This window comes from Tubulanus polymorphus, chromosome 7 (assembly GCF_964204645.1).
Source record: "Tubulanus polymorphus chromosome 7, tnTubPoly1.2, whole genome shotgun sequence".
Taxonomy (NCBI): Eukaryota; Metazoa; Nemertea; class Palaeonemertea; order Tubulaniformes; family Tubulanidae; genus Tubulanus; species Tubulanus polymorphus.
Genome location: NC_134031.1, coordinates 15,643,915 through 15,893,097, shown reverse-complemented (window position 1 = coordinate 15,893,097; position 249,183 = coordinate 15,643,915). Strand labels below are relative to the sequence as shown.

General features: G+C 38.7%; 25 protein-coding genes, 2 long non-coding RNA genes and 1 other non-coding gene across 47 annotated transcripts; 14 read left to right on the top strand and 14 right to left on the bottom strand.

Annotated features, from left to right (window-relative positions):
• Positions 1-11,683: 11,683 nt before the first annotated feature.
• LOC141909041 (uncharacterized) lies at positions 11,684-14,027 on the bottom strand. Its single transcript, XM_074799372.1, has 5 exons — positions 13,968-14,027; positions 13,702-13,834; positions 12,768-13,462; positions 12,221-12,495; positions 11,684-12,005 (listed from the first exon to the last, which is right to left on the bottom strand). The coding sequence occupies exons 3-5, from the start codon at positions 12,883-12,885 to the stop codon at positions 11,736-11,738; spliced, it is 663 nt and encodes a 220-aa protein (XP_074655473.1). The 5' UTR covers positions 12,886-13,462; positions 13,702-13,834; positions 13,968-14,027; the 3' UTR covers positions 11,684-11,735.
• A 443-nt stretch (positions 14,028-14,470) lies between these two features.
• LOC141908567 (uncharacterized) lies at positions 14,471-17,134 on the bottom strand. The gene is made up of 5 exons (XM_074798663.1): positions 17,023-17,134; positions 16,794-16,926; positions 15,853-16,554; positions 15,411-15,685; positions 14,471-15,219 (listed from the first exon to the last, which is right to left on the bottom strand). Exons 1-5 carry the CDS (start codon positions 17,080-17,082, stop codon positions 14,956-14,958), a joined length of 1,434 nt encoding a protein of 477 aa, XP_074654764.1. The 5' UTR covers positions 17,083-17,134; the 3' UTR covers positions 14,471-14,955.
• Positions 17,135-18,814: 1,680 nt separating this feature from the next.
• Positions 18,815-19,134, top strand: LOC141908004 (uncharacterized). Its single transcript, XR_012619569.1, has 3 exons — positions 18,815-18,885; positions 18,969-19,013; positions 19,093-19,134. It is a non-coding gene; the product is annotated as an uncharacterized LOC141908004 (long non-coding RNA).
• A 37-nt stretch (positions 19,135-19,171) lies between these two features.
• On the top strand, positions 19,172-21,180 carry LOC141909200 (acetylcholine receptor subunit alpha-1-B-like). Its single transcript, XM_074799586.1, has 4 exons — positions 19,172-19,202; positions 19,308-19,843; positions 20,144-20,379; positions 21,172-21,180. The coding sequence occupies exons 1-4, from the start codon at positions 19,186-19,188 to the stop codon at positions 21,178-21,180; spliced, it is 798 nt and encodes a 265-aa protein (XP_074655687.1). The 5' UTR covers positions 19,172-19,185.
• Positions 21,039-38,747, bottom strand: LOC141908145 (rho guanine nucleotide exchange factor 10-like). 5 transcript variants are annotated; one of them, XM_074798016.1, is made up of 22 exons: positions 38,607-38,747; positions 37,478-38,315; positions 33,581-33,786; positions 32,374-32,565; positions 31,670-31,747; positions 31,404-31,583; positions 30,778-30,897; positions 30,497-30,589; positions 29,931-30,152; positions 29,300-29,362; positions 27,817-27,908; positions 27,277-27,428; positions 26,880-26,989; positions 26,681-26,796; positions 26,508-26,605; positions 26,309-26,427; positions 25,707-25,969; positions 25,273-25,424; positions 25,036-25,178; positions 24,894-24,914; positions 23,903-24,083; positions 21,039-23,462 (listed from the first exon to the last, which is right to left on the bottom strand). In XM_074798016.1, exons 2-22 carry the CDS (start codon positions 38,250-38,252, stop codon positions 22,129-22,131), a joined length of 4,710 nt encoding a protein of 1,569 aa, XP_074654117.1. In that variant the 5' UTR covers positions 38,253-38,315; positions 38,607-38,747; the 3' UTR covers positions 21,039-22,128. The 5 variants fall into 5 exon arrangements, with proteins under 5 accessions (XP_074654117.1, XP_074654119.1, XP_074654120.1 ...); XM_074798018.1 differs by lacking the exon at positions 24,894-24,914; XM_074798019.1 differs by lacking the exon at positions 29,300-29,362.
• Positions 38,748-39,054: 307 nt separating this feature from the next.
• On the top strand, positions 39,055-48,680 carry LOC141909372 (ubiquitin carboxyl-terminal hydrolase 20-like). Its single transcript, XM_074799819.1, has 16 exons — positions 39,055-39,357; positions 39,555-39,645; positions 39,976-40,095; positions 40,330-40,430; positions 41,012-41,218; positions 41,689-41,881; positions 42,324-43,137; positions 43,679-43,776; positions 43,997-44,157; positions 44,590-44,694; positions 44,790-44,950; positions 45,648-45,904; positions 46,369-46,556; positions 46,638-46,746; positions 46,835-46,937; positions 47,645-48,680. Exons 2-16 carry the CDS (start codon positions 39,562-39,564, stop codon positions 47,902-47,904), a joined length of 2,961 nt encoding a protein of 986 aa, XP_074655920.1. The 5' UTR covers positions 39,055-39,357; positions 39,555-39,561; the 3' UTR covers positions 47,905-48,680.
• Positions 48,681-49,616: 936 nt separating this feature from the next.
• LOC141908096 (EF-hand domain-containing protein D2-like) lies at positions 49,617-56,543 on the top strand. 2 transcript variants are annotated; one of them, XM_074797931.1, is made up of 4 exons: positions 49,617-49,801; positions 53,368-53,515; positions 53,910-54,044; positions 54,685-56,543. In XM_074797931.1, the coding sequence occupies exons 1-4, from the start codon at positions 49,644-49,646 to the stop codon at positions 54,820-54,822; spliced, it is 579 nt and encodes a 192-aa protein (XP_074654032.1). In that variant the 5' UTR covers positions 49,617-49,643; the 3' UTR covers positions 54,823-56,543. The 2 variants fall into 2 exon arrangements, with proteins under 2 accessions (XP_074654032.1, XP_074654031.1); XM_074797930.1 differs by lacking the exon at positions 49,617-49,801 and adding an exon at positions 50,239-50,548.
• Trnae-uuc (transfer RNA glutamic acid (anticodon UUC)) lies at positions 49,925-49,996 on the bottom strand. Its single transcript has one exon. It is a non-coding gene; the product is annotated as a tRNA-Glu (tRNA).
• Positions 56,544-60,563: 4,020 nt separating the features above from the next.
• On the bottom strand, positions 60,564-67,235 carry LOC141908716 (solute carrier family 25 member 36-A-like). Of its 4 annotated transcripts, none has more exons than XM_074798874.1 (7): positions 67,096-67,235; positions 66,257-66,472; positions 65,793-65,870; positions 65,466-65,572; positions 65,270-65,336; positions 64,525-64,826; positions 60,564-63,462 (listed from the first exon to the last, which is right to left on the bottom strand). In XM_074798874.1, the coding sequence occupies exons 1-7, from the start codon at positions 67,134-67,136 to the stop codon at positions 63,233-63,235; spliced, it is 1,041 nt and encodes a 346-aa protein (XP_074654975.1). In that variant the 5' UTR covers positions 67,137-67,235; the 3' UTR covers positions 60,564-63,232. The 4 variants fall into 4 exon arrangements, with proteins under 4 accessions (XP_074654975.1, XP_074654977.1, XP_074654978.1 ...); XM_074798876.1 differs by having other exon boundaries at positions 60,564-63,459; XM_074798877.1 differs by having other exon boundaries at positions 64,525-64,793.
• A 1,509-nt stretch (positions 67,236-68,744) lies between these two features.
• LOC141909198 (transcription factor HES-1-B-like) lies at positions 68,745-69,776 on the bottom strand. The gene is made up of 3 exons (XM_074799585.1): positions 69,642-69,776; positions 69,412-69,507; positions 68,745-69,299 (listed from the first exon to the last, which is right to left on the bottom strand). The coding sequence occupies exons 1-3, from the start codon at positions 69,690-69,692 to the stop codon at positions 68,745-68,747; spliced, it is 702 nt and encodes a 233-aa protein (XP_074655686.1). The 5' UTR covers positions 69,693-69,776.
• A 3,135-nt stretch (positions 69,777-72,911) lies between these two features.
• On the top strand, positions 72,912-75,781 carry LOC141908717 (transcription factor HES-4-B-like). Its single transcript, XM_074798879.1, has 4 exons — positions 72,912-73,143; positions 73,990-74,085; positions 74,563-74,650; positions 74,753-75,781. Exons 1-4 carry the CDS (start codon positions 73,090-73,092, stop codon positions 75,538-75,540), a joined length of 1,026 nt encoding a protein of 341 aa, XP_074654980.1. The 5' UTR covers positions 72,912-73,089; the 3' UTR covers positions 75,541-75,781.
• A 3,858-nt stretch (positions 75,782-79,639) lies between these two features.
• LOC141909066 (uncharacterized) lies at positions 79,640-80,870 on the top strand. Its single transcript, XM_074799404.1, has 2 exons — positions 79,640-79,779; positions 80,407-80,870. The coding sequence occupies exons 1-2, from the start codon at positions 79,755-79,757 to the stop codon at positions 80,703-80,705; spliced, it is 324 nt and encodes a 107-aa protein (XP_074655505.1). The 5' UTR covers positions 79,640-79,754; the 3' UTR covers positions 80,706-80,870.
• A 186-nt stretch (positions 80,871-81,056) lies between these two features.
• LOC141908321 (cyclin-dependent kinase 9-like) lies at positions 81,057-84,175 on the bottom strand. The gene is made up of 4 exons (XM_074798322.1): positions 83,981-84,175; positions 83,421-83,502; positions 83,244-83,334; positions 81,057-82,809 (listed from the first exon to the last, which is right to left on the bottom strand). The coding sequence occupies exons 1-4, from the start codon at positions 84,082-84,084 to the stop codon at positions 81,959-81,961; spliced, it is 1,128 nt and encodes a 375-aa protein (XP_074654423.1). The 5' UTR covers positions 84,085-84,175; the 3' UTR covers positions 81,057-81,958.
• A 56-nt stretch (positions 84,176-84,231) lies between these two features.
• Positions 84,232-86,318, top strand: LOC141908546 (diphthine methyl ester synthase-like). The gene is made up of 8 exons (XM_074798642.1): positions 84,232-84,404; positions 84,759-84,819; positions 84,916-84,979; positions 85,058-85,166; positions 85,256-85,376; positions 85,457-85,496; positions 85,576-85,679; positions 86,104-86,318. Exons 1-8 carry the CDS (start codon positions 84,270-84,272, stop codon positions 86,316-86,318), a joined length of 849 nt encoding a protein of 282 aa, XP_074654743.1. The 5' UTR covers positions 84,232-84,269.
• Positions 86,319-86,525: 207 nt separating this feature from the next.
• LOC141908351 (uncharacterized) lies at positions 86,526-91,396 on the top strand. Its single transcript, XM_074798367.1, has 6 exons — positions 86,526-87,258; positions 87,901-88,631; positions 89,398-89,541; positions 89,901-90,008; positions 90,424-90,495; positions 90,578-91,396. The coding sequence occupies exons 1-6, from the start codon at positions 86,598-86,600 to the stop codon at positions 90,701-90,703; spliced, it is 1,842 nt and encodes a 613-aa protein (XP_074654468.1). The 5' UTR covers positions 86,526-86,597; the 3' UTR covers positions 90,704-91,396.
• A 274-nt stretch (positions 91,397-91,670) lies between these two features.
• LOC141908089 (rab GTPase-activating protein 1-like) lies at positions 91,671-111,012 on the bottom strand. Its single transcript, XM_074797919.1, has 23 exons — positions 110,926-111,012; positions 109,226-109,368; positions 108,389-108,557; positions 107,612-107,825; positions 106,797-106,980; positions 105,615-105,874; positions 104,972-105,038; positions 104,780-104,882; positions 103,951-104,117; positions 102,694-102,862; positions 101,871-102,020; positions 101,542-101,639; positions 101,340-101,453; positions 100,595-100,669; positions 100,392-100,517; positions 99,604-99,747; positions 99,249-99,290; positions 98,745-98,873; positions 97,974-98,066; positions 97,771-97,881; positions 96,895-97,083; positions 96,461-96,532; positions 91,671-95,944 (listed from the first exon to the last, which is right to left on the bottom strand). The coding sequence occupies exons 2-23, from the start codon at positions 109,349-109,351 to the stop codon at positions 95,642-95,644; spliced, it is 3,105 nt and encodes a 1,034-aa protein (XP_074654020.1). The 5' UTR covers positions 109,352-109,368; positions 110,926-111,012; the 3' UTR covers positions 91,671-95,641.
• Positions 111,013-121,463: 10,451 nt separating this feature from the next.
• On the top strand, positions 121,464-125,932 carry LOC141908242 (uncharacterized). The gene is made up of 3 exons (XM_074798182.1): positions 121,464-121,598; positions 122,305-122,403; positions 122,890-125,932. The coding sequence occupies exons 2-3, from the start codon at positions 122,334-122,336 to the stop codon at positions 124,755-124,757; spliced, it is 1,938 nt and encodes a 645-aa protein (XP_074654283.1). The 5' UTR covers positions 121,464-121,598; positions 122,305-122,333; the 3' UTR covers positions 124,758-125,932.
• Positions 125,933-126,383: 451 nt separating this feature from the next.
• On the top strand, positions 126,384-132,971 carry LOC141908291 (uncharacterized). Of its 3 annotated transcripts, XM_074798274.1 has the most exons (21): positions 126,384-126,474; positions 127,127-127,219; positions 127,294-127,379; positions 127,463-127,585; positions 127,809-127,914; positions 127,991-128,064; positions 128,160-128,285; positions 128,403-128,527; positions 128,612-128,708; positions 129,068-129,182; positions 129,451-129,640; positions 130,057-130,126; positions 130,657-130,718; positions 130,813-130,904; positions 130,988-131,144; positions 131,515-131,664; positions 131,800-131,996; positions 132,082-132,282; positions 132,366-132,487; positions 132,561-132,682; positions 132,766-132,971. In XM_074798274.1, the coding sequence occupies exons 2-21, from the start codon at positions 127,130-127,132 to the stop codon at positions 132,822-132,824; spliced, it is 2,364 nt and encodes a 787-aa protein (XP_074654375.1). In that variant the 5' UTR covers positions 126,384-126,474; positions 127,127-127,129; the 3' UTR covers positions 132,825-132,971. The 3 variants fall into 3 exon arrangements, with proteins under 3 accessions (XP_074654375.1, XP_074654376.1, XP_074654374.1); XM_074798275.1 differs by having other exon boundaries at positions 126,394-127,219; positions 127,844-127,914; XM_074798273.1 differs by having other exon boundaries at positions 126,394-127,219.
• Positions 132,972-133,427: 456 nt separating this feature from the next.
• LOC141908274 (influenza virus NS1A-binding protein homolog A-like) lies at positions 133,428-158,883 on the top strand. 4 transcript variants are annotated; one of them, XM_074798243.1, is made up of 13 exons: positions 133,428-133,499; positions 140,099-140,217; positions 144,825-145,248; positions 147,253-147,377; positions 147,470-147,607; positions 148,618-148,733; positions 149,068-149,187; positions 150,844-150,994; positions 151,496-151,744; positions 152,097-152,342; positions 152,832-152,957; positions 155,172-155,345; positions 156,255-158,883. In XM_074798243.1, exons 3-13 carry the CDS (start codon positions 144,833-144,835, stop codon positions 156,548-156,550), a joined length of 2,157 nt encoding a protein of 718 aa, XP_074654344.1. In that variant the 5' UTR covers positions 133,428-133,499; positions 140,099-140,217; positions 144,825-144,832; the 3' UTR covers positions 156,551-158,883. The 4 variants fall into 4 exon arrangements, with proteins under 4 accessions (XP_074654344.1, XP_074654345.1, XP_074654343.1 ...); XM_074798244.1 differs by lacking the exon at positions 133,428-133,499 and adding an exon at positions 139,909-139,969; XM_074798242.1 differs by lacking the exons at positions 133,428-133,499; positions 140,099-140,217 and adding an exon at positions 142,686-142,855.
• LOC141908275 (uncharacterized) lies at positions 145,340-146,993 on the bottom strand. Its single transcript, XR_012619594.1, has 3 exons — positions 146,902-146,993; positions 146,425-146,540; positions 145,340-145,584 (listed from the first exon to the last, which is right to left on the bottom strand). It is a non-coding gene; the product is annotated as an uncharacterized LOC141908275 (long non-coding RNA).
• Positions 158,884-161,805: 2,922 nt separating the features above from the next.
• On the bottom strand, positions 161,806-162,822 carry LOC141909197 (uncharacterized). Its single transcript, XM_074799584.1, has one exon. It carries the CDS (start codon positions 162,820-162,822, stop codon positions 161,806-161,808), a length of 1,017 nt encoding a protein of 338 aa, XP_074655685.1.
• Positions 162,823-164,166: 1,344 nt separating this feature from the next.
• LOC141909196 (uncharacterized) lies at positions 164,167-165,159 on the bottom strand. Its single transcript, XM_074799583.1, has one exon. The coding sequence runs from the start codon at positions 165,157-165,159 to the stop codon at positions 164,167-164,169; it is 993 nt and encodes a 330-aa protein (XP_074655684.1).
• Positions 165,160-173,816: 8,657 nt separating this feature from the next.
• Positions 173,817-179,859, top strand: LOC141909017 (cilia- and flagella-associated protein 100-like). 3 transcript variants are annotated; one of them, XM_074799343.1, is made up of 14 exons: positions 173,817-174,224; positions 174,296-174,389; positions 174,650-174,980; positions 175,485-175,638; positions 175,978-176,134; positions 176,367-176,508; positions 176,593-176,689; positions 177,339-177,408; positions 178,325-178,476; positions 178,568-178,666; positions 178,773-178,886; positions 178,965-179,061; positions 179,417-179,536; positions 179,621-179,859. In XM_074799343.1, exons 2-14 carry the CDS (start codon positions 174,300-174,302, stop codon positions 179,732-179,734), a joined length of 1,737 nt encoding a protein of 578 aa, XP_074655444.1. In that variant the 5' UTR covers positions 173,817-174,224; positions 174,296-174,299; the 3' UTR covers positions 179,735-179,859. The 3 variants fall into 3 exon arrangements, 2 of the variants coding, with proteins under 2 accessions (XP_074655444.1, XP_074655445.1); XR_012619661.1 differs by lacking the exons at positions 173,817-174,224; positions 179,621-179,859 and having other exon boundaries at positions 174,234-174,389; positions 178,750-178,886; XM_074799344.1 differs by lacking the exons at positions 173,817-174,224; positions 179,417-179,536; positions 179,621-179,859 and having other exon boundaries at positions 174,234-174,389; positions 178,750-178,886; positions 178,965-179,062.
• A 186-nt stretch (positions 179,860-180,045) lies between these two features.
• Positions 180,046-181,083, bottom strand: LOC141909195 (uncharacterized). Its single transcript, XM_074799581.1, has one exon. The coding sequence runs from the start codon at positions 181,081-181,083 to the stop codon at positions 180,046-180,048; it is 1,038 nt and encodes a 345-aa protein (XP_074655682.1).
• Positions 181,084-181,459: 376 nt separating this feature from the next.
• On the bottom strand, positions 181,460-210,497 carry LOC141908077 (60 kDa neurofilament protein-like). Of its 5 annotated transcripts, none has more exons than XM_074797890.1 (13): positions 209,790-210,497; positions 199,123-199,309; positions 196,926-197,021; positions 194,413-194,574; positions 194,154-194,279; positions 193,783-194,003; positions 190,989-191,191; positions 186,877-186,939; positions 185,864-185,878; positions 184,969-185,096; positions 184,082-184,201; positions 183,845-183,967; positions 181,460-183,743 (listed from the first exon to the last, which is right to left on the bottom strand). In XM_074797890.1, exons 1-13 carry the CDS (start codon positions 210,329-210,331, stop codon positions 183,705-183,707), a joined length of 2,025 nt encoding a protein of 674 aa, XP_074653991.1. In that variant the 5' UTR covers positions 210,332-210,497; the 3' UTR covers positions 181,460-183,704. The 5 variants fall into 5 exon arrangements, with proteins under 5 accessions (XP_074653991.1, XP_074653990.1, XP_074653992.1 ...); XM_074797889.1 differs by lacking the exon at positions 209,790-210,497 and adding an exon at positions 207,479-208,177; XM_074797891.1 differs by lacking the exons at positions 190,989-191,191; positions 209,790-210,497 and adding exons at positions 191,976-192,034; positions 207,479-208,176.
• Positions 210,498-229,920: 19,423 nt separating this feature from the next.
• On the top strand, positions 229,921-231,907 carry LOC141908597 (uncharacterized). The gene is made up of 3 exons (XM_074798695.1): positions 229,921-229,987; positions 230,126-230,210; positions 231,097-231,907. The coding sequence occupies exons 2-3, from the start codon at positions 230,153-230,155 to the stop codon at positions 231,606-231,608; spliced, it is 570 nt and encodes a 189-aa protein (XP_074654796.1). The 5' UTR covers positions 229,921-229,987; positions 230,126-230,152; the 3' UTR covers positions 231,609-231,907.
• Positions 231,908-232,105: 198 nt separating this feature from the next.
• On the top strand, positions 232,106-233,784 carry LOC141908662 (uncharacterized). Its single transcript, XM_074798791.1, has 3 exons — positions 232,106-232,253; positions 232,377-232,443; positions 232,639-233,784. The coding sequence occupies exons 2-3, from the start codon at positions 232,386-232,388 to the stop codon at positions 233,493-233,495; spliced, it is 915 nt and encodes a 304-aa protein (XP_074654892.1). The 5' UTR covers positions 232,106-232,253; positions 232,377-232,385; the 3' UTR covers positions 233,496-233,784.
• A 55-nt stretch (positions 233,785-233,839) lies between these two features.
• Positions 233,840-248,665, bottom strand: LOC141909194 (glycine receptor subunit alpha-2-like). The gene is made up of 9 exons (XM_074799580.1): positions 248,427-248,665; positions 246,520-246,608; positions 244,364-244,431; positions 243,795-244,021; positions 239,704-239,786; positions 238,807-238,947; positions 236,437-236,667; positions 235,253-235,392; positions 233,840-234,264 (listed from the first exon to the last, which is right to left on the bottom strand). Exons 1-9 carry the CDS (start codon positions 248,507-248,509, stop codon positions 233,944-233,946), a joined length of 1,383 nt encoding a protein of 460 aa, XP_074655681.1. The 5' UTR covers positions 248,510-248,665; the 3' UTR covers positions 233,840-233,943.
• Positions 248,666-249,183: the final 518 nt, after the last annotated feature.

Below are 249,183 nucleotides of genomic sequence, written 5' to 3'. Positions count from 1 at the left end.
TGGGCGCGGAATCCACTACCGGAGGTTGGGTCGTGGAGTTCCCATTAGGCTCCAATGATCTGAGCCCCCAGTAACCATACCAATCCCGTATTAGAAGGCTCCAATACTGATAACACAATCTCAATCACTTTTTTGGACTATTATGGAAATAGCTGTGCATACGACATAGAATGAATCTTGAACTGAGATCGGGAGGTGTTTACAGCAGAAGAGTTGAACATCGGTTCCATTTTCGGGCCTAAAAATGAAACCGAGTTTAACTCTCTGTTAAACATGTAAAAGACATTGAACTCAAGCCAAATTTAAAAAGGAAGTTGAAAAATCGGAAGAATTGGATGGGTACACCACTACTGGAGGTTGGGGCATGGACTTCCCATTAGGCTCCAATGATCTGAGCCCCCAGCAACCATACACATCCAGTATAAGAAGGCTCCAATACTGATAACACAATCTCAATCGCTTTTCTGGGCTATTATGGAAATAGCTGTGCATACGATATGGAATTAATCATTTACTGGGTTCAGTTGTTTAGAACAGAAGAGTTAAATGTCAGTTGCATTTTCGGGCCTAAAAATAACACCGAGTTTAACTCTCTGTTAAACATGTACAATATATTGAACTCAAGCCAAATTTTAAAAGGAAGTTGAAAAATTGGAAGAATTTGATAAGGACACCACTACTGGAGGTTGGGGCGTGGATTTCCCAATAGGCTCGACTGATTTGGGCCCCCAGTAACCATAAATCCCAACTGATCACTACACACCTAGAATGGCAATCTCGCTCGTTCTGTTTAGTTATTCAAAAAATAAATCTGGTTTTTTTCAAAAGCTAAAGGATGAAAATCGAATGGTAATGGGTAATATGCTACTGGAGAACGTCGGGGCGGGGGCTCCCGTTAGGCTTAATGCGATGACATGAGCCCCCAGTAACCGTACACACCAAATGTCATGAGGATGGGAAGGATTTAGGGAGAGGCTCGAGTTATAGAATACACGAGGGAACAGAGGTTTTGAATCGGAAACGATAGAAGGGGAAACTTGAAAGGTAACGAAGAACCAGACGATGGATTAAACGCAAGATCATTAAGGAAATTTTGAAGATTTGGAGACTGTTGAGATGCGTAAAACTGGCACAAAAAGATTCACGATCAAGGGGTCCAATGTAGAAAATTCATAAGTTGCTCACAAGAAAGACACAGCAACCACAGCTGATCTGAGTAACCTAGTTCACCAAACTCCACGGCGCTCCCTAAACTACCAGCTATAGTTCAGATATACACCTCTCTTATTCAACCGTCCCACGGTTAAGAAAAAACTGAGCTACCCCACACAACAACCAGATACGTTCGACTACCCTATACTCTACCAATCCATGTACTCCCTGAACAACCGACCAGTTCAGATATGCGTCTTTCTTTTCACGCTGTTGCCAGTTTTGTCACAACAGCGTAGAACCACACGTCTGGTTGTTGAAAGAGTGGGGTAGCTTTACATGACACTTTACTAATTACTCAGATCAGACTATGATCACTGAATCTCCTTGTGACCATTGACTTATGCATTTTCAGTAATGGGACATCTCACCATGTTCGTAGATACCAGGCGGCGGGAAGAGGATTGAAGGGGGGAAACGGAAACCAAATATAAGTAAATTGAAAAGGAAATCCACTCCTGGAGGTTGGGTCGTGGAGTTCCCATTAGGCTCCAATGATCTGAGCCCCCAGTAACCATACCAATTCAGTATTAGAAGGTTCCAATACTGATAACACAATCTCAATTGCTTTTCTGGACTATTATGAAAATTGTTGTGCATACGACATAGAATAAATCATTTACTGAGTTCAGGAAATTTCTTCAGCAGAAAAGTTTAATGTAGATGCTTTGGAGGTTTAAGCGTGGCTTTGTGCTACAATGATTTGAACCTCTGCGACTAAAATGAATTTAATATTGATTGGAAAAAAATTGTAAATGTATCGTAGATGTCTCCCCATAGCGTTCCATGTGCAGCACCTATATACTGATATTTTGGCCATCGTCAGCAAACCAATTACAACATCTTACTATAAATTGTTAGATGTTGTGGTAAAAAAACGACTCAACAAGAAAATAATTTTTGTACCTGATGTTACAAAAAGATTCCGCTCCTAGAGGTTGGGTCGTGGAGTTCCCATTAGGCTCCAATGATCTGAGCCCCCAGTAACCATACCAATCCAGTATTGGAAGGGTCCAATACTGAAAACACAATCTCAATCGCTTTTCTGTACTATTATGAAATTAGCTGTGCATACGATATACGAATCATGAACTGAGATCGGGAAATGTTTACAGCAGAAGAGTTAAACATCGGTTCCATTTTCGGGCCTGAAAATGACACCAAGTTTAACTCTCTGCTAAACATGTACAATATATTGAACTCAAGCCAAATTTAAAAAGGAAGTTGAAAAATTGGAAGAATTGGATGAGGAAGCCACTACTGGAGGTTGAGGCGTGGATTTCCCATTAGGCTCGACTGATTTGAGCCCCCAGTAACCATAAATCCCAGTCCAGTATTGAAAGGTTCCAATACTGATCACTACACACCTAAAATGACCATCTCTATCGTTCTGTTTCGCTATTTAAGATAGCAGCGCATACGTTAAGAGCCTATATGACTTCTGTTATGGTAGACAGGAAGAGCAGCAACGGACAGGAATTGAAGAAGGAAATCGTAAAGGAGATCGTAAAGATATAAATGTCTAAAAGGAATTTTGAGCTGATGGGTCATGATTAGATATTCAAATTACATGCTGCTCTTCCAACTGAAAAGGTTATGTTGAGTTTACAAAATTTTTCTTTAGTTACGGGTTGGTCGAAGTCGGTCGTCATGAGCTGCGGTGATGGTTTGTTTCACTTTTTTCATTGCTCCGCCTTCTCGTCGTTGTCGTCGTCGTTCTTGCTGTTGAGGTAAATTTCTTCTCTTTCTGACATTCGTTCGTGGCGCTTGTTCTCCGACAATTTCTGGAAGCTGGACTTTTACATCTTTTTTCTCGATTTCGGCCGTATCGTCTGTCTCGATTTTGGGCAGTAACTTCTGCGAGTAGAGTTTTGCGAGGCTGGTTGTCTTTCTGTTACTCTTCATTAGACCGGTACCGGTGATTTCGGGAAATACGCTCTCTTTCGGCGGCACCCGGAGCGAAGCCATCGACTGTAAATTGCCTCTGAGTTTGTTGACGGTGTGGTTCTGCTTGATAATCGGTTCTTCGAGCAGTAATTGTCGACGATGGTTCTCGTACGTTTCCGGCGAAGTTGGTGGCGGCAACGGAAGATATCTTTTAATGTTGATCAATACATTAAACGGCACATCGTCGAAGCGAATTCCCGAATCCTTTCCTTTACTCTTCAGCGAATCGCCGTATTCAGCGATATAAGTATCTGAAGGAGGGCTTTTTACCGGAGTGTACCGATCTTCGCCTTCTACTTTGCGCAGGATATTCGGCGGACGTCGATATCTGTCAATAGCTTGCGGAATGTAAACGTGTCGAAAGTTTGGTTCGATGTTCACCGATTTTGCGGTAATTTCCGGCAAGTCGAAGTGTCGTTCGGCTGAAGGGAAAAAATCCTTACACGATTATAAAAACGTTATAACTAAGAACTCGTCGCTGTTTTGGTGTTACGAAGTTAGAATCTATATTTACCCTGACGACGTCCCTTCGCTTTGTAATATTCAGATAATTCAGTCATCGAAAGTTGTTCTTTCTTTTTTCCCATTGGCTGAAATAGATATTGTCGCATTTATAATAATATATCTATACTACTAATGAATCAGTTGTCGATCACAATATCCGTGATAAAACGGTGAGTGAAATCCCACAATAATTGAATTAATCTAAAACGTTTTTTTTTTAAATATGAGAATTATTTCGGGTGGTTGCTGCCACCCTTCTAAGTCTAAAGCAACCAAGCGAAATAATTCTAATATTCAAAACTTTTTAGATTCATTCATTCTTTTTGTCGGATTTTACTCATCTATTACTACTACTTACAAATCTGAGAAGAAAAATATTCAGAGATATGAAGATTTTTTACTTATTTCATAATCAGTTTTGGGTTCTTGATACTTACTTTAATACTGCGTGGTGGTTCAGGGGAAAGGTGTGGCATCTTTGGTACATCGTATTCGTTGAAGCTATAACCCTTTGGTTGTACGCTATCGAATTTCGTCGCTAAATATCTCTTGATGGATTCATCAGAATATCTGTCGATACACCGTGGTATACCAAGTCGATCCATCGTACCTAAATACCTGTAATCAAATCGGGAAAATACCAATTTTGCATCTACAAAAATCTACGAATTCATCTATTTTACAAACCGCCTAAGTTCGTAGTAAATGATTATCTATTTAGAAATAATCTCCTACGAAAAATTTTTCTGGTCACTTCAGTGATGTATCTAAACTTGAAATCGGGGCCTTAGAGGGTGCTTTCTATGAGACCATTTGTCGTATGTCCACAAAGAATTAGACAAGAAAAGCCCGATCTGACAAACAGCGGCCATTCTCTTGAATTATCGGACATTATCTGTCAAGAATACCGTGGCTAATAATATGATAATAATAATAATAATAATATCGATAACTATTTACAGTCCATTACATCAAATATCTCAACAGACTATACAAATTCACAAAAACATACGACAATTGACAGATATACAAAATATTACTCAGTAGAATAAAATTCAATTTCAACAGTTGCTTTAGATAAAATCATTTGTCATAGATCATAGTGGGGATCGTACAAACGGAGAACATTTTAGAGAAAACTGTGCTGAATCGACCCTTAATCAATCGGATTCGAACCCTAAACGAATGGGATTTCAGCCGTTTGCACGTATGCGCTTTGTTATCCAAGGTGAATGAGGATTTTTGTAAACTGGAGTTTTTAATATTGAATTTTATCTTTACGTGATTGTAATCATTCGTAAAAATTTTCTAAACGATTTTTAAATAATAATTTCTAATTTTCTGAATTTCAAATAATAATTTTCTAACCTTTCTGTACAACACGGCTCCCACAGAACGGGGTAATTAGTGGAAAAGTTGGGAATTATGAAATAATAATTCCCAGTTTGGAAATATTGGGGAATTAGAAAAATTTTTCAAAATCAGGGAAATATTTGGGAAATTTATTTACATTTCACCTATTGCTTTTGCCAAGGGCAACTTTCTTCGGCGATTTCCCTGGAAAATCACCTTTATCAACATGTCACCACTAAAATGTTGACTGTATCATGATTGTATCTATTCATTTCCATTCGGAGATATTGAAAAATCACTCTTGAAATACTTTGGAAAAACTTGGGAATTTTTATTTCATGTACCTGTGAGAACCATGGCACGAAGATAAATGAATGATAATGGAAACTGGACCTAGCTATCAGGATAATTGAATATTTGATAAGAACTCCCGAGGTTCATTTCACTAACTAACCAAATTCTGAATTTCTGAGTTATGAATCGTGTCTATTTGTAAGATGAGAATAATTCTGGAGAGATTATAATGTGAAATCGAATGCGAAGGGATAACGGGAAGGTTGTGACATATTTACTGAATCGTTACCAGTAGTAAACGAGGTCGGTAAAACAGCCTTCAATTAACCGCATATTCATTTATCAATTACTCTTTATCACGCATTCACGCCTCTAATTTCAAGGAGTCTGACTTGAAATCATTTGACCAGATGAACGCGTGCTACATTCCAAAACGATTTCGAAACATATTCGCTATAAAAAGTAAACTGCAGTTGGAAAGTTTTGAAGATCTAAAGCGGTTAATTGAAGACTGTTCACTCGACAAATTATTCAACAAAATCATCAACTCTAAAACTCAAGTCCATGTTACAGATCTTATCTCACCTTTATATATCAATTTGATAAGTTTCAGATGTAATTGGACCCTTCTTTTGTTCACTTTTAAAGAGTTTTCGAGCGCATCGGTTTTTCCACTTGGTGAAGCGGGATTCGTGTCTGTAACAACCAGCAACAGCACTTAGCAACCCAACCTTCTTAGCAACCCCTGGGCCCACTGCAGGATGTGACGTCAAATCGGAAAAGCCCATGGGATACCGCGGGATACCATTCTCAAACCAATGATCATGACGTCATCGTGGAAACACCCTCCTCCTGACTTGGTAAAGTATCTTATCTACCCGTGACTATCTCTCCCCCAATAAATTGATCCAAGGAAATAAATCCCTCGGTATATTAAGCTGTGATAAATGAATTCTACTCTTGATAAAGTTTGATACAATAAGTGATTCTTTCCATTTAGCAAATTCAACTCAGAAATTATGAACACTTAGGGAAGCGTTTTGTTGAATAGGGGATGACGTGGATGGGGTCAAATGTAATAAATAAACTATAGTTCATGTGGGGTCGGTAAAAATTTGTTGATACTCCTTGGAAACATTTACAGATCTCACTCTCACTTTATAAATGAAGGGCATACTTTGAAGTATATGTAGATAGGGGCAGATCCAGGAATTTCGAAAGGGATAGGAGGGGGGTGGAGATAGAATGTTCAAAACCTAATTTGGTACATCATGACCGCGAGCTTAGGTGCAAAGCGTCCTACGAGAGGTCTGGGGGCCCAACCTCAAGAAAATTTTGAGAAACGGAATATTTTCTGAAGGCTAGAGTGATTCTAAAACAAAATGACCGGCAATAAATTATCACTGTATCTGTAACTTTCTAACCTGGTTGAGAAGATTTGATTTTTCAAAAAATTAGGAAGGCCTGGGCCGTTTTGGCTTAGCTCCTGATAGAGCGCTTACCTTGTAACCGTTTATTTCATTACATCCACGTTAAGCATTACACAGGAATAGCTTGACGCGGTCATTCTTAAACTATAGACATAAGACGCTGTCGACGATTTTGTGGCCAAATCATAGCGGCGATCATGCCATCAGACAGCATTGGAAATAAAACTTAATTGATTCTATCGGTAATTTATGATTAAAAACATCAACGGATGGAAAAAGAGCTATTCAAAATTCAAAATGTTTGATAGATGCACGTGACGCATTTTGTCGGTTAAAATAAAACGAGATACTTTTATATAAACTAACGTTTTGAGTAAATATGATCGCAATCGTTTAGAAAAATAATAATGCATTTACTTTTCTAAACTCTCTGAAGAAAAAAAAAGAAGAATGAATTAGACCCGAAGACTAAACCTAGTTATCAAAACAATCAATTTCAAATAGTTGATAAGAATTTATGAAATTCATTCCACGTTCAAACTAACCAAATTCTGAATTCTTCTCAAATGGGAAACTAAATGAATTTCATCCTGAGTTATGAATGATGTCTGAATAATTCTGGAGATATTGTAATGTGAAATAGAATGCGAAGGGATAACGGGAAGGTTGTGACGTATTTACTGAATCGATACCAGTAGTAAACGAGGTCGGTAAAACAGCCTTCAATTAACCGCATATTCATTTATCAATTACTCTTTATCACGCATTCACGCCTCTAATTTCAAGGAGTCTGACTTGAAATCATTTGACCAGATGAATGCGTGCTACATTTCAAAACGATTTCGAAACATATTCACTATAAAAAGTAAACTTCATTTGGAAAGTTTTGAAGATCTAAAGCGGTTAATTGAAGACTGTTCACTCGACAAATTATTCAACAAAATCATCAACTCTAAAACTCAAGTCCATGTTACAGATCTTATCTCACCTTGAGATATCGATTTGATAAGTTTCAGATGTAATTTGACCCTTGTTTTGTTCACTTTTTAACAGATTTTCGAGCGCATCCGTTTTTTCACTTGGTGAAGCGGGATTCGTGTCTGTAACAACCAGCAACAGCACTTAGCAACCCAACCTTCTTAGCAACCCCTGGGCCCATTGCAGGATGTGACGTCAAATCGGAAAAGCCCATGGGATACCGCGGGATACCATTCTCAAACCAATGATCATGACGTCATCGTGGTAACACCCTCCTCCTGAGTTGGTAAAGTATCTTATCTACCCGTGACTATCTCTCCCCTAATAAATCGATCCAAGGAAATAAATCCCTCGGTATATTAAGCTGTGATAAATGAATTCTACTCTTGATAAAGTTTGATACAAGTGATTCTTTCCATTTAGCAAATTCAACTCAGAAATTATGAACACTTAGGGAAGCGTTTTGTTGAATAGGGGATGACGTGGATGGGGTCAAATGTAATAAATAAACTATAGTTCATGTGGGGTCGGTAAAAATTTGTTGATACTCCTTGGAAACATTTACAGATCTCACTCTCACTTTATAAATGAAGGGCATACTTTGAAGTATATGTAGATAGGGGCAGATCCAGGAATTTCGAAAGGGATAGGAGGGGGGTGGAGATAGAATGTTCAAAACCTAATTTGGTACATCATGACCGCGAGCTTAGGTGCAAAGCGTCCTACGAGGGGTCTGGGGGCCCAACCTCAAGAAATCTTTGAAAAACGGAATATTTTCTGAAGGCTAGAGTGATTCTAAAACAAAATGACCGGCAATAAATTATCACTGTATCTGTAACTTTCTTAAACCTGGTTGAGAAGATTTGATTTTTCAAAAAATTAGGAAGGCCTGGGCCGTTTTGGCTTAGCTCCTGATAGAGCGCTTACCTTGTAACCGTTTATTTCATTACACCCACGTTAAGTATTACACAGGAATAGCTTGACGCGGTCATTCTTAAACTGTAGACATAAGATGCTGTCGACGATTTTGTGGCCAAATCATAGCGGCGATCATGCCATCAGACAGCATTGGTAATAAAACTTAATTTATTCTATCGGTAATTTATGTTTAAAACCATCAACGGATGGAAAAAGAGCTATTCAAAATTCAAAATGTTTGATAGATGCACGTGACGCATTTTGTCGTTTACAATTAATAGAGATACTTTTATATAAACTAACGTTTTGAGTAAATATGATCGTAATCATTTAGAAAAATAATAATGCATTTATTTTTTTAAACTTTCTGAAGAAAAAAAAAGAAGAATGAATTAGACCCGAAGACTAAACCTAGTTATCAAAACAATCAATTTCAAATAGTTGATAAGCATTTATGAAATTCATTCCACTTTCAAAGTAACCTAATTCTGAATTTCCTTTCGAATGGGAAACTAAATGAATTTCATCCTAAGTTATGAATGATGTCTGAATAATTCTGGAGAGATTGTAATGTGAAATAGAATGCGAAGGGATAACGGGAAGGTTGTGACGTATTTACTGAATCGTTACCAGTAGTAAACGAGGTCGGTAAAACAATCTTCAATTAACCGCATATTCATTTATCAATTACTCTTTATCACGCATTCACGCCTCTAATTTCAAGGAGTCTGACTTGAAATCATTTGACCAGATGAATGCGTGCGACATTTCAAAACGATTTCGAAACATATTCGCTATAAAAAGTAAACTTAATTTGGAAAGTTTTGAAGATCTAAAGCGGTTAGATGAAGACTGTTCACTCGACAAATTATTCAACAAAATCATCAACTCTAAAACTCAAGTCCATGTTACAGATCTTATCTCACCTTTAGATATCAATTTGATAAGTTTCAGAAGTAATTGGACTCTTGTTTTGTTCACTTTTAAAGAGTTTTCGAGCGCATCTTTTTTTTTTACTTGATGAAGCGGGATTCGTGTCTGTAACAACCAGCAACAGCACTTAGCAACCCAACCTTCTTAGCAACCCCTGGGCCCACTGCAGGATGTGACGTCAAATCGGAAAAGCCCATGGGATACCGCGGGATACCAATCTCAACCCAATGATCATGACGTCATCGTGGAAACACCCTCCTCCTGAGTTGGTAAAGTATCTTATCTACCCGTGACTATCTCTCCCCTAATAAATTGATCCAAGGAAATAAATCCCTCGGTATATTAAGCTGTGATAAATGAATTCTACTCTTGATAAAGTTTGATACGAGAAGCAATTCTTTCCATTTATTAAATAAACTCGGAAATAGTAAATGCTTAGGGAAGCGTTTTGTTGAATCTAGGGGATAACGTGGGTGGGTCGAATGTAATAAACTATAGTTCATGTGTGGTCGGTAAAATATACGTTGATATTCATAGGAAACACTTAAAGATCTCACTCTCACTTTATAAATGAAGGGCATGAAGTATATGTAGACAGGGGTGGACCCAGGAATTGAGAATAAGGGGAGGGTTCCCGAGGCCTGGTTGTATACACGAATTTGGTACATCATGACCGCGCGAGCTTAGGAGCGAAGCGTCCTACGAGGGGTTTGGGGGCCCAACCTCAAGAAATTTTTGAATATTTTTTGAAGGCTAGAGTGATTCTAGAACAAAATGACCGGCAATAAATTGTCACTGTATTTGTAACTTTCTTAAGCCTGTTTGAGAAGATATGATTTTTCAGAAAAAAAATTAGGAAGGCCTGGGCCGTTTTGGCTTCACTCCTGATAGAGCGCTTCCCTTTTTGCCGTTTATTTCATTACATCCACGTTAAGTATTATACATGAATAGCTTGATGCGGTCATTCTTAAACTATAGACATATGCTGTCGACGATTTTGTGGCCAAATCATAGCGGCGATCATGCCATCAGACAGCATTGGTAATAAAAATTAATTGATTCTATTGGTAATTTATGATTAAAAACATCAACGGATGGAAAAAGAGCTATTTAAAATTCAAAATGTTTGATAGATGCACGTGACGCATTTTGTCGTTTAAAATAAATAGAGATACTTTTATATAAACTAACGTTTTGAGTAAATATGATCGTAATAGTTTAGAAAAATAATAATGCATTTATTTTTCTAAACTCTCTGAAGAATAAAAAAGAATGAATTAGACCCAAAGACTAAACCTAGTTATGAAAATAATCAATTTCAAATAGTTGATAAGAATTTATGAAATTGAATCCACTTTCGACGTATTTACTGAATCGTTACCAGTAGTAAACGAGGTCGGTAAAACAGTCTTCAATTAACCGCATATTCATTTATCAATTACTCTTTATCACGCATTCACGCCTCTAATTTCAAGGAGTCTGACTTGAAATCATTTGACCAGATGAATGCGTGCTACATTCCAAAAAGATTTCGAAACATATTCGCTATAAAAAGTAAACTGCAGTTGTAAAGTTTTGAAGATCTAAAGCGGTTAGTTGAAGACTGTTCACTCGACAAATTATTCAACAAAATCATCAACTCTAAAACTCAAGTCCAAGTTACAGATCTTATCTCACCTTTAGATTTCAATTTGATGAAATTTAGACACAATTCTCTTATTTTGGGCTCTTATTTCAAAGTTTTCTTCGTTGTTGAGCAGTTTTTTTCGGCGTATCGGTTTTTTCGCTTGCTGAAGCGGAATTCGAGTCTGTAGCAACCAGCAACAGCACTTAGCAACCGCTGAACTATTAACTGGAAGTGACGTCAAATAGGAAACCCCCGTCGGGATGCCTTCTTCAACCAGCAACGGTGCTTAGTAACCCTGACCCAATAACAGGATGTGACGTAAACTAGGGAACCCCCACGAGATGAGATACCTTCTTCGATAAGCCAATAACTTATAGTACCGTAGTTGAACAAACGAAAAAAATGTATGTCTTATATATTTATGAATAGGATTTATTGAACTTCACAAAGGACAAAGTATAGACTACATGTAACGTAATGAATCGCTCTTTTCTAAAATACACCTATCGATCGACTGACCGCCCAGTCTCACCATACGATCAGTCACTTGACAAAGTACGAACTTCCAACAAATTGCCTCTATTTTCGTACAAATTAGAAATTCTACAGGCGAAATTAGTTATCGTATTATTGAAGACGTGCATCTGAACCATGGTGGCGATCATGTCGGTAGAAGTCAACGTTTTACGGCTTAGTATTACTCGCCTAGCGTCTTCGTGCACGCTGGCAAATGATCTGAAAGGCCAATTCAGCTCGTAAAATGTGATTTTCGGGCGAGGGTAACCAGTCGCTGCACAAATCCATTCGATCTGAAACGAAAATCAGCAAACATTTAAAACAAAAACTTTTCAAAAGTATTTTCGAAACATAATTAGCTAATTCAACAGCGTTATTTAAGATTGTTAGACAGGTCTGAATGTAATAAATTCGTTATCGAAATGAACTTAGCCCGGTTTATCGGTGGACCCAGCAACGTGACTAAAGATATGTTATCATCTAAACCGAATCGAATAAAGTCACTTACGGTGTGAATGCCCGGTTTAAGGTATCTTTTTTGGCGGCGGCTTCCAAGGGTCTGGATGGGTTTTATTCTAGTAAACGGTATTAGTCTGCCTTGGTTGCCGGCCTCCATGGTCCAGGTCTCTTTGGCATCTTTATTTGGCGGTAGATGATACCAGTTCGTCTCGCAGACGCCGTTATTCTCAACCGTTACTGGTTTGATAACTTCGCGGTTGTGAACCTTGTAAACTGTTATAGGTGGCGCCGGGTATCCGCATACAGACACTCCTATACCATTTGCTGCCAAAAATATTGAATAGTTAACAAATAAAAACCCACAGTAGATATATAGAAAAATTTATTACTTGGCAGTTTCGGGGTTACTACTAAACGCCATCATCAGAGAAACTAAAATCTGGGTTTGTATTTGTTTACTCCACACTGAGATTTAATCAGTTCGAATAGTTATTGTTACAATTCAAAAGTCTGTTCACTTTGGTCCCAAAGTTACACTCGAAATCAGTGTAAAACGAAGATTATATTATTTATAGCGGCGATGATATATTACGTACCCATGCCTTCTGCCAATGGTACAGATCCGTAAGCGTCAATCGTATCGCCGAAATTAGGATTTGTACTCCTGTCCAGTACTTCCATCAATTGCACCTTTGTCCCTTTAATGACGCCCATATCGGCTCTCGACTGAACGGCGACGCACGTTCGTAACCGCCACTTCTCCAACCGAAAATATCCAAAGTAAACTACGGCAACACAATACAGACCCGTATGACGTTGTTTATTTGGTGTTTCAATGACGTTGAATCTTTCGTAGGAAAATAGATTTCGTGAAAGCCACGAGAATTTGGCGGAGCTGTCATGTCCAGGACGCTCCAAGTAGTTGAACTTTAGTGTGCCATTCGTTGTGGCGCGATAACGCCATCTATGAATTTTTATTGGATGACTTAAACCACCAAATTCGGGTCTGTATGGGGAACCGTCATTTTTACGTTCAGTTCTATTCGTCTTGGTTCGTCTTCGAGGAATAGAATTGCCGGGGTTGATTCTATAGTACCCAATACTATTTCAAATATTCCGTCTTCGAAAACGTTCGCCTCAAATGTATGGGTCTGACAACCTTTAAATACAACCCTTGCCAGGAACGAGTTTCGTCGATTTTTTACTATCGTCGTCTGTGAAACATCTATCAATATCTTTGATCGGGTTGTGGTTCCCGTCCGATTCGTCACAATTGTGTAGTTTTCATCAGCTATTGGATTAAACATGAATCAGTGTTTGTTTCTTGAAAAATTAATTCTAGAGGTCTAGTATAGTGAGCAGAGAGGAGCGAAATGTAAATCGAAATAGCTTTCGTATCGTATCGAAAGCTTTGGAAAGTTCAATAAAATAATACGATTTGTGTTGGTAATTGGTAACAAAATCGATATGTAGGTTGGATAATTTTTATTTCGAACGACTAAAAAGTCCGTCAGATGTATAGATACGTACAAATCATGGGAACACCATTCAAAATCCAAACAATCTCCACTTCAAGACCAGTCTTAATCGTTATTTCTAACGATAGGTTGTCTTTGCGGTTGGTGATTTGTGTCACTTTCCCCAAAACGTCTGAACACAGATCCTTGCAAAGTAGAATCAGATTATCAAATATAGATAATGAAAATAGCGTTTTTATATCATTTCAAGCTGGTGTCGGTCTCGAAGGTAAAACGACTGATTAATTGAACACGACGGGATTCCGAGAATTCTCCTACCTGGGCCAAACTGAAGCCGGCTATACATGATATCAATACGCATATACGTGATCGGTCCATGTTTCTACAGATAATCAACAACGTAATATCCCCAAGTCATCATATCAAACAACTTCAACAATTACTCGCTTCGTTTTAACCCAAATAGTGATGATTTGTTCACGATAATAAGCAATGTTTGGTATAAGCTCTGATATCCGCATATTTGTAATATTGTCTGGGTCATTTTTTTTAAAATAGTAATAGAATAATTATATTGTTACGTACAAATTCACAGTCGTTACATGTATTTCTTATTACTGGCCATAATTAACGATTATTAGTGTCGCAACGAGTAAAGAAAACATAAATAGTAACTCTTGAACTAGACACATCCGAAACATTATACATCGGAAGCTTGAAAACATAAAATGTATATAACGGCTCTTCTGTATTGCGTGTATATCCGATCAATGATGGAATTCTTAATGAATGGTCGATTTACTCGAGGTTTTTCACTTCAGTCTTTCAGACAATCTCCGCCACGAGACGGCGGTGATATTCGTGGCAGTTAAACCCGATAGATTAAGAATGACCGCTCATCAGGCTCCTCCTCGCTTGCCAAGGGCCCAGTATCCCGAACTCGCCGTCACCAACAGGAACGGCATTAGTGAACCCGAAACTGGTGAAGATGCATCAACATATTCTTTTGAAGTGCGGGCAACGGGACAAACGGTCTCGCTCCGGAAACTCAATTTCAACCCATCAGCTCTAGTAAGAATTTCTTATCTTCCGGAAATTTTATTTTTTCAAGGAGATTGAATGCACATTGCGAGATTGAATACACAATACATTATAATTCGCGTTATATAGACATACATTATAGAGCGACATTGAATATCAGCCAAGCTACATATTTATTAAGAGTATTGTTCTTTTCTAAGACGCAACTTTATACGTTCTCAACTGACCGTTCAGCAAGTCTCTGGTCAACGATGATCAACTGTTACTATTTCAAAGTACGAACGTGCAAAATCTTGCTTCTATTTTCGTACAAGTTAGAAATTTTACATTCGAAATTAGTTATCGTATTATTGTCGACGTGCATCTGGACCATGCTGGCGATCATGTCGGTAGAAGTCAACGTTTTATGGCTAGGTATTACTCGCTTGACGCGTTTTCCCATGTTGGGAAATGTAGCGAAAGGCCAATTTACCTCGTAAAACGTGATTTCAGGCCGAGGGAAACCGGTTGCTGCGCAAATCCATTCGATCTGAAAAACAAAAATCAAGCAACAGTAAACCGAAGTTTCCAAAAGGATACTTCCTACATAAATCGCTTATTCAACATGGGGCATACGGTCGTTATAGACTGGTCTGAATTTCTTAAATTTGTTATCGAAATTAACTAAGTCTTAGTTAGAATATGTCAACATTATAATCAAATCGAATGAAAGTCTCTTACGAAGTGAATGCCCGGTTTAAGGTATCTTGGTTGGCTGTGGCGTCCAAGGATCTTGATAGGTTTTATTTTAGTAAACGGTATTAGTCTGCCTTGGTTGCCGGCCTCCATGGTCCAGGTCTCTTTGGGATCTTTATTCGGCGGTAAATAATACCAGTTCATCGTGTATACACCATTATTCTCAACCGTTACTGGTTTGACAACTTCGCGGTTGTGAACCTTGTAAACGGTTATAGGCGGTGCCGGGTAGCCATACACAGCCACCTTTAAACCGTTTGCTACGAAAAGAAAAGCCATTCGAATTTATAGAAACAAGAATTCGAAAGTTTGATCATTTGATCCGATTCGAAAAAAGAAGATACATTACATTACAAAACTAACCATGCTCTTTTTAAAGTAATTCTTCGGTCGATTTTACTTTGAAAGAGTTTTAAACATTACGTACCCATGCCTTTTACCACAGGTACAGATCCGTAAGCGTCAATCGTATCGCCGAAATTAGGATTTGTACTCCTGTCCAGTACTTCCATCAATCGTACCTTCATCCCTTTAATGACGTCCATATCTGCTCTCGACTGAACGGCGACGCACGTTCGTACACGCGGCCTATCCAACCCGTAGTCCCCGTAGTATATCACGTCAACGCAGTACAGACCGGCATCCCGTTGTTTATTTGGCGTTTTTATGACGAATGATCTCTCGTAGGAAAATGATTTATCCGAGGGCCACGAAGATTTCACGTGATCTTCCTTTCCAGAGCTGTACAATTGTCTGAACTGTTCTGTACCATTCGTCGTGGATCGATAACGCCATCTATAGATATTGAGTGGACCACGTATTATACCGAAGTCGGCTTTATGCGCGGGAACCGTCGTTTTTACCTCCAGTTCTATTCGATTTGGGTCGTCTTCGAGAAACAAAACTGCCGGGGTCGATTCCAAAGTTCCCAACACCATTTCAAATCTCGCGTCTTCGTTCGTCAAAAAACGAGCATCAAATGTATGGGTTTGGCAACCTTTAAGGGCAACCCACACCCGGAACGAGTTTGTTTGATTTATTAGTAGCATCGATTGTGACGTGTCTATCGACATCTTCGATCGGGTTGTGGTTCCCGTTTGATTCGTCACAATCATGTAGTTTTCATCAGCTATAGAATTAGAAATGGATCAGGTGTTAATTGCTTGAAAAAATGAATTCTTTGGATCGAATGTCAAAATATAGTAACCGAAATTGGATCCACTTAGGTGATTGGGTGGTTATCGATTGCGACAAGTAGCTTAGAAATCATTGGTTCGACCTCAACGTTTCAAGAACTCAAAGTATCAAATATAGCTAAGATAATTTTGTTTTGAACGACTAGATCTGTGACATGTATTATGTACATACAAATTATCGGAACACGATTCAAAAGCCAAACAATCTCCACTTCAAGACCAGTCTCAATTATTATTTCTAACGATGGTTTGTCTTTGCGGTTGGTGATTTGTGTCGCTTTCCCCAAAACATCCGAACACAGGTCCTTGCAAAAAGAAAACCAACTTATCATCACGGTCCCATAGAAATAAAATCACTGATTAACTAAACAGGAAAGTCAAGATTCTCAGAATTCTCCTACCTGGGCAAAACTGCGGCCGATTAAACATAATATTATTACGCACATGCGTGATCGGTCCATGTTTCTCTGATGTTCTTACGGTTATGTAACGATGATACGAAACATCATCACATAACAAACAACAATTTCAACAATTGTTATAACCCAGATAAGTTAAACGTGGACCCTCCGTAAATTATCTGGTAATGTGTATTTATGCGGAGAAAAAGTTCTTATTGATAAGTTGTTTCGTGAATAAGCCTTTTTACAGTTTCCAGGCACCATTTTTTTGGGTACCCGCCGGGTCCGCATTGTTGAATTTTTTGTCCCTATTTTATTCCGGTTTAATTTTTTTTATTTCGTTCATATCTCTGGATTGGATTAAGATAGAAACAAAGTAAAATATCAATGAATTCAGCTGACAATTAGATTTTTTTATGATATCACTCATTTATAAAGTTAATGCAACAATGCGCGCTGGTGAAGTTATAAACATTGATATCGTCTTCCCGATAATTCAACTTGAATTATAGCTCATCCCATTCAAAAGTTCGTAATTCTTGCAAATTTTAATCTACATTTTTGGAGTTTTCAGGATCAATAGACATCTATATGTGGTCTTATATACTTTTTACCGTTTTCAATTATCTTTATTAGTTTTTAAGTAACTGCGAGTCAAACTTCATTGCGTTAACTTTATGATTGAGTAATATCATTAAAAAGTTAATTATTAGCTGAATTCATCGTTATTTTCACTTTGTTTCTATCTTAATCCAATCCAGAGATATGAATGAAATAAAAAAAAATAAACGGTAAAAAATAGGGACGAAAAATTCAACAATGCGGACTCGGTGGGTGCCCAAAAAATGGCGCCTGCTGGAAACTGTAAAAAGGCTCATTGTCTCGACCATATTCTAGACACCATTCATATACTATGACTTCTGGAGGATTCAAATGGTTTTCTCTATAATTCACGTCGGTTGCGATGACACTAGTTTGTATAAAGAACGATTTTCCCGATGTATTCTGCATTACTTACTTGATAGCTATACTTGACATTCTACTAGATCGACTGTGTGTATCTATTGTCATTAGCAAATACGGAAAAATACAAATTATATGTATTATTCATGTTTGCTAATGACAGTGATCTCGATATCACATCAGAGATTAAAAAGTGTAAAGATATAAAACCAATGACGACTCAAAATTGACATCGTATTTCAGGTTCGAGCGTCAACATATTTCTTGTTCGTGAAAAGGTTCTTCATATACTGTGTAACGTCACGAATTATTTTGAAGGTGTATCGAAATGTCGAATTCGTGCATTAAAATGTGTGCATTGCTGAAGAGTGTTTTGTTCAGCTTCATTTTTATTACGCACGGGTTTTGAACCCATGGGGCCCATTCATATAATATTAGTGCTTCGCATTTACTCTTTTCTGCCGTTTTATATCCATCCTAATTCATACTGTTGTGTTATAGCTTGGATGTGTTGGATACGTCAGCAAAACATGCAATCTAGTGGTAATTTCATTACTTCTACAGCCGAGAGTCACTAAACGTTTTATCAGTCCGACATTTAGATTGGCACCAGTATGTTGCGGGTATTTTTCGTATTCCTCGGATCTGCGTTAACAGTTTTCTGCAAAGGTAATTTTTCCATTTCTTCTAAAGTGTGTATGTATCATGATTACGTCCCGATGGAAATGAGTCAAGCTTTTTCTATCAGATGCAGAGAGCGCGGCTGTTTTGACCGATGCGGAACGTTGTGTCGCTGACTTGATGGCAAAACCGAGGAGCGCGCTGGTCAGACCAGTTGTCAATCATACAGATGTGTTCGAAATAGGCATGAAACTTGGAATTGTGCAGTTGATCGAAGTCGTGAGTTGATGATTTCCCAGTTAATTCTATCGGTGTCGAATTGGGTCAGTTGGCTTCAAATATATCTAAATTGACTCTTCCAGAACGAACGAGAACAAACTGTTACAATAGGCGCCTACCTGGGAATGGTGAGATAGCCGAAGTTTCTAAACTTCCATTTTCTAAATCTTGATATATTTTTTTTCTTCCATTCGTTTCTAATTCCAGCACTGGATTGATAGAACCCTGGCGTGGAATACGTCACAATACGGCGGCGTCGATTACGTACATGTCTTCTTGAGGGACATTTGGGATCCTAACATGGTCGTACGACGCAGGTCGGACTGAGACTGACTTCTCATTGACAAATTTGAATACAACTGACAACACTGAACTGTATATTTTAATGTCGATTTCTACTTTATACAGCATGTATTTTTCAGCATTCCAATGACGACCCGATTGGAGGATAGTGACAATACCCGGGTACTGGTACGCTCGAACGGCAAAGTCGAATGGTATCCGCCTCTAAAACTGACGATGAGCACCGAGTTGGACATGACATATTTCCCGTTCGATTCCCACAACGTGACGATAGACTTCGACAGCTGGCTGTACGACGAGTATAAATTGAAACTGACGGCGCTGATGACACGTTTGGAGAAATCGGTTTTCGTGCCCAGTGAGGTTTGGAATTTGGAGGATACCTACGCGTATACGTCCACGCTAAACATTCCCGGTTATAATCAATGGAGCAGTTTCAAAGCGACGATCCTCATTTCGAGACGACCGAAATACTTCGTCGTGAATATCGTCGTGCCCCTCATCGCTTTATCGTTTCTGACGCACATGGTTTTCCTGCTTCCGACAGAATCGGGAGAAAAGATCTCGTTGAGTATCACGGTGCTAGTGACGTGTTCTGTGTTTCAACTGTTGCTAGCCGATAACATCCCCAAAACCTCGAAAACACCGATCATAGGTAATCATCGATAGTGAAAACTAATCATCGGAAACATTTTAAGAATTGAACACTTAATTCACACGATATTGTGCATGTATGCACGCACCATCGTTTTGAAATGTGCACTGGGGCCTGACACAATAAGTTTTTGACCCCACTATATCCTAGGTACTATATATAAAAAGTTAAAAAGATATAAAGATATACAAGTTTTTTATATATAATACCTAGGATATTGGGGTCAAAAACCTTTTGTGTCAGGCTTCTGTGGAAATGAGTAAAGTTTTTTCAATCTTTCACTAATTCGTCTATTTCCAGTGGTTTACCTCAGCTGCATGGTGATGATGTTGATTTTCTCGGTTGCTGTTTCTGTCTGCGTCATTCGTATCTTCTACAAAAACGACTACGCCGTTCCCGATTGGCTGCGAAAGTTTTCCGGCGTCATCGGTCCCATCGTCTGCGGCACCGGTTACAGAAAATCGTGTGAAGTGGTCGAAAAACCGGAGCAAGAGGAGATGATGCCCGAAAATCACGATTGGATCCGTGTCGCTAGGGTATTGGATCGATTTGCACTAATAATTTATTTTACCGTGTCTGTTTTACTGACTATAGGCTGTTTTTCTGCGATAGTGATACAATAAACAGCTTTAGTGACGTCACAGCGCGTAATTTTGGCTGTAAAGCGCAAGCGGCTGAGTCGGCTGACGGCCAGTATGCATGTGAACGATGTATGTGACGTCAGTCTAAAAATGTTACATTCTCAATTTTTCGAAGCTCTTCAAAAATACACAATTTCACTCTTATGTATCGACTTCTCTGGTGACTACTTAATTATTGTTTCTCAAAATATATTTGATTTCGATACCACTTTGTCTTGTTGTCGTTTCCGTAACTTTTGCGAACGTTCTTCACAGTAACCATGAGGCCCGGTTGCACAGTCGTCACTTCAGTCGTCGAGTGTATTGGTCTCAAATTGTAAGATTGGTTGTAGACCCAAGATGGTCTTAAAACATAACTGCGCAACTGGCCACTGGGTTCGGATGTCCAGAAGTCGATAGATTATTCCGTCAGTTCATAACAACTTTCCTGTAACAAGATAGCGAGGGTTGGGCGACGCTGCGCCTAAAAATCCACTGAAACAGTTCAAATCGCTAGAGAAATATCGAAGACAACACATTCATTGAATCACGTAGATTATGATATTCATTCTACATCTTAAATTATATTCAAATATATTCAAATTACAAAGACTTGTATAATGTTTAAATTATATAAATTACATATTTCAATATAATGTTTGTATATAAACTCTATAAATAAATAGACATATAACTTTTTTTGTGCAGTGGCAATAATTTCAAAAGATCGGACACTGGACTCGGTTAAGCAGGTTGCGACTAAGATTTGATTAAGCCGATTCAAATAACTAACAACTAAGGAGCATCGCTTCAAATCTAGCCTTTGCAGCACATAATTACAATAAACCTCAGCTTATTCGGACATGGTCGGACTTTTGACAAACTCGGACAAAAATGAAATCATTTTTCTGACATCCTAATGTATTTTCCTATCTTTACTCGAACCGATTTTGCCAATCCCAGTTTGTCCGAGATATGGCGCGATTTACCGTACTTCCAAAAAGAAAAATAAGAGTCCAATATGACCTGCGGTAACCTTAGAGATCAGCCATAGCAACTAAGTTTTGGCATCGAATAAAATTTCAATTTGTAATATATTCTAAATTAAAATTTTCAAACTTTGTCAATAATCAATAACACAGTACCACCAGTATCGGAATGGAGTGAATGAATTATCACATAAAATATTTGCAGATATTATGCATCGGAAAGCGAGGATCATACAGCGTTTAGCTGAATACAAGCAGTAGCCGGATCACAATATCACTTACGTTTAAACTATTCAATCGCATGAAATGAAAATCTTCTTTTTTAATCGGAAAGAAGCAGTTAATTTCTTCAAATCGAGCACCATTTACTGATGAATGGACAGAATTTCGATCATAGTCCAGCAATCACATTAATACATGAAACACCTATGTGTAATATATAGTAGCACCTATTCTACCGTGCAAAAACTAGTACTTACATAAAATACACATTGTCAATTTTCGATAATCGTTGTGGGGCCTAAAACGGGCTGCAGAATTCCGAAAATAAATGCATAAGTTAATCAATTAGAATTACGATCAAATTTGAAAAAAATCTTATTTAAAAAATTTGCCGATTCATCACTGCTGCCACTGCTTTTAGGGCCTTTGGAGACTTTTAGAGACCGGATCCGTTTTACGCGTGCATCGAACACTGCCACAGTAATATAAGAGGATCATCTTGTTTATACGATGAATTTGATTTGTCATGCTGTTTTTGTTGTTCGTCGACGTAACCTAAACCGCCGCTGATAACGATGAACGATTTCAAAACTGGCGATTTTTTACTACTGTTCGGGGCTTTGAATTTCTCTTGCTGCGGAGTTGTCGGTTTTTTCTTATCGCGTACATCTTCTTCAGCGGCGGCAACTACGTCTGAGCTACTAGGCATCGCCGGAAACGAAAACGGCCGTTCTAACGTCATCTGCCGTGGTTCACTCGGTTCGGCAGACGCATCGATCAAATTCGCCGGCGCGCTCATTCGTTTGTTCGGTTTATTAATCTCGAAATCGTCGTAAATCGGTTCCTCATCATCCTTCTCGTCGCCTTCGTCGCTGCTAGTCGTGATGTCGAAATCGGACAATCGTCCGCCCCTCGCGTCGTCGAAATTATAATCACCGTACACTCCCGCACAGAGATCGACTTCGTCTGTCGTTTCGGAGTCGTTACGTTGTTTCGTCAATGTCAACTTCTTATGTTTTTGTAATCGATCTTTACCGTATTCGATCATGTCCGACGAATCGGCGACTAATGAAACGTAGGTATTTTCTTCCTTATCGTGACTGTCCGATTTCGTAATAAACTCTCGTTTTCCCGCCGCTGCTCCAGCGATCGGAGTCCGTTTCAAAACGTCCTCGAATTCCTTAACGCATTTTTCCGACATGAGGTTCGCGTAGAGTTTCTGAATGTCTTCTTCGCTGTATTCGTTTTCGTGTTTATCTAAATCCAACAGATTTCCCATCGACTTCGATTTCTGGCTGTACTTCAGAAGCGAAGTCGGCGGCGACGCATCCGCGACGCAAGAGTTAACGCGACTCAGGTTATTCGTCGTCGTCGTCGTCGTCGGGCCTTCGGATGCGCGGCGCATCGTTTTCGATCGGTTTTTCCACGCGGCCGACAATCGAAATTTACCCTTGAACGACGCTTGGAAAATACCGCGTTTCAAAGTGGGAGCGTCGACTTCATCGACCGACGTTGATTTCTCGTCGGACGAGGGAGACTTGTCGACTTTCTCGAGAAGTTCTTTCACCATCAGCGGTTTCATCGTCGTTTGCTGTTTAAGCGTCGGTATTATGAACGTAACCGGTCCGTCGTGTTTGTGTCGAGACAGTTTCGGACGTCCGTTAACGAGCGGCACCCCTTCCAGACGCGGCAACGGTAGCGTAAGAATGTGTCCGGAATTCGTTCCGATCCACAACCAACCCCGACTCGCCACGAGAGCCGTTATCATCACATCGCTGACCGACGATTCTAAAATGATGAAATAAACAAATATTGAGACATATTTTCCTGACTCGCCTCTTCCTAAAATACGGTTCACACAGCTACATGAATTCATTAAGTTTTTCCAAAGTAATTCCTAGGAGCTTTCGATTGGGCCTTTGTAAAAATGAACAGATCCCATCCCCGATCCTATTACATGGATTTCAACATTTTAATCGTGACTGGTTGATAAAGGTGATTATCAAGAAAAGTTACTGAAGAAAGTTACCCTTGGTTAATTTTAGGTGAAGTGTGTAAAATTAATTGCCCAAATATTTCCTGGATCAGAAGAAAATGTAAAAATTTCCCAAATATTTCTAAAATGGAAAGTATCATTTCTTAGGTTTTTCCTGATTTCCCCATACTGCGGGAACCATGCTATTAGGGAACATTTTCATCCATTACAATCAAATCTGAATACAACTTACTGAGTTGATTCTGTGGAACTGCTGAAGCGATGTTGATGTCTTTCAGTAGTCTGAACGTTTCTATGTGATACAAATGAAGGACTGCTTTATTTTTGAAAGCGACCCACAATCCAACACCGGCGCGTACGGTGTGCGTAATCACCGGTTTCCGCCCTTCCAACGGCGCTATTTCATAAATCAACTGAAAAATGAGAGTAGAAAACGTTTCTTCACTATATTTACCTTTAAGAGTGTTAATATACTGAGAAAATTTTCCAGAGTTGTTAAGTTAAGAGCATCAGTACAGAACTTCACATAGAAGCCAATGAATTTGCAGAAGCACTTTTTCCAAATACAAATTTCATACATCTTTATACAACTATTCATTACATTGTCTTTAACATAGCCCGAGTTATAACTGAAGCAGATAACCATTGGTGAAAAACTCTTCCGCGTTGTAACAATATATAGAGAATCCAACACCAATAAAACCAGAAAAATGAAGTTTGAAAAGTTTCCTTCCAGCTAAAAATTCATTGGTTCAACATTTTGACTATAACCTAATAGTCATCTTCTGCAAGGTATCATCTTCATTCCTGAAGATGACTATCAGGTTCCAGTCGAAACAATAAATTGAATCAATAAATTACTAACTTGAAGAAAACTTTTAGGACTTCATCACTATCGTTTTTTTAGTGAGGGATTCTCTATATACCGAAGCAGACTCAAGTAGTTAGCTCAAATAATGAAGAAAACTAAGCAAGCAAGTTAGCAAATATGTCAGGAGCTATCTAAGATGGTTATTCATGAATGACATGAACGTGTTTTCCACGTTTAAACAAACCCAAAATTGTTTATCAACTAGATATAATTGAACGCGTTAAATATGCAATAGACCAGAAAGTTAAGGAACTGCTAAGACGCATGAATCTATATCATTGAAAATGAAACCATGAATTTGTCTGTTATATTTATCTCCATATCTACCTTTTTAATTCATCACTATATTTACCTTTAAACGAACTAATTTTTTCTGAAAGCCCCAAATTATTCAATCACATTACAGAACATGAGAACGTATTACGGAACGTTGCATTTTTGGCGGTCAAGAAAATGAATTTTCTAATTTCGATTCTCGTTTAAGAAAGTTTTACCTCTTCTTCGAGGGTGTCTGTATCATATACGAATATCTTGTTCCTACACGCGCACCAAATCGTCCAATCAATCGGCAGCAGACTGCTCACCGGAGCGGAACTCAGGTGGAAAGAGACAATTTCGGTTCCACTCCATCCGCCGTCTGAAAATAAACAAACCTCACACATTATTCGTACTTCACGACTCGACTACGACCAAAAAAATGTTGGAATTTATATAAATTTTTCATGACAAACCTTCGTTTCTGCCGATTACCGAGACGTCGCCGCAGTCTAGACCGGCGAATACAGAATCGTTGAGATAACGTAAACTGACGACTCCACTTTTTAGAGACAGGGATAGTAATACTTCGCCGCGTGTAAATCCGTGTAAATCGTGCACTTGGATTCTAAAAAAAGAAACATCAGAAGAAAAGAATTTAGACGCGGAGAATTATAGGTAATTAAGTAAGATTTTAATCCACTACCGGCAAATGGAGAAGATTGAAAACTTTAATAAACTGACACCACGTTTTTGACTCTCTGGAGACCGTCACCAGGTGGAGAGTCCGAAATGTTAGGTCTTTTTAATTCTTGATAAATAGATTTCGTTTCTTGTTTGTATACAGCAGGTTTCGATCTTATTGAGAAACAACAAGATATCACAGTCACTCAGCCCGTTGAACGCTCACCTTCCCGAACTCGTACCCATCCAGATAGTTTCACGTCGGAATTTCAGCGTATCGAACTCGTCACCGCAGCCGGGAACGAGTTCCACGCACGAGACGGCCGCTTTGCAGACGTTGAACGATTCGGTCACGTGGAACCGTTCCTGATCTAGCATGACAATACTGACCGAGCTACGATTACGTTCACCACCGCACAGCCAGATGTGCTGCAGCGGGTGACCGTTCGGGTGGTAACTAGGCAGCGTAAACGGTATTCCACAAACAACCTGATAAAATATAGAAGACAGGTGACGAAAGAAGTTCATTAAACAATTCACAGGACATAGAATATAAAATCCCACAATAAGAAACAAAAGATAGAGTCTGAAAAAGTTTGCATGAGCTATACTTTATTGATCATTTCAGTAATACTGAAGATGAATTGCCAAAGATGATTCTTAGGATATATTGGAAATGTTCAACAAACTACTAGCTCAAGGAAACTTTTTCAGGCTCTATTTCTTCATTCTCATTGTGAGATTTCATACCATTGTCACAAGACAAACTGAGTGTTTCATCAATGGTTGATTTACAGGACCACATGAAACTTGAATTAATTCGCTCACCCTGTCCATTTGTTGAGTAATGTCTATACCCATAGGTTTTATGAATAAAGGTAGCTGACCCCAATGTTCGTGTTCGTTAGCTTCGATCGCTTCCAACCAGCCGGGACAATTTCTCTCATCTGCAGGTAATAAAATGACAGCTATCATAAGCACTGGCTTCCTTTATTGCAAAGGGAATCAGGAATAATATATTTCGTACCTGCGATTAGTTTGGCAGTTTTCAGATCCGATAACCAGCTTTGTTTCACTTCTGCGTTGTCCATATTCATGAGGAATTTAGCATTTTTACCATTTTTCCTGAACATAATCATGAAATTATTATATGACATTTAAACAAATTGGACTTTCAACACAGCTAATATTGCTACTCACTTCCGAATGATAAGCTGTAATGCAGAACTGTCATAAGTGCGCAAGTGTTCATCCAACTTTTGTATTTCCATCTGAATTTGTTTCGACATTTCTTCGAGAATGACGTCGTTTAGTTTCTATACAATGAACACGAATTAGTTGAGCGAATCATTTTCGAGTAAAAAATGATCACAGAAACGTTGTGTCGTTTAGAACTTACTTCATACTGACATTTGAGCGACGTCGCCATCGAGCTGATCTGACCGATGACCGTAAAATCATGTAACAGATTGTCTAATTGCTGATAGAGTTCGCTTTCATCTTTTTTCCCTAATAAATAGATTTTCGCATAAAATTTCAATGAACTTATAACATCGAATTTCGAATCTCCGTTTGGAGATTTGAGTGCAACGAGTGTAAGTCCGGAGTGGTAAGCAATTGAGAGAATCTGGAATCCCGTGGCTGGTTCACACTAAGTGATCATAGACTGGACCTTAGTCTAAGCCATGACTAGAACTAACGCCTGAAATTACTTTCCTTTATATCTCAATATTCTGATAGTCACTACTTAGGTGACAGATGTCACCATTTCAACAAAATGGACCTCTTGTACGTACTTGGTCTAGCAGATGAGATCGTGATACGACCAGGCTGACCGCTCAGAGAGACCTTCGTGTCGGGAGTGATGACCGTGTCCCGCACTTCGACCAAACGCAACGGAATCATACGTTTCATGTGAAACTTCTCAACGGTGCCGTAATCTGCCTCCCTGCAAATCAATAATCGCCATCAAATACAGTAAGCCAAGTAGCTAGGCGAGGGTTACCAGGGAAGCCACTTCAATTTGACTTCTATTTCCCTGACTTTTCTGTGACTATATACCCTGACATGCACGTTGTTTCCCCTGACTTGATCTGCTATAAGAATCCATTCAATAAACACAGTCAAATACGTAAGACATAGACGAAAACTGTTTGACTTTACGCGCGATCTAGCAATCTCAACAATTTTCCACGACTTTTTCCTGATTTTTAGCTTTTTACATTTTACTTTTTGACTATTCCCTGACTTTTCCCTGATTTCCTGGTACACAAGTGGTCACCCTGTTTACTATTGTGAAACAATGTTTCTTCTTCAACGGTGAAATCGATACTTACTTGTTGTGAACGCAAACGACGACCAGAGAATTGTTCAACGTAAACAGCCGTCTGCCTTTCGTCTGAACTAAACTGTTGCGATCGTTGTAAATCTGACGAGAAATGAAACGAAACTGATATGAGTTAAACACATCGAGGAATGGTCTACAAGAAATTCGGACCGATGAATGCGTCTTGAAATAGGCACAGAGGATATAGTGATAAATACGGAGTGAAAATTAAATATTTTATAAGAATGATAGTTGTGTTAGCTTCTCATTGGATTTTGTAGTAATTGCATTTATGTTAGTTTTACAAAATTTTTGCTCTACTTCAATTATGAATAAACCAAGACCAGGCATTGTTTACGAACTATAGTTTTAGACAAAAGGCAGCGATGATGAGCGGGGTTAGTTTAGAGTGAGCAATGACTGGCTTCACAAAGATACCTTGATCATCAATAAGCACACAAAATTATACAATGTTTGAAGGTTAGGCTGTTTGTGTGAAAGCAGTCCCTGTGTAAGTTGTATATCTAAAATATTAGGGATTATTAAGCTAAAAATATGAAGTGCACTACTTGGAGAAAATGGAACATTTTCAAAAAAGCACAAATACGGAACAACACCCGAAATCTAAAAAAATATGAACCTTGTTAGAATGAATATTCTGAAAAATCTGAGTCAACATTGACCGATATCGAAATAAAGAAAAAATTAAAAACGAAATTCTACCAGAAAAAGCTATCCATGAAATTGTTGAACACGAAAATAAGAAAATATGTCATATCACTACAAGAAATATACCACCAATGACAGCCATACACCATGCAGATAGGGTGCACAAATATAGATCGGGTTTTGATTATTCTACACAGAATGTACCTACCATCCGCGATATAAGAAGTGCTGCATTGAAAATAATTCCATATCATTAGAAACGTTATGCTTTTTATTAAAACGAGGATGCTGAAAGTTAAAACGATTATAAAGTGTATCGATTTTCCACCACCGAAACAGGCTAGGGTATTATGATACATCGTCTGCCTAGGAATAATCAAGTGAAGGCTTCATTTTCCAGAATTTAAAATTTGTCAAGCGCGTTTTTTCTGAAATGGTCATATATGTACTCACTACGATTAGTATTTCAAGTATACTTGAGATATAGATTTCCTAGAATATATCATCGTCAATTGATTACTCAAAAATAACTTTTAACCGAGTCTGGATTGTCCACGGCTGGTATCAGGCCGAATCAGGATGCATTTGAAGAAATACTTTAGCAGAAAATGAAGGGCTGACCAATGTCGATAGAAGGCAAAGAGGGGAGAGAGAGCATGCGTATCGCCATGCCACTTCGAAGTCAATTCATCAGCTCATTTTGTAGTAAAGGTTTCTACTAAAAGTTAATGTTTTTTTTTTTAGAATATACTAGTGTTATAAGTATAATTTTGAGCCCAGTTAGAAGATATTTGAGAAAGTGCCAGTAACGATGGTGTACCCACTTTTTTCATGACTTGAGGTAAACTTGACCGCCTTTTCTTTGGATATTCTTGAGCAGGTAATGCCTGTAATATTGAATGTCTAGTAGTGTTTGTGTGGGAATGAATTGTTTTGGACCCGTGAACAATAACTGAACGAAATAATCTGACACTAAAGCTCGTTTTTATCCAATAGCATGAAATTGAATCTGTACCTTCAGAAAGCACAAATTCTAGCGTTCTGAACTGCTGTTGTTAAAATTCTACATGGTGGCCACTTTCCATCAAATAACAAATACCCTGAGTCTTCCATGTGATTTGATTGAATTTCTTGGTAAGAAGTGTTAATTCTATCATTTTTCATGAATTGTGTATTGATAAAGAAATGCGTGGTCAATAACTAATCTAAATTCCCCAAGTTTTCCAGGTTTTTTTGCGAAATTTGTCAAATTCCCTAATTTTTCTAAATTTTTCTGATTCCCCAAGGTTTTCCAGGTCAGTAGCCACCCTGTTCTAAGCTAGTCTACAGCCTGTTTATTTCGGCAATTTGAGAGACTAGTTCTTTTCACAATTCCAGGTGATCATTTGCTAGAGGAATCACCTATAATCATTTCAAGCCGAGAAGCAGTTCTTTTTCAAACGCGCTTCCACTTACAGTTTCTACGACGTCGTCTTGCCGAATGACGTGTAAATTCGGGCTGTTCAGTTTCTGCACGAACTTCACGTTGAGTTGTTTGAGTAATTTATTCGCCGCGTGGCGTTGCTCGCTTTCTCGTTTACGATCGTTTAGTTTATGGGCCAGATTCTCCAGTACGGTCAACGCCAGTTGTAACGGCAGTCGATCGGCGTGTTCTTTGTCGGTATTTTTAAGCAAATCCTACGAAAAGAATACAGGAAAAGTAGCCGCAAACCCGCAAAATCTGGGTTCTTATAAATTAGGGTATCCAAAATTCTCTGAAATTTCCCTGACCCTCGACCAAAAATTCCCAGATTAGATTACAAGGCAAGACTGTTTCTTCTAAATAGGTTCCTCTTGTATCACTCATCACTAACACGAACAAGATACGGCACAAAAAATTAATTTCTTAAGCTTCAAATCCTGAATTTTCCTTGATTTTCAAGAAAAGGACGAGAATTATCTGATTTCCCTGAACTGTAAGAACGCTCGACCCGACCCCCCTCCCTGATGGATGCGTCCATTAGCCTATTGAAATTGCTTACCTGCAATATCAGGATAAATTGCGGAAATCTTTGCACTGGTTTCACCATCAGACCAAATAGCGATAACTTGTCCGGACTTTTGGCTTGACATTGCTGAAAAGATACAGAAGAACCCCAATAATTAATAATCCTTGAAAAGTGAAACATTAACATAACTTTGACTATTCATTTCTCGTGAAACAAACTTGCAAATAGCTTTCAACCCGTGTAAGTCTGGGCTACTGTAACTTCACCCTAACAATGCATATTAGCATAGTTCTTATTTAGATCGAGTCACTTACATTCATAAATTCGGCGAACCTGGTTCCTTGTTTGCTGCAGCACGACTTCGCCGTTTCCATCGCTTGCGAAAAATTATTCACGAAATCGCTGTAAATGTCGAAAACCATCGACTTCGAAAACTGAAAATTTGTTGAAAATTTCATAACGAACTGGATTTCACAGTAAATAACAGTTTATGATGATAACTGACATCTATATAGAATCCTATTCAATACAGTTCAAATGGACTCATTCTTTGTTTTTTCTTAATGGTATCATTCGTTTCATAGCCCATCTATTTCATAGACCGAATCAGTCATCTGTCCCTGCCTGGGGAGATGTAACACCAGGACCCAGTTCCACAGTTGTGAGTTTAAGTTGACTCTGTAAGTTGAAATCAGTTCATTTTCAATAAGTTAACTCTTGAGTTGAATCTTAACTCAGAACTGTGGAACTGGGTCCAGAGCTGTTACTAAGCACTCAGGAGTTATCTATAAGTCTACGTAGGTATCTATTTGCTCCTCAGTAGGCAATGTGAATAGGCGTCTTGCCCGAGTGTAATAGAGTTTGAACCCACAACCCGGCTAACCCTAAACCAGAGTTGAAAGCTCTAACCACTCACCCACACTGCTCCTATAAAACTTACCGACGCCGTGAAACAATCGCCGATCTTCTGCTCGGTGTCCCAGTGAGCGACGACCTCGGATAAAGCGATTTGAAACATCGAGTGACAATGCAAGATATCTCTGAGTTTATGAAATATCACTTTAACCTTCGATCTACGCAGAATCGGCGGGTTACTCTCCAATAGAGGGCGCTCATAGTCCTGATGATGATAAAAGATGAGAACGTTCGTTAAAATTAATCAGTGAACGAAATTGATTTCCAAAAAATCAAGTAAGACGACGAGACCTGCACGAGTCTGTGTAAAGTTTCCATATATGAATTTTCGCTTTCAACGATTGAATTCACGATGTATCGTCGCTTCATCTGAAGATAACAAATATTAGATACTGTATATACAGTTCAGCACGTTCACTCAATTAACACTGAATTCAGTTAAAACTCTTTCAGTGCCGACTAATTAATACTTGAAAATGCTGGAGATTGTTTGAAAATTTCTAAAGATTCCACCCCAGTGAAATAACAGGCATAACAATTCAGTGTGTCTACACCGGGGTGCGGTGTATCATTAGTTACTAATATTTCACTATGTTTGACGGATGCTGCCATCTTTTAGTGGAGATAAAAACTACTAACAATGTCAATACACCGCAATGCGGTGTACTAGCAAAGTCCAACACCAATTTATACACAGCCCTGAGATGTAGACATACTGAAAGGGTTAATTCCCAGAGGCAGGTTTTATAGACTGGTATTACCTTTAACCCGGGAGGTTAACTCAATTCATTTTCAATTGAGTCAACCCCTGGGTTAAAGTTCATACCAGTCTCTAAAACCGGGCCCTGGTTAACATAAATAAACCATCATCACGCCAAGAAAATTTCACCCGGCCGAGGCAGGAATGAAATCTGTGATTAATTAGAGAGCATAGAAGTTAACCGAATCAAATATGTGGCCATAAAGATTGAAAAATATGGAGAGAATTGTCATACCTGATCAGCAGTAAGACCATCAGGCATCGGAGGTAGAGCTGGCGGTGGATGTTTATCGTTATTAACAAACACTGGCATATAAAGTTGATCCTTATTATCGTCGTCACTCGTTTCCTCATCGCTAGAACTGTGTTTGCTCAAACTCAAATGATGTTTGATTTTGGTCAACACGTTCGAGGTGGACGTAGGAGTCTGTAAATTAGAAACGAATCTCGATATACATGTCGCAATAGTTCATCCTTAATTCAAATAAAGCTTAAATTGTTTTTCTTTAAATTCACTTCTTTAAGATCTGATCTTACACCAACTTAAGTTATTAGTAGGTTAACCCTCTTTCACCCAGTAATTCTTGCTTTTTCGAATTCGACAGAGAATTCTTGGTCCGGTTGCATCACAGTTGTTAACCATTCAAATTCCATTACGACAATATCCGTTATTTATACGGTCAAATAACAGGATACATGTAGTGTTTACAAACAGTTTCAGCTGACTCAGAAACACATTCCCCAAATCCGGGTTCTTCATACCCCAGCTACACTGAAGCACTTAAACCATCAGGGAATCCCTTGACTTTCTCTTGGCCAACAATTCCCAGATTAAATTATAAGATATCCTCAGTGCCCCCCCCCCCCCATTTCATCTCAAGAGGCTTCTTGTGCAACTACTGATCACCAGCAAGGTGATGAGGCAATGAAATTAGAAATAACATGATTTTCAGGAAGAAAATCAGAATTGCCTGATTTTCTCTTCATGGAAAAATAAATCCCCTGGGGCCAGTTGCATAGTCATGGCTTAAGTTCAAAAGTAGTCTTAAATAAGACTGGTCTTCCGAGGTTGTTAGATTAGCTATAGAACTACGTTGGTCTTAGAGTGGTCTTAAGTCTAAGCCATGACTATGCAGCCGGCCACTGGGCCCTGTTCTACAGTCGAGACTTAAGTCCAAAAGTGGTGTTAAATCTTAAGACTGGTCTTAAGTTGTTAAATTATCTGTAGAACTTTGATGATTTTAGACTGTTCTTAGTTCCATGTTCCCGGTGCCGGTTCCATAGTCAGGGAGGTTTAGACTCAAGACAGACCTAAGACCAACTTAGCTCTATAGCCAATCGAAACTAAAGACCAGTCTTAACATTTAAAACTTCTTTTAGTCTTTAGTCTCGACTACGCAACCGGCCCCTGATCTGTAAGAATCCTCCCGTGTAAAACTCACCTGTCCCAGCGTACTGCTCGCTATCGACGATTCTAACTGATTCACCGATTCTCTCGACGCCGCCGCCTTCATTTTCATTGTATCTTTCCGACGTAGATTCTGCTCGTATTCTAACGTCGTCTCGAACTCGTGCGAACCCCAGCTTCCGCCGGAGTCCGAATATTCGTTTTTGTCGGGCGGCAGAAACGGCTCGTAGTATTCATCGTCTGCAACGAAAAATTCGAAGAATAATTACCTCCGAATCTCGATTCAAATAATTGACGAAGCCCCCAAAATCAAAACGTGATATATCCAGATTGTAGATTTTAGGGTCGCCAGTAAGAAGGCCTACTACAGTTGACTCCGCCTTGCTCTTTACCGATAGATTTTGAATGCTCTAAAAGTTATTTGGAAAAAACCTTCTATTTCCCTGATTCTCAATTCGGTGAAAAAGTCCCAACGCTACTGTATAGCAAGTCGACTGTAGTACATACGTGAAAAATACAAGAAATAATCCTGAACATTTTTTGGAAATAAATTCACACTTCATTTCCACTAGATCGATCAGCAGAGAAGCAGAGTTTACTGCGCAAAAAGCAAAAATCAAAGTTATCCACATTAGACGTACACCACACAGTTGGCTTCATCAGTGAGTAGAACATCTCGCGGCATAAAATTCACAGCACAAAATCAGCCGTCCGACCTACTGCTGTACGGGTTTGCCGATAACAGGAAACCCCACTTAAAATAATATATGAACAAACACGGGTGTAATTAATCTTCATTATTTGTTAATATAATAATAATAATAATAATAATAATAATAATAATAATAATAATAAAAATAATAACAATAATAATAATATTGTTGGTTTACGTTAGAACACGAATCTAGCCATTGAAGACTCCCGGCCCAAGCTGCCCAGTCATGATTCATAAGGTCCGATTATGGAGTCTAAAACTAAATTAGGCCCTCTTATTACCGGTATCTACAAATACTATATTATATCACTAAGCGCATAGATACAACAAAGGATTTCATAGAATTTTCATAACTTCTGCTGAGACCGGACACACAATGACCTTGCTAATTATTTTCCAATCTATAGAGCTCTAAAAGCGTTATTCGGTCAAAATAATGCGAAGAAATTATCGTCGCAGACATGGTCAAGATTTCTCGAAAAACTGCGCGATTTATCAAAATCTATCAAATAAGGATTCTTCGCCTATGTTTTGAGAAAAAACTTACCACCGAATACAAATATTTCACAAGATGTCCGTTCAGACACAGTGTTTCTAATGAACTAATACGGTGTTAGTATTTATTAGGCCTAAGATTTGCTAGCGTAAAGAGCGCGGACTATAGTCCATGGTAAGAGTATATGCGCGAATAATTACTGCATCTCATATCAAATAACCACAGAAAGTATATAGAAAGTATGTACAGAGACAGAATGGAATAATCAGGGTATTATAACATACTGATACACATTAGCAACGCAATCAAAATGTTATAACAGAAATACAATCCGTATACAATACGCCGCAGTGTAGAAGTGTTTTATGAACTGACGAGCGACAAAAAGCGACAAAATGTCTTCATCATATCGTATATTCTGCTGTATTAGTATAGTTAACTGTAGCAGAAATGACGAAGCCTAAAAAGAAAGCAAAATAACCATCAATCGAAAATTGATTGTATCTAAATGAAACTTATACAAGGTTTCCAGTTGGTAAGGCCAGGGTTAAAAGAAGTACTAAAGAGGACGACTTTTTTGGCATTAGACCCGAAAGGAAGGACTTCTCGACTGAGAAAGAAGTACCACTTATCAGGAAACATTTTCGCAATTTTCTTGTCTCCATCAATCTTACTGACAATTGAATTAACAGGCCTAAATGATAAAATAATACAACGGTTGAATTCGCGACAAAATTACACGCGAAATATACGTAAGAATTTTACGTGAGAGTATATGCGCGAATAATTACTGCATCTCATATCAAATAACCACAGAAAGTATATAGAAAGTATGTACAGAGACAGAATGGAATAATCAGGGCCTAAATGATAAACAGGCCTAAATGATAAAATAATACAACGGTTGAATTCGCGACAAAATTACACGCGAAATATACGTAAGAATTTTACTGTCAAACAGAAGGACACAAAGATGATGTTTGTCCAAGCTTTTTTCAAAAGAAGGACTGCTGGAAACCCTGTAATAAGAGCATCAAATGCAATATTTTTTATGGTTAAATCATGGTTAGCTATAATAAAGTAATGTATAAATGAATTAACGGAACAAGTTCATACGCGTGTGTCGAAAAAGTTACATGCTTTGCGTCAAAAAGGTTTCCTCTGAAATGGCCAATTGTCTAAATTGAGCTTAACCACTCTTAATAGATGGTAAGTGTTGTTTTTTTTTTGATAAACAGGTCAGGGAGTTCAGCACCAACTGGACCATATTTAGTCTAGACGAAATCAGCAAAAATTGTTGAAAGAGCTGATAAGCAGTAATTTCTATGAATATTTGTTAGGCAGGCCTGAATAAATTCAGGATATAGATAATCTTGGTAATGTAGATTGTTGATTGTAGCTTGTAGATTGAACTTACTGTTAAACTCAGCGAAAAGAATATCAGACTGAAATTTATCTAAAAGTTTATCAAAATTGGGACGAACTGTTATTGTCTGTAAGTGCTTTCAATCTAAACACGCAATCGCAGAAAATGACGTCCTATTCGAAATCATACTTAAACTAAGTCTGTCATTCTTAGAACCTTTACAGAAAAATGGTTAGAATGGCGTTAGTCGATACGAAAAAAGAATTAACCGGAAACTCATTACCAGGATGTTGCATGTTTCGCGCGTTCCAGCATCGAAGACGCTTACCGTAAATCATGTAATCATCAGCCTGATCCGACAAGTCTCCTATCATTCAAAAACACATAACAATTTTACAGTCACATTGACGACGATGACGTTGCCAGATTATTCGACAAGCTCCTAAGTTTTGCGGAGACCGCCCAACAAAAAAGAAGAAAAATTGCTCTCAACGTTTTAGGTTGAATACTTGTTTTGATTGTGGGTTTTTGCTTACTTCCTCTATACCGGTTTCGATACTGCTATAAGTCTAAAGCTAATCTCTAATATTCTCTATTTTCGATGAAACAAATTCAATTCGATGAAGCCTAATTACCGGGTTTATTCGATAGCCGGAATTAGCATCCTTCATTTCAATGTTCTATGAAGGAACTAGGAAGTTTACGGGATGATCATTTGACTAATTCAAGTGGGATCTTTTTGGACTGTAGAGTATTAAAACTATAAGAGTAACAGAAGATGCTATAATATAGGCCTACTTCATATTGGCCTACCAGGGACTACAGAGCGAACAATCGGAACCGGACAATAAATGATACACGACTGAATGAAAGTTTTCTTCAGCCAACAATATTCATTCTCGACATTCTGATTAGCCTGTATCCTAAAAGTCATCTTCACGAATTCGAAATTCCTGAAGACGACTTGTCGTACATAAGCCAGAGTTGAAATTTCGAAAAAAAAATATAAGCTCAACGATACATTTCGGACTCTTTCTTATAATTGGATTTTAGATCTGCATCGTCCCAAAATGGAATGAGTGCAGTATTCTCCACAACAGGTTTTAGAGGCACGGCCACCACTTTCATTTTTACATACAACCCTCCCAACCCTCTGAAAACCAGCCACCACTTAAAAAATATCTGCTGCCCCTACATGAAGATTACACGAAAAATCTAGCTGTAGCTTCTGTATTTTCTTTGAGGGATCGAAAGCTTTGCAATCGTACGCTTAACAATGAATGCAGCCCCTTAAGATTCCAGCATATGGAGAACACTGAGGGTGTACTGTGCGATAGAAGTTTAACGAACTTACCCAACAATTCTTGCGGTCCGTCAACGACTTCGTGATACTTCCCCGACTCGGTCATATACGTGCCCGGCTCGAGACCGGTGCTATAAATCTGATGAGCTAATTCCTCTCGAGCGACACCGGTCAGAGACAGTCGAGCGTACTCCGAATTCGCGTCGATCTCTTCGTAAATCCCCGACGCGCCGTCCAAACTCCCGGACGCGGCGTTCTTTAAATCCTCTTCTTTCGATTTAATAACGCCTTCTAATTCGTAAATCAACTCCGCCGATTCCTCGGACGCCGGATGCTTCATCTTGTTATCGGTAACACCACCGCGCCGCACGTCCACGCCCTCCGCTTGGAACGAAACCTTCCCGAAAACCGATGACGTTTGCCCTCCCCCGATCAACTGTTTCCCCAATTTCTCATTATGCTTCTCGATGAATTTATAATCCGCTTTGTTGCCGTTGAGTTTCCCCGGCGACCGCCGCCCGCTACCGATGGATCCTGTATCGCTCGGTAACGTCTCAGCGCTGCCGCCGAGAGCATCGCTGATCAAACCGTCGCTGTATAATTCACCTACGCTTCCGCTTGAACTTTCCTGACTGAGTTTTTGGCTCCGATCCGAAAGATTTCCTCCGCCTCCTCCGCTCTTCTGGCTACCGCGACTGCTCGGTCGCGGATCTTGTTGAGAATTTCTCGGGCTTTTTCCCGCGCTGGAGATGCAATCAACATAGTCATCATCGGAGTCGGAGTGCGAATTCGACACTTCAAGAATAGGTCCGAGAGGTGCAGCCATACAGACAGATATTTGACTTGTAAATCCTTCTTCGGCTTCCGTTTAGAAGGTAGAGTCCCAAATCTAAAAGTCGAGATGAGATGCAAAAAGTAAAACCATCGTAAATAAGACAAAACCAAAAGCATTCAAAAAAGTTTTAAAAATTATCAGAATGTCAGATTCAGCCACAGGGGCTCGTATCAGAGTTGCAGATTAAAGTAAAAACGATAATCTCTTAATCCAATGTCTATAGTAAGCCTATAATAACTATACTAGACATTGGATTAACAGATTATCGTTTTTACATTTATCTACAACTCTGATACGAGCCCCTGTGGATACAGTCCTCCAACAGATTTTGACTGCACCCTGTACCTGTACCAGTTACCACCACAACCAAAACGGCAAAAGGACAGTCTGGCAGCTAAAACCTTTTCCAGTTTTAATGAATTAATGGATCTTAAAAATTAACTGTCATTGCGATTAAATCAAGATAATTCCATGATGTTTTAATTTAATTTGCGCGTCTCCCACTAAAACCCGGAAGTGAAGTAGCTGAAACCGGAAGTAAAAAACCTAAAACGTTAATTTTCACCTGAACCGAAGTAGACAAATCTAATAATAACAAAAAACAGTTCGAAAATGTAACTGAAGCTAGGTTCATGTTTCGACTATATGTATCATACATGTAGTCGAAACGTTGAATCTAGCTTATCTTCAGAAGTTATAAAATTATTTTGTTTTTGAATTTGGTTTTTGTTTTTGGTGTTGAATACGTTGACGAAAGTGTGCGGCGCCAGGTCTGCTGCGTCGTTAGAAGTAATTCAGGGCTCCACACTCTGTGACACCGTTGAATGAATGATATTTGCTGTTTCATCGTTAGTTTCAGCGCTGTCGGAGGTCTGATCTGTGATGATGTCTATGCTCTGAATATAACGTAGTAGAAACGCAAGTGCTACAACAGTTCCATTGGATTGTGCTACAACAGCGCGTTTTAAATCTATTCGAATATTCTTCTGCGTGAAGAAAGTGGACTGGCTAGTTACTTTTAGACTAATAGTGCTACGTCAAACGGGTTAACCACGTTTCTGCAGCGCAGTCGTGTGTAAAACACTAAACGGCGGAGGTAGGCCTGTGGATCTTAATAGATAGCTTCTGATTTTTATGTCAAGAATAATTAGTGTCTATTTCAACCTGTCTTGAGAGCATACCAGGTGGCCTAGCTCAGCCAGTTCTCGTGGTACATGATCATGCCTGATAAGTCAAGTTGAAATAGACATAAGCACTTTTTTTAATATTCGTATTGATGTATATTTTATTTAGTTTGACTATGCAGTCAGCGGGACACAGCAACTGTCCGCATGTTGTGACATGTGGAAACTTCACTTTGAAAGATGTGCGCAATAAAAGAGAGGTAGGTTCATCACAGGCGGCGGAGAGGCTGCTGATTCATCACTGCAGCTGAATAAATGCAGATGTTAGATCGATATGAGCTTTTTTATGGGAAGGAAATCAATATTTTGCCACAATATAGCGTAATTCTTGTGAACACGATATTGCCAATCCAATCGGAATGAGCAATAGGCAATATAAATGTATAGCGTTCAAACAAAAAGAATGCCGTATTGGCACAATATCCTCTTCCCCAAAAATTTATTGAAATTTTGTTAATCGAGATATCGTGTTAACCTGCAGTATTTTAGACTTGTAAAACGTTAATATTGTACATGCATTATGATTACAGAGTGCTCAGTGTGAGGCGTGTCAAGCCGATGGACCCAATCTGTGGCTCTGTTTATACAATAAATGTCTCTACATCGGCTGCGGGGAATCAGCAGAGGACCACAGTTCATCGCACGCCGAGGTAAAGTAGAAAATTTGAAAATCAGGTGCCAGCTCAAAAAGTTAGTTAACCAGTGGTTGATGGTGATCCGATGATGATGACGGTGACGATTGAAATCGTTTGTCAACCCGTAGTGTTTACTGTAACCAACTTTTCCACAACTGGCCATTGAAATGGATAGATAGAGTAAAGTTCGACATGGAAGCGCCGAAACACTTCCAGCAGATATTTAGTGAAAGTGGTTTTCTTATGTAGATATCAAAGCATTGTGTGACATTGAATTTGACGACTATGAGAGTTTGGTGCTACACGTGTGAAATAGAAGTTTTCCCCGGTAGAAATTTGCCCGTATTCAAGTGAGTAACTATAGACCAGTAAATAAATGTCAGTCTCCCAAACCTGGCCCTTGTTGTTCCTCTGTGACCGGTTGCATAGTCATGGCTTAGAATTAAGATGAGTCTAAGATCAACTTTGTTCTATGGCTAATCTAACAACTTAAGATCAGTCTTAAGATTTAAGACCACTTTTGGACTTAAGTCACGACTGTGCAACTGGCCCCTGTAGTAAACTGTACTTTGGAGTGGCCGCCGACCAGGATGACTCGGGGAATCTGTAAAAAAGTTTCGGAGAAATTTTGCCCAAAACTTGAAAAACTAGAATTTTGAAATGGCATCAAGCATGGTTTCTTCTTTATCGATATGTGATCCATGAAAAATCAATTCATAGTAACAAATTTTAAGCAGAGAAATTTCCCCATTCACCTGCGGCAGATTCACGCGTGGAATTTTGTGTTATAAAATGGAAGACCTGATGGCCAAGTGTGGCCATGTAGGCTAATGGAAGCATATCTTTAACGCTTTAAAAAGCAGCCTGGCTGCATTTTATAGCGCTGTATAAGCCTCATCACTAATGACTCTTATTCTCGTAATTTTTGCAGTATTCCGGAAGATGAAAGCGGCGTCGGATTTTCCGAAGGTTCGCCGATTAAAAGCCGTCGTACGTTGAGTTTGTCGGATTCGAACTCGGTGTGTGATTCTGAAACGGATGACGACGATGAGAACAAACGACCACGCGGTCTGACCGGCCTTCAGAACCTCGGCAATACGTGTTATATGAACGCCGCTTTACAGGCTCTGTCAAACTGGTAAGACTCTGGTCCTGAAATGTGAAAAATCTGGGGAAAAAACAATGAATAGAAAATGTGTTTTTTTTTTTTTTTTTAAAAAGATCAAGAAAAAGGCAATTACCTTCATTCGTAGGTATTTCAAGATGCCGAAAAGAAATTAAGTTTTCAATGATACATGGCTTAAATTTTCACCATTAGTTAGATTAGTTGCTGAGAAAAACCCCGGTGATAAACACTAGTTGCTAAATGTTCAATTTGTGGGACCTAATTTTCCATGCTAGTCAAGGAGGATCTATGATTGTTTTCATGACATTGTTCTATTAATTGCGTATGTAGGGAGTGCCGTGGATAAAAATCATGGACCCCTCAAATTCTGAGTTTAATCTGTAAGAACCCTGTGTAAAACAATGTTTAGATTTCAGAGTTCATTTATCTCCTCTGTGGAATTAGAGTGCTCGATGAAACAGTGGATTTTCGTTATTTTTCAGCCCGCCGCTGACGCGATACTTCCTCGACTGCGCCGGATTCGTGCGAACCGATAAGAAACCGATGTTGTGTCGAAGTTATCTGAAGTTGGTTTCGGAAATGTGGCATCGCAGACGCCCGAGTTACATGGTTCCGTCGTCGGTTCTGAACGCGATCAAACTCGTTCATCCGATGTTTAAAGGATACAGTCAACAAGTGTGTACTATTTTCTTCGTTCATCAAGGGTCTTTACTAATCAGGAAGTGGGAGAATTTTGTGATTATTTTGTCCTATGGTATCATCATTTATTACTTACGCATAAAATTTGACTTTTTCAACCCCCCTCTCCTCCTGTACGCAAAATCGGCCATCTTTTCATGTGAATTAAGCATTACAGTACGCAATTGCACTTACCCCTCCCCTAATGTGTATGTAATAAATGAATGATCTTGAAAATCGGCGGGAAAGTAAATTTTTGGCATCATGCTGACAGATTAGCACAAGGAACCTCTTGATAAGAAACAGCCCCCACTTAGGATATCTCATAGTTTAATCAGGGAATTTTTGGTCAAGGGGGATCAGGGAGTTAGGAGGGAATTTTAGATTCTTGATCTGGTAGGAATTCTATTCATGTCAAATTGCGTCTGTATATTTTCAGGATACGCAGGAGTTTTTACGGTGTTTTATGGATCAAATTCACGAAGAGCTGAAACAAGTTGAACCCGACTGGTTCGTTGAAGAACCGCCCGAAATCGTCGAAGAGACGGTAATCGAGCCGATGACAGGCATCACGGCGCATCAGCAGCATCAAATACCGACGGAATCGCAAGGCGCGCAGTCCGACGTCGAGGAGTACGAGACGTGCGACTCGGGATTGAGCAGCGAACGAGGCTCGATCGAGCGAACCGGCGATTCAAGCGACGAAGGCGTTGTCGATGCCGCCGGGGTCGACTCGCACGCCGGCATCGGTCGATGGAGCACGCGCAAAGCGGCAAAAGACAAACGCGCGATGAAGGGCGGGCGGAAAAACGATGACAGAAACGTCGCCGAGCCGACCGAGAAAGAGCGACTGGTGAATCCGTCTGCTCGCGACGACGCCATCGAAGAGAAACAAGAAACGGAAAACGTCAAAGAAGAAACCGACGATCGAACAGACGCGGAAATGCAGAGAAAAACGGAATCCGTGACGCAAATTGAAGACAGTCCAGATTCGGACCTCACCGTGCATAGTACGTCGTACAGGCAGACGATGGCGACAGCGACGTCCGACAGCGGTATCAGTATGCAGGGTCAGGACGACGCACACACCCCAACGTCGGAAACCGGGGGCGAGTACACCGACGCGTTGTGCGAATTGGAACAACAATCGTCGTCGTCGCTGCAACAACGTCAATCGCAGAAACTGACAGAACGAGCGCGTCGACTATCGGAGAATAGAAACTCAACGGCAGCTAAAAATACCTCTAGTCAAGGTAACATTTCAATGAATAATAATTCAATTATTGATTTACCAAAAAGTCTTTATGAATTTTTGATATAAACTGAAGTAATTACTGGCTACAAATTGAAAATTGGACCCGTTTATTAGCACTCAGGACCCAGTTCAACAGTTGTGAGTCGGAGTTAACTCTGAGTTAAAGTTAGTTCATTTTCGATGATTTGTTCATACCCCAAATACTCAGAATCTCAAATTCTAAAATTTCAAATAGGAAGATGTTGATTTCTGTACGGAATTTTGATGGGTGTCTAGTTTATCCTAAGCTAATGGGTTTGAATCCTACCGTAACTGTTTTTGCGTAGCAGACAGAGTAGATTCGTACGGATTGAGGAGTAATGGGCAGGGCGGATGCGGGCGGCTTGAGGGTTAATAGGTATATTTTTTAGGCCCTGTGATAATGTATGAACCTAAAGAAATTCAAAGCAAAGTAGATTGAAAATGAAGTATCACTTGTTCCCAGATTATATCATACTCAGAAGTAGAGAGTTTCATGTTTGTTTTTCATTGATTTTCAGCAGCAAAAAAGAAGAAAACTGTGCAATACCGTAGCGTTATATCTGATATATTTGATGGGAAGATCTTAAGTTCGGTGCAATGTTTGACCTGTGAAAGGGTAAGCTGTTTGTTTCAGGGGCAGATCAAGATTCAAGATTCAACTTATATTTTCTTCAATGTCCTTCCAGTCCCCCGTTTTAGCTTGATGCCCGCTCTGCATGGAAACTTACCATTTTCATTTCTTTATACTGCTGTTAAAATCTGCCTCTGGATCGACCCCTGTGTTTATCCATTAGAATGTTTCAGCTGTTGATTTTCGTGTTTTTATGATTGTGTAGATCTCGTCAACGAAGGAAACATTCCAAGACTTGTCTCTACCGCTGCCGAGCAAAGATCATATACATCTTTTACATGCGACGCAGACGTCTGGAAAGGGTTCGTGCGGAGAGGTGAACCTACGACAGGGATGGGTTACTTGGATGTGGAGCTGGATGAAAAGGTAGTAACATAGTGGACAGTTTTGGTGAAAGCCATGATTAAACAAGAAAATTAACTTCGAAGTTTATTGACGATTTGAAAAATTTACTTATCTATTGCTTGATATTGTCAACTGGCAACCAGTCTAGCCGCGATATAGGTAATGATGACGTAGGGCATATCCTTTCAAAAATGAGTATTAAGATTCAAAATAGAATAAGAGTTATGAGATATGTTTGATTAAGAAATAGACGCCAGAATTCACAATTGTAGTTGTTATTTTGAAACGCCAACATTGATGATGTAGTGCACATCGACTCACACAGAACCCTTTAAATAACGCATACTAGAGGTATCAATTTATATAAACATTATTGTAACAGTTTTTACGATGTCTAAAGATCCCTTTTGTTGATAGTGGAAAATAAAAATAAATCATTTTTATTGTATTCAGCTGGTTTTGGGGACCGACGATTACGCTTCAAGACTGTTTGGCGGCATTTTTCTCGGCGGATGAACTCAAAGGTGATAACATGTACAGCTGCGAGAGATGTAAAAAGTAAGCGTTTAAAAAAAGAAGCGCCATGAATTTAGCTTAAACTGGAAATGTAAATTAAATTGCTCTAATGGAACAAATCAACTGCTCATTTTTAGGCTGCGAAATGGTGTTAAATTTTCCAAAGTTACCGAACTACCAGAAATATTATGCATTCACTTGAAGCGATTACGACATGAATTCATGTTCTCGAGTAAAATCAGTAGCTACGTCTCGTTTCCTATGGAAGGTCTCGATATGGGGCCGTATCTACATAAAGGTGAGCTATTGAACTTATTCCGACACGAAACTTTACTTACTAACACTAACATCTGGAAACACTTGGGGAAAATTGGGAAAAAATTTAAATTATATTTTCCAGTGCAGAAATATGTTCATATCTTCCTCTAATCAAGGAAATATTTGGAAAATGGTTTTTACACGTCGCGTGGCATGGGGCCATACAACTTTCTTCAGCAATTTTTCTTGAAAATTACCTTTATCAACCAGTCACTACCAAAATGTCGAAAAACCCGTATTATGATGGTATCTGTTCATTTTTATGAAGGCTCAACTAAGGAGAATGGAAAAATCACCCAGGAAATCTTGCACTTGATACTCTTCATCCCTTCTGGGACATAAAGCCGTGACAAACTTCTTCTTTATCTTAAGTTCATCGAAGTTTCCTTAACAATTATGTTTTTACAAGATAGGGTTGTCGGCCCTATGCTAAACCCCCAACCTGGGGGACCAGTGGACTGACATTTGTCTATTACCTCTTGACCTCTCTGGCCTGGTTAGACATGCCGGGAGTAAGTTTCTACCAGAATATCCTTTAGGATTCTCGACAAGCACGAGCTACTTCACCACATCAAGGTTCCAGTCCAAGTAGAAATACTTGGGGAAAATTTGAGAATTCATGAAATTGTTGGAATATTGTTGTAATTATAACGTAAACATTTCTATTATATGAATAGATTGCGTATCCGATGTGACTGTTTACGATCTGATAGCGGTGATCTGTCATCACGGTACGGCCGGCGGAGGTCACTACACGTCGTACAGTTTGAACATGATATCCGATCAGTGGTACGAGTTCGACGACCAGTACGTCACGCAGGTCGACGAACCGACCGTCGATAGCTGCGAGGCGTATGTTCTGTTCTACCGTAAACGAAACGACGCGATGATTCCGTTACGTCAGAAAGCGTCGGAACTGATGGAAATGAGAGAGGTACTGACAGCGAGCTTCGGGAAAAACTGATTCCTGCAATTATTTCATGAATTAATGACAAGAATTACAATTTATTAACCATTGATAAAACACTTTATCAAAAATACATCCTCTTTGTGTATTTTTTACTATATCCATGTTGCGACCATTGATAAAACTATATCCATGTTATGACAATAATATGTAGAGCATCCCACGAAGAATAAGTTATTATATAAAGTCTGAAAATGCGCTAGTTGATTCAATGTTTCGACTATATTCTAATAGTCACCTTGAATTATTTATATTATAAATAATAATTTATTACTTAAAAGCACTTTACATTGTCAAAATCTCAAAGCTGTTAAGAATTACTCATCAATCAATTGAAAGCTTCTCAGAATATAAGTCTTTTAACCGCCAACTTTAAAAAATGATTCAATTTTTCGGGTTTCATTTCATTTAAACGTCTGCTGCGTTTTCAGGAGAGCCTCATGCAGTTTTACGTTTCCAAACAATGGATAAATAAGTTCAACACGTTCGCCGAGCCTGGACCGATCAGCAACCACGATTTCCTATGCAGACACGGCGGAGTGCCACCTTCTAAAGTTCAATACGTTGACGAATTGGTGACGCCGCTGACCCAGAACGTCTGGGAATTCCTACACGAAAGGTATTTTAGATTTTCGTTTATTCGAAACATTCGCCGACTATTCGAGTACGCAAAATTTGAATATGTATGTTTTCGGTGTAGATTTGGAGGCGGGCCACCCGTCAATCATCTGTATCCTTGTAAGACGTGCGAGGAGGAAAGCGAAAAATTGCTAAAGCGACAAAAATTCGAAATGGAAACATTCATTAAAGTAAGTGTAACATTGACGCGGAGAATGAGCGAATTAGATTCAACCCTGAGGTGCATTGTATTAATGAATTGTTTCGATAATTTTTCAGTTGAACGACGAATTTCGTAATGAAGCCGACCCTGAAGTGATCTATACTATTAGTATGTCATGGTTTAAGGACTGGGAAAACTTCGTCCGAGGCAAAGATGATGGTGAGTACGATATTTCCGGGGCAGACTCCGCTCAAGTCGGATCCGATGACCTTGAATAACCGTTTAACATATATCATGTTATTTGCAGTCTAATGCGCTTTATTTGGATTGGCTTAATCCGGATTTGGTCTATACGCACGAAATTTGCAGTCCATCTTTTCATTAACGTACAAGAAAATGAATTCTGTTGGTCCCAAATGATCCGAATTCTATTGTACCATCAAAAGATAGCCATATGCCTTTATACAGACAGCCTCTTAGTTTAGATATTTAGTTTTGTGATGTATGTACGGTACTTAAAGTACCGGTACCTCTCTTATATTGTTCTTTGTGAGGGTCCTGGTATGTCCTACTTGAACTCGGATGTTGAAATATTTCTATGACACTTAATAAAGATGATGACTCGGAGATCACTCTTAGGTCTGAAAAATCTTCGCAGTTACAAAAGCTCTGACTTAAGAAGAAAAGGGACAATATTATGGAGTAGAGTCAACCCCTTATATACCGCCCACATCGGTGCAGAAGGATTTTGGCAGTATAGAGAGTATATGGGGGTGTTTTACTATGTATTTGTACAGAGATGTACATTGAGAAAACCTGGCGGTAGGCGGGGTGGCAGCATATGGGAAGGCGGTATCGGGGGTTGACTGTTTATGTGTTGTTAATCTGACAACTAAAATCCAATCTATCTACGTCTGATATTTCAGATGCGCCGGGCCCGATTGATAATTCAAAGATCGCTATGACCAAGAACGGCGTACAGATGCTGAAGTCGACGTCGGATTACGGACAGCTGTCGGTGGAAATGTGGCAGTTCCTGTACGGCATTTACGGGGGCGGCCCCGAACTCGTGTTCAAGGACAACGGATCCGTATCGACGACGACGACGACGACAACAACATCGGCAGACGTTAAAGACGGAGCTGGAGACGCGGCACAGAGATCGGTCGAACCAGTTAAAACTTAAGAACAATCATCCCTTTACCTTTCATCTTCAGGGTTCTCACAGATCGGGGAAAACAACAGAATTTTGACTCTGCTTGAAAGTTGGGGGATTAGAATTTTTGGGTATCTTGTTGTTCTTGCTGATGATCGTAAAGAAACAACCTCCACTGAGGATGTCTTATGATTTAATCTTACAAGGAATTTTTGGTTCATGGGTCTGGGAAATATCAGGGACAGGGTTCTCTGATCTGTAAAACCCTGCATCTCTATTTCTGTTATTTGTGTGTGCGTGTGTTAACTATTGAAGACACAAAGAGTTTCTACATATTTCAAGTGTCAAGAAAATAGTCTATTGACTTGTTAATTTATATCACAAAAACAAAGGAAAGAACGATCAAATTATATCGGTAGATAGAGGTTTACACGATTGTTATTCTACACGCTGAATGGAAACTTAGTCGTTCAATTTTTTGTGTTTTCACAAATGAATATCCATCTAAATCTTGTGTCTGAAGTCAAGCTTCATCGGGTCGAATCGAACAGGGAAAATATCATATCGGTAATGAATGTTTCGTCTGAAAATTGCTGGATATTGGCACAGTTTTTCGTTAAAAAAGACGTGGCATTATATTCACGTATAGGTTAGTGTTGATATAGGCACTGACTGTGATATTATTATTATTATTTACTACAATCATTGATCTATTGTACATATATTCCGTGTTCTGCATTTTAAGTCGATTGGAAATTTCAAAAAGAAGTTCTCGATATACCGTGTAAATTATCACCGTGTTGTAAATGATGAATATATATATATATATATATATATATATGTATGTATGTATGTATGTATGTACGTACGTACGTACGTACGTACGTACATACATACATACATAGACATTTCCAACGTGTCTCTCCGCTGTATTCTTCGGGTATGTTTTGTAAGTTAATACAATGTTAAGTCGATATCTGTAAGTTATTAGATTATTTATGACAAACATGAGAAATAACAATATTTACAAGGCTCAAATTTCGCTGATTGGTTTTCACGAAATCCGTGAATGAATTTCATGAAAAGAAATCCACTTCGTTTATTACTATATTTTGTGTCAATTATATGTAAAATTTTAATCTTGAATCTAATATATATGACAAATATAACTTAGAGGCTTAGATTAGTGATATAGAAATGTGTTTAAAAACTGTTCCATCACGAAACACATCACAATTTCAATAATGTTCAGTAACCAGATATTTATTTTGCCTCATGGATTTACTGTGCTATTCCGAAGCAGTTACTGCATTAGAAGTTATTCCATTCTATTATTTCGAAAAAATGATGTACATGTACATGTATTTTTGAGTTTTTAATGAATTTCTCAGGCAACTGTCGAGTTCATATATCCCCCAGTCCTGTATCGTACCTCGTATTCGATATATTCTTGTAATTTCCCTCGAAGAAAAGCAGCTATTTCAACTATTGTTATACAGAAGAATAAAAACCATGGATCGCTTGTAGGCCTACATATATTATGAGATGATTTACTGGTATTCAATGTTCAAATTACTTGATGCAAGGTGTAACTTTTTGGTAATAGACTTTTTAAAAAGTGAGATAACAGGACAGCCAGATGCAAATTCAATTCACCAATAAACAACAGATTTAACTGAGCCATTATCGTATTTTATTCATTTTTTTGGAATTATACCAGGAAGTTTATATAGATTTGGCTAACGAATGATTTTTGCTACATTTCAACTATGGCTTCACCTGAATTGCAAGAGGCTTTTGACCGACAGGAACAAATCGCTGAAGGAAAACTAGATAAAAAGTTAACTGATTATGGTTGGGTACCTACTGAAGAGTATCGCCATTACACATTGAAGGACTTGAAGAGATTGAAAGATTCTTGCATTAAGTAAGTATACAGGATGTTTGGTTTAATTATATGTAGATGGTAGGTAAAAATTTATTTCAGTAACATAAAAGTAGATGGTAGCTTGTAACATGAAGTATAGTTAGTATCTGCAAAAAGATGTCGTTCCCACACCGGGAATCGAACCCGGGCCGCCTGGGTGAAAGCCAGGAATCCTAACCACTAGACCATATGGGAATGCTGAACGAGACGGTTTTAACAAACTATTTAAATCAATGTTATGTGAACATTTTAGTAAAATTTTATCAGAAACGTTACTATATCCCTTTTATGATGGAAATAATTCACCAATTATTTTTACCGATTATTGGAATCGGTAGTTTTGATGGTTGACGTGGATATCGTTTCGCGTTCTCTCAATAGAACCTCGCTTGCCAGAGTATGCAACCCGGAAGTAAATAAATTTAATTTGCGCGTATCGAAAACCAAACTTCTGCCTACACAGATGTGTAGAGGTAGGTGTACACACATGTAACAAGTTCCAGAGCAGTTTATTCTACCGACCACCGCGTTTGGGGTAACTACAGTTAGTTATTTAGCAATCAGTAACCCGATTCACACAACAATGTCTGAGTCGGCAGAATTAGCAGCGAAATTAGCGCATAGAAACGCTGTAAACGAAGGCGAAGCTGAACAGCGGGCTCCTCAAACTGTCGTCAACAATGTGTACATCGAGTTTAAAGAATTTACCAGGAAACAAATCAAAGATTTCGAAAAAATGTTTAAAAAGTAAGTACTGTTTCTGAAAATGTGATTGATGAAAGGCTGGGATAAAATGTTTTGATTTCTTCAGAGAGCTGATAGGATTGATTGGGCGTGATGACATTTGATTTGTGGACGGGAGTTTTAGGGCAGGGTGGGGTGAGATATGAAATAGAATTTACAATCGATATGCAAAAGAGCTATCGATGTTTTGAAGATACGATAAGCTGTTAAAAATTAATAGAAGGACAGTCCAGTTAGCTACAGGTCAGGAAACAACAGGCCTCTAATGTTAACAATAACGCTAACAATAAGTTTGAATAAATTGATTACACTGATGTCTTAAGTGTCCCTCTTTAATATGATGACTGTTTTTCATTACCATTTGACCTACAGTCTTGAGTAGTAAAAAGGTAATTCCCAGTCAGAGGTAATTCCCGACCTTCAGATGATCTCTGTATTACTTTCAAAGTGAGGAAAGTGCTGAACTACCCGTGGTATAACTTCCTTGTTGACTGGTGTTAGCTGAATGTTTTATACGTGCAAGCATACATTATGTACTGGGGTTGTACAAAACCGGTATAGACCTAATAGTTTTCACTCCAAAATTTTGCCTATTAGTTTGTCTATAAAATCAAACCATGACATATTATGCTAAGTTGTGCTGGTGAAAATACAATAGAATCCACTTAATTCGGATCATTTGGGGCCAATGAAATTAATCATGCTATGAGAAATCCAGGACCCAGTTCCACTTGGTGAGTTTGAGTAGAAGTAAGTTAATTTTATATGAGTTAATAAAAATTCAAATCTTAACTCGGAACTGTGGAACTGGACCCTGATTAGACATCATATTTTATGTTAATCCTTGTATAGTCTGAATACCAGACGTTGTTAGTCCCCTTGTTTGGGGAACAGCGGCGAAATACTAATATTAGACTAATCTTTGTATAGATGAACTGTTAATGATAGGCCTTGACCTATCTGAATAAGACTTGCATGAAAGAAAGATTAAAAGTTTTCTTTTGAAGATAATTTTATGAGTGATTTATCCTGACTGTGTTTTTTAAGCACAGTTCAAGGTTTAGGCATTATTGCTCATTTCCGCGCTTTTTATGGGGTCAAGTGTTGATATCATGATTTTTCTATTTTCATTATGTCGTGACTAATATATAGGCCAGGCTAATCTGATAGAGTTTTAATAGTCTATGTGCTGCTACCTTTTCGCAGCAAGCCCAGCTGCAGAAACAAATACGCGGTCGCTTTACTCTGGTTATTACCTGGTTAATAGGGTCCTGTTCAAACAATCCAATAAAAACACAAATATTATTTAAATATGATTTCGTGAATGATTCATGAATTGCCAGGCTCGATTTCTGATTCAGAGAACTCTAGTTACTGGTGCACACTCGTTGCAGATGTTGGTAAATTGTTATTAAGAAACAATCATTACATCTTGCGAATTTGCTATGATTCCTTGGCTTTGAAATGCTTGGAAAACAGCGTTTGGTTTAATTTTACCAGCAATCTCTAAGTCCTACAGAGTGAATTGAAGAAAAAACCCACAATTATGAAGAAAAACTAAATAACAGATCAGTGGTGTTTCAACTGAATTTTGCATACTGGTATTGGCAATTTTCAAAACTGGTTTTTGTGGTGGCCTATTCTTCATTTGAATTTGAAAGCCTGGGGTGGATTTAGCTTTTGGGAAAAGGGTAATGGAATTTTGGGTTACTACTTATTTGTAGCCTGTAATTGACGAATACGTCAAAAGTAGGGGCCAGAAAACTTTGAAAAATAAGGCGCATTCTGAGCACTTTCCTGGTTGAAATTAGGAATGAAATATGTTCACGATACCTGGCCATTTTCTTTTTTTTGGGGGGGGGAGTAGAAAATTCTTGGGTCAGTCGGCCAGAAAAAATTGGGCGCGCACCCCTTGATCCACCCCTCTGCAAGACACTCGTCTAGGGAAACCTCTTACAGAGCAGTTGATTGTTTTAAGTCGCCGGTCGACGCGGAACTGGTTTTATCGATCGTCTATTTTATAGGTTTCCGTCGAAGAAGGACTGTCCGCTCGGTGCCCAGCCTTCGCGTAGTCCCCGCGCCTCCCCACGGTCCCCGCTATCGCCGTGCGTCGAGGACACCGAATCAGAACTGTTCGAACAGTGGGTATTAGCTGTTACTATATATGGCGTACACCACACTATCAATGTTTTTTCATTTGAAGCGCAGAAATGCTACACATATCTCTCTCTCTCTAATGTCCAGCCCTTGATGTTTGTCCGAAGACCAAATGTTTGATTGTTAAGTCATACCGATATTCATGTATCATTTATATCTATAGTGTAACACCGTCATATATCATCAGAAACTGATTATCATGTATCTGTTCATGTGTTTTAATGTTTATCGTGTCATGCGGGGTGAATATTTCGCTGAAGTTTATGTCATACTTCGTGCCAGGAATTTAGCTCGAAAGATATGTGACATAATTATGCGAATCTTATTGCGTAACTGAATCTTTTATCTGCTCGTTATTGTCAACTGTCTGGGGAATAATTTCCCGTATATCTTCGTGATATAAAAATGATCTGTTTACGTTACTGGTGATAAATGTGAATTTCCGATAATTGTTTTTTATTTTTCAACAGCTGCATAGACAAATCTATTTCCAATAAAAACTTGTGATTAGTTAGTTTTAAGCAATAAGTAAAAGTGGGGATCTAATAATTCATCCCTAAACCTCAAACATAAATCTCTAGAAAAAATTAGAATAGAAAATCTTCGCCCCACCGGCAGCTAAGATTCTATAATCAGAAACTCTATTTTTAAACTCGTATTTGCAGGTATGATGCCGATAATAATAAATATCTGGATTTAATGGAAATGAAGGTATTGATGGAGAAACTGGGGGTACCGCAAACGCATATCGGATTGAAATCGATGATAGCTGAAGTTGATGAAGACAACGATGGCGTAATTAGCTTCCGTGAAGTGAGTATAAAGCCACATTCTAACAACGTTCTAATATGGCCTATATTCCGGAGACTGAGATAAATTTAAAACAGACCAAACCAGAGCTAAAGCTTTTGGGTCAGCTGTTATTCGTGGGTTGTTTGCAAAAGTGATCGACAGGCGATGAAAAACGAAGTTTCGATTCACACTCGTGAAATGGGTCCATTTTAGAATTTTGAACGTGCTTGGGTTGGTTGAAAATTAAATGGACCGATTTTGAACAGAATTTTCACTAGTGTGGACGCTTAGTCCGCTGTAAATTGTAATGCACCGAATTGAGAATATTCTAAATAGCGTAGCGTGAACACGAAGTTGGATTTGACACTGAAAGAGTAAGATTTTATTTTTATTTTTTCAAATGATATTCTTGCAGTTCTTGCTGATATTTCGTAAAGCGCAGCTCGGCGAGTTGGAAGAAGGTTCTGGTTTGTTAAGTTTAGTCAGACTGTCCGAGATTGACGTCGGGGAAGTCGGAGTGAAAGGTGCTAAGAGCTTCTTCGAGTGTAAAGTAAGTAATGAGAATTTTCTAAATACGTAACATGATTTTCATCTATTTGAATCATTGATTAAGTTCGTAAAGATACTTGTTTAGTTATGTTGAGATTGATTTTCAGGATGGAAGGAAATGAAAGATACATGTGTACTTTGGATGTACTCTAGCCCTTTCATAATGATATGATATGTCCTTGATGAGTAATATAATAACAACAACAAAATCAGCTCGAGAATCACAGATATCAGATATATTGTTGACCAATGAAATTACCTCATTTAAGCTATAGTACTCAGGGTCCGATCTAAGCACTTGTCCGAATGCCCGGGACAAGTATATTCTCATTATTGCAAGTAGGTTATCATAATCACTTGTCCACCGGGCTCGGGGAATTTTATGTCTTAAAACTTTTTTCCAACTCAATGCAAAGGGTGATAGCGCCACCAATACGGACTGCCTATGTAGGGCGAGTTGATTTTGTAGGGGGCAAGCGATATGCTTGTCCCGCAGACAAGTGGCTTTTATTCCTTAAGTCAAACCCTGAGTACTTGTGGAATATTGTAATGCAGATGTCAGAAAATGTGCCGAGTAAAAAGCTTATATGATTCTGCAAGGTTTGGTCATTTCCTATAACTCTATATGTTGCATTTTACAGATAAAAGATCAAACCGATTCGAATAAATTCGAAAATGAAATCAAACAGGAACAAGAGGAACGTCGGAGAGAAGAGGAAGAGGCGAAGGCTCGGAAAGAGGCGTTCAAACAAAAAGCGGCGAATTTCGATGGCTTATAAACCTGACTGACATAGCTCAATATTTCTAACAACGGACGTTTCTCTCTATATACTTGATTCAGTTTTAAACTGTCGTCTACGATAGATTCTAGTTCCAATTAATCGAAATACGGGTTATAGGCCTAACGTTCGTTACCGGAAGTGGGTAACCTTTTTCATGTCAACCAACTACATTTCAATGAAAATCTGTCGGTTCAATTTTCCAGTATGCATTTTCTCAAAAACTATACACGCACTCACCTTTTCCAAGATTTCCCAATTTTTTGAGAAAATGCTTACTGGAAACTTGAACCGACGGATTTTCATTGAAATGTAGTTGGCTGACGCGAAAACTGATACCTACTTCCGGTAACGAACGTTAGGCCTATAACCCGTATTAATCGACCCTTCTTGGAAGTTGGTGAAACTTGAATTCGCTGGCTCTGTCAAAATTTTCGTCGCTCGCGATACGCGGTATTTTTAAAACCTTTATTATTTTGACCTTTTCAGTGCTGACCAATCAATAATACTCTATAGTCTATATAATTTGAAAATTTTGAAAAATTACACCATAATGTGTTGGATAACGGGAATACCGTTATAGTGCGTCGGCGCGGTGTATCGTTAGTTACTAATATTTCACTATGTTTGGCAGGTGCTGCCATCTTTCAATAGAGATAAAAACTAATTTCTAATTACACACATACACCGCAGTGCGACGTACTAGCAAAACTCATCACCGATTCATACACCGCACTGCAGTGTAGATGCACTGAAAGGGTTAATTTGACCAAACTGCACCTAATTCTAGAATCCTAGCGAGTTTATTTGAGTTGCTGCAGCCAAACTATGAAAGAGACAGTGAAATCAGTGGGGTTACCTAATTATAACAGTATCAGGGTTTGTAGTGAGGCCGACATAGTGCTTACTATCTGAAAATATTTGAATATGCCTCGATTAGTACTTAGTTTTCAGGTAAAATTCTGAAAGTGCTGAAAAGTACTTTAAATCTTTAGGACTCAATGTCATCGCATGAAATTTCTACTGGAAAACTTTGTCGAAAATGCATTTTCTTATTTCATGGCTTAAGCATCATCGATTTTAGAAGAATGCCAGGAACTCTGTCTTTGGATACAGGAATAAGCGCTGGAAAGTGTGTTGGCTTATGCCATTGTCTGACTGCTACAAATCCTGAATATAATAAATCATTTTATGTAGTTTAGTTCTGAGTGTTTAGGCTCAACAAAAATGATACCTTGTTTCTCCGCAGTGGCCGTTTCATTTCCGTGAAATGCAATAAAATTTTTTATCAGTTCATTTCTATAGCCGCCGGGTCTGTTATGGTAAAATTGATCACGATTTAAAAAGAAGTAATGTACAGGGTAGATAGGCGGCCAGCCGGGTCACATTTTAAACAAAGCGGAGAGGAGAAACAGGGTATCAATTCTTTTAGCCTCAAGTAGAATAAGATAAAATGGGTGTAATGTGTATTTTATTCGACATCACTTATGTGCCAGGTGTAATGATGCACCACAGATGACTGCATGAATGAATGAATGAATGAATGACTGCTGATAAAAGTTGTTACGTTTGATGAATTTATATAATTGTGAATGTATTGTACGTACGATGTTGATGAAGTGGCTTTTAACATTAAAGAAAATAATAGAAGAAGAACTGCAAATGAAAATCCTTCGGTGCCAATGAACAGTATTGTTTTTTTTTCTCTATTATTTCAATAACTCACTTAAATCACGCGTCGTCGCAATTGTTTCGTCTTCGTCTCAGTTTCTTTGAACGAAATCGCAGCGCACCGTCAGTTAGAACAAATATTATTATCATCAGGGTCACTCGATAGTTATGCAATCATTATACTATGTACTTAATTGATTTATGATGTTGACAAAATTTAAAATACCTTACATTTTTCATTATCATTCGTTCAGCTTAATATGCTATGTGTACTTAAAGAATTGTTTTACTTGTTCGACTTTTAGTAAAAACTATCGACAAATCCTGTAGCAATAAACGGTTTTGATGGAAATTTCTAAATCGGTGATAGAATATATATCTTAAAAACCGAGAACAGGTTTTACATCTATTAAGTTTAGGAATTGTGTTTTAATCCGACGTCCAATAGTTAAGCCTTAAATGAGGCTAAATTCGTGTAAATGTTCGTAATTTGTTGCTGATTTATATATCTTGATTTTAGCTCGTTTTTGTTTTCAAAATGATATTTTATGTTTAGCGTGAAGTTTGTTTGTCCGGGTTTGAAATTTCCGCACATGTTCTCTCCTCCTATATGAACGCTTGTTTTTTTCTGTTGCAGAAAGCCATGAGAAAGTATTTGAGATACTTCTAGAAGTCATGACAGTTTGATTTTTCAGAAATTGTTAGAATAATGAGCTGAATCATTTCACGTATAATCTAGATTCCAAATATGATGATCCAGGGGCGGCTAACTTTTGGGAAAAAGGGTTGCGCACTTCTTACCTAGGTCACTACTTACATATGGGGTGGGCCGGGGTCTGGGTATGCTCCTTCAGAAAATTTAGAAAAATTACATGCATTCTGAGCACTTTCCTGGTTGAAATAAGTAACGAAATATGTTCACAATTTCACCATTTTCTAAACATAAAGTCTTGGGTAGAAAATTCCAAGGTCACTCTGCCGAAAAACGCGCAACCCCCTCCCCCTGGATCCGCCGCTGTAGTATCCATGACTTTTCTCTGCAAGCCTCTAAGCAGCCTTCAGTGAACAATGACACGGGATTTTGAATGAGTGCGTTTAGTTTCGATTTTATTGTATTAATGGCATATTTTATATATATTTATACATTATTGAATTGGTAGAATAAGGCTTGTGCTGTATCGAGTAAGAGAATAATGTACTAAAATAACTACGAAAAAACCGCTATATTTTAGTGACGCAATAGATAAAAATGCATTGTATTTATGTTTCCGAATGCACTTGAAAAGGCAGGGACAATTTTTGCTCAATTAGATTTGTAGAAGCGGTTGAATGATAAGACTGATATGTTGAGGATTTGTGTCCATTTTTCGTGTACTTAATCATGGAATATTCGTGTATACGTTCACGATTCACTTTAAGTCCTGTTTATTTTCTGAATTTCATAGTGAAATGTTTTTTTTTGTACTTGAACTTACTAAATATCGTTGCTATTAATCAAATAAAGTGATAATATCCAAGAATGAATTTGTCATTTCGAGTTGTTGATCTTATACGGATTCAGTGTAAGGACTACCTAGTCAGCTGTCTGTGGTTTAGTTTCACGACGGATATTTTCACAAACCACATAAGCCAACATCCGATTATAAAAAGCTTACAACCAACGATTAGGTAACAACTAACTATGGACTACAATGATACTGTAGTCTCAGGATACGGACTAGTTTAGCGAGGAACATTTTACATATTTGTATAGATGGCGCAATAGTTGTCAAGTTGACACGTAACTAAAGCTGTCCGGCTTTCGGTTGTTCAAGGTTGCAAGAAATATTCATAGATGGCGAAATGGGGTTTCTAGAAAGTACTGCCCTAGATTTCTTGATCGCTCCGGTGACCAAGTTTTTCCCATTCTTTGTCCTGCATTCCGATGATTTATTTGTCAACCACATTGATCGAAATATCCTGGATTGCATCCTGGTTGCGTCCTAGACACAATTTTTTTAAAGGTTTCCATAAAAAGATTAGATTATGAACACAAAGAGATAAAATCGGTAGTTAGCCCATAGAATCTAATGTATTTTTTCATTGTTTAGACAATTGATATATATCAGACGACGCAAAATGTAAACCCGCAGGGTCGACTAGGTTGCAATGAAATTTTCTCAATGAACTTGTTGTACATGTCTATTTTCGGCGCGCGATCACGATTACATTTTAGGATATTGAAACAGGTTATAATTGCAAAATGAATATACGTAATGTAGTACAATACTCGGTAACCAAACAGTTTGACTCACACTCGCCATCTGATCGATCTTATCCAGGCCCCAAAAAGCTGCACGTGATCTCGCGCACGTGACTTTTCAATTTATTGAACTCGATGTGAACCGTGAAAATGACCAGGAAACGTTCAAAACGTTGACAAATATTAATCTGAGTTATTTGTATTTGTTTATTTGGGTCATTGTAATAATATCAATGTTTACATCGGGCACATTTATCCGGATATCATTTTCTTGGGCACGGCCATGATTGGCTCCGGCGTATATTATAGTTTTATGATTTTCATAAATGACATAAAGATCAATTTTTGATACGAAGATTAATGATTGAAAGATTAGATTTTTTCTTGATCGAATAACGTGGCGATCGATTTAATGCGACGCCGTTATTATTTTTAGCATCAAGGAAAAATGTTCTACATATTTTATCTTCAGCTGCAGTCGCTGCACTGGAAATACCACCATCTATCAACTATTTTCAGCTTCGTTTTACTGGCACGATTCCCAGCTGCACGAACAGAGCATAACCCGTACACGTGATCACCATTACACTCCACTCCGCACTACCATCTGTCACGCTTTACTTCGAAGATTATATATGCATGTTTCTGTTGTCACAAACACGGTTTTTTCATATATACATATAGCATGCGTACACCTGAATTCTGAATAAATGAATCCGATATTTTCGATATTGCAATATGAACATTCGAATAAATTGTAAAATATAGGGGCCTTATCTGTCCAACTAGGTCAAAATTTAGTCCCTAAATCAGAGATCACAAAAAGTTTATTCAAAACGATTCTTTTTAAGCGTTTCTACGGTTAAATCAAAGTCCGTATTTGGTGATCGTTTAAAAAGTGAAGCCAATGGGAATTTCCAAAATCTAGCAGGAAAACATATCTGAAATATGCCATTTTTCGAATAGGTCATTCTAATTTTCGAATAAAGAACAAAATCGTAAATTTTTGTAATTGAAACGAAAAACAGAAACCACGCATGCAGTTTCACTAAAAGGTGAAGGTTGGTATATTTTTTGCCACCCAGACGCCTTAACCACTGCACTGATTTGATCTCATTGAAATAATACTCACTGAAATACAAATATATACATGTAAATGTCCAAACGACACCGTTTAGAATTGATAATCAGAGCTCATTATTGATCCGGTAAGATACACGTGAAATGGGGTTAAAGTGATCTCATTTCGTTTTTGTCGGGAATACGACACGCGTTATCCTTGAAAATAAGCGTTGCTTTACATGTCGAAGGATGCTTTACATCACGAAGGAGGAAACCATGCTGGAAAATCTGATCTATAACGCTCAGAAATAACTTTACATGGCTCGATAACTCCAAAATGCGCAGGTTTGGAACCGACCTAGGTGGTTGGGTTGGGAATGCACCATTTCAGGGGCGGATTTAGGGGGATGAAGACGAAGATTGTAAAACCCTGCAAATTCGAAACTCATCGTTTTGGATGGCATATTTTCGGATGTTTCCCTTGAAAACTATCGAACACCGAGGCGAGGTTGGGACTCTGCTCTTAACTGCTTTACCTGAAAATGCCTTCTCTCTTCTCCTGGACCCCAGCTTTACAAAATTCCTAGTATGATTTGCCCCTGCATTTCATCATTGTTAACTCCTCGGAAGATGTGACCCCAGCAACACGTAACTCAATGTATTGTCAGGTTTTGTTTTTAAAACTCAAACCAAAAAAGTACGAGAATGACCAAAGAACTTAAACAACTCTAACATAATTAATTTATATTTTTCATATTTTATTCGAATTCAGCGCGTCGAAATTATATCGAACTTTAACGTAGAAATTTATCATTAAATTATCTATACAAAACACTCGTACTAATGTAAAAAGCATTCTTTTCACGGAAAAAAATCATTCGATCAAATACACTTTTCACAACGGCAATTTCAATCATGGAAGTCACCGAAAAACCGGACACCCGGAAGCCAATCTTTCAACTATTTGGAAATTTCTTATCGAATTTCTTTTTGATGGCAGTTTATACTTAGTTTGACAAATGAGAGCTTGTTTCGATCGAAAATCCACCTTCAATCTACAAAACTGAGACTTTATACATGTTGCACATGTATAATAAGATCTCATCTGCTGCAAAAAGCATCTATTCGACATCGCTATACTAACGACATATTTTGGCAAACTTATCTACAAAAATCAAAATCTACACTATATATAAAAATATCTTTCGTTGCATTTACAAACATATATATATATATATATATATATACTAGATTCATTTCTGAAATCTATCATATCTACAACGCGTTTATTCTTGTCGCCGATAATATTCTAGAGCACCACAGAATAATCATATCACTACGTGGCACTAGCACAGTTGTAAATCTTTAGCACTGGTCCTATACTCGGTTACCGTTGATCGGCTATAGAAACGAATCGAACTTACAGGGCTTCCAGTGGTAAGTCCGGGACAATAATAAGTACTACGAGGGATTTTTCAGCAATTATAGACCCAAAAGAAGGACATTTAGACTGAGAAAGAAGTACTTTCCAGTAAAATGAGGACCATCCATCAGGAAGCATTTTCGCAAATTCCTTCACTAAGAAAACTTAATTAGCCAATGGATCCTTAGCCATGTAGACCAGTCATATCATATTCCCCAGGGTAAATCCATAACAATTTCATGTACATTCAATCTTACTGACAATTGAATTACCAGATATTATAAAGAGTCCTGAAGCGTCAAAAAGAAGGAGAAAGATGATGTTTGTCCAAACTTTTTCCAAAAGGATTTGGAAGGACTGCTGGAAACCTTGACTTAGTTCGGTCTAAAAATATCAACTGTGACTATTGCAAGGGGCCTTTCTTATTCATATTCCATGTGCCTAAAATAATTGCGGTCGTTGACAATGTTGCAATTCGACCGACTTTCTAATGACAAAACGGCACTCAGAATGTATGATATGTACAATAGAACGCTATATACATGATTGACACTATACTAAACCCGTTCGATTAAGCACAGCAGACAACTCTGCATTTCAGCAAAATGACCACATCTTGTAAATCCTATTATTTCACAAGACTTACTGCCCTCTATATCCACACATACAACACACATAATACACTTATAAACTTATCAGTCGAAACTTAAAAAATGCAAGATTGGCATAAATACCATTTTAATGATGTCATGTTGAATGTTGGTGATGAAAAGTGCTTCCTTCATAATAGTCTTGAAATGATCGTGAAAACCAAACTTAATTTGAGCGTAACTTTTAATTCATTCACTCATTCATTCATTGAATGACTTCGAATCAAAGTCGGGAATAAATTTAGAATCATTCAATATATCAAACGTGCTAGGTTAAACTATTTGAGGATTTCTTACAACGTCGTTCTCATTTTACGGAAACGGAAGGTCACGCGAAATTCGGCAAATAAACAGCGCAGTGGTCTTTGGTTTGAAAGTGTCACGGTAGCAGAGCGTGCACAGCTCTGGCCTACACTCGAACAACCACAGAGTCCACGCAGATAAACAAGTCGAACACTGGTGCAGTTAAAACTAGTTTTAAACGTCGATGATCGCGATAAAGCGCAATCATCGAGGTCGGTGAAAATGAGAACGTCGTCATTAGACAAGACTAATCATAATTTCTGCTTCATTGTCATAAAGCTATAAATTTTCCCCGGGGGGGGGGGGGGGGACCTTTCAATAAACATGTATGTACATCGTTATGGAGCCTAATTTGAGGCAAACGATAGAATAGATATTTTTCGTAAATATACAGCCGCAATTGTGGTTTCTTTCCAAAAATACTCGATCCTATAAAGACCGAATATATGAATTCGATGAAATACTCTCGAAATAACCGGGACCATTTGACAAAGCACATTACGGTTCTTAGAAGATTAGATACTTTCGAATAGCACAGCAGTCAGTGTTAGCACGATACTAGTATACATTATTACAACACAAATTACTCGAAAAAGCAATGTACGCCACGTTTTTCATTTTCACAATAACATTACAAAATACAGAAAAATAGCTGCCTACAATTATAATAGGGTTCTCTTGTTTTTCACACCATCATCACAATAATTCTATCACAGTTGGCCGGAACATTACTAGTAAGACTTAACGACATTTTTTACAAACGACTTTTGCATTGAATATCGTCGAATATTCGGGAAGATATCATCGTTTAAATGGCAAACATATGAATAATCGGGACATGAAGCAGCGCAGCTTTAACACCATTCATTCGTTCATTCATCAACTAAGGAAACTCATAAATACCGGTACACAGTTTCAAAAATAGATTCCGCGAAAAAAGTTTTCATTTTGTCGCAATATCCTGAGCGAACCTTTCGAAATCAAGGATTCAAAATAAGATTGATTGTTTTAGTCGTACTTCATCTTTAAGATCGTTTCGATAAATCGATCGATCGTCGTCTAATAGTCGTCGTCGTCGTCATCGTCGCCGCCGTGACCGTGAGACAATAAATACACGACCGCTTCGTAAGTCGACATCATTATAGCCGTGTTCGGAATCTGACGCACGAGCTGCGTGAATAATCCGCGATAGAGACCGCGGTAGCCCTCTTCGACGAAAACCGTTCGCAACGTTTGCAGAAATCCCTTGTATTTGTTGCCCTCCTCGCGTAGCCGAGTGCGCACCACTTCTGTAAAATACGAATTCGGAATAAACGGTGAGTCATACGCAGTAAACACAGTAGAGATAAAAGAGTTAATATAAACTAATTAGACATCACAATTTTCAATAATTAAGCCGCTTCTTATTTTCATCATTTCGAAGTTTAAGGAATCAGAAATACTATCGAGGGTCGTAGAAAGGACTTAGAACAGATTTCGTACCCTAGCGTATTTTTGAACATTATTTTCATATTCCATACAAATTCTGACGGTCATAACTGATAGTATTATTATGACAAAATTCAAGGTTCAATTTTCGGACTGATTGTATTTAACAATTGGTGACCCATCATTTACTGAGTTGAACTTTGCCTGGTTCTATATAGATACCAGTACGTCATAGAAAGGCCAATAGTAATTCCACAGGTTATCCATTTGTCTACTAACCATAACTACACATTCGATAATTATGAAATAAGTAACATAAGTGAAGTTTCGAATAGGTTAATGTTTAATGCTCAATGGGATGCCACATCAAATGTCTGGAAATAGTGGAGAATTTCAAAATAGCAATGTTGGATAATGGGATCTAAACTTTGTTTACTCAATGGCTGTAGTTAGTTCATAGCCCTCAAAACAATGATTTCGACACAAATGATTAATACGCATTTTATCGTCGTGCCTACCATTAAAGTTGCCCATTACAAAATACATCAATAAAATACATGTATCAGAAATTTCATGAAATTTCTGAGTAAAGTAGTGCACATGCATTACCACAATGCTAAATATTTTCCAAATATTACGAGTAACTTAGGCAAGAAAACTGCCACAGAGTGGTCATTTTAACTTAACTTGCTTTTCCCCTGACATGTGCGTCGTTTTCCCTAACTGTCATATGTAAGACATAGACATGAACTGTTTGATATTATTTATCTCAAATTCCCCTGACTTTTCGAGTCTTTTTTTTAAATACAAAATTCCCTGCCTTTTCGCTAAGAAAAGAAAATTCCCGACTTCTAGATAAGTGGCCACCCTATGTCAGTGGTAGCGAAACAACCCCAGTTTTATAAAATTCTGTGCTAACGTACCGTGAGGATATGCGAGCGACGACGCGCACGTTTTTGACACGGCTCCCGCCAACATGAACTGCGCGAAGTCGCCGACCGTTTTATCGTCGTCCGGATTCGTGCCGCGCAACGACATCAACTTCGCCTTCACCGCTTCGTAAAGTACTAAATGCACAACGGTCTCTGATATTCCGAAATACGACGCGCTGATGCCCTTGTAAAATCCGCGCACGCCCATCGTCTGATAAATGTCCTTCACGCACTGGAATGTCGTCAGCTTACCGTCGGCCCTGTAAGACGCAACATAAGACCGGTTCAGTCGTCTGAAAGCGATAATAGAAAAAAGATGGCGACACGTGAACGAAAAATAAACGAAACAAAATCTCAACAAACCGAAGGAACAAAGCGCAGGGCACAGAAACTTAAGGTCAAATCAAACTTTTGTTTTAATCATCTTTTCAACGAGGACAACAATTCAAACTTAGCCGTTTTGGGCCAAAAAAAAGAAATTTCATGAAGCAGCACGCAGAACAACATTCAAAATTAATCAATTAGCTTCTGCTCAGGCTTCATTGCCCAGGATCCAGCTCCACAGTTCTGAGTTAGAGTTAAAATTAGTTCACTTTCAATGAGTTAACTACAAACCCTCAAACTTTAACTAACAACTGGAACTGGATCCAGGGGTATCAAAAATTTAACGAAAACAACTTAAAACGTAAAATTTTTTTCTTGAAAAATGAAATTCAAACGGGGTTAAAATACTCACTTTTGATCGAGTTGTAACCTGGTTTTAACGAACCAGATCGGATTCGTGCAAGTACAGGCCGAAAAACCTGAAAACCAACGCAAAAAAAAGTCTCAACATTAGAATCAAACGAAATATTTGTCACAATTCAACCTCTGAATTAAATTGTGAATTATTTAAAATGTTCAAGGCAAGCGAGGAGGATGATTGAACTTACCAGCGAAAGAAGCAGCGAAGATATGAACAAGAGGCGTTTCAGGAGTCATCAGGTTACTGTTATTACACAATTTTTTTGCTTGCGCGTATGAATAGAAATAGATCGCCCTAAAAAAATACCAGGAAAATTTTTTTATCGGTATCAATAACTCATTTCGTAGAAATTCTGATTGACGGACGGCTTTAACGTGACATATGGTGCATCTACAGGAACTAATCAAAACGGTCTTAGCTCGCGCTGTTAAAGCCGCCGGTGTCTAATCGTAATTAATCAAATCGCGATAAAGTCTGCGTAGGAGGCAACCGATGATTTAACTAAGCTGCTTACCTGGATGGGGCGACCCCGATTAAATTAGGTCCGAGGCCTTTGAATAACGCTCGGGCACCTTCGACTTGTATGATATGTCTATAAAAAAAGAGAATTGTTCGTTGAGTTTTTATTTATTCAACTTTAGTCAAACGATCAATTTTGGATTTTATGAACCGAAAAATTTAGGACTCGACTAAATTTCGCAGCAGATCAGGGTCAAGCCTGCAAAAAATGGTCCTTGACACCCAAAGGGCAATAGCTCAATTGATTTCGAAGCGTTTTGAGAGTACTAGAGAACCTTGAGAGTAATGGACGAGTATTGGCATAAAATATCGCAAGAATCCCTAGGCCCTATATGAGATATAGTCCCTGGAAAACGAGGGTAGATAGTACCAAGCTACTCCCAGGCAACAGCTCAATTGATTTTCCCGAGATATTTCCGATAAATTTAAACGGGGACGAAATTTAACAGCCGACCTTACCGTAAACAGTGTATGAGGCCGACACTCTGTCTGACAGGATTAAGAGTAGCGTGTACGGCATGACTAGAACACGTGCTGAGGTTGACTACATTTCTCGGTACGTTAGCGACTGCAGGAACGTAGACGTTCGAATTGAAACTCGCCACCGACGACTGCAATCGCGTTTTCACAACTTCTAACGGACTGGTCATTATCGCCCCGACAGTGCCACCAACACTGAAACATAAGAAAACAAGGTTAAACTACGCAATGAATCGCGCGAGACAGTTAAAATAAAAATCCGACAATCACGAGCTCGAAACGAATTATCTAAACAATTTCGATTATTTTATTGAAAAATTTATTGAAAATCCCGAATTTTCTGATTACGCTAAAAACCATTATCAAGGAATGAGGAATTTTTTTTGAAACATAAGAAACATTGCATTTGATGGGTTTTCAAGATTCTGTTTAATGAGGGATATCATTTTGAGTTTGACTTTGTAGCGAGAATATCAGTCCCTAGATTTTTGCCACCGAAACCTGGAACTGTGAAGTGGCCCAGGGTAAATTTTTAGTCGTGTTACATAACTGGCTCATCTGTGGATTCTTCAGAAGTGACAGACACTCTATTATTGACGCCCAGCAATCTTGATTGTCACCTCATGAACTGACATATATTCTACGAATAATCTTTCACGAATTTCAAACTGACGACGGGGAAAAAACACAAGACACAGGGACGAGAGGAAGGGGGGCAACCTTACTTTATTCTGAATTGAATTGACTGACATAGCTTTTTAATCAAAAAAAAGAAGAGATATAATGAAATGCCACTGTCGGCACTGATCGATCCTTACCCGCCGGCGATAAGATGGACACACGTTCCGTCCAGAATCATCTTCACCGAAACAACCAGTACTTTTCATCGAAATAATCACAATAACAAACACACTGGGCGCACCATCGACTTGAGAGCCACGCAAGAGATATATGTTATGTATGGTGAATGTATTTTTGTATAGGTGAGCCACGGCTATCACGTGTAATCGTTTACAAACACGGCTCGTCGTGTCGACGTAACGCGGCCGCTGATTGGACAATTCTGGGGAAATGAGGCCATCGTCGTGTAATGAACTCGATGATTGGTTACCGGTGTCGAGGAAATCATGCCGTGTTCACGCGTACACGTGAAACCGGCATGGACGCCCATTGAACGCTGAATCGAGTCGTGATCGGCTGATTCGACCTTGACGCGCATTAAGAGTGCGAGGAAACTTTTCCGCGAAGGCTATGTTGACGATTTTATTCCAGCAAGTGCGGTAGTTCAAAAGTACGGATTAATCACCTTTTCGTTTTAACCCAAAACGTGATCAACACTAACTTTGAACTCGATAGCGGGAATCTTTTATTTCTACCAAGAAAATAATGAAGTCTTAGTTAACTTTGACTTATCCAATTTTAAGGGCATTGCATCGACTACGTTTATAATTTCTTTAATTTGTCAGTCTAAATAAATTAGCTCATACGATGACTTCAAGTCAAAATACCGATGTTTTAGTAATAGAGAAGGAACGTGTCACGTCATATTCGAAAATAAAGCATATTCCTGCTCGTGGTCGGTAGGTGATTGATCAAATTGATGGATCCTACCCAACTCCAGCGATATGTCGGAGGATCTATAACCCACCAGAGGCACGGTGTTAGGCTAACGCATAAAGCACTTTTCATCACTGGCTTTGCTCCATAAGGTGCACATTTTAGTGAAGTGTACCTATGATAGACCGCAATTTACTCCACTGCTCCATCTCACGAGTGTGAGGGACCCGCTGTGCACTGGATTAATTTGTCGACCAAAATAAAAACTATTTAAAACATTTGTTTTATAGAATTAACCAAATTGAGAATCATTTCTATCTAAAGAAAAGTACAGTTTAAAGTCTTATAAAATGAAGACAATAATTTCATTTGACGACCAGTAAATCGGCGATTTCGACCGTCTAGTGCTGCCCCTGCTTTAAACAATAGCGGGAGAAATGCGAACTATCACAATACTCGCTTACCAGAGTCTTTGAACGACTATAGAGGACACACTATTTACCGATTTGCGGGCCGGATTCCGAGATAATTGTCAAATAACACAGAAACTACTTCACTGGCAATATTTCGATAAAAGAACTAGTTTCGAAAGGGTTGTTTGTATCAGGGTATCTTGTCAATGTTTTTCGATGATGAATATTCGGTCCGAAAAAATCCGTATATCGCACGAAATTCAGACAACCCGGATAGCTGCTCTCTAGAATCTCCGCACCCCAAAATCGCTGAAATTCCCCTCTTTTTCTCGATGAAAACGCCGCAAGCCTCTTTGAAACGACCGATAGACATTAAACTATTGAGTCTGGGTTAATTGTTATTTACAAATATAACCAATATTTATTAGCACCGTTTCGACAAGAATATATCTTTATATAATATTCGTATATTAGGCAGAGAATGAATATATGGAAATTTACCAAGGCCTCCAAATATCTTGATTTAATACGTTAGCAATCGGCTGAGGTCTCGGTTTTACTGTTGATAATAGTCCGTAACCACCGGAATATGAATTAAATAGAGAAGTGTTACAGTTCGTGTCAACGAATATCGGCGCTGACAATCTGCGACCACTTTCGTTTGAAATGTTTGAATTATGTCCTGAGTTCTGATAAACATTTCGATTTATTTGCTGTACTTCGAGTTGAGACGACGCGCTGATATCATAATTCCGACTTTCACTGAAAGATGGCGCCCGCGTCGCCGATGTGGCATGGCTGGCGGAAGCGCACGTTATTTTGTTGGATAAATGTTCTACGACACGAGGTCTGAGTCCTTGGTCTATTCCTTCGACCGAAGCCATGTAACGACTGACTTCACTGACGCATTCGCTATATCCAACTTGATACTTGTCCATCACGGTAGCGTCACGAACTGCTGAGGCTGCCAATAGCTGGCGCTGTCGTTGCTTCAAGTGGACGACCGCCAATTCCAGGATATCGGCCTTCTCTAATTTACTGTCACGCGGGATCTACAAAAAAATTAACGTTTATTAGACACTGATTACCGAGAGATTATCTACTGTTTTAATTATGTGAATTTGTTTTGAGTCATGCAGCAGTCAAAATGGCTTTGATAATTACCTGTTGACCGAAAGTTACTTCCAATAATGTTTTCAGTTCGTTCAGACTGGAATTAATTCTGGCGCGGCGTTTTTTCTCTATTGCGACTTTCATCAACTAAAATAGTCGAAAAACGAAAAATTAATTATTAAACAACACATTTAACGCAAACATATTGAACAAGGAAAAATAAATTCAGAAGTATATATAAACCATTCATCATTAAAACGGTTAATAATTTGATCATTTACCTTTCGTTCGGTTGGTCTGCTACCGTGGTCGAATTCATGAGTTTTCGTCATTTTCAACTAATATTTCTGTTTTCTGAGGAGCGATGTGTCTTGTGCGAGATCTGAGATCAGACTGATGAACTCCATCGACCATCGGGGCGTTTTATACGCATTCCCGGCACCAGGCGAGCACGTGTGAAAACACCGCCCGTCGATAGGCGAACAATAGGTCAATTACCTGAACGCGTGTCCGCCTGATCGGTTGCTATCGGACGAGTCGGTTTCCGGGCGCATTCCGATAGTGAGTAGCAACACGTATCTGGGCATCGCCAGGTGTAATTACGTTATCGGGTGAAGTGTGCAAAGGCACGCGAGTGCTCGCGCGCGCTCGCGGTATCTGGGCGGAATATTCTATTCGAGGCTCTCACTCGACATATTGACCGACTTTCAATTTCTCTCCAGAAAATCTCGATGGTCCGTCTTTCATACGACAGATATGTACACGCTATTGGCACGTGTTAGAAAAACGATTTCTTAACATTTTACCGAATAGAAATTCCATTTCGCATCCGAAACACGAAACGTAATAGTGAATTAGAAAATCATTAAAAGTTTGGGAAAGTAATTCCATCGAGTATTTAGCTCCGATGCACGTATTTCACATGGTATATCAGAAATTAACCATGTATCGAATTATTATGCAGATATGTAGATCCTCGATTGAGCTCTGATCTCCAGTGGTGTCGCTTGGCAGGACTACCGGGTGTATACCTCCTCGGCCTATACGCCGAGAAGGAATTTTCTGGCGTCGGATTCGAAACAAATAACCCCCATGCTGAGAATGAAATGTCGTCGAAGGAAAAACGATCGTAGGGGCTACGCCGGCCACGGCGCGGATTTGATTAAAAATGGCAGAGCACCAGAGAGAGCGTATAGGCACGCGGATATTTGCATAAACTCCGGGTAGTTACGGGCGGAGTGTCGGAAGTTATCTCACAGCTTCACATACTTTTGATTTAGAACAACCACTGATATATAAACATCTTCCAGATGTGAGCCTTAGTAACCAGAACAACAGCCGTTTTAATACGGCTCCGAGATATTCCGACTTTTCTCATTAGTCCGAGCCTCGTATAGTTACTGAATCTCATTACCCAGTACCCCTTCTAGAAAGTTATTTCAAGCTCTCTCCCATCACTTCGACATTTGACTTCATTTGTTTCTCGCGATTGTTCTGCTCGTTCAGGAGTATAAAAATTATTTCCCATTTATCAGCCCCCTGACAGTCGCCTGGTGTTTTTACGAATACACGGGCGAAAACATGGTTTTCAATCGTCTGGTAAGTTAGTTTCAAATTTTGTTTGCGCTTTAAAAAATGTTGAAATGTAAATCGGTGGTAAGAAAATATTACGAAAACAATTCATTCAATTAATGGAGATATAATAAAATAATAAATTCGTGAATTCGTAGAAAATACTTTGAAACGTACTTGTGGATAATAAGAAACAATTTAGAATTCTAATAACAAACTTGTTTCGATAATGAAGGATAAAAGAAATGAGTAAATGGAAGAATTGTTGCAAATTATTTCAGAGAAAATAGAATTCGGCGATTGCGTTGAACGAAATTATTATCTACGCTTCGATCTGATTTTCGTGAGAAAGTAAAGATTGTTTTTTCTCCGATCACGCTCTCGCCGAAATGTCGTAATCTCGGGTTACGAAAATTAACCCACTGGAATTTATATATACTTCTATTGAATGAAATTCGATTTATTTTACGCAGTTTGTCGCGTATTTCTATAACGGCAATAAAGCGCTCATCGAAAGCGTCTTATCTTATCTGAATTATTACCTTTCCGATAAATCGCTAAACAATCGACGTTTTATTACCTCGCTGACATTTCGATGAGTTTTCGTAGCTTTCGATAATTCAAGGTCACGATTTTGCGCCGAATTTTTTCTATGTATATTCGCGGGAAAAATCGATCTTATTTTCGAATATAATTTGACCGTTGAATCGCGCGCGATTTTTGGCGCGTATTTTTCTAGTCAGCAAAATTAGCGCGTACGCAATTTCATCGATAAACCGCGAACTTCTAAAATGAAATTGTTGATATTCTACTTATCAATTTAGAAATATTGTAATTTCTAATTATCTTTATTAGAATTTGGAGGTCGGTTAGGTTGGTTTAGTTGGAAGTCGCTTTTTCATTGTGTTCCATTGCACTCTGAAAAACGAAGTCCCGGGCGTTTTATAGTTTATGGGGCCCGACGGTTGTGTAGTCGAGACTTAAAAGCTAAATTGGTCTTAAATCTTAAGATAACTGGTCTTAGATTGTGAGATTGGCAATGAATAGAACCAAAACGAGCTTCGGGTTGGTCTTAAATCTAAACCCTGACTACTGAACCGGCCTACACGGTTTCATCTCCACAAGATAACAGCCGAAACTTTGCAATTTTAATAACTTTTCAACTTTTGAATTTCTAGTCTTTCTTTTAGAATTCCTATCGATTGTTTTTATTTATATGTAATCCTTTTACGAGAGGCAAGCATCAGAATAATTTCGGTTAAACGAATTTATCCCCCTCTTTCTGTTTTTATCACGAAGCGGTAATTTTCTCTAATTTAGTGATTAACACAAATCGTTTCCCGGCGCAATTAATTCGCGCCCGATTTTTCCGCGTCCCTCTTATGACATAACCCTGGAAATACTGTGCGTATTTATCCGTGCGTTAAAGAATTAAATAATTGGCCGGCGGTATAATTACTGATAAATCGCTTATCACCAACGAACTTCGAATTCTCACTTATATCGTTCGCAAAATGAGTGTTTTGTTCGGAAAGCGCGATCAAGGCTTGCGACACTGCACGACCGAACGTGACACTTTAGTGACTAATACGTGTGGCTATTTTTATCTAAATTTGACATATGTGTATTTAAGATATTGCCATTACGCGAGCGGTCGATTGTGTGTATTTTCGGCGGTATCAATTTTTATATCTCGTTGAATACCTCGATAAATACTATAGAAAAGTTCGCTTTGACTCGGCTTAGTGAGAAACACCGACGTCTTGAATTCCCACGTAACTGTGTACATAGGCACTGACAAAAGTGTGCTCTATGCCTGGGCGCGTTCTGTAAGTCGAAAAAGGCGTGGCTTTCCCACTGAACGCGGCGCGTGTCGATGTTCTTGATTGACACGTCGCAGTACTATAGAACATGCGATAACTTGTGGAATGTCGGAGTCCGAAGTACGAAAGCACGTGCGCCTCGTAATTGGACGAACACGCCGATGACGTCACCGGGGAGACGTCGGCGATCGATTCTAATGGTCGATGTTCACTTTTGATAATGAAATTTGAAGCATCGCGTCAGAAAGCGAACTCGCCGACCGATAATTATCTGGCGTAATTTCGACGACATCTTCGATTTCGGATTGTAGAAATTCAAACCAACACTGAAAACATGGCCGAACAATTCATCGAAAAAGCGAAAGCCTCTTCCACAGAAGGACGCAGGGTGAGACATGAATTAGAGATTAACGTGAATAGATAAAATTTTGAAGTTTTGAAAATTTAGGATCTGGACATTTTAATGTGCGTTAAAGAATTACAAAGTTTTATATAATACAACTTATTTCTCACTTAAAGGTAACAATGAAATTAACAATATAAATGCCGAATTAACATCAATAGATAACGTTTGAAATAGTCTTTGAAAACGCAATCAATTTCGCAATTGCAACGACTGTGTTCGATAACGTTTTGAAGTGATTAAAGTATGAGATTAAGAACAATTCTACTCAAATGAATAAATCGAAACATTTTGCGATCTTAAATATTTTCGATGCGTTTTATGTAAGAACAATAGAACACTAATCTTCGAGGCGTTCTAATTATCGAAAAGGGTCACGAGAAAAAGAGCGCGCAAAATAATGTAGCACCGTTTGTTAAAAAAACTCGGCGCGGGAAAACACCAAAAACATCTTTTTATGTATCGAACAATCTGCGCGCGCGCGCGCGGCCGTGGGAATTATTGTCACAATCGAATATCCCCGAATTTACGTAAAAACTGAACAAAACGGTTTTCTGGAATGCTTTGAAATTTCAGAACGCGCGGAAAGCTATTCAAAGTTATTGAATGTCGACTCGAGTAGCGAAATTGCCCGCATTTTCGACTCGTCGTTGACTTTATTTGTCCCCCGTAGAATAATCATTTTTCATCTCTTGAAAGTTTTTAAGCGCGCCGATCTCGTTTTCGGCGTGTCTAAACGACGCTTGAAATGTGTTTGATTTGCGCAGGTGCGTGACGTACGGTGCTTCGTTTGAAGTTTTTCTCACAGGCATTCTTTTATTACGTTTTCAGAGTTCGAAGCCGATTATGGAAAAAAGACGACGGGCCAGGATCAATTCGAGTTTGGCCGAGCTGAAAGCGTTACTGATCGACGTTCTGAAAAGCGAGGTATGTGCGTTTTCAATATGGCCGCCATACGACTATAGCGGAGTCAATCACCAAGTGTGCGCGCGCATTCGGAATACCGCAGGTGGGGGGATCCTTTCGAGAATGTAAGGGACACGTATTTCGAATAAGATTGAGTGGCTTTTTCTGATACTCATGTTCGGCCCTCGGTAGATATTCAATATTGCCGCGGAGGTTTTTAAATGTCGTTTTTACGAGGACGCACGGCTAGACAGTACAACGGAAATCATTCTAGTAAACAGTTCCCACGATATTCACTGACTCATTGCAGTATGGTGGTTTAATTATATATGATTCATACGAAGTTTAGTAGTATCCGGAATAAAAAAAGAAGACAAAAACAAAACAAAAGATATTTCCGCATTTCGTTTATAAATAAAATGCGTTTTCTTATATATTCTCTTGCAAGTGATTTTATGAGCGTTTATAATTTTGTCATTTTCGACGGCTTTCTTACAGGGCACTCATCATTCTAAAATGGAAAAGGCTGATATTTTAGAAATGACGGTGAAGCATCTTCGACAAATACAACGACAACAATTTGCGGGTACGATTTATTGCGCTGAATCGTCTTTTTTTTCGTTGCAGCATATTTTTATTCTTAACGTAAAAATGATTTTGAAATTCAATATTTTTCATTGATATACAGTTGCCGCAACGGTGGATCCCACAGTAATCAACAAATATCAAGTTGGTTTCAACGAATGCGCAACAGAAGTGGCTCGATATCTCAGCAGTATCGAATGTCTGGACGTCGAACTCCGAGCGCGAGTCCTCGGGCATCTTGCGAATTGCCTACAGATGCAGAACATGCACCGGGCCGAAAACTGCAGCCCACCGCACGTTAAAAATGGCATGTTTGCGCGAGCCGGAATATGCGCCGAAAACGTGAAAACATCAGCGATGAATTGGAAACAGATAATCAATAATCAGAAAAATGTATTCAACAACAACGTTTCGGAAATACCGCCGCCGAAATCTACAAATACTACGAACATAGTTATTGGCGGCCCTAACCACAGCACTACGGTGGTGGCATCCTCGTCCGCCCAGGCAATCGGAGGTATTCAACTACTTCCAAGCCGTTTGCCAACCGGTGAAGTTGCATTTATTATTCCGAGTGGCATAATATCGTCAGCCTCGTCCGAGCAACAAGCAGCCGCGGTAGTGCCTAGTTACGTCATACCTGTTTACACGTCACAGCCCACAGCCGTGACGTCACCATCTGCCACGACCGCCGAACCGCTCGTAAAACTGCCGCATCCGGAAAACGATAAAGCTGATACCGTATTGGACAGTTCGGACGCGAAACCGCCGCTGGAAATAAAACCGGCGTCTGCGCCTCTTGGTGGCTGTGTGGCGCTCGATATGACTATGAAAAGGCCGAACGAATCGGTGAAATTAGAGCCAACAGAAGATGTCTGGCGACCTTGGTAGATGCATCGGACGTTTCTTCTGCAATAAACGATCTGTGATTAAACACTGAACAATTTGCCTTCTTCCGAGTGTGAAAGCGAAACGTTCAACTCATACGCTGTGTGCAATTTAATCGTAATATTTCGTCTGAAAATTATTGATGATACTAAAGTAGTGATATAGAGTTTTTAGCAAAGACATTAGAATCTGAGTATTCGAGTATAGCGTTCAATTTTTTGTACATAAAAGTCACCGAAAACCATGATAGATATTCTTAGATTATATAAATACATGTTAAAGTAATTATATCACAACTGGATTTCTTTTTATTCGTGTCGGGTATAATTTCCGACTTTTCTTAAAACACCTGTGATCTCGGTAAGATATACCCGAATGTAGTAGGGGGCTGTGAACGAGTTCCGTTTGTCGTTCTCATTCGTTTTTTTTTTGTTTTGTTTTTCGAGCCGGGGACTTGAGAAGGTAATAATTCTATTGTACACACACACACACACAACACACACCAGCGCGCGGCGGCTGTCGGATTTTTGGAGACAAGCCAGAACTGTAACGGCAGCGAGTCGTCTGTCGTGGGAATTATTTTACTACACGACGACGATAAGGACTAGGCCGAGATAAGAGTCGCCGTGTTTCCTCCCCGAGATTAGCCAATTATACGCGTACTCTATAGTATCTTATCGACAATGTCAATTCAGCCTAGATATTCTTGCTGAATGAAAAGGAAATAAACTTATTGTTAATACACGTATATATCTTCATATTTGATAATAAAGCACCCGGCAACCCCCATCTATGAACTATTTTCGTCCCAGATTCGATATGCGATTGAAATTTAGCTTTTTCTTCGTAGTGACTGATTCCATTTTATTGTGTATAGATCTGTTAAACAGGAACCGACGCACCAGTGCTGGAATGCGCGCGCGTGGTGGCGGTTTTGTTCGGCGGTGTGTATTGTTCGTATCTGGCACAAGTTCAGACCGCAACCGAGGCGCGCGCCCGGCTGTGCGCCGAGCGCGGTCGGGCAGTCACCGGGAACATAGCGTAACTATGTGCTTAGTGTTTGCGTCGAGTGACAACACTTTCCTCGCTTTAATCCTAAACGCTTAGATTTTAACACGGTCTGTAATTTACACACAACACACACACACACATACATACATATATATATATATATATATATATATATATATATATATATATATATATATATATATATATATATATATATATATATATATATATATATATATGTATATATATATATATATATATATATATATATATATATATATATATATATATATATATATATATATATATATATATATATATATATATATATATATATATATATATATATATATATATATACCGATTGCAGCACTTGTTGACGATGTGTGACCGACTTTGAGCTATGGGCCACCGCCTTAGCAAGTAAAACATTTTCAATCGACGTCGCTTTCAAGAATAGGAATATTTCTGTAATAAATTAAAAACCCTCTAGATCTAAGATTAGACTCGTATTTCATTTATCAAGACTCATCGAAACGTCGTGTATTTTGATTTTAATTCTTGATATACAAATATATTCGATTTTATCTTTTTAATTCTGTATATTATATGTAGTGGGTTTTAAACTTATTTTTTGTTCTCCACGAACGAGTGCGGCTATCCTACCAAAAGATTTATGCAATCTATAGATCCATTGTGTAATCATCACTTAATTACACGTTTGAAATCAATTCGGTGGATTCGACTGAATGGCGACAGTATAGCGCGCTCTCTTTCAGCGCGCTAATCTTGATTTCGGCACATCAAAATTCGCAACACGTGCCAGGAGGCTATCGGTGAAAACATTGTACCTGACAACCGCGAGAATTTTCAAATCGGGAGATTGCTTTCAGAAAATATGCACGTATTATGATTATTATATGTACGTCTACAAGGGTGGAATCATGTCATATCGAAGCTAGTCTCGATTTGGATGAGTCACTTAGGGCGTCAATAAAAATCATAACTATTCCCAGCCTATCGTCGAAAGATTTTCTGTATAGTTGCGGCATTTTGGTAGCAGGAAATAAATGCGCGCATGTGAGACACACGGTCAGAGCAGCCGAGATAGCAGCCGACATCTCGGCTGCAGTTTTCGTTAGCGGTGAATAGAGTTTTAAAAAGCGGTAACCGTCTAAATGTCACGCGAGAAGAACGTTTTAATCTCATGGAATCCGGAGACGCTAATACGTGATGACCTGCATGCACGGACGCATTGTAGGCCTGTACTAGTGTCACGTCGCTAACAAGCAATATTGCACTTGACAAAACCGCAGACTATACTTTGAATTCAAAACGTTTGTGAAATTCTTCGAAAGATCAGATTCCGGGCTAGTCACCGAGAAAAAGTGACTTTGATTCCTCAGACGTGTAGAATATAAATAAGCGAGGAAGCTAAAACTATCATAGAGCTTTTACTTAGATCATTCATTTACCGGAATTGATATCTATAATGCGTTAAACGGTACAAGTTTATTATGTTCAATTGTTCAATGATCGTGTATTTAGTAGTACTGTGAAATTCTCACGACCGAATCACTGACAGGGTCTATTGATCTATGATTGTTTCGATCACCTCGTTGACACGCGAGACGCCCCCACAGATCACAAACTGACGGATTTCGCAACATCAAGAAACCATAAAATTCTTATCGCGAATATTGTCTTTATGTCAAGACGCGCACGACGCATATCAGTCTTAATAGTTCGCGGTGCATTTCTGAAAAAAAAAACAATGAAGAAAGGGAAAGGTCCGATCAAATCGATGCAGCGCCGATATTGTCATTTCTGAAATCTCTCCGAAAAAAAAGTTGACCTCGTCTCTGAAGCCACGACTAAATAAGGATGAATATATGATAGAATAGTGACTACCGTGTATATACGTACTTATTTGTTGTATGGGCAAACATTAAAGCAGTTAAAAAGCGACATTGAAGTCTTGTTTTATGAGGAGAACTTTACGGCGGTTTTATCAGCGTTTCGTCGCTTTTCTCACGACGGCTCGTGTTTTGATGCGTTCGATCGCGGGTCGTGACCCGTTCGAAGATCGTGGGAATCCATAATCGATGAAAGGCGCAGGCGGTCTGTCATTCAGAACTTGTTCACGTCCGTTATAGACGAGATTGCTGACATATGATATATTTATGGCGCGAGAGGAATTTCCAGCCGAACGAAATTACTGGTTTTTTTATTTATGTGTTTCGTGCGGCGCGTGTGACAAACACACTTCCTCGCCTGCGAATGGTTATGAAAGCGCCATCTATATTACCCGACAGGACCCGGTTCCACAGCTCAATGGTCGATTGAGTTATTTTCCAATTCAAAATCGTAGTCAACTTTTGAACTTAAGAACTGTGGAACGGAATCCTGATTTGTAACAACTAACAACTACACTACACAAAAGCGCAATCCTTTTGATTTTCCCACCACATATCGATATTGCAACACTGATTGGTATTCAGCGAATACCGCCGTGGATTTTTTACGACGTTGAATGGAATCTTGTTGATGAAGCTAGTTAGTCGAATAAAGGTCATGGGAAGCGATCGCTTTCATGATTTACCAAACAAACACTCGTGGCTGACGGTTTCGTGGTCGCCGAGAAGTCTATTGTTTCTAACGACGCCATTACTGTCTCTGTACACCTGACGACCCAGGTTCGAGTCTGTTACCCCTTTTTGAATATTTGCTAGGGCTGTGAAAATACGATATCCAGTTTTTATTAATCCACAATAGCCTCACTCTACGAGTTACTTCATTTGTCTTAGCATTATCACGCACATTCGTTAGCAGGACAAATGTGAGAGAAAAAGCGCGGAATCTTTTAATCAAAAACAATACGATTAGTGAGAATTTTTATCTAATTTATGCATTTGAGTTTCAGTACCTGTGCGCCATCTAGCGGAATGCGCAGGACTATGCAACGTGAAGCGCAGTTTCACGTTCGCCGTATAACGGGAATCGGTCTCGTGATGATGCCGGTGATGTTCTCGTAGCGATGATGTAAGTGTTTTCACGTAGCGAACGTTCCACGTTATGAGTCGATGCGGTATAAAACAGATGTGCTCGCAACACAGGAAAACACAATTGGACACAACGTTTCCAGAAGCGAGTCGAAAGGCGCGAGAAAACCTATCAGATTTACGTGAGTGATTATACTGAAAAATATGGCATCAACGACTGAAAAAACAGGTAAAATTGTCATTTCACTTTTGTGTTTAGCTCATTTAACAGCCGTTCTCTCGGTCTTTTAGCATTAGATGCGATGGGGTCCTCACAAGCTTTACACTCTAATGAAATCTCATTGAAAATCGTAATTTTCACCATTGAATAGTCGACGCATGACTGTAAGATAGATAGTAACAGTCGATAATGAATAATAAGATAAAAGCCACACGATGATGGTCTCTACTGTCCGAATGGTTTTGAATTTAAATCGTGTTTGAATCTAGGCCTAGTGGCTTTATATACCTTTAACAAGGTCACCAATTTATAGCGGTTTTAATCTTGAATCAATGGGTGTTTTTTTTAATATTTGTAAATACAGCGGAACCTCGTAAGCGAACTTCACGGGACCAGAAAATCTGTTCGTTATAACCAAAATACATAAAAAAACATTCTCTTTATGTATTTTTGTTATAATCGATAGTTCGTTATATCCAGTATGAAGTTGATTAAATTTTCTAACTACTTGTAATGAAATTCTATATTTTTTTGTATCTGAGTTCGTATTAATTAACGAGGTTCGACTGTAGGCGGTTTTCTTTATTATTCTATTGAAAAATAAATTTTTTCATAACGGTTGAATTTTTTTGCCAGAATGCATGTGCGGTGACGGACAGTGCGTGTGCTGCAAAGGCGCCAAATGTAACGCGTGTTCATGCGGTGAAGGAGTCGATTGTTCGTGCGCCGCCGGTAAATGTAACTGCGGTGAAAAAGCAGCCGGCAGCACCGGCGGCCAACAGTGCAAATGCAACGAAGGAGCCAAATGTACGTGCATCGGTGACCAGTGCAAATGTGACGGCGACCCGAAAAAGTGCCGCGGAGTGAAATGCTCGTGCGGTCGTGATGCCGGTGATTGTAAATGCTGTAACGTGGCTAAATGCGGTACTAAGTGATTTCGCATCATTACCACCCCTAGCCCATATCCCGCACGTTCTTTCACAGATAAATGTAAATAGCTTATTCAAAAACGAGTGATTTTGTGTTCAGCCTTACAGAGTTTATCCAATGATTGTGATGACATTTTATTTACCGTAGAGAGCGTAGTGCAGAAGCCTTTATTCCGTAACTACTTATATTTTCCATTTTTTCATTGTACATGTAGTAATTAAAGGTTAATGGAAATGCGTAAGATATTTCTGTAGACTTTTATTTCCTGTAATTCGTGTGGTCAGCCCAGCAGCCAGGTAGAAGTCCATCTAGTCAGTGAACCTGTCCGTGGTTTAGTTTCGCGATCGGATATTTTCACAAACCACAAAGGCTTTTGTTCGTTGGTATAAGCCGATCCGATTACAAAAGCTTACCACCAACGATAAGCCAACGATCTAGAGTTCATCAGGATCCGAGGATCATTTCGCCCAGCATTTATTGAACAACTAACAATGAGGCAAACAATTTATATATACATGTACATACAATTCCTTACATTTATTTAAAATCATATTTCAGGAATAATCTATAATAGAAACACAATATCTCAGCAAATACTTCCATCACTGTAAAACGCATCTTCCCCCCGGCAGGGATTCGAACCTGGCATTAAGATTGCCCGGTTCGTGCCATGGCTGAGTGAAGCGATGCCATCAGGTTCGAATCCCTGCCGAGGGAAGATGCGTAAAATGATTCTTATTTATGCTCCTGACCGCTAGAGGAAACTGCGTCCTTATGATTTTGAGTTACCGGTCACAGTTATTACGTTTTGATTCAATCCATACATATCAAATGAGACCAAATACATATCGTAAATAAACCATTTTAACAACTGATTTAAATCATTTCATTTTTTAGCTCCATTTCAAAAGGTTCCAAACCTTGAGTTCGGCACTTCTAAAAGTCAATCGAATCACACTAAAATAATCGCGCTAAATGCAGTTAGGAAAAATAATTCTAACATGATCGAACATCATAACGTACAATGAAAAGTGAAATCAGGATTAGACAGGTACCAGAATCTATTATCTGGAACCTTCCCTCGGCAGACATTCAATACACTCATCAGGTCTATTCTTTGCATGTTTTAACATACATATAGCGTTCAGGACTTCACTTATGTTTTCTACAGTATAACTCGTTTAAATCGACATGCTTACAAAAATTGATCACTTAGACTTCACACTAGAACGGTAAATGTCCAGACTGCAAATTGTCTCTAGAACACACGTTCGAAATGTTGGTCGGCGTTATGCACCGGTTGTTTGGCTTGTTGTTGCTGATGAGAATGCGCCGGTCCGCGTCTCCTCGGCGGCGCCAGGTATTCGTACATCGACGACGTGTGCTGCGACATCATGCGCGCGAGATCCGCCGGCATCGGATCCATCCAGAAGAAATCGTGATTCAACGCCTCGTCGGTGTTCAAGCGTTTATTCGGATCGAGGCAGAGAAGTTTGTCGAGCAAGTCCAACGCGTATTGGTCGCGTATGTACGGTTTCAAACGCTCTTTCACTTTACGCTTGTGGCCTTTCGGCAGTTCGAGTTTACCGAAAAATTCCAACTTCTCCACGCCGGGCCAGACGTCCGTGCCGATCGACCCGCATAGTTGACTGACCAAATGGAGCTGGTGTTGCTCGGTGGTTCCTTGCATGATTGGACTGCGCGTCCACATTTCAGCCATGATGCACCCGGCGCCCCACATGTCAATCGACGGCCCGTAGTTGCGCTCACCGAGCAGTAACTCGGGCGGCCGATACCACAGCGTCACCACACGGTTTGTGTAACGATTTGGCTGGCCTTTGTTCGCGAGGCTGAACGCGCGCGCCAGCCCGAAGTCGGCCAGTTTCAAAACGCCGTTTTTTGTCATGAGAATGTTCGCTGCTTTCATGTCGCGATGTAAGATCTTGTTACTGTGTATGAAGTATAGTCCGTTCATTAATTGTTGGATGACTTTTTTTATTTCGCCGAGCGAGAATTTCACGTTGACGTTGCTGAGTAATCCGGCTAAATCGTGCTCGCAAAATTCGAACACCAAATGAAACGTCGATTTGTATCGATTGTACGGAGTGGCTGAAAAAGAAATCATCATCATCATCATCATTACGGTCATCAGATTTGGGTGAGGAGCCATTGTTGACTTAAAGGATGGGCTAGATGCAAAATTGTATAGTTACCTAGCTAATTAAAATTGTATGGTTACCTAGCTTATTACAATATTTGGTTTTTACTAAACTAACATTCAGATAAAGTCAATTATCTAAATGCAAGATTTTTTTCAGAGAAAGAAACTGAATCATCTAAATCTAAAAAAAAACAGAAATTTAGTTTTTAAAATTCGAAGTTTGTTTAAGCAAATCGTCCTTCATGTTTATCAAAGTAAAAGTAAATTGTAATGAATTTTCGGATGGAGGCACCTAAGACCTATTGGTGTCTGGCTCATTTAATGTTTGATAGTAGAAGCTTTTGAAGTAGATTTGATTACTGCCTATTCTAAAGGTTCTCACCTTTTGTGCGACATATTTCAATAAGTTTCACGACGTTCTCGTGGTTGAGCAGTTGAAGAATTTTTATCTCCCTCAAAGCCGTTATTGGGAACTGAAAGAAAACAGAAACAACACTCATTAGTCCTAAAAATACACAATTAAATCACTTTGTTTAAAGCGCGTTTGGATCAAACCTACCCCTTCTTTTTCATTTTCCATCAAAACTTTCTTGAGAGCCGTCAATCTTTTAGTAGTTTTACATCTAGCTTTCCACACTTCACTGTATAAGTCAGGAAGAAATTTCAATATGAAGTCAAGAATAATGTTTCATTTATTCTGTCCATTTTTTATCCGCGGAAAAGGGGACGACTGAATGACGACAAACTTGAAATGATAGATTAATGATTGCGATAGGCCTATTTCAAACTCGTCATTTAATGTTACATGTTCTAACTGATCTAAAGAACATTTAACGCCCATCTTTTTTTCAGATGGGCTAGCTAGGTGCAAATCAAACTATGGCTACATGAGAAACATTCTTAACAACCCTCGGTCGGTCACCTAACACCAAACGAGCCGGACACCAATTTTAGGCCTACACATGCCTCTATTCATCCGTGATATTGATTATGATGATGATGATGATGATGATGATGATGATGATGATGATGATGATGAATGATCTGGGGATGATATTGACCATTATTGAGTAATTGATGAAGACAAGAAACTAGAAAGAGAAGTAGGTAGTGACCTACCCAAACGTTCCTTGGCCGATTTTCGCGATTTTTTCATACACAGTCACATCTCTGCAATAAGGGAAATCACAATCCTCTAATTTACTAGCTATATTGCTACTCATGATTGACAAATTCACTGAAAAGTTCAAATTATTTCGTCATTTTAATTCATCACTACGTCCATAAATCGCTCGGTGCACCGCCTACCGGCGATCGATTTTAACAGATGGCTCTGAGATATTTTCGGAGCTACCCCTCTCAAGGTCGTAGACCAAAAGAGAAATTTAATGCGAAAAATTTGAGCGAAATGTTTTATTTGATAGGTTTAGGATTAGGAGATGTCGATGATATCACGGTGAAGGGTTTAAACGTAGTGAAGGGAGCCAGTAGAGTGTATTTAGAAGCGTATACGTCAATTCTTACCGTCGGAAAAGAAGCTTTGGTAAAAAATCTTTCATTGACTTTTCCCCATCGGCATCATATGCATCATTCGGTTTCGGCTTCAGTTGAGTATGTTCAGAGCCTGTCTTCCATAAATCTGTTCCGAAACTCCTTCTTCCTGAGAACAGTTGTTGACTGAACAACTGCAGCCAGGAGATGATCCATGGGATATGTTCTGCTGCATCAGTCCTTTATGCACCACCTATTTGCACCGCCCTGCAATGTTATACACGCAATCGCGGTCCAGATGCAGTAACAAATGTAGATGTCGATGCGTCGACATATGCTTGCTTTGAAATCTCAACTTCTCACCACTTAACAGATTCACTAAAGATAGGAATCAATATCGTTGTAGGAGGAATTTTACGGCAGAGAAGTGATTCTGGCGGACAGAGATATGGTTGAACAAGATTCGGGTATTTAAATAAAGGCAGAAATTTCTTAATGAGTTTTGCTAGATCCTTGTGAACTTATCTCTTAATTCTTCTTGCTTCTTTCTTTGAATATTTCAGACACCTTGCTAGATAATGCCGATAAAGAAGATGTAGCTTTCTTGGTAGTCGGAGATCCTTTAGGGTATGTCTGATAAGAAATTGAAATAAGAGATGGCTTAACTAGTTAACTGAGTATGAAGTTGTTTGCTCATTTTTGTAGGGCTACTACTCATTCAGATCTAATAATCAGAGCTACAGAGAAAAATATCAAATACAAAGTCATTCATAATGCGTCTATAATGAATGCAGTTGGATGTTGCGGTTTGCAGGTAGGCCACATCTCAAGGTAGACTAATTGTACATAGTTGACCAAATAATATGATTTCTATTCTTTTCATTCCGCATTCATATTTTCAAGTTATACAATTTCGGAGAAACAGTGTCGATCGTATTTTGGGAAGAGAATTGGAAGCCGGAAAGTTTTTACGATAAGATCATGAAAAACAAATCGTCAGGCATGCACACGCTATGTCTATTGGGTAGGTATGAAAATAGGTGAATCATTGCAAATTCAAAATGTGCAGTTGAAGTTCATTTAACAAATAATTCTTTAATTCAGACATCAAAGTGAAAGAACAGACTGTAGAAAATATGATGAGGTTTGTATGAATAATAACGGGTGTAGGGACCAGTTCCGTTCTATATTTCTATGATAGTTTTCATTTTTTTTCCTTTCAGGGGTCGGAAGATCTACGAACCGCCGCGATATTTGACAGTAAATCGAGCGTCCGAACAACTGCTAGAAATCATACGAAATAGAAAACAATCCGGTGATGAGAAAGGTAAGTATGAGACGCGAACATTTGTTCTCTACTCGACAACATTGAAAAGCATAAAACTAATAGAAGTAAAATGTTAAGTAAAACCTACCAACACAAACACCTATCAGCAAGGAACGCTTTCTCCATGGAATTTCTTAAAAAAAGGCTAAAAATCAGGGGGAAGTCAGGGAAATTTGTTAAGAACGCTAATTAGATCGCGCTTAAAATCAAACAGTTTCTTAGGTATGATTCTTAGCAGATCAGGTCAGGGAAAACAACGTGCATGTCGGGGAATAAATAGTCAGGGCAAAAGCAAGTCAAATAAAACCTGCTCTACTGTACGAATTGGGATTAAAAGATAATGATGATTTAGATGATGCCATGAATTATCCAATGGCGAGTTTAAGCAACTTTGACTGTTATATAAGGAAATTTTTTTTTTCAGTGCTCGATGAAAATACGGCATGTATCGGTTTAGCGAGAGTTGGAACCGACGCTCAAAAATTATGTGCCGGGACTTTAGAACAGATGCAACATGTAGATATCGGCGGACCATTACATTCACTAGTCATAGCTGGAGATTTACATCCATTAGAAACTGATATGATGAAATTATTCGCCGTAAATTCGGAATTTCTAAGTTTAATAAAAGATAAATGATAGATCAAAATGATGTTTATTGTTGGAGTAGTTTTCGAATGCGGATCAATTGAACCTGGCTTTCGTCAAGCATAATTTTGTGTTTCCATAGTGTACGTTAATGTTAATCAGTAAAACGGATTCGAACCGATGGCAAAATTGGAGCGCTCCTATAAAGGGAGCGCTCCAGTTATTTCGAACTCCGAGATTCATTCGGCTCCACAATTTTGACATTTCTATGTTTTTTACAACAAATCTCGGTTTAATTTCTCCTTATTTTGACTCAATTAGGTCATCGAAATGGATTTAAATTCTTACAGACCTACCAGGAATATCGACGGACTTCCCGAACAATTCGTCAAATCGTTGAGGATGTTATTCGACATTTTGGACGAGAAAAATACGGGATTCATTAAGCTGACCGATATCCAGCTGTACTGGCACGGGAATGAGGAAGGTCTACCGGAGGGCGTGCTCGATTCTCTCAGACAAATCACCCCTAGAAGCGGCAAGCTGAGCTTCGATCGTTTCGTCACCGGGTTAAAAATCGCCCTTCTGAAAACGAATTATATACGAAACGAAAAAAGCCCAGTGAAAAAATCTCGACCGAAGAGTTATAGTTCGGATTCGGAAGGCGCGCCAAATAACCCGAAGAAGGCGGCTGCGGAAAGCGGGGAACAGCGGCAGCCGAGTAGTAATCAGTTACGTAGTTCTCCGCGTAAAAACCCGACAGCGACAGCGACTGTGCATCCGCAGCAAGGGCAACCGGGTCCTACCGAGCCTCAGAGAGCAACGTCTACGAATAATCATCAACCGGTTTATAGATCAGAGAAGAAGTTCGTTTTACAGGGATTTCCGAGATCTGATCAGCAGCAGCACCAGCAGCAGCTACCTCAGAGAGAACCAACTATCATTAAACGCCAAAGGACGCAAAGCGACCCAACAATCCTTGATTCATCAGGTAGGGCCTACTAATAGTCTGAATAATAGTTGTTGTTACGGGTTCCCCTACAACGAACAACGGCTAGGTACTAGACTGGAGCCTACTCTATACGACCTGTAGTTAGTTGCCTAATCGTTGGTGGTAAGCTTTTACAAACCGATGGGCTTAAATATCCAGGGTCCAGTTCCAGAGTTCTGATTTGACTTTGACTCAAATTGAGTTAACTCATCGAAAATGAACTTACTTTTACTCAGAGTAACTCCAACTCACGACTGGAACTGGGTCCAGGTTACTGACAGCTTACTGACTAAATCCATACAATAGATTGAAACTTTGTGAAAGTAAGATCGTTAGAGTTTTTGGTCCTTGTTCGCAATGCTTTACCTACTGATTTAAAGACGATAGAAAATCTTAATTGTATTTTCAGTGCTCTCAAGACTTATCTTTTTAAGCATAGCCTTTATGGCTTATCAAGTTATATTCAAAATGTTACATGGGCCTACCTGTATTTTAATGGATAAAATTTACTTTTATCGCCTTAAGGATTGTAAATGTACTTTCTAAAGTACCTAAGTGCCTTAGAGTAATATCCAACACTGTGTAGGGCAGAAAAATAGCAATGATATCAATAATTTCAGTTTGTTTTGAACTTACTTTCAGAAATACGCAATGCATCCGGAAATTTCGACATCAATTTCCCACTGCCCGGAGATCGATATCTTCAAAATAAACTGCCGTCAAAGTTCTTCCCGACGCCGGCACCGTTACGAGCGAGCCAGGACGATAACGCGATCCGACGCGGCGGGGCACACCGTTCGCCGACGAAAATATCCGGATCGGGGCCGGCTGCGGCGGATTCGACGAAGTTTCAACGTAACAGCGTCAGCGATATTCCGTACGGTACCGGTTCGAGCCGGTTTCAACAACCAAATTACAGCAACACGGCTCCGGGCCAAACCTTCGAGAATGTTCACGGTCGGACTAACAGCGTTTTGTCGACCGGTAGCGCTAGGAATTTCACTCAAACGCAGCAGCAGCAGCAGCAACAGGATCGTTCTGTATTCAGGGATCGGAGCCAATCCGAATTAACGACAGCTCAGGATTATAAACGCAGCAGTTATCACGAAAATATATCGCCGCCTCCTTCGAAACCGGACGCGACTAACATCCGACAATCGCGAAGTGACTCGCAACTGCGAGGCAGCGGACGAACTACGACCGAAAACAAACCGAATTATCGGCAACACTCGGCAGGGAATATACGAGCGGCGAATACAAGTCCCGTCCGACCCGAGAATAGTCAGAGTACGAGTCCCGTTCATAAAGTCGCGTATAAGAAGATGAGAGAGCCACGGCGGCATACGTTACAAAATGGCGTCGACTTTAATTTCGTAAGTAGAGTGAACGGTGAAACTCACTTACCCAGTAATCGTCATCGGATTAGTCGAAGTTATCATTTTGATAATGCAGGCGTGGATCCAGTGGGGGGTTTGGGGGGTCCGAACCCCCCTTTTCTGATCAAGTGCGCCCTTTTGAAAATCACGTGTGAAAAGTTCCACCCGACACCGATCAGATGACAATAGTCCACATCACTTCTTAAAGCAGTAATATGCAGTATTTGCGGCCTTCCACGAGTAATGAAGTGGCTATAATAATAATGATATATGACATATTTTCTTATATGACGCGGATCTATAAGATAATTGCTGCGCTTCGCAATATAGGCCTATAACACAGTACAGAGAAATTGTTAAAATAACCGAGTATATGAGATGAACCCCCCGTCCAGCCTGGATCTGCCCCTGTAATGATCATTCCAACAAATACGAATTAAGTGAGTTTGACTGTAGTTTAGCGATCTTCGTATTCAATCGACTGTAAAAACCTCACCTTACTCAGTGTTTTCAATAAGAGCCAGGTCCCAGGTCCCAGAACCGTCTGTCGTTTGTAAAGGACCCGCCTGTTTTTTCAAACCAGCTTTCCGGGACTGTGACATATTATTCCTGTTTTTCAAAGGGACCTGGCTTGTTAATTTCTTATTGAAAACACTGTTACTGAGACAAACTAAGACTGGTGAAATTAGTCTAGGTTACGGTAAGAATAAGGTGACACCGTAAGAATCTTACTATGAGATCGATTTTTGCGCAATGATTCTAGGTCAAGAAGATGAAACAGTTGGAACAGGAACGCGATATTCTCATTCAGGGATTACAGGTCGTCGAAGAAGCTCGCGATTGGTACAAACATCAGATCACGAACGTGCAAGAACGACAGCAAACTCTATCTAAAAACCAACAACTCGTTAGTATCAACTGGAAATATGTTCTTAAAACAATTTTGGTGCTGACTAATTAATACGCTCAAGTGCGAGAGATAATTTGAAAATTTGAAAATAACTCCAGCCTAGTGCATCAAATAAGAGGCATCAGCTATAAATAATGCCTCTATCGTTAGTTACTTATATCTAACTGTGTTTGACAGGTGCTGCCATCTTTCATTAGAGATAAAAACTTCTACAAATTGCATCTGCAGTGCGGTGTACTAGCAAAGTCAATCACAGATTTATACACCGCACTGCGGTGTAGACGCACTGAAAGGGTTTTAAAACGATGTCTTTGGTTGAGCGTCGCGGGTTCATTGTATACCATATATTATGACAGGAGTTGCCGTTCTCGATAGAAGCTCAACAAGAACGAATGACATTTCAAACGGCGCAGATTGAAGAAGTCAACCAGAAACTGATATGTTTGATTCGAAGTTCTGAAAAGGTACGTGCATAATCAACCAACGTACTTACCTTCTTCTTACTTGCCAGTCACAAACAGTAAAAGTTGTCATAGCATGTTGATGACTTATTGAATTAATAATAATGATAATTGTCATTTATATAGCGCAGGTATCCAAACTAGAGTCTGTTCAAATGCGCTCCAAGCTTGGTGTTATTACCCCAGCCTTAAACTCTATTCATGCTTGGAGTAATCATTTGGATTACTCCAAGATTCATGTATCAGTCATCTCTCCCTGGGGAGAATTGACTGCTTATCTAGTAAAGTGAACTAGAATACACAAATAGGTAATCAAAATAGTGAAGACTTTTAAGTAATGATGATGACTTAACTGAGGTCGACTGTTAATATATGTTTACGATGTGACCACTAATTCCAGACTTGTTTGATTTTCCAGGGTTTTGGTTTTCACGTCGATATACCGTCTGCATCTCTGACTAACGCTGAACTTATCAAACAGTTCAACCAGGCGAGTTTCTTCAATAGACGCTCAATTTGCGAACGGACATTTTAAACGATGTTTCTAAATTACGGCTATCGTTTCATTTCAGGATCTCTCTGAACAAGCGAGTCGCATTTTAAAACTGGAACAAGAGAAATCGAGTTTAATCAAAGAGCTCTTCGAAGCGAAAGCTAAAATCACGCCACCATCCGAGGACAACACGTTCTACGATTAATTCTACGACTCGTGCATCATTTCCTTTCATATTTCTTTTATGTTCTCTACTTGATTATGTAAAATGATCTGTCTCGGCTGATAATGGTGAAAATTTCCGATGTGATCTGCATGAAGTAAGGATTGGTTTTGGTTTATATCGATCTTGTATTTTTGATTACGATAAATCCGAGCCTAGATGTTATACTGGGTCCAGTTCCACAGTTGTGAGTCAAGATTTGAGTCCTGGGTTAACTCATTGCAAATGAACTAACTCAAACTCACAACTGCGGGTCCAGGGGCTGCTTGCATAGTCATGGTTTAGACTTAAGACCAGCCTAAGACCAACTTAGTTCTATAACCAATCTAACAACTTAAGACAGTCCTAAGATTCAAGACCACTTTTGGACTTAAGCCACGACTGTGCAACTAGCCTCTGGAGTTGGTTCCACAGTTGCGAGTTTAAGTTAACTCAGGGTTAAGATTAGTTGATTTTCAATGTTTTAACTCGACAGTCAAATTTCACGCGGAACTTCGGAACTGGATCCTGATCATCTGTAAATGTTCTAATTATTCCCACTATTCTGTGATCGATCTAGGATTTTTACTTGGCACTTTTTGTTAAACCATTTTTTCTATACACGCACTGTAAACATTCCTCAAATCATGTAATCATTTTGTTATTATTTTTAATATACGTTGTTTCTACGGTCCGTCTTTCCATATTCCATCCAATAAAATTTATATATTCACACTTAATATATTCACAGTTCATAAGTGTTTGCATTGGATTAGCGCCTCAGTATCTCCAACATATATATTATATATATATATAATATATATATTATAACGAACATATTTTCTGGTCCCGTGAAGTTCGTTGTATGGAGGTTCCACTGTAGCTTTCTTACGACCTATAACAACTCGGCTCATGCACCGCTGAACATTGGACACGATGAAATAGGCGCTTTACAAATGTTACTGTTTATCGTTATGATCAATATTACGCTTAAATACATTCGTTTCTTAATTTTGATTTGTTGTCTCAAACAACAAGAGGAAATCAAAGAGCAACAGAAAAACAGAAAAAGTTTCTTAATCTTGATTTCCGATTGTTATTAAACAACAACAATGTATTACAGCATGCACAAACTTGACGACAATTTCATTGTTGATATTCTGACATTGACGATTTATTCTTACCATTTTACAAAAGCTACGAGAAGCGCTTTTAACTCAGAGTGGAAAATACACATGTACAAATACCACACGTTAACATAAACACTATACACTTATATCGCTGTACATAATATATATACATCTACTTTTAAGCATTGAATCTCTGTACATCATCTGCGCAATGTACGAATAGTCTTGCGGTCAATTTAGTTAAAAGGCAGTGGTATCGGTGATCACAAAAATCTAACCTCAAACATATAACGATTTGGCTGCAATTGATGTCATACAAGGCAAACTTGATTCTTTTAAAGATTTCGTCAAAACTGCGGAATGGAACACCACCTTGTAACGACAAACATGGCCCCAAAATTTTCACTTAGAATAAACACTCTACTCAATACTTATATCATATCATCTTCTATATTTTATATTGTATCTGAATAAATCAACACATAGGATTTGATCCTAAAGAACTACAAAAATTATCTCGGATTTGAATTCTAGTTACTGGTTAATCTTATTGTAAATTATCGATTTCAAATTACGATATACCGGTATACACAATACTCTAACTGAATAATTATTTTCTTCGCAACTATTCTTTCTACCAGTGCACAGAATTGAAATCCAAATCTATGCACTCAATATACTGGTTACTATATCAAACAAGTCATGAGGAGTCCTGGCACCAGTTCGACTTCAATTCAGTAATCGCATTTCAATTAAATTTATCTCTTGACTGAGTCATAGAATTCAGATGTTTAAATGCAATACTATGTTACGTCAACTGAGAGCTGCAAACTGATTGTTTCTCTGCATGACAAAAAATACGTTGGAACATGGTGGAAAAATACTGAAGTTATCGATAAACCATCAACTTCAGACGAAAATGAAAGATGTGCAAATACATTACAGAATATACGATACATACAGCTATGTACGATATGCACAAATGACTAGAGAAGTAATGAAATAATATTTACACGAAGATTTGTTGATGGTTCTTCCCGAAGATAAAACTGATGCTACTGAACTTAATGTCCGTGGCTTTAACCCTTTCAGTGCTGACTAATCAATACCCTATAGCGCTGGAGATGATTCAGAAATTTTGAAAAATTCCACCTTAGTATTTTGAATAACGGTAATACCACTGTAGTGCCTCAACACCGCCGTGCAGTGTATCTTTAGTTACTAATATTTCATTATGTTTGACAGGTGCTGCCATCTTTCAATAGAGATAATTACTAATTACTAATTAAATCAATACACCGCAGTGGGGTGTACTAGCAAAATTCATCACCGATTCACACACCGCACTGCGGTGTAGACGCACTGAAAGGGTTAACTCGGTCAGTTTAAACAGATAGCCAGAGATTAGAAATTAATATACAACCGAGATGAGTGGTTTAATCAACTTTCTGATTCTTACACCTATCGCTACGAGTAAGGGGAGGCTTTCCCTAAGCCTCCCTCGCTAACGCAGAATTACCAGCAATGTTCTAATCTTGAACGCGGAATTTATATCACAGAATTCTACAACTTCTAGAACTAAAAACATAAAATGCACCCGTGAAGGAAATAACATCGATTTCCTCGACAAAATTATCGAAAATGATTGGAACACAATGTGTCTCTCCAATCAAAAATACAAGTGTCTAACGTGGATAACTAAATGTAACACTACTCTGTGTAGCTACCCTGAAAACATTACATTATATTACAAAGTATTACAATATGTACATATTCTAATGAAAATTTCCACTTTTGATAATCGGCCTTTATCGGTACTGATGAGCTTAGCAAGCGTCAATCGATCTGTGCTCGAAAGTTTTTAATGATGCTCCTTAGGTATACGACATGTAAGACTGGCTTTGCCTGAAAAAAATAGCTAACAACCTCGGGTCAGTTGCTCAAAAGTTGGAGTTAACCGGTACAGGTAGATATGCCTTAAGTAACAGAAGTTTTAATTGTGACAGTCAACTTTCCACTGGTTAACTCTGACCACATTTTTGGAACAACCTACCGCTACTTAGTATTTCAGTAATTTTTCAATCTCGAAGAATAATTCACTGCATTTTACTTAATTACATACACAATAAAGGAACTACAGTTCAACATTAACTTAAGTGTAATTTAGGTGATTTCACGAACACATGCAGAATACTTAGTATTACTTATTCAATTACTTTTATCATCATCTCATGTATATACCTATTAGATATGGAATGTTTTACGGAAAATCTTTTATCATATTTTTCAAAGCAGCTACGCGAATAAAATATACACAGCATATATTGTACGATATATCAGCAATGCACAGTTCGACGTGAATACAGGGTACTTATTAGTATTATGTGTACCGCTAGTAGATAGCAGGAAATCCACCGAATCCATTCAATCCACTCAGATCCGACCAATTCAGATCATCATTTCAGATTAGATTGTCGCAGGCATCAATCAGCTGCCTGTACCTATCAACAGACATTCATTAGTTTTGTAAGTACGGGGATAGATAGTCAGTCCAGACCTGACTACCTGATACCTCTGATTTCAGTTTTTTTTTTTTGCGAGAGTAATTAGACATAGCAAATAGTATCTATCGAAAATGAGCTAGACATTATTGTGATTTTGAGAGTATTGGTATGGGAGTAGATGAGCTCTTAAAAAGAGTAGAAACTACTAGCAATAGTAGTCATGCTCAGGTCTGTTAGTTGACAGTCAGACAGGTAGATACAGACAGCATATAGCAGCTGCTGCATGAATTCAGGTCCTGCTAGAGCACAGACAAGCTAGATTTCACAATTTTCAGAATTCCCTTCACGTCCATTATTGAACATGTTTTTAGACAGAAATATAGCTGTTTCGTTTGCATTCCTCTTCCGAACGCACACCGAGTAAGCAAAATGTGTGAACACGAAATTTGAAACAAATTTTTACATCCAGCACACATTTTAAACTTCACACTCGCTCTGCAGTGTGGGCCGTGTATATTAACTATTTCAATATAATACAATGAATGTGAATTAGCATGAACAATGATGGTTATGTTTTATACCATATGAACATCTGTAGCCGGATAATGAGATCTTGTGAACGATCAAGCATCAATAACAGTACACGCACATGTGCATGTGAGATGCACATGCACATGTGAGCATTTACACAAATGAGTGCGTTCATGTATAACTTATTTATACCAGGTATATACAGTATAGCGATTGTACATGTATGCACATTAACTATGCAGATTGCCACTCCCTATTACTACAGAGGAGACTAGGACATTTTTGAAACCCTTCGTGTCCTATCGACCAGCAGACGCTAATTCAAATTTTGAATCTAATATCTAGCTATCAGAGACATCGTTATGTAGTATCGCTCCAGACAAGTTCCGATGATTTTCAACTGTCAATTTATTTCAAATATCTACCAATCAGATTACAGGATTTAGCGTATATAAAACACCCACTCTATTACGAAGATCCAACAATCGAAATCTGTTACGCAGACTTTTTGAATTAAATGCTCGCACCCGAGATGGGTGGAAACATTTTATCCTACCCTGGTTAACAGGTTAACAAATTTGTTTTGTTCAATGTTCACTTATTTCTGGTCTTTAAAATACACTTCATAGACAGTGTCTAGTCTAAATTGATTGTGACTGGATTTATAGCGTCTGCTGATCTTTAAGAGAACTTTTGCAGGTTTTTGTAAACGACACAATGAAAATCAGCGTTTTTTTTTCTATGACACAATGAACATCTACTAGGCCGCGGAGCCGTTATTCTTTTTTCTGTTGGGCCGCTTCGCGTAGCGACGACCACGTTTTCGAGAGCCACGTATTTTTCGAAGCCTGAAGCTCGTTCATCGCCGAGTTGAGTTGGTGCGTTAGATCTTGCGTTTTACACTCTGATTCAACGAGCGCTAGTTTCGTCTGAGCGAGTTCCAGTTCCAGTTCGCGTATTTGTCGTTCGGCCTCGACGACTTTCGGGTGAACCTCGGCCGGCGGAGGCGCCGCGATGTTTTTCACGTTGCCGTCCGGACTGAACAGCCCCGAACATTTATCACAACCTTTCACTAATGCCTGAAATACAAAACGAAGACATTAGATTTTCTAAATTCTCAACCAACTCAAATCAAGTTTAAATGTAGAGGTAAATTAATTCATTTGCAATGTTTAACACTTTCAGCACATTTACACTGCAGTGCGGTGTATAAATCACCGATGGACTTTGCTAGTACGCTGCATAGCGCTGTATTGGTGTAAATAGTAATTAGTCTTTATCTCTATTGAAAGATGGTAGCATCTGTCAAAGTGAAGTATTAGTAACTAATGATACACCGCGCTCCTGTATAGTAGACGCACTATAGCAGTATGCTAATTCTAATTTTAGTCTTGATGAATTTTTGTTGTTATTCAACTCACTGGGGTGGAATATCAAGAAATTTTCAAATTATATCCCGTACTTTCAGGTACTAATTTGTCAGCACTGACAGGGAATGAACATTGAATCAAATTTCTATCAGGAACCGCACCGCACGGGTAGTTTACGAAATCTTGATCATACAAAATGTATAAGCATATGAGCGACGCACGCACCTTGATTTTAGCAACTTCATCTTTTGCGGCGGCCTGTTGTTTTTCCAATCTTTTACTCAATTGTGAACAAATCTACAGTAAATCAAATCATAGCACATTGAAAAAGAACTTGTAGAAAGATATCACTGAATCCATCATTAGAAACATGTAGAATTCGAGGTTAGAACAGTTTTATATCATGTATAATGTCTTGATTGCGAAAAGCGCAGTGATTATCCTTACAGTTATGCTGTTAAAAAAATGAATCATTATCATCATTATTATCACTACATTTGTATTATCATAGTTTCCATTTCTGTAAAATCTGCCTTACGCTGGTAGAGTTGGGACTGAAATTACTACACAATGAGTCAAATAGTACGGGGAGGTGGAGCACGTGGAGTAAGCGGAGGTTTACTGTTTTTTTAGAATCTGATCTCTATCGTGATTCGCACCTGTTTATAATCGGCGATGATCGCCGAATTACGAGAATTATCCGTTTCCGACCGATCTAACTCACGGCGACACATCTCTTTCAACTGCTGTGCCTCGAGTTCCAGACGTTTCTTTTCCTCCTCGACATCGGTCAATAAACTGTTTACCGATAATAATTCTTTGTTTAACGTTTCAGCTCGGTCTTCAACCTGCAACAATTTTTCAGAGATGTATTAATCATCTCTCCCTGGGCTGATAAGTAACATCCTGAAAGTCTATTTATTTTTGTCTGGTATCAATTTTTGAGGATATTTCTCTTAATTTTTTTTAAACACGTACCTCAAATCGGTCTTAACACGACCAATGAAACTGTGCAGTCTGAATAAACCATCGTTTTTACACTAAATTGAAGGATTGCCAAAAAGTCTTCATTTTCTCATGTTGATCAGCCAGATTTGAAATTTTAACAATATGTTTCCTATGTTTCCATGCATCTATGAGTCATGATTTCGGATGATTTGAAATTAATTTTAAATGGTAGGTATGGGAAAGATTTGTTAAAACTGATATAGTTCATAAAACATCAAGAGAATGTAAAGTCTCTTTTCTTGGATTGAAACAAGTTAAAGAAGACTTTTTAGCAATCCTTCAATACATTGCAAAATGGATATAAAAAGGATGATTTAGGCAGATTGGACAGTTTCACTTGTCACATCAAGACCAAATTGAGGTATTTTTTCTAAAGATTAAATGAAATATCCCCTATCGATATCAGAAAAAATAGACTTTAGCAACTCTACTCAGCGCTCAGTAGTCATCCATCAGGCTAGGTACTCACTCCTGGGTGACAAGAGGCTGATTTCATGAAAAACATATCGTTAAGAAGTAATCTTTACCTCATCGAGATCATTACGTAGAGATATTTTACTAGTGACTAGTTCATGCGCCAAATCATCATTTTCTTGCTCTAACCTCATATTAGTTTCGGCTAATTTCTGATTCTCCCTCTGCAAATGATGAGAAATAATATCACAGAAAATCACAAAAGCAAAGAACTTCTTCGGTATCCCGGTTTTTAAAACAGCAATGCGTTAAATACCTCTAGCCGTTCTATAGGATCCTCAGCGTTCAATTCCTCCTCTTTCATGGCTATATATTCCTTTTCGTACTTTCTCAGTTTTTTCATCGTGATCTAAAGGGAATCAAAGTACGTACAATTATCTTACGATAAAACTTCACCACGGTAAGTGAGACAATAAGTAAGTTATTCTTAGTCACTAGTCAAATAAATGAAGTAGGTTAGCAAAGGTAGGTAATTTTTTTTCTGTAAATTCTTCATTCAACTGATATTCACTATTGTCACTAGCATATCTTGTATTTCCTTATAAGTTTAATGAAAAATAAACTATCAAACAAAGTCAAAATATTCTCTCAGCTAATGTTTAAGGTAGTGGCTATTTTGCCAATATGGCATTATTCTTGTAAAAGCAATTTTGCCAATAACTCATTGTAATTGGTCACTGACGTTGTGCATACCCGTATGCACTGAGGCGCTAAACTTTGAAAATTCCAGAAATGTCAGAACTCATAAGTTTTTAAGCCCTCAACCTAATCCTAACCCTAAAATCTTACTCAAACCCTTATTCTAAACGAAGCTTATAAAATTCATTTTTTCTAATAATAGGCCTTTGTGTCAGTGTTTACTCAAATAATGCATATTGGCAAAAATATCGACTTCCAATGTTTAAAGCAGAAAGATTGATTTTGTAGCCCCAACACACAATAACCACTTCAATACTCGATAATTCAAATTTGACTGAAATTCGAGCTAAATTCATCCAAAAATTGTGGAACTGCATGAACTACGTACCTTAGTAGTGAGTGCTACACTGACGAGTTCTCTCGCGTTCTCTTCTGTACGGAAACGTTTCGGTAAGTGAACACGGAAATACTTTAAAGTCCCTTCGAAATCCAACGCGAGCAAATCTTTCCTCGATAACTGAATAAAATATAATCATAACTTGCTGAAGCTTCCAAAGGCAGGTGGTTCTTTTTAACGCATTCCCGTTTTAGAATAGCAATTCTGGGGCCAGTTGCTCGAAAGTTTGTCAAGATACAAGCGCATAAATACCATAGTCACAACAAAATTTCAATTGTCACTATGTCAATTATCCACGGGTTAACTTTAACCAACTTTTGAGCACCTGGCCACTGTATTACAAAATCTCTACCCCACCATTTCTGTCAGTTTACTGTTGAGTGTATTCTGGCCAAACGAATGTACCAGAAGAGAATTCTGGAATCGGTACCGATCTTATTCTTAACGTTGATCAAAATATTCTCAGAATAAACATTCTAAGAAAATTTCACTTACCTTGAGGAGGCCGATAGCGACGCGAAAAATTGTTTCAGTGCCCTGAAAATTGTAAAACATTTCATGAATTCTACTCTTGCACGGATCATTTTGATAAATTAGAGCGAGTGGTGTGGGTGAGTGGTTCAGAGCACTCGACTGGTAAGCCAGGTCGAGGGTTCGAATCCCGTACATTACTGTAGTGTCCTCGGGCAAGACACTTATCCTCATTGCCTCTCTCCACCCAGGAGTTAATGGGTACCTGGCCTGGTAGATGATTCCCGAGCTCCTAGTTATTGCTCAGATTAATTATTATTATTATTATCATAATTATTATTATCATAATTATAAATTATGCAACGGCCGCGATACGAACCTCTCCGAGATATATATCCAGAATATGGAAGACGAGAAACAACGGAAACTTCGCCGTGAACAGAGTCAGAAACCACTGAGACGCGAACATGTGCGCTTCTAAACCTAACTCCATAAAATGATGATAAACGGCCGGTATATAATCCTAAAATAACAACAATTTCGTAGTTGAACTCTTCGAACCTGGCAAAATTAATTAATTTCTATTTTGAGTTATTAGACGTTATGACAAGTAAGTAAGACAGGTAGTACTATCATATGCAGGCTGACTGATTTCATTAATTGCACTACAAGTGCATCAATCAACTGATTTCATGAGAAGATTATGAGCTTTCGCTACTAGTGCATAGTAGCCTCTCAGATAAATGAGAAGCTACTATGCACTAGTAGCGAAAGCTGATGGTCAGTTAACCTACACAATACCAACGGTCTTCATGTTGATTGCTTTAGCTAAGGTCAGGTCGACTTACAACCCGATCAAATTGCCGGATTCCGCGATGAACGACTTATTGTCGCAATGAGGACAACAATTTTAACTGTTTTTTGGCCTCCACTTTTTCGTGAATTTGCGCCCCTGGGGCCAGAATTGCATAGTCATGGCTTAGACTTAAGACCAGTCTAAGACCAACTTTGTTCTATAGCCAATCTAACAATTTAAGACCAGTTTTAAGATTTAAGACCACTTTTGGACTTAAGTCACAACTGTGCAACTGGCCCCAGAGCTTAGCTTTAGATATACGGTTAACTCGGATCCTCTACATAATCTATACATCATAAAACGATGTTTACCTGCATTGCACGTTCGAGCTGATAAAATCGTAAATGCAAAACTTCGAATCCGGGCTTGAACAATTCTCTTTGACCGTATTCGAACATGATTTTCACTAATACACAGAAAGCTTGTTCTTCGGGCATCTGTAAATTACAACGATGAGTTGTACGGGTATAAACATGTTCTTACGAGTTGAAGTTCGAGATATTCAAAATCTTACATGAAGTAGTAACGCAGCGGCGAGGAATGATAAACCCTGACAATATCCGATCTCTTCATCGTAAACAGAATAAGCCTGAAATAATAATAAGTCGATGAGAGTGGATTTTTTTCATGAGCAAAACTGACAGTTGATGATTAAACAATTTCTTCCAACAGTCGAATAAACTTCATCATCAGAGAAATGATAAAACTTTTTTCAGACTTTTTTTTCTATAATAATCGTCACAACACGGAATAGTGTTTCATCAACTGGTTATTCCTGATTCTCATTTCTCTGATGATGCAGTTTAGTCAGAACTGTGCGACTAAACTGTTCAAATAAATTGTAAAATCAGCAACTATTGTATTTCGTTCATTTACTCTGAATACAGGGGCTGCCAACCTTTGAAAAGTGCTATCAGTAAAAAAAATTTTTCAGCAACATTTCATTGAAATATGAAAGAAATCTTCAAACTAATCAGTAATCAATAATAAGACCCTCGGTAACAAACCTAGAAATTAGACAACGTAGAAATAGGCATAAAAATACCTCTCATTGGTAGTGAACGATAGGATAGCATGTCATGTTTCTGTATCCATCAAACAAACCAAATTAATATTTCTCATTATAAAATAGTAACAAGTACGGAAAATCAGGAACAGCTATGAATACTGAAATGAACTACTATCTACCAGTCAGAGTAGATTTTACCCTTTCGAGCGGAATATCAGCCCGCAATCATCTTGCTTCATTTCCTCAGTACCTTGCTGATCTTGTAAAGAGCATCTTGTCCACCGCCTCCTGTTTCACGGAAATAGTCATGTGCTGGAAATGTTCTATTGATATCACGTAATATAACTTGTTCGTTCGGCGATTCCTGAAAACAAATTCAGAACGATATTCGAATATCCGAATTCCTGTGTCGAGAATAACCCCCCTCCCACAAGATTACATCCTGTACAAACCTTCGATATGAGAATTCTGTAAGCTTCGTACATTTCTTTGTTATCTTGGCAACCAGCCAGCAGTTGCCAAACCTCGCCACGAAGAGCTTCGGGAATACCTTAAAAAGATGCCGAAAACTAAAATAGTAATGAGCAGTAAAGCATAGGTTGTCTATAGTTCTATGATATACATTTCAAGAATGTTTTATAGGAATTCCTATAATAGTTATTTCGATCGAAATATATTTCGGGAAAATTCCGGAAATTTCAAGGAAAAGCAGAAATATCGGATGTAAATGAAATGTCCCGCATAGCATAGGTTCAGTAAGACCTTTAAGTTCGTGCCTTACCTTTCCTGACTAACTGATGAACCGGTTTCGGTCGTTGAGACAGATTCTGGTGCCATTTCGTCAAACATTCGTGCCACGAATCGAGCAATTCTCCGTCCATGATGTCTTTACTGACCACGCCGGATCCACTCGGTAACGGTTCATCATAATCTTCAAATGAAAACAATTAATTTTTTTGAGAATTCCTCAATTAGCTAATTTTTGAATATGATAGGGGTCTGAATGGTGGCTTTTTTGCATTTTTTTCAAAACAAAATACCGTGATTTTTCACATTTTTTCATGTCAAGGTAAAGAAACAACATTAGCGGTTACTGATCACAATCGGACAGATCAAAAAGCAATTTCTTAATCCGGTGGGCTTTAACACAGCTTGACTTTAACACATTTCTTAATTGCTTGTAATATCCTAGGGGGCTGGTTCAATAATCGATACTTAAGACCAAAAGTGGTCTTAAATCTTAAGACTGGTCTTAAGTTGTTAGATAAGTTGTAGAACAAAGATAGTCAGGGCTTAGACTGGTCCTAAGTCTAAGCCCTGACTATGGAACAGGCCCCTGGACCTTAGCATGTATTTATTTTGTATATACCATTGACTTGTTTAATAAAATCAATTTGTACTTCAAAACACAGCTGTGTTATTGTGCATAAATTCTGAGCTCCACCATGTATGGCATAAAACAGGGATCAAAATATTTTGATAGAGACTTTTAATGAATTGTTCATCATCATATAATTTTTGATTTCACACATTTTTCACATTATTTCACAATTTTTCACGATGACATTTTCAAATCGATCTGACCTGAACGTGATGGGACCTACCAGAATCGTCTTCTTGCTCGAGAGGAGTTTGAACGTCATCGGGCGGTCCTTTACTCGGCGATAAATTCAAAGCCAATCCGGCCTTACGTCGATCGATCTCTGTTTGACTCTCTAAACTGACCACTTCGAACTCTTCTTGCGGCGCATTTTGATCGAGATTTCCTTCGACCTGAATGTCACAAACGAAATCACATCATAAGATTTTTCAAACAATTAGAATTTCATGTCAGCTGCTTATATTATTGATAGTTTAAAACGTTTGAAATATCGGTACCTCAGTTTTAAGCGGCTTCATAATATCAGCGGTAGTTTACGATGTGAACACTACGCCGAACCCCCATGAGCACTATTACCGGGGAATTCACGTATGAATAAGATCTAATAATACAAGCTGTTGTCACTTATTCTAATAGCACCAAGCCTAGTACTACTACTAATCACATGAATAATAATTGTGTCACAGTAATACAATTAAACAGGTCGCATTCCATAGATAAACAATTGTACTGTATACAATCAAAGCGTACTTCTTTAGATTAACGGACCGCAAAGTGGCAGCTAGGTATAGAAGAGTCATGAAGTCATGAAATAAAACGATTATTATAAGACCTTTAATATCACAAGATCTGGTATTACCGAAATGAATCATGTTTAGTAAACGATGGTCCAAAGTCCAAAATGTTGTCGTTCATATTCTAAGTTTTTTTTTTGTCTCAAAAAATACCAATCAATGCTATTATGAAAATTGTGAATTTTTATTCAGGTTTCACCGGATTAAAGTTTGACCTTTCCCTAACTGATTTGGATTAACATAGGGTTGGATTGAGATGCGTTCTATCTTTTCAAACATGTGCCACTATAACAGAACTGCTGAAACGTGTTTTGGCTTACGTAAACTAGGGGTCAGGGACACTGTGCCCACTTGTGAATAGGTCTGAAATGCTCGACATCTTGTTTCCCAATTTTTCATTGAAACAGTGCAATGACGATACATATCAAACCTCAAGACAATTGAGCATTGAAAGCATCGACCAAAGGGGTCTTTTATATTTGCCTTCAAAAACATGTGAGACCTGCTGATTTCACCAAACTACAAGCCAATTTTTGGGATACAGATTTGTGTAGGGTAGATCATCTTCAAAACTTCCCAAAATAACTAGATTTCATCTAAGAACAGATGAATGGATAAAAAGTGAACGTAATAGCCATTCAAACTGCAAGCCCTTTACTGAACCGACATAAGAAGAAAACACTGACCTCTTTCAGTCTCAGGTGAAACTGCTCGGTGGGCGGTTTTTTATTGAAAACCCAAAATCGTTCGTTCGATGGATAAATACGAGCTTTCGTCTCGACGAGAAAGCGCACCGGTTCCTGAATACCGACGAATACCAGATCAACAGCGATTGTCATAAATACACGCGTATCTGAAACGACATATAAATAACGTTCATTATATTTGTGTGTACTATTATCAATGTTTTTGCGTGCTTTGTGTTATTTTTACTATTATTATCATTATTTTATTTTGTTATTATCATTTCTTCTTCTTCTTATTATTATTATTATTATTATTATTATTATTATTATTATTATCATCATTGTAATCATCATTATTATTTTGAGTATTATTATCATTATTTCTATTATCATTATTGTAAGGATCTGATTTATCAAAATTATGTATATATCATAATCTATATATATATATATATATTTTTTTTCATTATTTGTTTTCAGGGTTCATCCCCTTTCTGAGTACAGCCTTGTTTGGCTTGGGATGAATCCTTGACACATTTCTGTACATTAATGACTGATTTATATTTGTGTGTATTTGTATTCTCCTCTGTACTTATGTGTCTAAATAAACTTCATTCATTCATTCATATCTGGTCCTAAACACTGTGATTTTAAGGTAATCAAAGTGAAGTTTCTATCCACAGAGAACTATCAGAACCGACCTGGATTGGTCTTTTTGGTCGGTCAAAATCTTAACTTATTGTTCGTGTGAACACTTGCGAACATTCTGAATAACATAGTGTCAAAGCAGCTAATATTCTATGGTTATATCCTACAGGTATATTCTTACCTTTTGGAGTTTCAGTATTGATGATTTGAAATGTCGGATCAGTCGGATCCCAGGTTCCAGTGATCAGGTATGATTTACCATCTAGTGAATTACCCATCGATACCTACACACAATCAAATGTAAGCAAGCATTCAGAATTGTCGAACAAATGATGATTTTTTTCATTAAATACTAGAAGCTATATCCAATTACCATATCGATTAGGTGCATATCATTATGTTTAACATTACGACCAGGAGCTATTAACAACCCGAAACACCTGGAATAGAGAATAACAAATTGTCAGAACAAGAGTATCTCAATGAAGTGAGAACGAAGTTGAAAACAGAGCATGTATGTAATGTATGGGTTAGGACAGAGAGTTCACAAGTGGTGAGGTTGGTATATAGTGGAATTTTCATAAACCTGGATTTTTTACATAATTTCACGATGAAATTCTCAAAATATTAACATTCTTTACAAAGCGTATTGTGAGAAACAGTGGAAAACTGCTAAAAATGGCAAAATGGTGCGACAAGATCGCGGTCAATAAAACTGTCAAGTTCCAAAACAATAGGCCTCAATGAAGAGCAGCACAAAAGATACATGCATATATGCTTCTAAGATGTAAAAGACAAAGAACATTCTGCAGAAAAGCACATCAAAATTTCCAGCAAACAAAAATTCACAAAATTTCACGCACATTTCTCCTTAATTTTCATGTATTTTTCACAGAAATTTCCACTTTCAGACTTTTTCATTTTTGTCACACGAATCTCACCACTCTGAGGTTAGGAGATGGCGAAACTATTATCGGCGTGTACCTGACATTGGCCCGTAACGAGCGACTACATACCTTTCGATTTTCAATTCTTTATTCGACGCTTGTTGAACGGCGATCGCGATTTTCTTTTCGACGTTGCTGCGCAGTTTGAACATGTTCTTATCTTTTGGAACGGTCGTGAAGTTTCCTTTGCCGTCGTCCTCTTTGAAATCGCACGTGACGTTAAAACGAAACAGATACTCCTCGGCGATGCCGGCCGCCGAGATTATCGAACTCGGCGATTTCGGCAATCGACGAAACGACGTCGCGAATCGGTACAAGATTTTACCGACCTGAAAACAGAGAGAGAGGGAGAGTGAGAGGCGAAAGATAGAGAGATAGAGCGAGAGGAGAGAGAGTGAGAGGAGAAAGATAGACGAGAGAGTGAGAGGAGAGAGAAAGATAGAGAGATATTGAGGGAGAGTGAGAGGAGAGTCATCACCAGCCATTGATGAGCATTGAGAATGAAGCAGAATTTGTTCACATTGCCTGGTCATCAGATTCATGATCAATCACGTCTGCAGATATACTCGGATTGGTTTTTTACCCCTTAACCCTTTCAGTGCGTCTACACCGCAGTGTGGTGTACGAATCAGTGATGGATTTTGCTAGTACACCGCACTGCGGTGTATTGATTTAATTAGTAATTACTAATTAGGCAACACCTGTCAAACATAATGAAATATTAGTCACTAACGATACACCGCGCCAGGGTGTAGACGCACTGTAGTGCTATTCCCGTTCAACACAATAGGGTGGAATTTTTCAGAATTTTCAAATTATCTTCAGCACTATAGGGTATTAATTAGCCAGCACTGAAAGGGTTTAAGATTTTTGGCATATCGTTACGTCCAATACAACCAACCTCATAGGGTTTGGATGTTTATATATAACATCACCTGGGCATTGACCTCATAGGGTTTGGATGTTTATATATAACATCACCTGGGCATTTCGAGTGTAGGCCCTCGCTTTTGTTTCATCAGCATGACATCTAATAGATGTCGCTAGGGTCTTCAGTCAAAACAACCGTGGCAGCACCGGGAAGGGCAGAATTTTTACAAGCGAAAATCGGAATTTTGTGCGATTAATTGAAACGCTGGGAATACGGAATCACGAAATGATAGAAACCTTTAAGGAGTCAATTTATTGGCGTGATTTGTATATGTCAGTCTTTGTTTTTTTTTGGAAATGATGGATAGATTTCAATCTTACCGATTCCGGTAAATCACACCGGTACACGTGACACTGGAATATGGCGTTCTCCGTACGGTCGCCGTGACTACACGTGAACGCGAAACATCGTTTCTCGTTGCTATCGATCGGGCCGCGGGCGCAGAACAGTATTTTGTAAATGCGAAACGTAGCGATCTCGATATTCGAATTCGGTTCCAACAATCTGAAAAATAATGACCAGATAAATTAATGCGATTCTTTACTGTCTAACGGGTTTATAGCTATTGATGCTCATTTCAACTTTGCTTGAGAGGACATCAGGTGCCATAAACCAGTCAGTTCTGGTAGTACATACCTGACATAGGCATTCATAGGACCAGCACAGATGGGCAGCCGAACTAAAATAGCGGTTTTTAATCCATCTCATATTGTATTGATGGATTGGCAAAAAGCCTTCTTTTCATTCAAGTTGAGAAAAGTTCCTATTTGAATGAATCAAGTTTCATATTTCCATGCCTGCAGACTGAACTTATTTTCAAATGATCAAACTCATGGTTTGTAGGCATGAAGACGTATTGTTAAACTTGATTTATTCAGAAAAATGGAGTCTCATTGATTCGACTTAAATAAAAGAAGACTGTTTCACAATCCTTCAATAAAGGGTAAAACAGATCAGAAATCGATGGTCTAATTCAGCTGCCAATCTGTGCTGGACATTTTAACACCTATATCAGGTACTGGTATGTACAATCAAAACTGACATTCAAACCAGTTGAAATAGACAATTTGTCTTCTAATATAACCCACTCTTAAATAGTTGAATTAGAAATTCACCTAGAAAGAAACTAACAAACCTGACGATGCCTTCAGCATTATGTGGAACCGATAAAGTGACGTGAATAGCCATCTGTGATTGTTCGTTTAATACGGCCATGTTACGATAGATTTCCGTTTCGCTGCGCGGTGCGTTCACGGTCGCCGATCCCAGGTACGTTACGCCGTTGAATATCGTGAATTCATTTTCGTTATCGCACGGCGTCGTAGGAACCGACGTCGATCGAGGGCGTTCTGTAAAACGAACAAAATCACCGTTAAAAAAAAACAACCCTGCGGCGACCTAGTTCTGATCCAGGGTAAATTAGTAGGGAACCGAAACAACACAGGTATCTCGCTAGATTGCCACATGACCACTCAGTGTTTCGTTGTCAAAATTAGAATTTACTACCAAATCAACTTTGAACAGAATTTTTAGGCTCCCAAACATTATCACAACACTAACTAAATTCATTTTTTTTCTTTGCGATTGGTAAAGTTTTCAGCAATCATTGCTTTCTTATACAGAAAAGTTCATTCGATTTTGAATGAAATGAACAAGAAATCGAATCAGAAGACCGAGTAACTTTCATTGAACTTGGTGGATCCCGGCTTGCCATGAGTGGAATCGTCAAGTGGAATGCCGCAGTAGCATTTGAGGTTCCCCATCATTAAATCGTCCAAGAATTTAACTCAAGTCGGATCTTTTTGGAATGTGAATGACATACTTCATAGTATCGCTTCGGCAAAAATTCGAAAATAGATATCTGAATTCTCATCAGACCTCGGGGACCCCGGCCGCCTCGGGTTCGTCGTACCTGTATCATCGAAAGGATTTTTCACTGTTCTACCGGTCGGGCTGGTAATCGAACCGGGCGTCAGCATCAGTCCGCTCAGCTGCATCGCATTCGTTTCACAATTCGCCGACTTCTCTTTCATCGACGTCGAATTCCTCTTTTCGTCGTCGTTCAAAACTTCGCTCATTTTCTACGAGATAAAAACGGTGCAAAAAATTACGCTCGACTCGAACGTCTAGTTTCGAATGAACAAATTTTAAAGAAATCATGCTTTCCGAACTCCCGATGCAATGAGCAAAATTCAAAATCTAAAAATTCCTTTATAAAATGGCAGAAGCAATAACAATAGCTTTAGTGCAATGTCTATAGCCCGCGATGATGTAATCTACCTGAGATTCGTTCACTAGACGCGACACAATAGAAGATATGAACAAATTAATTTTTCTAGATGCGTCTGTTGAAATGACTGCATTTCATATTTACATAAACGAGTGAAAATTAAATTATATTTTCATGGTGTGAATATCGGCGTTAGCTTTTGTAAACATTATTTTGCCTATAACCTCATTCTGATTAGTGATGTTGAACTGATGCGCATTTACAGGGTTCCTATCGGACCACCGATTTTAAATTTTAGGGGTACCGGGTAGTTGAGGGGCGTTTTCCTAACCCCAAGATCTTACTTGGACACTTTTTCGAAACCGTAATTGCAAAATTGATTTTCTGAGACAAATTGGCAAAATAGTGTTTACTAGAATACACCTTCATATTGTAGAAAATAAAAAGATTATTTGTTTAGAAATATGTTCATAACGATGGAGGGGAAGGATTGGAGGGGGTTGGGAAGTGGTTTCGTACCTGTTCTAATTCTTGAATGTCGCCGTTTCCCGCTATTTTCAGTTTCGGTTCCGCGTTAACCATCACATACTCATCGTTAGTACAAGCTGAATCAACTGAACTACGACTGATTTGGTCACAATCCATTCTTACGTCCGAAACATCTGAAATCATCAAATACATATCAAGACTATGTCTCTATATAAAGTTTAATTTCTTAGAGACGTATTCTTATCACGGTCCAATCTCAAACCTAAGCCAGTCAATACCACTAGTACAATCTGAATTGGTTTATTTTTGTTCACTGGTATAGGCCTAATCAATCTATTCTACTATACTATACAAAAAGGCAGGAAATGATCCTTAGCTTAAATCTACCCGCAAATATCGGGCCAGTCGAACACCGCCGACGATTGTCGAAGTTGGTTCCGAGGATTCAATTTTTATCCTGAAATATGCGGAGCGCCCAGAATTTCAATTCTAGATGATCTTTAGACACACCTTTTTGGCACCGGTAAAGTTTATATCTGGCAATAAAATTGATTTTTCGCCGGCTGTACAACCACCAGATGGCGTGGCATGAGCGCTCTTGTGTTCGCATCAGCCGTTCTGATAATTGTAGGTAGATTTAAGCATTACGGTCGGAGATAGGTGCATTTCCTGCTTTTGCATAAGTACAGAGATGGATGACGAGTGCATGCACAGCCATTGAGTAATCATGGCCTAGCATCTAGCCGTTGACAGTGGCGTTGGAAGTGCAGTGACTGCAGCCGCGGCAATAATTTACTGAATGTTTTTTTTTCTTGAATACCACATTTTTGAAGAAATGAAGTAAATTCGCCGCGGCAATATTTAGTCCAAAATCGGCATTTGGCCGCGGCAATCAAAAATTGCTTCCAACGCCCCTGGTTGTTCCTCAAACAAGGTAGAAGGGGACCGTAACGTCTGGTATTCAGACTTATAAGACTTTTATCACATATGAACTGACCGAGTTAGGCCAACAGATGTGCTATGAAGTTGAAATAGACATTTAGGCTAATCAAAGGCCTGGTAAAACAAACGGCCAAAACAAATACATTATTTCAGGCGGCTAACCCGGCCGGTGATTGTTTTATCGTAGATTAAAAGTAAATTTCATCATTTTCAACACACCAACAACACCCATATTCAAGTGCCTGTGCTACAGCATCCTCCCTCGGCAGGGATTCGAACCTGATGGCATCGCTAGACTCCTCAGCCACAGCACGAACCCTTGCCACACTACACAGGGTGCGCAGGTTCATGCGCAGCTTTGCTGTACGAAAACTTGCGGCACCAATCAGATTGCTTGTTGTATAATTGCTGAGGTAAATTTCACGGAAGAACTATAAATGGGAAAACACGGGCTAAAATACAACAGGGTCTGATTGGCTGATGATGACATCATCTAAGCTGCGCGTGTAGCCGCGCACTCGGTCTAGTGTGGCAGGGTTTCGTACCGGGTCTCGATGCCATCAGGTTCGAATCCCGGGGAGGATGGTACTACAGCAGAGGCTACAGCCGTCTGGCCAGGGATGGGGGGTTCCAATCCAAGATTGAAGATCCAACGCCAACAACGGGCCAACAACATTGACAAGTCAGTGAGCAGAATTAAATGATCATCCGAGTTCTTTCTTGATGATGAAATTCTTCCAGTTGACAGTCGGTTCTGAACATTGTTTATTTTTCTCAAACCTATTCACCTCATTAATAGCAGCGATATCAACATTCAAAGCGTATTTAGGCGATAAAAACGTGAACAAATTTTTATCCGATCTGTCAAAATTGACAGGAAGTGGTTGTTCTCGAGATTGTCAAAACGTCGCGTGTAAGGCTGGCGTCCAATTCAATTCAATACTTTATTGTTCCGTACGTATAGAAGAAAACCACGCATTGGTTAAAAATACAATTAAGTAAACACTATATACATAATTATGGAAACAAATATATACAAAATTTGAAATAAATTTAATTTTACTTGAACTTTGTATAGCTAAAAAATCGCTGAGGCGAATCGACGATTACTGCGCGTTCCGAGTCCGGAGGCTTGCCGAGACAATTTTGTTAATAAAAAATCCACGAATCATCGATACCACAAAATAAGATGATCCAAATAATCGAAACAGCAGATTTGCTTCATATTTCTGATGCAAGTCTAGGATGCTGCAATAATTACCCTTTAAGCCACGGGCTTTTTCTATAGAATTTTACCCAATTTGGCGTGTGTTAGCTTGCGTTATGTTTTCGTACACAGAAACAGAAATTATTAAAATCGTGCTGAAGTTCTTATCTTTACGTTCCAGGGGGCCAGTTCCAAAAGTCGGGCTTAAGTCTTAAGATTGGTCTTAAGTTGTTATATTGGCTATAGAACTAACATTGTCTTGTCTAAGCCATGACTATGGAACCGGCCCCTGGGACACAGAATCTGACAGTAGGGCTCTCTAAAATGATCTATTGGCGGCATTGCATTTATATTGCGTACTGCTTCAGTCTACAAATCTATCTTTCCTTTCTCTTTCGGATATTTAATGTATTTTTTCTGATGCTGACATTGAAACATTTCTTTTCTATTTCAACCCATCAAGGCCGATAGACAGCTTCTTGGTTTAGATATCTAGTGTCCTTTGTGATGTGACTTAAAGTACCTCTCTTGAATTTTTCTTCATTTGGATGCCGCTCATGCTTTTCTAAGGCTGTAGCTCTGAACAGAGTGGACGAGCCCCGGTGACTATGAAATGGATGATGATGACAAAGATACAAATGTCAATATCATAAGGTTTATCTATGGTAAGCTATTTTCAAAACAACATACAACATACAATGGTAATTATACTACAATAACTATTATATAACATAAACATACCATGATAGAATATTTTAGGGGGACGGGATGAATATTCAATATCTATTGATGAGCTGTTTTTTGTAGAGCCTGGTGAATGAATGAATTGATGGAGATTTTCTGATTGTGTTATCGATTGTTTGCAAAATGACTGGAACTTTGTTAAGAAACGATTTATTGAACATATTCGTTTTGTGACGGGCAGATTGTGGATAATTTCTTGATCTTGTGTTATGTATGTGGTTTACTTGGTTATGTTGGAACAATGCTCGGGGTGGGCAATTTTCCTTCGAAGTATTTGTAGCCAATTTTTGCGAGGTCTAAATTTATTATGTCTTCAAATTTTATTATATCATATTTTCTAAATAAGTGTGATGTGGGGGCATTATAGCGTCTGTTATCGATATATCTGATTGCCCTTTTCTGCAATTTGAAAATGGTGTCTATTTGCTTTTTTGAGAGAAGAGTGCCCCACGATGTCACTGCATAAGATAAATGTGTATGTATATAGCCATAATACAGCAGTTTCTTACTCCAAGCAGGTATAAATTTTTTTATTCTTCTTAATAAATACAAGTTTCTATTGATTTTTGAACAGATTTGTTTGAATTGTTGTTCACAAGATAGATTTTCATCAATAAGTACTCCTAAAAATTTACACTGTTTTACTGATCTTATTTTCTCAGTACCAAATATGAGATCTATATCTGTTTGGAAACTTTTACTTCTGGGCCTAAAAATCATGCAATTAGTTTTCCTGAAATTGACTGTTTATTTGTTAGCATGGAACCAATCGATCAGTGTAGATAGGTCATCTTTCAGAAGATCTAAAATAGTGTTAAGATTCTTTCCGGTAATATATATGCTAGTCTCGTCTGCGAATAATATACTTTTACAGGATTTTAAAACTTGATGGGCATCGTTAACATATATAAGAAAAAGCAGTGGTCCGAGTATAGAGCCTTGAGGAATTCCGTATTCGACTTTAGTTAGATTTGATTTGATTCCGTTGACCTTTACATACATTCTCCTTTCACTGAGGTAACTTTTCAACCATTGCAATGGAATTCCGCTTATTCCATACTTATCTAATTTGTATATCAACGTTGGGACATCGAGCGAGTCAAACGCTTTAGACAGATCAAGGAAGACTCCAATTGTGTTATTACCATTGTCGAAGCTACTAATTATATTTCCGGTTAATTCAAGTATTGCTTGAGCAGTTGAATGATTTTCTCTGTACCCATATTGGCTGCTGTAGAGTAAGTTGTTCGTAATAAAAAAAGTTATATAGCCTGTTGTGAACTATTTTTTCTAGTATTTTAGATATTACGGGTAAAAGTGAGATAGGCCTGTAGTTAGTTGCTTGGGATTTATCATCACCTTTGTGGATAGGAATAACTTCTGCAATTTTCATTAATTTGGGTACTACGCCATCTCTTAATGAATTGTTAAATATTGTACATAACGGATCACATAGGCCTATAGTATAAATTACTTGTTTTAGGAGATTATTGCTAATGTTAACGAAACCAGTACTACTTTTATTTGGTAATTATTTCACTAAAGAAATGATCTCATTAGTGTCAGTGGGTCTAAAGAAAATGTTAATATTGTTATGGATATTGAGGTATTCTTGAAATGAATGCTTAGAAGTTGGGACTTTAGTGGCATACTCTTTTCCTATATGACTAAAAAACAAAGACAGTGAGTCACTAATTTTTTTGTGGTCTTTTTCAATTTTTCCATCAATTTTGGGGACGGCGATTATCACGCTGAAATGCGAAAAATTTTCAATAGTAGATGATTTGTCATTATGTTTGCCTATGGTGGTCTTTAGTAAATCCCATAACTTTCTACTGTTATTTCTAAAACTAAGTTTCTTATTCGCATAATAACTATGCTTTGCTCTTCTTCTTAAATAATTCAACTGATTTCGATAATTAAGATATCTTACGTATTTTGGATCACTTTTTGGAGCACCAAGTACCTTACGATATAAACGATCACACTTTTTTGACGATGTTAGTAGACCATGTGTCATCCATGGTTCGTCTATCTTTAGGCTAAAAAAATTGATACCTTGTTTCTCCGCTCTGCTGAGCTTAAATGTTGACCCGGCCGGCCGCCTATCTACCCTATACATTACTTTTTTTTAAATCGTGATCAATTTTACCATAACAGACCCGGCCGCTATAGAAATGAACTGTTTATTAATTTTATCATATTTTACAAAAATGACCCGGCCGCTGCGGAGAAACAAGGTATCATTTTTGTTTAGCCTTATATGCCCAATTTTCCTTTCAGTCGGGGGGGCATGTCTATCTAAAGATGGAGTGAGCTTTTCAATTAAAAAGCTATACCCATCATCGCTGTTCATGTTTTCAATTACAGCCCAATCAATTTCAGAGAGTTCATTATTAATATTGGTTAAGTTGCTTCGATTGAATCTTCGAAATAATTTAGTTTCCTTTGTTTTCATTTTGTAGTTCCTATCTTTAATTGATATATAACAGGGCAGATGTTCTGATAGGTCAGTTGTGATGATGCATGATCTATAATGGTCAGTTAGTTTTGAGCTTATATATATATTATAAATGAGGGTGGCTGTATTATGTGTGATTCTAGTTGGACGTAGTATTGTTGGTATTACTTCATAGGAGAGATTCAAATCAAGAAATCTAGCAGTGTTTCTGTGGGTTTCAGATTTGATGAGGTCCAAGTTTTGGTCCATCCCAATGATTATATCTTTTCTTTCGTGATTTATTTTTTCTAGTATGCCTTGATAATCTAACAAAAAATCAGATTCGCTAGTTCCCGGTATTCTATATAGTTCTCCAACAATAATATTTCTAGCGTTTTTTCCGGTTTTAGAAATTATTTCTATAAAACAGGATTCGAATTTACCCTCTTTAAATACGCTTATGTCATTTCTGATCTTGTAGGAAAGTCGCTTGCTAGCATAAATCGCCCCCACCTTCAGGCTCTGGACGAGTCCTTCATAGTTCATAGTTCATTGTGGTATTTTGTAAGATAAATTATTATACTAAACTATGTTCTATGAAAATAAAATCAATCAATCAATCAATCTAATTACCGACAGAAGCGATGCTACACGAGCTCACACAATGGCAGCTCCGCATTGACGATCTATCAGTTTTCAATTATTGCCCGAAAGTTAAATAAAATACACTCTGAAAATAGTAAAATTACCACACTCAAACGTGGTGAACGGATAATAAGATAAAAACCCACCATGTATACAAATCAAAAGAATAATTTAGAAATTTCAAATCGAGATAGGATAGGATAGGATTGTAAATTTCTATAGCGCCTTGTAATAGCAGGACTATTATCAAAGGTGCTCTCCAGACGAAGATGATGACTTGGACAGAAATGTCTTGAGCTGTGCTTTGAATGCTGGCAGAGAGTCAATATCACGGAGAGGTTGCGGAAGGGAGTTCCACACTGTAGGTGCAAATGTCTCAAATGCACGTTCGCCGAATTTTAGATTTTTTGAATAAATAAATTCTCGTAATTTCATACTAAGATTAATTACCCTACACAGTACTACCTGTTTACCCCCGGTAACTCGTTTTCACTTACAATAATAAACTTTGTCATAACTTAACTCACAATTCCTGCAAAACGAAACATTTGAACATTGGTGTATACAAAATACCTTGTAAAGTCTGTAATAAAATATATATTGGTAAAACTGGGCGTGATTTGAACAAGCGCCTCAGAGAACATAAAAATGACGTCAAAAATTCTAATCACGTTTATGAAACTAGTCATAATTTTAATTTTGATAATGCCGCTATAATCTTTCCCTGTCCCGATAAAACCAAACGTCACATTATGGAATCTGCCCTTATTATTGAAAATGTGGATAAATGTGTTAATTTGAATAACGGTTTTTCTCCTCACAATATATTGATCTCTAAATTTCTCGCTTCCCTTGTACCCCCATTATTCTAACCCCGTTAGCTTGTTTTCCTCCGTTTGACACTTCCACTCACTCACTCCCTCCCTCACTCATTCCTTGATTATCCCTTTGATGTTCTTGCCTTTAGTTTTTGTCTGATTACCCCTTAGTTTGTCTGCCTTTGAACCCTCTGGGCTCTGTTTTTAGATTACTTTAATCTCGCACTACATCCCCTATAGTTTGTCGTTTGCCTTCTTTGTTTTCTTTCCTTAGTGTTCCGGTTTTTGTTATTTAATTATTTTAATCTTAATCCTTTAATCTTTATCATTTGTCATATTCTTGTATAAATATCCTGTTATTTTATTTTGTTCTCAGTACGCCTGATGATGGCTAACAGTTGTTAGCCGTAACGTTGCTCCTCAAATATAATCATTCTGATATAGAATTTTTCAATCTTGGCTTCGTTATTGTGGGATTTCTCTCGTTACATATGTTTACCCATTTACCTGATAAAGCTACTCTATACACTAGTTGCGGAAAACTCGAAATTTCTTACCAAGATCAATTAACTTACACAGTACTACCTGTTTACTCAATTACCTGATGAGCAATATTATGGTTGCTACAGTTACATGAATTAAAGATTCCCAATGTTGATTGTATGATATATGTTCATTTTTTTGAAGACCTCATTTTCCATCTAGGAAAATTGAAAAATCAACATTGAAAAAGGTGATTCTAAAGAGAAATTGCTGAACAGAGTTCCCCTTGGCAAATGCAATATGTGAAATGAAAATGAATTTCCCGAATATTAGTTCCCTGATTAGAGAAAAATGTCTCAAATTCCCAAATATTTCCAAACTGGGAATATTATTTCAAAATTTTTCAAAAACTAAACCTCATCTTCAGAGGAACAAAAATACTTTTGTGTTGATTGTATGATATATGTTCATTTTTTTGAAGACCCCATTTTCCATTTGGGAAGATTGAGAAATCACCTATGAAAAACTTGGGAAAATTGTATTTCTTGTTCCTCTGAAGATGAGGTTTAGTTTGAACCGCGAAACTGTAAGGCAATAAACTGTTTTTACAGAAGTAATTGTGGGTTTTATTCGTTAACTCTACACTGAGATTTATATCAGTTCACTGCAGTCAAGATTATATCATATGAATTCATTAAAAATTGTTATCTTCAAAAGTGGTTTTTTTAAAATTCTGAGCTTTGAGGAAAGTCATTGTAAGTTTTTCTTATAGAAACTGCTATGATAGATTCATGTACAAACAACACTGAGTGTGGAATCTAAGGTCGTATGAAAGAAGGCGTGGACGCTTGTGAAATCTACATAGCTTTCAATATATAGTTTCAGTAATTAGCTTTAATTGAGAGCATAGTCTGATTGGTCGACGCAATGGCTGCAACTTCAGTTCCTCAGAACCGCACTAATCCCACTATCATCTACATGTCCATCGTACTGGCTGCAACTACGATAAACGGAACTTATCTATGGTTTTTTGACGCCTTATAAAACGTTACCATTATGAAACTTAAACAATGTTAACCATTCAGCGTCATTTTACAAACGACAACCGTAAATCGATGTGCAAAACGTCACAGGTTTATGTGTACACATACAAGCTATTTGGCAAAATATTATTGATAAAGATGTAGAATGGCTCCCTGTGATTATATAATGACCTCTATTTGAACGTCGAAATGTTATATTGCATTGAATATCATGTTAAGAGGTATTGTAATAGTAAAGGATGTATGATTATATCAGGAGCGGCAGGCATAAATAGAAATGATAAGTAAATCGGATTATTCGGTTAAATGGCGGATGTATACACGATTTGGAAGTCTGATATAAAAGTCAGACCCTGACATGGGGATGCTAGTGGAATGACGAAGCTATCTACGATCTGAGTAGGGCCGGCGTGAATTTCATCGGCGGCTACAAGCGGTCTATATAAAAACGTGTAAACAAATAATTTCAATATTCAAATGTTTTAGAAAATATGTTCGATATTAGGGGTATGCAGGTTTCATGAGATTAGCAATCTATAATAGCATAGCTGTCATATACGGCTCCGCGTCCACTGATGGCATGTGTATAAGGTGACAATTCAATTCAATACTTTATTGATCCTTATTACATTGAAATTCCGGGATGAAATTCCAAAATTCAATAAAGTTACAAATTTTAGAATAAGAAAATACAAAATACAAGACACATGGGTAATTCATACAGAATAACATGAATAAGTTATTTAAATGACGATGTCAACCCAGACTCAAGTCTAGGATATCGAGTGACAGCCAAACCGGGCCCCGGGACCGGGCCGGCTGGCTACACGATATGCTCGAAGTCATGATGAAGCAGACATCAGAAGAGCTCTTTCTTCAACCATGGAGGCAATGAAGTTGCAGACCAGCTTAGAGCAAAAGTGAATCGAAGTCGGTCACAAGTTGACAATTTTTTTTTAATTAGACCAGTCGAAGACTGTATCATCGCCAAATCTCATAATTCCCCAAATTTCTTAAAACTTCGATTTCAAATTTGCAATTCCACATTAGCTTATCCCAGAAATTCTTCATTTTTTCGCAGGCGTCAAATAATTTATTAAAGTTAATTTCTTGTTTCTCACAATCGTCAGTCTTTGTTTTATTCTAGGATTCATCGGTAATCTGCTGATCGTAGTAGTGATGCGGCAACGTAAACTATGGCGACGTTCTTTCAGTCGTATGTTCGTTCAACTAGCCGTCTGCGACACTTCGGTTCTCCTCAATTATACGATGAGATACATCAACTTTATATCTTATGCATTTTATGGGAGGAAATTACTGATCAAACCGTCAACACGAATTCAATGTATGTTTTTTGAGTATTATGTAACAGTTGGCCTTTCGAGCAGTCCATGGACGCTAGTTCTCGTAGCTACCGAGCGAATGTGTGTCGTTTGTTTTCCGTTTAGAGGTCCTCGTTTCTGGAACCCGACTACCGCTTCTAAACTCTGCTTCTCCGTTATCTGCTTCCTAGCGCTGATTCATAGTTTTTTATTCGTAACTATCGACGTTAGTGACAACGGTTGTATTAGAAATGGGCCCGCATTTAGCCAGCCTTTGCTGTCGTCTATCATCATCTGCATAGCCCCGTTTATTGCGTTAACTATCATGTCCGCAATAACTTCTATCGCTTTATTCAGAAAAAAAGTTAAATCGGAAACAACCCGAGCATCGAGATACTCAAACCAGGTAACCAGGTTGGTTCTGCTACTGTGTATCTTCTTCATGGTTACAACATTCCCTGCTGCTTTAATAAACGCTTTCGTCGGAACAAATCCACAATCAGCAAACATTTTCGCCGCCCTCGCCGATATTTTGTTGATAAACTATTCGTTTAATCTCTACCTGTATCTGATGACGGGCAAAGAAATCAGAAAAGAATTGCAGAATTTGATTTTCGAAAAGAAATCGTCTTGAGCGGCCACAAAAATATTGCTGTATATCAGATCTTAAAACTGTTCATCTCTGACAATCGCGCTCAGCCGGTGGCAAGACGGTCGTTTAGAAAAATCGATCATCAGTACCGTACACTGTCTTCCATTTAATTAATTGAATCAATTAAGGAATATTTCTCTACCAAATTAGATTATTAACTCTCCATGTTTCTTTCCTCGTTCCTAATTTATCCTACTAGTAAAAATGAATTCTAACTTTTCAATCAACCATACGGTGCATTGAATTTAAAATACGCTGACGACTTCGAAAAAATTCCATTTGTTCATCGCCCTTGAACTGTTAAACTTCGATGAGTTGAGAATAATTCTTCAACCGTCAGATAATACACGTATCCAAATAGAGTACATTGTTGAAAGTTTGAAATTGTTGAAAGCTGTTATTGGCAATTTTGGTTGCTAGCTATGAAGTGTTTCAAACTTTATCACAGTCAGAGTTTAATTATTAGAATTCTTATCAATGATGAATAATTTCTTAAACAGTAGTTTAATCACTACGCCCCTGAGACGCTTCTACTACGTATGATCAAACGCAGGATCCTCGATGATTAGTTATACCTGTCCTGCAAATAATGAATGAAATGTCTAACCGTGAGCAGGGAGCAACAAGGACACTTGATTTAGGGGAGACATGTCGAGAGCGGTCTGGGTTTTGTTAAATTTTTTGGGTCTTAACTGTTTCCAGGGTTAAGAACCATTCACATGAGCGGGAATTAGAAGCAAAATGTAGAATATTATCATGTAGGTTACATTCTTCCATCCATGAAAAACGGCATAGCATAGTGTCAGTTTTAGACCAGATTACAATTAAAAATCTTTTGCAAACAACCCTAGAAAAGGTTCTAGAATTTTTGTTACAGTTTCATTTTCAACTGATGACGCAGGGTTTGGGGAGGTGCGCTATTCTATCCTTGAATTGATCGTAAATATTATTGTATTATCATCGGAAAAATTCCTACTGGAAAATTCTCCAAAAATGTTTTACTTGCTGCCGATAGATCAAATTAATTGACGGATAGTTTGGAATGTTGTTTTAGTTTGTTCTCGTCGGTTTTGCTTGTCAGATTCCAGAATATCTTTGGCACCTCATAAGTAAAAAGAATGCCATAACAGAAGCGAGAGAACAATCCGGATTCGATTATTTACAAACGCGAAGTTTTACCACACTAATCCGAGCACGTCTCACACCCGCCTTATGAAATATTTCGGAAAAGTTTTGGAAAGATGGAATATATTACTAGGGCCCCAGTGCAACCCGAAATACCTCTAGTCGTGTTTTGTAACGAGAAATATGTTAAGGAGGAGATGTCAGCATCGAATGATATGTAATTTATGAGAAATGCATTCCATTGATTCATTTAAGATGTTTAGATCGCCAATGGGGCATCGTGCGATCATTAATCTTCACGTCGTCAGTAGCCTATCTAGAGCAACATTCGTGGAACATTATGATGTAACGATATCGCGGAGAGAACGCAAAGGTCACGAAAGTGCAGACGAGAGCGAGTGCACGTGCGCGGAGACGCGGGAACCTTCTATCAGCTTTCTGAAGTGGGGCATTATCGTGAAATTCTGTTTGCTTCGAAGCCGACACTTCTAGAAATACACTCAATCATCCTTTTATATGTAAATTATCATTCAAATAAATTTCCTATTCCCAAAAATATCCAGGTCGCCTTTGGTCCTTTGTGGTCAGTAGGCAAATGGGCTATGAGTTGTTGTACACATTAAAGTTTCGAAAACTGTCTGGAAAGATTTTGATTGTATTTGCGATGAATCGGTTTTGTACCATTGTTCAGTTGATGGATGAAGGCCTCTTCCTCTTTTGAGAATGAAAACTCGTTTTCTAGGAATGGCTTTCAGGTAATTCAAAAGTTTAGTTCAACCCGATGAGGAATGTGTTAGTCAAATCAGACGGATAAATCATGACCCATTGCTCACGAAACACTCCCACGCATCACACCACCCCCGGCAAATCGGCAGATACCATCGCACAATTATTGAGAACAATTTTGTTCATATAAGTTTAATCGACTAAGCCTTTAGGGAGTGTTCAAGAAAAAAACGGGATTTTAAAACTAAAATATAAGGTAAGAACATTACGTTAATCATTATTCATTTATAAAGAAATGTCTTTAAACTTTTTAAAAGATTTGATACTTTCGAAAACGATGGCATTTCAATTTCTCCTTGTCGCTTGCCTTTCTAAAGGTTTGACCATTTAACGTAAACGCAAAAATCCTAGATAGATCAATTTTATTTCGTCCCATAAAGTGGATGACATTCCGTATCAGAAATTCATTTCATTCTTGACTAACTTCCAATTTTACGTAACCATTATTTCCTCGTGATTTATTTATGATGTTTGTTGACTATTTGTTTTGGCAATATTTCTACGACACGAAACACGAAAGACAAGTTTTTAAACTGCTTGCATAAGAATAATCTCATACACAGGAGAATTTAAACATTTTCAAATCCGATCTTCTTTTCTAGTAAGAACCATATGATGTTAGACAGTATTTGTTATTAACACTAGATCATTTATACAGACTGCCTTTTGTTTTGACTAGTCGCCTAATTAGTCTATCTATCCATATGTTTATTATCATAATAACTGAAATTTTTTATGTGAACTTCCAAACTGATGGAGGCGGTCCGGACAACGCGCTGTCGGTCGACTTTGGTACAAAAAATACGCGATGCAAAACGAAGCGGACGAAAGGAAAAAATCTCCGACATTCTATATAAAACGAGAACTGACTCGTGTTCACGATTCATTTGTGTATTTTACAGCTGACAAGACGAATCACAAAGTCTGAAAAATGGTTAATACGGGATTGAAGTCTTGGATATTCAGCGTCTCTGCATTGGTGTTGTTGATTCTTACATGTGGTAAGTACGAACAAAATTTCGATTTCCGTTATATGGATAGAACACTCAACATGAAACATGAAACAACATGCGTAATTGTTTTATGTATTCTGCTACGTCATTTAAAATTTAGACAAAAATGTTTTCTTAATTTTGATCAACAACAATTTAGATTCAACAACACCGCCAACTGTCATTTCGGGTAAAACAAATTCCGTAAGAAAATTTGACAAAATGGGATGTCCATAATGCTGTAAACCTAGATACCCTTGGATATTGAACTTGGAACCTGGATTCTAATCCAATCCCATGCGCCGATCACTACTCCTTTGAGTATATGGCGATTGATTCAGTTGTTAGAGGGTTTCTGCTTTGAATTAAGCGGCGGGGACCAGTCAGGCTTAGCTGGTATACTGAGTGCTCTGCTTACAATCTCATCATTAACACGTCAAAAACCGGGTGTGGCCATTTAGAATACTAAGTTTGAGGTTTTTTTGTCACTTGCAGTTAATGGCGAAACGAAAGAGAAATACGACTCGAAGAGTAGCAAAATGACTGGCGGTCACCGTCGTCATTTGTTGCCAGAGCTGCTCGGTAGAAATCGGTTGCAATCGCGAAAACGTTTAGATTTCGTCATCCAGACAAACAGCCAGACGAGCGGCCAGACGATGTTGACAAATCAAAAGAATGTACACGAAGCATCGATTTCAGGTGTGAAGAAATTTGTGACGAAGATCGGGAGAAATCGAATGAGACACGCGCGATCGGGGACTAACCTCACCGTTCTTAATCCCGCGTCCAGAAAGACGCAAGAGTTTGTGGCTAAGCTCAGAAAGTTGAAGAAAAACCTAAATGGATCTGTTGGAAAACTCAAGTCAGTCGATAAACGCGAAGAAAATATCGCTGAACTGCAAGCCGTTGAATCAAAAGGATCGCGGAGGGATAGACGTAGTTTGTATACAGAATATCTACCAGAATTTGCTAGAAAAATACGATTTGTAAGTGGACAACAACCGGAAATAATCTATTCTCCGGAACTCTATCACCAAACGAGACGAAGGCGCCGCGATACGCCTGAATTAGAACCCGAATTTACATATTCCGATCCATCGGAAAAATCGCCTGAATTGCACAGGAGAAAACGTCATAGCTCGACAGAACTGGTCGATACAGACAGCTCCCCCGAGATCAGGACCGAGTTCCGCTCGAGAGTGGCTCGGAATGCACCGGTAATTGAGCCTGAATTGATAGGTGAGTTTCGGGCCAGGCTGAAACGGAATGCTCCTGAACTCCAACCAGAATTAGTGGAATCAATGTCACCCGAATTTCGGGTCAGGCGGAGACGGTATGCTCCTGAACTCCAACCGGAATTAGTGGAATCAATGTCACCCGAATTTCGGGCCAGGCTGAGACGGAATGCTCCTGAACTCCAACCAGAATTAGTGGAATCAATGTCAACAGAATTTCGCGCCAGGCGGAGACGGGATGCTCCCGAACTCCAACCAGAATTAGTGGAATCAATGTCAACAGAATTTCGCGCCAGGCGGAGACGGGATGCTCCCGAACTCCAACCAGAATTAGTGGAATCAATGTCACCAGAATTTCGGGTTAGGCGGAGACGGAATGCTCCCGAACTCCAAACAGAATTAGTGGAATTAATGTCACCAGAATTTCGGGTTAGGCGGAGACGGAATGCTCCCGAACTCCAACCAGAATTTGTGGAATCAATGTCACCAGAATTTCGCGCCAGGCGCAGAAGGAATGCTCCCGAACTCCAACCGGAATTAGTGGAATCAATGTCACCAGAATTTCGCGCCAGGCGGAGACGGAATGCTCCCGAACTCCAACCAGAATTAGTGGAATCAATGTCACCAGAATTTCGCACCAGGCGGAGACGGAATGCTCCCGAACTCCAACCAGAATTAGTGGAATTAATGTCACCAGAATTTCGCGCCAGGCGGAGACGGAATGCTCCCGAACTCCAACCAGAATTAGTGGAATCAATGTCACCAGAATTTCGCACCAGGCGGAGACGGAATGCTCCCGAACTCCAACCGGAATTAGTGGAATCAATGTCACCAGAATTTCGCGCCAGGCGGAGACGGAATGCTCCCGAACTCCAACCAGAATTAGTGGAATCAATGTCACCAGAATTTCGGGTCAGGCGAAGACGAAATGCTCCTGAACTCCAACCAGAATTAGTGGAATCAATGTCACCAGAATTTCGCACCAGGCGGAGACGGAATGCTCCCGAACTCCAACCAGAATTAGTGGAATCAATGTCACCTGAATTTCGGGCTAGGCGAAAACGGAAAGCTTTTGAACGTCAACCGGAACTGGTGGAATCAAAATCACCCGAAATATTCATAAAATGAAATTGAAGAACATGATTGAAGGAATGATGATGACAAAGGGTTTTTTTATAGCGCTATTACGAAAAAACTTCGCTCGCTGCGAAGATCCTGATTTCTGCCACGACAAACTATACGATTATTACCAGCCAGAAATGAACGCAAAAAATTACAATAAATAAGAATAACAAACTTAAACCGCGGTTTTTGGTACCAAGTATTAAAATAGATATAATCCGAGAACGAGAATCCGCTACAAAAAGGTTCCGCAATTCTAGTCTGATAACGCGGCGCTAAAATGGCGTGAGATTAAAAGTGAATGAAAAAGCCAATTTCACGCAGACGTTGAGAATAGATAAGGATTAAAACCCACTAGATGTATTTCAATAAATTCAAAATATTAAAAAGAGATTCGTTAAAATCGACTCCGTTTTGATAGACTGATAAAATAAATTTCGTTAGGCAATGATTCGCTTTTAATCTTTGAAATAGGGAACCCGCATAACCAGCTATCCCAGCCGGTAGCGTGACGAGCAGTAGGTCGTCCATTGTCAAAACTTTGAACTGAATCTATCATACTCCTGAATCTTATCACAGCACTCACCAAATATACACAACTTTCATTCTTCTACTCGGATATCGGCATATTTTTCATAAATGATTGATTCATTTAAGGGGTTCATTCAGATTTAATCAAAACGTAAGGAGAAATCGAATACGGACGACCAACTATCTACTAGCGAACCTGGCGGATCCTCGCCTGTCATACGTGGAATCCTGGATTGCCACAGTAGCACTGCGGGTATCCCATTGCATATAGTTTATATAGTGGGTTTTAATTTTGTTGAATGAAAGTAAATGCTAGATGTATTTTAAGAAGATTAATTCAGAATATATTTTGTTATCGCGTTACTATTGATGTACATAAAAGAAAATAGCAGTGTGTTGTTGTAAATGTGAAATGTTTACGGGTAATAGAAAACACTGAGTTTTTTATTGAAAACACATATAGTTTTAAGCTCGATATGTCTAAACCATAGAATTAATATAAACATATAGATTTAAATCAGCATATTTCACCTTGACTGACTAATATGACGACTAAGCGTTTAACAATCGCGTTCACACTGTTTTATAAATACTGACATCAATTTACTGACGTGATCTTTAGAGTTGGTGATTAAAGACTATTAAAAATTATCTGAGAAAAAAGAAACTATTCGGTGTTTTATTGCACTTTTCTTTGGTCTTGTGTCGATTTTCTCTAGTCTTCAAGATCGAGAGGTCACAAGATCGAGATACACCTAACGACGGATTTTTCAAAATAGCTGGTTGCAGCCACAGGGACTAGGACACGGATTTTGACCCCAGAACCTTGGTACTTACTGTACATAAAAAGTCTTTTTATATATAGTACCTAGGATACTGGGGTTAAAATCCTTTTGTGTCAAGTCCCTGTTGATGCAGCCCAGATGATTTGTTCGGTGGCACGGCCTGACAGCAGAGAACCAGACACAGTATATTACCTCGTTCAATCTCTTCGAGAGCCCGCCGTGTCCGGGCATGACAAATCTGTTTTACCCAGGTCCGCGTTTTATGCTCAACTTGTAACGGTCTAATCCGGATTTTAGGCAATACGTTTAAAGTCACATGACTTCAACATGGCGGACGTACCACGAATATGAACTCAACAAAAATTGATCGGCCGTGATTAGCGAGCCTTACAACGCAAACTCATTATGTATACGACATGAAACTTGATCCTGACGTTCAAGTTTATTCAAAATTACCAGATTAGATACTTACCTACAACTGACAAAAATCATATATCCCTAAACGATGTTTTTAATACAACCCTCTTGCTCTTTAGGCTTAGCTAGTCAAGTCAGTAACCCAACCTGACTGTGGTTTAGTTTCACGATCGGATATTTTCACAAACCACATAGTCTTATACCTTTTGTTCGTTGGTATAAGCCCATCCGATTATAAAAAGCTTACACCAACGATTAGGTTACTAACTAAAATTTAGCCTACTTCCTAATTTAATGTTAAATTTGTCTTTATTCCCCATACGGTACCTCGACTCCCTCTAGTCCCCGACCATACTTGCCCTCTAATATGCAATATGAGCCATGACTATTATGTCACCGTTGGTGGGCATGTGCTTATGACATATGAATTTGATATCAGCTTCATAAAATAAGACTGCCCCTTCTGCAACTAGTCCACTATACACTATAAAGAATGGAAAAGGATGAGAAAACCTTAAGTGTTTGGCATCACTCATTATCATCGTCATCATCATCATCGTCATCATCATCATCATCATCATCATCATGTTTCCACCTTTCACTCACTTGGCAAACTGTAAACATTTGATTCTCTATACACAGAAGATGCTGAAGTTTTATGTGCACTATGAGGCTTGTACTCAGGTTTTTGAATGGGACAGAAGTAAAAAAGGCACTCTGAGTGATGTTATAACGGTTAGTTTCGCCTTTTATTAAATCCCTGTCTATAATTCTTTTTCCATAAAGCTGTTGACTCTGTTTACTTTCAGCAATTCATAAGTTCTACAACTACGGATAAAGTGAAAAAAGAATTACTGACTGCATTTCGAGATATACAAGTATTTAATTCTAAGGGGTAAAATTGGTGGAACCGTTGTCTGTATTTTCAACCACGATTCATTAAGAAATTTCTATCTAATCGTATGAAATTGCTTTCAGGACATTGCTGGATCTGGATTTAGATGTTTCATCCAACTTGAAAAATCGAGAAGACATCTTCCTGAAACTGAAAGAATCCACTAATGTTAAACCACCTTCGGAGAAAACGAAAGGTCTCGAGAGGTACGTTCCTATCGCCCATTACTAACTAATGATGTTTTATGACCAAAAGTACAGGCGGTCAGTTCCTCAAAAGTAGGTTAGGGCTAACAAGTAGATAGTTGACCTAGTGACAATTAAAAGTTCATTGTTACACGGTATTTATCCTCCAGTTATCTTTAACCAACTCTTGAGCAACTGCCCCCCCCCTGGTCTTCAAAACTTGAACGATTACTTGTTGTTGCAGTAAATTGAAGTTTTATTTGCATTATGTGCCTGGAGATGGTGAATCATCTACAAGTATTATCGAATGGCATAAAAGTGACAAAGGGAGTCTTAGAGATCTTATCAAGGTTGGCCAATTTCGTCTCATAGTCAGCTTTTACAACACGACAAGTTTTTGTTAATAAATTTCAATATTGTTTTCAGTTGTACATGAATTCCGGTGCTGAACATCTTCGTTCAACTCAAGTAAACGATATTCAACTGAAGAATTCTAAAGGGTATGAATGGAAAATCATGCTTCTTTTTCATGACCGAAGTTGTCAATACGGCTATTTTTCGCTCATCAAATTGGATACTGAAATGTATATTTTAGAGTCTATCTAGATTTAGACAGAGAGATTACGTCTCTGCTGAAAAATAGAGAAGATTTGTATATCATCATCAATGAAAAAGTATCCGGACCACAACAATCTAACAGTAAATCATTTGATTGCGCCAGGTATTTAATCCTATTAGCATTTATCGTGCAGAGAAATGAATAAAAAATCATTCATTGGTTGATTCATTATTCTGTTGGGTGGGCAGGTGTCTAAGAAGAACATTCATTAATTCCTAGGGTGAAGAGAATTTGTGAAAAAGCTGCCACAGAATTGAAGTCTGGAAACACGAAATCTGCTGTCACGCTATACCAGACTGTTATCCAGTCAGATCCCACTAATGTTCAAGCTCTTGAACGAATGGGTAAGAATCCCAATACAGTCTATCATAGTTTTAATGCGTGAAGTTGAGTTCTCATACTTTCATTTTATTCAAATTTCCTTCCAGTTGATATCTTCCTAACGGTGAAACGTCCTGATGTCGCTGTGAAATATGCAAAAATGCTCAAAAAGCTGAAATCGTGCAGTGTATTTCATCGAATAAAGTAAGAAGGCACTCCGCGTGTATTTCATTTTGTTGAAAACCATCGATATGTAAGAGTCAATGCAGAGGGTGGATCAGAAGTACCACTTAAGTTCCTACCAGAGCGGCAGTGGTAATTAGCAGGGAAGTCTAAGAGAGCCTTCTCGTTTCGAAATTTTACAAAAATACATTTCAAAAGATGCAATATTCCGAGAAGATGAGAATTAAATTTTCAGGTATTGATGATTATTTCGAAATATCTGAAGAATATATTGTTTGTGGAGTTGACATACGGCTTAGTTCACAAAAAAGGCAATGGGAAGGCGGTGGGGTCTAGACCTCCAAAACCCTCCTCTGAATCCAGCCTTGTTTGTTTTGTAGGTTGGGGAAGTGTTTTTTGATGTTAGAAAATGCTGCGAAATCCGAGAAAATATTCGCAGATATTTATGAAAATGAAATGAAAAATCTTCCCAGAAATGATCAGTTCGATGTTAAGGTATGAACGCGGTACTCGTGAGCATTTTGTTATACACATATCGCATTTTGAGGAATAAAGGGGTGTTGGAAGCAGTTTTTGATTGCTGTGGCCAATTGCTGATTTTTAACAGGTTCTAATATGTTGCCGTGGCGAATTTACTTCAATTTCGACAAAAACTTAGTATTCAAAGAAAGAAAATGTCATTCAGTAAATTATTGCTGCAGCTTTCACAGTAGCTGCTGTTCCAACACCACTGAAGCATCTTAATGATTTTATCCGCTTGCAGTGTGCTTTGGCTCAGTCGTACGAACTGCAGGGAATGCGGGATAAGGCAATCATTCATTATCATAATGTTATGCAACAATATACATACCATGCAACTGCTGCAGTAAGATACGCGGACTTGATCTCTTCACACCATGAAAAACTGTTCCTGTCAATACAACTTACGACCACAGCGATGATGCTTGATAGAGGTACTACGCTGGGTAGATTCCACAGGCGCGGATCTTATGGGTCTTACATGTCTTCTGGAAGACCCTCAAAATTTCTCTTAAGTGCCCCAAAAAATTTTGCTCGCAAAACAGTTTCATGACTCAAAATCTCAAAATGCAGGAAATGGCTTCAAATCGGTGCTGGAATCTCAAAATTGTCTTGGAGGGGGCCTCAGACCCCCCAGAAGGGCTTCGCGCTGAAGCAGTGTTAGCCTCGCCCGCTGTGCACGGTGTGTTATCAGTGCCCTTTTCTTTTCGGTGTGCCCCTAGAATTCTGAGAAGACCCTCAGATTTACCCCGAGATCCGCCCCTGTTCCATAATCTAACGTTAGTTTAGTTTCAAGATTGTCGCTCGAGCCACAATGGATGTTGGTAGATGGCTTAATTTCTATTTTCAGCTGACACGAGGATTCCTGTTGTATTGTGTAAGCTGGTGCAGAAACCCGGCGGAGTTGAAATTCTTGAAAAGTATGTATCCAGTACTTTTGATTCACTGGCTTCAATACGATTAAAAAGCTCACAATATAAATTGATGATTTCGTTTGATATCAAATATTCTTATATATGATATAATAATAATAATAATATGTGTCTTATATAGCGCTAAATCCAGCAAAGCTACTAAGAATGCTTTATATTTTCTGGTATTATTACCCCGGCCATTTTAACACTCTAACATGTATCAGTCATATCGGAAGAATTGGTCAATTTCTATCCCATTTGGGACTTGGGTCCTGGCAGGCTATTGCATCCACTTTTCATTCATTGTCCGTAGACGCAATCCAGTTATTTTTAAGACACTTCGATGGATTGTCTGAATATTTTTATATATGAATCCACTGTAAACAAATGTGCAGCTCAAAAACTTGCCTCGTCAGTATCAAGATTTTCAGATGGTCGAGCATTTCATCACCAAGTGGGCATCGTGTCCCTTGACCCTTAATCGAACCCCTTCCCCATGGATTATATGTAATTTGATTGTAAATGGTCTCTTATAGTATTATCGGTAGACAATCTGCAGCATTGTTTGTCCTTTACGAAGTGTTGTATAACTATGGAGGTAAGTGAAATGCTTTGTATAAAATGCTGTGGTTATTCGTGTAGCATTATGACGAAACATCGAAATGAATAAATTTTTAAATTTTTCTAATCAGCGACGAATGAAGCGGAGAAGATTCTATTCAAAGCTGTTCAGTGCGATCCAAACGATCTTATCATTTTGCTCGCTTATATGCATCTGCTTGAGGTACGTGTCGCAAAAATGAATATAAACTAAGAAGCCAAATTTTGAGCGTGTAGAATAGAAATTATGAATTCTGCTCATTTCAGTTGAAAGGAAAACACGGAGCGTGCATTCAGTTCATGAAGACGCAGTTGAAAACTCAATCTCTCGCGTCATCTGTCCATCAGCCTCACCAACAACAACTACTAGAACAGTATCTAAACATAATTGAAACTGTACCTGAGGATATCTACTTATGGAATTGTACGTTTCCCTTGAAATTCTTGTAAACTTTCGAAAAGCAAATCTCAAATGCTCAGAATATTTGAATTAAGATTTTTAGATTTGTGTCATATAACGCATTAACAGGCCTCGTCTCCCTAACATAACATAATGCTCGAATTGTGTTTGTGAAAAGAAGTGGTAGAAAATCAGCTGGGGCCGGTTGCATAGTCATGGCTTTGACTTAAGAACAGTCTAAGACCAACTTAGTTCTATAGCCAATCTAACAACTTAAGACCAGTCTTAAGATTTAAGACCACTTTTGGACTTAAGTCTTGACTGTGTTACTGGCCCCTGAATATTTTGCATACCGTACATACTTTATGAACGGACCTATAATTATACCCTGCAGGTTTGCAGTACGAAGATAACACGAATACCAGTAGTGAACGTCCATATGGTAATATTGAAATCTTCTTTACGGCCATTCTGTTCACGTCGGTGAAGATATTCTACGTCAACGGAGCTTTGCGAATTGTCCAAAAATTAATGTCAATTTTGGGTAAGAACTGCTAGATTCTCGTGAGGGTTAGAGACATTGTTTCTTTATCTTTGATAACCATTTACGGAACAGCTTAATTTATCATTGATATCCATTTACAGAACACCTTTCTTTATCTTCGATATCCATTTACAGAACACCTATGGCCGGGACGAGATCTTCACAAAACAGCAATTCGAAATGAAGCTGCCTATTTCCGTTGCATTCAACTCGTTATGAAACAGTGTCCGCCGGATGTTATTAACTGCAGTGATTTGAACTCTCAGAATTTCCTTTATTTTCTAAGTGACAGCCATTGTATTACTCCTGCCTGGCAGAAGCTGCTTTGTAAGGTGAGAACTACTAACCTTCAACTGTAGAATTTCAAAAATCACCGGTATTCTATTAATAGGGGATTTTCTTTTCTTGTTAAAAAAGGGTACTCCTGTTACAGTGCACCCCGTTCTGTCAACTGGAACGAAGATATGGCATTTACGGCATGAGGAAAAGCTGTATACCAGAGAAGGCTTCTTTACAGCGATCAAAGTCATACCGAATAACGCTTTAGTCGTCGTGAATTTCGGTGAAATTGACTGTAGAGAATCTTTGACAACGTGCGTGCAAAAGTGTTATTACGATGTAAGTACCCGTATCGCTCTTTCGGGTGCAGAAATGTAGCCTGCGGCAATGGTTTTACGAAATATTTTCTCATTGCCTTTCAGAGTCTGGAGGAAGCAATGGAATGTTTGATAGACATTTATATCAAGGTATTAGACAATCTTCAAATTGAATATAGATGGAAAATTTACGTTCATCCAATCGCACCGGTGATCGATGTAACCAGGTACTGAATATTCCATCAAACTTTTGCATCCATCTTTTTGACTTTTGAAATGTAATTCTTCGTTTTAATTCAGGCCGATTGTCGTTCGATTCAACCAAGCTTTAAGACGTAGAGTCGAAAAACATGGCACCTTGAAGTGGTTAGACATTGAGAAAGATTTATTAAAACCTGCAGGTTCTTTGAAATCGATCTATGGTTCGTTGAGCTGAATTTAGATTCTACATGTGTGCCGCTCAAATTACATCAATTTTGAGGTTACTTTTTCTTATTTATTTCAGAATTTGATGACACTCATCTTCATCCTGCTTATTTGGAGCTCCTGCAGAATGCGTTTTAGTCTTGAAGTGAAGCTAGCTGATCAATAAACTCTATAAATTCTGTTATCACTCTGTTTAAGAATTCAACTAGATTGATAATTGTAATATTACATTAACAATTTGTATATTTTTATAACAATAATTTGTTTTATTTCTATATATAAAGATCATAGTGTTATTATTTGACTTGTTGAAATCTTGTCTTGTAATGTTCTGTATTATATGAATATAGCATCGGTCTTGTTTTCTAGTTTTATAGTGTTCTAGTTCGATTGATTTAATGATCGTCTCCTGTAGTTACATGTGGTTTTTCTTTCCAAAATCTAAGACTTTTCACTTTAAATCACTATGTAACAGAGGAACGAGTTCGTGTTGCTCTCGGATTTCTGTTAAGTGTGAAAAACGATATTTATTTTGATATCTGTCATAAATTAGAGTCAGGAACTTGAGAAAGTAAATAGTTTATTCAGAACAAAGATAAAGGTGAAGTGATCTGTCGGAGAATATAAGAAATACACTGTTTGGAATTAAGTCGTAAATCGGATATATGAAAAAAATTTGAGATTATGACCGGAACGTGGCGCCATCTGTAGGTCAATATTAACATCAATGACACCATGACGTCATATCTGTAGTTGAAGAAGAGGATTCGAGTGAAAAGCATGCCGAAAAAACGACTAAATTTTACAGAAAAGGTAGGTTGACAATGAATAATATATTTACATCAGTTTTCAGCCAGACACCGACGTGAAGAAAAAATCGTTGAATGTAGTTTAATTTCATAGTATGCCGTAGAAAACAGTGTGCATCAATCGAATGATGATGTGGATTTTTATAGAAATTCAAGAAATACCCTCCTCTCAGTCTTTGCCCTGTGAGTGTGACTCGGTATTCCCTTCTCTTTTTGTGACAATAGGAATTTTTGAATGGTCTTTTTGAATAGTGCGAAACGTTTAGAAATATTTGGCATACACCACCGTTGTCAAAAGGTCAACTCATGGTCGCACCAATCTTTTGTCCTATGATTTGGCTATTATTCGTCGTTGACACGTTGACCAGTACCGGTACGTGGCGCGTCATTGAATAATATACACAATCCATCAATAACACAAAATTGAATAATCTAACCTATTTGAATTAAGCATATAAGTGTGATTAATTCTTACTGACTTAATAAGTACATTACATCAGAGAATATTTGTTAGCTAATGTTTCGTCTAGCCCATATGCCTACACACGGGTTTGGCGATGGACTTGGATTTTATTTCCGGGTTGCTGATAATCTCGCGAGAATGGCGCTAAATATGAACTGCGAATAAATTCAAAATATCATGTCGAAATACCTTGTGTTCATATTGTTTATTTATCCGCTATAAAGTTCCGATAAAAAATTGGTTGTTAAGGATCATTATCAGACGGTCGTGACGCTCTATATAAAATCACACGGTTTGTGAAAATATCCGATCGTGAAACTAAACCACGGCCATCTTACTGACAACAGTCAATCTTGCTTGACGTCATCAAGGGGAAAACATCATAGGACTATTAATGAAGTCGCCATAATTTTTGACTTGAGAGCCCCTTCTATTTTCAATTTACTGAAGTAAGTTGTTGTTAGGATGCATCATTAATGTTAGTCCCAGCAAAGTCCGGACTAATACACGATTTGTTGAGTTTAACATTAGGCTGTCTGGTTTATACGACGACAACATAGGCTAATTAACTTATTAATTAGAATGAATTCTGTAATTGATTGCTACTGCATTATAGTTTCATGTCAGAAGTGGAAATTGAGTCTAAATTTAATTGCGACGGTCTCCTGCGTACTGCGCCTGCCTGTGACATGTACGTGGTATCTGCCTTCTGTATATTATCCGCGCTGTCAGCTTGAACGGTACAATAAGAGCGAGCGTTTTAACTCTTATGATCATCTGCTCGCCGTTTGTGCTGATTCTAGCAGGAATACGGCGATATTCATAACTAACTGAACTGTAAAGCTTAAATCAATGTCGACTGTAAAAGTCAGGTCGGTGAATATTGCTGCCTCTGGTGCGATAGTTTCTGGCGTTTACAGTCTCTGGCCCCGCAAATTGACATTAGATTTTATGGTACCGATTCCCGGCCTTGAGGTTGTTACGTCGCTGAATTATTGTAACAATGAATGCATTCCATAAGCCGCGACTTTTATGATCCCCATGGCAACATGAACGATATTGAGAACGAACGCTGCACTTTCTATCTATCTAACTATCTATATCTTACATGGTATGGAGGTGCCAGTATGGTAGTGTCATGTTTGTTCAGCTACCGCCAATAGACCGACCGATTCCGCGCGTGTGCTTTAGATTTCGACCGAATTCCCGTCGATATTGTTTACTTTCCCACTTATTACTGGTTTTTTTTGCGGTATATAAGTAGGGAACAATTTAGATGCCTGCTCAGTTCCGATGGTGTTACTACAGTACACTCCGTTTGCGGGCCAATGTATTTCTTGAGACCAGTGTATTCTCGGGTAGTTGGGGTGACAGCGGGTTGTCAGTAAGAAAATGTCGAATCTTTAGCCCGAGGCACGGGATAATCCGAGACGATCGGCTCCGTGGGTAGTGCAGTCTATTGTAGTATAGCCAGCCAACTAGAAAAAGGTATTTTTTGAACGATTATGATTTCTACGATACATGAACTCGAGGCGGCTCACCAGGAGCTGTCGTTCTACTCATTCATAACTACAGGACTTCGATGCGCGGCTAATTTTCGATCGCAAAAGCTATTCGCGTTCACCGGAATCACATGGCAACAAACCACTAGAGCTCACTGATAGCCCTCACACCAGAGATCAGCAATCGTACATTCGTCATTCCCCCCTCCTATCACCTTTGATGGTCGCGTTCATTTCCGATTTGCACATACTACTGTACATGAGACGTGTGCGTGTGCTTGTATTGAACAGTATCAAATGATTGTATGATTGGTATATCTCTCCTGCCCCTGAGCTAGATATTTCTTGTGATAGATATAATAATACTGCGCCGTGATAAACTTCAAAGTGGAATTCAATCAGACATGAGTCGGATATATAATCGACTAACACGTTGATGATATGGTCTTTGGAATGTGGATCAGTGACTAGTTGGTGATAAAAAGGCCGACGCAGATTATTTCCTGAAGCCCTTATTCTGAACAAGCTGACAACTGTGTAACATGTAGCTCAGTTCAGTTATTTCCAGGAAGTGTTGTTCTATCAGCGCACCGTGACCTTACACGCCTAACAATGGGGAACTACCGACGCTCCTGTGGCAAGCAAGGTTCCGCCAGGTGTCGCTAGTAGTTACTCGGTCGTTCGCATTCAATTTCTTCTACATTTCAATGAAATCCGAATGAACTTTTCTCTTAATTAGATCAAATATTATGGAAACTACACCGACGTAAGAGTAGAAAAATGAATTTAAAGTATATTTGTTGGGTCCATATGATAATGTGTGGATTCGGGAGCCTGAAAATGCAATTTGAAGTTCATTGAAAATTAACTTATTTTGATAACGTAAGACTGAGTTTTTGTCACGCCATCTGGTGGGAAAACCTGGCGTTGCACCTCCCGATATATAGAACAGATTCCACGTGAATCAACTGTGGAACTTTGATCGCGTACAAAACCCTGCTGGCTGGAGGTGCTTCACCTACGCGATGCCTGTCTCATCGATTCATAATAAAAACGAATTGAAGCTTGTTTATCTCCCTTCGGCAACGCCGGCGCGCGTTAAAAACGTAAAAAAAACGTAAAAACCGAATACAAGGTAGAGCGTAAATCAGAAGGTTGTGTTTAGAATGATTTCGGTTAACTGTCTGCACCTGAGTATAGCTTTTAACTACTGGGTGTGTACGAACTAAAACATCGATCTCTATTGCGTGTCGTCGTCAGTTGCTACGACTATTTCTAATATCTCTCATTAACCGCATCAGTGAAATAAAGACGACAATTATTGAGTGGTTTTATATAGTTTGTCCACGTCGTCGCGGTGTGATTAGTTTCGATCGGAGATTGGAGAAAATATCCGCGCGTAATCTGCCGGCGTTTAAAATAAGTTCCCAACGGTTGTCGGATTTGGTTACAGGTGGAAAGTCCACGTTGTCTAATGATATTAATAATTTATTTTTCATTTAACTTAAAGTACAAGATTTAATAACGACAATAGTGAAGAGAAATAACAGTTAAATGAAAGAAGCCGTGAAAGCCTGGAGGCTGTACAGGTCACTGCACCTGAAAAAATTATAATAATTATAGAAGTAATGATAATAATAAATATCTACATGTATGTATTCAAGTAACTGGAATACATATATGTAGATATTTTATCGTCAGTTTTAAACAATATATATTTCTTAATGAAACCACTTCCTGTGTCAATCATGTCACTTCCTATAAAGACCAGCGTGGGGGGGGGGGTGAATTTTATCTTGTGGGGTTTTTACCTACACTCGTCGGCATCAGATATCCATAGTTTTTTGGAACCGTCAATTTTTATTTTCGTCGAACCGGCGAGTCGTGTCGAACGACATCAATATGGCTGAGAGATTTTGACGTACGACGTTGATGTCAGAAACAGCGATGACCAACTGAGTGACAGTTCAAATTGACATTTGCGCTCGATCTAGTTACACACTTGTATTTGCATATAGACGACGAATGTTGTGAATGTTATGGAATTCCATTCTGTAACCGGCCGAAGCCTTCGGCTGGGTTGTAGTTATTACGACGAGGATGCTGCGTCAATCTTGCATGTTTTGGTCATCGGTTTCTCTACTCGCCGTTGACGCTAGTATCGACAATAGCTGCCGGGTTCGACCATTCCGAAACGCTAAGAACAATTGGACGCGTCTGATTTGTAGGGTTCAACTGCTTTTTTTTGGAGGGTTCCTAAGCATAGGGAAAATCAGGGCATTCCAATCGATAAATTTTTCAGCTATAGGGAAAATCAGGGAATCTTTTTCTTGAAAACCAGGGCAAGTCGGGCTATTTTGTGTCTTGTCGAAGCTTTCGGTTCTCGCCGGTGACGAATGGCTCAAAGAACCTCTTGATAAGAAACAGCCCCCATCGCAAGGATTTTCTGATCGAGGGAAAATCAAGGAAATATCAGGCTCTTTTGTATTCCTGATCTCTAGGATAAGGAATCCTGCTGATTCAACCTCCCGGTTGTTACAAGGGTTTTAGTTTGTTTACGTAGATTTATGATAAATCGACCATTGGACAATAGGATTAAGAGCGCGAATGGCTCTGACTTTCTATTCTGGTATTAGATATAAAAACGTCATGCGCAAAAAGCCCGCTGTCAATAGGATTTCCGCTGCTGTGGTATTTATGTGGCAACGACGACGAAGACTATTTTCATCTCGCTGCGGTTGACGAACGAACGCTGGTAACCGATGTAACTGAATTGATCGCTCCGGTTGTCAATGACTACGTCGCGATCGTAGAGGAACGGATCCATGACGTTTTCGGGGTTGGTTGACGCGTCGCGAGGCTCTCGAGATGCAATCAGACACGGGCAGTTGGAGGCAGTAGTATTTTCGGTTATTCGAGCCTCAATCCGATTTCAATGAGCGCGCTACGTTCGACATTGGAGGTTCAACTGTGGCGAGCGAGGATTCACCAGGTTTACAGATGACGACTCTGAAATGTGTTGATATGTGGGAGGCTAAAATTTGGGATGAAAGTTCATCAGAAATGAACTGAATTTCGAACCGAAATCACAATGAAAAGTTCATCAGAAATGAACTCAATTTTGAACCAAAATCACAATGAAGTTAAAAAAGAATGTCAAATTCAATTTTGAACCAAAATGACGATGAAAGTTCATAAAAAATGAACTCAATTTTTAACCAAAATGACGATGAAAGTTCATCAGAAATAAACTCGATTTTGAACTGAATTTGCACCGATAGTCACGCCATCTAGTGGGATCATTGCTAGTGACACAACGGGCGCCTCGTTCTTTTCAGTGAATCACGATCGCCGCGACTGTCGATGCCATTCGCTTCAGGTCGAACGAGTTTTAGTGTAGTACGCTTATATAGTTCTTATCGGTTAATTAAAGAGTTGCTAATGAACTGAGACGATCTGTAAACGTCGAGATCAGTTCATTTCCGTTGTCTCCGTCGAATCATATAACCATGGCAACTATAATAACCGCCTGTGCTAAGTTAGCTATTGAACGCCATTATTGCTTTACACAGTGAGAAGTGACTTCTGTATCAATAACAACAACAACAACAATGCACCTTCACTACTGCTTGATTCATCTGAAGTAAATTTGACTGCGCCTGATATTCATCTATGGTCATATTAGGCGTGCGCCTAATTTCTTCGATTAACCACTGAATCTGATGGTCAATCCAGTACTCTGATCTCATTCGCGGTTGTGACTCGTGTTCAGATGTCATAAATCTTAAGGCTTAGGATAGGATTGGCTGTAGAACCACCACCAGGGGCCAGTTGCAGGAGTCATGATAGGTCCTAGACCATCTTAGTTCTCCACTGCCGATCCAACAATTGAAAGCCGCCTGTATGAATAAGGACTGCTTTCGGACTTAAGTAATGTTTGCAAAACTAGTTGACGTGACTTTTAAGTCGTAAATCTTCAGACTGGTTTTAAGTCGTTCGTTTGGCCAAAGAACTAACATGGTGTTAAAATCATCTTAAGCCGTGATTCCTGCAACTTGCCCCTGTTGTTAAGCGTGCCGTCTGAATCAATATACCGGTATGGTTGTTTTCATCCAGCCCGCTTTGACATTTCAAGCTCTCAAAGTCTCTAGAAGAACGCGCTTTAATATCGACCCTGGTCGTATAAACTACTGACTCTCGAAGCGAAACGGCTGAGACTTGGCCGCCTTTGATCGTTTCGAATAATGATCTCGATAATAGACTTAAGAACTGGTTACGTTAGGATTCGAGCGGTTCAGTTCGAAGTTCATCCAGCGCGCGCGATAACTCGCCAATTGACTTCGTTATTGATTGTTGTCTATGGCGGCGATAAATCGGGTTTCGCGAACGTATCGATTGATTACGCGATTTATTGATCGCGGTCAGTATCGCGTTTGTACGGCAGACGCCCGCACGGCAGACGAACGATCGGATACTTGTTTCGCGCTGTCGACGGTCAGAACTGTAAACGTGAGAAACGCGATGTTCACATAATCGATTTCTATCGGGCGATACGAGAGAATCGAGGTTTTCTTTCGGTTTTCGAGACTCGTCGAGGATTTCAGCATTTAGTAATTCGTTTTTATCGTTCTCTTCCAGGTCTTTGTTGCTCGACGATGTACTTTCGGCCAACGGCGTTTAGACAATTCGTTCGATAGTTAGCGCTTAACGGATACCGGCCACACACACACTTAGCGTCTCGAATTTAGTATTATAAGGTATGTATAGGTTTTAGAAACAGCGTTTTATTTGCTTGCTATCAACGCCTTAACTACGATCAGGGCAATGAACTACCATTCTCGTTGAAGTATTCTATATACCCCTCGTGGTACTGGCACAATCTTACGTAGGGGATCAATGATTTATTACGTACGCATGAAATTTGACTTTTTCAACCCCCCTCCCCCTCTGTACGCAAAATCGGCCATTCTTTCATATACATTTAGTATTACAGTACGCAATTGCACTGATGCCTCTCCCCTCCCCTAATGCGTATGTAATAAATAGATGATCGAAAGAAATATCATGATCTATGAATATATCAACAGAAATATGTTTTGTGAAATTATAAGGTTTCTTTCCACGAAAATTGTTGTTCGGTTTACGGCAACTACACTAAAGAGTGCAGCCTGTTATTCGTCAGGCATTTGTATCCCGAATTAAACCATCAATCTATCAACACTCTTTTGTTTATGAACATACGTCATAATAATTTTGGTGGATGCATCGCCTAGGTTTTCTCTAGATATATATATATATATATATATATATATATATATATATATATATATATATATATATATATATATATAGATATACATAGATATATATATAGATATACATAGATATATATATATATCCGCTGATTTCCAGCGTAGAATGTCTTCTGAATTTAAACTAGATTCAGCCGGTTTTCCGGAGAAGCCGTTCTTATTTTCATTGTTTACGCCGTGGCCTCTAAAACGATTTCGAGTCGACATTTACACGTAGTAAATATATGAAGTAGTTCGGTGAAATATCGACCGGCACGGTTCTCTAGACTGATCGGTTTGAAAGGTTTATGTTACGTTAATTCTATAGTCCTGTTACTTCGTCGGTCCTATTCAAATTCGTCCCGGTTTGTCGACGAACGTCACGAAGTGGGCCCCTGGGATTTATTTACGTCAAAAAAGAACCAGTCAAAGGGGGATAGATTGTTGTCATCTTCGTTCCTGGAAAAGCTCGCGAGTTCCCTGTCTATTTATCTATTAGAGGTGACCGAATTACTAGGCCCTAACGACCGTCTTTTGGACTTTTGACTTTCTAAAGAACAGGCCTACTTGTTAGAACGATTATCACACTCAAACTTGGAGAACGGATGATAAGATAAAAACCCACTGTGTACAAATTAAAAGAATTTGAATTTTAGAAATCGAGAATTTATTTATTCAAAAAATCTATAATGAAATACACGACGATTCGATCTCACCCTAGAGATCACCACACCTGACGATGATCTCTAGGGTGAGATCGAAACGTCGTGTATTTCATTTTAGATTTTTTGAATAAATATATTCTCGATTTTGAAATTCTTTTAATTCGTACATAGTAGGTTTTTATCCTATTAGGCCTACTTGTCTCCTGTTGATCAGTTTGTCATAATTTGATATATTGGAACGGAAGGCGAACTCGAGAAAATTTTTTCGAAAAGGTTTTTTCCTGCCGCATCGGAACCTCGTTATAACGAAGTCGGATATAACGAAATTTAGAATGATCCGAATAGGACTTAAGAATAATTTCTTACTGGGGTTACGCCGAAGAGATTTCACCGGCCCCCTGCTGAACTTCATTTTTAGCGGTTCCGCATTAAGTGCGAATTCTATTCAACCTCGGCAATGCGATTACGACCACATGATAATTGCGTCGTCGCCTTGAATTATGCGTTTAACAACAAAACGTCAGGAATATTCATAAGTCGTCAGATTGCGCGCGCGCGTACGTAGAGAGACACCGGTTTTTTTATATCGCTTTATCAAATATTTAACGATCTATCAATCATCGAATGTTAATTTGACGAGAAGAGAGCGTCACAGACTGGAAGGAACGACGAGAACGTTTATTTAACGCGTAACATAATCGTGGAAATCGTTATGAATATATATATATATATATATATATATATATATATATAAATATTTATATATATATATTCATAAGTATGGACATTTTTGTTTAACTTTATGTTCACGTGCGTGAAAATATTCATATTCGCATTGAAACGCCGCTGACAAAGCTATTCATTTACGATCAAGGTTAAGTTTATACGTTTCGCGGTTCGTATACTCTCTTTCTCTCTCTCTCGTCGGCTAGTTCTATAGGTTCTGTGGGCGAAGAGCTATTCGGCATTTTACGGAAAATGAATTTCCAGCGTTGTTGATAAAAGAAGATCGATAAACGAAATTTTATTTTGCGTAATACCGGCGTGTCGTGAGTTGAGTTGAGTGTGTGAGTTGATCGAACGTGGAAATATACTCGTTCCGGACTCGAATTTCGCGAGAACGTCTGTTCGACACTCGAGTTGTTTGTGTTTTTATCGCTTAGTTACTCAACACGTAGACCTTCTATTGAGTAATTGACTAGATGCTAGAACTGGTTGGCATTTGAGGTTTACAACATTTCTATTGCTATTGACAGACGAAACTGTTTGACTTTGCGGCATTAATGGAGAACGTTTTCCGACTGTTAACGACTAAATCGTCGTCGTCGATCGGAGCCGGCGATAATTTCGGATTATGTCCGCGTCGCGGTTTTACACCAGGACCGAGGATATGACCTATTTTCCGTTTCCTCCTCCAGTCAAAAGGCAGAATTCGGAAGGTAGGTTGGTTATCGTCGCGGTTGATTTTTCCGGGGGAACGCGAGCGCGTCGTTTATATACAGGGTCCCTACGACTCCTCGCAAACTCCTTCTTATCCGAGAAAATTATTTTAGAGGTGCTTGAATATCCTCGAATTTGAGCGAAATGCCAAAAACTCCTTGTAGAGTCCTTGAATTTTGAGAAATAGGCGATTGGAATTTTTTTAGGTTTTCGGCCTAGTTATTATACACACAGATTCCATTGAAAGATAAAAAACCCACAGTAGTTTATTTCCTAATAGTTTCGAGGTTATTCTAACCACATCATCAGGGAACACAAGAATTTATCGATTTATTGTGAGGTTTAGAATTAACCTCGCAACTGTTTAGGTAATAAACGTTTTCGACAAATCCACTGTGGGTTTTTATTCGTTAACTATATTCAGATTTATATCGGTTCACTACAGTCAATCCACTGAATTAAATAGTTTACTGAGATAAACAGTACCGATTTAGGAGGAGTCTGCAGTAATTGGGATATGAAAGTGATCCGTACACTCCTCGAATTTGAAATTTTCTCCTTGAAAACTCCTTGAATTCTGGAACGACTGATCTGTAGGCACCCTGATATAGAACACGCGTCTTAAAGAAGAAATTAGATGTTTCCCGTATCCGAAAGGTCAGGATTCGTACATTTCTCATCGGTATCTTTTCCCGGAATGAACCGCGTGATCGTGATCGGGGCAACTGCGAAGCGTATATAAATATATATATATATATATATATATATATATATATATATATATATATATATACATATATATATATATTATGAATCGAATATTTGAATCTGAATATTTGAATCGAATCTAGAGCGTATATTTCTGCTCGTATTTCGATAAAGCAATTTGTCATTCGTTCGTATGTTTCATATGTACGCATTAAAAAATAAGCGGAATTAATGGATATTACTAGGCTTTTTTTTTCAAAATTACTGGGAGGATTTTTTTGCCGGAAAAATAATTGAAGGGCGAAAGAAGGGACAGAAAAACAGGTTTCCTAAACAGGTGCTTTAAAAAGGTAGGGGGAAAAGTTTTGAAATTTTCATTATTCGTCTGCGCGCATAAATCTTGGAAGGACCGTGGAAAAAAGAAAGTGCTGCAATTTTGAGTTGAATCGAGTTCAAATTAAGTGAAAAGACGACTAGCTTTTCGCTGATAAAAAAATCGAAAATTATGACAGAAATATGAACATTTTTTTTTTTTGGAAAAAAATATTAAAACACTGATCATAAACAGTACCAATTTAGGAGGAGTCTACTGCCGATATGATAGTGATGCAGTCGCTCCTCGAAATTTGAAATTTTCTCCTTGAAAATTCTGAAAAGTCCTTGAATTCTGGAATGACTGATCTGTAGGGACCCTCTTAAAATTCCTTCAACTTTGGGAAAAAGGCAATTAGAAATGTTTGTAGTTGTACAGCTAACCTGTAGCTAACCTACACCTAAATTGATAAAGATGGGACCAGGATTTATGTGTACCCTGTTCAGGTGATTACCAAATTAGATGCCAAGTTTAGCTAGTGTAAAGGATGAAAAATTAGCTTACAAAACCATCAAATACCAAGATAAACAGTACTGATTTAGGAGGAGTCTATTGTAATTGGGATATGAAAGTGATGCGGACACTTCTTGAAATTTGTGAACTTTCTCCTTGAAAAATCCTCATATCCAGGAATGACCGATCTGTAGAGACCCAGGGCCGCTTGCATAGTCATGGCTTAGACTTAAGACCAGTCTTAAGACCAACTTTGTTCTATAGCCAATCTAAAAACTTAAGACCAGTCAGTACGATTTGAGACCACTTTTGGACTTGAGTCGCAACTGTGCAACTGGCCCCTGTAGTAAATAGAAATAGAAATGTTTTGCTGTTTAATGAAAAGATGTTCGTTTTCGTTATTTCTAATGTATTTAAAACTCTTGTCTTCGCAGAAATCTTGATGAACAGTTGTAAGATGTCGTCGTTGAACGAACCGGCCGAATTCAAGATGAACCACCTGAAAAACGGAACGTCGCAAATGATGAACGGCGACGACGACGACGCGGAGGTCGACGGCGCGGCGCACACCGAACGCAAAAACGCCGTCGTCACGAAATTGACGTTTCAAGACCAACGACACCACTCCGACATACTGCAGTGTTTGAACACGCTGCGCAAAAACGGACAGTACTGCGACGTGACGCTGGAGGTCGGCTCGCACGAGATCTGCGCGCACAAAGCCGTGCTCGCGTCGTCGAGCCGGTATCTGATGGAGCTGTTTTCGCTGGACGAAAGCGTTCCGAACTCGCATTACAAACTCAACAACTTCGACTATAAACACTTCGACGTGCTCGTCAATTACGTCTACACTGGCAAGTGAGTATAATAGAGCATTGTAGCCAACGGTTCTTCTTAGGCAGTCGGCGAAAACCAGGGGATTCTGAATCTGATTTTGAAGTCAGGGGGGTGAGGTGGGGAATATAAATATTTGGTATCTTTTTGCTCTAGCTGGATACCAAAGGCATGAGGAACGCAACCTCTTGAGAAGAAACGCCCAACACTGAAGATATTTCATAATTTGGTTAAGGTCAAGGAAATATCAGGGAATTGCGGATTCCCGATGGGTCCTGTGTTGTTGGTTTCCTGCGATCCGAGTGTAGGGTTGGAACTTCTATATAATCAGCAGGTCCATAACCAGAGTTGGTGCGTCCCCTTGAAAGAAAAAGATCGTTCCTATTTCTGTTGAAATACGTTTTATTCATGAGTTTCGAATACATGTACATCTATATAATGTATGTATTTTCTGTTAGAAAACGTCGAATTCAAAACTAGGGTTGTAGGCCATAAGCTCAAAAAATGCTGATTCGGTCCACTTGTAGTTTATATTGCACCTTCCCCCCTTGGAGGATCCAGGCTACGGGTTTGATCAGATAATTCAGTCCTTACCAATTCTGCATAAAATTCTGAATCATTTTGTACTGCAGTGATCCCATTGTTCTGAAGTTCTACCTGTCTACACCCCGACGCGCAATATTTTATGATAGTAGGGCTGCTGTGTTTAGTTTGGGGAATGTAGACACTGATATACTTGAGTGGGAAGGCGGTATTAGCGTTATTGTTGTAAGTGGGTCTGGGTAGTTCGAGGACGGTAGACAGATACACCTCGGTATTAAAGCGCTATTCTAGTTAATACTTGGTGCATTGAAGTGTTCATCATTCAAAACCGAGTGAATTTCATTTTTTCGCCAATGAATCTACGAAAATAAACTACGCACATCTGTACTTCAGCGGATTTCGAAAACGACATTTATACGAAAAACATTTTTTCGGAATGCGATCATTTTCCGCCGAAGCATATTTTTGGTAACTCGTCATAATTTGTTAGCAACCGTTTTGACGTTTTGTTTAATGCAGAAAGCTCAACTATACATATATAACTGTCTAACTGTCTAGGTATTTATTACACGGAGTGTGTAAATATAACCGAGATATTTCTCTTGAGATCTCGAGAGAGAGCTGAGAGGAGATAACTCGATCGGAATATTGGCTTACAATCAAAATAACGATCGTGGTTTCGTCGCATTTTTGGCACCTATCCTGGAAAGTTTCCGTGTGCCGTTTGCAGGGTGGCCATCGACCTGGAAAGCTCCTCGGGAAGTCAGAAGTATCTGTAAGAAATCAGGGAAAGCTCATTTGTTGAATTGTGGAAGTCCATTTATTGATATGTGATTCGCAAAAGAATGAAAGAATTGTAGCATTTTCTTAAAGAGGAAATTTGCCCATTTGCCTGAAGATTCACTCGGTAAATTTTGTGTTAAACCATGGAAAACTCGGGAATCTCTAAATGGGGGGAAGTGTATTTCTGCAATTTTTCTTAGAATCACACTCGCAAAAAATCTGTTCCGTTGAAATCTGTAATTGACCTCATTTGAGTAAACAACCTTGAAATCACACCTTCACCTTCTTTCCTTCACCTTGGCCTATAAACGCGGGTCGTATGATGTATATATGTTTGCCACATTAACTTACCTTATTGATCAGGTGTTTACATTTGTAAAAAACAGAAAATACATCTTCAGTGGCATGTAGTTCGGAAAAATCTGTCTAACTCTAAAGGCTGTCGGCTTGTGGTAGTTAGGCGGATCGTTTATATTCTAGCCGAGCGCAGCTGAACGGTGGCAAGCGATTTTATGCTAGATTTATGGCCGATTACTCAAGACCTTACTTTTGATCGTATATCTCGTAGAATAACAGCGCATTAAATCATTAATAGATATCGGACCATAAAATGATGAATTTATCTAAGTCCATAAAACTATATTCATGTCTCCCGCATCCTAATATTTTTTCATTGCAACTTTTTCTATTTTTGACTTTCAGACTCGAAGTAGAAGAGCACGATATCAAATCTGTTTATAAAATGGCGATGCGGTTGAAGATGGTCCGCGCGGCCGAAGCTTGTTCTAATTACCTAGCCGACAATTTGAACGCGATGAATTGTATAGGTACGTCGTCCGCCGATGTAGCGATTCGCGATTAAAGGGTTAATGCGGTGTTCGCTGCATCTCTCTCTCTCTTTATCATTATCTCGTCGTAGGTATTCGATCGTTCGCGAGCGGGTTCGCGGACGCGTCGTTGACGAAAACCTGCGACGAATACATCAAGAAATTCGTCACCGACGTCGCCACGAGTAATGACTGTATGGCGCTACCACGGATACAGGTGGAAGTAATCGGTAAGCTTTACGTATTAATTATATGTAAATATATGTATAATGATAATCAATGTCGAACTACACGTATTCACAGAGTGCTCAACAGCGTTTATATAGACGAATCAACTATAGGACAACAATTACATGTACTACAAATCTGTTTCATGGAGACCGAAGCCTCCACTCTTTAGGAACATTGGAGTTAGAATAAAATGTTCCTGAAGACTGGAGGCTTCGGTCTCCATGAAACAGATTTGTAGAACATTTGTAGTCGTCCTATAGTTTATTCATCTAAATATATGTATGTATATATATGTATACCAGGTATGTATGTATATATTATATGTATATCATTTGCTGGCGGACTGAATAATGATTTCAATTTTTTTCCTGCGCGAATAGTGACGGCATGAAGTTACAAACACGTGTGTTAAATCGTATGTATTGTTCGCCTAATGCTTCGGAATTATGCGTAAAAATATGAGTGCAACCCAATCCAGACCTCCGGGGATTGGGAATTTTTCCCCGTTAGAGTGAATCGAATTTTTGGTAGAGTCTTCAGTGAAAAATAGAAGTCCCAATTGTGGAACCTCGTTATAGCGCGCTTCACGCGACCAGAAAATATGTTTGTTATAACCGATAGTTCGTTATATCCAGTATGAAATTGATTAAATTTTCTTACTTGTAACCCGAAATTCTATTTGTTTAGTTATATCCGATGAATCGTTGTATCCGATTTGGTTATAATGAAAAGTTCCACTGTTGCAGAACGTCGAGAGTTGTTATGAGCGAGATTTATCTCGCCCACAATGAGAAAACCGAAAGATTTAAATGGAATGATTATCATTCGTCGATAATGGATGATGGTTTTTTGTCGGAAACCCAAACAAATGTTTCGCGAATTATTTTGTGTTTTTCATCTTTCACCTTTTACACTCAAGTCTTTTATAAATGTGACTCATTACAAGTACCTAGCTCTTTTAGATCTTGTTTTCTGAACCTGTTGTTAAATATATTTGTTTCTCTTTCAGGAGCTGATGAGGTTCCGATAATGGAAAAGGACGACAACCAAGTCGACAGCCTCGTTGTCGACTGGATTCGAGAAGCTTTAGAAGAACAACCGACTTGGGAATGTTTGACAGACCATGTAAGTTCAATTTGATACATAGTAATATATATATTTGATAATAATAGTAATACCTTTTCTTATATAGTGCGGTTGTAAAATCATAACCGCTGCGTTTTACATTCTAAAACTACATTTATAAAAGAGCAAGTTAAAAATTAAGCACCTTAGGTGTTTATATTAAAAGAAGTGGATTTGAAGGCTGAGAGAACGGAGACTCTCTAATGCTATGAGCTAGTTCATTCCAAAGATTAGGAGCTGAATAGTAACTTGACCTCCTTCCAATAACCTTATATAATGTATAGTCACTGACGTATAATCATTGTTATGGGATGTATTTTCTGTTGTGTTTCAGGTAAATGTTTTGTATTTGGCGTCCGACAATGTGTTACGCGACTGTAAAGACCTCGACACTAACGAACTACGACGCACTGAATATATCAAGGACTACCAGAACATGTGCAAAAAACGACAGGTAATTAGTTTCCTAATGGATATCCGGCTTACGCGTTAATAAGTAATTTCTGACGGTATTTCTTGCAGAAATGGAACGGTTTCTAAAGTTTTCTTTCTTTTTAACTTCCGTTCACCCTCCACCCCTTAAACCCATTGTTAAATGAATCTAGCGATGAAGTCAGTTATTTATTTTAGTCTAATAACAGGCGCTTTAATGGCACTAAGTCTCATGGATTTTCAGGTATAAGGAGTTCACATTGTCTGCGATGACGAGTTTGACCTAAAATAAATCAGCGTAAGGGTTCCTGACCTAAAATTGTGCGGGCTGAAATATTCATACTTTTCGAATATCGAGTAGTTGTTTGCGTAAACATGAGAGGCACGTTTAAACATTATTTTCATATATATTCAGCGTTTGGCCAACTAGAAAAACAGCTGCGTTTGAAGTCTTTTAAGATTAATCAATGCCGTTGGCGCTTGTGGCCTATCTGGATTCGTGAATTATTATGAATTTAATTCAACCAGCTGTATATAGCGTTCGGGTCTCGACAATTTGATACTTTTAGCAATAAAATCCTCGAGCATTATCCTCAACCCTGTTGGTGGTTTTGTCCTGCTCTTCCTTCCGTTTTACGATGCGCTTCGGAATAAATCGAAAACCGTGTGGAGATTTTTGAGAACTTATTTGAGAACAATATTTCAACAGCGGTATCAATATATATATATATTTTTTTCAAAGAATAATTGTTGTGTATTGTAACGTTAATTTTCCCTATTCGATGTGATTTCGTTCGGTCTCGGCGTATATAGCTAAGACGTAACAGTTCCGGCGTTCGGAGATGGAGCCAACCTGAAATACCGTCTTATATGCGTAATGTAGGAACACAATTATTTTCTCTGGAGTGTCTTTTGAATGTCATTGTTTTCGATTGTTTGCTGATTCCTGGCATTGCATTATTTATTTTCTGACAGTCGTGTACCCCTCCGAGCCTGGTGTAGCTATAGTTTTTGTTATGACATCAGTTGTTAGTAGCTGGCATACAGTACATGTATTTGTATTTTGCCTAGGGCATGTATTACTCCCGTATAGGCTCGCTGGTGCATTAGGATTAACTTGTTTTCTATCAACTGAAATAACTGCATTATAATGACCACCTATCTAATAGTGTGTGCTGTTCAATGAAAGTGACCACCAGTGCAGTTCATGTTTAGGACTTTGAAGTCTCTTTTCAGTTTGATTCGCTTTACAATATATCTTGTGACCTATTATTTCAAGTTTATTTCTCTTTTATACCCTTTCAGTACATCTACACTACAGTGCGGTGTATAAATCAGTGATCGAACTTTGTTAGTACTCCTCATCGCAGTGTAATGATGTTATTAGTAATTAGTTTATCTCTATTGAAAGATGGCAGCACCTGTCAAACAAACGTCTATGAAATATTAGTAACTAACTATACACTGCGCCGTGGTGTAGACAGACTAAAGCAGTATGCCTGTTATTCAATCACATTGGAGCGGATTTTTTAAAATTTTCAAATTATCTCAAGCACGTTTGGGTATTAATTAGTCAGATATGAAAGCAATTAAAGAATTTTAAATTCGACCTGCAAGTGTGTCATATAAGCGTCTACGAAAGCGTATAAGTTAGAAACTTGTTGTTTATTTTTCATAGATTACTCCGTCGAAAACGAAAGAAAGCAGCCATCGACGCCATAACAACAACTCGATAAACGTGCCGCGTAAAATCAAACTGATGTCGGGCGATATCGACGAGAAGCCGGCGGAACCGGAATGGCGAGTTCTGGCCACCGCCATTTCCTCGGGTAAGTGAGAATTATGCGCGTTTTCCGTTACGAGCCGCGCCCGTTTATCTTCGATGAAGTCCGCGATGTAATGCGAATCTCGCAATAAGGAATAAAATGAGTCGAAAACGTTTCAATTATTTTGTAAGTTAAAGCCTAGCGTACATTGACAAACTGGAGACAACAAGTTGCCGGGTAGTTTTCGGCGCATGAGAGGAATTGGCTGAATACAATCAGTTCCTTGAATGTGTCGATGTGAGCTTGCTCATGACTGGTAAGCGACGATCTCCAGTTCCAGCCAGTTGCCCTTGTTCTACGTTTAAGCAACTGGTTGTACTCAGTTACAGTCGCACCTTCCGATGCACCCGCTTCATATATTCAAATATTAGTTCAAAGGAATATTTGGGACTTTGTTTATTCTTAGTTTAGGATTTCATATTATTGAGCACCTGGTTGCACAATCACAACTAACGTAGACCAACAAACAAACAGTTTATTGAAGATAATCGTCTGTTTTTGTAGAGAAGAAACGTCTATGTATAGCCATGTTGGACAACCAGCTTGCCACCATATCCATCCACTATCGACCGACGCCCGCCATGATGGACCCGGGCACGGAAAAAAATGGCAGCGCGTCGCCAGAAATCAGTCCCCGACAGATCAGCGCCGATACGTTGACACGTCAGATGTCGCTGGTATTGCTAGCACCGATGAGCGTAGCGCGAAGCGGTCTCGGAGTAGCCCTGCTTAAAGATAACATCGTCGCAATGGGTATGTACGAGTCGTTGAATATTATTTAGATCCAGGCCTATAATTCTTATCGGAAATGAAATGATAGTAACTATTGAGTCAAACTTAACCAACAACTTTGGAACTCAGTGTTCAAACTCCTTATCTTATTCTTCATCTTTTTTCTCTTTTCTTGTTTTACTCTTTTCTACTCCTTCGGCGCTTGCTGTAGCAACGTTTCGGTTTTTGCTTGGTCTTCATTAGAAAGCCTCTAATCTTCTACTAATATTTTTTTTTTTGTAAATCATTTTCTTCGATCACCCTGGCCCATGTACCGATTATATCTTGTACGAAGTTCAGTCGAGGTTTAGAGGAGTCTCATTTTGTATTTCAGGTGGCTACGACCGAGGCGAATGTTACGCTATGGTCGAACAGTACGACTTATCGCTGAACAAATGGTTTCCGCTGAAGAGCATGACGATCGCGCGAGGACGATTCGACGCGTGTAGTTTGAACGGTAAACTGTACGCGTGCGGCGGGTCGAACAGTCGCACCGAGTTGCGATCGTTGGAATGCTTCGATCCGGTCAGCAATGAGTGGTCGTCGTTAGCCGACATGCGGCAGACTAGAGCTAGTACAGGTAATTCATGATAGATGTCAGCACTTACTGACCTTATTTCCTATAATGTTAATTATATTTTCTCCAAGTTTGTAACCTCCTGTACATGTATTACAATATAAGGCTACAGGTATATATTGAGAAGCGCACAGAACTTCGGGTGAACTCATAGACATGCTCGCTCACGCTCCGTTTCTTCACAGTTGCCACTTTCGAGATCTCGAGATTGTTAAAAATTGACCAATTAACTTTCAGTATGGAGCAGAGTTTGTTCCTATGGCCGGCAAATCTGGAACTGAGTCATTCCAAATGCCTGAGTACAAATATCTATCTGTCAATAAGAACTATTAGCTACACAATAGCTTGTACATAGTTGGCAGGAAATGTGTTGAAGGGTTTCTCTGCCCTCCAGACTCCTCCCACCTATACAGCCTCGGAAGAGTTTTCATACATTCACTTGACTGACGTTCATTATTTTCGGCCGGCTAATATCCCGTTCTTCGATTTCAGGTTTGGCCACTTTGAACGGTAAACTCTACTGCATCGGAGGAAACTGCGGTCAAGGCGGAATGAAAAGCTGTGAATGTTACGACCCGAACTCGAATTCGTGGTCGGATATCGCTCAAATGAATCAAAGTAAGTCGATTTCTATCGGGTCAAAATCCGCTATTATTATCGTATATTATTATTATCAGTCATCGGCTTTAACATCCCGGCATAATTCGAAATGTTTAAAAGTCATTTTCCGCTGCTAGTTTTCGTAAGTTGGTCATTTCGTAACTATGTATTCGTAACATAACTATGTTAAACGCAATTTTATGCCGCTCTCATCTATCTCGAAACTGTCGCATACCTCGCGACAATTTGAATTTCGTCAGGATTTTAATGCAATCAAGTTCGGCTTTGGGTGAAATTGAAGCAAAAATTTGGCGGGGTATCATCTATTGTAATAGCTTTTGCTAAGTTTGGTATTTTGAAGACACGTGAAATCTTGTATTATTGAAGATTGTAGGCCGATTTAGCACGGAACCTGGTTGCGTTATTTCAATGACATATTTGGTGATGCTCCGTTTTCATTTGTAGGTTTGTCGTGATTGCGAAACTAACGTGATACACACTAAGAAACACCCGCGCGTCTGCCTATACGTAATCGTTATTCGTTCCGGGTAAACGAATACGCACTCTTATTTCATACACGAAGCGGTCACCGCGTTGCGTCAGACCGGAGACCTCGGTTACGCGGGTTTCCGGTCGTTTTTCGGACACTTCGCACATAACTACTTATAATACCTCAATAGGTCAATCATATACAAACGCTTGCTCGTAAGAGCACCGGAACTGCGCCTTGATTAAACGTTCTAAGTTTTGGCCGTGTTCTTTTACCCTTTCAGTGCGTCTACACTGCAGTGCAATTATAAACGAGGGATGGATTTTGCTAGTACACCGCGCTGTGGTGTATTGATGTAATTAGCAATTGGTTTTTATCTCTATTGAAAGATGGCAGCACGTGTCAAATATAGTGAAATATTAGTAACTAATGATACACCGCGCCATGGTGTAGACGCACTATAGTGGTATTCCCGTTATTCAACACACGGGTGGAATTTTTCAAAATTTTCAAATTATCTCCACCACCGTAGGGTATTAATAAGTCAGCACCAATGGGTTAAAACACTTGATCGTTAATAAACTTCTAAATCGGGGCCCCTGAATTCAGAAGTTATGTCTATGATTGACTTGTGTGATATATATGTATGATTTTAATGTTCGAATTTTCACCGTCGATCGAGCAGAAGAGAGAATCCCACAATATCGGGAGAATCCCACGATGATAACGAAAAACAACTGCAAAAAAGTTTTCTAGAGCTTTAGGAAACATTTTCGACTCTGTTTTTTGCTATTATTGATGGATTCTTTCTATATTATTGTGACAACATGGATATAGTGATTTAACAATGGATATTCAGCATTGTTCGCACATTTACGAATTAAAATCGCAAATAATGTTCTCGATTGACGTTTGGAACCTTCGACGTTGGAATCGTATTTCGTGTAACATATTGCTCTGACGATGATGTGATGTTAACGTATCGTTTTCCTGTAGATTTCTATTCCAATGATAATTGCAGGTATTTCGTCGCGCAGTTCTGCGAACTGAATGTCCTGCTTCTTTAGACGGTTCAAATTCTATCCGGCACCTTTTCTTTGTGAATTAGAATTTGACTTTACATATCTTATATGAGTGATTCAGTTCGCTGTTCCGTCTGTGTAATAGACCTATTTCGCATTTTGAACGGCCATTTTCGATCGCGGTTTCCGATCAAGATTTGGGAAAATGCATAGCCGCTTACTATTTGCCTTTTTTTTCTCAAATCTTGCATCCTCCTAACCGAAACTGGACATAACCGCGTGTGATCCAAAAATGGCTGCGTTTTTCTGTGAAATATGTGTGATAGCGACTGTGATATTATCCCCTATCTATAGGTATACGCGGCATGCGTGCGACACAAATCTGTGACGACCTCTTTCATTCATGAAACCATTTCTAAATTCCAGATCGCCATTTTTTGTTTCAGCGTTTCGCCGACGAGTATTGTCGAAGCAGCCAGGCAGTTGATGTATGTAAAACCTTTGGTCGAGGTTTCACGCGAAGGTCGACACCGTTCTACGTTCGACGGACACAGATGCTTTTACAGCGATCATTAAATTTGCAGGCCCATTTTTAATAGCACACTAGGGCGCCAGCACGCCGGCTAGAAGCGTGCCCACCCCGGGCGCGTGCTGTTGATTTCAGTGTAAAAAAAAAAAAGCGAAAGGCCGAATATTTTGCGAAACTGCCTGTTTTTTCAGGACGCTCCGAGTCTGGGGTTTGTGCGTTAAACGGCGTACTCTATGCAGTCGGGGGCTGTGATAGCTGGAATTGTTTGAATTCAGTGGAAATGTACGTTCCTCAGGACAACACCTGGAAACTTCTACCGTCTATGACCTCTTGTCGTAGAGGGGCCGGTGTGGCAGCTTTTGACGGTAAGTCAATCAACAGTCGATATTGTTTTTTGTTTTTTGGTGCCTCTGCAAGATCAATTTTTCTATATTTCATTAACCGTTCAAGAACTGTTTCATCTCTACTAGTTATTTCAATGGCAGTTTTTCTGTCTACCTCAAAGTTGAACATTTTGACTTGAATTTACACGAGGCAGCTTATACTGATTTCTAGTTATATAACTAGTAGCTACTTCATTCCAATTGCATAATTCACAGATCGTCAAATTTTTCATGCTGTTTTTCTTATAATTTCCATGTACAGTATTTTTGTAAATGTTGTATTACAGTTGACTCTTGATTATCGGCCGCTTTTGGGATGATTTTCTTGTACTCGCATAACTGATAATCAGGGATTCAAAATTAGGGCGGAAAAGACGCTGGTCGATAATCGGATGGTGAATAATCAAGGGTTGACTGTATTGTAGTTCGGTTTCGTTATTCATATGATCATCGTTGCGATTATAGATTATACCTTGCGCACAAACCATTCCATTCATTCGGTCATTCATTCATTTATTCATTCACGGTGCAGTTACGTTTAACATCTTTTTCGTTATCGTTGCTGAACTCATGTAAGTAAAAGGTATCTGATATAGTTTACAAACGTCGTAATACTTTATGATCGTAAACTGAAGTCAAACCCGCTTAATTCAGATCAGTATAATTTCGAATTTCAATCCGATCTGTAAATGTATGTAAAGTATGATGTTAGATACGAAATTCTCATGAACTAGATACATTTTTAGGTCAAAAATGATCATCCGAATTAAGCGAGTTCTACTGAACTAAACAAAGAGTTTTTGAGTTAAAAAACTTTTAGTTGGGTTTTTTCGGGAAGTATGTCCACGTTCCTGTTTAGAGCTGATATCGGTTCTCGACTATTTTTTCTAGGTAAGATCTACGTCATCGGAGGCAGCGACGGGAACTCCGTGCAGCAGTCGGTCGAGATCTTCGACCCGGCGACGCAATCGTGGAGCAACGGACCGATGATGGTGTCACCGCGCGTCAGCGTCGGCGCGATCGTCGTCGGCAACCGGCTGTTCGCCGTCGGCGGATTCAACGGCAAACTGTTTCTGAACACTGCGGAATATTTGAACCTCGAGTTGAACGAGTGGTGCAGCTACCTGCCGACGAACGAGACTCGATGCAGCGGCTCGTCGTCGTCGTCGTCATCGGAGAAACACTGATCATTCACATTCCGCGCGTACCTGTGGCGACATCTGTCTGAACATTCAATAACTATTGTTTGACTATCTATATTAACCCTTTCCTGCTGTATACAGTAGGTTGATGTGTGAAATACCAGGGTTTGATCTACGGAATCATGAATAAAAGCCACTTGCCCGTGCGGCAAGCAAATCTCAAATTTCGCTTGCCCCCTTAAAAAATCAGCTTGCCCCACTCAGGCAGTCTGATCGGTGGCACTATGATCAGTTGTATCGAGTGGGAAAAAAGCTCGGCTCGACAGTGCTGCCCTCTAGCAGAACGTCTACTTACAATTATCATCTGATAAGCCTTATTTTTGCTGAAGATTGCAATGTCATCATGAAATCAAAGAATTGATGATTCAAACGAAAAAATGCCTAGATAATATAGCCCAGGTAGATGGAAAATCTAGGTCAGGAAAGGGTTAATGACCTAGTCGCCGATCTGATTGTTGCATTGATTCACTAAGTCGATTAAGGCTTATTAGAATTTTGGTTCGGGGAGTGAAAAGCGCTTTTTCTGCGTGAAATTTATTTTCGTTGATTTTTCATTTAAAAGAAAAAAAAAATGATCGGTTGTCTATGTTTCAACTCATTATTATTATTATTATTATTATTATATATGGCTCATATTGAATCGTGCTTAGTTGTTAATTTGACGTGTTTTTGTTGAGAATATTAGATTTGATCGGGTATTTCGTGTTTGAAAACATGTGACACGAAGTGGAGGCGTTGAAAACGTTGTTTGATATTATTACCCTAGTTTTGCTATAACCGTATTGTAATGATGATAAAACAATATTCAGCTTATTTTATCAGAGGAATCGTTGTTAAAAATCTCCGTGAAATGATAAAAGGGATAACTAAATAGCGTTTAAGAGGTGACCCTTTATGTAAACAGTTATATCAGGAAAAAAATATGAAATTATTTGATCTCTGGAATTCAAATGTATCGATGGTCACAAATCATTGTGAAGGCGTATAGAATGATCTTTAAAAAGCCACTTAGTCTGCGCAGATTTTCATATTCGACCGCACAACAAGGTTTTTAAGCGAGCTTTGTAAGTCGAAAGTGCGCGAAATTATTCGCATTTAGTCGGCTTAAGAATTATTATTAGAACAATCAGTTTACATTATTTTATAATCATGCGTTGAATATTGAATTCTGTAAAAAAGGATTCATTTTGGTAAATTATTATTTAGAAAGCAGGGGCGTCACTGGGGTTGTTTGAAGGCGGTCAGAATATCAACGAGCGGAACTTTATGCCTTACTTTGCAATGTATCTGAGGATCTTCAAGATGAAAAGATCATTTCTGAATCGTTGAAATTTTTTGAATTTAGATTTTTGAAATTCGAAGCTTACAAGGGATGTTTTCTGGACCCTTTTTAGGCGGAATATCTATGAAATTTCCGGGATGTGAAAAACAAACTTCGGGGGTCGTCCGCACCCCTGCACCTACCTCTGGTGACGCCCGTGGATAGGGGGAGCTGCGTGTATTGTATATATGTTGCTGTGAAAATATCTTGCTTATCGTGTTCGCTATTATTTTTCTCTTCATATTATTTTGTTTCCATTAACGTTTTCTTACTCTAGCTCGTTTAGCTCATTGACCGCTAAATTGGCGTTGATGATGTTGATTTACCTGTTTTTTTCTCGAACCATGTTTCGTTGAATCATTCTTTTCATTCATCTGCTGAATGTACGAGGTTTTTACGTTTCGTGCTCGCCATGGAAATTGCTAAGTGATATTTTGCGTGTCCCGTTAACGATCGGGTTCCCTGTTACGAATTTAGGTCGCCGCCGCTTATAACGCAGTACACCTCGCCTAAAATTCAGACGAACCGGGACCAGAGAAGTCAGTCCGAGGTAAGGGAAGTCCGAGTAAGGATAGGGCATTACGTTAGAGAGTCAAAAAAATTATTTCGTTTTCGTCCCGAGTTCGAAAGTCCAAGTCGGCCGCGTCCCGAGTAAGGCGAGGTTTACCTTGTTATATAAGTATAGCGTTTCGAAAACGTGTACACGCCGGTTCAACATTTATTCACTTTTGAAGTGTTTTATTTGTCGAAAGCGCCGAATTCGGTTCCGCTCAAAACGCAAGTAAATACGTTATTCTGTGATAATAAAATCGAAACGATACGCAACAGGGAAGTGGGTTTAGGATCGCGGAAACAGACGGACCTGTCTATGTGTGGCTTAATTTTCTGCGTCGTGTATTTTTTTTTTTGCGCTAGCTTCATTCCAAGATTTTCGGGGGTCATTCTTTGAGAATGGCCCCCTCGTTTGAAGAAAGCCATCGGCACTTAAATATACACGTATACATGTATATATATATATATACATATATATATATATATATATATATATATATATATATATATATATATATATATATATATATATATAATATATCAACAGTTCATATATTTGTTAATCAATCACTAACTTTAGCATGTTATATATTTTGTTATGGATGTATGAATGGATTGCTGTCGATTATCATGACTATTATTAATATAAGGTGTTGTCGAGTTCGACTTCTTCGTAGGATAAAAAAAGTCATTAACCACGTCTATCTACACTAGCTCGTTGAACCCGAGTTTCGCGGTTAAGTAAGAATCCGCGTCTGTAGTTCAAGTTCATGGTCGATTATGGCGCCAAAATGCTGCGTTGTACCTGCCGCGGAGCGAGGTAATCGCCAAACGACGTTTGACCTGGTTTGGACATCTGATACGCCTTCATGCGCAGACGCCTGGCATAAATTTTTAGCTGAAGTGATAGGATAAACGAAGAAACCTCAAGGTCAACCACAGTCCACCTGGTTTTCGATAATTCGTGAAGACCTAGCCATTGTGGACATTCAACTTGATCTTAGTTTGAGGTCCCTTGTACATCACATCGTGACGCAGCGCCGTTGGTGATGTCATAGAAGAAACCAGAGAAAATGCAGAGTTTTGAGACAGACTTTTCCAAGAAGGGTTTCTAAAACCCTGGGCTGGGTTTCATAGACCGGTATCAACTTGAGCCTGGGGGTTTACTCAATGCATTTTCAAATGATTTAGCCCCTGGGGTAAAGTTGATACCGGTCTATGAAACCCAGCCCAGGGTTTCAGAAACCCTTCTATGACATCAACAATGGCCCTGGTTTTGCGAGAAAAAAAAACTCTTGCGTTGAGACGCGTGTTTTGAGAGTGTAGTCGGCCGCATAAATCCGGGTGCGAAATGCTAGTGTAGACGTAGCTATTGTATCATGCATCATTCGCGTTAGAATTTACTAATCAATGACTCGGGGTTTTGAGCAATTTTACTCGCAATGTTTCTGTTATCGGATTTAAGTGATACAGGCAGCTATATTGCTATGATTTAATGTTTACGACAATGTATTTTTGTGGGTCGCCGTTACCAGTGAATTTTTCCTTGCCTCTCATCGGACACTCATGAAATCACTTTACACCGATATTCTCGCTTAATATGCGTGAGAAAGCCTTTCCAGTCTGAATGATATCATCGTTACTTCGCTACTAGCTTTTGCGGGTGGAACCTTTTTTTTTTTAAAAAAAGAAGAAAATATACGATGTACTTTTCACCCGATGACCATTCGAAAATTTCATATCAAGATACGAGGAAATTCACTTCGACGATTATATTTTTCTGGTCCGCTGAAGTTTGTTCTTTAAAGTATCACAGTTAAATTAGCCACCGTTGAAATCTATTCCAAGCAGTCACTGGTCTTTTACTCTTGTTGAAAACATCGGCAAGAAAATGATGATATTGTCTTTACAATATACATGTAATTATATACGTATATGAGTAGATATGTGTAAAAACGTGTGTGTAGCCTTCAAAGTTATATTTGTGTCGGCGCCACGACGGATCCGGGGGGGTGGGGGGAAGTTCAAGAAAATATTTTTGTAACTCGACGACAAAATAAGAAATGATGAAGTTTATTATCGCAGAGAAAAATTCTAAATTATTGTAAAACGACTATTTTTCAAGATCCTCTGAAATGTACTATGTTTGTTTACGACACAACGAGATTTTGATCGGATTAAAATAAACGAGGATTTTTTCAATAAAAGGAAAACGGTGTTTTTTGATTGATTTTGTTTTGAGGTAGCACGAAGAGTGAATCCCCTGATAGACCGCCCAACGTCAGGTTTGTTTTGAGAACAGAACAAACCATCTTATGATACACTAGCAGGATGCCCGTCCTCAGGTAGGGACACACGAGCGTATTTTTTCGCCCGATCGCGACGATTAAATTCACCAGCGAATTCGCCGACGAATTTATACGCCTGATACGAGCGGGCACACTAAGCGATCAAACCGAAATTCGGTCAGCGACTGGCACTTAGTGGGAGAGAGTTAACAATCAACAATGCATCCTATTGGTTGATAAAAATGGATCGCTCGGCGAAATTCGCCCAGTGTGGGCAGACGAGCGAATTTGCGGGCGATCCGATCGCCGGCGTAAATAACCGAAAATATCAAACATGTTTGATACCGGCGAGTCGCCGGGCGACCGAGTCGGCCGACGAAATCGTCGTCGCCCTGAGTGGCCACACGAGCGAATTTTTCGGGCGATTAATAAATTCGCTGCGATCGGGCGAAAAAATACGCTCCTGTGCCCCTACCGTTCGGCATGTTGGTTTATGGGGAGGCAGGAAAAATAGGCCATGAACTTCATCACTGGCTATAGTTCACACTAATTTCGTCAAAGAGGGAGCCATCTACCAAAATGGCTGATGATGTTTGGTACTTCAATTTGTTATGATTTTTTTACTAAATCTAATGTCTCCTTGTAGTCATTCGCATTTAAAACTATGCTAAAAAGCCTTACCAAGGTTATTTAGGATATAATTGTCACATCAACATGAAACACCAAGATAATGCGAAGTTAAGAGCTAAAGACTCGTAAAGTTCAATTATTTTTAGTTTTATGATAAAAATGTAATGCCAAGCTTGAAGTGGACCGACCTACTGCTCACGAGGAAGCTACTCGTAGATTCTTGGGACCAACCTCTGTTCGTCGTAGATTCAATATCTCCTATTCTCGATTAGATATCCGACGTAAAGCGGAGTTATCTTTTAATATTTCAGTCTTGATTAAAGAGTTCTTGAGAAGTTTTCAGTTGGAACGAGAATTTAAAGTACATGGTATCAAATTTTAAACAGTCTATACTTTTTGCGTGAAAACGACCGTAAGACATCTGCCAATCACAAAATCCAATTAGCTCGTTACGACAGAGAAAGCGTGTCGGTGGTGCTAGGTGTGGTCTCGTCTGGTCGCGTCTCCACTGGACGTCCGATCAACCTAGACGCGCCGGCCCGGAATTCCTGTCCAGAAACGTAGTAAAGGAAGAAGTTTACGCTGTAATTCAAATCAACGAGGCACCGAATGAGAAACAGGTAATTATTCATGTTGCGTATCAAAGATTTGTTTGCGCTGAAGTATTTGATGAAAAGCACCACGCAATAAGGGGTCGTGATCGTCGCGTAGCTGAACGACGTTACCAGTAGCATGATCGTGGCTCGCGTTGTCTTGTTGTGGATACCCTTACCGCGGCGATGGTGTTTGGGAACGCGAGGGCTCACCAACTTGTGCAAGGTTTGACCGTTGAAGAGGCAAATCAATGCGACGGGCAATGGACCGATGATTATACTCGCGATAGTCAGTTTGATTTTACTGCGAAAACGCGGTTCTACGCACCCGAACTCGCATTCTGGAACGTGTATGATCGAAGATGTAATTGCTACGCAGATTGTCACGCAAATCACCAGCGCGAACAGTGCCGCTTTCAGCACGTTCTCAAAAGTGCAGTATGATTTTAATTTCGGCACACACATCACAACAAATCTCTCCAACGTAATCAATACGATCAGGGCTGCGTCGATAAAACTTGTCGCTCCAATTTGCTCGGTAACGAGACATTTCGCCGTTGTATCGAGAGAAACGCCTAAACCCCGGCCCGCCATCGCTACCACCAGATTACCCCAGATAACCAGTCGAGATATAAGCGCCACAGAATCCGAACACGCCAGAACCAACAGTATCGCCGAATAGCCACACTTTCGTAGACTCGGGGTTAAAATCAGAACTGCGAACGCGGTAAGATTTCCAGCCAGTCCGAGAACGGAGTTAACCGGTATAAACACAGCCATGAACACCCGTCCTGCGTGAGACGTCGAGTTGTAACCGTTCTGTAACAGATGACCCCAAAAAGTTGGTCCGAAATAACTTAGATTACAAGTCATCGTTTGACGGAAAGAAATATACGTAGAAATTCCCGACACGAGATACACGTGTAAGCAAGAGCTATCCGTGCAAAATATCCTTTCCGAATGAATTCGAATTCGAGTATTCAAAATATTTGTATATCTTTATTTTCTGTGTTTAATACAAAAAAAAAACTAATTAGATCACGCTGTCTCATGATCGTATGAAATATATTCACTGTAAATAATGGATGATTCTACCCGCATTTTGTTATTCAGTACAGTACAAGTGAGTTTATAACTCGATTGTTTGGACTCGTAGTATAAAACACCAATTTGTCATGATCGCTGAATGTTATAATCGTTTATTAATTTTCATAGAAATCGATTGCTTGCACGACCTTGCCACAATCGGCCACAATTAATCATCGATTTGATTTTAATATAACGGTAATTTTTTTTTGTTGGAAATCATTCATTCTTTTTAAAAATGAGTCACTTTTTATCGTTGGTTTTGCCGTGGAGACAAAAACGATTCTACTCAGTTTTAGAGTCGTCGATGGTTCGGTTGATAAAGCTGTTCGTATAGCTTTCTCTCAGCGCAATATCGATGCTGCATCAATGTCTCATTCAGATGGTGGATTGTTGGTCACTTGAACTTTGGAGTAACCCCAGTTGACTCCAAGCTTGAACCTGACTGGCGATAAGAGAAATACGAAAGAACTGTACTGTCATATAATATGTCTGTCATGATTTTTATCAAGATTTATTAGCGAAAATACACATTTTCAATTCATAATCGCTTACACAACACATGGATGCAAACGATGTTCGTAACATGTAAAAGAAGCATTTTTCACACTTTATCTAAGCCAATTATATTTTTGCCTGAGGTATAGGAGAACGCGAGGAAGTGCTGAAGGAATAAAGGCAATTGCACGCAGCAAATCCCTGATATATCGGTCTCCGCCAGATAAACCGCCCAACGCCAGGTTTTTTTTCTGTGAACAGAACAAACCATCATATAATACATACATCCTCGTGTCTTTCCAGCCTGTATATAATCAGATTCTGAATTGATATTAAATGTCTAGAACTATAATATCATAAACTTAACCATATTTCAAATTTTTTGATAATAATGAAACGCTTAGTGGACCTGCAAGCTACTCAGATCCTTGGGTCCATCGTAGATTCACTATTTCCTATTCTCTGTTAGATATCGAACGTAAAACGAGTTAATCTATCTAATATTTCAGTCTTGATTAAAGAATTCTCGGGAAGATCTCAGTTGGAACGCAAATATAAGCAATAACAGGCGATAGTTTTTGCGTAAAAACACGACCGTAAGACATCTTCCATTCACATAATCCAATCAGATCGTTACGACAGAGAAAGCGTGTCGTTGAAGCTAGGTGTGGTCTCATCTGTTTGCGTGTCGACTCCGCGTCCAATCAACCTAGACGCACCAGCCCGGAATTCCTGTCCAGAAACGTAGTAAAGGAAGAAGTTGATGCTGTAATTCAAATCAACGAGGCATCGAATGGGAAACAGGTAACTATTCATGTTGCGTATCAAAGATTTGTATGCGAAAAGCGTTATGCTATAGGGGGAGGTAATAGTTGCGTAGCTGAACGACGTTACCAGCAGCATGATCGTAGCTCGCGCTGTCTTGTTGCGGATACCCTTGCCGCGTTTGGGAACGCGGGGGCGCACCAACTTGTGCAAGGTGAGACCGTTGAAGAGGCAAATCAATGCGACGGGTAATGGACCGATGATTATACTCGCGATAGTCAGTTTGATTTTACGGCGAAAACGCGGTTCCACGCACCCGAACTCGCATTCGGGAACGTATATTATCGAAGATGTAATCGCTACGCAGATTGTCACGCAAATCACCAACGCGAACAGCGTCGCTTTCAGAACGTTCTCAAAAGTGCAGTATGATTTTAATTTCGGCACACACATCACAACAAATCTCTCCAACGTAATCAATACGACCAGAGCTGCGTCGATAAAACTTGTCGCTGTTATTTGTTCGGTAACGAGACATTTCGCCGTCGTATCGAGAGAAACGCCTGAACCCCGGCCCGCCATCGCTACCACCAGATTACCCCAGATAACCAGTCGAGATATAAGCGCCACAGAATCCGAACAAGCCAGAACCAACAGTATCGCCGAATAGCCACACTTTCGTAGACTCGGGGTTGAAATCAGAACTGCGAACGCGGTAAGATTTCCAACCAGTCCGAGAACGGAGTTAACCGGTATAAACACAGCCACGAACACCCGTCCTGCGTGAGACGTCGAGTTGTAACCGTTCTGTAACAGATGACCCCAGAAAGTCGGTCCGAAATAACTTAGATTACAAGTCATCGTTTGAACGAAAGAAATATACGTAGAAATTCCCGACACGAGATGCACGTGTAGCTAGCACTATTCGTGCAAAACAGCCTTTCCAAATGAATTCGAATTAGAGTCTTTAGAATTTTTTATATATATATGTATATATATATATATATATATATATATATATATATATATATATATTTGATTTTCGACGTTATAGATAACGCTGTCTCGCTCATGATCATAAGAAATAAATTCACTATAACAATGGATGATTCTACCAGCATTTTGTTATTCATTGCATACATGGCAGGTGAGCAAATAGCTCGATTGTTTGGACTCGTAAAACATCAACTTTTCATGATCGCTGAATTGTAATAATCATTTATTAATTTTCTCAGAAATCGATTGATTGCAGTAAACGTTAACGACCTTGCCACAATCGGCCACAATCAATCATCAATTTGGATAAGATAAAACGGTAATTTCATGTTGGAAATAATCAAATGTTTTGAAAATGGGTCACTTTTTATCGTTGGTTTTGCCATGGAGACTAAAACGATTCTATCTAGTTTTAGATTCGATGGTTTGGTTGATAGAGTCCTGTTCATATAGCTCTCTCTCTCGCTCTCTCCAATCCGATCGACGAAGGCCACACCACTCTCACGTCGATAGCATAGATGCGAAAACGGAGATTTTTTATTTTTCTTTTATTTGCTGGCCCAGCGCAATATCGATGACACACCAATGCCTTATTCAGATGGTGGACTGTTGGTCACTCTGACTGGCGATAATAGAAATGTGAAAGAACTGCACCATGATATATGTCTTTGATGATTTGTATCAAGATTTATTAGCGAAAATACACATTTTCAATTCATAATTGCTTACACAACGCATGGATGCAAATGATGCTTGTAACATGGAAAGAAGCGTTTTTTCATACTTAATAAGCCAGCTATTGCAGCTATAGGGTTACGTTTGAAATAATTCAAAACCATGCAACTATATACATTGTATTCATATCTTGATATCGATTAATCAATCAAAATATGAATATTCGAACAATCGAAATGATAGAGTGAATGACAGGGTATTTATGTTGACAATGGGCCAATGGCCAGCATCCTCCCACGGAAGGGATTCGAACCTGATGGCATCGCTACGCTCAGCCACGGCACGAACTCCTGCCACAATAGACCGGGTGCGCAGGTACATGCGCAACTCTGCCGCGCGAAAACTTGCGGCACCAATCAGATTGCTCGTTGTATAATCGCTGAGGTAAATTTCACGGATGGGAAAATCCGGGCTAAGATAAAATGAGATATCTGATTGGCTGATAATGACATCATCTAAGCTGCGCTTGTATCTGCGCACTCGCTCTTTGGCCGGGTTTCGTACCGTGGCAATCTTGATGCTATCAGGTTCGAATCCCTGCCGGGGGAGGATGGTGGAACAGTGACGTTTTAGGTAAGCCCGGTCTAACCCAATTTCGGTTCTGTGATCAATCAATACCTAACCGCCTCGATACAGACCCCGCAAGGAATTGATATATTGTTTACTGAAGATGATTGAGATACATCAATTGTTTTTATAGCTTTCCTTAGTTTTTATGTTACGATTTCGATACACAATAGAAATACTCGTACAGTTCATTAGCGCTTTTATACTTCTATATTTTAATGTAATGCGCAATCGATTTTACCAAGAGAAAAATCAAGAGACCTAGAGAAATTAAGACTTGGAGAAATCGTGTAACATCATTTTATAATCCGTTCACATGATATTCGCTAAATCTAGAATTGCGAATTAAACACGCATATAGACCAAACTTAGCCGATAGAAATTAGGAATTTTCGAAATCTGTCCTATATCTAATGAATGAATGAATACCACACAGTTGTATTTGACTATCCACCGGCAATACCGAAACGAATTTTCGTTACTTTCATATTGCACAAACGACCAGTTCTGAAGTAAACGATGAGGTCGCGAATTCTCGGACGCCGAGGATTGCAAGTTTGCCGACTACGTTTCGTTAAAACGGTCGGCGACCTTACCCAAGGCTGGGTGCCTTTCAATGACATTTCTGTCTCCTGCCGGGTTCGCTGTAATGGCGTTTGCATTAATCGATAGATAGAAATCGCTTTAATCGCTTCTTGTTTCATTTCCTGTTTTAGATTGACTTCCATGAGCGTTTCTATATGTTTCAAAGCGCCGCGTATTTTGTTTAGTACACGTATTTCCGCCTCGACGCTCGACGATGGTGCATGTTCGGTCAGGACTGGAACCTCAATCGGGAAAACTTGGGCTGCCTCATCGCCAGACACCTCCTCCAGATTCCCATTCAGTATTACGTCATCATCTACACTATCTTCGGTGGTACTCGCATCTGCGTTTACTTCAGCTGAAATAAAGGAATCAAGATCAGGTCAACAAGATCTACCAAAGGAAAAATATGCAGTAGATACTGTAAGAGTGATTTTACCGTAAAGCAGAGATAAAGCATAAAATATGACCTAAATGTGGGATTCGAACCGTGTTTTCAACACGCAACGTTCCCTCTGTAAATTAAGTATCTAAATATATCCGACAGTTACCAATAGAACGTAATCACAGTCTTCCCGTTACCGTAATTTATGAGAAAAAAAATTCTTCGAGAATAACATTGTTCATTTTGTTCACCGAAATTTCATAAATATTATTTGAAAGGAATTTAAGATATTCGACGAACGAAACGGCGGCGAAGTGTTCACACATCACCGTAACAACGAATTGAAACGTGTGACGTCGAAGCCGATGCAATCTGAGACCATTTTGCTACGAGCCCATTGGAAATTGCCGGAAAACTATTACCCGCGTTCATGCGCCTGGTAATGGAGATTTAATTTCGCCGAGACCCCCGTCGCTTTTTCCTAACGCATACTCGAGCGACTGGTGGGCGTATAAGGCAACACTTTACATCCGTGTAATTCACACCGAGATTCAACCGTCAACAAATTATTTTATTCTATTCGAAGGAGTGTGTTTACTGGTATCATCATCATCATCATCATCATCATCTTCGATATCACGGAAGGATGGAGGCCTGAAAGAGGCCTCTTGGTGCCCGGCTCGTTTTGGTGATTAATATCGGTTTAAAATCTTCCTGGGTGCCTTTTATAAACATTGTCACTGGATACATTTGCATTTTACGCAATTGGCTTTTTCTCAATGTTTAGAAAGCTTGGTAAATAGGGAAGTTTCCAGTTACCGGGCGCCATTTTGAGGCGGTCCCACATGTCCGGTATTGTTGGATAGATTTTAGCATTTTTTAAACTAAAACCTCTAGCGCGATTAATTGTCGTCCATCCCTCTTTTGGCACAAAATTTAAAATTATGAATCGTTAGAAAGGTGACCATTTCTATTTTCTGATGGTGTTTATTTCATCTTTCTCGGCTGCAACAATCGGACACAGTTACAGTTTAAAAAAAGGTACGTCACTTTTAGGTAGGCACCTCAAAGAATCGGTAATTCTGTGTCATTGGCTGAAACTTTTTCATTTTTAAGATGGCACCTGGTAACTGGAAACTTCCCTATTAACAACGTTTGTTAATGTATCTCAAATATCAAAGCGCGCATTTTACACGAAATTATATCCTTACCGGATAGTAACCAGTTGGTAGTTAGCGCTCTGAGTATCGGATCGGTTTCGGCAGCTAACGCGGTACTAATGAACACCAGGGTGTAGATAACCCCGGCGAAGGCCGCTACGCCGACGTGCGGGGAACGATTCAATTCGGGTACCTTCATCCAGCAGTCTGAAATACACGACAGAATTTTGGAATTGAAATATGCAATTTATCGTTCGTTGTCGGGTCAGCCACCCGTGCAACATTTACATGCGGTTCAATAATTAAACTGGAGGAACTGCAATCAAACAGGACTCAGATGAACTCTTATACTATCTGGGGTGAATCATGGAGGGGGGGGGGGGGAGGGTGTCAGCCGGACCCCTACCTTAATATTTTGGTTGCCCTTTATATCGAGAGCGATCGTCAAACCTGCAAATTGCGCACTCATCAAACTGTGGCAATCGAGGATTCAACTTTTGGCAGGTGAGGATCCGCCAGATTCGCTAGTGGTTACTCGGTTACCGCGCTTTTATGATGTATTTCTTCAAATATCTGCTTAATCCGAAGAATGCCCTGTGTGGACCTGGGTCCGGTTCCACAGTCGTGAGTTAGAGAAAGCTCTGAACAAAAATTAATTCATTTTCAATGAGTTAACTCTGAGTCAAATCTTAACTCAGTTACTGTGGATACCATCTTCCGGACTGATCTCGCTGATTATTGAATGCAATTTGCAAATGTTGCCAGAATCTACGCGCCTTTTTGAATATGCGTTGGTGTGTAATCGGGGTTGGGTCTCTGGTCTAATGGTCTCTTTTAAGTGTCACATTACGAAGTGCTAAACGTCTATGCGTCAGGTAGCGGTCAAGATTCCCCTTCCGGCTACCGGAAAAGAAGGCGCCGACTCAATAAATATGCTGTTCTAGCAACTACCAGTTTTTTTCGTGCTAGTTAAGAAAAAACCTAGACGCGCTGATAACGATATGTATTACAATTTCGTACTTTTCATCTAATTACTCGGCCTTCAGTAGAAATATCTGCAGTACCTAATCGCCTAGAACTACAATCATTTGTTTTTGATACGTAGATTTTTGTTCTCGATTTCACGCATGAAATGAAATGTCGATGAACTCAACAGAAACTCGACTAAAAGGCAGTTACAGTCATTATTGGCCCGTTTCATCTTCCTTTTCTAAACAAAATTTTCAGTACACATCAGTAAATATTGTCGAATCATTCCATCATGTTTTATACTTATCTATTTTCAGAAATATACGTGAACATTGGATACATTTACTAATTAATTATTCATCCCTCGATCTAACAAAGATGTATCAAATACTGATTGGTTTTTCCAAGGAGGTAACCTCTCTGTTTTTTTTCTAATGAATTAAGCAAGAGGAAGAGAAGGAATGTGCAATCGAGAAAGTAATTAATTACCCACAAAACAAAGAAAATGCGGGATGATAGAATGCTAACGTTGTAAGCAAATTAATAATTCTTGAGTAGTAAATTGTGTAATCAACTTAGTTTCATCTGACATTTATAATATCAATACTAAATGACCTCTTATCAATCAACTACATGTCTTGTTTATTTTGCTTCAAACAAAGCTTGTCGTTTTCCATTTCTCTCACGGAGCGGGGATATCATAAATATATTTGTTATATAATTAAGTTGTAGAATCTATATGAAAACGGAACAGATTATCACAGTTTTGAGGTAAAAATCAAATCCGAGATAATCTGATAGTTCTGCATTTTCAGTTTTCAGTCGACGTTGAAGTCAATCGATTAAGTCGACAAAGCAAATATCTAGAAAAATAAAATGAAGCAACGTGAATTGGCTCGCTCACCTGTGAAGTTCGCTGGTTACTCAAATCTGAAATCCGACCATCAAACTGTTTTTCCTTTCGACACGTCCGATGATCAGAATTGACATGCTCGCTTTGCGTGGGGTAGTTCCACGCGATATTATGTAGTTGCAGTGCGGTTTAGTGACGAGAACTTCGAAGAACTTTGACTCGGTTGCGATGATGCTGATTGCATCAGTCGTGAACTGCTGCGCTGTTTTATAAACAGGGCACCGACACGCGCCGCGTTTCTGAATAATGATGTCACGAGTGTTAAGTAGCGAAATATGAATCTGTCAAAGGATTACTAAATTTTCTGCACTAGGTTTTACGAATTTGAGCGTTTCGAAAACTCCTCGTGGATTACGATAGATTAGAAAGTCCATTCATCAGATATTCAGTAAACAAGAAAACTAACTTGAAATTTCATCGGCAGAAAAAGAAAACATATTGCCTTTTATTGTCGGCGGTACACTATAAAGGATCAATAAAGTTGCTTTGAATTTCAGTATATCAATGATTGAATTGATCGGTAACCAGTCTAGCCCCGATATATTGATGACGTAGTGCGCATTCTCTAAAAAAATCATTATCAAAAAGACATTGAAATTTATCAAATAGAAAATAAGAGTCAAGAAATATGTTTAATTACAAGCCATGATTCACATTGGTAATTATTGTTATTTTGAAAACCCAATATTGATGACATAGTGCACATCGACTCGTACAGAACCCCTAAAATAACGCTAACTATTAGGTATCGATGTATATTAAAAATATTCTAACGGTTTTTACGGCGTCAAAATGCTTTTTGTCGTCGAGGTGTATAATGCTGTCAGTTATGTCTAATACGCATTGAATTCTTCAATTGAACTAATCAATTGGTATCGGATCACTTGGAGTACAGTCACTAGGCATGCCCGATGATCAATCCATGTCAGATGATTTAAAAGTACATGTATCAATGATTATGTCAAGTTTATTTGTGAAAAAGTAAGTAGGCTTCTCTTGCGGAAAATATGACAACCGCTTACGTAAGTTTAAAAACCGCAACAGGGTATCAGGCGGGAAGAAACGGTAAATGGGTCCCAGGATCCAGTTTCACGAAAAGGTTAAACTCAAATTTTGGTGTTACTCCATTGGTTACTTCAGGTTTTCAATGAGGACAACAATTCAAACTGATTTAAGCTTACAATGAAACCGGACCCAGTTATACGATTTTTAGTTCATCAAATGAAATGTATATTTTTTCATGATACATCATACATTATTCGTCATAAAACAAGGACATCATGTTGATTAAACAAGCGGATAATTGAACAGATTTACGAGGCCACGTTGCTAGTGGTGTTATTAGAAAGATGAGAACAACTCGACTTATATAGAGAATCCCACACTAACAAAACGAGAAAGATGAAGTCCGAAAAGTTTCCTTCAAGCTTATGATTTATCGATTCGACGTTTCGACTTGTCTATAACCTAATAGTCAATTTTCAGGAATGGTTTTAGTCGAAACGTCGAATCAAAAATCATAAGCTTGAACGAAACTTTTCGGACTTCAACTTTCTCGTTTTGTTAGTGTCGGATTTTCTACATATCGTTACAGCACGGAATAATAATTCACGAGCGTTTAAGATAATTAGTTGTTTGTTCGTCAAAGTAAGACTGATGATTAGTACCAAATTAGCTACGTTAGCAGTCGATTTTCTCCTACTTTCGATTCAAATCCAAAAGAGGAATCATCCGTTGTTTTACGGGATTCTAATTCATCATCTCATTGATGACACCAATCTCACGCTATAACGTTATTTATAAAATCGCTTCATCAGTTCATTGACTAACAATAACTGCCAGCTCTATGGCTTCGCTTCCGTTTTCGACTGCCGGTTGCTTCCGATGCCTAATATTTATATCATTAGAAAAAAGGTCGTCACTTGCCACAGGCAGCCGATACTAAGGCGCGCGATCGGTAACAAAAGCTGACGTTGCTAATCGTGTCAAACTGTCATAATCTTTGCATAAAGCGACATTCTATCTCGATCGTATTTTGTATACACCTGTTTCTGATTAGCTCGTAGTATTTAACCGGTATTTCTTTGTTTTGGAACTTCGTCTCGCATTTGACAGCGTTCCATCCCAAAGTATCGCGTTTAAACAATCCAATCCTTCTCGAAACTATTATAATAATGATGTTGATAATAATAATGATGATGATAATAATAATAAAAATTGTAATGATAATAATAATGATAATACGAATAATGATAATGATAATGATAATGATAATAAAAATAATCTATTTTTCATTTAACTTAAATCTACATGATTGTTGACAGCGAAGAAAAATAAAGTATAGTTAAATGAAGGTAACAGTGTGAGAGCCTTAGGGATTGTACAGGCCACTGCATCTCGGTGCGTATGAGTTCGGGGTCATACGTTTTTTTCGGAAGTTCCCACAATATTTCTCACAGAAAATGTGAATTTTCCTCGGGATTCCTTTTTGTATCACTCGGTTTACAGATAAATAAATGGGAACTCAAATCTATATATCAATAATGGTAACTATATCCGAGCGCGCGTCGGTCTTTGTGTGGGACGATTCATCTTTCAAAAATCGCCTTGTGGTCGCCGACACGCGATAATCCGATAATCCGCGAAGATAATCCGGATAGCGACGCCGCGTTTATCCGGTTTAAACCCGGTTGAGTCGGAAAACGTTTATCATCGTCACGAAAACCTGAATGCGTCGGCGTTCAATATACGATCAGTCAACGCAGTGGTTGTACTATATACGATACTTTATCTTACTTCCAAGGGCGAAGTCGTGTAATCGACGACACAAATGAAACCGATAAAAAGGAATGGGAAGATTATTCCTTTGACATTTCTACATTCGGAACTGGATTCAGAATTCTCATGAAACCGACGAATGACTATTTACCAGAAGTTAAACGATAGCGATGCTGTGCCTTGAGGGAACGGCGTGAGCAGATTATGTCGTCTATTCAAATGATGAAGCGCGCACCCGGATCTCTGGTTCTGAAATCTGACAAAGGCTACTCAACTTTTTAAGTGTTCAAAGTGTTACCTTCGCGACGTTTCGGCACAATTCTATGGGCCATTTTGAAAAACTGAAACTGGCCCAAGAATTCAGTCGAAGCGTCACATTATCTTTTATTTTTTCTACATATTGTCAGGGTTTTTTTCTTCAAATCATAGAACTCAAATCTGATTTGAGTTCGGTGTTCAAATTGATATCCGACGTTCTATGAAGCGCATTTATATTCATATAGTTTCATTCGTAGGAAATGAAATCATATTTCCAAAATCTAGATATATACGTATTCAAGTGTCATAAAAAGTTACAGGGTACATATCTGCAGTGTTGACGAGTGATAAAGCTATGAATGTACTGAAATAAGTAGTAAGTTTATCATAAGAATACGAATAACAGCAATATTCCTGCGCGTATTTTATTTTGGTTGTGTTAGGTATTTCAGAATTAGTGTCACCAATAGATATCAATTTACATTTACACGATATCATCGAAGAATGCGACTTCCACATTTTTGGCGTTATCTTATCATTGTCGGCCTGGGTGCTCCGCGAAAACAAGCTCCATAACGTGGTACGTATTTACCTACCTGTTATAGAAATATCTATACGAAATGACGCATACGCATACATTTTTTGTGTCAGTGAAATGGCGACGGAACGAACGAATCCATTTTCACAACCGAACCTCGACGATATTCTTCAATTCAATGCACAACTGCGCCAAGAACGGAAAGAGGTAAACCTGAGAAACCGTATCCGTCTTTCTCTTTGTCTTTGGTAGAGACCCTTTCATAAATACTGCCGCCTCTTAGATCCCCATGTTGTGTGACATAATCAATTTTGCCTATTGGTGAATGGATCCTGGCCGATTGGCGACATAGATGGGTTTTATGTTTAGGTGGTAGCTTAGTTTCATCTAAGAAAAGATATGTGTGAAAATATGATACCGAACTGTTTTACAAAGAACTATTGCTATCAAAATATCAATGTATTTAGGAAAGAAAGGCTCTAAATAAACAACCGATACATTTAAAACCGACGTTTGCTTCAAGAAACCGAACGCGAAACGCGGCCATTCTTCAACTACTGGATTCGGATGATAACTCGGCAAAGGACGCCAGCAGCAGCAGCAGTAGCAGCAGTGGCGTATCGATAACACGTGTTGATGATGATAAAAATAATGATGATGATGACGATGATGTCAAACCGTGTCAGATTGATCGCGACTTTGCTCTAGATGCTTCCAGTAAATGGCGTCTAGAAAGGGAACACATCGACGAATATATAAATAGAAAACGAGAAATGTTTCTACTCGAGTATCAACTCGGTAAGTCTTGAGAGGGCGACAAAAAATAAGTTACGTCATCGTATATTGCCACAAAAACCTACACAATGGTCAAATGCGCCCATGTTTGAGGCTAAATGAATTAGCTTTTTTCATACTGGTATTGCCATCATCATTTGTTATACTATTTTTCTCATATATGGTTTAAATGCCCTTTCTCTGTATCTCGCAGGACTAACAAAGATATACGCAATAAAGAATAGCATTTCTCGATTAAGCGGAAAATGTTAGTCCAATTCAGATTTATTGTAGATATATAGAAAACCTCCACAAACAACTATACCTAAAATATTCTTACCATGAAGTATATCATATCAAGATACGGAGAGGGGGTACAACCTGCCACCTCTCGAGACGTATGCAAAAATATAGACAAGGATAGACGTTTAAAGGATACTAAATTTTTGGGCCGGGGGATGAACACGCTGGCTATCATCACGTGTAAATCATCTCTGTTTAATCAGCAATGTTCATTCATACACGAAGGGGTTAAACGGGAAGAGATGCGGAAGCTGGGAGGACTGTCGGCAGTTAACGAGAGGAAACTAGAGCAACAAGAAGCGGATCTGCAAAATGATGCGGCACTATTTGACGAGATGCTTAAAGAGAATGACCGAGCCTCGATGGATGCGTTAAGGTCGTAAGTTATCGAGTCATGTATCAACCCCTCAAATCTTCACACCTCGCTCAATAAAGCCATACTAACATGTCCACGCATCCTAGTGATTTGAACATTCGCCTTAACCAGGATTTGAACCGATGAACTTTCGTTGAAACGGTCCATTGCGCTTTGCACGCTTTGCTCCGGTTCCATGAGTCGATATTTGAATATGATATCTCTTTTGATTAACCTCTTATACTTAGTCAGTATTATTGCTTGCCACGTGTTTGTAAAATGTCTTCAGTTTTTTTTCTATATTTCTTTATGGATGTTTATATTGGCTATTATTGTTATCGCTTCGGTTTTTTTTCTCACCAGGGCCGAATCTGAAAGAATACATAGGTTCGACAAACTGATGGAAGTGAGAAGCTTGAAAAACGAGCTGCAGCGTCTAAAAGGTCAGAATAGTCACCTGGAGTTGACTTTGAACGAGTATCGAATGTACAAACATTTCTTGTACCAGCTTTCACCCCTGGTAAGGATGATGGCATTACATACATTTAGGCAGTACTAGAGCGGCTGGGCGTAAAAGGTGTAAAATAAGACCTATGACTCGAATCTTAAGTCCTGTTAATGAGTTCAAATATTCTATTCATTGAATTTTATCCGCCGGAATAGAATTCAATTTCACGAAGCGGGCTGGATTCGCTGAAAAAGCGAAAAGTCTGAATGAATGGTTTTTGTAAAACTAATGACATTTTTTTCAGTCTTGGAGGAAAGAACGCGAATTAGACCGTGAACGGCGAAGAGCGGCCAGAGCAAGTCAACGCGTGGTCGACAGAAGTTTTAGTCTTCCCGTTACAAACATCAAAATGGAACGCGCCAATCAGCATCGGTTAACGGGTTTACGTGCGTAAAACGTCATCAATATACGATCTCCTCGTCACACGACTTCGGGTAGCCAATCTGCTCGTTTTCCATTTCGTATTTCAGGGCGGTCGAAACGCGGTGCGAACGTCGCGAAAACCAAAGCAGTCGGCTTGTTCAGTAGACAGGGAAATCCATTGGGAATAAAAGCAAAAGGGAATACGTACGTATAGCACCGTCATCAGGATTATGAATATGTAATGACATTTATTTGTCATACCTAAATACAGTCAACCCCGATATACCCCCCCCCCCCCACAACGGTGGAGAACGATTTTGCTGGTATAGTGAGTATGGCGGTATATCGGGGGTGTTTTACTATGTATTTGTAGAGAGATGTACATTAAGAAAACCTAGCGGTAGGCGGGGGTGGCGGTATGTGGGAGGTAGATATATCGGGGGTTGACTACAATTACAAAATACGATATCTTGGTATATCTAAGCATGTTACACGACCGGATATACCGGAAGCCAAGTGTGGCTGTAACCCTAACATAAATAATTAAGGGCAGTGTACCCGTGGCAAATACGACATTAAGCTGTGCAACCACTGACCAGATGGACAAGTTCTATCGGTGTCAACACTTTCTTAGTATGCACGAGACCCAGTTTCAGTCCCGTAATTTGGCTGTCGCTTATTAACGTTACGAACATACAATTCGACACGTCTGAATTGTCTACGATTGTCCACGATGCCGCTTTTACAGTAAACCTCCCGCTGGCAGCAATAAGGGACTGGTCTTCAATATTCACTTAACGTTCTTAACCTTCTTCTAGCTTCGTTCGTCTGGTCACAACATCTTTCATTGTAGGAACAGCATGATTCGACTCAACAGCATTGCCGGGTGTAAAGCTAACGATGACGACGATTCAGATGACCCGGTAACGAAGTTTTTCAAATTTATAATGCTAGAATTATCACACTCGAAGTATTCGTTCAGCGGATAACCGATGAAAATAAATCCTCTTTTCGTCGTTATCTAATGTTTCGCCTAAAAAAGATTTCCAAGAAGTATATCTTTTTTTGTAACCATCGGAAGTGAAATTCGACGATGAACATAGTTGGTGTCTGGTTAAATGTCAGTTTTAAGCAAGAATTTAGAATAAGATAAGATAAGATAAGATATAACCATTTTCTCCGAACTAATATTGATAGCATGATGAGGAGGTCTAAAACGATCATACATAGAAAAATACAATACAGATAAGACACAAAATAATACAGGCATTGCTCACTACAATTTTCGGTTAAAAATACAGTTTAATCAGTACTTGACTAGTTTCTTACGCGTTGACTTATTTTCACAGTTTTGCAATTCATTGTACATGAGCTTGGACGTTTCCAGAATTTGTCTGGAATATACTTACTTTTTCCTTAATTCTAAGTGTTGTGGATGTTTAAATGGGGAATGGAATTCGTCACCTAGATCGCCTGAGTTACATTTTCACAAAATCTTTTATGCCCTGCAAGATCAAAACGTTCCTTTTCTACAGGATGCTTGTGGTTGTTGGTGCGGAATTTTGTTAGTAGTACTCGTGATTTAATTAGCATTTCAGTAAGATAATCTTCTAGTTCAAAGTTTTTTTTAAAATCAATCTATTGTTACAAAATTTTTCTTTTTCCCTTTTTTCGCTACGCCGAGTATCGCGCATCTACGACGCCATCTATCGACATGTAACCATTAGAATTTGCATTTTAATTCTGATTGGATGTTTTATCCGTGGTACAAGTTCTACGGATGGACATTATGGTACAAGTTCTACGGATGGACATGCTGAATTAAGAATATATTTTCAGGAATTGGAATTGTATTTTACCGACCCGAAACAAATACTCGACATAATTTCAGAACTCGAGGAGAAAGACTTAAAACTTATAACCAACTGTCAGACTAAAGAGGAAGAACTTGAAGACATACGGCTTCATTCATCTCGCGTTAAAACAAAAATGTAATGGAAATGTCTCTGGTTTCTTGTAGTCCAAATAAGTTCATTTTCAACAATTCCATCGGAGTTGTCTTAATTACTGTTCCTATTACAGGGAAAGCGAAATCCAGAGCCTTAAAGAACAGATTGATAAATACAACGCCGCGATAGAAGAAAACAAACTATGGAAACACGGAAATCAAACCAAAATGAGGTACAGCCCTGGGAGAAATTATCATTACCGTTTAATCAACGAATGACGAATGCTATTTTATGTATCTGTGGCCGTTAAGAAAGATTTTGTGTGTATTTGTATGAAGGAAAACTAATTTTGGGAAATACACGACGAAAGAGTCTGAGGAAGTGGAAATGTATACATCTGCCATCAGGAAAGTTTACCAAGAATGTTTCGGCCATTTGGATGCGGACCTTGAGTAATTATTCTAATCGTAGTAGCATTTTAACCCCTTGCGTTAATACACATGATTGTACTAAGCATAGTCTCAATTCAGCCCAGAGCAGATGCTTGGTCATCTGGAAGGAAAGGTAGAGGAACTGATAGAAACGCTTGAGTCTTTGCCGAGCGACAAAGTGAAAACTGCACTTCAGGTACTGAAGCACTCTATTTTCTATCAATTATCATATAATACTTGTAAGAAACCAGGGCCCGGTTTTATAGACTGGTATTACCTTTAACCCGGGGGTTAACTTAATCGAAAATGAATTGTGTTAGCCCCTGGGTTAAAAAAAGTTAATAGCTGTTTATAAAACCGGGCCCAGAACTATGTGACTATGAACTTGCAGTATATATGATGAGCTTCCATATATACCAGTAACTTTCATATCATTGTCTCATTAACATCATCAAAAAATTTAGGTTTAATTTTTATGGTATCGCCACTATCTATACTTGTGCCAAGGTAGCAAATGTATCTGCATTTATTTCATCATTTTCCTTCATTAGGAAAAATTCAAAGAAAGGCGGATATCGTATCGCGAAGGAAAGATGAAACAGCAAAGGATCCATCAAGAACAGCGATACCAACGAGGTCTATCCCGCGCCCAGTCCGAAAACGTCAAACAAGTAAAAAGGCTACAACTGCTACTGTGATTGGTCAGAAATTATATGGAAATCACGTGTACGTAACGTGCGATTCGTCTCTTTCAGATCGGCCGAAAGCTCGTTTATCGATCCGAACCCATCAAATTACACAAATCAAAAAGGGAACGGACACAAGACGAACGAAAAGCAGAAGAAGAACATTCGTATTTCTTTACATGATGTCATTCATAAAGAACGTACTTAGATTTGGAAAAAATCAAATAACCACATGTTAACATAACAAAATAAAAAAGAGATTCATGATTCAAGGATTATGTAACTCCCGAAAACGTTCGCTTAATAAATATATATAACTCATTAGAAAATGAGATTTGTACTGTTTTTGCCTCTATGGATCTTGAATTATCTAGACACTCTACCTAAGATCTACTCGGATTCATATTTATTTTCAACAATATTGAATACACAAAAAACAACTATTAACATTTTCACATTAGAAATTCCAATGTTTTATGTGTTTTTACTAATAATCATGGATTTCGCCTTATCATCGCTTTAACTGTCATTTTGAATTTAGCGTTTGTAAGACAGTACGCGAAGAAGTTTAATGAAGAATTCAAAACGCTAAACGCCAGCGCGACCTTCCTGACGATCATCTGAGCATAGAACGGTATTATATCGTTGAACAGAAAGAAGAACAATCTGTCGAAACAACCTGGACTTTCGCACATGAAATATATCACAACTATGGCGATAACCATTTTCAACACTTGTCCTTCTTGGCCGGCTTTTTTGTTAGACGTATCTTTAACGGACGTGAGTAGCTTCCGTTTCTTTCTGGCCACGAAAACCGAAATAACGAGACAAACGTTGATCGTAAGGAGAATCAGAAAGGGTAAACCGACCGTGCCGAAAATGAACAGCTGGTATTCGAGGTGCATCGGAAATTCGTAATTATACGGCGGTTCGATCACGTATTCCCGATCGAGCAGCGACGTGAAGGCGAACTGACCGGGTTTCAAACACGGCCATTTCCACAATCCCGGAATTCTGAGAGGGAAGAAATATTTCCAGTTGGTGGCTATGCTCATGATTGTGTAGGACGCGCAGATCGCGTTCATAGTTGACTTTTTCCAGGCTGTTTTGATTTTCAACGGAAACAAGACGACGAGCAAACGTTCCAGGCTCACGACGACCACCGACCAATTGCGTGCCATCTGAAACACGTTGAAAAACGGCAAAATGACGGTAATAATCTCCTGACCGAAATGCCAGTCGTTGATACGAAAGACTAAGTCGCCGAGCACGATATGGATATAGATACTGCGGAGCGGGTAAATAGTGAAAGCCGCTACGCTAAACAACAAGTCAAACATGGCAACCATCTCCACGGCGTAGTACACCGAATTTCTCAGCTTACGGAAGGCCACAATCGTCGCGATATTCAAACATATACCAAACAGTGTGATGGGACCGTAAACGAATATGTATAGATAAATGGAAAACTTGAGATCTTTACGGATTGCCGGAAGGTTGTCGCAGTCAACGATAGTCGTATTCGTCGACATGCTTTTCAGCTTGCAGCGTCTTCAAAGAGAATGCACGTCCAGCCAGTTCGATGAATTGCTCTACGAATCTCGACGTATAGAATAAATATGCACATATTGGATTTTTTTTATGTTGCTATCCGAGATCGATTCGATCCGAAACTAAAGTTTTCCTCCGTATTGAACAGTTTATCGAATTTCGGTTGAAAAGAATCGACGTCCGATCCAATTTTCATAATTATTGAATTTTTAGCCAATTCGAGCATCATAGATTTTATTAATGAAATGATGAAAAATCATCTTTTTGTGAACATTCATTCTCTTTCCAGGAACGGCTCTTTATCGTCATCTGGCTGAAAACCGTAAAAGCAAAGAATAACAAACGAATGTATATTACTTTATTTGAAGCAGAACAGTTTATTCATGTTTCTATTCACAGTAATAAAAGAGGCGATCGGAAGATTTTAACGATATTTATAACTTGCTTAGGCGATGATGTTCAATTATAACGTATATACTAGATGTATAGAATAATCAGTTCGAACACGGCGCCGCCTGGTTGCGGACGCTAGATCTAATTATAAATATCTATCATCTCTATGACGGCGCTACGGCGTACAATATTGAACCACGTGACGACGTGTTTTAAACAATATGCGATCATGCGAGTCATCCTTGCGTGATGGCTGACTTTGTGATAGCGGTGTAAGCTCACAAAACAATCGTTGTATCAAAGTATCAATTAAAACGCGCCGAAATACTAGCTTTTTGATCTAATATCGATCGACATATTTGGTGAATGTTCTATACGGCGTCTGACGTAATCGTTATCACAGCCAATCGCTGCGTAGTGCGCGCGTGTACTTTTTTTTAAATCACTTACACAAATTGCTAATTTAAATACTAATTCTACTTCTGAAACATTACATACTACGATACACTAGACCTGATGTTACCATCTTCCGAAAGTCTAAGCTACGAAAACCTAACTTCTTTCAGTCAGTGTGCACTTTTCTATACAGATCGACCTAATTAGAATATCGTTACAAAATATAACACATCTAAAACACTGACCAAGCAAACGTTACGAACAAGGATGTTCTCTCGATTGGATAGATAATCAACATATCATCTTTTAGCGAAATTAATGACAGTTTTGAATTTTTCTTATTACCTACGATATAATGATAATTGTCTTTAAATAACCTCGAAATAGAAAAACAGAAACAACCGACATCTTCAAACATTTAGTAAATAAAAACCACAATCCTTACAGCAGTTTCCAGTGGTCCCAACTGCATTTATGCATACATATAGAGTAATACGGAATCAAATCGTTTTAAACCGACGTAAAAATCGTATGAAACACACACGCAAATATCTGACTTCGTCACATTTCGCTCACGAATGATGTTGTTACCTTTTTTCACAAGTTGTAAAACAAATGCTAAAATCCACGAATAGACTTATCGCTTGCCAGAGGTGCCACTTCGTCAAATGAAATGAATCGACATTAACGCGCCTGGACTTCTCAGAGAAGTAGCCTGGCAAGCGAGGATTTTTCACACGCAGCAATGTTGGAATGTCACTACCAGTAACTACTTAATTTTCTGTAATTTTTCAGAAAAAAAATACAAAACTTCCACTTGCAAAAGCGGTTACCTTAAAACATGCTAATCGGATTATTACAATAATTAAAATATGTATATGTATAATGATGATAATAATAATCATAATATTAATAATAATAATATTAATATATCATGATATTTATATATATGATATGATAAAAATGAAGATGAATCGATCACAGAGAGGGAGAGGTCAGAATTATGCATTTACACGGTTCATTTTTGATTCATTGTCCAAAAAAATAATTAAAATAAAATCAGCGTTTATTTCGATTCGCGACAATTTCTCCGCGGCGACGAGGCCGGCAGAAACTCTTCGCGCTCATTCGAAACAGGCGGATTTGATTTTTTTCGACCGAGAATCACTGAGTTGTATGATTGTGGGGCGATTTTCAAAATATTATTATCACGTATATATCTAGAATTACGACGTATGGATAAATGAATAATTTCGATCGGACGCGAATCAGACATGAAATGACATTTTCTTTTAAGATGAACGACATGACGTGTTCGGTACAGAGGGCGAGATACACCGATGTGCACACAATTTACCATAATCTTTTTAAAAAGCAGCATACATTTATTATATATAGTTAAATCCATTTCCCCTAAAGCGGTTTACAGTCACCAATAAGTGTGAAATAAGCGTAGAGGTTTGAATTTGGCGTTCTTTCCTCGAATAAACCTCGGTGTTCGTGGTGTAATGTGGTGTAACGAATGCCGTAAATATTTTAAAGTCGCTTTTCGGGTAACCAGCGCCGGTGAAGAATCAGTTTCTGGAATTTCTCATCTGATCGGCACACTGCGCTTCCCGATATCTCCGAATATTTATAAGCACATAACATATTGCGATTGTATATAACATGTACGAGTAATGAATGTTAATGTTTTTTAAGCTTTGTTTTTTTTTTCGTATTGAAAACATTTTCCACAGACGACAATGAAAATCAGGAAGTGTTCAACTATCTGCGCCCCCTATCGTCGTTGCACATTACGAGCAGAAAACATTTAAGTGTAGATGGTTTTCTGTGAATGGGTGGCACGCTCCTGAAGTGAAACAAAAAAAAAACATCAATTTAGTATTTTTGATTCTTTTAGATTCAGAGACAATTTCATTTTGAAGGAAAATCCCGGACAGGCGGACATACCTCTCCCTCAGCGTTGAGAAGTGTAGTGACAATGTCGGCACCGACTCCCCATTTGTCTTTTCCAAGATTAGCTTCCAGGTCTCCATCTCTGAATTCGTTTTTGGCTGTACCTTTAGCCCAGATCTGCATCGAAATATATCAATTATCAATTAACTCAAGAACGATTTAACGAATCGAATTGTACGTTGTTCGTTTTGGAAATATATAAAACTGTCGTTTCGATCTCGTGTTGTTTACCTTGAGCTTATTCTTGGTCGGTCCAGTTCCGATTTTGCAATTTGATGGGAAGGTGAATTTAACGTTGTTGCGGTTATGGTCGATTGAACGGGTGATGTGCCAGCCGTCGATGATCTCATCCTAATACGAAAGATATATGAAAAGAATATTTAGGATTGATATTTTGTTTTCTGGATCCGTTCAGGTGCATGCTTAACACAGCTACAATACGTGTTTTCAAAGCTGCCAACTGCTCCTGATGTTCAGTATTTGTTACTATTTTTAAAACAAGAAATAATAATTTGATTATGTTTGATGATGCAAGAAATATGAAAGAGGGTCATTGTTGATTACTAATCAACTTGGACATTTTCTTTCATATTTCAATGCAGAATTAAATTTGTTACTGAAAGCACTTTTTAGAGGATGGCAGCCCTGTTTACTAAACCAGAGTACTTCCAACGAGCGCTATGGCCAACAAGGTAATCTGTACTCAACGTACAAGACTTTTTATTGATGATTTCATCTTGATTTTGTGAACTTCAAGTCCTATTCCGAGATTTATTAATATTCAATCTCCTAATTAGTTTAAAACTAAAATTCGAAAAGACTAATCTTCGTGAATTTTGATACGCTACACTAGAGTACAGAGTCCTTACGAACCAAATTCATTCCGCCAACAATTTTATACAGCAAATATTTCGAATTTCCACGCTTTTTTTAAAATAGATAAAGAAAGCTCCAGTTACTTTTATACCCTATATCCGATCGGTTTAAATTGTAGTGAATAGTTATTGAGATAAGTCAATAATTGTGAATATTTAAAAAAATGAAGGAAATTCTTTTTTCTTCAGTAAATAAAAAACAAACAGACGATGATTATTTGATAAATCATTTGACCTACATACCTTCTTTCCGGTGTTCTCTAGAATGATGTAACGTCCGTCGGATGAGCATTCATTGATTGAGATGTTGCCTTTTGCGCTTCGTTGGTAGGTAGTCTTAGCGGACATTTCACCTTTCATGCCACCAGAAGCTGAATAGAAATATCATAAATTGTCAGAAACGAATATTCGAGACCCGTTTTTTTTTTCATTTCCTCGGGCATTATTCTCCCGATGAAAATATTCCGTTTAATATCGATACTTATGGGCGGTTATTCAATAGATGTTTATTGTTACTTAATTCTTATTATGATTATACATATAATTAAATTGATTCTCACACGGAGCTTAAGAAATAAGACGAAGACAAATACATATTTATATATCATATACATATTTACAACTGCGGACAATACGTTTAGAACTATGCGAGTATCTAATTGTTGTTGTGAAACCCTTTACTTCGGTGTCGTAAAATGTAAATACCTAAGTGTAAATTTCTTCTTATGTGTATTTGTATGTGTGTAAGAGTGCGAAAACTACGTGTATCATTTTAACTATTTGACACAGGGTAATTGCAACTTTGGAGTCCGGGAATTGTTTGAAATTGTTAGTCGCTAGATTTAAAAAACAGTTCTAGACGTGCTCGTTAAAAACAATATTCCGGAACAATGAAAGCCAGAAGTTCAAAACTATCTAAACAGGGCGAATTCTGGGACGTTACTGTCGATGTTTGGTCAACCAGGCAGACGGTTATCAAACCGCCTTCCTCGACTATTATGATATTACTAACTATTCATGTTATCGATAGACTAAAAGAAATTCATTTGTGATTTGTTTTGTACTAAGATTAATTGCATATTTGTAAAATGTCGGAATCCGACACAAAGAAAGCGGACGAAACTTTACAGCAACTAACCTCGCTTGTTGCCGGCTGCAAAATAAATAAACAACAAAAAATAAACAACATTGCTTGAGCTGGGGAAACTAAACTTAAACGAAGGTGGTTACAACATAAAATAATCTGAATTCAAGTGGAATTTTTCAATAGATTTTAAAGTGAAACGTATTTTTTTTTCAGGATTAAACTTCAATTCAATGGCAACTTTTCAGTCTTCATTATGATTCTTCAGTGACTAATTTTTCACATATAGATATTTTATATATATTCTAATGTAAATTCGGACACCATCACACCATGCAGGAAATGGAAAATGAAATACGCATTTGGAACTAGGAAAATTTAAAATGAATGATTATTGTGTTTGAAATATCGTAATTTGAAAAGGTATCGTGTAGGTAGGATTTTATATTTGTGATATATTATCATAATAATACGATATTGGAGTTTGGTACGGGGAACCATAAGCACTGGAGAGTATGGATGAGAGATAACTTAATATGTAAATGTACGGTATTCAATTCCTTTTACTTGAATCAGCCTCGATTTTCATTATCAATTTTTTCCAAAATATATATTATTCAGATTCTGATAAATGTATGAAAAAATGATTCGTACGGACAACAAAAGATAAAATGGTGATTCGTTGAAAAATGATTTCAAGCTAATAGATTGAAAGGGATAGAGGAATCAGATTCACCCGAAAGTGTTATTTTCCGCCTTATACCCCAGCCGAAAGATGAATCATATTTTCAAGAGAGTTATTCAATTTTAGGATGATTTTAACTCATCAGATGCAAATCACCGCCTGCTTTCCGGAGAGGAAAGCACTGAAGAATTTACCATTCTTGCCAAGCCATTTTTATGATTTCATTTTCGAAGCTAAACTCGTCCAATGATAATGATCGATAATGATTTTATATAAGCGTCCACGAAAACCACATAATTTCATAAGCATTTTTGATTAATTTTTTCTTTCGAAAATCTATATCGAAATTTGAAATTGGTGTCGGAAATTCGTAAATAGTTACCATGGGGACTACTATTACCACGTGCCCGATGCGTAGTGGGCGAATCATGATGTTTGGGTTTCGCTAAAATTCAAACACAAAAATGTTTATTGAAGTTTCAATTGGAAATAAAGATGAAGAAAATAAGAGCGAGTTTAAATATCGTGTTCAGTGCACATTTGAAGATTGTGATTCTTTATCTAGTGCAAAGTTTTTACATATTTTTGAGTTCTTATTACGTGAATACTTATGAGCATCTAATGAACAGAAACTAGTTTTAGTATTTCTTAGTAAGTGACGGAGTTTGTTTTAGGCTAAGTTAGATTTCAAAATATACGCTTCAAATTTTGTAATCGATGATTCCGATGAAAAAGGCTGAATAAATCTCGTGTTATGTATGTGGTGCTTCCTGCCACCGCTAAGGTCCTGTAAAAGGTGTATACACTAAATGATTTCCGTGGCACCGGCAGAGTTCTGTCCGTGTAATATAGTTATCCATCTGTGTCAGATTCCACTCGAGGTAAGTGAGTACATATTTACGTCATGCCCGTACTCCGAAGAATGTGAATAAGCCGCTTCGAAAGCTTCAGCAGATAATATACAAACTCGACACCAAACGTCGAAACACATTTCGCGAAAGTTTTTTTTAACGAATCTGACCCGTGAAGATTATAGACCCATTTGCATATTTTTGGAGATATTTTGTAATTACAGATTAGAATCTATTAACGCGTCGTGACTCATAAATATACTTGCGAAAAATGTTTCGACTTCGATTGAACCCGGTGACGTCTGTTGTGTTCGTACATGCAGAAACGAACAATTCTTAACCAGCGAATGATTTTTTTTCAAACGGAATAATTGGATAGTTATACGAATTCAAAAAAACACGGTTAATAATTGCCGTTGAACAACAACACAGAAACAACAGTGAAACATTGCAAACACCATTCAAGAAACGTGAAATAACTAAAATGAAAATAGAACATGCAGCAACATGCACACAGCCGAAATGAAAGTATTTCAAGTCATGCAAAAAATCGATTAAAATAATTTGTATACTTTCATTACAGCCTACCACGGAAACAGGCCGGGTTTTTGGTTATAGTGGACGAGGTGATTCCGTAAATGGAACCGTCAATTTGAAACCTACGGTTACATTTAGCAAAACGTTTAGAGAATATCGTTTTGTGTTAATTCGTAACTTAAAGGTCTATCAAACTATCGGATTAATATTGATAAAATATCACGAAAAATCTATGATCTACAAAAATGGGATTAATCAACACGACATCGATGTTATTGGTCATTTAAGTACGAGTAATTACTGTTAACTGTAGATTATTCGAAGAAAACAAATATGTTTGATATCAAATCGTAGCTATCAAATCAAAATCCAGAAATTTCACGAGAATGTTAAAAATGCATATGACAACCCTTTAGACGCCAAGCACACAAAATCTTTAAAAAAAATTACATTGTTAAAAAAATAATTTCAAAACGTGTCACAGGGTCTGGTCCGGGGCGCATGCGCTGCATTAAACCATACTTCCAACAGAACGAAAACAAAAGATGCACAAAATAAAGTCGAATTTTCAAACAGCAAATGAATATGTTTTATTTGATTAACACAGAATTATTGTGTTAACCGAGGTCAATTAGACTGGTCCAATAATCGCAATGTAGATAAAATAGAAATAATTAAGGGCTAAAATATATACGCAAATTATGATGTATGATAATCTATGTATAAATATCGAGAACAAAATCGAATAAAATCTAATCATTAATTCGTAATCTGAATTCATACATTGAGTTATTTTTTTTTCTTTGTAGCAACAGTAGTTAGATCTATTTGGAAGTATATCGAATATGTATATAGATATCGACTGAAGTTTGATTAAGTAGAAAATAAGCCTTTAAGTAATCAATTAATCATATTCATATCATCATAATTCATCTTTCTCTATAATCTCAATAATCTAAGCGAATAATACAAAAAATCAACGTATAGATCTTATGGAATTATTTTCTGTCCTAAAATATATACACCACATTTTTTTCTTTTTTTTGTGTGTAAAAAAAAGGTTGTTATACGCCAAAGCGCTAAGAAATTTTTAGCAAGATTTGAGTCGGTGTGCGTAGAAAATGCCCTACGTGAATAGAAAGTATTATCAGTAACAAAAGGCAGATCGAAAATAGGTCGCCGTAATGGGCTTGGTGTGGTGCGATTGGAAGTATGGGTGGGCTTTAATCTGAAATAAACAAACGGCCTTTTAATCATACCTTGTTACACTCTATATATGAACTCTATATGATCCTTTTTTTTTTCATTCAATTCGTTTTGATTTTAATCTATGGCACGATATGTATATATTATACTAGAAATATCTGCAATGTATTGATCTCAAACTATATCGACTTCATTTTTACAAAACTCACGCACACGACAGCAGAATATGATAGACTGTCTGTTGATGTTATATAGGCGCTGATGTTGGTTACATTATTACAATTAAAATATCCTCACCACGAGTACGCAAGCAGGGGTTGCAAGGAGATAGAGAGAAAATTGAAAAATCTTAGTTTAGCTTTATAAATATAATATATTAAAAAAGATACACAACCGCTTACGGGCGTTTTAGGTGTAAAACATTTCATATGCCGGCGTCTAAGGGGTATTCCATCGTGAAAATTATATGCAAATTATATTTGAAATTCTCAATTTAGATAGATAGCACAGATACCGATTGAAATCTAAGTTTGATCTTTTAATTTCAAGTCGAAGAGGTTTCGTATTTAAACGCTGCTGTCGAAATGGGGAACCATGGTATCTCCTTGGATCATCGCAGCAGCCGATTCAGTGTATTCACTTGACATTGATCTGGATATCGTACTGCTGGACGAATCCTTGGAAACGGTTCGCATTACGCTACCACCAGATACGACTCTAGTCGTAATCTTTTCACCGGATTTAGGCCTAGTGATCGTTCTAGTGGTAATTCGGCTGGTGCCCCCAGACCCACCTGACGACGACACCGCGGAGCCACTAGATCCACCAGATCTCATCATCGAACTCGAACCGCCCGACATCATCATGGAACTACTACCGGAGGCGCCCGAACCGCCGCCGGCGGTCGTCATCGAACCGCCACCGGCCCCGGAGCCGCCCGAACCACCCGACATTCGCATTGATCCGCCACCGCTTCCTGAACCACCCGACATCATCATGCCAGTCGGCATCATCGATGTCTCCCCGATAACATTATCAGCGACGATCGACGATTCCACGGCCCCACCTCTCGAGTCATCTAAAAGGTCGTCCACGACATTTTTAAACCCAATCCTGTTGCGGTGGTAAAATAGATAACAAAAGCGAATAAGCAAGTGATGTATAAACATAGAGATAATATAAAGACAGCATGCATGCATAAAAAAAGGTCTGTAGTGACTGGGATAGGTTTGGATGTGTGCAAGACGAGTGGAAGGGGTCGGGTGGAAAAGCTGGAGCAGGTACTCCGAACCACGTGCTTGATGAGTTTGTAACAATCGTATAGGATACGTATTGCTTCACTTCAACCAGATACCGCTAGAGGGCGTATGTAATACTTCACCGAATGATCCGCCGCCGCCGCCGCCATATCTGCTCGAGCGATCGGGGTTGCCGTAGTCTGTGCTACTTTCGCCTCGGGATCTTTTAGAAGGCAATGACGATATGTGCAAAAATTAGTGATTTTCAATAATAATCTTATCAAGAACTCATAATCGGATATATCAAAAATATCTATATAGGACATGCATGTAAATGAAATATAATGAAATTATCATGTTGTAGAACATGGTGCTCGAAATAGCCATGCTACTTTCTGAATCATCAATATTTTTAAACGGAATCGATGCACTCAGTAAAAATGAGTGGTGTTGGAGGAGGATGCACGCAGAAACTCATCAAACACTGAAACACTGCTATCACAACATTGACCACATACCCCCATCCCCTTTCTCAACTGCAGCGGATGGTTGTGCGGGGGTATTTGGTGGTGGAGTTTGGCTTGTGTTGCCACTAAGTGGTTGCGGGGAAGACGTATTAGCGCTACCGGACGACGATTTAGTTACACTCGGAGAATGCGTACTTGCACCACCAGCCGACCCTGCCATGCCGGATGAGCTCGACATGCTCATCGAGCCGCCGGCACTGCCAGCACTACTACCACCGCCGCCGCCAGCACTGCCGCCACCTCCCGACATCATCATGGCAGACTGGCCGGATGTCATCATCATGGCAGACTGCTGGCCGGATGTCGTTGACTGCTTGATTATATCATTCATGCCAGACCTGTAGCGGTTAATCGAATATGCATACATGCGAATTAATTATGATCATATTGATAATGCGATGTCTGCGCATCAAGCGAGATATGTGTTCGTGTGTTGGTGGTCATATCACCTGTTAAACCGGATGATTATATATATATATAAAGACTTTGGCGTATATCTTCTGTACAGCGACCTCTAGCGTTCGATTTTCAATCGGTGCAATATTCGTTATTAGTGAAAGTGCGCGTAGCCGTACCGTCGCTAGAGGTCGCTTACAGTCGAAATCATTCCCATACACGGTGTAGGATATGTCGAAACGGATGCATCATCGTCCATTGAGATAAAGAACAGATTTCAACAGATACTGCAAGCTGGAAAGATCATCGCCGATTGTTGATAGTCGAGATAGGAAGTTTGAACAATGAAAAAAAAAGTCGATTTTCTTACTGGAAACTGATGCACCCATGTTGACATTTAAACAATGTGGATGATATCACGCTCTACCACCGAGAGATGTAAATATATACTGTCAGTAAACCACTTTCAACTAATCAAATAATCAATCAGGACATAATATTCAAATGGGATTAGTCCGAACAATATTTAGAAGAACTAGTTTAGCCCCGACAGTACGTATATATGTTACATGTTCTAAAAACGATGGGAAGCGCGAATTTTTTGCCCTAAATGTTATAATGATTATGAATATATAAATAACGGCGGTTTTTATCGCTGACAGCTGCGACATCAGTTAGAGAGAATAATCTGCGTCTTATATATATATGAACGACTTTATTTTTTACCATCGGCGCCGCCCTCTCTCTGCTCAATCATCGTTTCGACGACGCTCTTCAGCCCGATCCTGAAAGTACGTCACACAGCAAGTTACTCACCGTTGCCTTCAAGTGCATATCGATCATTTTTAAACCTTCCTCTTGAACGTGTTTAGTGAGGTTCAAACACGTTATACAAACGTGCCTAGGCTCGGTTACCGAATCGTTGTTGAACGGTTGTGGTCATCGTCGGGTCGGAAAATAGAACCCTCCCTGATGACGGTTTCTATAGTTAGAGTCGGAAGGGCCTCGTTAATATTCTATTTTCATTAACCTGGGCCTAGTTTAATTGACTGCTTTTAATTTTAACCCTGGGTATAACTCAATTGAAAATGAAATGAGTTAGTCCCTGGGTTTAAGTTGATACCAGTGTATCAAACCGGGCCCTGCAATCTATCTAAAATTCCCCTTTTTGAACCACGCAACAACGACTGTGTAACCGCGCAAAGGCGCCTAGAATACGACCCCAAAAATGCAAGAAACGACTGTAACACATTTCGATGTTTACGGTACTTATCCCCAGGGGGAAAATCTGAAATTCTTGCATTTTTGTCGCTTCTCTGAATAACACCATTACCACACTGATCCCGTGCATTAATAGACGACAAAATCATATTCGAATTTAAACAACACGCTGTTTTTAAAAAAAGAAAAGGGATATTCGATAGTAGTTAAGGATAATGGATAGATTACACCCCTTTTCTTTTAGGATCTAAAGAGTTATCGGCTGCATGCTATGAATCTAATGAAATCTAACGAACGATAAGATAACGCGGTCAGAAACGCCTGGCTCGTCTGAATAAAATTTGATTTGAATTGCATAGTTTAGTCGGTTGTGAAATGCCTCCTCGCTTTGCCAGACGATCTTACTGCGATACACAATCTACTCAAGTCAAATTCACTAGAAGACTCATGCATAAAAACATAACAGATTTTTTTTTTGGGACAAATTCTTCGTTTTGTCGGCAATTATCATTACACCACAAGTTTAGAGTGCAAGATGGAGGGGTTTTTGTTTACTGGTGCAAGTTTACGGTACGATAAACGTAATTACATTGAAAATGCGTAGTATTCAAATTCATGGAAAGAATCGACACGATTCCTATCCACTCTTGTAAATATATTTTTATACATACATATGCGTAATAGATGGGGTGGGGAAGAATAACATTCATCTAGAGAGGTCATCGTCGTTATTAACGTGATATAACGACTAACCAATAGAAAAAAAGAAATCACAATATCCACAGTGATGCTCGATAAATTCTTGAAATTGTATTCCGAAGAAGGGGGGAGTTTGCGAGATTTTTGAGAAAGCCCACGACGACTTTTTGTTCACATCACTGATAAAAACAAACCTACAAATACGACCAGTTTCATAAACGAGGAAATAAAGGATTACGGATTAAAATTACCTCCTAGTTTCTCTTTCTTGTTCACGTCGACGATAGCTAGATGATTTATTAGATTAGGTTTACTTGTTAACTTGTTCGGAAGGAAAACCGAGTTTGCATTTTCAACGTATTTACTAATTATCAATAGGCGGTGATGTGAAATGATGTAACACGGTGTTCACCAGAATCCAAAAGTATTTATTGTCATTATAACTGCAATTCCAAACGATGATTATTCATTTTGCAAATGGCGTCAATGCGCAGATAATGCATATATCCTAATGACGTTTATGACAACGATGAAATGGAGGTCAAGGACAGTGTTATCGAATTGGCGATGGCTCACCAGGGATTGCGTTGTTTGTCACTGTTTTTCGACTTACCTGGTCTCCTCTCCCTCCAATAGTTTCCTGTAAGCGGCGATCTCGAGTTCAAGCGACAGCTTGGCATCGAACAAGTTCTGCATCTCGACGAGAACGGATTCGAGTTCGGTACGCAGGGTGGCAACTTCGCCTTCCATCTCGCCTTTCTCCAACTCCCATGATCTTTGTTTATCTTCGTACTCTCTGAGGAGTTCGTTGTACATTTTTTCGAGATGAGCGTTCTGAAAAATATACATATACATATATTTCAATGATATTTCATGAAAACAATAGTTTCATTAACGAGGCATACAAAGAAGCTGTCGTCATTGTTGATATCATGAATTTCTAATATACATTATGAATGAGCGATTATGGTAAACTGTATTTACCTTAGCTTCCAGATCAGCCAGTTTGGAACGGAGATCTCCGACCTGGGTGCGCAGTTTCTTCACCTCTTCCTTGGCGTGGGTCGTCTCCATGTTCGACCTGGTCTGACCAGCTCCGAATTCGTTGAGCTGAAATAGACGCAAATTTCAGACGATTATTCTCGGACCGTAGCGGTCGGGATGTTAATACTTGAATATTTTCAATCGATCGTTGACGATAGAAACTGTGAATCAATCGTTTTTTATTGAATAGATTGATTACCTTGGTGTCGTAGTAAGAGTTCAGGTCGAGTCGCATATCTTCCAGTTTGATGTCGTATTCACGTTGAATATCGCTGACAGCCTGGGACAGTTCGTTCTTCCAGTATTCGCGATTTTCGGCGGTCGTATCTCTGATCATCAACGCGCTCAACTCTTTCATCTCCTGCAGAGGTTGGATACAAGAACAAATAATAAATTGATGCACGGTATACACGTTTTTGAACTTTATTTAGAAAGATTCTGCGGATAAAATTTTGGCCAATCCAAAATCGTCAGGGAAACTATATATATATATTAAGTCAGTCTCGTAGAGAAAATTTCATTATGCATCAACATGATTTCGGTCGGCTGCAGTCAGTCGATTTTTTTCATTTTGTAGCTGATGTCGTAGTCTAAGTTACGCCCCGTCAAAACAATTCGATACACACTGTTCATCGATGCATCGTTGTTTCTATGGGAACAGACGATGATTACGTGCGCCACATTTCTCCAGCCTCTGACAAATTTCCATTTACGCTTATATTAAGACCTGTGGTTACCGGCTAACGAAGAATATTTGGGGGAAACTCAGACTTCAATTCGTTAGTATATATGTGGAGCTGTTTTGATCTTTGTTGTTTGGGTGCGATTAAAACGTGGAAGGTCATGGCCGTATAGCTCCGCATGGTCGCCCCGCTCCAGCCCGTCGTACTGTCAGATCAGTTGATATGAATTTGATTTCAGGGGTCGTCTATAAATGCACTATTACTAGGATTTTATCGGGTGAATCGGGTCTAGTCCACACTGGGAGATAATGATGGCGGGTCTATATGTTAATGACCGAACTCATCAGCCCATGTCCGGCAGGGGAATTGATGCACTAATGATCCACCATAATGGGCAACACCACCATCTCAATTTGCGGAGTTATTTACTGATGTAACTGATGAAACATAGTTTATAGGTCTCCATTAACCGTTTATTTATTAGTAAATACATTACTCCCGAACAATATGATTAACTTTCAAAATTGTCACTTGTGTTAATTATGTTCGAGTTAAACCCGTAGCGTGGGTACCTGTCATGTAGAGGTCAACAGACACTATTAAGCCCCTTCGTGCATAGTTGTCCGATTGATATTATCATACCACTCTATATCATGAATCAATAACATCGCCATTGGTGCTTTATTCAACTGAATATTAGGACCACAGCTACTGCTGAAAACCAGGCATAAAGCCACAATGATTAGGACAGTGCCACGTTTTATCTATGTGAGATGAATAACTCTGAGAGATGGATGAGAAATGAAAAGATTTTACAAAAAAAGTATTACGCCATGCTCCTCGGTGACATCAATCACACCGAAGAGACTCTCGCAGCTTCGGTTGGATGAGAGAACGTCTAGTAGAAATAAAATCGTTCGGAAATTCATAAACCGTCTCGTCTGCGCAAATATCGTCTGGTGTTTGAGCAACGGATCGCGCATATTACGGGGATTACAGAGAATGAGGACAGTTGGAAACTTTTCCAATATCAGAGAGAGAGAGAGAGAGCTCAGGGCAGAATGTGTCCAGGTTAGCTATGATAAGTTCGCCGTGTGCCACGAATGCGCGCTTAGTAACTATAACGTACGATAGTCTAATTCTGTCAACTCGCAAGTTTACCCCGATAAGTGTTTGTTCAGTAAATTGGCGCGCTTCCGGTAATGGCGGATAAAAAGCGGCCTGCTGCAAATGTGTCTATTGTCGTCAATACCCGAGGAAGACATATAAATATTATATGTCGTGAAATATTGCACAGTTCCCAGGCGAGACCAGCATAAGATATTGAGCGAACAGTTCTGTCATGAGAGAGTTTTACGTTTGAGACGCATATGCTTGAATTCGACATGGTGTTCAGTAGAGTTATAAAACAAAATCTAATAAGATTGCAAATTAAAAGATTAAAAACTAAATGTATTCATGAGGAATATATACGTCATGTCCCACGCAATGGTGTTGGTTTTTAGAGAGCGAGAGATAGTCCAAAACTTTCAGTCTTTTCGGTTTTAATTCTCGAGTAATGAATTTCGTATTCAACCTTTGTTTTAACGTAGGTTTTAATTTCATTTAATTTTCTCAACGTCCTAGTGTGAACGGGCTATTCTTCTCAAAAACTGAATGTTATAAAAACATGTTTTTTTTCTGCTCCTCAGAACGCGTGCGTCTATATTTTTGTTTGCACAAAGGTCTCGTCTGAAATAATTAAGAGTAATTTTCGGCAAATGACCTGACATGAAACAAACTGATTGTTTTGATGCGATGAATACAATTCCAGACGATGACTAGATAATTTTTTTGTGCGAGTGATATATGTGTATATCGTGTTCGTCTCATCCGATGACATCCCTGCCCCGTTTAATGAGTATCATGTTCTGAATTCCGCGTTAACGATTCATTTTTAGCATTCGATTACGCGCGGAACTTTTTTTTGGTAAACGCCCAGAACCGCGTCTGTTTCCAAAATGATTCAATGGCGGCTGTATACCCGTACCTGTTCGTGAACCTGTTTCAAGAATTCGATCTCCTCGGCCAACGATTGTTTTTCGTTTTCAGCGACGACTCGGTTCAGTGTCTCGTTGTCAAGATCCTGAAATGATAAACGATTAGAGAACGACATCAATATTGTATCATATACCAAACACGAGATACAAAACAGAACAAACAAGAACGGGTCAACAGAAATATATCATAATACTATAATCGACGGTGGCGAGGAAACTCCTCTTAGGCTATAGCACCTCACAGTCATCAAATTTGGCAGACATAACCGATGAATATTGTGTAGAAAGTCCAAAGGGGTTTAAAACTTGTTCAATAAAAACATCAGCGACGTTACTGCAAATCAGCGATTCTACCCATGCTGTGGGCGAGTATTTGCGAGTCAAAATAAATTCGTAATGATATTTCGTCAAAGTATTACATTACTCGTCGGACATATTGATACGTAATGATAATATGACAGACGGCTAAGTGATACAGGGATATCAAATGCGTCGTTATTCGTCACCAAGAAACCGCTTTCTTTCGCTGATAGTGCACAATGGATTTGTGAATCTAGATAGGGGGGGGGGGGAGATTCTGTCTAAAATATTTTGTGAGTCAAGCGTTTCTTGCTGAGTGGTATCGCGTACAGCACAATCAATATTCGTCCTCAATTGGCTTCCTTTGACACAGGGCACGGAGACGGTAGCACAATTAAGTATGATATTCTTCCTCAATTTGGTTTCTCTGATACAGGGTACAGATACGGTCTTGTGGAACAGGGTACAGATACGGTCTTATGGGACTGATAGAGAATCTGTTCTGAAGACAGTACGTACACCCTGATAGATTGAAAATAATTGCGACAGTCATCGACGCTGAGGCAGGAATATCGCGAGGCATACGCGATTAAGACAGATTAGACTTAATTCCATAACTGTAAAAACTGACATATAACTGATGGTGATAACTCAATAAATGTAATATCCTATAATCGCGCAAAAACGATGTACGCATCTGCAAATATGACGTTGATGCAATTTGCTCAAATTGAGGATTGAATAATTCGAATTGATCGATGATCATCGTCTGCAGCCTGTGGCGATATATGCGCCGTCATATTTTCATATTATCGCACCATGCTCTTGCATCCATATATATATATATATATAGAATGCTGGAGGATTTGGAAATGAGAAAACCAACAGCGGCTTGATGTCGAGTGTGAAATTCATTAAAACGTCACATTCGTGTTCGAGCACTTAAAAGCGACAAAAGATGGTAACGGAAAGATAAGTGTCTCGCATCTTATAGTTCTACTGTGTGTATATATGGCGCTCGTCATTATACAGGCTGGTATTGTGATAAACAGACCTGAATAAGAATCAGATGAAAATCAGCGATCGGCGCAGAGCGCGTTCCTGAAATCAGTAACAACATCAGCAAAACTCTATAGGCATCCCTACACTATTTCGGTCCACTGCAATTTGACGCTCGCATATTTTTGAACGTTCGTCAAGGGAAACCGTGACTCGAATGACAGGTCGTCACGAAAACAGTTGATAGACATTAGACTAAGGTATCCGCAGGCGGTAACAGACTATTCAATGCTGCCCTGGGAAATTTATAGCGCAATTTACATCTATTTACAGTTACTGCGCGGACAACTCTTTGCTCTAAGGTACTGGGCTCGATCAAAGTCAAACTTAACGTTAGCCTGTCGAAAAACAATCATCATTTTCAATTATAGATTCAATAATGATTTTCCAAGTGGGCATTTACTGTAATAGAAAATTAATAAAACGATTTTTTCTGAGACGTTCTGTAATCGTTCCGAGCTGCACGTTTTCCCACAGTTTTCCACGGGAAAAAATGAATGTGGGTTGTGCACCGTAATCGTGTTACGTGTGTCGGTTTCGTATTGGGCGATAGCGCAGGAATTTGTCGTTAAGTAGCGCGTAAGAGGTGCGCGTAAAGACGGGCGAAGTACTTGCGTTTACTGCTTGACATAAATTGCGCATAAGAACGGAAAAATGAACTTGACTTTTCGAGTAAAATTGTCGAGAGAATTATTCGGGAACAACGTCTGTAGTTATACCGCCACCTATTTCAAGTGTTATCCTGTTGCCCATAGGTGAACTAATCGATTTATTCGAAAAGCGCGTTTTCTTTAAGACAACATTGATATAAGGAAGTTAAAGACGAACCTGTCTAGCTCTTGCCAGTTCACCCTGTAATCTCTTCACTTCAGCCTTGTCTCTGGCGCTATCCTTCTCCAATTGGCTCGTACGTCTCCTCAACACATTCAGTTCGGTTTCATAATCGGCCAACTGCTGGTTCTGGCGTTCGACGAGGTCCTTTTCGGCTTGAAGGGCTTTCTGCAGTTCCTCGATTCTGGAGAAGAAAAGTTTTAAATCATCTAAAGAAAGTCAAAATATCACATATCATATTTTCTTAGTCGGGCGGGGCTGTGAATTTCGGCGTTCATATTCCGGAATTAATTTTCTTGTCCACGATGAATATGAAAGTTTTCGAAAAAGTTATAAGAATAATGTCGGGCAAATTTGCTGCTCTTTTTCGCATTGACTCATGACTCATAACAGATGCCGTTTTGGAAATTCGAATATTAATCGCGCTCGGGGAGTTATGCCCCTGGAATTTCGGTTTTAATATCCGACGCATAAACAATCACCGCAGATTAGTAAAAATAAAACTATAGCAGATGTGACAAGTGTATGATACGTTAGAATAGCATTATACAATGCCGCGTCTATATCATGTTCATACGTATATGGAGTTGGGGAGATAAAATCGACTTCATATGCACAGATGGTTATTCGTATGGTATACATATTTTCTGATGTTCACTTATATATATATATATATATATATATATATATATATATATATATATATATATATATATATATATATATATATATATATATATATATATATATATATATATATATATATATATATATATATATATATATATATATATATATATATATATATATATATATATATATATATATATGTATATATATATATATATATATATATATATATATATATATATATATATATATGTATATACCTCAGTAAATAAATATATATTGATAACAATATGTTGTGTTTACCGTCAAAAAAATTCATACAAATTTGATTTGCGTCCTACATTTAAATACTAGGTTTCGCCTAGGTGTGGATCGGTTTGCAATTTAAAATGGAAATGAAATCCTAGTTTTCGCCGACTGTGAATTTCTATCGAAAGTTGTTCAGACGACGCGTCATTCGTTTGCTAATCGTTTCATACGTCCGGGCACGTATTTTTTCAGTCGAAAACACAAAAGCGTTAAAATCGCTTTCAATATATTCGACGAATCATATAGTTTTCGATATTTTGACTTGGTATTAAACAAACTGCCAGTGAATGCCCATTTCGATAAACAAGTTCACTAAGGTCACGGTCGAAAATAAGGCTTGTGTCCAGGGCTCGGTTTCACAAAAAAGTTTATCTCAAATTTTTGGTGTAATTGCCATTGGTTACTTCATGTTTTCAATGAGGATAACAATTCAAAGTTAACCGTTTTAGGCTTAAAACTTTTTTGTGAGACTGGACCCTGTACTTACAGGTCCGCGGCGGGGGGGGGATCACCGAAAGTCTAGTCGAAGCTTGTCAGGCGAAACGCCAAAACCTATTCGTAGATTCTATTTTATTTTCACTAAATAGATATGGATTGAATTTCTATGTATACGGTCATATCACGATATTATCAAAAATGGTAAGCTCGCATGAATGGAGAAAAACTGGCTATTGGATTACGCTGAAACGAATACATCCCCCGTGGCGTTCGGCATAACCGTTTTATCCGATATAAAACATGGTCGACGTCGGTCAATTCATCGTGATGATCCCCGTTCGCATTAAATCGAGCCCCAATTACCGCCAAATATATACGCGCAATTGATGCGGATGAAACTGGTAATGAATATGTGACTCGTGTCGTGCCGTGTGTTTAACCGCGGACGTATAAACTAGATAATCTAGTTTATACGTCCGTGCTTTAACCGAATATCCATTCGCGACATCGTGCGAATTGGGTCAACGCTTCTCCCTCGATCGTATCGTATTCTCGTTAAGATGCGGAAAAATCTGAAATTTGCCGTGATTTGGTAATATTGCAACGGGCGTCCTCGAACTCTAGTCGTAAATGACTTTTCAAGTGTGCCTTGAAATTGCGAGACACACTTCAGTCATATTCATTTTACCGCCATGCGCAACGAAATTCAGCTTTCCCGATACAACCGCAACAGTGTGTGTGTCATAATTACGCGAACGGATCATTTATCTCGTAGTTACCTCGATATTACGTTCAAGTGTTTACGTAAATAAACCATTCCGGCACAATTAAGCACTATTTCGAATGTCAGAGATGTAAGAACTTATACATAAAAATGCACTTGGGCGATCGTGGTAATTACACGATCTCGATTGAAGCCCGCTCTTCAGTACATAGATAGACTACGCCTGTTAATTAATATGCATCATACCGCAAATATATATATATATATATATATATATATATATATATATATATATATATATATATATATATATATATATATATATATATATATATATATATATATATATATATATATATATATATATATATATATATATATATATATATATATATATATATATATATATATATATATATATATATATATATATATATATATATATATATATATATATATATATATATATATATATATATATATATATATATATATATATATATATATATATATATATATATATATATATATATATTCGGGGAATGATATAGACTTGATTAGGAGATACTTCCCGAATAGCCATCATTGAAGGGGATTGTAAGCTATTTCTATAGACTACCCCTTTCGCAGTGAGCCTTTTTGTTGGAAAGCCTCCAGTAGAATTCTATAAATACCAAAACTTTGTTTTTGCAACAGAATTTGAAGGTCAAATGGACATTAATTTTTGACAACTTATGGTCGTGATGGTTGCTTATGGTTTTACGATATCATCGGCACCATATGGTGGTATATGCCAAATGTGCACTATAAACATGATATTGACCACAGCCTGGGATAACTATTATTCGTGTATCCATACGGAACCGTTACATTTCAAGGGTGCCAGCTTATTTGGCGCATCGCAGGTTCAAGTACGGCCTATAACACGGAAGCACCTTTGGAGATAATAGTTATACAAAAGCTAGGACCTCATCAAAAAGTGTTGAATTCTATGCTTATGATGTGGAACTGTGTCACTGCTAGCACGCAGCTGTCTCCATGACATAAAATAATGCATCTGATACGAGGCACGTGTGCTGATCGTTGCCACATATGGAATCACGTTATATTTCATATTTTGTAAATAAGACACGGAATGATGCGTCATCTTCGCGTGACTGGGTTATGGGGTCGGGGTATATTTCAAGATTTCGCACGGATCTTATCATCACAGGGCCATCTAGAATAAACAACTGAAATGGAAGGGTGGGACCTTAGTCATCAGAATCCCCTCTAAACATGACGGAAATCTTATCAGTGTCAAGGCGACATTCAATGAATATTTATCTATTCGTTCGACCGTCTCATATTTGAAGACGGCATACTTTTAAGTAATCGTCAACGAATAAACATCTCGTGTCTGATGTGAATGACCCGATCAATTATCTAAAGACAATTTCCGATAATAGCTTACAAACACGCCTCGCTGAACGGCAACAAGTTGTTACGAGTCCTGACTTGAAGATCAGCCAATTTTTCGATAGGGCAACTGGTTTTCCATATTCAATTAGAGCTATGTTAACGCGATAAATATCGTCTTTGACGTTTTTATTGCGTCAGCATTGGAGGTTTTATTACCTAAGGTTACCTATTACGGTTGACGTAGTTTATGATCATACGATTATAATACGTTTTTGCTAGAAGGTGAAACTTTTGCAAAGCGGTAAGCTGCAATGCGAAAAGTGCACCGCCATAATTAACGTTTGTTGAATTCTCAAATTTAAGGATGTTTTCGTCAATATATCGATTATTTGATCATCTGCTCAAAATTTGCGAAGAACTCATAGTACATAGAATACAAATTGTGTATCGGAAGGTACATCGAAGGCTGTGCGCAAATCAATAAATGTATGTACCGAAAGGTGAAAGCGTTGCTTCGATACAAAAAGTGCACCACCAGGAGTTGATGCAATCATAATCAACGTTTATTGAATTCTCAAATTTAAAGATGTTTTCGTCAACATATGAATTATTTGATCATCTGCTCAAAATTCGCGATGAACTTAAAGCACATAGAATACAAATTGTGTTTCGGAAGGTACATCGAAGGCTTTGTGCAAATCAATGAATATATGTATAATATGGAACATGCGTACATTCAATAAATTGAAATCAATCTGAAGTAGACAGCGTTATCAAGTGCTTTACGCTAAAAAATCTATGAACAGTTTCCCGCTTATGCGTCAGGAAAGAACGTGTGGATGGTGCGAAACCATGGAGGCGAGATTGTTATTGATCGGTGGACGTGAAATCATCAGAATCAGCAGAATTATCCATCACGGCAACAGCAGACAGTAGCAGTAGCCAGGTCGCCTGAAGGTCTCGTACCCGGGAGGCATTCGTGTCTGTGTATCATTCTGAATCATGGTACATGAGGGTGTGTCATGTTTATTCTAATTTTTCTAAAATCATATTCCACGTGCACTGGTGTCAGTCATTCAGAATCCATTCAGGTATCAGATGAAGTTGACAAATTAATGTTACGCAGTTGATTAGTTACGGATAACTAAACAGTAAGAGATTGATTGAGGAATCTGAGTGATTTTCAGTAATTATTCGTATTTGTCACGTTAAAACCCTTCAATTGTGTCACTGGAAGTTAATCAAGCACCAGACTCACAGTCGAACACGCAAAGAAGCTATAAAAGACATTTATCACGTCGGTGATATATTTGTCATACTCGAACGGAATGCGTAACATGTCTCGTCAGATTTTAGTTTACAGTCAACAAACACGGACAGATATAATTGATACGAAAAAAAACACTTGAAAGAAAAAAAATTCAGATGAATAAAAAACCCCTGGACTGAACTGATACATATTTGCATTGCGATAAGGACCCAATCCGTATAATTTTACAATCAATCGTTTTCAGAAGTTGTTTGTCCTGATAAGTTAAAAATATCGACTGTGGTTTCTTGGTTGTCAAGCGAAAATGCTTTTTTTGCACCGCTGTCGAAAGGCATTTTTCAAATCTCGAGAGTATGGTGCAGGATGAAGTCACCGGGTGACTGTCAAGCGCAAGCTGATAGAAATAGGTTTGAACCAGAACAAATAGGTATAGAAGCTATATTGGCCTCGAAAGATGCAGAATTGTATCCCCTATAATAAAAAATCCGCTTAAAGTTTTGTATGCAAATTAGCTAATTAACATATTATCTACATTTCACAAGCAACGTAAAGCAAGCAAATGGATAAAAAGCCTCCCGCGATCCGTCTCGTTATGTGAATGTATCCCCTACTAAAGGCTTTACCGCAGAAGCCACAGGTTGGATGCCTATATATAACGTGTGGCATGTCCGTCTCGTGGGATGTCTATGCGTTTATAAGGAAATTGATTCGAGCACCACGGCGTGGGTGGTGAAGTCGGATAGACGTAAATTAAAAACTGTGTATAAGCCTTTCAAGAATCGTGATCAGATGAAAAGAATTACATATTAGTGATTCACGAATGATTATGCCGTATAGGATTTCCCCTCTTATTAAACGATGTTTTTATACACCGACATTTCTCAGTGTCGGAGGAAGTCGGTCGATGCGGTGACATGTTGGATGCGCGTTTCCTGCTGTCAACCTAGATTAAAATCCAAGAAGACGATGACGTCTTCTCGTGTTTTGCCTATACATGGTTTTTGTAACACTGGCCCAGATTCACCACTATAATAAACTCTTTCGATCATAGCTTGTTGTGACTAGACACAAAGCAAAGCATTCTCTTTCAAGATGTATACACGAGAACTTTTACGTACATATAGTGAAGTGGGTGCAATCTGCAGCATCCATTTTTTTAAGGAGCGGAATTTTTATTGTGTCAATAGAATGAAGCGTCAATTCTTTAAGTTTAATTCGAACCATGTTCTAATATATCAGACGCCTATTACGACCTAAACTATTGATAGAAGGTGTTGCTTCTCGTCGTTTGTCGCTTAATGAGTGAGTGACCGAGGCTTCGGCATATTTTCTAAGAAAAAAAAATGAAAGAAAGGCATCTCATCTGGGTTAAATGCTTTCCTGCATTTTCTTAACACGATACGATGCCCCAATAAGCAAATTACTAATTAAGCACACTGATTGAATGCAAGCACGGCAATGACGCTAACAAGAAAGAATGCTCTCCCCTGAGAAAGTGATATATTTATCGAATGCGTGTAGCACTCATTATGCGAATGTCTAGACGTTATTTTCCGATAGTCGTATCTATCGAATGCACGCCCAATGCATACCAATCACGATTCTTCGCTCTCCGGGCGTTATCGTGCAGCTTTTCGTCTTCTTTATGCACCATCTCATCCCGACAACATATTTTGACGCACGCATATTTACAATGGGATCGTTCGTAACCGTCTTAGCGACGGCGAAGAACCGCATAGCATTTCGATATGCAAATTCGCGTATTGATCTTCGCGTTCGAATAAGTCACCTGCAATCTTTGTTTATCTTATACATATGTAAATGAGATTCTATCGGAAATATATCTTTTCGTGCTAAAACACGCTGGAGATAACAATTTCCATAATTCCACTTCAGATGATTTTTTTTCCCGAAAAACCGAAGTTGAAGTGGCGACGAGGAGTAAAAACCAGGTCGTCCGCATTGCCGTTTGACCAGATAAACTGAAGTTTGTCTTTAAGTGTCTTTACTATCAGCTGATACCGGCCGTAAGCGCTATCAACGATTAATAATAACGACGACAAATGCGTTTGGCAGTTTTAGAACAAGTGTCAAAATAGACATACGTGACTCAACGATACAAGTGAACTAACAGATAAGCGAAAAGCTTAAAAAAACAAACGTTCATAGCCACCGACAAACGCTATTTTCAATGGAAGTTTGAATATTCGGTAGCCAATGTGCGTAGGAAAAACCCGACGAACAATGTTGCGAACTGTTTGTTAATGTCGCTACTGTTTGTCTAACAAAACCTATTACAATGAAACTCTTCGTCGTCACTGGTAGACTTTCAGGGAAAATGACGAGGATTCAGACTAGATCAGAGTTCCTCTCCGAGTCAACAGCTCAATCTAATGGCCATGACATTTTCTGATTCCCGAGCAAAATAAGCGTGTGGTATTCGAAAGAAAACCACAAAAGCGATAAAGACTCGACGACTCGACGTTTATGCTTGTCTCAAGCTTCGTGTGAACTGGCCACCGCAAAATGTATGTTTTGATAATCTTCAAATTTGCAGGGGAAACTCGAGGCCCCTGTTTAAGAAGCGGTCTCATATATATCTGGGTTTGATCTATATTTAGCGTAACGCCCGCGCATTTACTTTTTAATACATAACTGCTTGCCTGTAACCGTAGGCATTTACTGAAACCGTATGCATTTACGTCTTCCAAAACTCAAACTTGATCAAATACTTTCAAAATTAGCTTCAGGTGATATAACTATATCCGACCGCTCCCCATCCAGAGAATATCCCACAACACACTGTATGTATATGTGTGTATGCATTTCATGAATGACATAAGTCGTGACGTGGCCGATTGCAAAAAACATATGGCTGATAAGTACACTTTCAGATACTTATTACTCTGAAACCCACGCCATTAAAACGAACTATGTATCATAGATTCGCCTCATTTAGTTTTGAATTATGTACGTTTGAAGCTTTCGAAAAAAATTAAAAAATTCACATGGGAAAGAGTTTCTAGAAATGATAAACATTTGAAAATTCGGATTTATTCATCTGGTTTTTTTTTGTAACGACAATGAAATAGTTTTACTATGAAGAAAGAAGAGACGAGATGACGGTAGCTATCGCTGGTTACGTGTGTGTGTGTCAGGTTATCGGTGCGAAGGGGCGTTGCCGCCATTGCGACCCTGGATTGCCGAGGTCCGTGACGGCGACTATATTATCACATGTACTGAAAAATGTGCCTAAAATCGCTAGTGCAACTGTGGCAGTTGTGCGGTGTTAAAACTGTGTTTTACAGCACGATGTGATATCGATTTGAAATTATACAGCTGCAAAATTTTTCATTGATGAGGCATTGCCGGACCACGTATAGCAATCACAAACGACAACATACGAAACGAAATGAATTGCGACTGCGTTTTCAAAGTTGTTAATGCCGAAAAACAAGATCTATATTCGTTTTTTTTCTCGGATGAAACTGATATTCATTTAACGTAATAAAAATGCCTAAAATAAGAATTTGATCCAAAAACACCGAACGTATACGAACGATCTTATTTTGGTTACTTACATTGCGGCCTTTTCAGCTGCTTCCTCGGTCAAAGACTGGACTCGGATGTCAAGTGCAGTCTTTTCTCTTTCAGAATCATCCAAAAGGGCTCGAGCTGAAGCCAACTCAGTTTCATACATGGCTTTTATAGCAGACGTTTCCTTGCCCCAGTTGGCCCGGAGATTTTCCAATTCCATCGCAAGCTTGCGATTTTGGGCCTCCAAAAATCGCACCTTTTCGATGTAGTCGGCCAAACGCTGATTCAAATCTTGAAGATCCTTCTTTTCGCGGACACGCTGGCCCTTGACGTGCTCGGACCCCATGCCGGTCATCTTCAAGAAAGCCCCAGTCGGGACATTCTGAGATGTGGATATCGATGACCTCATCATCATGGAGCTTCCTCCCGATCGGCTACCGCCCATACCACCAGCACCGGATCGGTTGATATACAAGACAGGCCTTGGGGACGTGATGGGCTTGTATACCTGACCCTCGATACCGCCGGCAGTTTTGTACGTGACCTTCGTCGTAGTGGTGGTAACATTTCCACATTTAGCAGTATCCGACTTCGTTTGGGTCGACATGATGATGATCAATTAGAAGATAGTCCTTTCCTGTAACTATTGTATTTTCCGCTGAGTGAAACTAGAAGAACGAGCGCGCTTTCCTAGGGTGACTCTCTCGATCGCCGTTCGTGCAACTACAGCCGAGCTATCAGACAACACCGCGCAGTATTAACTCTAATTCACGAACGCTGATTGGCTGTGATACTGGAACGATCTGCGCCTCGAACCCACCACGCCGGATGCGTGGAGCGATTTTCAAACGGGCCAAATTTGGCCAGAGCGTGAATAAGAACGAACTAAAAACCGATTTTTTCCTTTCCGAAGAGTCTGTTGTATATATGATAGTCGTACATGGGTATGTATGCATACAGGGCTCTACACGCTCGATGACGTTATCGATAGTGATGTATGTATGTATGTATACATATATATATCTATCAATACATCACAATTATACAGTAATGAGCAATGACCATACTAATTACCTAAGAGACCTTGATTAATATTCAAATAGTTCTAAGGACTAGTCTCTAATTTAAAAAGCAAATAGATATGAGCGTTGGATAATCAAAATTCATAACGGCACACATTTCGATTATTTCGTCTGTTGGGTCAATCGTGGACGTATGATCAGAGCTACGGATCAAATAAATGAAAAGATGTCAAAGGAACAGATAATCTGGACCCGGTTCCACAGTAGCGAGTAATTTAATTCTGAGTTAACTCATTGGAAATGAACTGCTTTTAACCGAGAGTTAACTCTAACCCACAACACTGTGGAACTGGACCCAGTTCCACAGTTGTAAGTTAGAGTTAACTCTGAGTTAAAGTTAGTTCATTTTCAATAGTTAACTCAAGAGTCAAATCTTAATTCGGGACTGTGGAACTGGACCCAGGATCCTGCGATGCATTTCACAAATGCTAAAATTGGAAATACTGTGGCGATAATTACATTCTTCTTTTGAAACCCCGAACAGAAATCACTTGAAGCCGATCGTTTTTTTTTCCATATCAGTTGAATAAAAGGAATTCGAAAACCTCATTAATAATAACGTGGTCCATTGTCTCGATCTTAACCGAGCGTGATCAAGATTTTACATGCGTTGAATGAATATATTTGTGTTGTTTTCCTCTGTCGTAAAAATATCTAACCGGTTTTCATATCTCTTTATGTACAGTACTTTTTGAAATTCTATTCGCGACCTAGATTTCGAACAGTCCCCAACACGGCGACTGAAAACCGACTGTTCAAAGATTTTCGTTAAGAATGCGCGACTGGATTTCCTTTGGTCTATATGATTTCACTCGGGAAAAATAAAACCGGTCCTTAAAGCACCGCACGTTACTGCCGACCCTGGAATTGAACGCCCATTCCGAACAACGCCCCACCTCACCAATTTGAGGACCCCTCTGTAACTCAACAATTTAAGAATGAACATAATCGTTTATATGATTTTCCACATCCTACAAATATTCTAATCCAAGAAATTGTTTTTAGCGCTTTTAATAGGAGAGATAATGAGAGTAAAAGATTATAAGAGAAGCCTTTTTTTCTGTCGCCGAATATTCGACACTTTCGGAAGAATTTTCTGTATTGAAAATTACTGAAATAAATGGCGCTAATCTTAGCGTCGTTTATGGTGCCTTAGCCTAAAATCATCAAACTCTTGTATTACATTTTGCACGAAGCTGTTCGTAAGGTTACTCGATAAAGGTTCGAAAGCCCTAGTAAGCTAGTAAAAAAAAAACAACTTCGAGATACTTACACATCATTTTTCCTGGCAAGTTCTTCGCTCAACGAATTAATTTGCACGTCCAGTTGGCTCCGTTCTTTTTCCGCGGCATCCAGCAGTCTACGGGCAGCGGCGAGTTCACCTTCAAACATAGCTTTAATAGCAGACGTTTCCTTCCCCCATTTGGCCTTAAGATCATCCAGTTCCATCACTAGTTTACGATTTTGGGCCTCCAAAAATCTCATCTTCTCAATATAGTCAGCAAGACGCCCGTTCAAATCTTGAAGATCCTTCTTTTCGCGGACACGCTGGCCCTTAACTTGCTCGGACCCCATGCCGGTCATCTTCAAGAAAGCCCCGGTCGGAGCGCTGCTGGAAGCTGAGACGGACGACGCCCTGAGGGAGCTACCCCCAGCTCGGCCACCGAGTCCGATGGTAGATCTGCTGATGTGAATAATTGGCCGAGCCATGGTGATGGGTCGGTACGGAATATTCGAATCGTCATACTCCATCGTTGTTTTTGTAGTGGTTACGTTGCCAGATTTAGTAACCTCTTGTCTCGTTTGTGTAGACATCCTGAATCTTTCCTTTAATCTCTTTCCACCTCAAACTAGAACGGTATCTTTAGACAGATCCTTTCTCGACGATCGCCACAGTGACTGAGACAAACAAACCCCCCTAGATGGGCAATTTATCTAAGACCTAGCGCTTTCTGATTGGCCTTTTTGACAATGTGTCGACTAGCCTTTGAAAACCGATTCAAAAGATTCTTTTCTTAATTCTTGAAAGAATAATTTCGCGTGTATATAAATAGGCCGTCCTCATAGTCGAAACGTCATAGTCTACTCATATACGTGCCCGTGCGAGGGCCGTGTAAACATGAATACCTCGAGTTTACATTTTACATAGAAAATCTATCTAGAGACAAAGATAGTTACTGCGTATTGTTCACACAAAAAACTTAAGATATTGCTAAATTTGTCAGTCTATTCATAAACAGGTTTATGAGAAATACGGAATCCTTTCTGTGAATCTTATAGCGTCCTAAACACGGTGGAATTTCAGCGGTCATATTTGCTACGAAGGCATTCTTCAAAATGGTGTTAGCTTCTTTCGTGAATAACGATTTTCAAATACCCGAATCATGTTCAAAACGATTTGCTCAAACCGGGAATTACGATAATATCGTTTGCTTAACCTAAAAGCGTTTTAAAAACTGTTTTAAATTCGAAGAGTACCTGACCAAATTACCCCCAGTCTCCGCCTAGCCTTGTGTCGATTCAGATGCTCGAACCATAAGTTACCTATTGAAATCGGTAGATATCGTCAGATTGAACGAAACCATATAATTTGTCAGAAATGTAATTTGGCAGCAACTGGAGACGAATTCCATTTTCTTTTAGTATGTCCCTTTTTTCAAAGCCTGAGAAGCAAATTTATACCTAGTTACTACTGGCGACATCCCGATGAAAATACCCTACATAACCTTTTCTGTTCGAGAGATAAAACTTTGCTCAATCTGGCGATATTCATTAAAAAAGGTATCAAATCATTTACCTAATATAGTGTATAATTATCGGATCTCGATACTACAATTCCGCCTCATCTTTTGCATTATAATATCATTATAATTATAATTATTATTATTATAAGTATTATATTATTGCTATCACTATTATTATTATTATTTTTACTATTATCATAATTGTTATCATTATAAATATAATTATCATTAATACTATCATTATATTTTTGTAATATGCTGTAATCTTTGCGCTACTTTTGTGCTCTGTGCAATGTTATTATAACTTGTGGAGTGAATAAACTAAACTGAAACTGAAACTGAATGTTTCAAGCGAATGCAGTTGTTTTTATAAATGTGAAGAAAAAAAATCCGGGCCCGGTTTTATAGACTGATATTACCTTTAACCCGGTGGCTAACTCAATTCATCATCAATTTAGTTAACCCCGGGTTTACGGGTAATACCAGTCTATAAAACCGGGCCCTTGTCATAATCAGAACTTAGTCCGCAGCCGCCAGTATACCGATAGCGTAGATATTTCATTGTAAATGTGTAGAAAAAACCGTCATCTTGCACACGATATCAATTATGGCATTTCGAAATAATGTCAAAATGCCGAATTATGCAAATCACGCATAATACTCGTTATTGTCATATGCAAAATAGGATTAGAATATATATTCCGGATCATTCATAGCCACATTTACCTCGAATAATTCTACACGCATTTTTAATCTATCAATAACATGAAGGTTAATCGCTTACCTGAGCATTTTACTTCGGAGCTCATCTTGGATTGTATTGATTTGGATTTCCAAAGTGTGACGATCTTTTTCCGACTGATTCAGCAGATTGCGCGCTTGCGCCAACTCAACCTCGTACATCGCCTTGATAGCCGAAGTTTCCTTGCCCCATTTTGCCCTCAGCGCCTCCAGCTCTGCGGCCAATTTACGATTCTGAGCTTCGAGGAATCTAACCTTTTCGATGTAATCAGCCAGACGTGTGTTCAAATCTTGCATTTCCTTTTTCTCCCTCACGCGCTGATCCTTCACTTGACCAGAGCCCATACCGGTCATTTTTATGTAGGCACCGGTTGGCGGGGCACGGCCATGAGCATGGATGCTGTGGTGGCTATGCATACTCATTGATCCTCCAGAGCCTCCTACACCCATAAGGGGCGACCTTTGGATAGCCAAAGTAGGCCTGGCCGTAATGATAGGTCCGGTATGGTCAGTGTCCACCTTGTATATGGTTTTCGTCGTAGTAACGTTTCCATGCTTGTTGGTTTCTTTGGTGGTCGTCGTGCTAGCCATCCTCGATATTTCTTCAAACTTCCGATTGATACCTAACTGTTCCGCTTGATCGCCGCGCTGTGAGACAACCGAAAAACCGCGGGCGAAACGTTTTTACCTGGACAGTTCCTTCATCCGGCTGTATGATTGGCTGAAACGGATTCGTTACGTCACGAAACTGGAACCCGCTGACCGCGTTATTAGGAGCTATACTCGCCGATAAGGTGTCAATGGCTCCTTGGGATGATTTTGACGGCGTTCTCCCTTGAAATAGATCGTTTAGCAGTTCAGGAAACACACTTCAGAACAATAAGAGCCAACTTCAAAATGAAATAGAATTAAAACATGAAGAAAATCAGAGTTCGCCTCTGCCTAAAAGGCGGGGCCTATATACATTTTTCCGAGAACTTATTTTCGACGGCATCTTTTTCACGTTGACGTTTTACAATTTGCATTATCAATCTAAAACGATGAAACGTGTAGACGTTTTTTTACACCTTGCAAACAGATTGATATTGTTAGAAAATCACCGGAGTGGTCTTAACGCCGGATACTGCGGATGAAATCGGCGAAAAAAGCTATCGTTTGTGTAAGTCTGTTGTACCCGGGTAACCTGGGTGTCAACACTGATTCCTTGTGATCTTACGAGGCATTTCTATTCGCTTTAAAGTTAACTGATCAAAGTCAATATTTTCCCGTCGATCACGACTTTGTTGAAACTGATCTATTACAACAACGAACAGTCTCCCCTTTAAATGTTTGAATCTTGCTTTTAAGAAACTTTACAAAGCATACCGCGTGTTTGAATTCAGGTTTGTTGTTAGCTTTCGGGTGTTCACTTTGAACACGCTCTTTTTACACCGTAAGCAAAGAAAAGCGAAATTCAAAACTATCGAGATGACGAACGTGGAATTCTGACAATCATTTTACAGTATTTCTGTTTTAACTCTGCCTATCATCAGAAAATCCAATTAACTCGCGCGAAGTTACTTGAAGGTAGAAAAATCTAGATGAATGTAGTTTCTGTAGTTTGAATTTGTAATGAAACCGCAGGAAGCTTCGAGTTATTGGCTTCATCTACACAAATTGTAAACATTTCGAAAGACAAAAACAAGGCAAGAAGTGTATCGAACCTTGTATTCAATAAAAACACATTTGAGAAGTTTTAATGCATCTAAGTACTTCTTAACGAGTTCCGCAGAATAATAACTTTGACATTGACTTCGATTAAAGACAATATTTTGGGTAGAGATTACTTGCGCGGTCAACCAGCGAAAGAAGAAATTGTGCCTGTGTATCTGGAAAATGACTTATGGCCAACTTTTTAAATAGTTTTAATCGTTCTAAAGAATGTGGCGATATGTAAATTTCTTTTAAAAAGCTGTTCGTCAGGTATTCATATGCGGGGACAGTAAATCAAATCATAATCATATAGACGCTTTCAAGTCGAAGCTCGCCGTGTTGAATGCGCGTATGAATTTCGGAAATTGATATAGTTTTCGCAAACAATTCGATCGTGTTTCTCAAGGTAACTGCCAAACATAGCGTTTCAACAAAAACTCCAGTATAGAAATTCTATTTCAAAACTGAATGGAACGAAAAAAATAACTTGGTCAATAAATCCGGTTACGAATTTGCTATTAAATGCAAGGACCACTCCACAAATAAATTACTTCAAATGCCAATTATACAGAGTAAAGCCTTTGTGTCGTTCTTCGCTAGGAAATGGGCCGTGGGCATATAGCATAAATGAGCCGTATAGTTGAGCGAATGCGTTTAACACTAGACTCAAAACTAATTACTAATCACTCATTAATGATATTTTTACAGGTTAATGGGATATGTGTTAAATCATCGACACGAATTCGGTTGAAGAACTGCTGCACGAGATCCGACAGACGCTAATTCTGACCTAACTCTCGAGGCAAAAGACTCGCTAGCTGTAAGAACTCGCAATCTCTATTCGAGAATGCGCCCTTAATTAAGAAAAAGTGATAACTCGTTAAATATTGATGTCTTATCAATGGTTAACGCAAATGTTAAACTGGAAATATATGAATGTAGGAAAGCGGTTAGTGAATGACTTAATCCGGTACACTTTCACTGGTAATGAATAAAATCGTTTTTCGTAACACTTGACTGTTTTCCTTTCAACCCGAACGGTGGGCTTACAGGTACTATATACATATTTCTGAACCGTTTAAAGCTTAACACATATCTGGTAACTTCGAATTTAATTGAAGAACACTTACACCTGAATTGATTGACGATATCACCTTATATTGCTAAGAATTAATGGCCATTCTAGTAATACACGTAGTAGCAATTTAGTAATTTAATTTGTATAGCGCCCTTTCTATGGTGATACAATGTTCACCGGCGCTTGCCATTATATCGGTATTATTACCCCCAGCCCATAACCCTTACCATTTATCAGCCATCTCTCCATGGGGAGAAGTAACATCCGAGCAGCTGCTAGGCGCTCAGGGTTCATCTATCAGACCAGGTGCCCATTTAGAGGCAATGAGGATAATATGAGAACCCGGGGTTCGAAACCAATGACCTTGCTAACGAAATTCGAATGCTCTAACCACTCGCCCACACCGCTTATTGTAGACTTGATCTTCGATATACTAAATATTCTCCGAAAAGAAAACTAAATTGAAATGTACGCAGCTGCGGAGTTTACTTATCAGATGATGGAGAAAAAGATGAAATTTTCGCTGAAAATATCCCCTTGTTTCGGCTATACGGTAATTCATTAGGTTTGATACATTGCAGGTGAGGCTCCTAAGTTGATTTTGGAAAAAATCATTTACGCAGGAACGTGTTTCATCGTGTACGAGTATATTATACGAATCAACGGCTACACTTTTCATATATATATTCATTAATTAATAATAATGGGAAGCGAAATAGTCTGAACGCATGTCTAAATAATGAATGATGTTTTTATGAATATTATTCTCATTATTGCGTTTAACAGCATACTCGGCGGCTACAGATACCATCGCTAATAATATCGCTATACACCTGAAATACACTATATATACTTTCGAATTTCATTAAACCGAAGCAAGGCGACAAAGACCGTTTATGGTAATTAGTTTGTTTTGAAGATATGTGTATCTGTTACAAATATTTTTGGGTCAAGATCCACGCTGACAGTGAAATGCCACGTTTGCACGAACGGACCAGTAACACGTGAGGTATTCCTAATGTATAGAATCCCACACTAATAACGGATCCAAGGGTAACGACAACAGTATCGGTAACAGTGAATTTAAGTGATGGACCGCTTTGGCAATCTTGACACTGTTTAAACGATACTACAGAAGCCCCTTGGTGACAAACGATTTGATTTTTTTCACAATTTCGACTTATTATGTCGAACTTTGACTTATTATGTCGAAATTATGAAAAAATTATCTCGTATGTCACCGAGGGACTTCCGTAAGCTTCCGTGCGATACGCAGTTGTCAAATAAAACCTATTGCTGAGGCATTTTAGTGTCTATATAGTTTGTAGTCAGTTTTTAGTTCGCAGTCTTGGTCCAATAATCGTCCAGTCTAGCCGCCTTAAATGAATTCACAGACGGTCGCGCTTCCATAACTTCAGTAGGCAGACAGTTCCAGTGTTGATTATTTTTATTCGTAAGATATTTCGATCTAATGTTCTTGCGCATTGAACTTGTAAGGATGTCTTCTGGACTAAGTGTTCAGGGCCGTACATGGCATTTGAATTTTTTTATTTTTTGGGGGGGGGGGGTGGGCAAAGAAACCCGAACAAGGGCAATTCTATAGGATAAAACAGTAATATTTGCAAAAAGGACAATTTTCAGAGGGGAATTTCAAAGGGAGATTTTAAGAGAGAAATTTTCAGAGCAAACTGCCCCCCCTGCCCCTGCTAAATTTACAACGGCTAGAAAATAAGCGATATAGCAGATGGATTGTGTTGATCAGTCGTGACCTGCGCGATTGTTCAAAATCTACGTATTACATTCCCGCTTATAAAAAGCCATGTAAATCATTATAGTTCGAGTTACTGCAACAGATTTCAAGTTTAATCGAAAAACTAGTACTTTGCATACCGGCGCGAGGTCACAGAAGTACGGGTTTTACATTCGAAGTATTCTTCTCCATCCGAAGACCTAATTAACTGATTCTGTATACGAATTAGGCAACAGCCGTTATTCTAGATAAAGCAAACTCATTCGACGAAACGTATATAACTTTCGAATATAGAATGTCGTCGATAACGACCAGACTTTCCGAGTCTATTTTGAATATTTTCACCGTTAAGGTCACACGAACAAAAAATAAGTTTCGCCCCTCGTGATTAATTGCTTACGGGCGTTAATGATTATGGCTCGTATGAGCAATAAACAAAGCACATTTCGACTAGGATTTCTGTGTTTAGAATGTTACCTCCCAGTTTAGGAATTTATAGCCGAAAAGCTGACAAAAGAGTCATTGACAGTGTGAAATGAACTGCGGCCTGGTTTTTTATTTAACGAGTTCATAATTAGAATATAATAATGTTTCACGCACAGCTGTCACCCAGAATACGAGAATATATCAATACTGAAAATATGGACTTGTATTACATTGTCACGCGTCGATAGAGCCCTGTAAATCCATCCAGCTCATGTAAGCCCCGAAGACACAGATTTGACCTAAGTACCTTTCTAGATGTTTTTTCTTGCGCGGAGGTAAATCAATACTCGAATCCTATATACCAGAGGGATTTAGGAGGAGGCACGGTGGGCGTCCGAAGCCACCGCGCCCTGCTGAAACGTATTAACATACCCGGTACTGCCTTTTGCAGAAATGGCGCCCTTTTTGAAATTCTTGGATCCCCTTGCATTGCTGGCTGCATACAGTGCACGGTTAACAGACGTTCCATACCGCCGTAAAGTAACACGTGTGAGTCTTGAGACTCAATAATCAATTTGGAAGCGATTTAAAAAAAATAAACTTATGGCTTTTATGGTCACGTCGAATAGACTGCCGCACCTACACGAGTTTCATTCATCAAATTCTTTATTCGTCTTATTAAAAAGCACTATGTAAGATTGCGTGTACCTCTAACAATACAGGTACTAAAAACGGCCTTCTATTCCCACACTCCCACATACATATACATCCACATATTGGATTTATGGAAATGAATATACATATATGTGTGTAAGTATGTATGTTTAGTCTAAGTCCTGAACGCAACAGATTTGTATGCATTTGTGTGCGTCGCATAATTCATTTTGAGAAAGGAAATACGTCAGTACGGCATATACTGACTGTTTTACTGATGATATTTGATATGTTCTTTAGAACAAAACGAACGGCCTATGTAATGACCTTGACCGGCAAGGCCGTCGTGACGAAGTTCGTCGGACGTTCTCTGAAGTCAGCACGCATCCGCTACATTACTAAAAAAAAGAAGAAATTTATGGGAATGTCTTTCAATGGCTCTCACACCGCATCCTAAACACGTGTACATAATCATGTACCGATTATTCTTTGGAACGGAAGCCGGAAGCGATAGACATTGTATGAAACAACTGATTATCTAATAACCGCAAATTTAATTACAGTTCTTTCACGTCCGGTCTTCGAGTTCTACAGTTCGATTAGCCTGCGTATTATCGATGTGAAATAGATTTGATGGTTGGTTCTATAGGCAAGTGACTGTCTAATTCAATCGAGGCAAAACCCACGATACGAAATGAAAGCAATCGATGATTTTGGCGTTTACTCAGCAAAGCAGATCACCGAAGATAGCAAATATTCCCAAAGCCAGAGCTTTTTTTTTACATTCGCGAAGCCTTTCTCGGTTTCGCTTACAAGAATCGATTACGTCATTGTTTGCATAGCATTGTTGACATATTTACGCCCCAGGTACTTCCGTTAATGAATTCCCCAGACTACGGCGACGACGATGACTAGCTGGTAATCGTGGGTTCCTCTCCTCACCGATAGAAAAGGAGGGAAAAATGCCGTCTCAGATATAACTCGACACTACAACGAGGAAGAGGAAACGTTAATAGACGGAAATTCTGCATCGACAAAGGCATTTACAATAATTAATTCTTGATATGGGGAGTCATTCAACTAAATAAACAAAAGAATGAACCTATGCGAACTAGTTTTATCTTTAACATATCTAGTGCCTTTCTAATCAAGATGGCCGCCATACGTGTTAAACGTGTACCTCTATATAATGAAATCCGAAAGAACCGAAAATGAAAGAAAAAAATAAATCTTTTCCGAAAAGACAACAGCGGGTCACAGCGTGTTCGCTAGTCTAAATTTCGATCAAACGCGCTTTGTATAGTAAAAGGCCTACTGCGCTTGGATGTGAGTTTATAGTAAATTATATTCGAATTAGTTGAAATATAAAAGGAAGTTCCCACTGAAATCCTTTTATGAAAATATACAGCTCCCTATTTCTATCTATAATTGCCTTTTTGACCATCTAGTAGGAAAATGTCTGTAAGACTAGCCCGCTTCAACGCAAAGACGGCGATGTTCAGAATGGAGAGTGCTCAAAATTACTATACGGGCGTTTTTCAATAAAGCCCTCACTATTTAGAGCTGTCTGGGAAGATTTTTATAGGTGAATGTGTATGTGAAATTTTCAATGTTATCAGTAATGACTTACACGGCGATAAGTTTAATAATAACTTTGTTGTTGCGTTAAGTCTTTGTGAAAAACCGTGCACCAAAAAGAACCCTTGTTTTTACCGGGTCGGTCGATCCAGCAGCGATAACGCTATATACGGGAGGGATTCACACCGCGAAATATTGATATAAACGTGGCATAGGTGTCAAATTCAAGTGATAACCAATTTTTTTCCGAATGTTTGAGGGTACTCGTGTAACGAAAATATTGTGTATCTCGTGAACGCACCAATACGAAACGAATCCGAACCAATTTCTACAACTGCGACTATATAGACAACTGCAACTACGCCTACACCGCTCGACTCATGACAACATGACTCACATACCCGTAAACAAATTGAAAATAATGCAGGAACAATTGCTTTTTCGATTAATTTCTTAGTAATTCGAAATGAGTGATTTTCTCAACGAAACGTCTACAGTCAAAGCCCGTTATAAACGCCGCCATCGGCTGGCGTTCAGTACTGTCTTGAAGCCAACATTTTTCTGAGAACAAAATATGTCTTATCTCACTCAAATTCAGTGAAAACATTTTCCTTTATTACGCCATGGCGTTACAACGGGCTCGTAGAATGTACATTAAGAACAAAATAGAAAACACTACAATCAAGAGATTTGACTGTGATTAGGCCTAAACTAAATTTGGAAAGAAATTTCATGTTTTATTTAGTTGATTTTCTTTCCGAATTTCATACATTGATAAATTCACCATAGTAACGCACTGTCTTGCGGTTTTCGCCTACGTACGCAAGGCCCACGTATAGAGTATCAGTATATAGGACTCGAGGGCCGGATATCCATTCATTATTTCATACATACGTCATATACGTGAGAATACGGTATCGGCATTTAGAAATTCACTTTCTAGTATTTGACTTGAATAAAACAAGTAAAAAACTTGACATACATGCATTGAAATGTTCTCGCTTAACGTATTTGTGTTCCGACATTCGTTCTTCGCGAGCATTTTCTCACACGATTCGAACGCGGCGCATTTTTTCCCCGCTCCTGACCCGGACCGCGTAGACGGTATATAACGCAGGGGTCCTTCACCGAAACATTTTCCACGCACCGTCTATAGTAAACAGCGGGTGAAAACGAGAATCGAGGGTCCTTCAAATCTATTTTCGAGCCTAGAGAAAACGGTTGGTCGATTGTACACACGTCGTCTCATGTCGGCAGAGACACCGTTAAAAATAAGACAACTTATAGTAAATTGCATTCTTTCAGCGATTCGAAAATTTAAGAAATTATTTTTTGATCGAAAATGTACAATAAAGATAAGATACGTTTACGCACATTCAAAAGCACTTGATCGAATTGATATAGATGTTTTACATATCTATAGTCTCTCGATGGACGTGTGAACGATTCAACCATTTTCAGACCCAAAGCCGAAAGTCCTCAACGCGTTATTGCATTCATATATTTCCACGCTAACTCGTATGGTAACAGGCACTAATTCAGTAATTGATGTTTGTCGTATGAAGTCTACTTCTATAGATTAGCTTATTGCATTTGAACTGTAATTTTCAATTACTGTATGATCTCTAATGTGATTTAAACGTCGCCGTTTTATGGCGACCTTCGCTTCAGCACTTCTAGCAATATCCATCTTTTCGGCGAATGCAGTCGTTACATATATGACTTAAAGCCATAGTTGGTCATTACCAATTTATATCTCTTTGACCCGTGGACATCGTACACTCTAAATGACTATTCTTAATGATAGCATCTGCAATTGACACGGTGCAGATTACATATGCATGACAGACTAATTAAGTCCCAGCTTCGAGACACACTAAATGCATATATATTGCGTATTGAAGTACATTCTACCGCGTCTGGCTGCTCAGCTGCTTCTTGCGTATATTCCGTCAGATACGGTGACGTCATGAATTATTACCTGCTCTTGAAATAGGTCGCCCAGGGTAACTGGCGACTGTCTTTGAATCAGTATCGACATGACAGGAGGCCGGTGTGTTGACCTGAAGAATTAATGGGTTCGCGATGAATGGCAAGTCGGCGGCCGCATCAGCCAGAATACGATACTCGGTGATAAATGATCGCATTATTGAAATCAGTTAGGCGTGATATACCTCCTTCATGGGAGGTTTTTTCAAACGGGAAAGGCAAATATTTCACAGCCCGTCGGTTTATGCGGGGAAGGGGTAACCCAACTGGAGCGAGGAGGGGAGCGTGGTGACGGAATTGGCAACGAAGCATTTAACGAACAGTGGTCATTTGCGCAGTCGAGACCAAGGTCCAAAATTATGGTCTTACGTCGAAAAAGGTTCTTACAACTAGAACTAAGAAGAACTAAGAAAACTAAACCATAGAGCCATATAACTAAGGTGGTCTTAAAATCGTCTTGTTGCACAGTCGTGACTTAAGTCCAAAATAATCTTAAATCTTAAGACTGGTCTTAAGTTGTTAGATTGGCCATAGAACTAAGTTCGTCTTAGACTGGTCTTAAGTCTAAGCCACGGCAATGCAACCGGCCCCTGACTATGAAACTGGCCCCTCTACTTATAAGGCTCGGTTTCTAAATCGTATCCTTGCATTTATTCTTTTCCATTGGAAATATGACTATTGGTAAGAATATACATGTTATTTATTCGTATCCGACCGAGGCATATGGGAATTATGAATTTTTCGATAATGAAATGAACGTCGCGTCTCTCAGCGCGCCTGCATCGGCGTGTCGGCCACAATCATCGATCTCAAACAGGAGATGATTTAATGACAGAATTCAGACGGCCATTACACATTAGTCTGCGCCGCAACAAGCGAAAATATTATACATCGATATATCATCTGTAGAAATAAGTTAGGTATGCAAAAAGACCGCTAAAGGGCCTGAATGTGTTAACGAAATAGATGGCTGGGTACGAGGATTCTTTATTTCATCCTAAAAGATTTAGAATTGCAGACTTATCCGGCCATCTTGAGAGCGGCAACCGGTTGCTGAGGCAGATTGTCTTTGGTGTACACAGACACAACAGCACACCAGAGACGCCGGTAACCATGGAAACCGCAGCCAGGTTGCGGCATAAATTGCCTACCTTGTGAACGGCGTCGCAGCTTCACGTTTGTAAATTGATTTATCGTCGAATTTATTCCGACAGCCGCGCGAGACGAGATGCAAAATAATAGAATCTAAAAAAACCTCTCTCATTTGCAGAGAACTTAATGATGATTCATAACCGTGAAATGAACTTCAGATTATTGAAAATTAATAGCCCGACTTCTTCAAAACGTATTCGCAATCGGTAGACTCTTGTTTGACATGGTAAATAGTGTGTTGTTTTATCACGAGACGTGTGTACACACAAACATAAAGGTTCCGATGTTCAAGGACAGGAGTCCTTTTTGAAAAATCACCCTCGGTAGGTGACAGATTGAACAGGCATAGCTGGCTAGAAAAACATACTTATCTGCGGCGCGACGAGGTGTCAAACAGTCGCAAATATTTTGATAAAAAGCTAAAAGCGTCTTTTTATCGGATGTTGATGCCCTGGTAAACCGAACTAGGGAATTTCTGTGCGCGATATTGCATACACTTGAAATGAACTGAAATAATTCGACAGAATGTCTTACCAGAAGTACCAGAGTAATTTTGCGAATAAAGCCCGCAATAGAAGAGCAAATTTAAGCAAGATGGTAACGTTTCCACTCAAAATCTATGAGCCGTTCGAGCCCTTTCGATTTTTGAAAATAGCTCATAGAATTGAGTCGAAACGTTAAAATCAACTTACGTTTCTTCAATTCTAGGTTTTGTTCGTCAACCGAATTAAACAGTGACATGTCAACGGAAAACCAACAGAGTATACATTTGTTGACGTATTGAAAGAATTTGGATACGGCGGCAGCCATTATTCTTTCATAGAAGGGTCGCATATAAAGTAATATGGTGCTCAAACCCCGGATACTTTAGATTACGTTATTTATGTTGCATTCAATAGTAAATTGATCAGAGAGCTTAATTATTCGAGGGTGCATGTACTATAAGAAGGTCACGTACATTATCCCAGTAGTACTGGTTACTGGACAGCAACTCTCCCTAATTGTAGTTTGATAGCAATTCAAAATCCAAGCTTCTAATTTCATCAGTTTTAATAATGTTACCGTAAATGTATGTTTTGCACCTAATTTGTCAATCTTGCTCCGAGATTCTAATATGTACATTTGGTGCAATTATACAAACATATGTCGTAAATGCATATATTCTAAGTTCCTTCTCGGATTTCCAGAATTTTCTGCGATACAGAACTTACTATTATGCATGCACCGACAGCACTATTCATTGTTTATTCATAAGAGCCATCCACCATCCTGTCATCGGATCGGATTCCATCAACTAGGCATCGAAATATATCTTACATATATACATATGCTGTCTGAGTATATCTTCGGACATAGAATAGTTGCATTTCGGTTGGGAGTCTTTTTTAGATACGAGTCCTAGTTAAAGTTCTTTTAATTCGGCTGAACCATTTCCGCGAACATCTTTTTGCGGCGAACAAGATCTATCTCCCGCTGGAGGCGTCGTTTCTGTTGTCATTGCATGTGTATTTTATGTATTTCCGTTGCGCAAGCACCATCAGCGGTTTATCTATTCGGCTCACGCACCGTTTCGACGTTTGCCAGGTAATTAACTTATACCGTCGGGCTCCGGCTGCTAGACCGCGGTGGGAATGGGCAAATATCATCGTAATCCCGCTTATCGAAATTCTTTTTCTTCTGGCGTGTTATCGATGGGGTAATTTGTCAATTTGAAGCCGTAGGCAACAAATGATGCATTATGACTTTAAGAATTAGTGAAAAGATATGGCGACATCCCGATGTTGCACAGTGCGCGTGGTAGGAAGGTTTTCACGGTAGCCCCTTGGTCTGAGCAATCGATTCCATCAATAGGGTAACATATTTTTCGTTAAAACATCTTTATCTCCATCACCTCTATCTGCATCTGCTGATGGATTTTCTTATCATCAAAGGCTATCTAAGAAGAATCCCAGAAAAGCATTACACCAAATTCGAAATTGTACATGTCTGTGTGTAATTCATTTTCATCCAAAATGTTTACAAACATTCATGAATAAACAGTGTAGACATTAAAGATGTAATGATTATTAAAGGAAGGACTGACGATGTAAAACTACGCAATAAGTCGCGAATGAAAGTTCAATATATAAGGGCCACAATCACGAAGCCGAAAGGTCGAAAAATAGAAACGTCAGAATTTATTCATAAAAAATTCGAGTTTTCAGTTTTCATAAAAAACCATTACCAAGGATTACAGTTGGATTTTTACAAACCGATTAAAGGTTTCTTTATTTCAACTTTTCGGCTTCGTGGTCGTGGGACTAAATGAGGGGTGGACTGCTTTGAAGCTAACGTTACCTTACATAGGAAAGCAGCCCTCGGAAAAGAAAGATAAAGATAACGGACTAGAAGCTATTGACATGTGACGAAAATGGGCATAGCTACGACCTGATATCATACACGTCTCACAGTAGACACAGTTGAAATCACGAAAGCAAATTAATATGATCTTTCAAATTGACATTATGTCTAAGTCACTTCGTCGTCGGGGCGCTATGTCTGGATTTCTACGAATTATCGAACTTTCTGTTATACATATAATACCTACGTGTACACTTATGCATAGCCATTATTATCTCGAGTCGTTCTAACTACCGACGAAAGAAAGAATTTTTCCCATTGTCGACTGTTTAACCTAAACAATGAAACTCGAAGGCGTTTTTTATATCATTACAAACGAAGGAATGTCTTTTAAGTTTCTCGACAAGCCAGCACTACGTTGGGTATACGAATATTATGCTGTTCAAATAAAAATCGACAATCCAAATAAATTGCTAGTTCAAATAGTGGAAGAAAATGCTCTCTTTTGCAAATAGGATATTAAATTTTTACGCAGTTAGTTCGAATTTCGCTAATTACTTGTTAAGACTCTTAGAAATTTTGTTAACGTCTTGACAACATTTTTTGCGCAATACTTCAGAGTTCAGATTTATAAAGATGTTTATCACGAATATTAATATACATTATTATGTAAATACCAGTGCCAGGGTACAAGTACATTATAGGCAAAAAGGTTAAGTTAAACATTTACAAGTTACAAATTCGGCGTAAACCAGACATAGATTTGGAAATGTTACATGATGGTTGGTTTTATATGAAATGGCTAACAGAGCAGATACTGTACATTTGTAGGAGTCTAATGTTGGAATTGAGAATAATTAAATACTGAGAATAAATTTTGAAACATTTTTAAGCATTTGAGTGTTAGTATGAAGGTCGAAAAGGGAGATGTTGCCGTTAAGTTAGAAGTTTATCTTATTGGTTTCAGTGAGATTTGAGATGTTATCAGTTACTTTATTGTCGATTTTTGTTTTGTGGCCAGGTGACTGGCATTTAAGCATAAAGTGTTTAGTGTTAGCTGGTTTGTTACATAAGTTGCATGTAGGATTACGGACATTGATAAAGTTGTGAACATAAAATTGAGATTTTAAAAGGAGGTCGGCGCGTAATCGGTTGAGAAAGTGAAATTTCTTCCTCACGGTTTATGTCCTTAATCAAGTAGGTTGGGACAGCAGTCGAAACTTGATGTTTGATACGAGACTTGAATAAAGAAAGCGTAGTCGGCGAGCGAAGATTATTGTCGGTGTTGTTACAGGTGTCCATGAGAAAAAAGGAGGGGGACGAACGAGTTTTCGCACTAGTGCCGGCTGGTATGGTGAAGGGTCGAGGATTTCTGATGAAGCGAGGTCGAACTGATCTGTGCGTATTAAAGATAGTAGAGACATAAGTGGGGATATTTCCTGATGAGACTCGGTACATATATGTTTGAAGTCGTTCTTTCATACGAGTATCTAGTGTTTTCCAGTTGAGACAAGAAAAGACTTTGCTAGAATTCGAGCCACGGATACACCCGCAAACGCAAAGAGCTGCTGAGTAGTGGACTCGGTCCAGTTTTGCGAGGGAGGCTCTACTTGCACTGTTGTACAAGATGTCTCTATAGTCGAAATGAGGACTAATGAAGGACGAGTAAATCTTATTGAGATGATGGGTTGTAACAAACCGGGATAAGTGCTTCAGTGGATTTATTAATTTTTACACCTTATTTGCCAGAGACTCCACATGATCATTAAACGAGAGGTTCTCGTCAAAGATGAATCCTAAATGTTTGTGGGTTTTTTTTTGCTGGGAATGACTTCGTTTCCCAACGTCAGCGCGGCAAACTTTTTAGAGCCTTTCTTACTAAAAATCATATTGACGCTTTTCGAGGGTTTAAACGATAGGCACCATGTTTGCGACCAGTCAAAGATCTTATTTAGATCCGATTGCAGTATAGAGTTCAGGGTTTGTGCACAATTTGAAAAGCTCTGTCCACCAAGAATAAGTACCGTCAAAGGTTAATTAAAGGTAACCGTCAAAATTTCTACCGTTGTTTGAACTCTTTGTTACAAATTTTGTTTACGTCTAGGCAAAATTCATTCATTCATATCCATAAACTTTCTCAGGCCACCGAAGAGTTCAAGGTTGGTTGGAATAGCTTCGTGCTAATGCCTGCCAAAGGTAAATCCTATTTTTCAGGAATTACCGCAATTGCAAAATATAGGACTGTTTATTATTGTTAAATTGTATTCAATGTTTGTTTGAATGACTGTGGGCAGTCAGTATTGGTATTTCATGTTTCATAATAATGATAATAATAATTTATTCAGCGGCTTAAAAGCCATACAAATTATGTTCGTCGGTTTTTATTTCATATATAAAAAACGAGAAGAGAGAAAACTAAAACGAGTTGATTCAAAGCCTCGATGAACAAATAGGTTTTGAGATTAAAAGCATCAATTGGTGAACTAGAATCTAATTAGTATTCAAGTCGTGGTATCATGACATTCCGGATATAACCCAAACGACCATGATACTGCTTACAGCTCATTCTATGACAACTTGTTGCGCTGGAATATTACTTAAAATATACGAGAGTATCGTGAAACGTCATGCGTTGTGTTTTGGTAGGAGTCGTCTTGCTGCTATACTTCGACTTGTTGGTGTTTTCTGACCAAAAATAACATTCACGACATTATATCGGTATCATGCATTATACAAAGAAACATCTTCGCCTTAATCTCGCCTTATCGGTGATAACTTAAAATTAAGCTGTATAATTAGTAGATTAGACTATTCTTTATTGCATCAAATTACACAACATTTTTCGAGCCCACAAACAAAAGTAAATACATAAAAATAATATACAGTTTACAAACTCCTGTACGGTATCTTAACATAAACTGCAAGTTTTCTTAACACATTTCTATTGGTTGAATTGACTGATTTACTACATTAGTGAATAGTTGGGTTTACTGTGAGAAAAATTAGAGTGTATACAAATTACGCAAATCCGAAAAGTAATTGCATTCAAAAACAAAATGGAATTCGTCGCCAATTTTGTTTAGGTTACATTTGGTACATAAGCGATCGTCCCTTGGTATGTTTTGGTACCAGATTCAATAGGAAGTGCGTGATTAGAGGATCTAAATCGGATGTGCCGAACGTAAACCCGTTGGTAGGTTAACTAACATATGCTTCATGATTACAGGCTTATTTACGACTTTAAACTTCACAAATACTTGAATCTTCGGCAGTCACGTGGTATTGCGGTTTCAATCATGTGACCTCAACGACAAAAACAGGGGGCGTTTCATAAACATTCCGTTTATAATTCTATTAGAAGTATTGTGTTTCGTGACTATGTTTTAACAGTACTGCGAAACGCGATATTGACCCCAATCCGGTTTTCTATGCCCTTATAAGGTAATTTCACGGGCTATGCGCTCTCATGTACGATCAGTTCGCCTGTGTAGATTTATTGTTAAAAATGAGACGATCGAGACTTGTTCATGCATAGGACGCTTGTTTAATCACGATAAAAATCTATAATAAACCATGAATGAATAGACGAGACTGAAGTGTCTTTGAACTTCTCATTTTAGCCAGTCACGTCACATTGAGGTTGAGAATTGGATCTGAAATGCAGAGGCATAACGAAATTATGATAATCTGATCCGTGCGGAAAACGATTTTCTTTCTTAAATTCCACAGTGTGTTTTTTCTTGGTTTTGCTTAATCTTTACCACACGTGTACGTAAGTCAATCGCGGTACTATTCCTAACTATGTTCATTTCAGGATATTCAACTACGATTTCAGAAAAACACCGGTGCCATCTATCAGGCGTTTGAAGCTAAAAAGTGTAATGTTCAATTTGGTCTCCGACGAAACAAGTTCACGCAGCAATGTATCTGTCTCGAGCACTTGTGCGACCGTACCCCGACAACCGATTCTGGTTCTACTCATAATCCCGACGCAAACAAATACATAGATCATTTTTTGCCATATTAGATTTTATTTTCAAATATACCAATGCAAGAATACAGTATATACACTAGCAAAGATAGTTTTACATGATATTTTGGCGCGATATTTGAAATATATATTTAGATACAACGGCGAGCTAGTTAGTCGTGTTAGTTACGCGTTAAGAAGGTTGTTCTGTGCTCATGTTTCAAGGAACAGGGACAGGGTATATATTTATTACATATCATTCACATTTTTTTTCCGAATGAAATTGGCAGCATTTGAAATCAGTTCAGAATTTTGTTCAAAGTTGAGGTTTTTGTCGCCACGAAGAAGAAAAAAGATATTTTGAGTCGATGTTTAGTGTGTCAAAAATACTGAGAAGAATGTTCTGTTCAAGAAAGTGACGGAGTTGATCGATCAGTTGACGATGTTGTTTATTAAAATGAAGATAAAACTAAAACCAAAACTAAAACTTTTTTCGAGTTATTTTCTTTCGTTTGTTGCATTTAAGGACTAATGGACGAGATAAACACTATGAGATCAACATGCTTTTAGCGTATCTAGTGCGTCCGCAATTCGGGTCAACGAAAATGGTGCTCACTTATACTGCGGTTAGAACTTTCGCGATAATTGCCAACACGTACCGTTTTTGCGTAATTAAACGCTCTCCAAATACTGTCATACAATGATGCACATATAACAAAACAACATTTGCAGTTAAATATTCCGCGTGAGGTCATGATGTCTCTGCTATGTTAAACAGATAATGAAAATAAGAACGATTAATTATACACTTATTCCAAAACTGTTGCCATACTATAAACGGTATTGACATAACTATCGCTGTAGAAGACAATTATGAAGAAACATCGATAGCAATTCCAAACTTAGATGAAACTTTATCTTATTTATTGAATTTGAATGGAATTTTTTCGAACAGCATAATGCGTGTCTGAATACGACATTCCTCGAAAGAGGAATGCGCCATCTATATAGACACTATGATCTATCAGAAAGGGTTTCAACACGATTGAAGTTTACCGACGAATTAAACCTAAAAAACAATTTTTTTTCAAATAAATGGAATCATTCCAAACTAGTGAAAAAGCGCATTTAAATCCGATGGTAAAAATGGTTACAGCACTCTGGTTTACCGATCTTATGTGCGGGTTTATCTGGCCGAAAATTTTTTATGATAGCGCTCATTTACCATAGTTAACTAGGAATGTTTATCGACGCATGATTACTTACAAATTATCCTGTTTATCCCGTACAAGGGCAATAACGGTGTTTCGCGTTCACCACATCTCACGAGAGTGTCTGCAGTTCAACATCAACATATGTAAGTTGATTCATTCATAGTTATTTAAAAGTAAATTGCCACGTTAATTTGGAATCGTGTATTTTCAATCGAATTGCGGTCGATATCTTCACGTAATTCATACTTAAGTCAATGTAAAGGCATCGTTGTTTTTTTTAGGAATCATTGAATTTTTGAATTAGCAATATGAAGATTTGTTTTGCCCTATTCGTTTTAGTGGTCTCTACTTATGCAGCAGTCGCAGGTATTTCATTTCAACATGTCTCTCATTTAGTTAAGAAACAAAATATCAATATCGAATGGCACTCGGTCCAAAGGGTATGATTTTTATGGATAGTCAAAAATCTTTCAAAGATATAGCGCATTTTAAAATGTAATTCACGGATTAAGAAACGTCCTGGGGTCATCATATACGAAAAATCCAATTTTGGTTTTGGTTGGGATATATCTCAACCAAAAATAATTTACGATTAATATGATGGTCAGCTTGATAAGAAGAAACTCTATTACTAATATCTTCATGTCATGTCTCATTTCATCCATCTCGTCCAGTATCATATAAATCTTTTCTTTTTTTTCGGGGTACAGTCACCACTTGGCTTGGTCCGAAGTTGTTACAGCCTGTAGGCTCTGTGACTGCACCCTATATTCATAGAATATTTTGCTGATTTCATGTCGAATTATCATCTCGACATAAATTCTTGACACATTTTCTAGTTACCTTTTTTACCATTATGTAATAGTTATAATGTAATAACGTAACAACCAAATGATAATCACTACTATACTGAATTTTTGTTTGTCGCAAATCATTTTATGTTGAGATATAACTAGGTATAAAATCAGCGCAATATCGGCAAAATGTTTCATCAATCGTACCTGAGTAAATGTCGAGATAAAAATCTCGACGGAGGTTATGAGCCTCGCGTTGAGGTTATGTTGAGAGATGTTGAGAGAAAAATTTGTTTTTCCAAAATGATGTTCCTAGGACGTTTCCGTAGAAGATGAATTTAGATCCCTTCCAGATGTTAGACAAATACGTCGAAACTTATGTCTATGATAGAATGGATCAGTTTGAAGGTTTGTAAACATCAGGAAAATATATTTTAATAATCGTATGATTTTTGTAGGGCCGCTTGAACGAGACGTCGGACAGGTTATTGATGAAGTGAAAAGGGTTGTTTCTGGGATAGATAATCAGTTGGAATTACAGGCCAGGGAAGCGGATAGCGAAGAAAAACCCAAATCAGAATTACAGGCCTCGGCTGACGATGAAGATGTACAAGATGCATTAGCCCTTCTCAGAAAGAAATTCCGTAAGAAGCAACAAAAGCAAAGAGAAGAAAGTACAACAAAGAGGGAAGCAGATGATAGCGAGGAAAAACCCAAATCAGAATTACAGGCCTCAGCTGACGATGAAGATGTACAAGACGCACTAGCCCTTCTCAGAAAGAAATTCCGTAAGAAGCAACAGAAGCAAAGAGAAGCAAGTACAACAAAGAGGGAAGCAGATAGCGAGGAAAAACCAAAATCAGAATTACAGGCCTCGGCTGACGATGAAGATGTACAAGACGCACTAGCCCTTCTCAGAAAGAAATTCCACAAGAAGCAACAAAAGCAGAGAGAAGAAAGTGAAGAATAACTTATAGACTATAGCTATGATTTAAATCAATACATCAATATATAGTGGTTCGATTTCAAATTCTAATTCCATTCTTGAAACGACTGTTGTATCTTTTATTAATCCATGATATATGTCGAAAGCATTTATGAACGAGCTCATAATCGGGTAAAGGCGCATCGAATTATTCACCGGGAAATATGATAATAGTTAAACTAGTAAAATGCTGAAAGTGGAACAAATGAATGAAAAAAAACTGTTCGCTTGTGTATCGTATCAATAAGAGCTCATTAATTCAAAGATTCATGAATAAAATTTCTTTGAAATTTGGATGACATATTTTAAATTTTATGCACTGTCTACTCGATATAAAAGGTCCGAATTCTCGTTTTTTATTGAAGCGTATCGCTTTCAGTCTATCTAGAAGTTCATTTACATGATATCCACATTAATAATACGGTTGGTGACGTATGACACAATTTTGCGGCTGGTTTATAGTATTCGAGTCAAAAGAAAGTTAGAAAATCGAAGCTAAAAACAGGAACAGACACGAAATCCTGCTGTATAAGGGCTATAACGACTTAATGTTACTCGATTATTCGGTGTTCAGTGTCCGACGCTTTCACCACATCGCACGGGACTTCAACAGTAGTTCACCAACAAAGGGTAAGTCTGCTTTCGCGTTATCAAAAATAAGAAGAATGAATTGACTCACAACGCAACTGGTGATTGTGAATGTAATATAGGTCTAGAGGTTCTCAGCTCAGTAATGATTTATTGAATTTTCAGATCTTAAAGATGAAAGTTAATTTGTTTCTACTTTTAACAGTAGTGTCGGCGTATGCAGTAGTCGCAGGTAATTGTTTATTTCTTTTTTTTGTGGCCAAATATGTGGGGAGATAATAGTGCATTTTGATATGAAAAGAGTAGACTCTAATTTTCCTTCAGTGGATAGACATCAAAGCTATCATCTGCGATTGTACTGACTTACCTGTTTTGAGGGCTGGAAAACAACAGATTATAAATGTTCAGATAATAATGAATTTTGCAGGGCCACTTAACTCAGGACTGACCTCTGACGAAGTGAAGAGGATCCTTTCTGAGTTAGATAGTCAGGCAGAGTTACAAGTCAGGGAGGCAGATCAGGAGGGAGAGCCAAAATCAAAACTACAAGCCTCTGCTAACGATGAAGATGTCCAAGGCGCTTTGGCTTTTCTCAGAAAGAAATTCAGCAGTAAGCAAAAAAAGCAAAAGGAAGAAATTGAAACAAAGAGGAAGGTAGATAGCGAGGAAGAGCCAAAATCAAAACTACAAGCCTCTGCTAATGATGAAGATGTCCAAGCCGCTTTGGCTTTTCTCAGAAAGAAATTCAGCAGTAAGCAAAAAAAGCAAAAGGAAGAAATTGAAACAAAGAGGAAGGCAGAAAGCGAGGAAGAGCCAAAATCAAAACTACAAGCTTCTGCTAACGATGAAGATGTCCAAGCCGCTTTGGCTTTTCTCAGAAAGAAATTCAGCAGTAAGCAAAAAAAGCAAAAGGAAGAAATTGAAACAAAGAGGAAGGCAGAAAGCGAGGAAGAGCCAAAATCAAAACTACAAGCCTCTGCTAACGATGAAGATGTCCAAGCCGCTTTGGCTTTTCTCAGAAAGAAATTCAGCAGTAAGCAAAAAAAGCAAAAGGAAGAAATTGAAACAAAGAGGAAGGCAGAAAGCGAGGAAGAGCCAAAATCAAAACTACAAGCCTCTGCTAACGATGAAGATTTCCAAGCCGCTTTGGCTTTTCTCAGAAAGAAATTCAGCAGTAAGCAAAAAAAGCAAAACGAAGAAACTGAGACAAAGGTGAAGGCAGATAGCGAGGAAGATATCCAAGACGTATTAGCTCTGTTCAGAAGATTTTCCGAGATGAATTAAAAATAAAGTGAAGAATAACCAGTAGACCAATAGCTATCTGCTCTAAATCTCTATATAACCAACTATAGCCATCCGTGTAGTAACTTAGTTCAAACTTCTAATTCCATTCTGACAACAAATGTTGTTACCTTTATTATTTCATTTCAAGTTTAGAAATATTGAAAGCAAAAATTAACAAACCAATATATCGTGTGAATAAGTGAATCGGATAAAACAAGGAAAACGCTTAATGTGGAATGAATAAAAAGAAAAGGTTCGCTTGTTCATCGTTTCACTAACGCTTCATCAATTCATAGATGAATAAAGGATTTTGTTTTGAAATTCAGATTATATCTTTTGTCGACTGAGCGCCTGTTTTGAAAGTTCCAAATCCTCATCATTAAATCGTGGATTGACTTCGATCACCTTCGGTCTATTTTAAGGAGTCCATTTTGAAAATAACCCGATTTTATAGCATCGCTGACGTGGAACACGACTTGCTGCTGTCAGCTACGTGGCATTTTGAGCAAGATGGTTTGTAGTAATAAAGCCAAAAGGCGACGTTAAAAATCAGGAATAAAAACGGGAACAAATAGCGCGAAACGACATCGACGCGTTTCGCCGTTACTCCAAATGCGATGCAGGCACACGGTGGATGTACGATTCCATGGTGATCACCAGGTGGCGCCGTTTGCTCTATATTCGTATCGTGATTATTTTGTTGCGCAGAGGATATAACGGAAATATCACCATTTTGATATCGCTTCGAAGATTTACCATCGGCGTCACTCTGAAAAGGAACAAAGAGAGAGTATTTTAAAATGCAAAAAGCTTAAAGTGTACAAAATAGAATACCGGAAGAACTTTAAAAGCTTTTGTACCGCGGAAAGTCGATATCTAAGAACGCGTAGAGCGTCTAGATTTAAACGATAGTTATCAGATGCACAAGGTACAAGCCTACATAAGGACACGTCAAAATGATAGCTTGTTTCTAACCAGGCTCATATTCCGCGCGCGTCAAATCGATCTTCAGTAGAAAATATGAACGAAAATGCGCATCCCACATGCAGAAATATACTTTCGATGCTCGTTTTAAAAGTAAAACACTTTCGCACGCATCCCGAAAAACAACTTGATCACACTTTCTAAAATGTTTTTGTCTCACGGTCGCTACTCAATATTGTTACCGTGGCGCGTGAGCATTTCGGTAACGAAGTCCTTTCTATCCTGATTCAAGGTTGACGACTAAATTTACCTATTTAATAGCTGGCCTCGTTACTTTTGGAATCTAGAATTTGGAATTTAGGCTTTTTATTTCTCATTTATAAAAAAGGTAGCTACAAGATAAAAACCTCGGCCTCCCTCGTCACTTTTCCAAAGAAGGGCTGATGAGAAACAAGGGTAATTTTTTGCGTCGCCGTAGCGGTTGAGGCTGTAATTTGTGAAAAGTAGGGTATCAGCTTGGAGAAGATCTATAAAGACGACAAATCGTTACGGGGTCTCACAGTTCTCACATCTTTGAGATTAGTGAAAATCGTTGTAGAAGCCTCAAGGTCAGTGGGATTAGGTGTGATGCTAATGCATTCACTATCAGTGCTCCCGAATGACACGAGGGTTCGAGTCCTGCTGATCGCTTACGACGCACGGAAAACACTTCAAACGACGTCTACCGTATTCATTGAGGTTAAAGATAGACAACCGGATTCAATTGGGTTCGTCTTACGAAACCTTGACCCGAACGACGTAAAGCAAGGTAAACACGATAAACGATGTCTTACTATCGCGGTCTGATGCTTAACGCGCAGAGAAGCGGCGCGTCGGTACTTGAATTCACGTCTGGCTAAAAGATTGGCGAGCGCAAACTCCATCAAAGCCCCAAACACGAATACCATACACGACGACGTCCATACATCGTTAGCTGAAAACAAAATGATCATTTAAAAATCTCGTATGAGCATAAAGTAATTGTTAATCGGTTTTGAAAAATGCTGCCGTTTTATGAAACCGGGCCTGGAATTTGTATCACAGTGTTTTGTTCTCTTTTTTTGTTTTATTACCATTTTCGTAAATTTGATATCAGGTACAGGCAGATTGATTTTTAACTATATGCACCCACACGATCAAATTAATGGAGAATCTGCACCGCTACTGTGGCATTCGAGGATTGCACGTATGGCAGGCGAGGATCCGCCAAATGTCGCTGGTTGACAGTCGGTCTTCCGCGTTCGATTTTTTTCTACATTTCAATTGAAACTAAGTGAACCAATGACTAATGAAAAATATACCGATATCTGAGTACACGAATTCATCCATTGTATATTTTGTTGTTGCTGTGATAATATTTGGATTCGGGAGTCAAAAGATCTACAGTTCAAAGTTCATCGAAAATGAGCCAATTTTGACGACGGAAGACTTATTGCTCGTCACGCCATCGGTGGGAAAGCTGGTGTTGCGGGTTCCCCACGATTTTTAAGGACTTCACGGCAATTATTCTTATCCTAATGAACTCTAGAAATATCGCGTTAATGCTTCAGAGACAGATTTCTCATTGCTCATCATTAATATCAAAGTAACGACCGAACTCTTAAAAAGAGCAGGCGTATCGACCGTGACGCTAATTAGCGCATGTTAATTTTTGTGCCAAGGCACTTCTTTGTCAAAGTGGATATCAAAAGAAAAAAAACCCACTCCAGAAGGAGTACATAGTCATATAGATTTCGTTAATTATTTCAACGACTACAAACGCTGCATTTAAAGCTTCTGTGAATAAAATACCCATTTCAAACCTATCAAAGGCTGCGATCAAAATTACATTAATAGGATCCTCTTAATGTATTTTACTATTGCATAGATTCTTATTTAGTTTCTTTCATCGACGCGCAAAAAATCCTTTAGTTTTTCTTAATGATGCATCGAAATCAAGCTAAACGTTAATTCGTTTCGGGGATATATCCGTTCTCACCTTTGATGTAAGAAACCCGCGGAAGTTGCGAACGACTACCGGCGCTGTGAGTGGTTACGGCCAGTATGGTTAGTAAACCGAGCGATATTCGAGCCGGCGACGCGCTCACATCGATCCAAAACGAAATCCACGACAGACTGACGATAAGCACGGTAGGAATGTACCACTGTATCAAATAGTAGCCGAATTCGCGCACCAACGAAAACGACGCCCGCAAACACGTGAAATTACCTAAACAAAAATAAAACAATTACTTCACGCACCAACAAACACGACGCCCGCAAACATCTGAATTAACCTTAAAATAAAAAACGGTTACGCTAATTTGCTGTGAGGTCGACTAAAACACTATGATCCCCAAATTTTGTCTCGGGTATAACTAAAGGATTTTCTCACTGTTTCATAAACATAAACAGCTGAATGAGTACTATTAAATATGAGGTTTTTGTGAAATTGTCAACTATTTCACGAGCTTTTATGAGGCCAGCTTTGTCCTTAACTTCGGGGAGATTTCCAATATCCATAGGAAATCGAATGCAAGCATGGACAAAAAAAACGTTTTAGAATCCACGATGCAGGTGAGTAATTGCACTCCAATCAATGCCTCGTTAACCCTGGTTATAAGTTCGCCCCAAGATAATGTTGTTAGACGGGCTTGATGTGTGGAAGGTAAACGCGGCGCGATGTAACTTCACCTTACGATTTTAGTGTTCTCTGCAGGTGGTGGTAGGAATATACGTGCGAGATATCATGCCGTAATAAATTACCTACCAATATGAAAATGTTATTTCAGGAAGCGATGCATTTCCCCGACCGACGAAGAAGTTTACATCACCGAAGAATGTTGTTTTATAAATATTAAGTCCGAACAATTTGTTGGTATCTTATACAGAAAGGATTATCCAAAATCTCCATGTGCGCCAACTTTTCAAAGCCGATTTCGATTGCGATTTAAAGAATTTAATTTAGGCCCAAAAGTTGATTGTCTCGGAACTAAGCTTAAAAATGTGAAATAAATGTAATAGGTGTGGAATTCATCGGGTGGTAAAAAAAAACAATGTTGATAGATAAAGTCCTTTAAGGTTAAACTATAGAGAAGAAATTCAACGGAAATGTCTTACTGACAAATTCTATGTACTAGGTTGTTTGAAGAGAAGTTGACACGTTTAGTAATAAAGGTTACCGGCCCTTATAGTTTTAAGAACCTAAAATGCCAATTTTGCAATACAGAACAAGAAAACTGTTACTAGAAAGTTTGTTGACACCTTATAAAAAGAAATCCATTAAAAAGAATATTTGAGTCGTGAACTCTAAAATATTTATAATATCAACTTCGACATTTTACACAATTGTAATTGCTATTTAGAAACGCCAATATCGATGACGTAGTGCACATAGACTCACACACAACCTCTTAAATAATGCAAAGTAGTTAGTGATGTATAAAAAAACATTTTAACGGTTTTTACGGCGTGACAAATAACAGATATATACTATGCAAAACCGTCCTCGTTGTTGGATATGTATTTTCTTTCAACTTATAATTTTGCGTTAGGAACGATATCTTCTTTCACGGGGAGGAATAGCCGATGGTGCTTCACTTATTGTCACGTTACAACCGAGATAACTCGATATTTTGAGTGAGCTATTTTGTTCTCACGGTATCAATCGATATAGTTTATTTGACTAGTAATTGAATAGTTGGCGATACGTCGCTTTGAATAGAGACTTACATTGACAAAAATATCCACCATCTTCAGCGGATGCACATAAATGTCATAACGACTACGTTTTAATGAAAGATATGTAACAATATTGATGGAATCGCTTGTTCAGACCAAGGGTTACCGTCAAACCCTTCCTATTATGCGCATTGTGCAACAGAGGGATGTCGCAATATGTTTCACTAATTCTTATAGTCATAATGCATCGTTTGTTGATTACGGCTTCAAATTGATAAATTACCCCATCGATAACACACCAGAAGAAAAAGTACAAAAAGCATCACTTTCAAACACGCAGCGAGGTACCGGCGCCGTGATTGTGGCAAGCGAAGATTACGCAAGGATCCGCCACTAGTTTCAGTAGTAGTTAGTTACTCGGTTAACGCACTTCTGCTTATCAATTAAATTAGAATCATCTTTATTCATTAGAACTACATCGTTTTTCAGTGAAATATAAACCGCATGTTGAGAAGGATGCCAATCTTATATCTATTAGATGACTCGTTTAGAAATTGTATTCGGGAGCCTGAAAATCGATCGTTCAAAAATCACCGAAAATGAACTAACTTTGACCGCGCAAAACCGACTGTATAGTGGCGCTATCTCGTGTGTCGTGCCGGTACCTCCCTGAGCTATTCATACGTACCCGTATCCAGGTGGGTATCGCAAACCGACGACGTCACAGATCTAATCTTGTATTCAGGCAGTTGTAGATTTTTACTGAGTATAACGTGTTCGTTCTTATTCTCCACCCAATTAAACCTCAAGCTATCCATCGTATAACTATCTACACGAATAAACAAACATTCAATTTTACAATCATCCTCCCTCGGCAGGGATTCGAACATGATGGCATCGCTACACGGCACGTACCCCTGTCACACTAGACCGGGTGCGCAGGTACATGCGCAGCTTTGCCGCACGAATACATGCGGGACCGATCAGATTGCTCGTTGTATAATCGCTGAGGTAAATGTCACGGAAGAACTATAAATGGGAAACCCTTGCTAAAATGAAACGGGATATCTGATTGGCTAATAATGACATCATCTAAGCTGCGCACGTAGCTGCGCACTCGGTCTAGTGTGGCAGGGTTTCGTACCGTGGCAATCTAGATGCCATCAGGTTCGAATCCCTGCAGGGGAGGATGTTTTACAATGTAATTTGGTTCGTATGTAATAACTCGACAATACATGGATTTTCCTCAGTTTATAAAACGCTTTTTATAAGACAGGAAAAATGAACTTGAGATTTTGTTTACAACGTCGCAAACTTAACTTGCTTTGTAGAGAACATGTGGTGAGCAAACCATTTTATACAGATGTGTTATTGGAAATTATACGGTACGATTTTTTGAAAAGCCACATCCAAACAGAATCGATCAAGGAGACCGCCGATATTGACAACCAACTAGTTACACAGTGAGGTCCCTTATTGAAATGTAATCAGACACCCGGAATGGCAATATGCTGCCAGTAGTGTGCAGAAAGTCGTTTATAAAATGACTAATACCCGATAGCGTAAAACTTAAAGGTTAACTTACAGCTTTCCATAGAAACGTTACACGTTTGGGAGTCGAAAGGGAAATTAGTTAAACACATTGGACACGACAGCGTTGCCGACAGTCTGTAAATAAACAATTAACGAGTCGAGAAGATACACACTATCCGTGTTAGATGGATGACAAGTGAAATTACCCGATGATTCAGTCAAAGATGAAAAATTCTTGTTGTTCTAAATTCTTCTTATTCTGAGCAACGTTTCGGCTGAACGCTATCAGCCATCATCAGGCGCACTGATCTCTAGTCTCTAGTACGCCTGATGATGGTAATAGTGTTTAGCCGAAACGTTGCTCAAGATAAATCTCTTTAATTCAATAATCTTTGACTGAATCATCGTTGGTTTCTCTCGTTAAACAATCGATGTTTCTATTTTCTATAATCGTGTTATGAAAGGCACTTTATTTGACTCAAATACTGCGTAAATATCAAAAAGTATCGTTACGCATTTTGGGAAGAATCAATGAGAAAACAGCCAGAAAGACATTCCGGAAGTAACTTTGTTGTTATGCTAAGCATCGAGAATATCCGAAAATAACTAAATGACATAGATTGAAGTCCTTGGGAAGTCCGTAAATGAAACCATTGGAACAACACGCTGGCTAAAGTGAAGTGTGCTTCATATGATCGTCCGATAATGGATAACCACTGAGGGAAACGATGCTTTCTGCATGCGGGATATTTTTTCGGGGGAGCAATATTACTGATTTCCGTGCATCGTAGTGCGTGAACGTTACGCCCCGCGGGACCAATATTCTCCATGGCAAACGTCATGTATGGATTCAGATCGGTATCTGCTTGCTGTTCGCGCATAATAATTGAAAAACGTTCTCATAATACCCTTACAAAGGTTTCTTCGATTTCGCCTTTTCTCGGGGCGACGACAAAGAAGCTCACGAAAATGACAACTACCCGAGAGGCATACATGAAGCCGGTGGGCGAATTACATCCGGCAATTGAAAGGAAATGCTTAACAATTCTACTCTTGCGTGGCTCTGAAGCCTCGTCGAACACCCAAGGATGAACAGGCTGTCCGCCTTACACAAAAGATGCCTATGGCGCGTTTGCAAGGTGTTTTGGCCAAGGAAAATCTCGAATGAAGACCTCCGTGGTAGGACACAGACAGGGCACCTAACGAAATCAGACGGCGCAGACTGAGATGCAGATGTCAATCCGAATGGAGCCTGGCAGCATATCGATGACTGCAGCCCTACATTGGTACCCCGAGGGAAGAGACAGCCCGAAAGTAACCAGGAGGCGAGCTGAAACTGGGGTTGACTCGGGGACGAGGCGCTGCGGGTAGAACGATATGTAGCTAGAACTTGGAGAGAACGTGTCGTTGCCTTATGTTCCATCTCACTTTGGATGAAGAACCTCAAGTCAATTCAAACAAAATAAATCTTATATCTAAATAGTGGCATATGATAGCAAAGTTTTTATGAGATGGATATGTGGATGACTGATCCAGAAATTACTTGAAAACAAAGAGAACGACAAATCGAGGCTAGGGATGGAATCTTGCCGTCGGTGAATAAGGAAAGAATGATAGTAGATTGAGACGAGAATGATGTGAGAAAACAGTTCTTCGGACTATTCTAGACCCGGAAGAAATTACATCTTAAGGGTGTAGTGCGCAGTATCATTAAGATACGTTCACATAAAAGCTCGTTTGTGTAAAAGTGTCGTCGAGGAAAGGACGAGTTCAAAATACCTTAAGTTAGAAATAAAATACTGTACACGCTGAAACTTGTCAAATTGTCAGAAATCAACGATCAAGTTGATGATTTGTACCTTCGTAAAATATACTATTCCCACTCATCGTCGCAAATAGCCGACAGTTCTGACAATCCAAAGCTTTTAGCTTGAATTTAACTCGTTAAAGACGAGAGCAGTTCTCAAACTCATGAAAATATCGGATGCGTTAAATAAGTTGTCATTGGGGTAGATCTTCGCATTAACTCTCGAATGAAAGAGAGTTTCATTACATTTCATATCTCGTTCGCACCGCGGTCACGAGTAGCAATTACATTCACCTGTATATACTTTATCTTGGATATTGCCGTGTTTGAATGATACGAGCGAAATATGTCATATCTGATATCCTTTAAATGGGTTTTTAAAAATATACGATAAAAACTCGGGCTTATCGATCCATTATCGGCCATTAACGATGGCATGAAGTATTGATATGGTATGGTTGGTTTCTGAATGATCTCAGTAATTTGTCAATGCGTCTTCCTGTGTTATACACGTGCCCTTCAATAACTGCGTATCTTATTCCGTCGACGGTGTAACAAGGCAATTGGATAGTTTTTATAAGATAGATGACATCAGTAGCGCGTCGCATCAACTTCCGGTGATAACATCACGCTGCTTCCGGTTGTACCCGAGTCGATTTTTCCCTTGAAAAGTTACGATTGCGGAAGAGAATCCGAAAATGCTACCGAAAAGTGGCAACTATCTTCACGTCAGTAATCCTATATTTATGAAGACAAATAGTAAATGCAACGCCACGTAAACTGGCCATTACCATTTCGCGAAGAATGGCCCAACAACGGCAGGTTACTCTCATGGGATCAAATATGAGACACTATCTTTTTAAGGATTAGCTTCGTTCGCATCAATAATTGAGCATTCGCAGACGACATGCAAATATAACGGAACAAAGAAAAATTTGGAAATTTTTTAGGAACTTAAACAACGTAATCGTTTGCCAATAACGAAACTTGTTGACATTATCGAATTCGACTACATCAGTTTAGTTGAGGGTACAGTTTTAGTTATTCGTCAAATTGATTAGTTTCTGATAACTACAATGCTTCAAATAGATTTCCAGTAGAGAGAGTATCTGTCGAGATGTCTGGAGTAGCTTTAGGACTAGATATTGATATGATATTAAACCTGGCAGGTTTTCGATTTCAGAATTCGCCATTCTCAATTTTCAGAATTCGCCATTCTAAAAATATGATATATGAAGTGGACCATCACATCTATTTTCGCACCGACGTAGCACCACATACGTAGCTCAAGTTGGAGTTGTCGATTTTTTCTAATTGCCGATAAGAGCTTTACGTGCAGCGTGCTGTGTGTTGAAAATAGATTAACGGTAATTAATGACGACTTCAATCCATGCTCGCGGTCAAGTTGGTACACGATGCATATCGGCGTCAGAATAATAAATCACAACTCTATCTCCGATATGAAATCGACGCGGGTTTTTTTTTCGATTTGTTTCGTTACGCCGTGCGATCTCTCTCCAACACAGGACGAACTGAAAAGTGTTTTACCGTAGAAAAATATTACCGGTATTCGATCAATCGATACAAGACCGATGTTATTACGATTTGATGATGAGCGTGTAGGTTAGAACTCTCGGTGCAGTTGAGTGCTAACATGAAACGCCCACGTCAGTGTATATGGGATAATGTGGATACTTTGGTAAAATGAAATGTGGTGTGAATTCAGTACCCTGAACTGTTCAATCAGAATTATATAAACATAAATCGTATACATCCAAATCCCATGCTGGGAATGAAAAATAAAGTCCGAAATGTTTCCTTGAGCTAGTAGTTTATTCACCGTTTGGATTATATCCTGATAGTCATCTTATTCACACTGGCTGGATGATTGTTTGCATGAACCGGAACCGAAATTTCCAATTATGTTCTTCAATTTTAACAGAAAATTCTGTTCTTTCGACCGCTGATCACACAACTATATCCGTACTTCGATTTTTGATTTCAAATTCAAACCCCTTGTTCCACTCCCCGCAGGTGTGGTGGGTCTGACAGGGATGCCACATCAAGACAAATCAAACAGAATCTACCAATCAAATAAGTAATTGGGACAATCCCTATTTAAGATCAAATAGTCACCTTATAAGTAGTATAAGCATTTAAATATTACCGAAGATAACTATAATGATATAGTTGAAATATCGAATAAAACAACTAGCTCAAGGAAACATTTCTTACTGTGGGATCTTCGATATCATCGCTATTACAACACGGATATAATACTCCGTCTATGATCGTGAATGAATCAAGATAATGTTAGTACAGAATTATGCTGGTACCTTTGGCTAAATAATATATTGCCGTCGGGGTAGACCTTAGTATAGGAATTATGCGACGTGACTTCGTGGAACGACGATTTCTTTTCGTTGGTGAAAAATAAGTCCGTCAGCCAGAGTTTAGTGTAATCCGGATACCGCAGTACGAGAACGTTCGAGTTGTGGAAATTATTCGACGACAGTCTGGGGTCGTTCCATCTCTGACGCAAGTAGAACGACATACGATAGTCCTGTAATTGAAATAAATGACGACGAAGTTAGTTAAGGATTGCGGTTTCGACGTGCACGTGAATATGGAACTATTTGATCGGTCTGTCGTCATCATTTGCGCGGTTATCTCCACTAATTCGTGTGTTTCCGCGAGACAAAACGAACCGGTCGAAATAAATGAGCCAATTTAGCTTCGCCCGAGGATCCAGTCGGTGAACTTTGAGTTAGAAAGGGAATCTTGATTGCTATTGTTTAACTACGTCATCATTTTGTTATTCGTTAGTATTAAACGACGCTTTCTCGAAACACATTATTTATGCTCGGTTTTTGTCTTAAGAGAGATTTCTGCATGAAAAACTTACCATAGAGAAGTCGTTTACCGAGCTTATCTCGTTGACGTGAAGATTAATCTTGACGACAACGATTCCACCTAGGTACAAGAAACAAAAAGCAACTATTTGAAGTTTTTGATCACCCACGAGGTCATTGAACAGTTATGTTCCTTAATACGATGGAGGTATCGGTATTTATCCCTTATTAAAAACAAATTGAAAGATATTTTATAAAGTATTGAATTAAGTTTGGTTTGCTTTCCAGATACTGTTTTAGCCTGACCGTACAGTCACGCCATCTGGTGCCTGTCAGTACATCGGTCGATGGTTGCCCTTGGGTGGTGAAGCGACTAATTTGATACCGGCACTCACCAGATGGCGCAACAAAACAAAATAACGGGTGATTTTTGGATGAAATTTCATTTCGAACTTGACTGTTAGGCTTCTACATCCGGATATCATCAAACGAGTCATCGAATAAATATAAGATCCGCTTTCTCACTCAGTGTCTGGGTAGAGATTTCACTGAAAATTGATTTACTAATGAGAAAAGTCGATTTGAATTTAATTTAAATGTAGACGGAAATTGAAGCTCGACAGGATACGGATTAGGAACAGGATCTCATTTACACTCCGACCATTTCTATGGCATGGGGGGAGACTATGAAATATATGATATTTACAATCAACAGAAAATATTATAAACTTCAATACTAACATACTAATTATTGGAGGGATCTATGTACACCTAAGCCTGAACTTTGCAAGGTGGATTGTAGGAAGAATATCAAGATTGCCAAAAGAGATCAAATTCAAAATATTTTTACGATGAACTAGTGCCACTAGCGATCCTGGTGGATTATTTCTGATCTACTGATTACGAGGAGGGGACGTGAAGATATCAGGGAATCCGGGAAGATCCGGTTCGTGGCAGCAATTTTAGTGCGAATTCAGTAAATTTCGTAATGGATATTTTCAAAGCGACAACCGCACCACACACGTGCCGTAAAAACGGCCATTTCACGGATCGCTTAATCGTAAAACTAGACAACTATACGTTTACGACAACGGACATAAATCCATTCTCCATCGGGAACTATCATAACCTTAAAATGTGAACAATGTGTAGCGATAAATACAGAATCGGCGCCAATGGGCGTACCCGATGAGCAAATGGTATTTAATCAAAACTATGTTTGCTATTACTAAGGTCCATTTTATCTGTAGGAGCCCGGTATCAGCAGGCCCGTGCCGAACTTTTTCGAGGGGCAGTTCTATTTCAAGAGAAAGGGTACTTTTTACCAAAAAGTGGTACCTTCCTGTTGATAAACGACGGATCTTAAATATGAAGGTGCCCGGGTATCTGAATGAATCATTTGAAAATGAAAAATTTTCAATTTCCATTAAAAAAAAAATGAACAATTTCGAAAAATATTGACCCAAATATGTTGCCACTGACTTTTTATAGGGCATTTTGAAAATTTCAGGGGGTCCGTTCGGTACTACCGAACCCCCTCTCGGCACGGGTCTGGAATCAGATTAGAAGGTCTGGGAGTTATCTCGACACATAGTAGAATAACCACACTCAAACGAGGAGAACAGATAATATAATAAAAACCCACTATACATCACGAGATCATCGTCAGGTTAGGTTTCCCTCGCAGCTGACGAGACTTTAAAATTGAGTATAATTTTGGTTTTAAGTTAAATCTGTGTAATAGTTGGTTTTATCAGGCGATCCGGTGTTACCGAGTATTCTCTATTCACCCATTCACCCGTATAGTGTTCTCGATATCCACACGTTAGCTCTTCTGGTCGTTATATCAATATACGGCGATATGATAATTCAAAAGTACGTAATATATACTGTCTGTTTTCCTGAGTTAATGATGAAAGGTAATCGATTTTAGAAATCTATATCAAAAATGAAGAGGGAATTGAGTGTGTATGTACGACCTCTCAACAACAGCGGGTCGAATGCTACGTCATTGTGAATGAAACAACTCACTACGCTTCAACTACGCTTGAATGTACATTGTATTTAATATTGCAAGTAACGGATATAAAATCGATTGATATTGATAACGCGTGAAATAAGATTCGTACTGCTAAACAGAAACGAATATTTTCTTGATTGTCTCAATTGATTTCTATATACAATTTTGTATTATCATCGGGTTTTTTACCTTCTGCTTCTAAAGGATGGCTTCTTCTGTCGTAGGTAGAGTTCATCACATAGTCGACGTGTTCCCGGAATGTGAACGCAAAACCGGACCTGAAGGAAATTTGAACTATTGCACATAGAACCGGCTTCATCGGATAATCGATAAAATCATGTTGGCAAAATTTTGAAAAAATGTTTTCATTCTTTGTAAGCATATGTATATAGGCTATCTTTGTTCACTGGGATGTGTTTTTAATACCAAAAAAGAAGGAATTTTCTTAATATTTGCAAGTTTCTCCCCATTTCAAAAGTTAAATTTTGTATCGTCTGTATGTTTTGTTTGAGACCACAAGACAAACAAACATGATGTCTGAATATTATAGATGAATATATGCCACGTTATCGAAAGAAACATTGCTATACGCATTTTACAGCGCACTACGAGATATAAGTGGATGTTAATGAATGAATCAAAGTTTGTCCTATACAACTATGGAGGATTTTCAGTATAGATTGCGCTCTCGATTACATCATGTTTAGGCGAAAAATGATACCTTGTTATAATCGGCCGGGTCACTTTCGAAAACTGCAATAAATTCCTAATCAGTTCATTTCTATAGCTCCCGGGTCTGTAACAGTTAGCCTGATCATGATTGAAAGAGAAGTAATGTACAGGGTAGATAGGCGGCCGGCTGGGTCAACTTTTTAACTCAACAGAAAGGGAAAACAATGTCAGTTGCGGGTCCAGGGGTTCCGGGGGTCCGAACCAAGTGCCCTTTGGAAAATTACATGTCAAAATTCCACCCGACTCTGATCCAAAGTCCACAGTACTGATTAAAGCAGTATGCACTAAAATTTGCATAAAGATGTACCCTAAATTTTTTATTAGAATGTACGTAAAATTCTTGCCGGCAGGCCCTCCGCGAGTAAAATTGATTGTTCCCGTGAGATCTCAGGCAGCGAGTCCTACCATATATTATTGGCCATTAATCATTTCAAGATGTTTGAACTTTCTCGGCGAAACTTAAATTCTTAATTTTTAATAAACCTTTTTGTATAATAACTATAATAATCGCTGTCAGGAGAAAATCTCGTTAATTGTAGAAGACGTTGATGGAAAATGAACTAGATACTAATTTCATCCAGGAACACAGAACATGGTTATGTCCATGGAGAAGTTGGTAGAAAGAATGAGATCTAATGACACCTCATCATCAAGTAACTTTGGAAATACTTGTAGGCCTATGACAAAACACAGTCATCTGCTATAATATATACCGCACATCATTGGAGTCTCCTTTTTCTGTTCTTCGCTATAATCTTGGAGTATAATATATTAACAGGAACAGTTCTGAAATTTAGGAGGCTGGAGTTCAGATGAAAAGAAAAGAAAAGGGAATTTTTTCGAAGAAAGCATCCAGGTTATAGGATACTAGCAGGTCCCACCCACAGCGTTAGATATTTTCTAAGAAATATATCGGAAAATATGCAACTTCCGAACGTATGAATGTCAAATCTGGTTTTAACAATCATCGTCTTGAAAAGAGGCAAACTTAATGGGAAGGCAGGGGTCCGGACCTCCGAGACCACCCCTAAATGCGCCACTGACAAAAGTTCGAATCTTTGAAACGGATTTCATAACAAAACAAAACTTGCGGCAAAACGGTTTTCCAGTTTTAAAACTAGTTTACGGTTTTAAAACCACTTATTTTCAATTAAAGAAAGATTATTATTATTATCAATTATCAAGGCCTAATATTAATCATATCAATTATTAATTAATAGTTATTTTAAATGAAGCTGTTACGGATTATTCAACCGTATTCGAATATAGTTGACTAAACCGTCCGTACAACAGAATATTGACGCGAAACTGCAAAACGTATCAACGTTCTTAAAATATTACGTAACACATTTAACGTTACATACCTCGTCTGAAACATTATCCACAGTATCCAGAGAAATCCTACCCGAAACGTTGCCCACAATATCTGCACATCTCCGAGTAACATATTGTAAATTGGCGTTATTCAAACTCTGTTAAAAGAACATTCGATATTCGATTATAAAACGCGGACACTCGCGTGCATTTTAAACACGCGGCACCGCAACGCACTCCGGCAGCTTGAATTCATTTTTCCAATCATGTATACATAAAATAACCCGATGATTTTCTATATTCCCATCGTTATCGATCGATTGCAGGCTTTTCATCTAACTTCGATTTCACCCATAAAACAAACACACTTCAGAACCTGTAGCTTTTTTTCCAATATCGATATGTATGTTCGTGTGGCTCAATTGGCGATCGGAATCGATGGAAAAATAGCCTCCCGAATTCAGACGAAGAGATAGAGAGAGTGACAGGGAGAATAATGAGGTAAATAGAAACGGAACGCTCCGATCGCTCCCACATTCACGCAACGGGTCGGTGAGAAGTTTCCGCTGCAGGAAATACGGTTGCGTGCGAGCTTTGCGCGCCAGTCGGCTATTTACAGGGCCCGTCGGAAGGATATACAAATCTACCAGACCTCACGTCGTCTATTTCGCGACATTAGGCGGCGCTGCTTCTATGTGTAATCGGTGCATGCTCATGCCAGAGCGAACATCCCTTTCGAAAAAATTATTTATATGTTTATAACATTATTATATCGATTATAAATTTTGTTTTACATTCAAAACTAAA

What these genes read in the sequence shown, in the direction of transcription:
- LOC141909041 (XM_074799372.1), bottom strand. Translation starts at nt 12,885, where the DNA reads ATGGGCGTCATTAAAGGGACAAAGGTGCAATTGATGGAAGTACTGGAC. An exon ending in ACCATTGGCAGAAGGCATGG is followed by an intron (nt 12,496 to 12,767) that starts GTACGTAATATA and finishes TATTTTTGGCAG; the next exon opens with CAAATGGTATAGGAGTGTCT. An exon ending in TTAAACCGGGCATTCACACC is followed by an intron (nt 12,006 to 12,220) that starts GTAAGTGACTTT and finishes TTTTCGTTTCAG; the next exon opens with ATCGAATGGATTTGTGCAGC.
- LOC141908567 (XM_074798663.1), bottom strand. Translation starts at nt 17,082, where the DNA reads ATGGACCGATCACGCATGTGCGTAATAATATTATGTTTAATCGGCCGC. An exon ending in TCGGCCGCAGTTTTGCCCAG is followed by an intron (nt 16,927 to 17,022) that starts GTAGGAGAATTC and finishes TCTTTTTGCAAG; the next exon opens with GACCTGTGTTCGGATGTTTT. An exon ending in ACCTGTGGTAAAAGGCATGG is followed by an intron (nt 15,686 to 15,852) that starts GTACGTAATGTT and finishes TTCTTTTCGTAG; the next exon opens with CAAACGGTTTAAAGGTGGCT.
- LOC141909200 (XM_074799586.1), top strand. An exon ending in CTCGAAAACACCGATCATAG is followed by an intron (nt 19,844 to 20,143) that starts GTAATCATCGAT and finishes GTCTATTTCCAG; the next exon opens with TGGTTTACCTCAGCTGCATG.
- LOC141908145 (XM_074798016.1), bottom strand. Translation starts at nt 38,252, where the DNA reads ATGGCTGCACCTCTCGGACCTATTCTTGAAGTGTCGAATTCGCACTCC. An exon ending in TACCTCAAGTCATGAAAAAA is followed by an intron (nt 27,909 to 29,299) that starts GTGGGTACACCA and finishes ATTTCTCGTCAG; the next exon opens with ATTTACAACGATCGCAACAG. An exon ending in TTACAGCTTATCATTCGGAA is followed by an intron (nt 26,606 to 26,680) that starts GTGAGTAGCAAT and finishes GATTATGTTCAG; the next exon opens with GAAAAATGGTAAAAATGCTA.
- LOC141909372 (XM_074799819.1), top strand. Translation starts at nt 39,562, where the DNA reads ATGCAGTCAGCGGGACACAGCAACTGTCCGCATGTTGTGACATGTGGA. An exon ending in AGAAATTTGCCCGTATTCAA is followed by an intron (nt 40,431 to 41,011) that starts GTGAGTAACTAT and finishes TAATTTTTGCAG; the next exon opens with TATTCCGGAAGATGAAAGCG. An exon ending in AATGTTTGACCTGTGAAAGG is followed by an intron (nt 43,777 to 43,996) that starts GTAAGCTGTTTG and finishes ATGATTGTGTAG; the next exon opens with ATCTCGTCAACGAAGGAAAC.
- LOC141908096 (XM_074797930.1), top strand. Translation starts at nt 50,385, where the DNA reads ATGTCTGAGTCGGCAGAATTAGCAGCGAAATTAGCGCATAGAAACGCT. An exon ending in TTCGAAAAAATGTTTAAAAA is followed by an intron (nt 50,549 to 53,367) that starts GTAAGTACTGTT and finishes TCGTATTTGCAG; the next exon opens with GTATGATGCCGATAATAATA. An exon ending in GCGTAATTAGCTTCCGTGAA is followed by an intron (nt 53,516 to 53,909) that starts GTGAGTATAAAG and finishes ATATTCTTGCAG; the next exon opens with TTCTTGCTGATATTTCGTAA.
- LOC141908716 (XM_074798874.1), bottom strand. Translation starts at nt 67,136, where the DNA reads ATGATTCTGGACGGAACGTGTGTCCATCTTATCGCCGGCGG. An exon ending in GTCCATCTTATCGCCGGCGG is followed by an intron (nt 66,473 to 67,095) that starts GTAAGGATCGAT and finishes CTTATGTTTCAG; the next exon opens with TGTTGGTGGCACTGTCGGGG. An exon ending in CTTCGCTGCTTCTTTCGCTG is followed by an intron (nt 65,337 to 65,465) that starts GTAAGTTCAATC and finishes GTTGGTTTTCAG; the next exon opens with GTTTTTCGGCCTGTACTTGC.
- LOC141909198 (XM_074799585.1), bottom strand. Translation starts at nt 69,692, where the DNA reads ATGACGAAAACTCATGAATTCGACCACGGTAGCAGACCAACCGAACGA. An exon ending in GCAGACCAACCGAACGAAAG is followed by an intron (nt 69,508 to 69,641) that starts GTAAATGATCAA and finishes CGACTATTTTAG; the next exon opens with TTGATGAAAGTCGCAATAGA. An exon ending in AAGTAACTTTCGGTCAACAG is followed by an intron (nt 69,300 to 69,411) that starts GTAATTATCAAA and finishes ATTTTTTTGTAG; the next exon opens with ATCCCGCGTGACAGTAAATT.
- LOC141908717 (XM_074798879.1), top strand. Translation starts at nt 73,090, where the DNA reads ATGGCCGAACAATTCATCGAAAAAGCGAAAGCCTCTTCCACAGAAGGA. An exon ending in CTTCCACAGAAGGACGCAGG is followed by an intron (nt 73,144 to 73,989) that starts GTGAGACATGAA and finishes TTACGTTTTCAG; the next exon opens with AGTTCGAAGCCGATTATGGA. An exon ending in ACAACGACAACAATTTGCGG is followed by an intron (nt 74,651 to 74,752) that starts GTACGATTTATT and finishes ATTGATATACAG; the next exon opens with TTGCCGCAACGGTGGATCCC.
- LOC141909066 (XM_074799404.1), top strand. Translation starts at nt 79,755, where the DNA reads ATGGCATCAACGACTGAAAAAACAG. An exon ending in ATCAACGACTGAAAAAACAG is followed by an intron (nt 79,780 to 80,406) that starts GTAAAATTGTCA and finishes TTTTTTTGCCAG; the next exon opens with AATGCATGTGCGGTGACGGA.
- LOC141908321 (XM_074798322.1), bottom strand. Translation starts at nt 84,084, where the DNA reads ATGAGTAGCAATATAGCTAGTAAATTAGAGGATTGTGATTTCCCTTAT. An exon ending in ATCGGCCAAGGAACGTTTGG is followed by an intron (nt 83,503 to 83,980) that starts GTAGGTCACTAC and finishes TGACTTATACAG; the next exon opens with TGAAGTGTGGAAAGCTAGAT. An exon ending in TGGAAAATGAAAAAGAAGGG is followed by an intron (nt 83,335 to 83,420) that starts GTAGGTTTGATC and finishes GTTTTCTTTCAG; the next exon opens with TTCCCAATAACGGCTTTGAG.
- LOC141908546 (XM_074798642.1), top strand. Translation starts at nt 84,270, where the DNA reads ATGTTTTATTTGATAGGTTTAGGATTAGGAGATGTCGATGATATCACG. An exon ending in GCACACGCTATGTCTATTGG is followed by an intron (nt 85,377 to 85,456) that starts GTAGGTATGAAA and finishes TCTTTAATTCAG; the next exon opens with ACATCAAAGTGAAAGAACAG. An exon ending in ACTGTAGAAAATATGATGAG is followed by an intron (nt 85,497 to 85,575) that starts GTTTGTATGAAT and finishes TTTTCCTTTCAG; the next exon opens with GGGTCGGAAGATCTACGAAC.
- LOC141908351 (XM_074798367.1), top strand. Translation starts at nt 86,598, where the DNA reads ATGGATTTAAATTCTTACAGACCTACCAGGAATATCGACGGACTTCCC. An exon ending in AACAATCCTTGATTCATCAG is followed by an intron (nt 87,259 to 87,900) that starts GTAGGGCCTACT and finishes ACTTACTTTCAG; the next exon opens with AAATACGCAATGCATCCGGA. An exon ending in TATCTAAAAACCAACAACTC is followed by an intron (nt 89,542 to 89,900) that starts GTTAGTATCAAC and finishes ATATTATGACAG; the next exon opens with GAGTTGCCGTTCTCGATAGA.
- LOC141908089 (XM_074797919.1), bottom strand. Translation starts at nt 109,351, where the DNA reads ATGGATTGTGACCAAATCAGTCGTAGTTCAGTTGATTCAGCTTGTACT. An exon ending in GGTGTGATTTACCGGAATCG is followed by an intron (nt 105,875 to 106,796) that starts GTAAGATTGAAA and finishes CTCTGTTTTCAG; the next exon opens with GTCGGTAAAATCTTGTACCG. An exon ending in ATATGCACCTAATCGATATG is followed by an intron (nt 104,883 to 104,971) that starts GTAATTGGATAT and finishes GATTGTGTGTAG; the next exon opens with GTATCGATGGGTAATTCACT.
- LOC141908242 (XM_074798182.1), top strand. Translation starts at nt 122,334, where the DNA reads ATGGTTAATACGGGATTGAAGTCTTGGATATTCAGCGTCTCTGCATTG. An exon ending in GTTGTTGATTCTTACATGTG is followed by an intron (nt 122,404 to 122,889) that starts GTAAGTACGAAC and finishes TGTCACTTGCAG; the next exon opens with TTAATGGCGAAACGAAAGAG.
- LOC141908291 (XM_074798273.1), top strand. Translation starts at nt 127,070, where the DNA reads ATGTTTCCACCTTTCACTCACTTGGCAAACTGTAAACATTTGATTCTC. An exon ending in AAAACGAAAGGTCTCGAGAG is followed by an intron (nt 127,586 to 127,808) that starts GTACGTTCCTAT and finishes TTGTTGTTGCAG; the next exon opens with TAAATTGAAGTTTTATTTGC. An exon ending in CCGGTGATCGATGTAACCAG is followed by an intron (nt 132,488 to 132,560) that starts GTACTGAATATT and finishes GTTTTAATTCAG; the next exon opens with GCCGATTGTCGTTCGATTCA.
- LOC141908274 (XM_074798242.1), top strand. Translation starts at nt 142,771, where the DNA reads ATGTCCGCGTCGCGGTTTTACACCAGGACCGAGGATATGACCTATTTT. An exon ending in ACATGTGCAAAAAACGACAG is followed by an intron (nt 149,188 to 150,843) that starts GTAATTAGTTTC and finishes TATTTTTCATAG; the next exon opens with ATTACTCCGTCGAAAACGAA. An exon ending in CGGTGTGGCAGCTTTTGACG is followed by an intron (nt 155,346 to 156,254) that starts GTAAGTCAATCA and finishes TATTTTTTCTAG; the next exon opens with GTAAGATCTACGTCATCGGA.
- LOC141909197 (XM_074799584.1), bottom strand. Translation starts at nt 162,822, where the DNA reads ATGACTTGTAATCTAAGTTATTTCGGACCAACTTTTTGGGGTCATCTG.
- LOC141909196 (XM_074799583.1), bottom strand. Translation starts at nt 165,159, where the DNA reads ATGACTTGTAATCTAAGTTATTTCGGACCGACTTTCTGGGGTCATCTG.
- LOC141909017 (XM_074799343.1), top strand. Translation starts at nt 174,300, where the DNA reads ATGGCGACGGAACGAACGAATCCATTTTCACAACCGAACCTCGACGAT. An exon ending in TGCGCCAAGAACGGAAAGAG is followed by an intron (nt 174,390 to 174,649) that starts GTAAACCTGAGA and finishes CAATGTATTTAG; the next exon opens with GAAAGAAAGGCTCTAAATAA. An exon ending in ACGACGATTCAGATGACCCG is followed by an intron (nt 177,409 to 178,324) that starts GTAACGAAGTTT and finishes ATATATTTTCAG; the next exon opens with GAATTGGAATTGTATTTTAC.
- LOC141909195 (XM_074799581.1), bottom strand. Translation starts at nt 181,083, where the DNA reads ATGTCGACGAATACGACTATCGTTGACTGCGACAACCTTCCGGCAATC.
- LOC141908077 (XM_074797889.1), bottom strand. Translation starts at nt 208,041, where the DNA reads ATGTCGACCCAAACGAAGTCGGATACTGCTAAATGTGGAAATGTTACC. An exon ending in GCAGCTGAAAAGGCCGCAAT is followed by an intron (nt 199,310 to 207,478) that starts GTAAGTAACCAA and finishes TTTCTTCTCCAG; the next exon opens with AATCGAGGAACTGCAGAAAG. An exon ending in TGGCTGATCTGGAAGCTAAG is followed by an intron (nt 194,004 to 194,153) that starts GTAAATACAGTT and finishes TATATTTTTCAG; the next exon opens with AACGCTCATCTCGAAAAAAT.
- LOC141908597 (XM_074798695.1), top strand. Translation starts at nt 230,153, where the DNA reads ATGAAGATTTGTTTTGCCCTATTCGTTTTAGTGGTCTCTACTTATGCA. An exon ending in TACTTATGCAGCAGTCGCAG is followed by an intron (nt 230,211 to 231,096) that starts GTATTTCATTTC and finishes TGATTTTTGTAG; the next exon opens with GGCCGCTTGAACGAGACGTC.
- LOC141908662 (XM_074798791.1), top strand. Translation starts at nt 232,386, where the DNA reads ATGAAAGTTAATTTGTTTCTACTTTTAACAGTAGTGTCGGCGTATGCA. An exon ending in GGCGTATGCAGTAGTCGCAG is followed by an intron (nt 232,444 to 232,638) that starts GTAATTGTTTAT and finishes TGAATTTTGCAG; the next exon opens with GGCCACTTAACTCAGGACTG.
- LOC141909194 (XM_074799580.1), bottom strand. Translation starts at nt 248,509, where the DNA reads ATGTTACTCGGAGATGTGCAGATATTGTGGGCAACGTTTCGGGTAGGA. An exon ending in TAACGTTTCTATGGAAAGCT is followed by an intron (nt 238,948 to 239,703) that starts GTAAGTTAACCT and finishes TTATTCGTGTAG; the next exon opens with ATAGTTATACGATGGATAGC. An exon ending in CGATACCCACCTGGATACGG is followed by an intron (nt 236,668 to 238,806) that starts GTACGTATGAAT and finishes ATTTTTGTTTAG; the next exon opens with GTAATTTCACGTGTTTGCGG.